The sequence below is a fragment of the Mya arenaria genome, chromosome 15 (assembly GCF_026914265.1).
Source record: "Mya arenaria isolate MELC-2E11 chromosome 15, ASM2691426v1".
Classification (NCBI taxonomy): Eukaryota; Metazoa; Mollusca; class Bivalvia; order Myida; family Myidae; genus Mya; species Mya arenaria.
The window spans coordinates 22,176,139-22,428,515 of NC_069136.1; the positions used below are offsets into that span (position 1 = coordinate 22,176,139).

The following is a 252,377-nucleotide window of genomic DNA, read 5'->3' on the forward strand; positions in this document are numbered from 1 at the left end:
TGATATTTCTATTTGGTTTATTATCAGAGAATAACAGCAGACCATGTGCAAAACCAACATGATACATTGACGATTCCTGTGGGTATATTAATCGGCTTACTTCTTATCATTAAGCTTTGGTGAATGGCGTGATTCAGTCTTATTCAGTGGATGTCAATTACTTATTTAAGTGCCTGATTTTATATGACATAATAGTAATAAAGATTGCTCATCGTCCAAACTTGATCCCGATTGATTTCTTTATATTAAAAGAACATGATCAATGGATTTAATAAAAAGACATTCAGCCTTCAGTCCAATAATTTATTGACAGAAGTGGCAAATGTTATTTATCGCCTGAACTCAAATCAGGATATTTTATGAGCTATTTGGTGATGCCTTGGCAAGAAAACAAGTACAGGACTGTTTAACAATGTGTCTTTATTCCTCATTTACAAAGCAAATATTCCCTTGCTAATAACAACATCATCAAACGGAATTCAATATTTAGTTCTGCTTCAAAGAGCTTTATAGAGTGACACAAATACACAGTGTTTCATTTTACTTTGTTCTTTGAGTATTGTAGTAGGACTCATAGATACCAAGCACCTAATACCAATTCAGTGCATCTAGATATATTGATACCTAGACCCAGGGGATTTTAATATAAACCTTTTAAAACACAAAAAAAACAAGTTTGGCCTCAATATGACACGAGACCCGAGAAAAATATATATCTTTGGATTTTTTTTGGTTGTGAAAGAAAACGACATTTTGGCAAAATAGGTTAATATAGAAAAGCTGTTATTATCAAAACATTTTTATGATAAACACGAATTATGTTCATTTATTTACCTATTGAATTTCATTGAGCCAAATCACCCATTACATTTTTTCATTTACTTTTTTTATGTTTTTTCTTAGTTTATTCATTTTCTAACACAAGTACTATACAATTGCTTATAGTTAGATGAAAAAAAAAAATGGCCGACACCAATCATTTTGAGACTACTGCTGACATGTGTTATAGTTTTGGAGACATTTTTGTGAGTCAGTGGTGATACTTCAGCAGGCATGTTAATACACAGACTATTAGTACAATGGTCAATATATAAAATCACTAACACACATACAATAAATGTCAAAACGGATTATATAGCTGTAAAAATAATTTGAGAGTAGATTTTCTTTGATATAATAGAAGTATTTTGAACTTGAGGCAAGGTTTACCAGGTCCGTTATGACATTGATCGGTTTTTTATTTTAATTTCGAGCGATATAAACACGAACCTGTGGAGCCCTTAAATGTTGATAATTCCCATCAAATGGCTCTGGTGACCTTTGCGTTGTCCTCTTCCTTTTTCTGGCCTTGTACGACATGATATTAGGATATTGATTATTGACAGTTGTTCATTCCCTTATTGTCTTTCTTGTCGACTTTATTCCCCTCGCTAGTCGAAGAATACCCATTGTCGATGGTTTGGCGCTTGATTTCAGCTCCAGTTTCGGCATCTGTTATAACAAAGATATCAAGATGTCTTTTTTTGGACTTAGGCCATTGGAATTCAGCCAAAGTTTGGTAATCTGTATTTGCAATTTTTGTTTTCTTAAATCATTATACTTCAGCTCAAGTATTGTCACCGGTTATGGCAAAGATTTGTACAGGGGTGTTTCGTTACAATTTTGTTACATTTCAATAATAGAATGACAAAGATTTTATACAAAGTTGGGAGAAGACTTCTGCTTCAAACACTTCAATTGGACAGTGCATTTATACTTTAACACTTACACGTCTAACTCTAGCACAGTCTCTTGCACATCTTCATAAAAAACCGTCCCTCAAACACTTCCTGAAATTATTCTGAGTTCACAGCTGCATGACAAAATGCCTGCAAAAGCAAGTTGGCCTATTTCCTAAGGCATCTTGCAAAATTAATCCGAAAATATTTCAGACAGAGGCAGATTATCTATTAATCGGTAATCTATATTCCAAAGAGAGCTAGGAATTGGATGAATCATTAAAGCTGGTCTTAAGAGACCCTATAGTGATACATATATCACATACGGCAATCTTATAAGGAGTTAGAAAAATGGCGCGATTATCTCACAAAGATACATACAGGAGTTTGTTTTTTAGTAAACACGTATGGTAATAACTTTGTGTGGCCTTTAGCCTAAGCTAAGTAAAACGGTTTTTTGCCAAATGATGTAAACGAATGTAAAAGGTCAAGTTAGATTGTCATTAGTGTGTGTAATGGGTTGAAAAGCTGGCACTAATAGATTCGTTCTGATTACTTTGTACTTTCATTGTTACTTGATTAAATAAGTGTAAATCACCCACATTACAAAAACAAGAGAAATATAGTGTGCAAATTACAAACTGATTATTCAGGTGCCTATATTAGAAGTCTTTTTACTATTATACAGATGTTGTTGACCTTTTCTAATAATAAAATACTTATTTCATGATTTAAAGGCTGTTGAAAAATCAAACCTTTACCTTCATTCAAATGAATTCGTCAGCAAATAGGACCTTTTATCACAAGATGATGAGCTGAAACTTTATATGGTTTGAAAACAGCTTATACTTCGTAGACTTTACACAGATGGAGGTTTACAAGCTACATTCTACAGGAAAGACAGGTTGAAGAGTATTGTTTGACAAATACCAGAACCAGAACTGGCAGAACACAGGCACTCAAACGATGACCTGCATGTTACTATAGCCTGTCCTGAACTGCAGGGATATCGTCATGTTACGTTTTTCTGTAAACATACAATATTTTTTTAAACACAAGTATGCCAACAATTGCGAGCACGCTTTTATGGCCTTCTTTGTACGCTCCAGAGATATTAGCGTGTTACGGCCTGCTATACACATATAATATATTGTACTGTATAGTATTATTGTACACCACGATGGCCTGCGTGTCTCTGTGGCCTGTCTTAGACTGTAGGGTTATACTGATGTTAAAGCTCCTTGTTAATATACAATATATTGTATTGTATTTGATATTAGTCCATTAACACTGTATTGCAGGCTTCCGTGGCCTGTAATAAACTACAGGTACAGCATTATGTCACGGCCTAATTAAAACATGCAAACTACTAGTATAATATTGTGCTGGTATGGCATCCCCTTTCAAGATTTGATCCGTTGATTGCGCATCATTTTAGAAATGACTTAAATAGCAATAAACATTTAGTGTATATATAATATCCAATTTCTGGCCTGAATGTTGATTGACACAACCACCCAACCGCCTGTCAAACCAGAAATCTAAGAGGTTTTAGTACATTAAAATGATAAATTTCTTTTCAAATCATGACTTGATTGCCTCCTTCTAGGGAAACTTGACAATTATTCAGATTTGCAAGGCGTCCTATTATCCTAGAAGTAACTTGACTATTCAGATTAGTAAGGCATAATATTATCCATTTAAGTTCATAAACATAAATGCACTAGAAATATATTTACCGAAAGGCAGGGTTTGCTTACATTTACTCATATTATGGAATTTGAAAGACCAGCACCCTAAATTCTTGAAATGACAGACTTGAATACATTCTGACTAATAACTTTAGTACAAAATTGCTACTCATCATCTTATGATGATAAAGTAACATAAAAGCATGACTTTTCCTCAAAAAAATTAACAGCTATAAAATACGAAAAACTAATTTAGTGTTATATTAACAGTCTTCTAATAATTGGCGAAGAACTATTGGACCCAATTATGAACTGTTTGAAATTACAGATTGTCAAATTTTACAAGACATGTTTGTAAAACAGCTATGCCCCCTAGTGGCAGCCAATTAGTCATTCAGCTTTAATAAAGTTTGAGTAATACAATGTCATGATCAACCTCATCACTTTTTTAGAGGACCATAGGGCTAAACGTTCCCTATGCATTGGTCGGACAAGTTCTTATCTTCAAGTTCACTATGACCCTGAATTTTGACCTGCGGACCTCAAAATAAATAGGTGACATCTGCTGGTCAAACCTATAAGTGTTGGTACCGTCTGAAATATGTCAGAATAATAATGCAATCTTATTCTATAATTGTTTTTTTTCTAGAAAAAAATCTCTTCAGTATAATGGATAGCAAATGAAACAAAGGCCATGATCAAACAATCGACAACGTTAAAGAAGGAAGTTCGAGCAATGATTTGGCCAGCGTTAAAAGAACGGGTCTTTTTCAAAGTAAACATGACAATCAAAGAATTCCACAGATTCGAAAAGACTGACATTTATTAGACATCAGACAAAATTTGCAAAATAATCATCAATAAATCTAATCCACTCCAGTTTCATTATATTCCACTTCTCAACTGAAAACATTTACGCATTTTCAAGCCACAACTTCCGTGGATAAAAAGTATAATTCAATTTTCTTCAATTAGAAATGATAAAAAAAGTTTATTAGTTTTCTAACAAATGCACAAGTTCCAATCAATTCCATCTTGTCATGAACACCACAAGCATAAGTCCCAGTGCTCAACTAAAAATGTGAGACAAAAATCTCAGTAGATCATCAAGAGATATAAGTGTCAATGTTTTTATCCCGAGTTATAAGTGTCCTGATATTCAAATTGGCAATAAGTCAATTTAAGAATCGGTTAACATAATATATTATTTTCATTCTTGAAATAAATGTATAAATAATTTGAAATCCCAGTGAGTCTCTTGTCACTTATAGGTCGGATATTATTAATCAAGCCGATCTTCACAGCAATTACAGGCTCATTTGCTTATATTCGCGACTGAAATATGACTTCCAAGATGCTCGTGATGGGGATTTAATTCCATTTAGCAGCAATTAGGCTAATGATCCCATTCACTAAGTGACCACATGAAGGTCTGTTTCAGGCTTAATTGTCCTTGAAGACATCCACTTGGTGCTTTATACAAGATACAAAATTTGACGGACTGCCCACTGCCTTCAATCATTTATTGTGCTCAATATATATGGGATTTTCTTTCAAGATCTTGTAGGTAAAACAGTGGTTTCGATGTTGGGTTTCACAAGTAACTCAGGAAGATCCTTGAAAGGACATTAAAGGCATTAGCATAATAATATTAGTTTATGAAAGATGCAGAGCATGCAATTCTTGTAACTCAATGTACATCGTAAGTGAATGAATTCATTAAAACTATGCATTTTTGTTTTAACACTTAGCTACCTAACTATCAGAATTGCATATATATTTTAAGTGTTCATGAAAGCGCTAATGAGTGCATGTATTCTCATCACGGCCATCTGTCAATGTTAATTACATTTTGTGGCAAAGTGAGAATAAAGATATTATGCTCTTGTTTCTAAATCGACCTTGTCAGCGGTGTTTTATGTTTTAAACATACTCAAAATAAACTTTCAATTTGATTTGTGTTTTTAAAGAACAGACAAGTAAACAAATGACACATAGCAGATTTAATTTATGGAAGGTTTTAACATACTTTGCATCACTGAAACATTGAGGGATATTTGCTTTTGTGAATACCATCTAGTCAAACAGGATACTGTATGACAAGTGATTTAAACAATTGCTGACCTCAGTTTAGAGGAAGAAAATCTTGTCATTTATGTGGTGTTCAACCCATGACTAGAGCTTCAATATAAAATACAAACTAGCCAATCAAGAGAAATAATTCTCTGCCAACGTGAGTCTCACTGTTCCATTGAGGAATTGAATTACGAAACATCTTGAATACTGTCAAATTGAAATCATTTTCACCACCTAAGAAAATGTGCCAAAATCAAAAGAAGTTTTTGTTAACAATTTGAAGACGTTTTCATCTTACACTCAAACCGTAAAATATGTTGAAACATAATCAAGCAGTCAACAATCCCAACAAACAAATTCAGCAATTCAGTTCTTAGTTGGTCTTGAGATTTTCTTTATAAGCACAGAAGTATCGCTTTCATAATAAAATAAGAAAAAGGTTAAATGTGACACTTTTCACATAAATGTAAACCATAAACGGTTGCATACATAATGTTGGTAAGTGGCCAATGGGAAATCATTTATTTGCTCGAGAGGGCAAAACACTTTAAACGTACTTACTTTAGTAATATCAGTCAAATATTAATTGTATTGCATTATTCAAAAGTAATCATAGCCAACCTCCTGAATCACTAAATCTTGGAACTCTACAGACGCTTGTGTAATCGTTTACCATCATCAATTAAAAATATACCATTTTCGGAAAGTAGAAAAAAAAATCTCGAGATTTGTTTTGTATTTAAGGCTCTAAGCTAATGTATTCAAACAATAACCATTACAATAATGATTAATACACAGTTTTAGATCAATTCTCTACGAGTTTTTAGACTTTTATCATGTTTGCTTTATATATAGCATTACAATAATACTGATGCTAATGCTATCAGTTTTAACTTCTATTATCCATTAATAAAACAAACACATTCCAATAACTTTTTCAAAATCAATATCTACAATAGAAATGGCTGAATTGTAAGCTGCGACAAAGATACTTAAGTGCAATCTGCAGCAGCCATTGCTACGGTGTCAGTTGCAACATGATTGATTCCATGTCAGCTGCAAAAGCAATAGTAACAGTGTTACCTGCAACATTAATAACTTATATTTCAGCCTCCTTAGCAAATGCGTCAATGAAAACAAAACAGAAGATGCTAAAGAGTCACTTGAAACAGTAAATTCTACAAAAAATGTTGCAACACCAATGGTTACAGTGTAAGCTGTGACAGCAATGGCAACAATAACATCTGCAACAAATATAGCTACAAATACACTTGAACACAAAATGCTACAAAACACAGCTGCAACAAGAGAAGAACTTTACATTATTAGCTCAAATAGCAGTGGCTTTAAAGGACCTGAAAAATCAGTTGGTACAGGGTAGCTGTCAAAGCATTGATACCATTGTCAGCTCAAAAAGCTATGGTTTCAGTTAAAGCTGCCACAGCGAAAACTTCAATCAGAAATGGCTTCAATGTCAGATAGAACAGCAACAGCTTGAATGACAACTGTTATAGCTATGGACACACTGTCAGCTGGATCAAAATGGCTGCAATGTAAGCTATAACAGCAATGACTGCAAACAGATTAAAGGCTAACACATTGCCTTTATCTGATTTGAGAAGACAATTAACAGCCACGGGGATTTGTTTTTAAAACTTACGTGTTAAAAACGCGTGTCAAGATATAAAAGTTATTCCAATCCAATCGGTAAGAAGATGGCCAATGCAGTACAAAACGTCATTAAAGCACCTCTTGTGACTTATGAGACTTATATAAACGACCCTGGCAACATGGAAATAACAAATGTTCTTTAATAATAAGGCCTGACCAAATCTACAACTGAGCGTCAAAAACACATTATCAGTTTCAATTCCGTTTACGTTAATTTTGAGTCCTTACGTGATCCCGGTGCATGTGTTCACATTTGTTGCATGTAAACTAAGCCGATTGTCAGACAATCAAATCATCGGATAACAAAAGACTACGTGCAAAACCATCAGGGCACAATGAAATTTCCGGTGGATATATTGTCATAAGATAACCTGCAGACCATGTGCAAAAATAACAAAACACAATGAAATTCTCTCGGCAAGTATTTTATCATGGGACACAACAGACCACATGTAAAACTTTCAGTACACAATGTCCATTTCTATGGGGTATGTTATCAGAGAATAACAACATACCACGTGTGAAACAAACATGATACATTGACAACTCCTGTGCGTATATAAATCAACTTGCTTCTAACCACTAAGCCTATAAAGCCTTGGTGAATGGCGTGAATCCATCTTGTTCAGCGGATGTCAATTACGTATATAAATACCTGCTTTTATATGACATAATAGAATAAAGATTGCTCATCGTCCAAAACTTGTTCCCGATTGATTTCTGTATATTTAAAAACATGATCCATGGATTTCATAAAAAGAAATTTAGTCTTCAGTCAAATAATTTATTGACAAAAGTAGCAAATGTAATTTATCGCTTGAACTCAAAGCAGGATATTTTATGAGCTATTTGGTGATGCCTTGGCAAGCGAACAAGTCCAGGACGGTTTAGCAATGTGTGTCTTTATTCCTCAATTACACTCTCATGATAAAGCAAATATTCCATTGCTAATAACAACATCATAAAACGGAATACCATACTTAATTCTGCTTCAAAGAGCGTTATAGAGTGACACAAATACACAGTGTTTCATTTTATTTTCGTGTTCTCAAGTTGAGTATTGTACTAGGATTCATAGATTCCACACAGCTAATACCGTTTCAGTGTATCCAGAAATGTTGATGCCTAGACCAAGGGGATTTTAATATCAACCTCTTAAAACATTAAAAGTAAGTTTGAGCACCATATGACACGAGGCCCGAGAAAAAAAATTAATTCGTTTGGTTTTCTTGGGTTGTGAAATATTCATTAATTCAAACTATTGTTATCACAGAAATTATGAATACCCAGGACATGTGACATGAGGCCAAACTCGAGCAATAACAGAATGATACATAAAAACGTGTCACATGTCGAAAAGTAATGCCTTTTTTAATTTCAGAAGAAAACATCATTACTGTAACGAATAAAGACTCTGTCCATGTTCCAATGATTTAAAACAAAATGATGGAATGTTAAAAAATAAAACGATAATTTGACATAATATGTTGGAAAAGTAACTAGTTTATTTGTTTATGATTTTATGTATATTTGGGTCTAATCTATCTATTTCAAACATACCAATTGACAGCTATTTATATTTAAATATATTTGCCTAACTCAATAACTAAGGTTCAATAACTCCTGCCTATCAACATAAAAAGGCTGCACAACAAATGACCTGCAAAAGCATCTGGTCTAATTCCCACAAGCCTCTTGCAAAATTCATCCAAAAATATCTCAGACAGAGGCAGATAATCTTTTAATCGGTAATCTTTATTCTGAAGAGAGCTATGAATTGAATATATTATTAACCCTGATCTTAAGATACCCAAAAGTGATATATACCACTATCGGCAATCTTTTAAGGAATTTGAAAAATGTCGCGATTATTTCACAAGGATACATACATTAGGAGGTATTTCAGTAACTACTAATGGTAATGCCTTTTTGTGGCCTTTTGTCAGAGAAAAGTAAAGAGGTCATTTGCCAAATGATGTAAATGACTGTAAAAGGTCAATTTAGATGGCCATTAGTATGTGTAATAGGTTGAAAAACAGACACTAATGGATTCGTTCTGATCTGATTACAACGTGTACTATTGCATTAAGTGTTACTTGATTGAATAAATGTAAATCACTCCAATTACAAATACAAGAGAAATATAGTGCTTGACAATTAAGATACGGTTGTTCAGGTGCCTATATAGTGAAACTGTTTTACTATTATACAGATGTTGTTGACCTTTGCTAATAATACAATACTCATTTCATGATTTATGCACTATTGAAAAATCAAACTTCAACCTTCAATCAAATGAATTCGTCAACAAGAAAGGACATTTTTAACAAGATGATGAACTGTATACGGTTTGAAATGGTATACTCAAACAGCTGAGCATTCTTAGAGTATACACATTATAATTGATGGCACTTCAACTATTAAAGTGAAATGTTATCAAGCTACATTTTACATGAAGTACTGGTTACAGAGCAATGTTAAACAAACTCAATATTTTGGTTCGAAATATGTCATTTCGACTTTTATGCTGGTATGAATAGACCATTTTGAGGAAAGAAGTAATTGTTTTCCTAATGTTTTAATTTTCTTACTTATTCCCGGTGCACAAGCGGGTAGTTGCGAGAAACAGGAAGTGGATCAGCGGAAACCATCACCTGCTCTGGCGAAATAAACGAGTGCTCCAGCAATGGTTTGCATGTTAGGGTGGTCTGTCCTTGACCGCATGAATATTGTCATGTTACGTTTTTTTTAACATACAAGATATTGTTAAACACAAGTAAACCAAGAACTGTTTGCCCACTACTATGTCCTGCCTTGTATGCCCATGAGATATCAGCGTGTTACGTCCTCCTGTAAAAATACAATATATTGTAATGTATTATATAAGTGTTTACATACGATAGCCTTTGTGTCTTTGTGGCCTTCTTATGCTGTAGGTATATAGTAATGTTACAGCCAACTGTAAATATACAAGATAATGTATTGTATTAAATACTTGTAAACCAACACTGCTTTGCAACCTTCTGAGGGTTGAGATAGACAACAGCTACAACTTTATGCCTCATGCTAGCTTGTAAAATAGAATGGTGTGTTGGTATGGTAAATGCGCTTTTAAAATTTGGTTTGTTGATTGTACATCATTTTAAAGTTAACTTAAAGATAATATTTCATCTAGTTTGTATATAATATCTCATTTCTGGCCAGAATGTTGATTGGCACATCAACACCATAATCAGCCAGAACATAAAGCTAACTCACTGAAAATGCCCTTGTTATTTCATGGAAATCTGACAAGTTATAGTGCCTAAAAATGATCCAATTTATCAAATCATGACTTGATGGCCTCTTACTACGGAAACTTGACAATTACTCAGATTTTTAAGGCGTCCTATAATCCTTCAGTACTACGGGCCTTTGAGTCCATTGACATAAATACACTAAAAATGTATTAAACGAAATGCATGGAAGGGTTTGTAAACAGTTACTCTTATCGTGGATTATAAAAGACAAGACCTTTAAATGGGGAAATGAAATATTTGAGTACCTTTTGACCAATGATTTAAGTACAAAATTTCTACGCATTTTCTTATGATGATGAAATAACAATAATAACTTTTTTTCAATTCATCTATCAGCTTTGAAATACGAAGAACTAAGTGCTATATAAACAGTCATATCATCAAAGGCGAAAAACTATTGGACAGAATAATGAACTGTTTGAAATAAGTGTACATTTAACAATATATGTTTGTAAATAGATATTGCAGTCAATGAGCCACTTCGCTTAAATGAATTTTGAGTAATATAATGTCATATTAAACCAACAATTCCGCTATGTTACTGATTGCGCAATTGTACCTTATTTGAAAGCCAATATTTAAGTTTATATATATTTACCAAGAAATGTTTGTAAAATGCTACGCCCTTAATGCCATCAAATTAGTCATTTCGCATTAAATGTCTGTAGGGTTATTTAATATTGTAACGGTCCGCTGTAGGCGGATGTGCGTTCATAGTATAACATTCCGTTATAGACGGAAGTACGTTCATAGTTCGTTGATGTACTGTTTTGGTAATATGCAAATTGGCAAAGCTCGGGCTCCGTGTGGATTGAGAATTTACTGTATATAAAGACCAGTCGACCCCTTCAGGGTTGACCATGCTTTTCTCCGAAGGGATCTGTTGCGTCTTTGGTGTGGCACGTTACAATGCCATGACCAACCTCTCCAATATGCTTGAGATCCATAGGTCTAAGCGTTCCCTTTACATTGGTCTGACAAGTTTCTTCAAGGTCACTGTGACCCTGAAATTTGACCTCTTCACGTCTGACACAATAGGGGTCATCTGCTTGTAATGGCCAACCTTCCAAGTTCGAGGATCTTGGGCCCAAACGTACCCTCAATCGGACAAGGTTTGGGATACCGACCGCCCGACATGTGCAAAACCCCAGCTTCTCAATAAGTACTGTTACCGTCTGCAATATGTCAAAATAATAAAGGAAGCTTTTCTTAAACAGTTGTTTTTAGAAACAAATAATTCAATATAACAAAACAGCAAATGAAACAATTCCAGATTGAACAAGTGACAAAGTTTAAGAAGTAGTTCGAGCAATTATTTGGTCAACGCACAACGAAACGGGTCTCTCTCGATGTGAACATATCAACTAAAGTAATGAAAATATATATTAAATAATCACGAATAAATCTTATCTACCCGCGTATTATTTTTTTTATAGTGTATTATATCTTTTCCACTTCTCAACATGAATCAGTTACGCGTTTGTATTGAGGTTACGATTTCCATAGTTAAAAGTGTAATTCAAGTTTCAGATATGAAACTTTCTTAGCTCTTTGAGAAATTTCTACAATCCAATCATTTCCATCATGTACACCACAAGTATAAGTACCAATGCCCATAGTTTAATGTGATAAAAACAATCTAAGGCAAGTGATCAAGGAATATAACCGTCGTGAGTTATAAGTGTCCTTGAATATTACTAATTAGAGCTATTAATGCTACCTGAAGTCATAATGGTAGCTGCAAATAGCTCATAAATGCAAGCTGCAGTCTACCTCATTTGTTGTCTCATAGGTATTAGATGCCTATGATCTCATTGTGCTAGATGCAGTTGAGCTCATCAGCGCTAGCTGCAGCTAAAATAATTACAGGTAGCTGCAATAAAGATCATAAGTGTTGGCTGTGGTGAAGTTTAAAAGTTGCAGTTAAACTGTTGAGTGCTAGTTTAAGCTGGCATCATAAGTACTAGTCGCAGTTGAGGTCAATAGTTATAGTTGAAGCTGCAGTTGAGCTGATAATTCCTAGTTAAAGGGACTGTACACCAGATTGGCACCAAAACAGGGTTTTTTTTCTGTAACGAATCTCAGGACAATTATTTAATAAAATATTTTATCTCTTTGATATCATAATTGTAAAACACCATACCAAAATGTAAAAAAATCGAGTCGGAGACCGCGTTCGAACCGGTGTCACCAAAATTGCAGTCCAGTGTTATATCCACTGTGCTACGAAGGTTAGTGCTAGCTGCAGTTGAGCTCATTACTGGAAGCTGAAGTTGAGCTCTTTAGTTCTAGTTGAAGCTGACTTCCATAGTGGTAGCTGCAGTTGAGCTCATATGTGATAGTTGAAGCTGACCTTATTAGTGGTGCTAGTCATCAGCTAGTTATAGATGCATGTTAGTGCATAAGTGATAGCTGCAATTGAGACCAAAGGCTCTACCTTGTATTAATCGCAAGAATGAAAACGCATTTCATACCTTTGGACATGTGACTTCGTCCTGTTGTGTTAGTATCATAACAAAGGCAATGAGTGACTCATACCTCATATAGTTGACGGAATCGTTGGTCATTGACTCTTTGAGTGTAGTGGCTTCCTGACAATACAGTTTAACTATTGATTTACAACAGCTGTATAAAGTTAATACACCAAAGCAACAAGCAATTCATATTGGCAATATATTGTTTTTATGGTGTGGCGACTGACATAACCACATTAAGCCTACTCATGGCTACCACCAACAACACTAACTGACCCAAAAACTGAGGTTAGAATCGAGCCCTGGATGTCTAAGTGAAAAATAGGTGCGCTATAAACACACTATTAACCTGACTTTTGTAAGAAAACAAGCGTGCTCCGCATCCAACCCATGTTTTTGTATTCCTTATTGATTTTTTTTTATTGTAAGAAATTTGGAAATAAAGAAGTCGTGAAGACTTCTTGATTATTTTTGTTAACATATGTTAAAAGTGCAACCTGTTTTTAAGCTTACTTTGTATGACTATTGCAATATCTTTCACACTAGAAATTTGGGTATTTTAAAAGCTGCATTAAGTATAATTATTCAAATGAAATGGTTATTGCTCCGTGTAATTTCATGTACACTTTCCTTTTTAAGTCCTGTGCCAGCATAGGCAATTCAACGGACAACTGGTTTGTGAAAATAAAAATACTTGACATGAGGACTGAAACGTTCGTCAGCAATTCCCCTCACGTAAGGTATAACTGACAAACATCATTGCTCTAGATCGTTCATTTCTCCACCCGTTTATTAACTGGAAGACAGTCATTGAAGCTTCGCATGAGGGTTGTATCGCCCAGTCAGCGGATTTTCTACTACAACTAGTTACTTGTGCCACTTCTGTAACAACGACACAACTTAAAGCCGCTGCCAGCACAGGCAATTCCAAGGGCCATAGTGGAAACAAAAAAAAGCCTCACACGAGGGTTGTTACTTCCAGACAGGAGGGCAACTACACGCGAGCATTGCTGGGGGTCCTTAAACAAGATAACATAAACTATTTTCCAAAAGCCAAATCAAATTTGTTGGTTAATGATTTATACTTATTCATTTCAGCTCCACTATGAAGACAGCTGAAAGCAGATTTGAATCTCTCTATGGCCATCAAGCTTTGGTCTAGAACGAACATCATGGAATATCTTCGCTGTCTACTCGATAGACAGTCCCTTGAGGTCATATATTGTTCTTTCATAAGACGAATCTTGGATAATGTTCATGTTATCTGGAATAATTGTACACAGTATGAAAAAGATAAACTGAAGGTGCACCAATAGTCACTGGCTGTTCTCGTCTGGCCTCTCTATGTTGGCTTCAAGTCGAAACTTGATTGGGAAATTTAAATATTAAACGAGACAAACTCAAGTTTCTTCTCTTTTACAAACAGATAAATGGGAACTCTCCTGATTATTTGTCAAAGTTTGGTTCCTCATACCGTTTTGCAAGCATCAATATGATCACTCTCTGAAACTCATCCACCATGTTTGAACATGTGCATTATTGTATATGATTTCATTCCTACTTTCTTCAATTTTAGCTTAAATCTCTCTTCCTAGCAACGCTAAAGCTGTAAACATTGTTGCTGATTTTAAAACGCACATGAATTCGGATAAACTTAAAATAATAAATTGTTCTTCTATGGAATACATCGGCTTTTAGCTCTGAACACTCGCCTCCAGACCAATTGTAGTTACATGTATCAAAATCTGTATGTAAAAAAATATTGTTCCCTCTCAGCTCTCCATTGTTGAGGATATCACTATCTTCTCAAATGCCCTCTGTTCACTTAGCAAAGGCAAGTTATACGTGAAGCCTCGATTGAAACAGACCCATGTTCTTTGATTATTATATTGTAATCACATCGTGACTGAAGAGCAAAACGAGATGTTTTTGATGCTTTCCATCTCTTTATACACAAGACGAACAAATTTGATATACTGATTGATCGATTACATTCATAATTACCCGCTTACTTCTATTTCCCCGTCTTTGTCATTCGTCTTACATTCAAATCCTAGACATTGAATATGTGATTTAAATAACATGTTGTGAGCTTTATAAAATATGTTTAAACTAGGGATGCAAACGAATATTCGAATATTCGATCAAACGTTTGGTATTCGACTGTCAAAATCGGTATTCGAATATTCGATGTTTTGTTGTTGAATAACTATAACAATAAACCTTTTGCCTGCATCCCGGTTGTTGTGTTTAAAGTTCGTTTGTCTAGTTTTTACAACGATTGGCATATACTAGTCCCCTAGTTGCTTTGTTTTTTCTATAGTTTTATTTAGTAGAGGTCAATCCCAGAACGGCTACTCGTTCTACGGAAAGACCCTCCATTGGCGTATTTGACCAAATTCCATCTAAGTTCTCGTTGTTTACAAATATGAAGGCGCATGAAGATAAATAAAAATATTTAGTTTTTTTTTTATTTTGTTCATGATGTATTTCTTTTTGTCTTTCCGAAATAAGGAATTTCAGAAGCTCATTTGGTGAAATTTAGGGTCCGCCACGCGTAGCGCTTACGACAAAATCAGGGCTAAAATGTCCCGGTTATTACTATAGCGAATACTATTACAGTTTACTACAATTTTTAAAAGATTTTTTTCGGTAAGCGAATATTCGTTCGAGAGAATTACCGAATATTCGAATATCAGTTTTGCCATTCGTTTGCATCCTTAGTTTAAACCAAGTTTGTTTCCTGGGAAGAAACCAGTACTGTGTCCTTTTTAAGGTAAATGAGAAAGTATACATAGTTTGTCCTAATCCCTGACCTTTGGTGACAAGCGGACACATATACCACTAAAACAGTCACATCTAAAGGCAGGTAATGCAGCAATGTAATTCTAAGGTTTTATATACAATTTTCTTTCTATCAAATTCAGATTATAATGATCACGCATGAGCTTTGTGTATCAAACCCATGACCATATAAATGAGAGCCTAACCATTCCTTAGATTAATGCATTCTCGTACAGAGGTATGATAATTATTTGCAGACAGTTTGTCCCAATATTTTCATGCAGAGATTGTACTTTGTATGGGGCACACAAAAGATAGGCCTTTCGAGGAGAATAGGGTTAATGCTATTCTGTACCAGACTTGTTTCTGACCATGGCATAACCTATTAAGAAATCTTCATGTGTTTGAGTTAGGCGAGCAGACACTCTATTCCAGGCAAATATTTGATATCAGCCTCCTCTTTCAAGGACACACAGCCACAAGCTTGGTTGGATACCTCCAGTACTTTTAAGGTATCGAAACTAAAATCACAATCCAATGAATCTCCTGTACCAAACCAGTGTTGTTGCACCTGAAATTGAACAATTGATGTTGCACCTGACTGACTATTTCTGTTGCACCTGACACAGTAGCCATTGATGTTGCACCTGACACAGTAGCCATTGATGTTGCACCTGACACAGTAGCCATTGATGTTGCACCTGACACAGTAGCCATTGATGTTGCACCTGACACAGTAGCCATTGATGTTGCACCTTTGCAGCTGACATGGTATCCATTGTTGCTGCTGGTGAAAATTTAGCCATTACTGTTGCAGCTAACACCGTGTTTATTGATTTTGCTGCTGGTTTCGTAGATATTGCTGCATCAGCTGGCATCATAGCCACTGATACAGCTGATACTTTGTTTTTTGCATCTTATAATTTTAGGCAATTGTGCTGAAAATGTTGCAGGAATGGCTTTACCCAACAATCATAGAAAATAATAGGGACAGCTATGTATGAGCAGTAACATTGGCATTTAGAAAAAGCATACCAGAAGAATTGTGAACCTATAACTGGTAATTGTAAGTACTTTTCTGGATATATAAAGCTGCTGTGTCTGTAGAAAATCAGGAAATATGTAGTTATTGCTTATGCATAAATAGCAATTAATATTGCACTGGCATTATTGTAATAATATATTATTATATTGTAACGTTTTGCGCCTTTGTAAAAATAACTTGTATGAAAATGGACAATAACTGTAGTAATGATTATGTCTGCTCTTATGTTTATGTGAAAACTGGCACATCGAACCATTTTATATACAACAAGAGATGTTTGTCAAACATTATGCCCCACCTGAGCGCCATGTTGTCAGGATTATATGGACAATTGAATAAAATATGCATGGACCGAAATGACACCTGATTTGTCACTGACATTGGATGCCGTTGAGGCAGTTTTAAGATTATGACCATTCAAAGTTTGAGGATAGAGTGTGTTATGACCATGACCTTTGACCTCAAAATCCATAGGAGTCATCAGCTGGTCACCAAAAATCAAAAGGCAAGTTCGAAGGCCATGGGTGCAGGCATTGACAAGAAATCACACAGACAAGCTTTTTTCGTTCAAGGTCACTGTAACCTTGACCTTTGACACGATGACCCCTAAAATCATAAGGGGTCACCTACAGGTGACACAACACCAAGTCTAGTTTGAGGGCCATGGATGCAGGCATTGTAAAATTATCATTTGAAACATTTTCGCATTCAAGGTCACTGTGAACTTGACCTTTGACCCAATGACTCCAAAAATCAATAAGTGTCATCTCCAGGTCAGGCCCAACTTCCATGTCAAGATTGATGATCATAGGTTCAGGCATTGTTGAGATATCACTGGGAGAAGAATGGTTAACTTTTTTGTGTTAAAGGTTACTGTGACCTTGACCTTGGCCCGATGACCCCCAAAGTCATGAGGGGTCATCTACTGGTCAGGCCCTACCTTCATGTCAAGTTTGATGACAATAGGTCCAGGAATTGTCAAGTTTGCTTTCAAGGTCACTGTGACCTTGACCCCCTTAAATCAATAGGGGTCATCTACTGGTCAGGCCCAACCTCCAAGTCAAGTTTGAGGGCCATGGGTGCAAGCATTGTTGAGTTATCACTCGGACAACCTTTTATCGTTCAAAGTCACTGTGACCTTGACCTTTGGCCCAATGACCCCTAAAAAATATAGGGACCATCTACTGGTCAGGCCCAACTTTTGAGTCAGGTCTGATGGTCATGGGTGCAGGCATTGTTGAGTTATTACTCAGACAACCTTTTACCATTCAAGGTCAGTGTGACCTTGACTTTTGGCCCGATGACCCCCCAAAACAATAGGGGTCAGCTACTGGTCAGGCCCAACCTCCAAGTCAAGTTTGAGGGCCATGGGTGCAGGCATTGTCGAGTTATCACTCGGACAACCTTTTACCATTCAAGGTACATGTGACCTTGACTTTTGGCCCGATGAGCACTAAAATCAATAGGGGTCATCTACTGGTCAGGCCCAACCTCCAAGTCAAGTTTGAGGGCCATGGGTGCAGGCATTGTCGCGTTATCACTCGAACAACCTTTTACCATTCAGGGTACATGTGACCTTTGGCCCAATGACCCCTAAACTCAATAGGGGTCATCTACTGGTCAGGCCCAACCTCCAAGTCAAGATTGAGGGCCATGGGTGCAGGCATTGTTGAGTTATCACTTGAACAACCTTTTACCATTCAAGGTCACTGTGATCTTGACCTTTGGCCCAATGACCCCCAAAATCAATAGGGTTCATCTACTGGTCAGGCCCAACCTCCAAGTCAAGTTTGAGGGCCATGGGTGCAGGCATTGTTGAGTTATCACTCGAACAACCTTTAACCATTCAAGGTCACTGTGACCTTGACCATTGGCCCGATGACCCCCAAATACAATACGGGTCATCTACTGGTCAGGCCCAACCTCCAATTCAATTATGAGGGCCATGGGTGCAGGCATTGTCGAGTTATCACTTGGACAACTTTTTACCATTCAAGGTCACTGTGACCTTGACCTTCGACCCGATGAGCCCCAAAAACATTAGGCGTCAGCTACTGGTCAGGCCAACCTCCAAGTCAAGTTTGAGGGCCGTGGGTGCAGGCATTGTTGAGTTATCACTTGGACAACCTTTTACCATTCAGGGTCACTGTGACCTTGACCTTTGGCCCGATGACCCCCAAAAACAATAGGGGTCATCTACTGGTCAGGCCCAACCTACATGTCAAGTTTGATGACCATACGTCCAGGAGTTGTTGAGTTATCACTAGGACAAGCTTTGGTCTACCGACCGACATGCCTGTGCAAAGCAATATACCCCTCTTCTTCAAAGGGGGGGGGGCATAATTATGAAGAATATATCAACTTGCTCTGAAGACACAATTAATTCATATACAATTATGAAGAATATATCAACTTGCTCTGAAGACACAATTAAATATAAACTGATGGGATGTTTGATTGAAGTAGAAGTTCTGCAGAATAATTTTGATTTCCAATTAAAGATTAATTTTGAGAATATCAGAGGCAGTTTTTTTTCTCTTGATTAGTTAATCAAAACTGTAAGTATAATCATTGTTCATATTTTTATCAAGGATACGCACCCCCCCCCCCAAAAAAAAAAAAAAATAATAAAAATAAAATAAAAATAAAAATAAATAAAATAAAATAATAATAATAATAATATTTCAAATCTGTTGTTATTTAGTTTTCTTCTTGGCTGGACTTGGGTCTGCCAAATCAATTGGAACCATAAACAAATAACCATACACATGAAGATTGTATGCAACCCCATCTTGAGCACATTTCATGGCTTCCACTTGGGACATTTATACTGCGCATTGACTATCGTTGTTAGTAGAACACATGCCCTATATGAAACAGTAATTAGTCAAATCAAACGAGAATGATACTCTTAATACAGATTGGCATGGTATGATAGCTTTTATGGGTTGAAATCTAAAAATCATTTACTCCACAAAATAATCTCTCACAGGTGAAATAGTACTTATTGGTTAAAAAAATATAAAACCGTTGTTGTTTTTCTCAATAACTAAAATAAATTTTTCAAAATATGTGTTTCGGTATCCATCACTTTACTTTGTGTACAAGTTTGTTAAGATCATAAGTTAATATGAATTCCTCTAGATCACATTTCCTGGGTTGTCCTTCTTGGAAAACTGGGAGAATGTGCATAACTGTCAAACAATACCACTTGACCACCCTCACTGCAACTTATTTATAATCATATATTCTTAAGTACTAAAATACGATTTTATAATGCCCAATGAACCAAAGAGTGTAGAAATACTCGGTGAAATGTAATATTTCAACATTTTCAACATTTTAGTGGGAGTGTGGTAGAGAGCTGGGATAGGGTTAGCAAGAAGTAATCTCCTAGATATTTTACTCCTAAATCAAGAATATTAGAAAAATTGTCATCTGCCAAATGAGTCAACGCTCTGTGCCAAGCATGCTGCATCAGATGACATAACCAATCACTGCTGTCTCTAACAATGTCAGCTGGCAAAGTCCGGACTGTCTTAACAGAATTAGGAACGAGTACATCATTTCCCAATCCACACTTTCCCACAGTAAGAAATGAGGCGTGACATAAGGCAATGATGTGCAGAAATGAAATCATAAACATTAATTCAACCCACCTTCGTATATTTTACAATTGGTTACTGTCAAACTTAGATAGTTTATTCAACGTGAAGACTCGTCAGGTATACATGTTTCTTATTATGTATGACGCTTTCTTTAACGGGGGGAGGCACTTAATGGATTGGTTCTGTTATAACAGACTCAATGATCGTAAGAATCATGATTTTAGTGCAGTCGTTTTAACAGGAAGGCTTTACTTCCAAAATCTGGTGGATGTCTTTCTTCTTTTTTAGTGATTATTGAACATGATTGTTCATGTTCATGAATCAGTTGGTACCAATTTTTAATAAGTCAACTTCAAGACACAGGGCAGGCATGTTGAATTACGGTCATAATCTGCATACCAAATATATAATTTCTTTATTAAAACACATTTTATAAATGATGTGAAATCAAGATGGATCTCATGTCACTCGTAGGTCTAGCATAATTAATAAAAAATTTCGTCAAAGTAATAAGGTATCTCATTGTCCAACATTAAAAATTAAAACATGACTTCAAAGATGATCATGCTAGGGATCTAGCTGTATTTGCAAGTAATAATGCTAATTATCTCATTCATTGGTGACTATAGGGAGATCGGTCTTTGATCTTTAACTTGCTTTATACATGATCCGTCACACTGCCCACTAGCTTCGATCATTAAAGTTCTCAATCGACATAGAGCTTTCCTTATCATATCTCCTACGACTGTGTACGTGAAACAGTGGTTTTAGATTTGGGTTCACATGTTTGTAAGGAAGGTCTTTGAAATGACATTGAAGGCACTGGAGTAATAAATGCCGTAAATCAAAGATTAGCATGTATTTCTGGAAAGTATTTTTTATAGGTTGTATAGGCAATATGATAACTTTCAAAGAGTTCGTAGGTTTGCTTTATATAAATATGACAATGAGATGATGAAATCTAGCTGTTTTACAATTTCTCATTCATTATTTGATTAAATTTATTCTTGTAACGTTTTCAACAGCAGTATCTACAACAGAAATGGCTACAATGTAAGTAGTACCAGCTGCAACAACAATGGCTACAATGTCACTGAAATAGCCAATGAATATAGTATCAGCTGTAATAGCTACAATGTCAGCTGAACAGTAATTGCTACACTGTCATCTGCAATAGAAATGGCTACTATGTCAGCTGCTATTGTAATGACTATAATGTCAGGTGCAATGTAATGGCTAAAGTGTCAGTTACAACAGTATTGGCTATAATGTCAGCTGCAACGTTATAGCTTCAACGTAAGCTGAACAACATTGGTAATCCTGTTTGCTGCAATAGCAATGGCTTCGCTGTCAGCTGCAACAGCGATGACTACTGAGTCAGATGCAACAACCTTAGATACACTTTCGGATGTAATTTTGAGCAATGGTTACAATGTGAGCTTTAACAGCAATGGCTACACTGTCAGAACTGCATCAGCAACTGATACAGTGCACGCTGCCATAGCAGGACTTCATTGTCAGTTGCAACAGCAAAGGCTTGCTGTGTTAATTATACAGAGGGTTTGAGAGAGTTAACGTCATTGGCAACACTGTTATCTTACTGTGTTTAATAGCAAGCACTGGCCTACTATACAACGGAGCATCAACGAAACGTTTAAATTATCATAGAATAATTGTACCCCTGTCAAATGCAGCGATCCCATATCACGATGGTTCGTTATATTTTGCCATATTATGATCGACGGTGAACAGCTCCAATCAATTTTATGTAAGAAAACGCAAGGCATTGGCATTTTTGTATGAAACTAAGCGGCATACCACGTGCAAAACCACTAGAACAAGTTGACATTTCCGTGTTTGGTACATTATCAACTGATATCTTACCACTAAGCCTTTGTTCACAAAGCCTTGGTGAATGGCGTGATTCAATCTTGTACAGTTGATGCCATTTACTTCGCCTGCTTTTATATGACATAATAGTCATGTAGATTAATTATCGATCTAATTTTGTTCACAATTGATTTCTGATTATTAAAAAACCATGCTCAATGCGTTTAATATTTCCTTTCGGTCTTCAGTCCAATAATTTATTGACAGAAGCAGAAAATGTTACTGGCAGCCTGTACGCAAAGCTGATGAATAAGCAGTGTCTTTATTCGTCATTGTCACTCTCATGTTTTACCTAATTTTCCTTTCCCAATAAAAAAACCCTCACAAACAAAACGGTCCGTAAATAACGCATACAACAGTCTGAGCACGATGTAACACCAGGTCAGAGAAAAGAAATATTTTTATTCTGTTTCCTTCGGTTATCAAGGGAAACATTGATACAAACTATAGCTTACAAAGCCGTGATGAATACACACAAATTCACTGTGACATGAGGCCAGAGAAAAGTTTCTTTAAAAGTCAATCTGTTTCTCAGGTAGCCAATGAATCTTTTGAAACAAAGTGGAGGAGCCACAGGCAGTAAGGATGAATTCCTCAAGACATATAGCATGAAGACAGGGAACTGTAACTAAATAATTCCATTGATAAAAATGGACGAACAAGGATACCCTCCATGCATGGTTTGGTGATTTCAAACAAAATGATGAGGTGTTCAAAACTTTATTTTCATATTTAATTTCAAATTTTTAACAATAATTTGACATCATCTATTGCAAAAGAAAAGCTGTAATTATCGACACATTTAGCCAAATTGCCTATTATTTAGAAATGTGTCCGTTAGTTACATGAATATGGATAACTAAACATTAATGTGGACTACTCAGGTCATTTTGAAACACTGCTGTCCGGTGTCTTAGATTTTCTGACAGTATTGTGAGTCAGTAGTGATACTTCAGCCGGCATGTTAATAGTCAATTAACAATCCACTACAATACATTGGTCACTATTTAGAAACACCAACACAAATACAACACATATCAAAACGGATCATGTAGCTGTTGAAAAAAATTGAAAGTAGATTTTGCTTTGTTATAATTGGATATTTTGAATTTAAGACAAGTAATACGAAGCCCATTATAACACTCATTTTTTTATTTGGATAAATGTAGAAATAGTCATTATTTGTCACATTGTCTCAATATTAGAATATCCGTCAATCTAAATCAGTTCAGGACACGACATTTGTAGCAAGGGGACACCTGTGGAGCCCTTGCATGTTGCATGTTGATCGTCTAGTCCTCGGTCCACTCAAATGGCTCTGGGGGCTCTGGTTCGTCTTCATCCTCCTCCGGCTTAGGGCCTCCAGCTTTAAAAGGAACATAGGTGTTTGTTATTAGGGCTTTTTTCTTTACAGTTGGTCATTTTCCCTATTACCGTAGTCACATCCGTTTGTTTTGTATAAAAAAAATATTTTTAAAATTTTACTTGTTTAAATTCTGTGCATAACAGCTGAGGAACAAAGTTTTAATTTCACTACTGTAGTTAAAACTTGTATTTCTGAATAATTCAAACAAGAGACTGGTTTAGGTTCATCAAAACTTAATATATTTTCCTACCAACGACAGCCTCTACAATCTCCTCCTTTTCCCCTGGCTTGATGTTGCTCAGAAGGATAACTCCTCCATTACTGATGTCCTTTAGTGGGCAGTAGCGGCTGTCTTCTGGCATAGAGAGCACCTTCAACTGGAATTATAGATGTGGTGAATTATTAAGCAAACCAATGTACACCTACAATTTCTTTGGTTCATCACATCAATATCTACCTGCAAGTTATTTTCATTTTGCCTATACTGTTCAGCATCTTAGCGTTGGTTTCAAAATCTACAATAATTCATTTTGAAATAATCCAAATATAACTACTGCATAGACTCTAATGTATAAGTTTGTTTTTTAAATACAGCCCAAATTTTTAACTATACTCAAGCACACATCATTTAACTGATTTAGAATTTATGTTCCTAAAATTAAAGTTACTGTTAGATATAAGATTACTATAACTTCTAACACCATCATATAACTGTATTAACTCTATCTTGTCTGCTTATTAAGTCCCCATTTTCAACCAGAACCCTGATGATGATATTTGTTGTGTTGTTCAGAGCCCAGTTTCATTTAAGATCATAAAGCCTAACATCGTGGATTACCAGACGTATCTCCATTTCGGGCGTAAACTTTCAATAAAATAAACGTTTCAACAAAATAAACAATAGGCTATCTATTGCATAGATTCTGCCTATATCTCTACCGGCATACATAAGCACTCTTAAGCAGTGTTAGGTTATCATATTGAAATGGGGCCCAGGATCTAAAAGATGAACTAGAGTTATATAATAATTGGATCGATCCTACAAATGTAATATCTCTATTGCATATGCATTTTAATCACCCCAATATTCACATCCATACCTGAGCTCTCATTGTGCGAGCTGGATTGTTCAGCATCTCAAAGTTGGGTTCAGGTTCCTTCTTCTTCTCTTCTTCCTTCTTGGGTTCCTCCTCCGCTTCCTTCTCTGCTTTTCCTGTTTTGACCTTCTCTGCTTTGATTTTGTCAGCTTTCTTCTCTGTACTATCGTCAGCCTTCTCATCCTGGTAATGACATTAAGTTATTCTTGTAATTTGCAATCGACTGAATCAAGAACACATGTGTAAACATTTTTTTATTTTAAATTATTACATCAAATCAAAGTGTAAGTTTGGCTTCATTCTTGAACAATTTGAAAATATTTGAGCAGTTCCTTTGAAGAGTAGATGGTTATTGTAAAAGGCAAGATTCATTATCTGTCACAATGATGACTAGTGATATAACATTAACTTTTAGTGAGAAACACGAACAGTTATAAGCTTCATGGTCAGGGACATGCTTGTGATTTAGAACCAGCTATCCTTCCTGATTGGTAATCTATGGAAATCATCGATTGGTCAGGATTGAATCAAGGTCCATCTGATCATGAATCGGATGACCTTACCAAACAGACATGGTCAAAGAATGCTACAGCCACTTCCCCCGCTCATTTAACTCACCACGTCCATCTTTTCCTCCTCTTTCTTTTTCTCAGCTTCTTTTTTCTTCTGTTTTGCTGTGATGGACAAGATTGCAGTCTCAACTTTGTCTTTCTTGTCAACTTTCTTCTCCTCAAGATTCGGTGGATACGCATATGTAGATGGTTTTGCGTTTGATCTCAGCTCTAGTTTCGGCATCTGTAATTGCAAAGGATTGTAGCTGTCCATTTTGTACCTAAACCATTGGATTTCAGCTCAAGTTTGGCAATTTGCAAATCAAGAGATTAGCAGTAGTCTATTTTGGACTTAAGCCATAAAATTTAAGCTCAAAGATTTGCAATTTTCCATTTGAACTAAGCGGTGGCATCGCATTGAAACTGAAGTTTGATAACATGAAACTGAAAAGATTTGTAGTTGTCTTTTTCGGACAATTTGATTACAGCTTAAGTTTGGTAAACTGTTTCTGTAAATATGTATTGTCTATATTAGACTAAAACCGCTGGATTTCCCCTTAGTGTGGTAATCGGTTATGGTAAATATTTGTAAAGGTGTGTTTTCGACTTAATCTAAAACACTTTATACTGTCAAAACAACAGCAGAATAAATTGTCATAATTACAAGTATATAATGAATTGAAATAAACATATCTGAACATTGCATAATTCTGAACAATTTGATTACAGGCCCATTCAAATGTATAGAAAAGTTAATGATTTGACAAATATTTGGGTCTAGAATAAATGCTAAAAATGTACGAATTGAGTGTCTTACAAACTGTCCCTTAAACACTTTCTTAAATAATTCTCAGTTAACAGGCTGCCCAACAAATGGCCTGTAAAAGCATCTTGGTTTATTCCCACAGGCCTCATAGGACATTTGTCCGAAAAATCCTAAACAGAGGCAGATTATCTATTTATCAGTTATCTGTATTCCAAATAGAGCCAGTAATTGAAAGCATCATTAACCCTGTTCTTTAGGAATCCCATAGTAATACATATATCACTATCACCAATCTTTTAAGGTGTTGGAAAAATGACGTGATTATCTCACAAGGATAAAATAAGAGGAATTTGCATTTCAGTAAGCACTCATGGGTAATGCCTTTCCCAAATTATGTAAATGACTGTAAAGGTCAAGTTATATGGTCATTTGTATGTCATAATGTGTTATGGGTGAAAAAGGTGGCAATGATGGATTCGTTCTCATTACGATGTACTTGTATTTCATTTAGTGTCAATTGATTATACATCTAGATATGAAAAACTCCCACATTACAAAGACATTACAAAGCCAAGAGAATAATGGAGCTTTGCAAATGACTATTAAGGTGTCTTTATTGATATTGTTTTATTATTACAAAAATAACTTGATTTGGGTACTAATAATCGTACGCTCATTTTATGATTTATAATTATATCCTCTTGAAAAATCAAACCTTTATGATCAGTCAAATAAATGCCTCAGCTAATCAAATGGACATTTTTCACATAAATGAAGATGATATGCTTATACTACATACGGTTTGAAATGGTGTACTCAAATAGCTCAACTATCTAAGATTTTACAATTTATAATTGATGACAACTTCTTCCATAACAATTAAAGTAAGGTTTACAAACTTCTGTTTACAAGAAATACTGGCTGCAGAGCACTTAAGTCAAATTTTATTATTATTCCAAGTATCCCTTATTTTCAAATGCGGATAAAAAACCTTTTTTCTTGTAGTTGTAAATGTTATCCTATGTTTTAATATTCTTGTCATTTTTCACCTTCAGGTCGGAGTTGAGTCCGATGGTGGACGTTGGCGTGAACGAGAGAGACAGGAAGTGGGTCAGCGGATACCAGAACCAGAACTGGCAGAATACGAGCACTCCAACGATGGCCTGCATATTACTGTGTCCTGTCCTGGACTGCAGGGATATTGTCATGTTACGCCCTCCTGTAAACATACAAGAAATTGTTCATTATTAAATATGAGAAAACCAACGATGACCTACATGTTACTGTGGCCTGTCCTAGACAACAAGTATATGCCCATGTTTAGTATATTATGCCCATGTTACGACCTCCTGTAAAAATACAATATATGGTTCTGTATTCAACAAAAATACATCCACGTTGCAGTGGACTGTCCTTCAGACCACAGATATATCATGAGGTAATGGCTCCTACTAAAAAAAAAGATATTGTTTTTTTTTTTATTATAATTATGCTATTTTTTTATTCAAGTTAAAACAAATCGGATTTTTTTTTTTCGACAGACACACTTATTATATAATATATAACATTTTTGTACTGTACTCTATTTAACACACATACACCCTGTAAACAAGCAAGTATTTTTTGTGTTGTTTTTTTTGGTGTTTTTCACATAAATATTGATATGGCAATGTGTTTCAAAATATGTCCATTGATCGTTAGGCATTTTAAATATACATCTAGTATGTGTTTAAACGAAATTTATGGCCAGATTATTGATTGGCACAACAACAGACCAATCAGTCAAAAAATAGAGTAAACAACAGTCATGAACTTACAATTCCATTAATGTTTTATGGAAATCTGACAAGTTAAAAGGCATGAAAATGATCCAATATATCATAGTATGACTTGATGACCTCCTACGAGGAAGACTTGACATTAATGAAGATTTGTAAGGCATTAGTTTATCCAACAGTTTAACCGCATTATGTCGGAAATTTGAATCCATTGACATTAACATACTAGAAATGGATTCAATGAAAGGCATGACAGGGTGATGTAAACAAAGCATTATGCCCTGGATAAATCTTTACATTATTATGATACATTGTAAGTTGGTTAGAAGACATGAAATGACATATTCTGAGTACTTTTTTGCCAATGATTTCAGCACAAAATTGCTATGCATCCTTTCATGATGATGGAGTAACAAAAATAGCTTGACTTTTTTCAATTAATTGATCAGCAATAAATTACTAAGAACTACTTCTTATATTAACTGTCATCTAGATGAAAGCCAAGAACTAATGGGCCAAATTATGAACTGTTTGAACATACTGAATGTGTAATTGTACCTGAATTTAGAGGCAAGATTGTAATTGATATTTCTAAATTAAATAATTGTTAGATCAGTCTGTAAAATCCAGTTTTATTACGTCAGCGGTGCAACTGATTTTTTTTGCTGGTCCGGTCCAGACCTCCCCAAAAATATATTATAGACTAATATGGCTAATGCCTCGGCTCATATACCCTTTGGTGTCTGACTGGTCAGTCCTTGTTATGTCATATAGCCTTCAGTGGTGTATAATATTTCAGCAAATGACCATGATAAATGATTGAACCAAAAAAATTGTTAAAGAAGGAAATTTCAGCAATGATTTTGTCAGCGTACAATGGAGAAGGTCTTTCCCAAATCCTAATGTATTATGTCAATAATGTATTTCACTGATTCGAAAAGGCTTACATTTATAACTGCAAAACAATCATCCAAAATTTATCCACTTCAGTTTAATTATATTTTCATGGCATATCATATCTTTTCCACTTCTTAACTTGAATCATGTAAGCATTTTCACTGAGGCCACAATTTCCTTAGTAAAATGTATAATTTGATTTTCTTAAAAATTCAAGTGATATTTTTTATTTTGTAATTTTTCTTACAAATACACAGGTTCCAATCATGCCATCTGATATGAAAACCACAAGTATAAGAACCTATGCTCAACAATTTGAATGTGAAACAAAAAAATCTAAGTTGATTCTTCAAGGGATATAACTGTCAATATTTTATCCTGAGTTATAATGATTCAGACATTCAATTTGGCAATGTATCAATTGTAATGAAATTTTGCTACTTTTTTTGCTTTAAATGGTTATTTAGTGTTCTTAACTTTATCATCCCATATTGATGTTTTATGTTGGGATCATGCAAAATTATTTCCAAACCATACCCCTCAAGTTTACGTTTAATTTAAGTATGATGTCTTACCAATGGCCAATACTGAGATTCTTTACTAGACACTTATGCTGAAAATGGCCAGCAGAATATGAAAAATTCTTCTTAAAAAACATTCAAGGGTATTCTTCCATTATGCATGAATAAAACGTAGAAGTGAAATACAATAAGTGCATGTTCAAACCTGCGTCAAGGATCCCCTGTGCCAGAATTGCCCCAAACTTGGCGATGATGTCGTCATGCTTATCACTGATAATCTTGCTGTACATCTGCCTGAAATGGCTAACCTGAAAATAAGTTCCTTTGTTGAAATCAGTTTATACATTGTATTTTCTTTTCAAATATTTATAATGATTTATGTTTGTTTTATTGTAATGACAGTAATAAGTTCTTAAATGTATGAAACGCATTGACCTTGGAGTATATTTCATTGATGGAAACAAGTTCTAGGATTCACTATAAGAGCTGACGAAAGTTCTTGTCACTATTGACATAGGTTTTAGGTGCAGTTGAGCTTACTTGAGCTTGTTAGTGCTACATGTAGCTGCAGTAAAGTCCATACGTGTTAGCTGCAGTTGAACTCATACGTGTTAGTTGCATATTATGAGCTTATTAGTGCTAATTTCAGTTGAATGCATGAGTGCTAGCATTAATTAAACAAATAAGTTGAACCCATTTGTGCTAGCTACAGTTCAGCTCATTAGTGCTAGCAGAATTTGAGCTCATTAGTACTAATCGAAGTTGAGCTCATCTTTGCTTGACACAGTTAATTTGTTCTAGTTGCAGTAATGTTGAGCTCACTTATTCTAGTCGCAGTTGAGCTTATTAATGATTGCTCCAGTTGAGATCTCATTTTGACTGTAGTTTAACTGAAAGATGGTTCTAGCTGCATATGCGCTACTTGCTAGTTGCAGTTAATATCAATTGTGCTGGTTTAAGTTTAGATCAAGTGCTAGCTGTACTTGAGCTATATGTTTATAGCTGCATTTGAGCCCATAAGTGATAGCTGGTAATATACTCAAAGGTTTTGGCTGCATTGAAACTAACAAGTCCTTGCCAAAACACAAGCGTAAAAAAGCATTTCCCACCTTTGGACATGTGACTTCGTTCTGTTGTATCAGGATCATAGCAGAAGCAATGAGTGCTCCCTGCCTCACATAGTTGACGGGATCGTTTGTCATGGGCTCAATGAGGCTGATGGCTTCCTGCAAATAGTTAAAACATATACATATACAACAATCTTGAAAAGTAAATCAAAATCAGTAAGCAATCTCATAAGCATGATTGAAAGGGAGTGTGGTAGGGAGGATGGCAGACATAACTACATGCAGCCCACAACACAGTTATCACGAACAGAACTCAAGGACTCCAAGACAAACCCTGGATGCCTTGATGAGCCGGATTTTTGGTGTATCTTGATTAGCAACCCCTGCTTTTTATTTATGCTTTGTTCATATTTTGGTAAAGATGAGTGAATAAAATAAATTCATGAACACAGGTTTTTCTTCACAGATCTGATAAATCTACCTCGGGAGAGTTTTGCAAAAAATTTCCAAATAAATGTATTTTGCATGACTGTTGCAATATCACACACATCGCATTGTTTGATGGTTAAGACATCAATCTCACAACAATTAGTATAATTATGCCAAAGGAATGCAACATTAGTCTCTTGTTTATCCTTCCTACACAAAACTGATACCACCCTTTATTCTGCAGGCGGCACAGGCAGTTTAAAAGGACTGCTGTATCGAAAACATCAAATACCTTACAAGAAAGTTGCCATGTTTGTCAAAAATTCCGCTTACTACAAACACCATTGCTATATATAGTACATTTCTCCCCTACTCCTAAATTCGGGGAAAGCACAGGCAATTATGGATTCATACCTCATATGGGGACTATAATGGTAAGATAGACTAAGATAACTATTTACTTGTCCCACTGCTGTAACTATTACATACCTTTAGTCCGGTGCCAGCACAGGCAATTCCAAGGGCCATTGCAGCTCCAAACCTCACATGAGGGTTGTAACTCTCTGACAGGAGGGAAACAACACTTGGGCATTGCTCTGGGGTTCTGAAACATGATAACAGTGAACCCTTGCCAAAATGGGTTGATTATGTTATACACTTATTCATTTTAGCTCAATAGTGAAGACAGCGGAGAGCTGATATGAATCACTCTCAAGTCTGTCAGGGCTTGGTCTAGCATTAACATCATGCAACAACTTTGCTATCTACTCGCTATCTACTCGATAGACAGTCCCTTGAGGTCATATATTGCTCATTACACCATTCTTGGAGCATGTTCATGTTATCTAAAATAATTGTACACAATATAAAAAGATAAACTGGATAAAATCCAAAATGAAGCTGCATGAAACGTATTTGGTTGTTCTAGTATGGTCTGACCGTCTCTCTGCGTTTTTATCTTAAAATTGAATCTGGATGGGAAAGTTTAAATATTAAACGAGACAAACACAAACTTCATCTTTTCTACGAGATGAAAAATTGTAGCTCTCATGACTATTTAATTACATGGTAATGTATCAAACCCATGACCATTTGAATGAGAGTCTTACCATTCATTAGATTAATACATCCTACTAAGAAGACAAACACAACAAAATTAAGAAATCCTGTGGGATCATAATAATATACAGACAGTTTGTCCAAATGTTTTAATCACTCAGTAAGCAGATTGTACAATAAATGGGGCAATGGTGGAAAATATGTCATTTCCTGTCAAGCAGGTTAATTAAGGGATAGCAGACACTCTATTCCATCAAAAGATTTTATATCAGCCGCCTCATTCATGGGACAAACAGAATCAACCTTCGTTGGTTACCTTCAATACTTTTTATACCTAAAAATACACATTGGCATACATACACTGCTTTTTATGAATTATGGAAGAGCATTTAATGAAAGATTTTTTATTAGGAAAGTGCTTCTTTAAGCTGATATTGTAACCATTGTTGTAACAGCTGATATTGAAGTAATTGTTGTTGTAGCTGAAAGTGTAGCCAGTGCTTGTGAAGCTGACACTGCAGCCATAGTTGTAGCAGCTGGAATTGTAGACATTGCTGTTGGAACTGAGAGTGAAACCAGTGATTTTGAAGGTGACACTGCAGCCATATTTGTAGCAGCTGGCATTGTAGACATTGTTGATGCAGCTGACAGTGAAGCCAGTGATTTTGAAGGTGACACTGAAGCCATAGCTTTTGTAAATGACAGAGTAGCCACTGCTGTTGTAGCTGACAGAGAAGCCAGTGATTTCGAAGATGACATTAAAGCCATAGCTTTTGTAACTGGCAGAGTATCCATTGCTGTTGCAGCTGACACTGAAGCCAATGCTTTTGAAGGTGATACTGAAGCTATAGCTTTTGTAACTGACAGAGTAGCCATTGCTGTTGCAGCCCACAGTGAACAAATGACTGACAGAGTAAACATTGTTGTTGCAGCTGATAGTGAAGACACTGCTTTTGAAGGTGACACTGTAGCCAATGCTGTTTAAAATCAAATTGTAGCCAGTGCTTTTGGAGCTAACACATGGACAATACTGCTTCAGCTGACAGTGTAGTCATTGTTGTTGTAGCTTATATCATACTGATTGTTGATGCATATATCATTTTAGCTATTAAAGCTGTAACTGAAAATTCACGATGCTGATTTATTTGACAATAGTGCATTTAATTTGCTGATGCGCCTGACATTGTAAACATAGCTTTTGCAGCTGACATTGGGGCCATTGCTATTTCAGCCAACATATTAGCTTTGCTGTTGCAACTGACACTGTAGCCATTGATGATGCAGCTTACATTGTTGTCATTGTTTATATAGCTGACATTGAAGCCATTTATGGTGAAAGTTAAGGCATGTTATTGCAGATGACACAGTTTATATTTTTGTTGATGTTGGAATGGTAGCTATTGCTTCTGCAGCTGGCATAATAGCCATTGATGTTACAACTGTTTTTTTTTCAGCAAACATTTATACAAATGCTGTTGAAAAAGTTGCAGGAATGGTTTTATCCAACAATTTAGTTAAACAACTAACACAGCTAGGTATGATCAGTAGCATTGACATTTAGATTAAGGAAACCAGAAAAAAAAGAGTGAACCTACAACTGGTAATTGTAAGTGCTAATCTGGATACATTTATAAACACAATAACTGTCTCTTCCTGCAGCTGTGTTTGTAGAACTTTAACAAGCAAATCAGGAATTATGTCATTATTACGTATGTATACATGGCAATAAATACTGAACTGGTACTATTGTTTTAAGTGGGGTTAAAACGTTTTGCTCTCTAGGGACAGATAATTATACTCATAATGCGCAATAACTAAAGTAGGCTATTATCTGCTCTTACATTTAGGTGGAAACTGCCACATCAAGCAATTTTCTTCGAAATAAATAAGAAGAACTGAACTTGAGCCAATTAGACACAATCGAAATTAAGGTGTTGGGGGTGATTGACTGATTGTTTTGAGCCCAGATTAAGATATGAGTGTGTAACAGATGCATTTAGAATTGAACAAAACTGTTGCTGATTGTTAAAAGAATGTTTTTATTTTTTGCAGCCCAAGTTATTTTTGAAATTATATTATAGTGGGACTTTGAAAATATCAGTGGCAGATATCTAACTCTTAATTGGGTAGGCCTTACTGTAGGTCTAATCATTAATAGAATATTGAGTTCATAACATAATGTTCAAGGTTTTCTTCCTCTTAATCAAGGTTTGCAGTAGTTTAAATCACATGTAATTCAATTAAATATTTGACTGGACATACGCCTGCCAGAACTCCTGGAATTCAAATTTTAGAGAAACATAATTTTTACGCTTCATGCTTGAAAGTTAATAAAAAGCTTACAAAAATAATGAATTCATGCAACCCAATCTTGAGTATTTATCATGGCTTCTACTCATTATACTGTGTATCAGTGTTGACTAACCTTGTAAGTAGAACAAATGCAGGATCAGTTACCAGTCACATCAAATGTGAATATCCTATAGCAAACTGTCAGTCTGTGACAGCTTTCATAGGTAGCATTCTTAGCAGTATTATACTGCAGAAAAAAGGCACTCACAGGTGTATTGGTTATAAAATTGTTAAAACAAATATCAAACTGTTTTATTCCCAAGTAAACTTTACATAATGTGACTCGTTCTAACCCTCTCAACATTTCGTGATTTTGGAACCATATCTTTTATATCACACATGAAATACCAAATATGATTTTATAATGCTCCAATGAAGCAAAGTGTGTTAAAATATTCAGTGCTTTTTTTCTTTAATTTTAATATTATTTAAGTTAGGGCTGGGGAGGAAGGGGCATAGGATAAGCTAGAAGAAATCACCTGTTTATTTAACTTCTAAATCAAGAAATATTAGAACAGTTGTGCAAGCCATCTGCCAAATGCGTCAACGCTCTTTGCCAAGCTTGCTACATCAAATGACAAAAACAATCACAGTTGTCTTTCTAAGCAGTGTCAGCTAGCAAGGTCGGGACTGTCAGAATTAGGAACTAGTACATCATTTTGGCACCAAGTTACTCACAGTAAGGAATGAGGCATAACAAATGACAATGATGTACTCATTAGCACCATTTCAACACCTTCCCACATTTTACAATTGGTAGCTGTCAAGCTTGCATTGTCTTTTCATCATGAAGACTCATTATAGGGAACGTTTCGACATACTAAGGTACTTATTATTTGTGACCCTATCTTAAAAGGGAAAAGGCACTTATTGGGTTGGTTTCATAAGCAATAATTGACTAGGATTGTAAGAATCAATACTTTTGTAAAAGTATGATATGACCGGATGGTTTGACTTCTAAGCCTTCATTGTTGATGTCTTCATATATATATATATATTTCTGTTGCAAAGGGTTTGTGACACAATTATTGTACATAGGTTAGTGAAACTTATATCTGATGCTCATAGGTCTGAATATTTTAATCCAGCGTACCTTTACAGTAACAAGTTAGCTCCTTTCCCAACATGGCATACTAAAATATGACTTTAGAGATTTAGTTCTATCAGTAATTAGGCTAATGTTATCATTCACTCAAGTGACCATTGGAAGATCTGTTTCATGCCTAATTCGTTCTTGAAGAAAACTACTGAGGTGCTTTATACAAATTACAAGATCAGACAGACTGCCCACGGCCTTCAATATGGATAGTTCTCAATCCATATCGAATTCATCGGTATAGAACTGTCCTTATCTTATCTCAGTAAGATCTTGTATGTGAAATAGTGGTTTCAGTTGCTGGTTCACAGGTAGCCCAGGAAGGTTTTTGAAAGGTCATTTTGGAGGCACTGGGGTAATAAAAGTCATCAATCAAGATAAGCATGCATTTCTGGTAATTTGATGGACAACAGTATGTGAATTCATACATGGAAATTTGGAATGTGGTTATCTTTAAGCTATTTTGCTATCAATTTCCAGCGAAAATGAAGTATCTATATCTTTTCGGCAATCAATAAAGAAATGTGTTTTGTTATCAGCCTTGCTATTTATTTAAAATACTGCTTTGTCTACGACTGTTACTAATTTATTGTACACAATGTATGCCTAGCAGGACATAAAGCCTCCCGGTTATTGTCAGTTGCTCAATATCACTCCAAGTGCATAAAGGTGTAAAGTCTGGTCTTAACAGTAATGCACATCTTTTGAACAAATTTCAAAAAGGTAGGGCATTATGTTTTGGTAATTGTATGGCTGTTACAATTCTCTTTTTTTTTCAAAGGCTTTCTAACATATGGTGCATATAATGTTGTTGTTTTTTGGTGGGGCTAGAGTCCACAAACATGCTGGAGTCCACAAACATGCTGGAGTCCATAAACATGCTGGAGTCCACAAACATGCTGGAGTCCATAAACATGCTGGAGTCCACAAACATGCTGGAGTCCATAAACATGCTGGAGTCCATAAACATGCTGGAGTCCACAAACATGCTGGAGTCCACAAACATGCTGGAGTCTATAAACATGCTGGAGTCCATAAACATGCTGGAGTCCATAAACATGCTGGAGTCCACAAACATGTTATAGACAACTGTTCCTTAAAGCTTTGGCTTCCATTCAGGTAAGACTGTTTGGACACCAAGCAGATTTGTTTTATCTATGCTGTTATGTACAGTATCAAGGCTTGGTATGATAATGCAGATATGTAATATAGATATCAAGAGGTTTGTTAATCAATTGACAAGCAGCTGCTCTAGAAGTATACATGTATTTCACCTGCTATAGTAGTTTGTTTGTATGCATGGATTATCATTTGCTCAGAATAGGCTGTGAAGCACGAAGACCAACATACCTCTTTCACTTATTTATTATTAATACCCATTGATGTTAATTAAATTGAAGACACACACGTTTGCTTTTATTGGTCATTCTAGCTGGAAATGATTCCTCTGTGCTTGCTGCTCCAAGTAATTTTACCTTTAAACACCTTTACCCCTTGTACATCAAGTAACGTTTATCTGTAGCAGTGAATATGAAAGCCCAACAACAGCTCCGCCCCCTTGCTACCATTGTTGGCACATATAAAATGTACAAAGGTGTATTGAAAGGTGCATTTCTAAGTGAATGTCTTCCCTGATCACTGCCATTTGTTACGCCTAATTACATTTTGTGGGAAAGTGTGGGTGGAGAAATGATGCACTTGTATCTGGTTTTTGTAGATTACTCCTAACCTTGATTTAACCAGTATTCATATCAAATGATAAAAATCAAGAGAATTGAATCAGATAGAAAATGAACAATATATAGTGAACTCAAGTATGATAAGGAGCAATGCTTGAAACAATACAAGTTTTATAGCATTGAAAACTAGCAACACTCTCTGAGTAACTCTCCAAACATTGCTAGGTGAAGCTGCTCTAGGCATACATGCCATATCCCCCGGCCGGGGAAAAAATCCCCCGGAATTCCGACCCATCCCCTGGTCCCTTGCCGGGGATCCATATCCCCTGGAATTTAAAAAAAAAAAAAAAAAAAAAAAATTAAACTTGCTTTAGGTTGACAGTGGAAAGCATCCATAGTAGTATGAGTGTGAAATTCCATGAAGGACCATGATGACTAAGTCCAAAAATCATTGTAATTTCATTAGAGTGTATTTCTGTATTTATTCTTATATTATAAATGTTGATGTTGCGCAAAAATTTGCCGCCTCAAAATCACCTGGTGTAATATCAAAATCCCCTGGAATTCAGACCAAAATCCCCTGTAAGCCTCTCAGAAATATGGCATCTATGTCTAGGGCAGTGAGTGGTTTTGTCATTTGATGCATAATGTTTGGTAGAAAGCTTACAATCTTAAGAGTCAGTTGCCCAATGTATTCCCTTGGGTGCATAACCAACTCAGTAAGGGCTGCTCCTTTTTAAAGCCATTGGCAAACACACATGTATTTCAACACGTGCCCTTATGAGTTTTGAAAGTCAACCTTGACCCTGACAGCTGTAATAGTAAAAACAAACTGTGAAATGTACCCAGGTGTGATAAAACAGTGTTACTGAGTACATGCCCCTACATATGTTATTTGTTTCGCCTCAGTGGCATTGCAAACTGTGGGTAGGTGTTAGTTGGAAAATGATTCCTCTGTTCCTTATTCCAATAGACAGAGTCTAACTTATTAACAGGCAAGACTTTATACAAGGAAATCAGTAAACAAAGGTCTAAAAATGTTTCTATTTCATTGAACATGTCCTCATACATTATATTATTGGCGCATTTTAAAATATTATTTTTTTAGTTTTTTATGACCTTTACTATATAACAAAGATCAAAATAAAGTGCACTGAATGAGGTCTACTGGTAAGGTGTCCGCCTATTGACTGCAAGCTATTTAAATAAAGGAATAAATAAGTCTGCTTTCAGGAGTTCTGGCAGACCCAAATCCATTCAAATGTAAGACTTAATTTTAAGTGATTTGAACTAACTGCTTACCTGATATTAAAACAAGAAAACCAATACCATAGTTTTGTGAACATAATTTTCCATCAATAATAAGGCAGTTGGGATGATTAACCGCTTAGATTCTTACATTTTATAAAAAGAAATTGAACTATGGTAGAAAACATCTCGACCAATGAAAGGATGTGTGCCAAATTTAGGGCATTTTTTTTTTATCAATTAGAATATGTTTTCTTCACTAACTTCATAACATTTCTACACTTCACCCTAGCTATGTCAAAATACAATTAAGTAATCAACCATCCCAACCATTTAGTTTTAATTGTTTCTTTTTTCTGCTTTCTGGTTAATACCTCGAAAGTATCTCTTGTAAATCATAATCCCTTACAGACATTTCGAGTTAGGTACATATGTATCGTCCATTACCGATTTATTTATTTGCCCTTGAGGGCAAAACATTTTAACCTCACTAATAACAGTAATTCCAGTCCAATATTAATTGCAATTTATTATAGTACACTTCCTGATTCGCTGTAGCTGGTATCTCTACAGACACTTACATAATCATTTAGTATCTATTCCATTAAATATCACATTATATGTAGAAACAATTTCCAGAGATTTTTATTGTATATTAGTCTATAAGTTTATGTATTCTGACAATTACTTAACAATAACCAGTTCTAGGTTAATTCTTGAAGAGTTCATTAAAGTTTTTTTCGAAAATTGCTTTATCTAAAACATGACAATGTTACTAATCATACCTAGCTGTTCAACATTTTTTCTGCCTTGATTAAATAAATCTATTCTTGCAACTGTTTTCAACAGCAATTAAGTTACCTGCCTACTTTCTACAGTGTCAGCAGAAACAGTTATGTATACAATGTTTGTTTCATTAGCAATGACTATATGATGTCCCTCAGCTACAACAGCAATACATGCATTGTCAGCCGCAACAGAAATGTCTGCATAATCAGCCACAACAGCAATGTCTGCATTGTCACGCGCTACAGCAATGTCTGCATTGTCAGCCGCAATAGCAACCTCTGCATTGTTAGCCGCAACAATCATGTCTGCATTGTCAGCCGCAACACTATCAATGTCAAGCACTTCTTATCTTTTCTACTTTTTTCTGGATGACATATTTCCCAACCAGTTACAATTGTAATACTGGGTTTGCCCTTTTGAAAAGTTCATAATTTGAAAGACACCCGCCTGCCATCTGTGATCCCACAAATTGTCACATTTTCCAAACATGGGTATAAAAAGGCTTAAATAAGAGAAAAGTAGTTCCATTTTGCCAGATGACCCATGTAGTACAGAGTTTTATTTAGGCATTTGTTGTGGGAACATGTGGCGAGACTCCAATAAATGGCCAAGGCAAAACTGTAAACATAAATCTGTGTTTTAATATTATACACCGGGCTATATGCATCAAGGAAAAAAAAAAAAAATGTTTATTGTACACCTGTCAAGTGAAGTGCTCCCATGGACTTATAGTCTTTTAGGTATTTTCTTTCTATATGACCCGAGGTGAGCATTGCAGAACAAGCCTAACAAGAAAACGCATATTACATATTTGTATGAGAACTGATCCGACTGTAGCAAAATCATTATACAACAACCCGCAAAACCAGCAGAACACATGCAAAACAAGTGGACAATAAGCAAAACCAGCAGAACACATGCAAAACAAGTTGACGATAAGCAAAACCAGCAGAACACATGCAAAACAAGTGGACGATAAGCAAAACCAGCAGAACACATGCAAAACAAGTGGACGGTAAGCAAAACCAGCAGAACACATGCAAAACAAGTGGACAATTAGCAAAACCAGCAGAACACATGCAAAACAAGTGGACAATTAGCAAAACCAGCAGAACACATGCAAAACAAATGGACGGTAAGCAAAACCAGCAGAACACATGCAAAACAAGTGGACGGTAAGCAAAACCAGCAGAACACATGCAAAACAAGTGGACGGTAAGCAAAACCAGCAGAACACATGCAAAACAAGTTGACGATAAGCAAAACCAGCAGAACACATGCAAAACAAGTGGACGATAAGCAAAACCAGCAGAACACATGCAAAACAAGTGGACGATAAGCAAAACAAGCAGAACACATGCAAAACAAGTGGACGATAAGCAAAACCAGCATATCATGTGTAAAACAAGCATATCATGTGTAAAACCAGAAGACCATGTGTAAAACCAGCAGACCCCTTGCAAAACTAAATGCAAAACCATCAGATCACATTCAAAACCAGCTGACCAGGTGCAAAACCATCAGATCACATTCAAAACCAGCTGACCAGGTGCAAAACCATCAGATCACATACAAAACCAGCTGACCAGGTGCAAAACCATCAGATCACATTCAAAACCAGCTGACCAGGTGCAAAACCATCAGATCACATTCAAAACCAGCTGACCAGGTGCAAAACCATCAGATCACATTCAAAACCAGCTGACCAGGTGCAAAACCATCAGATCACATACAAAACCAGCTGACCAGGTGCAAAACCATCAGACCAGGTGCAAAACCAATAGGGGAAGATCCGTTGAGTATTTATCAGCTTATTTCTTACCACTCAAGCTGTAGAGAATGGCGTGATTCCATTTTCTTCGGTGCATCTCATTTACTTCCCATTATTTTATATGACATAATAGTCCTGAAGAGTACGCATCAATCATAATTGTTGTTCCTATTGATTTCTGATAATAGGGGCAGATCCGTTGAGTATTTATCAGCTTATTTCTTACCACTCAAGCTGTAGAGAATGGCGTGATTCCATTTTCTTCGGTGCATGTCATTTACTTCCCATTATTTTATATGACATAATAGTCCTGAAGAGTACGCATCAATCATAATTGTTGTTCCTATTGATTTCTGATTATTGAACAGTAATGTTCAATGAGGTTTTTTTTCTGTCTTGTATCCAATCATTTATTGACAGAAATAGCAAATGTTATTCTAGCCAGTGAACTAAAGTTGATGATATTATGGGCTATTATATGATGCTTTGGCAAACAAACATAACTGGGTTTTGTCAGGTGTGTTTCGCAAATGTGTGCTTTAAATACAGGTCGGACAAGGTTCAACCAAGTTAGGAACTTTTTTAAGATGCTTTTTGAATACAGACTCAGGTTCAATCCCAAGACATGCCTGTTTTTCAGGTGTGTTTGGCATATGTGTCTTTCATTCCCCATTCACACTCACAGATTGCAGCTAATATACCATTGCTTATAACCTCATAAAACGACACAAAACATTATCCACAAAGAGCTTAACAGCTTATTACAATTAATCAAAGGCGTTTTTGCTCAATTCAACTCATTCAGTATTATTATTTTCTTTCATGTTCATATGTTATTTGTTACTAAGTTTGAGCTCAAAAGACACATTATTCTAAATCTGGTTATCATATGAGTGCATCCAAAGATGTTTGATGCTAAGAACAATTCCTGATGTCATAGATATATATGAGGCAAGTCTTGGGATTGAACCTGAGTCTGTATTCCTAAAGCATCTTAGAGAAAAGTTCCTAACTTGGCTGAACCTTGTCTGACCTGTAAGCACACGTTTGCGAAACACACCTGACAAACCCAGTCATGTTTGTTCGCCAACGCATCATAAAATAGCCCATAAATTCACCAGCTTTAGTACACTGGCTACAAATAACATTTGCTATTGCTGTAAATAAATCAGTGGATATAAGACAGAAAAAAACCTCACTGAACATAAAATTTTTCTATAATCAGAAAACAATAGGAACAACAATTATGATTGATGAGCAGTCCTCAGAACTATTATGTCATATAAAAGAATGGTATTTATATGACTTTGAAAAAGATGGAATTACGCCATTCGCTAAGACTTTGTTGCTTTAGTGGTAATAAAAAAGTTGATGATTTGCTCAACGGAAATGTCATTGTGCACTGTAGGTTTTGAAAATGGTCTGCTGGTTTTGCATGTGTTCTTTCCTAGTTTTGCTCATGGTCAGCTGGTCTTGTATGTAGTATTGCACGTGATCTGCTGGTCTTTCATGTGGTTGTGCACATGGTCTACTGGTTTTTGTGGTGTGAGTGTTTTGCATGTGGTTGTGCAGGTGGTCTGCTGGTTTTGCACATGGTCTGCTGGTTTTACATCTGATTGTACAGGTGGACTGCTGGTTTTGCACATGGTTTTGTAAGTGGTTTTCAGGTTTTGCATGTTTTTGTACAGGTGGTCTCCTGGTTTTTCAATTGGTTGTGCAGGTGGAATGCTTGTTAGGATATGGTTTTGCACATTTTCTGATGTTATCTTATAATCTTCTACAATTAGATTAGTTTTAATGTTAAAATGTGAAATGCCAAATAAACCCCCTGAAAACCTATAAGGCCATGGGATCATTGCATTTGGCATTGGTACAAATCATGTGTAGGAATTGAAAAGTTTTTCTGATTCTCTTTTCTTTATCAGGCCAGGGCATGCTAATAAAAACATAGTTGGATATTTCCAGTATTGCGAGGGTCATTTTTTGGCATCCTGCATCATGTTCCCACCAGAGATGCCTTAATGAAACTGTGTACTACATCATCTTACAGAATGAAATTAACTTTATCTTTAGTCAGCCCTTTAATATGCCAGTTTGGAAACTGTGACATTTTATGAGATGACGCATGGCAGGCGGGTTTCTTCCCTAATATGATAAAGGTAAAAACAGATTGTTTTGGAAACAAATGTTGTCCTAGCAAAGTATGTGGATACATTGATTGAAATAAAAAAAATCTTTGACATTTGTTTACTGTTCTCCTCCTAAAACAGCACAGAGCGGAATGAGAGTTTTTATCAAGCATGAACAAATGACAAAAAAACTTGCATGCCGTCAACAGTCCCACCTGGCAAGTAAGACTCCGTCTTTCAAAATAAGAAACAAACAAGAGATGTTAGTGAAACATTTATGCCCCCTTGGGAGCCAAATTGTTAGTAGGATTTGGACACTTAAATAAAATATGGACAATCAGAAAACCTTTTTTCAGCTTACAGTCACACTGACCTTGACCTTTGACCCACTGACCTCAAAATCAATAGGGTTCATCTGCTGGTCATGACCAATAAGCCTACCTAGTATGAGGTCCCTGGGTCAAAGCGTTCTCAAGTTATTGATCGGAAACCGTTTTTCATGTTAAGGTCACACTGACCTTGACCTTTGACCCACTGACCTCAAAATCAATAGGGTTCATCTGCTGGTCATGACCAATACACCTACCAAGTATGAAGTTCCTGGGTCAAAGCATTCTCAAGTTATTGATCGGAAACCGTTTTTCATGTAAAGGTCACACTGACCTTGACCTTTGACCCACTGACCTCAAAATCAATAGGGTTCATCTGCTGGTGATGACCAATACACATACCAAGTATGAGGTCCCTCGGTCAAAGCGTTCCCAAGTTATTGATCGGAAACCATTTGGTATTCCGACCGACCGACAGACAGACCGACCGACCGACCGACATGTGCAAAACAATATACCCCACTTTTTTCAAAAGGGGGCATAATAAATCATTTTAGCCACTCACACTTTTCCACAGTATGCAATGAGACAGACCAGCACTCACTTACACCATAACAACTCACCAGTGGGTACATTTCACAGTTTGGTTTGACTATTATAGCCATCAGAGGTAAAGGTTGACTTTCACTGACTTTTATGAAACACTAATTAGGTCATGTTTTGACATATATTTGAGTATGTCAATGGTTTTAAATAGCAGCCCTAACTGGGTTGGTTTTGAACCAAAGGGGATTATATTGGGTAAATGACTCAAAGGCTGTTGGTTTTAGACATTCCACCAAATTGCGCTTGCACAGTTGTTTAATGACCCCAAGTCATGATGCGCAGTATTTTGAAGTGAACATCAAATAGTTCCCTATTGACATTGCTGTTAAAAGTTTTTGTTGGTGTACATTGCTCTCACTCTGCTCCTTTAAATCGTTCTGTTATTAATTTAGTATCATTATCCATTAAAGTATTATTCTTAAATAGCTGCTGCAGGTGAGTCGTCTCACCCCAGTGGGAAAGACAGAAATTTCCAGGCCCTGTAAAGCTCTGAAAAGCATGTCCAAGAACGCAAGAATGTTATAATCTGTTCCACTTGACCCGTAGCTCAAAGAACTCCCGGAATCATGTCAAGGTAGAATGACCAATTAAAGGATACATGTGTGTCTTTAACTTCATTACCATTATCGCCTATCAATAACAAATAAGTGCTAGAAAAAGGTATGTTGGCTTCACGGCCTTTTCTGAGCAAATGACAATCCATGTATACAATCAATTAACATAGCAAGTGAAACATACTCCTATAGCAGCTGCTTGTCAATTGATTAACCAACCTATCATATCTTCATTACAGATCTGCATTATCATTGCATGACCTTGATACATTAAAGAACATAGGGTGAACAGTATATATAGAAGGGTGAATGCGAAAAGGTTCTAAGTGCCATTAAAAAAAGAAAAAGATAGAACCTTTTCGCTTTCACCCTTCGAAATATATAACAAGAGATTTTTCTGCTTTGGGTCCAAACCTTATTATAAGCAAGGAAGCTAAAAGTATATATTTAACTGATAATATAACACTTTCTTATTTGATCAATTGACAATGACTTTGAGGCTTTCATGCCCTGCAAGTTGTTAGACTATTGCACACCAAAACAGTGCAAGGGGGTAATTCATGCCCTTGCCTATTGCAAACCAAACAGGGGTTGGTGTATTTCATTCCAATACCCTACATAAAGATACAAAAGCAGACCAAAATCTTACCAAGTCTGACCATGTTGAAAGTTTTACCATTTTAGAGAACAGCCAATGAACCATTGTGACACTCATGTACATACCTGGAATTAGAAAATGTACAAAAACATAAATTAATGTTTCAAGGAGTAAAACAGAAATAATAATTAATAATTTTTTTTATTTCAATTTAATAGAAACAAGCAAAACTGAAATAATGATCATTTTAACCATTGGCAATAAAATTCTAAATAAACATGTTCATCTAAAACTGTTCTTGGTCTTGGAAAACCTTTATCTATTTACTAGTAGTGACAGTTTTCCTTTCAATTTGTAGAAAGCTTTGCATAAACTTCAGCATGTAATTTCTCTCTCAACCAAAAGTAATTGCATTAAAGAAATGCTTTAAATATAATAATATCCATAATCTTCTCTCTTCCCTTATGAATACATTCTCTGATTACAGTCTTTATGGGAAAACAGCTTTTGCTATATACCTCAGCTGTTGCTATTGACCTTGAACTTGTTCATTAAATATATTATTCTTTCTTCCCATATGAATGAATCTCAGATAAAGTCTTTATAAGGAGTTGGAGGCGGCATCAATAAAAGGAATCAAAGGACTGTGCAGAAGTAAAACAGATCTTTGGTGAAATATTAATTAAAGTCACCTTTGTACAACAATGGTAGAAAAATCTTTGACACAATACAATAAAACATTGTAAGAAACCTCTAGAGCTATACAAATGTCACCCTAGTACATCATGGTAAGAAACCTTTGGAGCCATACAAATGTCACCCTAGTACATCATGGTAAGAATCCTTTGGATCAATACAAATGTCACCCTAGTACATCATGGTAAGAAACCTTTGGATATAAACAAATAACACTCTGGTTTAACACAGTAAGAAACCTTTGGATTCATACAAATGTCACCCTAGTACAACATGGTAATAAACTTTTGGAGCCATACAAATGTCACCCTAGTACAACATTGTAATAAACCTTTGGAGCCATACAAATGTCACCCTAGTACAACATTGTAAGAAACCATTAGATCAATACAAATGTCACCCTAATACAACATGGTAAGAAACCTTTGTCTCCATACAAATGTCACTCTAGAACAACATGGTAAGAAATCTTTGTCTCCATACAAATCTCACTATAGAACAACATGGTAAGAAATCTTTGGATCCATACAAATGTCACTTTTGAACAACATGGTAAGAAACCTTTGTCGCCATACAAATGTCACTATAGAACAACCTGGTAAGAAATCTTTGGATCCATACAAATGTCACTCTAGAACAACATGGTAAAAAATCTTTGGATCCATACAAATGTCACTCTAGTAAAACATGGTAAAAAACCTTTGTCTCCATACAAATGTCACCCTAATACAACATGGTAAGAAACCTTTGTCTCCATACAAATATCACTCTAGAACAACATGGTAAGAAATCTTTGTCTCCATACAAATCTCACTATAGAACAACCTGGTAAGAAATCTTTGGATCCATACAAATGTCACTCTAGAACAACCTGGTAAGAAACCTTTGTATCCATACAAATGTCACTCTAGAACAACCTGGTAAGAAACCTTTGGATCCATACAAATGTCACTCTAGAACAACCTGGTAAGAAACCTTTGGATCCATACAAATGTCACTCTAGAACAACCTGGTAAGAAACCTTTGTATCCATACAAATGTCACTATAGAACAACCTGGTAAGAAACCTTTGGATCCATACAAATGTCACTCTAGAACAACCTGGTAAGAAACCTTTGGATCCATACAAATGTCACTCTAGAACAACCTGGTAAGAAACCTTTGGATCCATACAAATGTCACTCTAGTAAAACATGGTAAGAAACCTTTGAATTCATACAAATGTCACTCAAGTAAAACATGGTAAGAAACCTTTTGAGCCATACAAATGTCACTCTAAAACAACATGGTAAGAAACCTTTGAAGTAACCAAAAAATTCATTCTAGTAAAACATGGTAAGAAATCTTTGGAGCTATATAAATGGCACCCAAGAACAACATGGTAGAAACCTATGAAGCAACAAAAAAAATCACTCTAGTAAAACATGGAAAGAAACCTTTGAAACGACAAGACAATTTCATTTTTTGTAAAATAGTTTTCAATCTAGCTCACCAAAGTACAATGAATATAAACAGTTTACACTTTTGTTAATAAAAGTACAAGAAAATAGACAGTTTTAAATCTTGCTCGTAAAAGTACAAGAAATATTTTTTTACTAACTCACTTAAGTTAAGGAAACAAGAGACAGTTTTCTATTGTAAACAAGGAAACATTACCAGTTTTCTTATAAGTTACCATAGTATAGGAAACATATAAACAGCTTACATGTTTGTCATAAAGGGGATAGACATTCTTAAGTATAAAAGGAGCAAGGAGCTACGATAAGTCTTTGAGGTAATACAGGCTTCTGTACGACAACCACTGTGATCTGGTATTGGTAAACTGGAATTTCTTCTACAACGGCAGCTCTGGCATTTTGGTATGAGAGTAGGTAACTATGTTTGTATTGGCTGGAATATGGAATTACAGGCTGCTCTACTGTTTCAAATGCTAACATATCATGGCTAATAAGCATCAGTAGACTAATTGGACTTTTATTGGGAAATGTAATTAATTTGTGGATGATACTGTTTTGTTTTTGATGGATTTTTTAAAATCATCATTTGTATGTGTTAAAAAAGGAATTTAACATTTTTTATATAATGAAAAAAATTCTAAAGCTGGAAGGTAAAAATATGAGTATTTTTATCAATCAAAGGATTATTGCAGTGTGATTTTTTTGTACAATTCATTTTTTTTCTTTTTTCAAAACTAAAACTGAGGTTATAACGACAATAGCAATGATCAATTCAGATTTTAGCAACATTTTATGCTAATCTTTGATCATCTGCAGAATTTAATTACCTGATAAAGCTTATATAATTTGTGACAATAGCAAAGAAAAATTCATATTTATAAGTATTTTTATGATGATCTTTGACCATCTCCAAGATTTAAATACACATTTGATACACATAATATAACTTAATATCATACATAGAAAAGAGCATTTTCAGAAATAAATATGACTGGAAAATTTGATATTTCAAAGAGCTGAAAATTAGTGTTACCTGGAGATATTCAAAGTTTATATTTCTAATATCTTTGAGAAAAACACTTTTAATTCAAATGCCTCATTTAATTTTAATCTTTTTAACCATTTACATATAGGAGATACATCAAGTCTGCCTTGATAAGATTGTGAAGGTGAAAAAACAGGATTTTAGATAAAATGGCAAAAAAAATCCAAGAAAATTCTGGTGTATATCAAAAGTAAACTTTTTTCTGGACTTATTGCTGGAGAAATCATGATACATTGCACCTAGGCTAAAAATGTTTTTAAATTCGAATACTGATATTAGACAAAATTTGAATAAGGTGATGAGTTTTTTTTACCTCTGTAGGAAAACTATAAATAATGCTAAATAACGGTGGGAATGTTTGTTTTTTGTACGAAACATTGGCAAACTGTTCAGAACTTTGTTCATTAACAAGTTAACAGTTAACTGAGCGATGTGTTAACTTTAAAAGGTGATCTATTCTGAAATATGTCCATATATTTTTTTGTAAAACAAGTTCAACTGAAGTTGGTTTCCTCAACCTTGTAGGAAATACTGCAATTCACAAGTGTGTTTATTTTTGTTCCAAAAGAGTAAAGTTTTCACAGTTAACAACAATGTCATTAATCATGTAAAAATTATTCCAATATTTATGACATCAAGATGAAACTTTAGAAAGTACATAACAATCTGTCAGACAAAACACTTGAATAAAGATGAATACTAAAGTGAGTCTGATATTCTGATAGAATATAAGTGACTTGTAAAAAGGGTGCCACTTAAATTCTAGACTTTTTTCACGTAACTTGTCATAAAATTGGAAACATGCCTGATAAATTACATCTTATTGAATTTGCCTTTGACAAGGTGAAAGGATACATTCATCATAATGAAACCAGAACTATTTTTTCTAACACAGGGTATCATTTGGCAATTTTATGTAAGATATAATATATCATGTAAAGAAGTTGATGTATAAAGATAGATGCAGATGTAATGATGAAGAGCACTATACTGTGAATATACAGGATCCAATATCCAGCAAGAAGTCAGGGTTCCTTACACCAATTGCCCACTTTTTGTCCTTTTTTTTTATAGCTTTCTTTCACTTTTGCAAAATAAAATGATGTAACAAAATTGTTATGGAAGTCTTTAGGGAGATGTCCATCAGATACGTATTAGATGTTTATTAGAAGTCTAAAGGGTATAAATAGTTATCCTTATATCAAATGAAAGTGATGCTACTGATGTCATTAGTTCTAGTTTAAGAACCTTTCTACTGAGACCGAAATTGTTGAAAACCCTATTATAAGAAAAATACCATCATCAGACATTTCAAAAAAGCTTTAAGGAAAATATTACTGAAATTATTTTTCCTTCAATTTTTTTTTTGAAAAGAGCGTAAACAAAATGTTTACTACAAGTTGCACAAGTTTGATGATCATCATCATGTTCCTCTCCTTGAGGCTTTGATAAAATTTATTTTTGAAGATAACTTAATAAAATATCATTGGCAGTAAGCCCAGTCCATCGATAAACGTAAACATATATGATAAGTCAACTATGAGGGCCTCAAAATTTTGTAATAAGCTTTGTCCATTTATAAAAAAAAGATCTATGATAAGTCAACTATAGGGGGCCTCAAAGTACTGTAATAAGTTGTGTCCATTAATTAATAAAAGATCTATGATAGGTCAATTGTAAGGGCCTCAAAATTTTGTAAGAAGTTGTGTCCGTTAATTGATAAAAGATCTATGATAGGTCAACTATGAGGGACTCAAAATTTTGTAATGTTGTTTCCAATAATTTATTCAAAAAAAAATATGATAGGTCATAAAAAGGGCCACAAAATTGTGCATCTGTGATGGGTGAAAAATAACTTATCAATAGGACTCTCCTAGTTCCTTCTAACAAATTTGGATATTTGACTTTAAAGGGACTAGACCCCAGATGGTGTAAAAATCAGCAAATACAGAATTTACTCATTTTTTTTAACAAGCCTAGAATTGTCTATGATAGCTAGTGGGAGGCCTATAATACATCATTGTATATGGTCACAAGAAAGAATGCAACAATCATGTTGCTGTCAACAATCATGTTGCTTTCTCATCTGTGTTTTCCCCCATGTAAATTTGAAATAGCACATAATGTTTTTCCAGTTTAAATCATATTTGTTTATGAGTACAGATAAATATACCGATGCTATTTTCAAACTTACTTGGATTTAAGTGGTAGATAACCCTAGTAAATTTCAAATTGGACAAATGCCCATAAACTGTGAAAGACACATGTGTCATATCGTCACCTTAGTGCAAGATCTCAATATCTGCTTCTATATCTATATGCAGTTATTGAGTTATTGCACTAAGGTGACAATATGTGATATGATACATCAGTCAGTAAGATTCAATGCATTGTACACAACAATGGCAATTTTATTTAAGTCGCGGACAATTTTTCTTTTTTCTTGCAATTGTATCATCTGGTGTCTAGCCCCTTGAATGTAAGTATACTTCACCCATGACAATGCCTGAATGTGATTGATTAAGTGTTCGGTGTTTTGTTTATGTATTTTTGGGTAATAAAAAATATTTAATCAAATGATTCCATCTCCCACCACAGAAGATTTCTTTCCAAGAAACCAACAATGTGTAGAATTTAATATAAAGCCGGGAAAACAAGCTAATTCCAAGGTAAACATTGACCGGGAAGATTTTGTATTCCAGGGCACAATCCTCCTTGATAATCCTGATAGTGATCCCAAAATAAATACTATAAGAAATTTATCTAACTTTGTAAACAAAGAAAATCATTAACTAGATACAATGAATCAATCTGTCTATTTTTTGTGACAGTGAGTCGTATAGTTTGCAAACTACACACCATATGGTCTTTTACAAAAAGTTTCAGCTCACATTTCTTTTATGAATATACTAACAAATGATGAATATACTATTAAACACATGAAACTGTGTATTTTGTTATATTATAATTCACATTATATTTAACCCGACACAAACTCAGTATGATTTATATCCCCCATCCCCCCTCCGCCCCATTACAAATTGAGAATTTTTATCATGCATTTCTGTGGCAGTGATTATGAACCATCTAAGTTCAGATTCAAGACTAAAAACCATCATTTTCATTTTCATTTCCCTTCTTACAAAACATTTAGTGAACTTTGCTAAATCATTTTACTATTTTGAATGTTTTACTAATATTTACATGTATTTTTGTGACAGAAATGGAATAAAGATTATTTTTTTTCCGCCCTAAACATGCTTTCCTAAGTTTGAGTCTGGACTTGGAATCATAAAAATCCTATTCTGAATCTAAGTCTAAACTCAGATTTGAGACAGTTTGATATCATTGTCTCTGATGTTGTCTAATTTTACCCATAATAACATTGACCAATAGAGCAAAATATAAAAGAAAGTTACTTATCAAATATATATATATATATATCTAACATCACAAAATACACAGTAAGTCATTGGAGCAATAAAAATGTCTCACAATTGATTTAGTATGACCATATCACTACTTCTGCAGTTAAAAAAGAGGCAAATGACCAGCAAAAATCTCTCAACGAGGCCACAATTAGAAAATACTTCGTTTGGTGTAAATTAGTCCACATTTTCAGCATAAGATTTCTTTTATTCCCTAGCCTGTTAATTTTATAATGAAAAATGAAAAAATAAAATTTGGCCACCAGAGACAAAAAATCTTTTAGAATAAAGAGGGTTAAAAATGTTTTATTGTATGCTTTCTGGTGGTTTATTGAGTTTTATCAGTGAAATAAAAATGATATTCAATTGTTTCAAACAGTGAAAAAATCAATTTGATATTTTCACTGTTTTGAAATTTTAGCCTGCCCTTACTTCCAAATGAAAAGTAGAGCAGGGCTTGAACACATTTTCATAGACATCATTTACAAGATGACATTATGTTTGCATACAATTTGGCTCACTTAGGAAAAACTACAATTATTTATTTTTACTAATAAAAATTCTTTTTTTGTGTGTTTCAGTGAAAGAATTTTGCACTTAATTTCCCTTGTTAACACAAAAGTGGAAATTGTTGCTGACTTTAAGGGACTGAAAACCCTCACTATCATTGTATGATTCACTTGACATGTAAAAAAATCTTTTAAAATTTTCAGAATCCCCTGTTAAAAAAAATTAAAATGTCAATCTCAATTTACAAAACATGAGAACCATACTATTTGGCCTGTTATAAAATAAACATGGCATTGATATAATAACACACCATCTGTTTATTCTAAATATATAAAATTATGACACCATATTGCTCTAATAATGTTATTTAAACATGGAATATTTGTATACATTGTTCATTCAGATATTTTGGAAAATAAAAGTTTAGTGCTGAAAGTTTGCCAAAGAACCAGTCTTTTGGAATGTCAGCTTATTTGTTATGAAACACATTAAGATAACATACAACACTTGAAATGATAACAACATTTTACTAGTGTTACTTTTTAAAATGCAGTCTTGAGGGGGAAAAATCAGCCATTTTTTCAGTGTAAGAAAATGTGTCGACTTGACTACTGTATGAAAGCTTATAGTTAGATAAATAAAATATATTATGTAAGCTAAACTGAATTATTTACGTGCAAGTAATATTATACCTTACAGGAGGAAAATATAAAATGTCTGCATAGATTTTATAACAGTAGATATTCTAATATATAAGTATAAATAAATGTCACATGTGAAAATCGATATGAATATCATAAAAAAAAAATGAACATGCAATTATAATATCATATTTGTATATCTACATAAATATCTATAAAAAAAAAAGGATGATGTTTTTATTTTGTATATTTTTCAGTATGACACGTTACTTGAAAGAGGAGAAAAATCACACAACGACAAAGACACATCATGCTTTGATGGACATGGAATCAAATCAGGATACTTCTGTCTTTTCCTAGGAAGAACATGAATAGATTTATCCATTATGAATGACCAGTTATATAGGAATACGTCAATCCGTCTGACACCCCCTCCTACGGAAAATGCAGCAGCAAGGATTTATTCGTAATTAAATGGATTTACAGATACATAAACCCTTTTAAAATAAACTCTTTCTTTTTATTAACCAGTGTTTATATATCAGAAATCATTAATAAAAAAAAGCATATGATACATTATGACACTATAAAAGTATCAAATAGTGATGTGTGTAAAATACAAGTAGTTCGCAAACAACAAAGCCTAAAGCTGTGGATTAATTCTACGTGGGAATGTTGAAAACTGATTTAGAAATTCTCTTGGAGGTTATTCCCGTTATGTTCGAAAATAAATGGATTTTCATAATGTAATTTACAAAAATCCTTCATGAAAGATCCCAAAAATCTGTGTCAGGGAAATGCATGGTCAACAATACCCATGTGGAATACCTCGGATTTCATCGCACAAAACAATAGCAACTCCTCCGACAGTGACGGTTTGGTCGCTGCTTATCACTGGGAGGTATTTACTCTGCTGCCAATCATGTTGTTTGGAATTACGGGAAACATTCTTGTGTGCATGGCTGTTTCCATGGAAAAGCGTCTACAAAGCGTGACCAACTACTTTCTGTTGTCGCTGGCGATAACAGACCTTCTTGTGTCAGTGATTGTGATGCCATTCAGTATGGTCCACCAATTCATTGGTAGGTACAGCTATGTCCTTCAGTATGGTCCACCAAGTCAGCGGTAGGTACAGCTATGCCCTTCAGTATGGTCCACCTGTTCATCGGTAGGTACAGCTATGCCCTTCAGTATGGTCCACCTGTTCATCGGTAGGTAAAGCCATGCCATTCAGTATGGTCCACCAGTTCATCGGTAGGTAAAGCTATGCCTTTCAGTATGGTCCGCCAATTCATTGGAAGGTAAAGCTGCCCTTCAGTATGGTCCGCCAATTCATTGGAAGGTAAAGCTGCCCTTCAGTATGGTCCGCCTATTCATTGGAAGGTACCTTCAGTATGGTCCGCCAATTCATTGGAAGGTAAAGCTGCCCTTCAGTATGGTCCGCCAATTCATTGGAAGGTAAAGCTATGCCCTTCGGTATGGTCCACCAATTCATAGGTAGGTAAAGCTATGCCCTTCAGTATGGTCCACCAATTCATCGGTAGGTAAAGCTATGCCCTTCAGTATGGTCCACCAATTCATCGGTAGGTAAAGCTATGCCCTTCAGTATGGTCCACCAGTTAATCAGTAGGTACAGCTATGCCCTTCCGTATGGTCCACCAGTTCATCGGTAGAAAAAGCTATGCCCTTCAGTATGGTCCACCAATTCATAGGTAGGTAAAGCTATGCCCTTCAGTATGGTCCACCAATTCATTGGTAGGAAAAGCTATGCCCTTCAGTATGGTCCACCAGTTAATCAGTAGGTAAAGCCCTTCAGTATGGTCCACCAGTTAATCAGTAGGTACAGCTATGCCCTTCAGTATGGTCCACCAGTTAATCAGTAGGTAAAGCCATGCCCTTCAGTATGGTCCACCAGTTAATCAGTAGGTAAAGCCATGCCCTTCAGTATGGTCCACCAGTTAATCAGTAGGTAAAGCCATGCCCTTCAGTATGGTCCACCAGTTAATCAGTAGATAAAGCCATGCCCTTCAGTATGGTCCACCAGTTAATCAGTAGGTAAAGCCATGCCCTTCAGTATGGTCCACCAGTTAATCAGTAGGTAAAGCCATGCCCTTCAGTATGGTCCACCAGTTAATCAGTAGGTAAAGCCATGCCCTTCAGTATGGTCCACCAGTTAATCAGTAGGTAAAGCCATGCCCTTCAGTATGGTCCACCAGTTAATCAGTAGGTACAGCCATGCCCTTCAGTATGGTCCACCAGTTAATCAGTAGGTACAGCCATGCCCTTCAGTATGGTCCACCAGTTAATCAGTAGGTACAGCTATGCCCTTCAGTATGGTCCACCAGTTAATCAGTAGGTAAAGCCATGCCATTCAGTATGGTCCACCAATTAATCAGTAGGTACAGCCATGCCCTTCAGTATGGTCCACCAGTTAATCAGTAGGTACAGCCATGCCCTTCAGTATGGTCCACCAGTTAATCAGTAGGTAAAGCCATGCCCTTCAGTATGGTCCACCAGTTAATCAGTAGATACAGCTATGCCCTTCAGTATGGTCCACCAGTTAATCAGTAGATACAGCTATGCCCTTCAGTATGGTCCACCAGTTAATCAGTAGGTACAGCTATGCCCTTCAGTATGGTCCACCAGTTAATCAGTAGGTAAAGCCATGCCCTTCAGTATGGTCCACCAGTTAATCAGTAGGTAAAGCCATGCCCTTCAGTATGGTCCACCAGTTAATCAGTAGGTACAGCCATGCCCTTCAGTATGGTCCACCAGTTAATCAGTAGGTACAGCTATGCCCTTCAGTATGGTCCACCAGTTAATCAGTAGGTAAAGCCATGCCCTTCAGTATGGTCCACCAGTTAATCAGTAGGTACAGCTATGCCCTTCAGTATGGTCCACCAGTTAATCAGTAGGTACAGCTATGCCATTCAGTATGGTCCACCAGTTAATCAGTAGGTAAAGCTATGCCCTTCAGTATGGTCCACCAGTTAATCAGTAGGTACAGCTATGCCCTTCAGTATGGTCCACCAGTTAATCAGTAGGTAAAGCCATGCCATTCAGTATGGTCCACCAGTTAATCAGTAGGTACAGCTATGCCCTTCAGTATGGTCCACCAGTTAATCAGTAGGTACAGCTATGCCCTTCAGTATGGTCCACCAGTTAATCAGTAGGTACAGCTATGCCCTTCAGTATGGTCCACCAGTTAATCAGTAGGTACAGCCCTTCAGTATGGTCCACCAGTTAATCAGAAGGTAAAGCCATGCCATTCAGTACGGTCTGCCAATCGGTAGGCATGGCATTATGCAGTTCAGTATGATCCACCAATTCACCGGAAGGTCACCACATTTGGTAAGTTGTATAACATTTATTTACTTATTATATTTATATATTACCCACTAAAACTGATAATTGTAAGAAACTGTTTAAGTGGGTATTTATATATATATATAATCACAAAACAGCAAGTTTTTCTTATTAAAAAGTATTCAAAATGATTTTATCAATTGTAAAAAACAAAGGATTTTAAACTTGGAGAATGGTATTAAAATGTCTTTGATCTAAATCACCCTTTTTGCAAATAGCATAGGATTGCAACCTGTTTAAATAGCTAAGGCAAACATAATCAATCCATCAAAATTTTACCAATGGTTGGTTTTGACCAGCAAGAATGTCTTAATGTCAACAGATTTCGACAACTGACATGGCTAATAAATCATCGAGTGTATCTGGACTTTTTCTATGATGATCTTTATGCTTGGAATCCAATTCTACAGATTATAAAAATCCCATACCTCCAAACTTTGTGTGAAAAAACTAGACAATCTGTCTGCAGGAATGCTCTATAAGCAATGGAATTTTTATGAAAATGTTCCATTAAATGAAAAAGCATTTTTAAGCGCCATAAACAGACTTTTGAGGCTAGATAGAGGGGCATCAAAAGTAAGTCCTGGGAAATTTGAGTACTTAGTATTGACAGTTTAAAAATCAAGGAATTGTCTCCGGTGTATATGGATGCTTTACGCCTGGCATGTTATAGAACCAATCGGGGTTCTATTTGAAAAAACCTCGGGTAAACGCACCCATATCACGTTGTATCTTACTATAAGTTTCTTCAACACTTACATCTAAATTTTACTGAAAATTGATGTGACTTCTATTTACTCATGTCACTTACTCTATAAGTCTTCATGGCTCGTGATGGTGTTTAGGTGCCGAGAGCAAGTCATAAAGCAGCCAATGGGTGCGGGCAGACTTTTATAAACTTAGAAACAGAAACAGAAAACCCCATAAAACTGACTGAAAGGCGAAATGAAGCTTTTGCTCAACAAAAAATGATAACTGCTATGAAAATTTCAATGATCTCTAATTCTGTTCCCAAATAGTTTGTTGCTGAGAAAGTACTAATATAAAAGAAAAAAAACTCAATTCTTAATGTCAGCTATGCTTAATGTCAGACAGCCCCAAATGTCAAAACTTACATAAGCAAGAAATTTCAGAAGTTTTAAAATGCCGAGATGAAAGACATGAACAAATGTTTTCATTCCTTTAAAACATATTTCTTGGTGATAATAACTTTTGCTTTCCATATAACTCAGGGGGGAAGACAGCTAGGTCTGGAAAATGTTTGTTAAATGTGTAAAACATGAACTAAACTAGACATAAAGTTTAACAGTTACTGTTTAAACTCATTTAGATCAGTTAATGTGACAGCCAAATAAATATGAAAAGGCATTTTGTTCACGCCATTTTGTTTATTGGCAAACATGACGTTGCCAATAAACAAAATAGAGTGAACAAAATGCTTGGCTCTCAGATTGGCTTGTTCGAAGGGATGAACTTATACAATTGAATCAGTCACATAGAGTAAGGTTATTCCAAATACAGTGCACAAAATACATTGATTTAAGTGACTCTGAGGCGATGAACTAGAAATGTTTTTTTTCCACGTTTTCCCACATTTTTCAGAAACAATAAGGAATCAATGCCATTTCATTCACAGAATCTGAAAGACCCTTTTAAGCTTTTAGAACGATTTAAACCTGCATGCAATGCATATGATAACTAAATGATTCCATTAAAAATGCTTTCTAATTCGCAAAGGAAATCCCACACTGCATGTGAAATGAAAACAGTTTCGCACATGATTTCCCGTCAATGCCTTTTCCTATAAAATGTGACAGAAAAAAAATAACATTCAGAATGCCAGTATGTTTTTTCAGCAATTATGGTTTCCCACTATCCATGGAATCTATAACATTTGTTGTAAGGATTTTTTTTTGCTGCCATTACTAATTCAAACTGCCTATCAACATTATAATTTAGCTTGAAAGTATTTTCTATGCAATAATGAATGGAAATTGTTGTTTTGTTTGGAATGCATGACGGCACAAACAGCCTCATTGACATTTAACATGAACAAAACCACCATACCATTATTACTGTCATGTAACAGTCCGAGAGAGACCAAATTGTCTGTTAACAATCCCATTTCAACAACCAAACCAGTCCTAATTTAGAATATTAAGACCAGAAGTGCTTCCATTTTCAGATGGAAACTTTGATATTTTTATTTTCAATTTGGAAACCATAAAAGCGTCAAGCGTCATTATCATCATTCTAAGAATTCTATTTTGTAACAGTCTGACGTACACACAAATATAAACGATCTTTCAATTACGGTACTGCCAGTGCCCCTGATGAAATGCAAATTGGGAAGATGCTGGAAGAATCCCGTTTGTACTGATTTAATTTCCGCGAGGAAAGTTTAAGGGTAATTTATTGACTACTTTACGTTCACTGTGTATGATAATTAGGCAATTTTGTTAGACTGTACAGCAATGGTCACACAGAAATATCTTAACATTTTCGCATCAACTGGTAAATGGTCATCATAAAGATGTTGCATGTCTGAATGTCACCTTATGGTCTGAGAGTCACTGTTATATTTTCGGCTTTTTTAAGCATAATATTATAGTATTAAAGAACCGTATTAAGGATTAAGGGTTGGTTCTATGGATGCCCTATACAGAGACTCAGAATTTAACATTAATCAATATGCAGACCGCCTAAATTATGATTTTAATATCATTTGATAAGCAGGATTCCATTAGAAAATAAAGGAGTATTTGGTACAAAAATAACTCTGTAATGGTTATAATACAGTGAAGGCCTGGAGGACACCTTAACAGGACAATGAACGAAAACAAAAATAGATTCTTCATCAATCCAATATATATACTTAACATGCACCATATGTTCCACATAAATATAAATCAAGATCAGCATTTGAATTATAAATAAAAAGAGTATACACTTATTATGTAAAATACAATTGTGTTTTAAGTGTGAAATTACGTAAAAATGTGGGCCTGAAGTATGACATAATGCAAAACTGGGCCTATGAAGTATGACATAATGCAAAACTGGGCCTGAAGTATGACATAATGCAAAACTGGGCCTATGAAGTATGACATAATGCAAAACTGGGCCTGAAGTATGACATAATGCAAAATTGGGCCTGAAGTATGACATAATGCAAAATTGGGCCTATGAAGTATGACATAATGCAAAATTGGTCCTATGAAGTATGACATAATGCAAAATTGGGCCTATGAAGTATGACATAATGCAAAATTGGTCCTATGAAGTATGACATAATGCAAAATTGGGCCTTTAAAGTATGACATTATGCAAAATCAGGTCTGAAGTGTGACATTATGCAAAAAATTGGACCATAAGGTTGATTCACCAGAGGAGATCTATGAGACAATTTTATGAAGAACGTTTTCACAAATTGATACTGAATCTTCATTGGTTGGGTTAATATAAATTTGTACAAACAAGATATAATGTCCTACATTTGCAAAACATATCTCGTACTTGATGAAACGGTAAGATATGGCAGAGGAATATAAGAATGTGCGTCATGCTGTGAAGCATCCATTCCAGCCTAACAACAGTTGGTGGCCAACTGACTGATCCAGTCTGATTAATCCACGAGTATGATTTATGAGCAGCTAAAAAATATGATAATAAATGGGTACAAAGTGGTTAATTGTCTGGTTTGCACTTTTTTGTTTCTATTTGAAGATTTCCAAAAACACTAAATTTACACAGTAAGGTTTTTATCCCCATTAGCAGCAAATTCCAGACCATTATACATTTTAACAAAGGCTGTGACAATACCATACTTATACATTTTTTTTAAATTTTTTTAGATGACTTTAGTTGCCCACCAATAAAAACTTGCTTTGTTGACAGCTATTTTAGTTTTTGACCACTACTTCCTTAGCCAACAGTATCTCTTACCCCTGGGTAGATCAGTCAAGAATGTATTTACCCTTTCATAAAAGTATCAACCAATGAAAGTGCATAAATAATCCTGTGACTTCTACTATAATATATGAGTTTGTATTAATTCTCATAAATTTGTAATTCAATATGACACATTACTATACATTATATGTATTCATTTGTAATGCAAGAAAAAAAGTATTTTTTTTATTTTATATTCTTTAAGGAAAACAAAATGACCAGAAGATTCATATTTATTTTTTTCCAATTATCCAAAATTTATTTTACATGTGACCACAAGATTTTTATTGATCTTCTTCCCCAAATATAATGAGAGAATTCAGTTCATGAAATACTGTACCTCATGATTATTAATGCAGCGCATACATGTATATTAACGAAGATGTTTACAGAATATCCTGCTATATAAAAACCACAGGAGCTTGGCATTTGTCCTGTTGATGTACATAAAGACCTAGGTATAATCTCTTTGTACTATTATCTTTTTCTATATCTGTAAACAACAAATAAAGCACCAATGATCATGTTAATATCACGAGCAGATTAAGAGAGTAGTGAATCCGATAAGCACCCATCCCCCCCCCCCCCTTCAAAAAAATATTGATCAAAGTTTACTTTTTTTTTGGTAATATAAAATAATTCGAAAAATATGCTAAAAGTGCACATTTTTGGACTAGAAATTGTCAGAATGTTCTTGAGGGAGAATCCCCAAACCAATGTGCACACATTTTATGCCATAAACATTTCGGTTTTGGCTTAAGTTAACAACATTTTCAACATCATCGTTGTTAACTTTCAACTTTTTTCTAATCTGGAAGTTTAATGGAAGTTTAATCGATACACTTGGGATCTGCTGTATTTTATACAAGACTTGAGACAATTTGTTTCAGCTGTACATGTGTATATTAACATATAAGCACATCATCAAATATTTCACATTGAGAAGTCAACAACGATGTTGTTAATTGTGTTGTCAACTTTCACAATCAGCCCATTCTCATTCAGTACATAGTTTATTGGATAAGGAGCTTTCTTCTCTGACTTTTCTGAACTTTGTAACCTTCTTTTATACCTTTAGAAAAATTACTGAAATGCAAAAAAATTAACAACATGGATTCCTCAAGAAACAAAAAGATAGCAAAGTTAATGAAGAAACCATGAGTATCACTCATCATAATTTTTACAGAGATTATTAATCTGGTCAGTGGCTTCAGGTGGGCTGACTGACAGGAACAAGCAGTGGTCAGGTAGATAATTAGTTTAGATAGGAACAGACAGATGTTTGCATGTCAGGTATGCTAACAGGTGAAATGTCAAAGAAACTGGCTAGCCATATCCCGGAGAAATGTTGGTATCTTTTTCTCTTTTTTTATGAGTTAAATGAACGTTTAATGAGTTTCAATTATTAACTATAAGTCAGATATTATAAGTTCATGTATTGAAGGTTTAATTATTATTTTTCATACATTAATGTGGATAGTTCATACTGCATGATCGCACAAGAAATCAGAATAAATCCTTGTATTTACATTTTCCACTTTTCATTTCTTTATTTTTGATGGTAATAATGACCTTGGTTGTAATAATTAATGTGTTCATCCAAAATACTATCAAGATTTTATAATTCATGTTTTACATATGCATCACCCAGGTCTTTCTTGTGAAACTCCGCCTACAGAGGTCATAAAATGTCAAATGGTTCATGCAAAATAAATGCAAATTTTAAAGTAAAGAAATTAGCAAATGTAATTATTGCAAGCAAAATAAACAAAGTTATAATAATTGGTCACTGTTCTTCCCTTGTATTATTTGTAGAACATTTCCTAAACTCATCAAAATTTAAAAGCATGGTCATTTGCTTAAAGCTGCACTCTCACAGATTTACCGTTTCAACAACTTCTGCAGTCTGGTTTTTTGTCAGCAGTCTTATATCACTGATTTCCATGCATTTTCGCCAAAAATAGCTCATTTCAAGACAAAAAAGTAAAAAAAAAGTTGTCAAAACATTCAATCTGTGAAAATGCAGCTTTAATATGAAATATTCTGTTTAAAAAATTAAAATAAAAGTATTTTTGAAAGGACCTTTAACGAACATATCTATAATGCTAGGAAGACAATGATAATATCATCTAAAGGTGAATTAAGGTGCAGATAAACAAAAATTGATCTCTGTTGTAATAAAAGCATAAATTCAAATTTAAAAAGGCATCAAAAGTTTTACCAACACATTAACTGCCAATTAACGCTGCAGGTGGGTATGGAATAATTTCCAGAAGAAATGTTTCAGGAAGCATAATTAATTCCTAGAAAATTGGAATATAAATCTTCCCAGCCGAGTGAAACAAACAATAGTTGTAATTTGGCTCTAACTTCGTATCTTTTCAACTTGATCTTCTTTCTTATGCAGCAACTAAAAACCATTGCAAAAGTTCCATTTATAAGAGACATTCATGCCAACACTTTTTTTGACAAGAACATTTTGCCTAGTTATTAGTATAAAAAACACTGGGAATGGATTTTCTTTTATATCTTATGAAAACAGTGTACATTATGGTAATATGATGTACACACAGATTTTAAGACTCAAATGAAATAATTTTGTTGATACCAGTTGTCTGGTTTAATAAGCACAGTCATCTTAGTGCACTCCCTATTATACAACAGCAAGATGTCGGGATAATGTTAAAGCAAATAAACTATCCGCTTATTGTTCAGAAATTTGTTGAAGTTAACAAAATAGTTAACTTTAAAATCTGCAGTTCGGAACAATTGACCCAAAGAATGCAGCATGGTCTCCCATCAATTTCTAAGTACATTTCGTTTTAACTTAGAATTATTAATTTACAAGTTAAAATTATAAGTATGATATATTTTTTTAAACAAAAATCCCTGATACAAACCAATCCAGCCTGTAGCAAGTTCTAAGAAGTCAAGTATTAAGTAGGTAAGGGATTTTAATGGTACATGGAAGAAAAATATCTGCAACTAAGCTTTTTTGTTTAATTAACTGTTATTTATGGTTTCCCAATAGTCTGCAACAGGAATTTCTACTTAACAATTTACTATAATGAAGCAATGAACAGTAAAGCTGTATCACCCAGGCATATAGCTCTTTTTTCCCTGACCTGTGGCAAAATGGTACTATAAGCGCTAAGTGGGGAGAACACCAAGCCTAATATGTTTTGTTTTTGTTTATTTCTCAATCAAACATAAGGGGCATAACTCTTCAAATATTTCAGCCAGAGTCATGGGCCTTGGTACACATGTTTGTATTGTCTCTGGCAACATGTACACCAAGTTTCATTCCATCTGGAGTTATGGCCATTTTAAGTTTTTGAACAATGACAAAAAGGACAGTTATATTGTTCGGAGTTTCTTTCTTGGAATACTAGAATATCTGAGAATTTAAGAACTTTGTAAAAAAAATCCCAAAGGATTTCATGTTCTGATTTTGGAAAAAAGACTAACCCTTAGGCTGCTGATGGCGATTTTAAAGGCTTTGCAAACAGCTTGGAACCAGACCAGACACCGAGTTACTCGGCGCCTGGTGAGGTTCCAAGCTGTTTGCCACTCAGTCAATAAATCCCCAAAGTTTTAAGTAAATTGAAAGAAATTTAGAATAAACCAGACGACATTTTTGAGCAGACGACAATTTACCCAGCATGCAAAGGGTTAATCATCAATCCTATGTGAATTGCCTTTTGTGAACATTTATACCAATTTTCATGTGAGTAATTTTATCAGAGGAGATTGCTCAGTGGCCAGCACCACTCCTATGACAGACAATAAATACCCTGTTGTTGTTTTTTCAAAACAGAAAGAATTAAATGAAACTGTTTTTATATGGAGCTTTTATGATTAAAAAGTATCCAACAATATTATATGAAGAATGATTTGACTTTCAATAAGACACCTACGAAAAAGATTTATGAAGTTCAGGAATAAATTCATATTCTTAAATTGAGGTGATTTTAACACATAAATGTCTAAACAATTAATTCAAAGTTGGTTAGATCTATATTTAATTCTACACTTTTGTATTAAATTTTCACTATAGCAATAAAATAAAAAGATAAATTATTACTTGATTGTTTAAGAGCAGAACTTAATATGCATTGTATAATATTTAAATTTATTTTTCAGCTAAAAAGAAATGATTACAGTAAAATTTCCTCAGCAATTTCCTCAGCAATTTCCTCAGATATAGTCAATCTAGTCAAGTGATGAAATAATGGAAACCAAAACATCTGGATGGAAATTGATTAACAGGGAAAACCATGCCAACGTTCTGCCCTCATATTATGTTATAATTAGTTATTTTACACAACCTATCAACACCTTGTTTATAGCCATAGAAGATCAAGGCATCTAAATATCCTTCCATCATCCAACTTTACATAACAATTTTTGAACGGAACTTCCTCTTATTTTTTCCTTTACCTGCATTTTTTTTACATTATTCTGGCATTAAATTGCATACCTTAAGAACACAAATCTTATCAGGTTCCTAAATCAAGTTCTTCTGTACATATTTGGGTAATAATACTTGAAGATTATTTGTGTTGATATATAGGAGAACACTAATTGCTGATAACAATTACCTCCCCTGTTTCTTGTTCAAAGTGCAGTTTCATCAAGGGGCATAACACCATTAAAACATGCCCTTATAATCCAAATTTGTAAAGGGACATAACTATTACACCATGTTTCAACAACAGTGATTTGTATAAATATCTTAAGGGAAATAAGCCCTACAACAACAGCAATTTATTTGAATACTTAAAGGGACATAATTCCTACTTACTATGTAATTATGTTGAAACAAAAGTGATTTATTTAAATATGAAAAGGGACTTTATTGCTTCAATGTTGAAATACAGCAATTTATTGAAATACATAAAGGGACATTATCCCTACAATGTTGAAGCAACAGTGATTTATTGAAATACACAAAGGGACATAATTCCTACAATGTTGAAGCAAAACTGATTAATTGAAATACATAAAGGGAGATAATTTCTACAATGTTGAAGCAACACTGATTTATTGAAATACATAAAGGGAGATAATTTCTACAATGTTGAAGCAACACTGATTTATTGAAATACATAAAGGGACATAATTCCTACAATGTTGAAACAACAGTAATTTATTGAAACACATTAAGGGAGATAATTCCTACAATGTTGAAGCAACACTGATTTATTGAAATACATAAAGGGAGATAATTCCTACAATGTTGAAGCAACACTGATTTATTGAAAGGACAATTGAAATACATAAAGGGAGATAATTCCTACAATGTTGAAGCAACACCGATTTATTGAAATACATAAAAGGACATAATTCCTAAAATGTTGAAACAACAGTGATTTATTTAAATACATAAAGGGAAATTATTGCTTCATGTTGCAATAAGCTATTTCTGAAAAAAAATATTTAAAGATATCAAGATGGAAATAACTATCAAGTTTCAAAGTAGTTTCTTTGCCATTGGACTGTTTCTTTTTGTCCAAATGATTTATTATGTTTGCAAACAGAAAGCAGACTTCCAAAACCAGCGACGTTAAATAGTTGAATTAAATCCACAATTTCTTACATATTTCCATTTGTTCCACCTTTGAAAACCCATCCTAGGTGAATGACTTAAAATCAGCTCTCAGCGCAAGATTTATGAAATTCCATATAATATTAGAAGGATTTTCGCCCACGTTGTGTTGTATTTCTTACTCTGCAAACAGTTGCACAAATAGTCATCATCTTGTTATCAGTTGTCCATCAATGAATCAATCATCAACCATCAGATAACAAAGCACCAGCTCTAACATGAAACCATTCAAATATCTATCTCAACAATGATGATCCTTGGGCTTAGCACAAGACAGACTTTTCTCCCACCCTCTATAAGAAGATACAAATATTTGGCCATGCTGGAAATCCTTTTCTCCCTGCCCAGATAAGTAGATCCAAATATCTGTCCATGCTGGAAATTCTTTACTCCCACCCAAGATAAGACTATATAGTTCCAAATATTTGGCCATGTTGGAAATGCTTTTATGCCACCCCAGATAAGTAGATCCAAATATTTCGCCATGTTGGAAATCCTTTTCTCTCACCCCAGATAAGTAGATCCAAATATTTCCCCATGTTGGAAATCCTTTTCTCTCACCCCAGATAAGTAGATCCAAATATATGGCCATGCTGGAAATCATTTTCTCCAACCCCCCGATAAGTAGATTCAAATATGTATTTAGCCATGCTGGAAATCCTTTTCTCTCACCCCAGATAAGATCAAAATATTTGGCCATACTAGAAATCCTTTTCTCCACATTTTTACTATATTTTGTTAAACTAAGATGGGAGAAATAGCATCTACCATGGCCACATGTTTAATTTTGGTTTAACCCGACCCTAGCACAGGGTGTTCTAGGGAAACACCCTGTGTTTACACAAGCAGCAATGGAAGATATTATAATCTTCCTTAATTTTAATATTCAGATCTGATCGTCTTGGGCCAAACCCTCTTTCAATAATTAGTTTCATTATTTTCTGTAAAGGTCCCTGTTACCTTGTGATAAAAATTAATAGAACACTTAACAATAATGAGCTTTTAATTACACCCTCATGCTTTTAATGTCATATTTCAAATTTATCACACCAACAACAACGATGATTATGAATAAAATATAAGCTGATGGGGTCTATTCTTTGAAATTTATCCAAGGCTTAATTCTACAACACTATTTTTGCTTTATAATCGATAACAAATTAAAAGGACCATTTACTGATGTTAATGCCCATTTTATGTAGTTTTTTGTTCTCTTTGTAATAAATAATTATTTTCCGAAGGCATTCATAACAAAGCCTTAAGCGTTTAAATTTGAGAACAGAAAGGAGCGAAAATTAAATCTGTTCAAAGAACTGTCTCAAAGAATTATTTATGAAATCAGTCCACTTAAAATAATGAAGTTTGAAAATGTTAGATGGGAAACCATTGTAAATAGGCAACAAAAAAAAAACACTGTAAAAAATGGAAGCCATAATATTGAGCATCCATAATGATTTTCCACACCTCTCGATGGTGACAGCAGAATCAAGTTACAGGGATATTTTAGAAGACAATTAGTAATTGTTACAGACAAGACAGGTCACATCCAGGATGGCGATATGTCCATTATTCAGGAAGGTTTCGGGCACTGGAAAATATCGTCTGTGTTAAAAGCATAATCACATATAGCCACAGCCGACTGGCTCAATATCCCAGGGAACGGCCAAAATACTTTTGAGCTTTGAAAAAGAGTAAAAACATTTTTTTTAAGAAATTGTTTTAAAAAAAATGTCTGTAACAATTAAGGGTTCCTAAATTTTTTATAACAATTTATGTATAATCTCTTTGAAATTCAATAATAGCCTTTATCATAATAATGACGTACACTTGGATTTGAAACTCCTTGAAATATTGTCAACAACCACCTTAGATTTCTCTTTTATGATTAGAACCCAAGTGCTTTGATAGGACAGGATAAAAAAAATTGTCCAATAAAATGAATGGAATCACTATAAGGATAAGGGCTGGTATTCAATATTGGTCTTACCTGGATCTTAGAGCGATGTAGCTAATCGGATTACTTGTTATTAATAACTGACCAATAGAGTGAATGAAGTCCATGATGTAAATTGAATACCATCTAAGTATAAGAATGCTATTGAATATGGGCCCTGGTCCTATTTAATAACCAAATAACTTCGACTGTTATGAAGTTAAAGATTAGAATCTTAAGTATTTTGATTGGCCTGTATATTACTGACCATATAGATTGAATGGAATCACTGAGGCATGCCTAAGGATTAATATTGAACACAGGTCCGGAAATTCGTAACTTCCATTGAAGTTATGACAAACAGTAATACTGTAATTCTCCGTTTTCCTGTGCTGAATCTACTAAAAATTGCCGTTTCAGTTTTGCTCAAGTCTACAAAAATACCCCACAATGTATCCTCAACAACCAACATTTCTCCACCACATTTGTAATGAGGCAAAAAATGCTGAACACTTAGGCCACAATTAATTATTAATTGTGTCTTAGACATTCCATGACTGAATCTCAAAAGTAACCGCAACCCGAAAATATTTGCGTCTTTCCAGTGTTCATTTTTTTATTATTATTATTTGTTTTTCATTACGGAAGTAATTATTAAAGTGAGGAAGTAAAGAAAAAAACAACAACAAAAAAACCTAACTTCATCTTAAAGGCTCAGTTCATATAGGTTCAATATGAAAAAAAAAAAACACACACAAAAAATTAATGCAACCTTGGACTTTATTACCCCAAAAAATGTTAGTCTTTATAAAAGTTTCTTTAAATTAAGAGCTACTTGGCCACTAATTCCATTTAAAAAATGCCAAAATATTGCTAATATTTCTTAATCTTTACATAAATCATATTTTTTTGTCTTGATCATAAAAATCAAATGATTTAACCACAATAATGCATTAAAATTTAAAATAAGATTTTTTATTCATGCAACAACCTTTATTATGTGAGGAGAGAAACACCAAACCAACTATTAGTATATTGTGGCCTAATAACACAAGAAATAAAGCTGAACAACTAGTGCTGAGAAGTTGGCATTCGCTAACTAATGTTTTGACATAATAATTATCCATAACAAAACATAACTACTTTTGCAATTATCTGAGGACTCCTCAGAGCTATAAATCTGCAGTGCAAAAAACAGTTCTTTGAATACAATGACGTTAATAACATTAAGACAAATGCTGACATTTTTTGTTTTTTAATGAGGGAGATTCTAAGCTCTTTAACATGTCAAGAAAATGCTACCTGTCATTTTCTTAACTTTTAACAGCAATGTTCATTTAATAGATGATTCAAAAGAAAAATTAACAATCTTAAAATCTGCAAGTGGGGGGAAAATAAAAGATATATAATAGAACCTGTAAAGCCAAAACATGCTTTGAAGGGAGATAATCTTGGAAAGACAAAAGTTTAAAGGGAGATTATATTCAAAAGACAATAGTTTGAAGGGGGATTATATTCAAGACAGTAGATTGAAGGGGGATTATATTCAAGACAGTAGATTGAAGGGAGATGATGTTCAAAAGACAATAGTTTGAAGGGAGAAAATATTCAAAAGACAATAGTTTGAAGGGAGGTAATATTAAAAACAATAGTTTGAAGGGAGGTAATATTAAAAACAATAGTTTGAAGGGAGGTAATATTAAAAACAATAGTTTGAAGGGAGGTAATATTAAAAACAATAGTTTGAAGGGAGATAATATTCAAACGACAATAGTTTGAAGGGAGATAATATTCAAAAGACAAAATAGTTTGAAGTGAGATAATATTCAAAAGACAATAGTTTGAAGGGAGATAAAATTCAAGGCAATATTTTAAAGGGAGGTAATACTTAAAAGACAATAGTTTAAGGGGAGGCTATGTTCAAAAGACTATAGTTTAAGTCGTAGAAATATAGTTTTTTTCTTGAGGTAAGATAGAATGAAATTATTATACACTACTATTTTTGCTTTCAAGCTTGTAACTGAAACAAGCATTTCACAGGATAATAACCCCATGTTTGTTTGTCGTTTCAGGTTACTGGCCTTTCAACTACATTGTGTGTGATGTCTACGTGACAAGCGACGTTCTCATGTGCACATGCTCCATACTCCATCTATGCAGCATATCTCTCGAGCGATACCTGGCCATAAGTTCACCGCTTGCCGTCCGAAACAAATCAAAAAGTGTCGTCATAATCAAAATTGTACTAGTCTGGATTCTATCAGCCGCAATCACAAGTCCTATAACAATCCTTGGAATTTTGGATCATAAAAATATATTGAACAATAATCAATGTGCGTTAACAAATGAATATTTTATTATATACGGATCAACTGGGGCATTTTTCATTCCACTCGGTATTATGGTGATAACCTACGGACTGACCATACGTCTTCTACATAAACAATCCCTCATGTGTGGTCATGGAAGGGATGGGGAAGGTCAGCCAATTATTCGCCGATCAATGAGTCGAAAAGCCAACAAATTTCGAAAGCGGGTAAAATTTGAAACTCGAAGAACACAAAGCTGTCCAGACAAGAATTGCAAGGAATACAATGAATTTCCTAACCGAACACGGAGTGTTAATTCATGTCCTCATGCTTCATCGACCAAAAATTCGCCAGAGCATGAAATCATTGAAATGACTCCTCCACCATCTCCTATGTATTCGAACAGGAACGAAAAAATTATGGAAGAAAATCACAATGGTGTTCATTGGCGAAAATCTAGTATTACGAGTACAACTTGTAGCTCCTTAAGCCACGATTCACCTAAGCGTTTAAAAAATCTTGTTTCTAAACATCATTTAGCCTTGAAAGCTGCAAGCATATTGCTAATGAGAAAAGAGGGTCCTTCTAATATACCACAATCACCAAGACATCATGATCAAGATGATGTAAATACTGAACAGCGAGCTTCAAAAGTATTGGGCGTTGTGTTTGCAATATTTATAATTTGCTGGGCGCCATTTTTCATTGTGAATATACTTACAGTATGGTGCAAAAGCTGTGAATTTAGCAGTCTGCTTATTACTCTTTTTGTGTGGCTTGGATATGTTTCCAGCACACTCAATCCAATCATATATACAATGTTTAACAAAACGTTCAAAATGACCTTCATAAAATTGCTGAAGTGTCAGTACAAGACAATACAGAAGTCACTACGAGTTCGTTGGCACAGTCGCAATGGATATAACCCCACATTTCGCACCCAAAGTTATTACATGAATGACGAAAAAGCGGAATCCAATCTGTAGAAGTTATATAAACATTTATCTGTGTCAGATAAAAGCTGAAAATAAACTGATTACCACAAAAATAATTTCTTATAGATGTTCATAATAGTCATGGTATAACACTGGGTTTCTTATAACAAGCTTCAGGTGTTCTGAACAATAAAATTCAAATTCTCATACAAATGAAATGGCAGATGGCGAAGAACTGGGTCCAAAGAATGACTGGTTTAATCTTCAAATAATCAATAGTTTTAAGCATCAAGCATGTAATACTATGCAAATATTATAGGAGAAAATTGTACAAGCTATTTAAACACACACCATACAAAGAATATGAAAATTAATGGTATTAGAATTTTGCTTTTACTATACCATTATTTGTGAACAAGCTCTTTAATTTACTTACACATGTATTATTTTTAAATCTCGTTTTCACATTTTTTTTTTTTTTAAAGTTTGTGATGCCTCTTGCCAGCATAATAACTCTAGTCTGACCTCTGAACTATATACTAATGTATGTGTGTTTGCCAGATCAACATGCTGCTATGATTCATTTTGCATTTGCCTTAAATTTTTATTCATAGTAAATGTATTGTACGTGTATATATTCTACTGATGTATTATTTGTCAGTTTTTATCAGTCAAAATATAGAGAAAATAAACCTCACAAAGTGACAATCTTCCTGCACTGTAGTTGGTTATACTTAAATATTACTGAAAAAAATCTGCAGAACATGAATGAGCCTATACATTTTCATCTGCAATTGTCAAACCCGTACTGTGATAATGGCTCTATGATAAATGGTTCTGTATGTGTTAAATGGTTGTGTTTAATGACACTGTGTTTAATGGCACTACTGTGTTTAATGAATCAATGTTTTATGGAGCTGTGTTCAATGGCTCTCTGTTCAATGGCTCTCTGTTTAATTGCACTGTGTTCAATGGATCAATGTTTTATGGAGCTGTGTTCAATGGCTCTGTGTTCAATGGCCCTGTCAAATGGTGGTGTGTTCAATGGTTGTATGTTTAATTGCACTGTGTTCAATGGATCAATGTTTTATGGAGCTGTGTTCAATGGCCCTGTGTTCAATGGCCCTGTCAAATGGTGGTGTGTTCAATGGTTGTATGTTTAATGGCACTGTGTTCAATGGCTCTGTGTTCAATGGCTGTATGTTGAATGGCACTGTGTTTTAATGGATTTTCATGGACAATAACTAAAGCCAAACAGACAATCTCTTAGCGACACACAATACAACAAACACAGACCACACTCATACTGAGATATCCTTTATCAATCAATGTCTGAATTGGTTTGAATTAAAAAAATTAATGCCTCTCTGTTTAATGGCAATGTTAAATGGCTATATGTTTAATGGCACTGTGTTCAATGGCACTGTGTTAAATGGCTGTATGTTTAATGGCAATGTTAAATGGCTATATGTTTAATGGCTATGTGTTTAATGGTAGTTATCAATGGCACTGTGTTAAATGGCTGTATGTTTAATGGCATTGTTAAATGGCTATATGTTTAATGGCTCTGTGTTCAATGGTAGTAATCAATGGCACTGTGTTAAATGGCTGTATGTTTAATGGCACTGTGTTCAATTGCTATGTGTTTAATGGATCATTTTTGAACGGCACAGTGCTTCATGGTAAAAAACTAAAACCAAACCGACAATCATGAAAAGACGCACAAGACAATTAATACAGACCACGCTCATACTCAGTAATATCCCTTATCAATCAATGTCTGAGTTACCTCCCTTGGAAAGGCCATGGAACAGTCAGTTAGACTGAAGTTGAATTTCTGGAATAATTTGAAATCCGGTTCAAAAAGATACAATTGAATACGATGGTGTCAAAACATCAAAAAATGTAAGGGGAAAAAAGAGTGCAATAGCATTTAAAAGAAATAAAGACTTACATTCGAAACTACACAGGATTACAAAATACAACAAAAACGACGCATAACAACACTTATCTGTATCAAAAATGACAACACTTGTCTATAACTAGTATAAGCCTTCAGAAGTAGCTATAGACTCTTCAATACTTGGATCAGATTCACAATTATCAGTGATTGTGATCAGAAATTCCACAATTACACCAAGGAAGTGCCTTTCTATCTGAAAATCTGGGCATAAAAAGTTTCCAAACATTCTTGATTAAATCACCATTCATCATCCAAGCAATCATAAAACTGAATTCGATCATTTGATTATTTCTCATAAACACTTACAAGGCCAAATTCAAGTCAATCATCCGCATAAAATGCACTTATATATCTATATTTGCCATCAATGTTTCTGTGATTGCTATGAAACTATGCCAACGTCAGGGTTGTTGTTGTTTTTTCAGTCAAAGAGGCTTTTATAGCTAAAAAAACCCGAATCACAGCCAGAGTGTTGGGCCTTGCTTAAATGATGTAGGCAAAAACAATGACTCATGTTACTTGTACCTAGTTTCATGAACTGTGTTTTAGTTATTGCCAAGGTTAAAAATTAATTTCATTAGCTACTAACAGAACAAGTTGCATCACAATCCATAAATGCTATCTTAAGTGTTTGTTTTTTTGTTGTTTTATTTTTTTTTATTTTTTTTTGGGGGGGGGGTTCAAACATTTTTACACAAAACCTGTATCAGCATTGTTATAAATTCTCAACCTATACATCAATTCTTTGCATTTTGTTAGGATAAACCAATTCAATGAACCAATTTCTTTTCTTTGAAAAACACACTGGAGCAAATAAGAATTTCCTATTGAATCTATGTCAGCAATTATGTCTACTCAGAAGTTTGCATACTCACTTCGAACCAAGGCGGTCTGAGACTGTTCAATGCATGTTTATACCAGCTTGAAAGCTTTTTTTATTATTCTTTTATTCATTGAAACCACCATGACAGATAATTTCCGAAACAAATATCAATATACAAATATTATCAAAACAGAGATTGTGAAATCAAATAGTTATTGAAAACCTGGTTGGAAATGACAACGCTGACGACGAAACAAAGGCCATGGCAATACCTCAACATCTTTTCTTCGAAAAAACAGACAAGCAAATAAAAAATCCTGTTGCATTTGTATGAGCAATTAGATTGGCTAAGAGGTTTGCACTGTCATTTTGAACCAATGCACTAAGTCTTGGAACCAAGGCAAACTTAGACTGTTCAATGCCTGATTATTCCAGCTGGCAAGCTTGTTTTTTTTTTTATCTATTGCCACCACCATAAAGGATAATTTCCGATGCAAATATCAATATACAAATATCATCAAAACGGATTGTGAAATAAAATATCAGTTTAATTTCTTCTAAGGAAGTATAAACATTCGTTGTTCAGCCTGTTCATTGTTTTAACTATGAGTTCAACAGCACTTAAAATAGAATGTAAACAACAGGGATAACGAAGCCTATATAAGCAAAAGATTTAACATATATGATTTTTTTGGATGCACATGGTTCAAGGCTTAAAGGGACTATATTATGGTTTGTAAAGGCACTTTTAACCGATTTTTTATGACAAAATAAATCGTGGCAAATCATTAGGAATGTTTAAACTAAGATACTGACAGCAGGCACCCTCCAACAAATGTTGATATAAAATTTATTAATGAACAAGGTTGGGTCCATTACATTAGCAAACAAATCTTTCTTAGGTGGAAAATAATGCTCAAATATTGTCTTTAAAGTCCTTGATTTTGGAAAGCGTTAGTAACACAATACAACAAAAGGCTGTATCATGATTTGTTGATTGACATTATCATGTGATGCTACCAATTTATTCAATAAAGGTTAAAATATTCATCAACTGACTTTGTGGGCGAGTGGATGTGGTTCAGTTTTCTTATTATCTTTTTTACGCTACCTGCCTGGGTTCATTCCTCCCACTCCAGTCAGATTTTATTTTTAATATTTTAATACAGTATTTTTTATCTGCAATTTCAGTATCACAGAGAAAAATAATTATAATATAAGTGTTTTCAGATGCATTACAGGGAAAACTCATATTTGGTGCCAAAACATGAGCGACTCGAACAGACACACTTCAGAACAAGACACAGAAATATTCAAAATTATGTGTACTCGATCATACTCAATATTTATTGTATAATACTTCAGTGAAAGAGCCCTTCAAGAATTCAAAAGCTCTACCTCAGTAGAAATAACATTTTAATAGCTATACATTTCAAAGGAAATCGGATAAATGAAGATATTAAATTTTAATCTTTAATTCCAAATGATTCAGAATTACTGCAAAATTTAATATGGTGGTCTTTATTTTGTACGACCTTAACAACAAAAGCTAATGAAATTTCAAAAGCATCTGTATCATTCCTACATATAAATACTTTTATATGTTTTAAATTGGCTTATTTCCCTATGATGGATTTGCTTCAATAAACCAATAGGCTCCAGAACTCCTCTTCAGATTATTTTATGTTACATAAAAACACTATTTAATTAACTCAAGATCATACATCTTTCCTAGGTGTTATCCAGTTTTTTACCACAACATAATAGTTACTGTTTATTTTTGGTCCAAAAATAAATTACAACTATCTTAATGTTCAGTGCGTAATGCCTATAATGACAAAATATAAGATTGCAGATTTTTATATTTAAGTTCAAAAATTGATGTTTTATGCATGTTTCTTGAACCATTAGTACCGCTTAAAGCCATAAAACAATAATTTTTTAACAGAAATATGAAAATCTACGATCTGATTTTTTGTCAACAATCTTCTATCATTGGTTTGCAGATATTAACGCAAAAATTTGCTCTTTCCAAGACAAAATATAGAAAGTTTTAAAAATGGTATTTTAGTGCGAGTGCAGCTTTAAAGCCGACTGGCTTAGGCAAACCTCTTCACATGCTATTATAAAACCAATTAATGACTTAATGGAACTTAAATTTTGTCAAAAGCTTTCTAAACAATTAAAATCAGAAACTGTCCAGTGATTGAACTGGCAGAGACGTCAGAGTTAACACTAAGCATTTATGAACTATTATTCATAATTAGACCCGGATATTTAATGATAATCATTTTAAATGAAGTGGGAACACAAAAATTGATTTAAACATTTTCCTTACATTTTTTTTTAATCAATCTAATATATCACAATCCTTATATAGTAAAATTGGCATGCCTGCAAGACAAATATCACCTATAAATTAAGGGTCCTGAATCTGTGAAAGAAATTCCCCTACAGTCTGTCTAAGAGGCAAAATAATTTTGAGGATGTACCTCTTGTATTCACAGCTTTAAAACATCGTTCTCTAGCTGATATGTCTAATGTAGTAAATAAGAATGTTCTAGTACGTAATTACTACTATAACAATATTTAATATGCATTAATCAGGCATTAGTTTGCGTAATTACTTTTCTGTTCAGGAGTACTCAGGAATCAAGAGGGTTGTACGCCATAACATGGTACACAACAACACAAAATTTGGCACTGTTTAGTCTCAGACTTCATAACACAGGAAATGAGAATAAAATATTTTTTAACAATTATTCAGATTATGGGCAGTCATAGGGGGTGGGGGGTGTTGATGGATTTGGAGTCTTGGGGACAGAACCCTCCTCATGGAGACTGGTATATTAAATTTCCCTTAAAACCTTGATATATCAAAGAGGGCCCAACTCTGGAAAAAAACTTGAGACAGCCACTTAATGGTGATAAATTATTATGTGCAAAGTTTTTATTGAAAACCATCAAAAAGCTACTAGTCATTTAAGGCTTTTCCACCAATTATACGGCCCTCGAATATACATTTGGTTTCATCATTCTGTAATCATAAAAAAATTTACCAACAGACTTAAGACAAATGGTAAAGACATGGAAAAACTGCTATTGTAGGCTTGGAAACCTATAATAGATGTGTCTATCAACTGCTTGAGACAATGACATCAAAACCTTCTAAAAGCTTCTTCAGGCAGATTACAACACTGGCGCCTCTTCCTAATAGAACATTCCAAAGACAAGAATGCATCATCTTTGTTATCAATAATACTTCCTAGTGTTTGTGTTATAAAACAATTTTATATCTGCAGCGCATCCTGACAAGTATATTTTGGCATTATGCACAAGTATCACTAAATCAGATAGACATCAGAACAATACCAGCACTTGAGATAAATACTTAGCTTGTGTGAGGTTGATGCAGAATTTTACAGAGTACTTACCTATGTAAGAAACTTTGCACTGCAACGATTCATTAGGCCAAAAAGATTTTGTGGTTAAGGTTACATCTTGTCCAAAAACAGGTTGGGAAGGCCAGCTTTTTATATATATCCTTTTTTTTAGGCTTTATGTAAGAACCTCATTGTCTTCATTTAAAAATTGCGTTAAAGTAATTTTAAGTATAAAGCTTTTTAAACTTCATATTACAACACACTAAACCATCCCCCCCCCCCCAAAAAAAAATACGGTTATGTAAGACTAACCAGAAATTGTTTTTTTAGGCCTAACGATGCAATGCAACCTTCAACTGCAAGTCTTAGGAAGCCAAAAAAGTGCTGTGATCTTGAGTAAGATATCCGATGTACAAACAAGCTTGTCAATTTACCGAGACAATGGGAAATAATGTTAAATTCTGATGCTTTGTGACCCCTAGTTATTTTGGCATCATTGCTAACTTATTACAAACACATTAAATATATGACCGAAAATACATTACAGATACAGTTATGTCAGTTCGCACTTGTGTTCTATATTTCAACTGAAATCATAAGTGAAATTACCAATTTTTCAGATAACAGTTTGGGCAACAATTACTGCAGCTTCCCATGTAAAATTCGGGCAACAACAACTGCAGTTTCCCATGTGAAATTTTGGCAACAATTCCTGAAATTCCCCATATTCAATTTGGCCAACAAGTACTACACTTCTCAAAAACAAATTAGGGCATCAATTGCTGCACTTTCCTCATGTTTAATTTTGGCAACAAATGCTACAGTTTTTCAGGTTTAGTTTCGGCAATGAATGCTTCAATTTCCCATGTAACAGTTTCCCATGTTTATTATTGCGCAACATTATTGCTACAGTTTCTTGTGTTTAATTTGGGCAACATTTGATACAGTTCTTGATCTGGTCTAAAATTATTAGTCAGGATCTTCCAACAAACAGTTCTCAAAATGTCTGCAGGTTACATTCAGCAGTTCAAACAAAGATAATTTTTTCAGACTGAGTCCGGCAGGTCTTAATATTTTTCTCCATAACATGCTTCCGCCAATTATAATTGCACAGGAATAATAAATTATACTTTCTGAGTGCTTATTGTAAATATCAATGACCTGATTTGCTCATTAAGCAATCTTAATTTGCCTCCCAAGTCCCACTTGGATTTAAAGAAATTTTGATTATTCAATTATTTCTTAATGGTCCTTAAGTGCCTTAGGTGTATATATTAGTTTCAGAATAAAGCATGACATTATATTATGTCTGTGCTAAGCAAAGTTCAAAAAACTTCATTTTTTATAATCCGATAATACTGAAATTAAATTGGGTCACATTTTGCAAGGGTGAGGGGATGGAAACCTGAAGCAAGTGATTGTAGTTATTTAAGTTAGATGACATGAAGTAAATTCTTAATGAATAAGGCTGGATGGAGTGAGCTTAGTGAATGAGCCCTTCTTATTCATTAAGAAATTACTTCAAGTAATTTAACTGACATAGAATACTACCATTTTGGCTGATACATTGACAACACAAAATCTGACACAGGGAGTGTTTAAGATGGCAGTAGGGGGACCTTGAAACACCTGCTTAATGCTTGAGTGTAGGATGATATCCCCCCCCGGATGATTGCCCCCCCAGACATTAGCCCCTAGGACCATATCCCCCCCCCCCGGATGATAGCCCTCCCAGACAATAGCCCCCCCCCCCCCCAGACAATAGCCCCCCTGCATATATCTAAATGACTTTACATATATACACTCTGCAAATGTCCCTATTACCATCAAACAGAATTGTAGTGTTGAAGGGTACAATGAAGGGTGGCCAATGTTGTGGGAATTAGTGTAACAAGTTCAATTTTGACTTGTAAAAATAGTCCTCACAATTTCGAGTCATTGAGGTTTGAGAATATCATACAAATTTAGGAAACTAAGAAATAACAAGAGATGTTTGTCAAACATTATGCCCCCCCTGAGCGCCATGTTGTCAGGATTATATGGACAATTGAATGAAATATGCATGGACCGAAATGACAGCTGATTTGTTGCTGTTTTAAGATTATGACCATTAAAGTGTGAGGATAAAGTGTGTTATGACCGTCATGACCTTTGACTCTATGAACTCAAAATCCAGAGTCATCAGCTGGTCACCAGAAACCTAAATGTCAAGTTTGAGGGCCATGGGTGCAGGCATTGTCAAGTTATCACAAGACAAGTTTTTTTCGTTCAAGGTCACTGTGACCTTGACCTTTGACCCGATGACCCCTTAAATCATAAGGGGTCATCTACAAGTCAGATGCAACTCCAAGTCAAGTTTGAAGGCCATGGGTTCAGGCATTGTTGAGTTATCACTCGGACAACCTTTTACCATTCAAGATCACTGTGACCTTGACCTTTGGCTCTATGAATCTACTGGTCAGGCTTCATCCATGTCAAGTTTAATGATCATAGGTTCAGGCATTGTGGAGATATCAGTGGGGGAAGATTTGTTAACTTTTTTGCGTTAAAGGTTACTGTGACATTGACCTTGGCCTGATGACCCCCAAAGTCGATAGGGGTCATCTACTGGGCAGGCCCAACCTTCATGTCAAGTTTGATGACCATAGGTCCAAGAATTGTTGAGTTTGCTTTCAAGGTCACTGTGACCTTGACCTTTGACCCCTAAAATCAATAGGGGTCATCTACTGGTCAGGCCCAACCTCCATGTCAAGTTTGAGGGCCATGGGTGCAGGCATTGTTGAGTTATCACTTGGACAACCTTTTATTATTCAAGGTCACTGTGACCTTGACCTTTGGCCCAATGACCCCTAAAATCAATAGGGACAATCTTCTGGCCGGGTTCAACCTACAAATCAAGTTTGAGGGCCATGGGTGCAGCCATTGTCAAGTTATCACTCGGATAACCTTTTACCATTCCAGGTCACTGTGACCTTGACCTTTGGCCCAATGACCCCTTTAATCAATAGGGACCATCTTCTGGCCAGGCCCAACCTCCAAATCAAGTTTGAGGGCCATGGGTTCAGGCATTATCGAGTTATCACTCGGACAACCTTTTACCATTCCAGGTCACTGTGACCTTGACCTTTGGCCAGATGACCCCAAAAAACCATAGGGGTCATCTCCTGGTCAGGCCAATTCTCCAAGTCAAGTTTGAGGGCCATGGGTGCAGGCATTGTTGAGTTATCAATCGGACAACCTTTTACCATTCAAGGTCACTGTGACCTTGACCTTTGGCCCAATGACCCCCAAAAACAATAGGGGTCATCTACTGGTCAGGCCCAACCTCCAAGTCAAGTTTGAGGGCCATGGGTGCAGGCATTGTCACGTTATCACTCGGACAACCTTTTACCATTCAAGGTCACTGTGACCTTGACCTTTGGTCTGATGACCCCCAAAAACAATAGGGGTCATCTACTGGTCAGGCCCAACCTAAATGTGAAGTTTGAGGGCCATTGGTGCAGGCATTGTTGAGTTATCATTCGGACAAGCTTTAAAATTACTTTACCATTAAAGGTCACTGTGACCTTGACCTTTGACCCCCAAAATCAATAGGGGTCATCTACTGGTCAGGCCCAACCTTCATGTGAAGTTTAATGACCATACGTCTAGGAATTGTTGAGTTATCACTCAGACAAGCTTTGGTCTACCGACGGACCGACCGACATACCGACATGCCTGTGCAAAGCAATATACCCCTCTTCTTCGAAGGGGGGCATAACAAATAAAACAGTAGTTGATTAACTTTTATATAAATACTGATATATATCTATCATGCAATGCAATGCTTGGAAGCATTAACCCTTTCCATTCAACAGCCTGTAGGGAAACCATATGCATCCTGTGCCCTGACTGTGGCAACCAGGACCTGGTCCTTCCTCATGCAGTTGATGGCTGTCCACACAGATGGGTGTTCCAGCTCTCACAGAGGTTGTTCGTTCTGGCCTCGTTGTTCAGTGTTGCCTGGTGCATGTTCCATAACTGGGGTGGAAACAGGGGTGGAATCCGTCGCACAATTACTGCTTGAATCTCTTCGTAGTATTTTTCACTATTCATGATTTTTTTTTCATTGATTTATGCCTTTGGGCTGTTTCATTTTATAATAAAAATCATTGTTTTGCAAATTTGCTTCAATAAACTGGTGGGGGGGGGGGGGGGGGGGGGCAATCATCCGGGGGGGGGGGGGGGGGGGGGGATATTATCCGTACCTCTAAATGCTTATGTCTAGTAGGCTTAATGATTGCCTATTTCAATGGCATAAAATGTCGGTTTTATTCTCAACCATCAACGTAAACAGTTTCTCTTTTGTATTTATAAAAGTAACTATATTTCTTTCATTTAACTACAGTCTTAATAAGTATTGGAACTTCCAACTTTAACAAGTTTATTATTATATTTCCAAAGTCTTAACCACTATCAGGCCACCATCCTTGACGCCAGATTGTTTTAATAGGATTGATGGTATAAAAAATAATGACTTTCATCACAAAAAACATCTTACTTTAGATGCTTCAAATCTCTGATTATCTGTGAAAAAATTCTCCTTAAGATAATACTTGGTATCACTATTCCGATAAGAATTTTCCCCATCTATTTTCATTATAGAAATGTATCAAAATGATATGATAATGTCAGAAATACTGATATCGAATCAGGACTACCTGATATTAAGAAACATACCTTCGCTATGTAATAAATTACAACTCTAATTATATGTTCCAGAAAACCATTTATGATGAGCTGTTATACATGTACAATAAAAAGAAGAGTAAAAAAATCTCATCCAATTTCATTCATTCACTCTATGTTTGCCAGCGCAATAAAGATTGCAATGTTTATGAATTAACTCATGTTACATTGTCTTTTACACACACAAACATAATGCTAATCACTTACTACAAACAGAAGCAAAACAACAGCACTATAAAATAACTGGCATTATTGGTAAACAAAGGATGAAAATATGTGAAAGAAAATTAACCTGTGACTGCATATCAAACATGCCGATGAATAAAAGCTAACTGTATGCAGATGTCACTGCTTATCTATGCTTGGCAGTTGATCAAAGGACAATAAAACAGCAGAGCCAGGGTGATGAAAATGTGCCTCACACTGTGACCCCGCATGTGTTTATTGTCTTCCGGTGATGAAACTGTGCTTCACATTGTGACTGGGCATGTGTGTATTGTCACAGAGTGATGAAACTGGCCACTCAATGTGACAGGGCAGGTATGTATTGTCACAGAGTGATGAAACTGGCCACTCAATGTGACAGGGCAGGTATGTATGTATTGTCACAGAGTGATGAAACTGACTACTCAATGTTACATGGCAGGTATGTATGTATTGTCACAGAGTGATGAAACTGGCCACTCAATGTGACAGGGCAGGTATGTATTGTCACAGAGTGATGAAACTGGCCACTCAATGTGACAGGGCAGGTATGTATGTATTGTCACAGAGTGATGAAACTGGCTACTCAGTGTGACAGGGCAGGTATGTATTGTCACAGAGTGATGAAACTGGCCACTCAATGTGACAAGGCAGGTATGTATGTATTGTCACAGAGTGATGAAACTGACTACTCAATGTTACATGCCATGTGTGTATTGTCACAGAGTGATGAAACTGGCCACTCAGTGTGACAGGGCAGGCATGTATTGTCACAGAGTGATGAAACTGGCCACTCAATGTGACAGGGCAGGAATGTATCAGGGCTCTCGCGAGGGGGCGACTTGGGCGAAGTGGTCGCCTAAAATTCCCAGACTTCGCCTATTTGTATCATCAAAGCGACATTGACTTCGCCGAAAATTTTAGCACATTGTAAATCTGTCAATCAGTGATTATTTGGCCACTGTCCCATTAGTCAAAACATCGCAATTAGCCAATCATAAAATTTGGTAATCTCCTTATCCGATAATTGGACCGTGTCATCCAATTACCAAAACATCGCCGGTAGGCAGAGCTATTGAAAGTTAACCAATCAGAATGTACATGGAGAAGACCCTGATCAAATGATATACGTTCGTTAAAATGAGATAGAAAAGGCGACATAATTATGAAAAATCGTGTCAAGCATTAATGAAGTTAAAAAGTAATTGATATATGTATTGAACAAACAATGCAAGACATGTTATACATTGTTGCTTATGAAGCAGACGGTCATAGCCATCTCGGGCCATCGGCAAGGTGGCGCTAAGAAAATCAATAACATGACGTATCACCAAATATTTGATTGGTTTTAGTGAAATGTTTACGATAAAAAATTGATTTGTAAACACATTTTTTTATTGCTTTATGTAGGGTTTTAATACTTACAGTATTTTTCTCCTGTTTACAATGTCAAAAAAATCAGCGAGATCGCCATTTTGTCAGAACAATTTTCTGAGTTAATTTCTCAACCTCCCATTATGTATTGGTAAAGTTTCATCACTTAGGACTGTGATTTAAATGTCATTTGGTTCTTAAATGTCAGCATATTTAAAATTATTTAGCCAGAGACAAGTAAATAACAGCATAGCTGAATGTGACATTCGTACCCTATCCCGAATGTACCAAAATAAGATTTGCCCCCTACTATATTGACAGTTAATTTATTAATCATTTTGATTGTTTCAAATCCTTAGCTGTCTTGGTTTTTTGTTTCATTTAAGATGTTATTTGGAGATCTATAAACTATGTGACATTGATAAATACACTTTTGCTGAGCCAAAAATGATAATTATAGCAATCAGTTTGAATGTGAATAAAACCAGGTGTGTGGTATGGCATAGTTTTTGTATCAGGTGTTACGAAAAGTATCACAGAGTGATGAAACTGGCCACTCAATGTGACATGGCATGTGTGTATTGTCACAGAGTGATGAAACTGGATATTCAATGTGACATGACATGTGTGTATTGTCAGAGATAATGAAGCTGACTACTCAATGTGATGGGGCATGTGTGTATTGTCACAGAGTGATGAAACTGGCCACTCAGTGTGACATGGCATGATTGTGTGTATTGTCACAGAGTGATGAAACTGGCCACTCAATGTGACATGGCATGTGTGTATTGTCACAGAGTGATGAAACTGGCCATTCAATGTGACATGGCATGTGTGTATTGTCAGAGATGATGAAGCTGACTACTCAATGTGACATGGCATGTGTGTATTGTCACAGAGTGATGAAACTGGCCATTCAATGTGACATGACATGTGTGTATTGTCAGAGATGATGAAGCTGACTACTCAATGCGATGGCATGTGTGTATTGTCACAGAGTGATGAAACTGGCCACTCAATGTGACATGGCATGATTGTGTGTATTGTCACAGAGTGATGAAACTGGCCACTCAATGTGACATGGCATGTGTGTATTGTCACAGAGTGATGAAACTGGCCACTCAATGTGACATGGCATGATTATGTGTATTGTCACAGAGTGATGAAACTGGCCACTCAATGTGACATGGCATGTGTGTATTGTCACAGAGTGATGAAACTGGCCATTCAATGTGACATGGCATGTGTGTATTGTCAGAGATGAAGCTGACTACTCAATGTGATGGGGCATGTGTGTATTGTCATGTACTGGCTACACAGTGAGACAGGTCTTGTGTGTATTGTCACAGGGTGATAAATCTGACTACTATGGTCACTTTCAACATTAGATTTTTGTAGATGGCGATGACGGCATCACTTATGCATAAACAACAGATTGTAAAATATAGACAACTTGATTACTGATGTAATTTACAACTGATCAACCAACAATAGTCAAGTAAACAATCATTTGTCAAATGATATGATTATTGATATGATAATAATTTGTAAATAAATTAAAGCACAGTCATGGTTCCATTATCAAATGGATTGAGTTGAAAACCACCACTACTTAAATGATCTTTACTAGTTGAATTGATTGCTTTGGTGACTGCTACATTTACTACTGCTTAGTTAACAGGAGTAATAACTACTTTAATGATCTTTACTAGTTGAAATGATTGCTTTGGTGACTGCTATATTTACTACTGCTTAGTTAACTGGGGTAATAAGTAAAGACAGGGATGAGAGGAGAAACAACCCTCCAGACACACTGTATCAGACTCAGGGTGACTGACCCAACAAATAATTTACAAACATAACAATTCATATGATTGTTTGCATAGTGTTATTTATGACATATGGTTATGAGTTTGTTAACACTTGGCCTATTCAAGACCCTCAAAATGAAATTGCCAGAAAAAGAAAGCAAAACTAAATTACAGAAAATAACTTAATTTATAAGTAATGGGAATGGTCTCCTGAACTTTTCTAGCCAGGGAAATAATTAGCGAAGACAGTAAATTTTAAAAACATGGCAGTAAAATATGACTTTCAATTGCGAGAGTTTTTATTCTCATTGCACAATGTGAGCTAACTAACAGTAATCATTTGAAGAAGAGTAACCACCTGAATTTTCTTATAGAAGTTTGGATTCATAAAAAAAGTGACTTAACCCAAAAACATGACAATCGGAAAATGAATTTTTAGAAACAACCCAGGGGAACTTACTCCAGAAAACATGACAATCAAGGGAAAGAACTCTAGGAAACAAGTCAAGGGAACTAACTCCAGAAAACTCAATCAAAAAGGGAATTAACTGCAAGAGACAATCATAAAGGGAATAAATTGTAAGAGAGACAACTCAAGGGATCTTACTCATGAAAACAATAAAGGGAATGAACTCTTGGAAACAAGTCAAGGGAACTAACTCCAAAAAACTCAATCAAAAAGGGAATTAACTGTAAGAGACAACTCAGGGGAACTTACTCCTGAAACCTTGTTCATAATTGGAATTAATTGTATGAGAAAACTCAAGGGAACTAACTCCAGATAACTTGACCATAAAGGGAAATTACTGTGAAAGAATACTCAAGGGAACTAACTCCAGATAACAATCAAGGGAATACACAATTACAGACAATTCAAAGGCAAAAGAATCAGTCCTTCTCAAGTCAACAAGTGTGTCCCAGAGTGAACATCAATATTTGTTTATTACTTTCAGACAAACAAGAGGCATGCCTCGACAACTATTAAGGCGCAACAAAGTTTCATGACTATAAGTCAATCCTAACCAAAGTTATTGAGCAGAAGTCTGTCTGCCAGGAAAATAGGCGAAGGCAATAAATTCTAGAAACAAGGCTGTAAAAAAATGCTCTCAAATGAAAGAATAAATAAATCTAATGGCACAAATTGAGCTAAATAACACTAGAATCCAAGAAGGTAGGCACCTCAATCTATGCTCAACAACAAGGGGGACTAACTCCAGAAAACTCAAGATAAACAAGAGAATGAACTCGTATAGACAACTCAAAACCAAGTTTATATATCCTTCTCAAGTGCATCACCAACACTTGTCTGTTAATTTCAGTCAAACAAATGGCATGATTGGGGCACAATATAGGTTGATGCAAAAAAACAAATGGCATGATTGGGGCACAATATAGGTTGATGCAAAAAAAAACAAATGGCATGATTGGGGCACAATATAGGTTGATGCAAAAAAAAACAAATGGCATGATTGGGGCACAATATAGGTTGATGCAAAAAAAACAAATGGCATGATTGGGGCACAATATAGGTTGATGCAAAAAAAAACAAATGATAATAATTTTAATGCATTATCATTTGTAACTTATATGACTTTTATGATAGAAAACAAAACAATGAATATGATTTAGGTGCAGAAAAAAAGCCTTCATAAAAAACAATTCTTTTAATTAATGGCCAGCCACAATTTTCCAATTAAATAGGCGTCTGAACATCCCTATTTTTTTCTATCGGTACATAAATCATATCCATTTTTTTGTTTTGATCATTTAAGTCAAATGAGTTAAAAATGATAATGCATTTAAACTGAAAAAAATGACATCAACTTTGAGCGCCTTTAACAATTCCTTAAGCAAATACAAAGTTTCATCACTATACATCAATCCTAACTAATGCAATTGAGCTGAAGCCCTCCTGCCCAGATGCCCACCCGCAGGCCCGCCCAGAAGCCAGAACCTGGTTTATTTTTGGCAACAACAATTGCCATTAAAGTAAAACACTATGCGTTAATTCAAAGAACAGTCCGCTTAAAGTAGATTTAACCTATGGAAAAATAAAGCTATTTTAGCCATATATGTCCCTAGAGTAATTTTCAATGCCTTTAAAATTATAGCATACGTCCTTTTAAGTACCTTTGTTGGGAAAGAATAAACATGCTGCCGTGGACTATTAATTTTTCAGAGTGTAATTATGTGGGCTTTTTTTGTGTTCTTAACTTTTTAATACCTCTTCTTAATGACAAGTTTGCATGTTATTCTGGTGGTGATGTTTGAATTTTAAGGCAAAAATATAAATATGTGTGGTTCAGGTAACATAACTGACCATAATAACACTCCTAAAATAAAGCTTTTTTGGTGTTCAATCGGTGAAATATGTTGTCATCTTACACTGACACAAACAATTATCTTCTATATTCTCATAAGCATCAACATTACTACAACAGCGATAGCTTACAATTTCCATCCAAAAGCAATCTCAGTCCATTGGCAGACGGTTTACAAAAATTAGAATCTTATTTATTTTTTCAGCAATGTTACCTGGGCTGGTAATCAATATTGGTCTTAATTGGATCTAAGAATGATGTAGCTAATCAAATTATGTGTTATAAATAACTGACCAATAGAGTGAATGAATTCAATGATGCATAACCATAAGATTAACTTAAGTCACATATTGATTACCAGCCCAGAACCACACATTTTTTATTTTATTTACTTGGGTCTAAGCCATACCCCACTGCTGGAATTCTTTTAGTTCTTTTTCACCACACTGTGCCACTTACCTGAAAATATAAAACAGAAGAGAATAATAATTACAAGTCATTACTTTAGACTTATAAACAGTTTGTAACAGTTCAATTCCCTTAACATAATGGCATCTTAATAACACAATGTTTCATTTTTCTTGGTGCTCAAATACTTTTGGGTGTGAATTATTTATTCTGTGTAAGATCAAGATGATAATACATGTCATTTGTTAGACATTAAAGATGATTCCCCTTACAGCTTTCCAATGATTCAATCATCGTTCTTGAAAATCAATCAAATGCGCTGGAAATTAGACAAGTTCTGACAAGAGGAGAAAAGTGCTTTAAAAGGGGGAATTAAGAGCTGAAAGTGGAACTAAAATGCTGAAAAGGGGAGAAAGTGCTAAAAAGGAGACTAAAATGCTGAAAAGGTGAGATAGTGCTGAGAAAGCGACTAAAATGCTGAAAAGGAGGAAAGTGCTGAAAAAGGGACTAAAATGCTGAAAATGAAGAAAGTGCTGAGAAGGGCACTAAAGTGCTGAAAAGGAGAGACACCCCTGCGAAAATGATGGCCAATAACCATGGACTACCATGGACTACCATGGTAGTTCATGGTCATATGACCATGGACTACCATGGACTACCATGTTACGTCAAATGGCCGCCCCACGGTATCACACCATGGTAGACCATGGTATTATACCATGGTAGACCATGGTCTACCATGGTTTGATACCATGGTAGCACACCATGGTAGACCATGGTAGCACACCATGGTAGACCATGGTCATAAACCGTGGGGCGGCCATTTGACGTTACATGGTATACCATGATATATCATGAACTACCATGATATATCATGAACTACCATGGTATATGACCATGAACTACCATGGTAGACCATGAACTACCATGGTATATGACCATGAACTACCATGGTAGACCATGAACTACCATGGTATATGACCATGAACTACCATGGTATATGACCATGAACTACCATGGTAGACCATGAACTACCATGGTATATGACCATGAACTACCATGGTAGACCATGAACTACCATGGTCACATACCATGGTAGACCATGGTCACATACCATGGTAGAATATGGTCACATACCATGGTAGACCATGGTCACATAAATAGGATTGACAACAAACTTAACAAAGATCAAAATCAGTGAAATGGAATTGTATTGATTAAAATATGTTTATGGCGTCATCTAGTTTAGCATGCCGAGTACTGTATTCTGTTGATATCCCATTTACATGTATATGAGAAGGAAAAAAAAATGTCTTATTTCTCTGCAATAGCTAACAACTTGTGCCAAACTTTGACTAGAACAAAATTATAGTATATATATATATATATATATTTAGTATGATATAGGCCTCAAACTGTCCATTATGTAAAATATTGGAGCGTCTTCAATATAGTTCTTAAACTGAAACTGTTACATTTCAAGAACTTGAATTGTTCCTGCACACTTAAAGAGTAGTAAAAGTACAGTTTTTGAACAGTTCAAGAACAATTCATGCACATTTCTTAAATAGTAGTAAAAGTACAGTTCTTGAACAGTTCAAGAACAATTCATGCACATTTCTTAAAATGTTCTTATCATTTTCTAGTGGTTCTTGTACACGTTAAGAATAGATCAAGTACGGATCTAGAAATGTTCTTGCATGGATTAAAATCTTGAAATCTACCCAGTACATTCCTGACTAGATGTGATAACAATTGTTAAACGATAACGTTTTAGGAACTAATCTTGAACAATTGTTACATTATAACTTTCTTGTTTAAAATGTCAACCACTATTATGAAAGAAATAGTCAACAAGAAAATTGAAAACACTTTCTTATAAGCTCCAGTTTTAGGTAACCAATTTCAATTCTTCATGAAAAGTAGATTACTTTTCTTAACTGCTTCTGTTTTACCACAATGAACATTTTTTTCATTTATGATTATGTATTAAAGTTACAAGTATTGCTCACATTTTACTGCGCTTATGCTGTATGAACGCAGAAGGGTAAGAAAGCAAATGACCCAAGATGCTCTAACATGCTTTATGAAATTTGCTCACATGCCCTACTGCGCTCTTACAGCATAGACGCAAGTAAAACTGTTATCTCTCCTTAATTATATCATTATATTTTTCAAACATGTACTTTTAACCAATGTGCATAAAAACATGGATAAAAAATTCAAACTAACACAGTTGATAAAGTTATTGTATTTAAGAAACAAAAAGTATGCACCTGTACATTAATGGTTCTTAAAGGTAATTCTGGAGTTTAAATGCATAGTTATTAATGACTTAATTTTTTGCATCAGCGCGCCAAACTCAGTTTTGTATTTACTGATAAAAGTTAGTCATACAGTTGTTATTTTGATTCTAGAACGACAGCGTATTAATTGATTCGCATTTATCATTTTCCATGTATCGAGCTTCTTTAGTCCAGCAAATTACTTATCCATGTCAGTGACGTCAAGCATTTGATGAGAATAACATGAACTATTCATGAATGACAATTTTGACAAATCATGTTCATGAACTTCCAGTAAGTTCATGAACTCCTGCTTAGTAAATGAACTTGACAGTTCATGAACATTATTTTTCCAAAATGTCATTCATGAACTAAATTCATGAATAGTTAATGTCATTCGACACAAGGTGATAATTTCATCATTACTACACATCCATTTATAACAGTTTTAATTTCTTATGACGCATATAAACACAATTAGTAAGAAACCATTGAATTGCTCATTTCAGTCCTTGACATTTACATCTAGTCTCTGTACCCAGGTCCCTTTTCCTTATACACTTGATGATGAAACGCATCTGCGAAAAGATTTTTTGCAGTCATTCTTTGCATGATTGTTTTTGTTGAAGTGGTCTTTTCTTAACTCTGGAAGCCTTTCGTTGTCTAAGACTTTGACATCCATCTTCCAACCTGAAAAATATTTCTTTTATTTATTTGTACTGCCAACATTTTCAAATAACTAACGGCCAGTTGGTTATCAAATCAGTGCGAATTAAGATTTCAATGTTGCAGGTATATAAATTAATGATAGCTTATTTAATTCTTTCGAACCAAAGAGCTCAAATTTATTGAGTCTGATTTTTTTTTAAAGATTCTCATTAGTGTTTGTCTGTTACATATAAAATCCACTCCACACATCCAACCATATTGTTTTCAAAACCAGAATGAAAATCTTACCATTTGCTTTAAAAAATAGTCTACTCACTGATGGATTTGACAATTTACGGCTTTGAATGTTTTTCTCCTTCACTGGTTGATTCGTTTGAGGACTGATGATTTATTTGTTAGCTCCTTTGGGTTGGCTAAAATAGACGAAACAACATTTCAGACACTTAACCATAATTTGCTTGCATAGTGGTTATTTAAAAGGTCAAGGGTTGGCAGCGATGCAAAAGTCCATTGAAGGACCAAAATTTAAAAATGTTAAAAAAATCAATTTCTTCTTAGTTTTGAGGTTCAATATTTAACAAGCATGATTCATACCCATTTATCCATTGCAACATGAGAAGCTGTAATTAGGATTTGAGCATATTTTATGATATAAGATTTTATCAGATTTCAAATCAAAAAGCTATATTGTCTTTAAACATAAAAAGTATATTTGTGACTGAGTCGAAGTTATTGAAACTGTCCAATCAACAATGTCTTTGTTTTGATTGCAGCTATATTTAAAAAGATATTAACATATTTGTAACCCGGAAATGATCTCTCATCCACTACTTTTCATTATTAACCTGAAGAACTTTTATTTTTTATTTGACAAGATATAATAACGAACTCACAACATTGTTAAATAGGTAGTCTGGAGCATTTTGACATGAAAACAAAGTGATAATGTCAACAGACTTTTTAGAATAAATGTGAAAGTTTTTTTTATAAAAAATATTAATATTCTAATGTAAAATTTGTTAACTCCCTACTAACATGTCGCCAAAAATATATGTTTCACTCCCCTAAAAGATCGTTCCTCAAAACAATAAAAACTTTTTTAAAGGTTTTAGTTTTTGACCTTCCCCACCCACTTTTGCATCGCTGCCGGCCCATTACAATTGATCCTTTTTCTCGACAAAAATAGCTTACCAACGTTAAGAAACAAATTTAAAAGCTGCTTTAATATATATATAAATTAAGTATTAGCTGAACGCTAGTCAAAAACAAGCATTTAACTGTGTTTCTACACAAACGTATTTCGTATGTTTGTCGCGAAAATGTATTACAACAAAACATATTTGCTCATTACTTCAAAATGTTGCTATGTTATTTTAAACAATAATATTAGCGTAAAAGATCGTTATAAACGTTACTGAATTATACTCCTTACATCGCTTGAACTTACCTTAAATAAACGAAACAAGACATCAGTTTATTTGGCGCATTATTTCGACAAAAATGGCGGGCGTTCGAAACTATCTCCGCCAGTGAAGAGCGTTTCGTCTTAAATGCGTAACCGTTAGAATATAGTTATATAGCTACGTTAGAATATGGCTATAGTATTTTGTAAATATTATATTTAACCGGTTTAACAACTAATTAACCAGTGTTGACCACAGGTGCTCGTCACATTGCCTGGATACAGTAATTTTATATAAAATAAAAAAAAAAAATTTATTTTTTATTTTTATTTTTTTTTTGACAAGATAGTGAATATATGTCATTTTAAAAAATATTCCACATTTTTCATGAAAAAAAGTTACTAATAACTTGACAAAATCTTGACAAAAAATAAATAAAAAAATCTATTAAAAAAAAAATATATAAAAAATATAAATTACTGTATCCAGGCAATGTGACCAGCAATCCATGGCACCTTACATGATACATATGATATATGTGGTGCTTTAATTAAAATAAATTTAATTTTAATGTTCATGTTATTTTGATATGGAATTTTCTTTACGTTTGTTATTTTTTATTTATAATCTTTGGGTTATAACTGGGCCAAATGTGTTACACTAAATGCACCAGCCAGTTGTAACCACAGCTACCTCAACTTCCTGCCTGTTGCTGATGCAACTACTTGTTTTTGTACAAGTTTCCTTTCAAAGACATATATATGCAGAACATTTTAAGAACTTGCCATGTTCATAAGCTGTTCCTATGATGCACCAAATTGTTTAAAAAGAACATTTCAAGAACATATTAAGAACATAAAAGTTCATAAACTATTCTTTAAATGTGCCAACTTGTCTTTATGAACAGTTCAAGAACATTTTAAGTGCAAACACTATTCATGAACTGTTCTTATATTGTACTTAAGACTTTAATATAGAACAGTATTAGAACAACAATAGTCTTTAAAAAATTCAAGAACTGTTCTTAAAAAGTATTCTTGAACTGTTCAAGTACAACTGTTCTTAAAAGTGATCAGTTACTGTACTAGAACAGTTTTGCATAGTTCTTGAACAGTAATTAAACACAAGAACATCATTTCACAGAGGAATGGAGCATAGATGCTCATTAATGAGCAAATGCTCTATTTCCCACAAATTGTTTTCAAAGGTTTTCAAATTTGGTATTCTTCCTTTCCAATAGATATTCTTCCTTTCCATCAGATGCTTTCGTTGTGGATGAGTCTAAAATTAGCAGAACAGCTGGTAAAGGGTTAATACTGAAACACAACTTCTGTTGTTGACAAGTTGTGTGTTTACTAAATATCAGTAAAGAATAAGACCACATTTATTAAGTTGCTATTTCTATTATTTACCAAAATCAACAAATCATTTTTAGATTTATCCAAAGTAAAGAATCAGATAAAAAAGGATGATGGTAGACTATGGTAAACTGTCACAGTGGCTGACCATGGTCAACCTTGGTGTACCATGGTAGACCATGGTTGAAATGGTGACTCTCGGAGTAAAACTTTTGTACCATGGTCTACTGTGGGGTTTTTCACGGTACTTGATGGTTGACCTTCAAAAACCATGGTATACCATGGTGATCTTTTTTTGTACCATGGTAGACCATGGTCGACCATGGTCAAACCATGGTATACCATGGTGATATTTTTTTGTACCATGGTAGACCATGGTCGACCACGGTCGACCATGGTAGACCATGGTCGACCATGGTCGAGGCAATGATTTTCCCACGGTACTTGATGGTTAACCATGAAAAAACATGGTTGACCGTCAAAAACTGTCAAAAACCGTGGGGACCATGGTCGACCATGGTCATTATTTCGCCGGGGCAGTGTCAAAAAGGTGACTAAAATACAGAAAAGAGGAGATAGTGCTGAAAAGGGGACTAAAATGCTGAAAAGGAGAGACAGTGTCAAAAAGGGGACTAAAATACAGAAAAGAGGAGATAGTGCTGAAAAGGGGACTAAAATGCTGAAAAGGAGAGACAGTGTCAAAAGGGGGGCTAAAATACAGAAAAGGGGAGATAGTGCTGAAAAGGGGATTAGAATACTGAAAAAGGGACTTAAAATGCTGATAAGGGAACTTAAATGCTGATAAGGGGAGAAAGTGTTGAAAAGGGGACAAAAGGGCATACAAGTGAACAAATGCACGGAAAAGAGACATTAACTCTGCAATCAACATGTTACCCTGAATGTAATGCATTTTTTAAATTTGAAATATGCATAAAACAATCAAGCAATCCAAGAGACATTAACACTATGGCACTTTATACAAGGGAAAATTACTTACAATCAAAGCGCGAGGCGCTGAAAGACTATCTGCGGGCAAATATGTGAGAGTTGCAAATTTTATTTGAACTATGGGAATGGGTGAAGAGCACATAAATACAATACATCATATATATATATATATATATATATATATATATATATATCATTTCCTTTTATTAACATACACGTTTTTTTACGGAAAATCATTTTTTTAACAACTTCAGCAATAATTCCATTCAAAATTCACAGCTTTATATCAATTCAGTCAACGTATCCCCATGTATTTGAAGTTACAGTAAATGCTCTTTTTAATCGCGTCTAAAGGTTTTTCGGTGACTTGATTAGATATCATGCGTTTGACAAATTTTATGAACTTACACGTTTTAATTCTTTATGGAAAATGATTTTATTTTTACGAGCAACTTTAGCAAAAATACCTTTTTAAATTATCAGGTGAGGACAAACATGTGGTCAGTTAATGTATGTAGAAACAATGTTTAGAATATAGGTCGACTAATGAAGTTGAAACTATTTTTAGATTATCGGAACTAGTCTGTTTTTATGAATGAGAATAGGATTGCGCTTTTTAAAGTTTATTGATAAATGTAATGTTATTTATGTTTAATGTAAGTACTTGTGTAGAAACAGTACTTATAGTGCTGTTATGAATGCTTCGTACTCTTTGGATGTTAAACAGATTTAATCCGAACCACTTTGCTTCACCAAACATATGCATGACTCACTGTCGTATCAGGGCATGTGTGCTTATATAAATTGAAAGCCTAATGTCTAAAACTATGCCAAGAATACACCGGAACGAAGCTTTTATGCAAAAAATGAAAACATCTCATTAGAAATATAAACGCCTAAAATCATAGAATGAATAGTATCTTGTTATTGTGTAGCAGGTAAATTACAATGTATTGTATTTGAAGCATTAGCAATGCGAAACCTGAGATACAACTATTTTAACACTAAGACAATAATCATATTTGTTTCTTATCTCATAAAAGTCAAATAAAAAATCACCATTACAAATAAGCGGGCTTCTAATATAAAACACATTTCCTAAACACATATTGAAATATATAGTATAAAAATTAGCAATACCGGTTGAAGACCAATTGTAGACTTAAACACATTGATTTTATATTTTAGAGCATGGTGCAAATTGCAGGATGTCCCTCAAGTGACAAGAGGTAAAAAACTAGCAATTAAGGTATCAGACCACTTGTGGATTCTAGCCCATTAATTGTGTATAAGCAGCATGGTGAATGGTGGGCTGTCACTAAAGTGCAGGAAGATAACTGGTACTACATTTTGCACAATTAAGGCACCAGCTCATGGTAAAAAAAGAAAGATTATTACTCAAATCTGTTAAACTACTTAATTAATGTAGTGTCTTTTGTATATGGTCAATATATAATTATGCAAAACAAAAAGTGAGGTGTGAATTAAAAAATGTACTAACTAATCTACATTTTTTTTTATCTAAATCAAGATTTGACCAAATTCTGTATAATTGCAACTGCTCAAGAACATTTCTAGCTCTAAATCAAGATGTGACCTAAAATCTACATAAATAGAATTATTCAAGAACATTTCTTGCTCTAAAATAAAATTTGACCAAAAATCTATATTAATATAATTACTCAAAAACGTTTCTTGCGCTCAAACAAGATATTACCAAAAATTTGTATTTATATAATTACTCAAGAACATTCTTAGCTCTAAAACAAGATTTTACCAAAAATCTATATTGATATAATCTATGAGAGAATATTATTATTCTAACAGATAAGACAATAAAAAATAAGCCACACTTAGGGTAAAGTTGGCAAAATGAGTTGAGCTAGCAAATTATTCGAGCATTTCTTTTCCAGAAACTCAGGGGCCAGGTCATTGTCCTATTGTCCATTGCTCTGGTATGAAACACCCTGAGCTAATGAACTGAATAAATGAAGTTGTCAGTGGAGTCCTATTCAATCAATATAATACCAACCAAAGCCAACAAATTCTTAGTCGGTCAGATAAAGAGCAAAGACAATCATTATGCTACCAATTTAACATAATTTGTATTTCTTATTTGCAAGTATGCCACCTGAAGAACAAGGGTACGTTGTCCTGCTCCCAATTAACCAACAAAGAAGCACCCTCTTGATAGCATGACAGGTCATATCAACCAGGATAAGAACAGTCTGTTCCTGCTTCCTGTAGCTTCTCTGCTCTCAGACTTGCCCTTTGTGTAATGAGCAAGATGTTCTGAAGTCTCTTGAGATAAGGCAGCTTTGTTTTCATAATGCCTATCTCTAAGACTTCTTTCCACTCCCAAAAATAACAGGTCATTTACAGATTTCCACTGGGTGATATCATCTTTTATCCAACTTCTGTTACAATTCAAAAGGGAAAACAGCATTGTCAAAGATTGAGTTCATAACATTGTTGTCACTTACCAACTTTTAAAAATCTAGACACATCATTATTTGGTATCTTTTTGCACTGAAATAGCAACTGCTACTGGACTGCCAGTTTCAATCTGACCTTTGAAAGGCTAAGGCTAATATCCTTGCACAAGGCTTATCAAAATCAAATTAAACTTTATCAAGTTTGAGCAATACAAGGCAATTGAAGACTGAGTTCAATATATACAAACTTGGGCTTGCACTTGGCCAAGACATGTCAAAACTCATTATTTCTTCAAGACTTAGAAATACTTTGAACAAGACCGAGTCATAATTGTCCAAAGACTGTCCAATACTAATAAACTGAGCCCTTAAACGTTTCCAAAACTGAGCCATTATGACTTGTATGAGATTGAGCCATACTAATGTCCGATACTGAGCCATCTTGTCCAATACTGAGCCAACTTTGTCCAATACTTAGCCAATCTTGGCCAATACTGAGCCAACTTGTTCAATACTGAGCCAACTTTGTCCAATACTGAGCCAACTTTGTCCAATACTGAGCCAACTTTGTCCAATACTGAGCCAACTTGTCCGATACTGAGCCAACTTTGTCCAATACTGAGCCAACTTGTCCAATACTGAGCCAACTTTGTCCAATACTGAGTCAACTTTGTCCATTACTGAGCCAACTTTGTCCAATGCTGAGCCAAACTTGTCCAATATTGAGCCAACTTTGTCCAATACTGAGCCAACTTTGTCCAATACTGAGCCAACTTTGTCCAATACTGAGCCATACTTGTCTGATACTGAGCCAACTTTGTCCAATACTGAGCCAACTTGTCCAATACTGAGCCAACTTGTCTGATACTGAGCAAACTTTGTCCAATACTGAGCCAACTTGTCCAATACTGAGCCAACTTTGTCCAATACTTAGCCAAACTTGTCCAAAACTGAGCCAACTTGTCCAATACTGAGCCAACTTGTCCAAAACTGAGCCAAACTTGTCCAATACTTAGCCAAACTTGTCCAATACTGAGCCATACTTGTCCAATACTTAGCCAAGCTTATACAATACTAAGCCAAACTTGTCCAATAGCTAGCCGTACTTGTACAATACCTAGCCATACTTGTCCAATACTTAGCCATACTTGTCCAATATTTAGCCATACTTGTCCAATACTTAGCCATACTTGTCCAATACTTAGCCAAACTTATACAATACTAAGCCATACTTGTCCAATACTTAGCCATACTTGTCCAATACTTAGCCATACTTGTCAAATACTTAGCCATACTTGTCCAATACTTAGCCAAACTTGTACAATACCTAGCCATACTTGTCCAATACCTAGCCAAGCTTATACAATACTAAGCCATACTTGTCCAATACCTAGCCGTACTTGTCCAATACTTAGCCAAACTTATACAATACTAAGCCATTCTTGTCCAATACCTAGCCGTACTTGTACAATACCTAGCCATACTTGTCCAATACTAAGCCATACTTGTCTAATACCAAGCCAAACTTATACAATACCTAGCCATACTTGTCCAATACCTAGCCAAACGTATACAATACTAAGCCATACTTGTCCAATACCTAGCCATACTTGTCCAATGCCTAGCCAAACTTGTCCAATACCTAGCCATACTTGTCCAATACCTAGCCAAACTTGTACAATACTTAGCCATACTTGTACAATACCTAGCCATACTTGTCCAATACCAAGCCATACTTGTCCAATACTGAGCCATACTTGTCCAATACCTAGCCATACTTGTACAATACCTAGCCATACTTGTCCAATACTTAGCCAAACTTGTCCAATACTGAGCCATACTTGTCCAATACTGAGCCAAACTTGTCCAATACTGAGCCATACTTGTCCAATATTGAGCCTTACTTGTCCAATACTTAGCCAAACTTGTCCAATACTTAGCCAAACTTGTCCAAAACTGAGCCAACTTGTTCAATACTGAGCCAACTTTGTCCAAAACTGAGCCAAACTTGTCCAATACTGAGCCATCCTTGTCCAATACTGAGCCAAACTTGTCCAATACTGAGCCTTACTTGTCCAATACTGAGCCAACTTTGTCCAATACTGAGCCAACTTGTCTGATACTGAGCCAACTTTGTCCAATACTGAGCCAACTTTGTCCAATACTGAGCCAACTTGTCTGATACTGAGCCAACTTGTCCAATACTGAGCCAACTTGTCTGATACTGAGCCAACTTGTCCAATACTGAGCCAACTTGTCTGATAAAGAGCCAACTTTGTCCAATACTGAGCCAACTTATCCAATACTGAGCCAACTTGTCTGATACTGAGCCAACTTGTCCAATACTGAGCCAACTTTGTCCAATACTGAGCCAACTTGTCTGATACTGAGCCAACTTGTCCAATACTGAGCCAACTTTGTCCAATACTGAGCCAACTTGTCTGATACTGAGTCAACTTGTCCAATACTGAGCCAACTTGTCTGATACTGAGCCAACTTTGTCCAATACTGAGCCAACTTGTCTGATACTGAGCCAACTTTGTCCAATACTGAGCAAACTTTGTCCAAAACTGAGCCAAACTTGTCCAATACTTAGCCAAACATGTCCAATACTTAGCCAAACTTGTCCAATACTTAGCCAAACTTGTCCAATACTGAGCCATACTTGTACAATATACTAAGCCAAACTTGTACAAAATACTTAGCCAAACTTGTCCAATACTTAGCCAAACTTGTCCAATACTTAGCCAACTTTGTCCAATACTGAGCCAACTTGTCTGATACTGAGCCAACTTTGTCCAATACTGAGCCAACTTGTCCAAAACTGAGCCCAACTTGTACAATACTAAGCCAAACTTGTCCAATACTTAGCCAAACTTGTCCAATACTTAGCCAAACTTGTCCAATACTTAGCCAAACTTGTACAATACTGAGCCATACTTGTACAATATACTAAGCCAAACTTGTACAATATACTTAGCCAAACTTGTCCAATACTTAGCCAAACTTGTCCAATACTTAGCAAAACTTGTCCAATACCTAGCCATACTTGTCCAATACCTAGCCATACTTGGTCAATACTTAGCCATACTTGTCCAATACTTAGCCATACTTGTCCAATACTTAGCTAAACGTGTACAATACTAAGCCATACTTGTCCAATACCTAGCCAAACTTGTACAATACTTAGCCATACTTGTACAATACCTAGCCATACTTGTCCAATACCTAGCCAAGCTTATACAATACTAAGCCATACTTGTCCAATAGCTAGCCGTACTTGTACAATACCTAGCCATACTTGTCCAATACTTAGCCATACTTGTCCAATACCTAGCCATACTTGTCCAATACTTAGCCATACTTGTCTAATACCTAGCCATACTTGTCCAATACTTAGCCATACTTGTCCAATACTTAGCCATACTTGTACAATACCTAGCCATACTTGTCCAATACTTAGCCAAACTTGTACAATACTTAGCCATACTTGTACAATACCTAGCCATACTTGTCCAATACCTAGCCGTACTTGGCCAATACTTAGCACTTGTACAATACTTAGCCATACTTGTACAATACCTAGCCATACTTGTCCAATACCTAGTCATACTTGTCCAATACTTAGCCATACTTGTCCAATACTTAGACAAAACTTGTCCAATACCTAGCCATACTTGTCCAATACCTAGCCATACTTGGCCAATACTTAGCCATACTTGTCCAATACTTAGCCATACTTGTCCAAAACTTAGCTAAATGTGTACAATACTAAGCCATACTTGTCCAATACTGAGCCAAACTTGTACAATACTAAGCCATACTTGTACAATACTTAGCCATACTTGTCCAATACTTAGCCAAACTTGTCCAATACTGAGCCATACTTGTACAATACTAAGCCAAACTTGTCCAATACTTAGCCAAACTTGTCCAATACTTAGCCAAACTTGTCCAATACTTAGCCATACTTGTACAATACTTAGCCATACTTGTACAATACTTAGCCATACTTGTCCAATACTTAGCCATACTTGTCCAATACTAAGCCATACTTGTACAATACTAAGCCATACTTGTACAATACTTAGCCATACTTGTCCAATACTTAGCCAAACTTGTCCAATACTAAGCCATACTTGTACAATACTAAGCCATACTTGTACAATACTTAGCCAAACTTGTCCAATACTTAGCCAAACTTGTCCAATACTAAGCCATACTTGTACAATACTAAGCCATACTTGTACAATACTTAGCCATACTTGTCCAATACTAAGCCATACTTGTACAATACTTAGCCAAACTTGTCCAATACTTAGCCATACTTGTCCAATACTAAGCCATACTTGTACAATACTAAGCCATACTTGTACAATACTAAGCCATACTTGTCCAATACTTAGCCAAACTTGTCCAATACTTAGCCGTACTTGTACAATACCTAGCCATACTTGTCCAATACTTAGCCAAACTTGTCCAATACTTAGCCAAACTTGTCCAATACTTAGCCATACTTGTACAATACTAAGCCATACTTGTACAATACTTAGCCATACTTGTACAATACTAAGCCATACTTGTACAATACTAAGCCATACTTGTACAATACTAAGCCATACTTGTACAATACTAAGCCATACTTGTCCAATACTAAGCCATACTTGTCCAATACTAAGCCATACTTGTACAATACTAAGCCATACTTGTACAATACTTAGCCATACTTGTCCAATACTAAGCCATACTTGTACAATACTAAGCCATACTTGTACAATACTAAGCCATACTTGTACAATACTTAGCCAAACTTGTCCAATACTTAGCCAAACTTGTCCAATACTTAGCCATACTTGTCCAATACTAAGCCATACTTGTACAATACTAAGCCATACTTGTCCAATACTGAGCCAAACTTGTCCAATACTAAGCCATACTTGTACAATACTAAGCCATACTTGTCCAATACTTAGCCATACTTGTCCAATACTTAGCCATACTTGTCCAATACTTAGCCAAACTTGTACAATACTGAGCCATACTTGTCCAATACTTAGCCATACTTGTCCAATACTTAGCCAAACTTGTACAATACTAAGCCATACTTGTACAATACTTAGCCATACTTGTCTAATACCTAGCCATACTTGTCCAATACTTAGCCATACTTGTCCAATACCTAGCCATACTTGTACAATACTTAGCCATACTTGTCCAATACCTAGCCATGCTTGTCCAATACTGAGCCATACTTGTTCAATACTTAGCCATACTTGTCCAATACTTAGCCATACTTGTACAATACCTAGCCATACTTGTCCAATACCTAGCCATACTTGTTCAATACTTAGCCATACTTGTCCAATACCTAGCCATACTTGTCCAATACTTAGCCATACTTGTCCAATACTTAGCCATACTTGTACAATACTTAGCCATACTTGTCCAATACCTAGCCATACTTGTCCAATACCTAGCCATACTTGTCCAATACCTAGCCATACTTGTCCAATACCTAGCCATACTTGTCCAATACCTAGCCATACTTGTACAATACTTAGCCATACTTGTCCAATACCTAGCCATACTTGTCCAATACCTAGCCATACTTGTCCAATACTTAGCCATACTTGTACAATACTTAGCCATACTTGTACAATACTTAGCCATACTTGTCCAATACTTAGCCAAACTTGTACAATACTAAGCCATACTTGTCCAATACTGAGCCATACTTATACAATACTAAGCCATACGTGTCCAATACCTAGCCATACTTGTCCAATGCCTAGCCAAACCTGTACAATACGTAGCCATACTTGTACAATACCTAGCCATACTTGTCCAATACCTAGCCGTACTTGGCCAATACTTAGCACTTGTACAATACTTAGCCATACTTGTACAATACCTAGCCATACTTGTCCAATACCTAGTCATACTTGTCCAATACTTAGCCATACTTGTCCAATACTTAGACAAAACTTGTCCAATACCTAGCCATACTTGTCCAATACCTAGCCATACTTGGCCAATACTTAGCCATACTTGTCCAATACTTAGCCATACTTGTCCAAAACTTAGCTAAATGTGTACAATACTAAGCCATACTTGTCCAATACTTAGCCAAACTTGTACAATACTAAGCCATACTTGTACAATACTTAGCCATACTTGTCTAATACCTAGCCATACTTGTCCAATACTTAGCCATACTTGTCCAATACCTAGCCATACTTGTACAATACTTAGCCATACTTGTCCAATACCTAGCCATGCTTGTCCAATACTGAGCCATACTTGTTCAATACTTAGCCATACTTGTCTAATACTTAGCCATACTTGTCAAATACCTAGCCATACTTGTCCAATACCTAGCCATACTTGTCCAATACCTAGCCATACTTGTCCAATACCTAGCAAAACTTATACAATACTAAGCCATACTTGTCCAATACCTAGCCATACTTGTCTAATACCTAGCCATACTTGTCCAATACTTAGCCATACTTGTCTAATACTTAGCCAAACATGTCCAATACTGAGCCATACTTGTCAAATACTGAGCCAAACTTGTCCAATACTGAGCCATACTTGTCCAATATTGAGCCATACTTGTCCAATACTGAGCCTTACTTGTCCAATACTGAGCCATACATGTCCAATACTGAGCCTTACTTGTCCAATACTAAGCCAAACTTGTACAATACTTAGCCAAACATGTCCAATACTTAGCCAAACATGTCCAATACTTAGCCAAACTTGTCCAATACTAAGCCAAACTTGTACAATACTTAGCCAAACATGTCCAATACTGAGCCATACTTGTCAAATACTGAGCCAAACTTGTCCAATACTGAGCCATACTTGTCCAATATTGAGCCTTACTTGTCCAATACTTAGCCAAACTTGTCCAATACTAAGCCAAACTTGTACAATACTGAGCCATACTTGTACAATATTGAGCCTTACTTGTCCAATACTAAGCCAAACTTGTCCAATACTGAGCCATACTTGTCCAATATTGAGCCTTACTTGTCCAATACTTAGCCAAACTTGTCCAATACTAAGCCAAACTTGTACAATACTGAGCCATACTTGTACAATATTGAGCCAAACTTGTTCAATATTAAGCCAAACTTGTACAATACTGAGCCAAACTTGTACAATACTGAGCCATACTTGTCCAATATTGAGCCTTACTTGTCCAATACTTAGCCAAACTTGTCCAATACTAAGCCAAACTTGTCCAATATTGAGCCAAACTTGTCCAATAACTGAGCCAAACTTGTTCAATATTGAGCATTACTTGTCCAATACTTAGCCAAACTTGTCCAATATTGAGCCAAACTTGTCCAATAACTGAGCCAAACTTGTACAATACTGAGCCAAACTTGTCCAATACTGAGCCATACTTGTCCAATATTGAGCCTTACTTGTCCAATACTTAGCCAAACTTGTCCAATACTAAGCCAAACTTGTACAATACTGAGCCATACTTGTACAATATTGAGCATTACTTGTCCAATACTAAGCCAAACTTGTCCAATATTGAGCCAAACTTGTCCAATAACTGAGCCAAACTTGTACAATACTGAGCCAAACTTGTCCAATACTGAGCCATACTTGTCCAATATTGAGCCTTACTTGTCCAATACTTAGCCAAACTTGTCCAATACTAAGCCAAACTTGTACAATACTGAGCCATACTTGTACAATATTGAGCCAAACTTGTCCAATACTAAGCCAAACTTGTACAATACTGAGCCAAACTTGTACAATACTGAGCCATACTTGTCCAATATTGAGCCTTACTTGTCCAATACTTAGCCAAACTTGTCCAATACTTAGCCAAACTTGTCCAATACTTAGCCAAACTTGTCCAATAACTGAGCCAAACTTGTTCAATATTGAGCATTACTTGTCCAATACTGAGCCAAACTTGTCCAATACTGAGCCATACTTGTCCAATACTTAGCTAAACGTGTACAATATTGAGCCAAACTTGTCCAATACTGAACCAAACTTGTCCAATTCTGAGCCATACTTGTCCAATAATGAAACAAACTTGTCCAATACTGAGCCAAACTTGTCCAATACTGAGCCTTACTTGTACAATACTAAGCCATACTTGTCCAATACTAAGCCAAACTTGTACAATACTGAGCCAAACTTGTACAATACTGAGCCATACTTGTCCAATATTGAGCCTTACTTGTCCAATACTTAGCCAAACTTGTCCAATACCTAGCCAAACTTGTACAATACTGAGCCATACTTGTACAATACTGAGCCAAACTTGTCCAATACCTAGCCAAACTTGTACAATACTTAGCCAAACTTGTACAATACTGAGCCATACTTGTCCAATATTGAGCCTTACTTGTCCAATACTTAGCCAAACTTGTCCAATACTAAGCCAAACTTGTCCAATATTGAGCCAAACTTGTCCAATAACTGAGCCAAACTTGTCCAATACTGAGCCATACTTGTACAATACCTAGCCATACTTGTCCAATACTAAGCCAAACTTGTACAATACTGAGCCAAACTTGTACAATACTGAGCCATACTTGTCCAATATTGAGCCTTACTTGTCCAATACTTAGCCAAACTTGTTCAATACTAAGCCAAACTTGTACAATACTGAGCCATACTTGTACAATATTGAGCCAAACTTGTCCAATACTAAGCCAAACTTGTACAATACTGAGCCAAACTTGTCCAATACTGAGCCATACTTGTCCAATACTGAGCCATACTTGTCCAATACTTAGCCATACTTGTCCAATACTAAGCCATACTTGTACAATACTAAGCCATACTTGTCCAATACTGAGCCAAACTTGTCCAATACTAAGCCATACTTGTCCAATACTTAGCCATACTTGTCCAATACTTAGCCATACTTGTCCAATACTTAGCCATACTTGTCCAATACTTAGCCAAACTTGTACAATACTGAGCCATACTTGTACAATACTAAGCCATACTTGTCCAATACTTAGCCAAACTTGTACAATACTAAGCCATACTTGTCCAATACTTAGCCATACTTGTCTAATACCTAGCCATACTTGTCCAATACTTAGCCATACTTGTCCAATACCTAGCCATACTTGTCCAATACTGAGCCATACTTGTCCAATACTGAGCCAAACTTGTCCAATACTTAGCCATACTTGTACAATACCTAGCCATACTTGTCCAATACCTAGCCATACTTGTCCAATACTTAGCCATACTTGTCCAATACCTAGCCATACTTGTCCAATACTTAGCCATACTTGTCCAATACTTAGCCATACTTGTTCAATACTTAGCCATACTTGTCCAATACCTAGCCATACTTGTCCAATACCTAGCCATACTTGTCCAATACCTAGCCATACTTGTACAATACCTAGCCATACTTGTCCAATACCTAGCCATACTTGTCCAATACTTAGCCATACTTGTCCAATACCTAGCCATACTTGTCTAATACCTAGCCATACTTGTCCAATACCTAGCCATACTTGTACAATACTTAGCCATACTTGTACAATACTTAGCCATACTTGTCCAATACTTAGCCAAACTTGTACAATACTAAGCCATACTTGTCCAATACTGAGCCATACTTGTACAATACTAAGCCATACGTGTCCAATACCTAGCCATACTTGTCCAATGCCTAGCCAAACCTGTACAATACGTAGCCATACTTGTACAATACCTAGCCATACTTGTCCAATACCTAGCCGTACTTGGCCAATACTTAGCACTTGTACAATACTTAGCCATACTTGTACAATACCTAGCCATACTTGTCCAATACCTAGTCATACTTGTCCAATACTTAGCCATACTTGTCCAATACTTAGACAAAACTTGTCCAATACCTAGCCATACTTGTCCAATACCTAGCCATACTTGGCCAATACTTAGCCATACTTGTCCAATACTTAGCCATACTTGTCCAAAACTTAGCTAAATGTGTACAATACTAAGCCATACTTGTCCAATACTTAGCCAAACTTGTACAATACTAAGCCATACTTGTACAATACTTAGCCATACTTGTCCAATACCTAGCCATACTTGTCCAATACTTAGCCATACTTGTCCAATACCTAGCCATACTTGTACAATACTTAGCCATACTTGTCCAATACCTAGCCATGCTTGTCCAATACTGAGCCATACTTGTTCAATACTTAGCCATACTTGTCTAATACTTAGCCATACTTGTCAAATACCTAGCCATACTTGTCCAATACCTAGCCATATTTGTACAATACCTAGCCATACTTGTCCAATACCTAGCAAAACTTATACAATACTAAGCCATACTTGTCCAATACCTAGCAAAACTTATACAATACTAAGCCATACTTGTCCAATACCTAGCCATTCTTGTCTAATACCTAGCCATACTTGTCCAATACTTAGCCATACTTGTCTAATACTTAGCCAAACATGTCCAATACTGAGCCATACTTGTCAAATACTGAGCCAAACTTGTCCAATACTGAGCCATACTTGTCCAATATTGAGCCTTACTTGTCCAATACTGAGCCTTACTTGTCCAATACTGAGCCATACATGTCCAATACTGAGCCTTACTTGTCCAATACTAAGCCAAACTTGTACAATACTTAGCCAAACATGTCCAATACTTAGCCAAACATGTCCAATACTTAGCCAAACTTGTCCAATACTAAGCCAAACTTGTACAATACTTAGCCAAACATGTCCAATACTGAGCCATACTTGTCAAATACTGAGCCAAACTTGTCCAATACTGAGCCATACTTGTCCAATATTGAGCCTTACTTGTCCAATACTTAGCCAAACTTGTCCAATACTAAGCCAAACTTGTACAATACTGAGCCATACTTGTACAATATTGAGCCTTACTTGTCCAATACTAAGCCAAACTTGTCCAATACTGAGCCATACTTGTCCAATATTGAGCCTTACTTGTCCAATACTTAGCCAAACTTGTCCAATACTAAGCCAAACTTGTACAATACTGAGCCATACTTGTACAATATTGAGCCAAACTTGTTCAATATTAAGCCAAACTTGTACAATACTGAGCCAAACTTGTACAATACTGAGCCATACTTGTCCAATATTGAGCCTTACTTGTCCAATACTTAGCCAAACTTGTCCAATACTAAGCCAAACTTGTCCAATATTGAGCCAAACTTGTCCAATAACTGAGCCAAACTTGTTCAATATTGAGCATTACTTGTCCAATACTTAGCCAAACTTGTCCAATATTGAGCCAAACTTGTCCAATAACTGAGCCAAACTTGTACAATACTGAGCCAAACTTGTCCAATACTGAGCCATACTTGTCCAATATTGAGCCTTACTTGTCCAATACTTAGCCAAACTTGTCCAATACTAAGCCAAACTTGTACAATACTGAGCCATACTTGTACAATATTGAGCATTACTTGTCCAATACTAAGCCAAACTTGTCCAATATTGAGCCAAACTTGTCCAATAACTGAGCCAAACTTGTACAATACTGAGCCAAACTTGTCCAATACTGAGCCATACTTGTCCAATATTGAGCCTTACTTGTCCAATACTTAGCCAAACTTGTCCAATACTAAGCCAAACTTGTACAATACTGAGCCATACTTGTACAATATTGAGCCAAACTTGTCCAATACTAAGCCAAACTTGTACAATACTGAGCCAAACTTGTACAATACTGAGCCATACTTGTCCAATATTGAGCCTTACTTGTCCAATACTTAGCCAAACTTGTCCAATACTAAGCCAAACTTGTCCAATATTGAGCCAAACTTGTCCAATAACTGAGCCAAACTTGTTCAATATTGAGCATTACTTGTCCAATACTGAGCCAAACTTGTCCAATACTGAGCCATACTTGTCCAATACTTAGCTAAACGTGTACAATATTGAGCCAAACTTGTCCAATACTGAACCAAACTTGTCCAATTCTGAGCCATACTTGTCCAATAATGAAACAAACTTGTCCAATACTGAGCCAAACTTGTCCAATACTGAGCCTTACTTGTACAATACTAAGCCATACTTGTCCAATACTAAGCCAAACTTGTACAATACTGAGCCAAACTTGTACAATACTGAGCCATACTTGTCCAATATTGAGCCTTACTTGTCCAATACTTAGCCAAACTTGTCCAATACTAAGCCAAACTTGTACAATACTGAGCCATACTTGTACAATATTGAGCCAAACTTGTCCAATACTAAGCCAAACTTGTACAATACTGAGCCAAACTTGTACAATACTGAGCCATACTTGTCCAATATTGAGCCTTACTTGTCCAATACTTAGCCAAACTTGTCCAATACTAAGCCAAACTTGTCCAATATTGAGCCAAACTTGTCCAATAACTGAGCCAAACTTGTCCAATACTGAGCCATACTTGTACAATACTAAGCCATACTTGTCCAATACTAAGCCAAACTTGTACAATACTGAGCCAAACTTGTACAATACTGAGCCATACTTGTCCAATATTGAGCCTTACTTGTCCAATACTTAGCCAAACTTGTTCAATACTAAGCCAAACTTGTACAATACTGAGCCATACTTGTACAATATTGAGCCAAACTTGTCCAATACTAAGCCAAACTTGTACAATACTGAGCCAAACTTGTACAATACTGAGCCATACTTGTCCAATATTGAGCCTTACTTGTCCAATACTTAGCCAAACTTGTCCAATACTAAGCCAAACTTGTCCAATATTGAGCCAAACTTGTCCAATAACTGAGCCAAACTTGTTCAATATTGAGCATTACTTGTCCAATACTGAGCCAAACTTGTCCAATACTGAGCCATACTTGTCCAATACTTAGCTAAACGTGTACAATATTGAGCCAAACTTGTCCAATACTGAACCAAACTTGTCCAATTCTGAGCCATACTTGTCCAATAATGAAACAAACTTGTCCAATACTGAGCCAAACTTGTCCAATACTGAGCCTTACTTGTCCAATACTGAGCCTTACTTGTCCAATACTGAACCAAACTTGTCCAATTCTGAGCCATACTTGTCCAATAATGAAACAAACTTGTCCAATACTGAGCCAAACTTGTCCAATACTGAGCCATACTTGTCCAATACTGAGCCAAACTTGTCCAATATTGAGCCTTACTTGTCCAATAACTGAGCCAAACTTGTCCAATACTGAGCCAAACTTGTCCAATACTGAGCCTTACTTGTCCAATACTGAGCCAAACTTGTCCAATAACTGAGCCAAACTTGTCCAATACTGAGCCAAACTTGTCCAATACTGAGCCAAACTTGTCCAATACTGAGCCTTACTTGTCCAATACTGAGCCTTACTTGTCCAATACTGAACCAAACTTGTCCAATTCTGAGCCATACTTGTCCAATAATGAAACAAACTTGTCCAATACTGAGCCAAACTTGTCCAATAGTGAGCCATACTTGTCCAATACTGAGCCTTACTTGTCCAATACTGAGCCTTACTTGTCCAATAACTGAGCCAAACTTGTCCAATACTGAGCCATACTTGTCCAATAACTGAGCCAAACTTGTCCAATAACTGAGCCAAACTTGTCCAATACTGAGCCTTACTTGTCCAATACTGAGCCAAACTTGTCCAATAACTGAGCCAAACTTGTCCAATACTGAGCCTTACTTGTCCAATACTGAGCCAAACTTGTCCAATATTGAGCCAAACTTGTCCAATACTGAGCCTTACTTGTCCAATACTGAGCCTTACTTGTCCAATACTGAGCCAAACTTGTCCAATACTGAGCCAAACTTGTCCAATACTGAGCCATACTTGTCCAATAACTGAGCCAAACTTGTACAATACTTAGCCTTACTTGTCCAATACTGAGCCAAACTTGTCCAATATTGAGCCAAACTTGTCCAATACTGAGCCTTACTTGTCAAATACTGAGCCTTACTTGTCCAATACTGAGCCAAACTTGTCCAATACTGAGCCAAACTTGTCCAATACTGAGCCATACTTGTCCAATAACTGAGCCAAACTTGTACAATACTTAGCCTTACTTGTCCAATACTGAGCCTTACTTGTCCAATATTGAGCCAAACTTGTCCAATACTGAGCCATACTTGTCCAATAACTGAGCCAAACTTTCCAATATTGAGCCTTACTTGTCCAATACTGAGCCAAACTTGTCCAATACTGAGCCTTACTTGTCCAATACTGAGCCAAACTTGTCCAATACTGAGCCATACTTGTCCAATACTGAGCCAAACTTGTCCAATACTGAGCCATACTTGTCCAATAACTGAGCCTTACTTGTCCAATACTGAGCCTTACTTGTCCAATACTGAGCCAAACTTGTCCAATACTGAGCCATACTTGTCCAATAACTGAGCCTTACTTGTCCAATACTGAGCCAAACTTGTCCAATACTGAGCCTTACTTGTCCAATATTGAACCTTACTTGTCCAATACTGAGCCAAACTTGTCCAATACTGAGCCATACTTGTCCAATACTGAGCCATACTTGTCCAATACTGAGCCTTACTTGTCCAATACTGAGCCAAACTTGTCCAATAACTGAGCCAAACTTGTCCAATACTGAGCCTTACTTGTCCAATACTGAGCCAAACTTGTCCAATAACTGAGCCAAACTTGTCCAATACTGAGCCTTACTTGTCCAATACTGAGCCAAACTTGTCCAATAACTGAGCCAAACTTGTCCAATACTGAGCCTTACTTGTCCAATACTGAGCCATACTTGTCCAATAACTGAGCCTTACTTGTCCAATACTGAGCCAAACTTGTCCAATATTGAGCCAAACTTGTCCAATACTGAGCCTTACTTGTCCAATACTGAGCCTTACTTGTCCAATAACTGAGCCAAACTTGTCCAATACTGAGCCTTACTTGTCCAATACTGAGCCAAACTTGTCCAATATTGAGCCTTACTTGTCCAATACTGAGCCAAACTTGTCCAATACTGAGCCAAACTTGTCCAATACTGAGCCAAACTTGTCCAATACTGAGCCAAACTTGTCCAATACTGAGCCTTACTTGTCCAATACTGAGCCAAACTTGTCCAATAACTGAGCCAAACTTGTCCAATACTGAGCCATACTTGTCCAATACTGAGCCATACTTGTCCAATACTGAGCCTTACTTGTCCAATACTGAGCCAAACTTGTCCAATAACTGAGCCTTACTTGTCCAATACTGAGCCATACTTGTCCAATACTGAGCCTTACTTGTCCAATACTGAGCCAAACTTGTCCAATAACTGAGCCTTACTTGTCCAATACTTAGCCAAACTTGTCCAATACTGAGCCAAACTTGTCCAATATTGAGCCTTACTTGTCCAATACTGAGCCAAACTTGTCCAATAACTGAGCCAAACTTGTCCAATACTGAGCCATACTTGTCCAATACTGAGCCATACTTGTCCAATACTGAGCCAAACTTGTCCAATACTGAGCCAAACTTGTCCAATAACTGAGCCAAACTTGTCCAATACTGAGCCATACTTGTCCAATACTGAGCCATACTTGTCCAATACTGAGCCTTACTTGTCCAATACTGAGCCAAACTTGTCCAATACTGAGCCTTACTTGTCCAATACTGAGCCAAACTTGTCCAATACTGAGCCTTACTTGTCCAATACTGAGCCAAACTTGTCCAATACTGAGCCAAACTTGTCCAATACTGAGCCAAACTTGTCCAATACTGAGCCATACTTGTCCAATACTGAGCCATACTTGTCCAATACTGAGCCATACTTGTCCAATACTGAGCCAAACTTGTCCAATAACTGAGCCAAACTTGTCCAATACTGAGCCATACTTGTCCAATACTGAGCCATACTTGTCCAATACTGAGCCATACTTGTCCAATACTGAGCCTTACTTGTCCAATACTGAGCCATACTTGTCCAATACTGAGCCAAACTTGTCCAATACTGAGCCATACTTGTCCAATACTGAGCCATACTTGTCCAATACTGAGCCTTACTTGTCCAATACTGAGCCAAACTTGTCCAATACTGAGCCTTACTTGTCCAATACTGAGCCAAACTTGTCCAATACTGAGCCTTACTTGTCCAATACTGAGCCAAACTTGTCCAATACTGAGCCAAACTTGTCCAATACTGAGCCAAACTTGTCCAATAGTGAGCCATACTTGTCCAATACTGAGCCATACTTGTCCAATACTGAGCCATACTTGTCCAATACTGAGCCAAACTTGTCCAATAACTGAGCCAAACTTGTCCAATACTGAGCCATTCTTGTCTAATACCTAGCCAAACTTGTCCAATAACTGAGCCTTACTTGTCCAATACTGAGCCAAACTTGTCCAATAACTGAGCCTTACTTGTCCAATAACTGAGCCAAACTTGTCCAATATTGAGCCAAACTTGTCCAATAACTGAGCCAAACTTGTCCAATATTGAGCCAAACTTGTCCAATACTGAGCCTTACTTGTCCAATATTGAACCTTACTTGTCCAATACTGAGCCAAACTTGTCCAATAGTGAGCCATACTTGTCCAATACTGAGCCATACTTGTCCAATACTGAGCCATACTTGTCCAATACTGAGCCTTACTTGTCCAATACTGAGCCATACTTGTCCAATAACTGAGCCATACTTGTCCAATAGTGAGCCATACTTGTCCAATACTGAGCCATACTTGTCCAATACTGAGCCATACTTGTCCAATACTGAGCCAAACTTGTCCAATAGTGAGCCAAACTTGTCCAATACTGAGCCTTACTTGTCCAATACTGAGCCTTACTTGTCCAATACTGAGCCTTACTTGTCCAATACTGAGCCAAACTTGTCCAATAACTGAGCCAAACTTGTCCAATACTGAGCCATACTTGTCCAATACTGAGCCATACTTGTCCAATACTGAGCCATACTTGTCCAATACTGAGCCATACTTGTCCAATACTGAGCCATACTTGTCCAATAACTGAGCCAAACTTGTCCAATACTGAGCCTTACTTGTCCAATACTGAGCCTTACTTGTCCAATACTGAGCCTTACTTGTCCAATACTGAGCCAAACTTGTCCAATAACTGAGCCAAACTTGTCCAATACTGAGCCATACTTGTCCAATACTGAGCCAAACTTGTCCAATAACTGAGCCTTACTTGTCCAATACTGAGCCAAACTTGTCCAATAACTGAGCCTTACTTGTCCAATAACTGAGCCAAACTTGTCCAATATTGAGCCAAACTTGTCCAATAACTGAGCCAAACTTGTCCAATATTGAGCCAAACTTGTCCAATACTGAGCCTTACTTGTCCAATATTGAACCTTACTTGTCCAATACTGAGCCAAACTTGTCCAATAGTGAGCCATACTTGTCCAATACTGAGCCATACTTGTCCAATACTGAGCCAAACTTGTCCAATACTGAGCCATACTTGTCCAATACTGAGCCTTACTTGTCCAATACTGAGCCTTACTTGTCCAATACTGAGCCAAACTTGTCCAATAACTGAGCCAAACTTGTCCAATACTGAGCCATACTTGTCCAATACTGAGCCAAACTTGTCCAATAACTGAGCCAAACTTGTCCAATAACTGAGCCAAACTTGTCCAATATTGAGCCTTACTTGTCCAATAACTGAGCCAAACTTGTCCAATATTGAGCCAAACTTGTCCAATAACTGAGCCAAACTTGTCCAATACTGAGCCATACTTGTCCAATACTGAGCCATACTTGTCCAATACTGAGCCTTACTTGTCCAATACTGAGCCTTACTTGTCCAATACTGAGCCAAACTTGTCCAATAACTGAGCCAAACTTGTCCAATACTGAGCCATACTTGTCCAATACTGAGCCAAACTTGTCCAATAACTGAGCCTTACTTGTCCAATACTGAGCCAAACTTGTCCAATAACTGAGCCTTACTTGTCCAATAACTGAGCCAAACTTGTCCAATATTGAGCCAAACTTGTCCAATAACTGAGCCAAACTTGTCCAATACTGAGCCAAACTTGTCCAATAACTGAGCCTTACTTGTCCAATAACTGAGCCAAACTTGTCCAATATTGAGCCAAACTTGTCCAATAACTGAGCCAAACTTGTCCAATAACTGAGCCAAACTTGTCCAATACTGAGCCAAACTTGTCCAATAACTGAGCCTTACTTGTCCAATAACTGAGCCAAACTTGTCCAATATTGAGCCAAACTTGTCCAATAACTGAGCCTTACTTGTCCAATACTGAGCCTTACTTGTCCAATATTGAGCCATACTTGTCCAATACTGAGCCAAACTTGTCCAATAACTGAGCCTTACTTGTCCAATAACTGAGCCAAACTTGTCCAATATTGAGCCAAACTTGTCCAATAACTGAGCCAAACTTGTCCAATAACTGAGCCAAACTTGTCCAATACTGAGCCAAACTTGTCCAATAACTGAGCCTTACTTGTCCAATAACTGAGCCAAACTTGTCCAATATTGAGCCAAACTTGTCCAATAACTGAGCCAAACTTGTCCAATATTGAGCCAAACTTGTCCAATAACTGAGCCAAACTTGTCCAATACTGAGCCAAACTTGTCCAATAACTGAGCCTTACTTGTCCAATAACTGAGCCAAACTTGTCCAATATTGAGCCAAACTTGTCCAATAACTGAGCCAAACTTGTCCAATAACTGAGCCAAACTTGTCCAATACTGAGCCAAACTTGTCCAATAACTGAGCCTTACTTGTCCAATAACTGAGCCAAACTTGTCCAATATTGAGCCAAACTTGTCCAATAACTGAGCCTTACTTGTCCAATACTGAGCCTTACTTGTCCAATAGTGAGCCATACTTGTCCAATACTGAGCCAAACTTGTCCAATAGTGAGCCATACTTGTCCAATACTGAGCCATACTTGTCCAATACTGAGCCATACTTGTCCAATACTGAGCCATACTTGTCCAATACTGAGCCAAACTTGTCCAATAACTGAGCCATACTTGTCCAATACTGAGCCAAACTTGTCCAATAACTGAGCCTTACTTGTCCAATAACTGAGCCAAACTTGTCCAATATTGAGCCAAACTTGTCCAATAACTGAGCCTTACTTGTCCAATACTGAGCCTTACTTGTCCAATACTGAGCCAAACTTGTCCAATAGTGAGCCATACTTGTCCAATACTGAGCCATACTTGTCCAATACTGAGCCATACTTGTCCAATACTGAGCCATACTTGTCCAATACTGAGCCATACTTGTCCAATACTGAGCCATACTTGATCAATTCTGAGCCAAATATTTCTAAGACAGTGCCATACTTCCTACAAGACAGGACCATGCATTCAAGACTTAGCCTTACTTGTCCAAGACAGTAAACCCAACTTTTCCTATATTCAGCAATACTTCACACGTTTATCAAAGACAGAGCCTTACTTTCCCTAGACTAAGCCTTTGAAATAACCAGCTAATAAGTGTTCTTTCAAAACACCTGGACAGGCATGAGGAGACTTATGATGTCAGACATTAATATTTTATAGGAATCTGACTTTGTAAGAAGCTTAGAAGCTCTGACAGATACAATCAGGATAAAACAATGATCAGATCTTGGGCAAAATATTAATATCCAGTTGAATGCACATTTTCCATAATATCATAGGCAACAGATCTTAGACTGGGATAATAAAAGCTGGAACACTCTCCTGGAAAAGATTATTTCAAAGAGATTTAATGTTGTTGTGTCAAATGGTCTTACATCATTATCACATATAAATCCTGTATCCTCCCTGCTTTTCAAGCCAGATTTTGAACAGGACTTAAGGTTCAACATTTTAACAGCTAATTTGTTGTATGTAATAAAAAAATGTTACATTTTTTTCATTATTTTCTCATAAATTTTACATGATGAGGTAAAGCCTGCTATCTAAATGCCTGCTTTTTTTTTATTTACTTTTAATCTTGAAACATATATCTGCCTAAGTTTATTTAATCTTTAATGAGCAGAATTGCTGATATCCAATTGTTGATGTTATTCAAATCCAATGTACACGAATTAAAGTGACTCATTCACGTTTAACAAGAATTAAAGGCACTTTACCATGGTGCTCTAAAATACTTTAAAAGTTCGACATTATTTCTATCTTTTTGAAATAATGAACCAAATGCTTGTTTCAATGACAAAAAACTTCATCAAAATTTCATATTAGAAGGGGATTCCGATAAATCAAAGAAAATAAAATTCCCTGACTTTTCTTTGACCAAATCCCAATTTTCCCTGACCAATCTTATAATGGGCTTAATTGAGCAGCTTATAGCATAATCATTGGTGGCCTTGCCCCTTACCACTTTATTTTGTATTAGCTATTTAAATTCATTTTTTTCCCAAAATTTCCCTGACCAATTTAATGATTCTCTGACTTTTCCTTGACCTTGAAATAAAATAATTCATCCTTGACTTTGCCCTGACCTTCATCCTTGACTTTTCCCTGACCTTGAAATAAAATCATTTACCCATGACTTTTCCCTTACTGTGGGACAACTCTTGGCTAGAGCTCTATAATAATTGCATTTCTTTTTTAAATATGACAAAAAATGCTCCATTTAAATTGTAACACTATTAATAATTTAATAATTTTAGACTTAGATTAACAAAATTATGTTCAAATAAGTATCTGCTAGCTGCTGCTTGGTTTTTGTTCATAAAAATCAGTAAAATTTACTAAATTTCAACAGCTTAAACAACCAGTTGCCAACATAAAATTTGCAAAGGATTGAGTACCTTTAAATTTATACTTAAATTATCAATCTAATCATCAGAAAAATGCATAAAATAACATTTTTAATATTTTCAAACTTATCTCACTCATATTGCTCAGAAAAAAAATCAAAAACAGTTTATATTAAGATAAGTAAGAGATATTGAAATGTTAATTCAGGTAGAAAAAAATGTGTTAGATAATATTTTTTGATATGTTTGTTTTAAAACATTATAGACAGTATTTATACAATACAGGTTTTATCAAAGACCAGAAAAAGCTTCAACAAATTAACTTAAGTCATGTGCTAATTAGATTTAATTTACAAGACATGTTACTTGGGCACGATGCTTCTAAAAATTAAGGTCAATTTCGACACCGAAAAAATTAGATTAGACAAAAAATGCTTCCATATTCTCACAGTTATTCATCGTATATATCAATTCCCAGTCATTCCAGTTTATAATGATAAAAAGTATGGCTAAATATTTATAGAATATTGGATAGGAAAACAAAAATGAATTGTAAACGTTTAAAATTAAATTATGAAAATCATTAATTTTAATCAAAAACTCCATGCAATTAAGGCCAAAGTAAGTAAATAGTGTGTTTGGGTCTTACCAGACTAACTCGCAGAGATTAGCCTCTACCCCGAAAGTTTTTCTATGTATGGAAGAAAAAAGATCTAAGCAACCCAACACCCAAAAATTGTTGGTAGAGATGCTATTTTTTAGAAGCATTTTTTTATCATTACGCCAAAGTTCATAATAGTCAGAGCAGCGGGCCTTACGAGAAGGTGGGAAATTTAAGTGGTGTATACCAAATTTGTCTGTTGAATGGCCCCTTCAGCAATGTGAAGTTAAAATGAAGTCTTGGCAATACCTATGCTGATTATGAATTTCACACATATTGGAAAAATCTAGCCCAATCGAAAACTCAGACAACTTAGATAAACACAATTTCTAATAAAATATCTAAGTTTATTTGATCTTACACCTTTTCCTTAAAACTCCCACAGGAAAAATATTTAACAAAAATATTTCAAACAGAACCATGCACTTAGCACAAATTTCTTTTCCAATATTTTACTACCATAATGACATTTTATGCACGTTTGAAGACCGAAATAGAAGCATAATGGACTGCACATTTAATATATTTGGCATCCTTTGTAAAACATGTTCCATCTGATGCGAGGCAGAAATAATCAAATCAGAGATAATCATAACAGACATAATCAATCAGTGATATTTTGCAGGACATAAAAAACAAAACCATCCTTCATACTTGATGCACGTCTAAAGGAAATTGCACACAATTCGCAGCCATCGGACCACTGTAAAAAGCCTAAATAAAGATCCATAAACAATCGTTTACAATTTATGGACTCTTTAAGAACAGGTACTGCAGCTCATTAATAACTTTGTTTCCTCAATAAGAATGCTGCAGGCAAATGCTAAAGCTTGTATGTTGTTGTTTTTTTCAGTTGTAATAAGGGCATGTAGTATCCTGGACATATATCAAAGTCAGAGTTATTGGCCTTGCCATGCGTGTGTGTCTCTGGCAATGTGTGTACAAAGTTTCATATGAATATCTTGAACAATTTTTGAGTGAGGGCTGGTTAAGGTTGAATTGTTTGCACTATGACGCCACTAATAATGAAACCAAGACTTCACGATAACTCAACTTTTCCCCCAAAAGTGCAGACAACTTCAGTACTCAAAAATAGATTACTACTTATTACCATTAATAATTTCTTTTCCTCAATGAGAATGCTGCAGGCAAATGCCAAAGCTTGTATGTTTTTTCAGTCATCAAATGGGCATGTATACTGGACAATTAATGGTCAGTTATTGGCCTTGCCATGCTTGTGTGTTTTGTCTCTGGCATGTGTGTACCAAGTTTCATATGAATATCTTGAACAATTTTTGAGTGAGGGCTGGTTAAGGTTGAATTGCTTGCACTATGACACCGCCACTAATAATGACACTAAGAATTTACAATAACTCAACTTTTCCCCCAAAAGTGCAGACAACTTCAGTACTCCAAAATAGATTACTATTTATAAGTGAGTGCATCTTGGAGTTGCATATGAAAACAGGCACATGAAAATGAAATAAAAATTATGCAAGATTATAAACACCCATGTAATGTCACACAAAGCATGCTTAACATAATAACATTAATCTGAACTTAACGTCTTCGCTGAGTAGTTTCGACATAACTGTATGACATTTTCACCAAGCTGTTTAAAAATCTGCAACATGACTGTCTCAGACATTTTCACCAAGCTGTATTATAAACTCTGCAACATGACTGTACAACATTTTCACCAAGCTGTTTTAGTCTGTCACGCAGGCCTATTATCGGTAAGGTTATCTGCGACTTGAAAAGCATTAAACATTTAATCATGAACGGAAATTGCCTGCAAAATGAGCTCTTATGGTAATTGTTGCATTCACACTAATAACCACAGCGCTAACTCGAACATAAGAGAAAGAAATTAAACAAGGGAGATCAAGTCTGCAAACATTGTATCATGAACAACACAGTTACTCCCCTTGTTTTTTTATTCCTCAATAATGAGGAAGATCAACAACAATCACCTAACCATTATCTTTCTTATAATAAAAAACACTGACATGACATATCAAGAATTTCCATATTAAAGTGGCTTTAAGTAGGAAATGTACCAAAGCATTCGAGGAACCCCATTTTTTTTTCGGCTGATGAAAATTGCTTTTGAAATGATGAAGAGCTAGTATGTCAACAATCAAGAGCTGGTCTGTATTTTATATTATGTCAAGAAATAACAGGCATTTATGTTCACTTGTTCTTCGATTATCAAATTTAATCAAGAGTGTAGCATTTAATTTCATTGCTTACTCTATTATGTTCGGAACGAGAATATGCCGAAAATAACATTATTTGAGCATTAACAGTGTATTTAATGTGTATTTTGAATTAAGAACACTTGAGTATAGGAGTGTTCAACAGTGGCAATCTCTATAATGCGATTTCATCTTGTTTCCTTCTTCTACTGTATAAGAATGAGCCCAGCATTTCAAGTTTTTGCAGCACTGAAAAATCAGGGCGTTTACTCCGCCCTACTCAATAAAGTATATATCATATCAGGTGCAACATCTAAAACCTGCTAACTCACCTCAAAGGCCCAGACTGCCGCCATCAATGATTTAGTGCATTCTTAAATGATTACTGTGGAACTTTCTATTAGAGAGGCAGTCATTACCCACAAAGAGTGCATACATGTACAGTTTGCATTAGTTTACCTTCAAGCGACCAATTAAACCATACAGCTTTGAAATGGTGAAACTGACTGTCCAAAGCCCCTGCTGGTGTGGTCAAAATTGACCACCTCATCTCTTCCTTGCCAAATAGCACTAACTGATAGAGTACCACATTTGCTGAGTTTATTCACAAAAAGTAGTTTAAGAGATCCATAGCTGAATCAACTAAGTTAGAGGGTGTGTGAAATTGCAAGTGTCTTAAAGTCCGGGGTTCAAACAGCTGATAATTGTCAATCCTGAAAGAAGGGGGGAGGGGGGGGGGGGGGGGGGGGGGGGGTAATCAATTAAATAGCTTGAGAGCCCAATCAATTCTAACTCCTTTGATGATTTTATTGCATTCTTTTTTAATTAATTTCAAGTTAAATAAATAAACAGTTATAATTAATGGAAAGTTATATTTTATGAAAAAAAATAATTTAGAACATGTTTTTAACAAAAATGTTATTATAAAGTATAATACCATAATTTTTTTATCTAACAAGGGACATAATTCTTAAACTAACTTCCAAATTTTTTGATGAATTATCTCCCTTAATATATGTTTAGTTGGTTTGGGAACTTTTTTAAAACTGAACTATAGAGAAACACAGGAAATAGGTGAAATCAAAGTCAAACCACTTTTCAATAATACCTTATACTAATTTTAAGTTCTAAAGAAGAAAAGCACATTGGAAAAGATTACTTCATCGACACGAAATATTCTATGACACTATAGTTGAAAACATTTGGGAGTAGGTCGAAAATGTAATTTACGTGTTTGAATGTTCTGAATCAGAGGAAAATTAATTTCCTTTGGTTATTTATTCACCGAAATTTGGCGTATTAATTGCAAAAGGTTTTTGTGTATGCTAGCTGCATAATTCATTCAGCCTTGGGACTTGTAGGCGACAACAACCATATTAGATTATTACAAACGAAAACAACAGATTTAAGGGCTATACATGTAGCTCAAGGTTGATATTTAGCATTTTATATGAATAATAATCTTGCGGTATCACTGTTGTACATAGTTAATATGATTTCATGTCCATATTTTGGCATTTTTAACTTGAGTTGAATTGAATGTGTATTAGGCTTGAAGTATGAACATTAATGGATGCTATACAAGTTGGGTATATGTATAATACTCGGTTAGTAGGTTGTTGCTCCAAGTGTTATTCTGTTTATTCTAAGGTTAATGTCAGTCCTTTTGGAGTATGAGTATATAAGGAAATTAATTTTGTGTTAATTTGACATCCTTTGTTTCTAAAGGCGGTTATGTATGTCAAGGACAAGAATAATAACCAGACTCAGGTATCTTCATTAAATACTACTAACATAAAAGGTTAAAACAGGGGCTTATTAAACATGATTACCTTCTGTGTTAGTGAGTCAAGTCAAATCTAAATCTGTCCAACCATTGAGTAATTCTGGAGCAAACAAAACAACTATGCACTTTGACCCCAAAATTTGAACTTGTCCTTGAAGAAATCAAGTTATTTGGCGATGAATTAAGCCATCCAGCTACTTGGTGAACATTCGTGCCAAGTTTATTCTAAATGCTTTTTTAAGCTGTTTGAAGGCTTGTGGAGCAGACATAAAAATGGCAAACAGATATTTGACTTCTAAATTTGACCTTAACTTTAAAACAACATGGCTTATACAGGTGCTCTACAAATTAGTCATCACATTGTCCCCCATGCTATCAACATCAACAATAAGGATTTCACAAAAAGATGATAAAAAAAACAAGAGGGCCATGATGGCCCTGTATCGCTCACCTGTAGCTTTGCTAAATAAAGTGAACATTCTGACCTATTATCATAAAGATCCAATGAAAAGTATGGCCCCTAGAGGCCACTCTTTTATTTGTCCCACTGACCTAGTTTTTTACCCCACATGACCCTATCAGTAGGCAATGCTTCAAACCAAATATTTAAGACCTAGTCCTTGTGGCTTCAGACAAGAAAATTTTAAAGTTTTTTCCTATATAAGCCTATGTAAAACTTGTGACACCCAGGGTGAGGCCTCTTTTCACCACAGGTGCACAAATTGAACAATCTTGGTAGCGGGCCACTAGGTTATGCCACATATAAAATGCCAATGTCTTGTTGGACTAGTTTTTGACCTGGGTTGACCCAATATGGAACTTGACCTAGCTTATGTTAAGATGATCATTCTGACCAAGTTTCATTAAGATAAGGCTAAAATTGTGACCTCTATTTTGTTCACAAGGTTTTTCTAATAATTGACCTAGTGACCTAGTTATTGACTGCGTATGACCCAATATCGAACTTGACCCAGATTTTATAGAGATGATCATTCTGACCAAGTTGCATTAAGATTAGCCTAAAATTGTGACCTCTATTGTGTTCACAAGGTTTTTGTACTAATTGACCTAGTGACCTAGTTATTGACCGCGGATGACCCAATATCGAACTTGACCTAGATTTTATAGAGATGATCATTCTGACCAAGTTGCATTGAGATTAGGCTAAAATTGTGACCTCTATTGTGTTCACAAGGTTTTTGTACTAATTGACCTAGTGACCTAGTTATTGACCGTGAATGACCCAATATCAAACTTGACCTACATTTTACAGCGATGATCATTCTGACCAATTTGCATTGAGATTAGGCTAAAATTGTGACCTCTATTGTGTTCACAAGATTTTTCTACTAATTGACCTTGTGACCTAGTTATTGACCGCGGATGACCCAATATCGAACTTGACCTAGATTTTATAGAGATGATCATTCTGACCAAGTTGCATTGAGATTAGGCTAAAATTGTGACCTCTAATGTGTTCACAAGGTATTTCTACTAATTGACCTACTGACCTAGTTTTTGACCCCAGATGACCCAATATCGAACTTGACCTAGATTTCATAGAGATGATCAGTCTGACCAAGTTTCATAAAGATTAGGTCAAAATTGTGACCTCTGTTGTGTTCACAAGGTTTTTCTAATAATTGACCTAGTGACCTAGTTATTGACTGCAGATGACCCAATATCGAACTTGACCTAGATTTTATAGAGATGATTATTCTGACCAAGTTGCATTGAGATTAGGCTAAAATTGTGACCTCTATTGTGTTCACAAGGTTTTTGTACTAATTGACCTAGTGACCTAGTTGTTGACCGCGGATGACCCAATATCGAACTTGACCTAGATTTTATAGAGATGATCATTCTGACCAAGTTGCATTGAGATTAGGCTAAAATTGTGACCTCTATTGTGTTCACAAGGTTTTTCTACTAATTGACCTAGTGACCTAATTATTGACCGCGGATGACCCAATATCGAACTTGACCTAGATTTTATAGAGATGACCATTCTGATCAAGTTGCATTGAGATTAGGCTAAAATTGTGACCTCTATTGTGTTCACAAGGTTTTTCTACTAATTGACCTAGTGACCTAGTTTTTGACCCCAGATGACCCAATATCGACCTTGACCTAGATTTTATAGAGATGATCAGTCTGACCAAGTTTCATAAAGATTAGGTCAAAATTGTGACCTCTATTGTGTTCACAAGCAATTGTGAACGGACGGACGGACGGACGGACGGACGGACGGACGGACGACGGACGAAGAGTGATCACAAAAGCTCACCTTGTCACTACGTGACAGGTGAGCTAAAAAATTACAGACAAAGCCCATTTGTACTTAGAAAACCACTTTACATGTATATAAAACGTCTCCAAGTGTCATTAATCACTATTTCCAAAGGAACACAGGGCAACTCCCTAATGGCCATGTTTAGTAATAGCAGGATTGAAAGTAAGAGGGTTTAATGCCTCATTTCCATGGCAATTCTTCATACTTAAATACTTCCCTGACAATGTCAACGTTAATAGACAAAGCCACTGTTTAATATTTCTTACGGCAATAGAGACAACCATTCTGACGTATACATAACTGCATGGCATTTTACGCCCAATTTCCATAATACTAGAAGTATTTTCAAGGACATTTCATAAAATATTTATTCATGATACATGCTTGGTGCATTCAGACGTCCACAAAATAGACCTTGTCCTGAAAATCTGTTCCTGCTGCCAAATAAATTGTTTAGTAAAGCAAAAATAAAGAATATTTGTTTTTATGTTTGGCATGAATGTAGTCTGTGCACATACAGAGCCACTAAATCACTCGATTAAGAAACATGATCACTGACTTTATGTTGTTTCCACTTCCATATAAAAATAAAGGGTAGGTGGGCATAAAATTTTTATTTTTTTATTTTTGTTGAGAACCGGGATTATGTACCAAACTCTTCAATAACAGGGTATATTTAAAAAAATTCTAAATATAAATGGTTTATTTCTATCATGTTCACTTAAAATATGCACATTTTTTATGAAATTACAAATAAAAATCCACACTATGGCCAAAACAAAATGTAGGGTCTGTTGGGAAATATAGGTTGGTTGGGTTAGTGGAAACAAGCACTATTTTGTTTACCCCTAATTTTAGCAGTTACTAATTGTTCTACTCCAATTTCATGTCATTTATAATTAAATTAAGTTAATATTTAGCATATACGTTTGTATTTATCAAAATCAATGGTTTAATGGTTTATTTTGGTAAATATATACTTATAACCATTGACTTTTTAGTAATGGGGATCAAACTTGGATATACTGAAATAAGGCCTAAAAAGAAATACTTCTGGTTTGAGTTACCTGACCCTGCCATGAAAACAGGTGCCGACCCCTCCGTTTTTTGTAGTCTGTTAGTAAAAAAGGCCTACCTTCTCAACCTGTCTTTAAAAAGGATGCTAAGCTAATCAAAACATTATTTTTGGCCTTACCCAAAAAAAATTCTTGAGATTTTTCTGTTACCAAAACTAGTTATCATTAGTTAAGGAACAGTCCTATGCTGGTATTGTGAAAGGCCAAAAACACTTTTTAAAGAAGAAAATCAAACAAATGATAAAAAATATTTCTTATGGCAATAAAAAGGTCTAGGATCTTGGCCAAAAAAAAGAGGTAGGAAACCGGAAACAAAAAAATATTATTTACACAGTTTCTTTATTAAAATACTGCCACTCAAGTGTACAAAATATCATTTTGAACACTTATATCGGTAAAGTCCTCATTTTTCTCTAATTTCATTAAAAACTTTTCAATAAGTTTGTTTCAGCGGCTTACAAAATTCTTCTATTTTTCAGGAAAAATTAATGCAATGAAAATAAATCATTTTCAAAGTCCTGTCAACTAACAGGGTCAAAACTTTTGTTGCTAGGCAGATTTTCACACCATTTTATTGATCAGAATCCAGTAAGTCAGGTCAACCAGAGGTTGTCTTAAGATTGACAGTAATTCCAGAAGGGAAGATGGACAAATATGAACATATTTACATATATGGCCTTCGAGAAGACTAATTTGTTTTCGGCGCTCGTATACTCATTATCATTCAATTTCCCCAAAACTCCAAATACAATAGTGCCAAGAAATAATTATATAGAACCTAGGTCAAGAAACTTCGGTCTCCACAAAATTCTGAACGCCAATATTTCAATTACCCGACCACTTACCTAAACCCAACAAGTAAGATTGTAAAACCTAATAGCTCGATTCCTGTCACTTTCTCCCACTAAAAAACATTTCTAGCTATACCCAAAAGACGTCATCAACCATGCACGTAAATGCAGCTGTAAACCAATGAAAATGCATGGTAAAGTGTCTCTTATGAAATAAAACCTTATTCATACAATCATGTAGGACCATTATCTCTGTAAAATAACAATATATTTTCATTTATGCAAAGTATGAACATATTTGTTTTTTCATGATAATTTTCCAGAAAGGCTTGTGGAAGTGGGCAGAATTCATATCCTTTCTCATGAAATTTATAATATGTCACAGCTGTACACTCATAAAATAATGACGTTTTTAAAATGCTAGGATGAGTCAAATAATCGCAGAAAATTGTTGGGGAAACAGAGCTTTAACAAGGATTTCAACCTCAAATTAAATAAATGGTTTAATATATCAGAATTTCAGAATGTGTTCTTAGAGATCTTATGTTCCTTCCAACGCAAAGTAATGAATTTCAAGCTGTTTTTCACAGACTTATAGTTAAAAAAATATTACTTAGGGAAAAATGTGAATTTTAAAATGAAATCTATATTAAATAAGTATGAAATAATTGTGAACAAAAGCCAATAAAAGCCATAAATGGTAGTCATTTAATATTTCACAATACCATTATTTCAACATTACATCCCTCCTTGACAACATTACTTACCTATTTCATACTGTCTTTTGCAAATGTCAGTTACGTATGAAGAATTTAAAAAAACCCATATCAGCTTACCTGGAAAGAGAAAAAAATAAAATAGATAATTAAATACCAACGTAATGAAAAACTGAAAACTGTGGTAATAAAATGATCTTTAAGAAAAAGCTGACATTTATTGCTGACAAAATAACCATAACAACTACATATAGTTCATTGCTGAATGAACTATTTGTACTGAGAAATTATATATTTGCAACCAAATTATCTTATCATAAGTAATGATGAATTTTGCAGATATAATACCTGTTTTGCTGAAATTACCGCCTTTATAAGTCATGGTTTATTGCTGATTTTATCCCCTTATCGTAAGTAATAGTTGCTGACAATGAGCCAAATAAGGCTGTTGTAAGGAATTTTATTTCTGATGTATGTTACACCCTCATTTTAAGGGATATTTTACCCAATAATCATTTAGCGCTTACTTCCCAGCATAACCCCCCCCCCCCCCCCAAGTTATTATCCTTGCTGATATTACCTCACTTAAAGGCCCAATCTACTGACATAAGGCAATTTTCTGCTTCTGACATAACCCTTTTATCATGGTTTATTGCTGACATTATGCACAGATCGTAAGTCATGAATGCTATTACAATCAAATTCATAAAGATGTATTGGGTACAATAATCATTTAGCGCTTACTTCCCAGCATAACCCCTCCCCCAAGGATTGTATTGGGTACACACACTTGTCATTGTCTAGAAGACCTCCAACTAAATGTGTAGGTTGTTTTGTTTCAATGTATTGTTCCCGTTCATTACTTAAAATGGCAGACGCTTGTTATTTATTGCCGGCATTTTCTGTGCACTGTATACACACATTCAGTCAAACTGCCAGCAGCTTGCATTACCCATGTATTAAACAACATAGAAAAATCAGCTAGACTCCACAGAGACTTCAAAAACTAAGAAAATAAATGAAAACAAGTGAAAGAGGCACCATCGAGTAAAATTCCCTGGGACTCACAGACAATTCCTGCAGACAGACAGACTCTTGGTCATGTCAAGCGCAATTAGAACATTGTATGTCAATCAGGCAGTCTTATCTGATCAATTGAAAGCAGACCATATAATTATGTGCACAAAACATGCATCCCATTTTAAAGCTGCACTCTCACAGATTGAACGTTTTGACAACTTTTTTATATTTAGTCTTGGAACGAGCCAATTTATGCGGAAATGCATGGAAACGAGTGATATAAGAATGCTGACAAAAATTCAGATTGCTGGTTTTCATATTTATGTTAAAAAATTGATGTTTTATGCATTTTTCTTAAACCGTTAGTCATAAAACATTAATTTTTCAATCCCAAATATGAAAATCTGCAATCTGATATTTGGTAAGCAGTCTTATATCATTGGTTTTGCTGATATTTACGCAAAAAATGGCTAATTCCAAGACAAAAAATAAAAAAGTTGTCAAAATGGTAAATCTGTGAGAGTGCATCTTAAATAGTTGTAAGGAATGTAGGACAGAACATTCCATGGACAAAACTCCTGGAATGCAGAACTTTGTTGCCACGGTTCTGCCATCCTTCAAATATATCACAACTTATTTGTAAGAGATTTTATTTCAAGCCCAACGGAATATGGCATAAATTCTCACCTTCACTTTTCAATCATTCAACAATGAATTCAAATAAATATATCACCCAAATTCTACAGACCTTTTAAGAAAGTCTCTGTAAAGAGGCATTACCATCCTGATATGACACACATTTCCTAGAAAGTTCTCAGAATTGTAATTTGTTTTTAGAAATGGTTTAAAGTGATTCTCATATTTAAAATCAATACACATGTTTAGAGAAAACAACCTACATTTTAAGCCAATGAAATTGCAGGTAGGCAAGTACTGCGAACTTAATCATTAAGAATTTCATCTTTTGCGGGTGTCTAAAGGTCCACCTACTGCCACTCATCCGATACACACTCTGTGCGTCAGATTTGGCGTTGTCAATGTATCAGCCAATGATGATAAATTATAAGTCAGTTAGATGACCTGAAGTAATTTCAAAATGATTAAGAAGGGCTCATCTGCTAAGCTCGATCAGCCCATTCTTAATCATTAAGAATTTAGTTTAAGTTATCTGACTATCATATAACAAACATAAATTTTGACTGATAAGCCTTTAACTACTTATTAAATAATTCATTTTAATATGGGAAATATGAATTACTGATAACATGATAGTAACCTTGCATTAAATAGCTGAAAACACATTAAATATTAAATGACTGGTGGGTCCTAAAAGATTTACAGTGGTCAACTGTATGATGTCTCCTAAGGTAGAAATACAGTGTTTTCTGCACTTTTCTTTCAAATTAAACATGGAATTCATTATAAGAACCATTGTTTTTTATATTTATTCTTCCTTTTCGATAAATTAAAAACAATTGTATTAATTGTGTTACCTCTAGTATTCGGGAATAAGAGTGCATCTTTAAGTGCAATGATAAAAGTCAAAAAAATTTGTATGAGGGCAAAGTTAATGATTTATTAAATCAAATATCTGGCTGTGAACATTTTAAATACTGATCATTATGAAGGCTTAGTGTTTACTCACATGTCTCATTGAATGGGATAACTGGATGTGATCTAATTTAAATTGTTAAGATATTAAGTTTCAATAAAAAATAACGAAAATGAGTACCAAAATTCCATCCATTTATTGGTATTTTTAAGTGAATTATTTAGGGATTTGTGCATGCTAGTAGAGAAAAAATTTGCCCCAAAAAAACTTTTTTCATATTTATTTTTGGCAGATTTTTTTTTTATAAACTATGGCCTTTTCAGCAGACTTGATGATTCTTGCGATGTTTATATAGTGCCATGTTAATTACATTGGAACGAGCATAAGAACATGTTTATGGCGATTATCCCAAAGTGCCATGTAAAATACATTGGAACGAGCATTTGAACATGCTAAAGGCAAAAGTACCATGTTAATTACATTCAAACCAGCATTAGAACATGTTAATGGCGATTGTAGCATTGTGCCATGTTAATTACATTGGAACAAACATTTGAACATGTTTATGGCAATAGTGCCATGTTTTTATGTTAATTACATTTGAACCAGCATAAGAACACATTTATGGAGATTGTAGTATTGTGCCATGTTAATTACATTGGAACGCGCATTTGAACATGCTTATGGCAATTGTGCTATGTTTATTACATTTGAACTAGCATTTGAGCATGTTTATGGCAAAAGTGCCATGTAAATTACATTCAAACTAGCATTAGAAAGTGTTTATGGCAATCGTAGCATTGTGCCATGTTAATTACACTGGTATGAGCATTTGAACATGCTTATGGCAAAAGTGCCATGTTAATCAGGGATGTGATTGACTTGGCAGCCGGAGGGCTGAAACATTTTCGGCCATGGGTTTATGGGGCGCTCTTTGGGTCAAAAGCGCACTGCTGTAGAAGAAAAAATGCTTTTTAGAAGCTCTTTTATGGGCTCTCCTGACATTAATTCCATTACTTTGGAGGAGCATTTAAACAGTCATTTTCCTTCAGTCAGTTTTGGATATAATGAGTAGCCGAGATTTCTTTTCATTCAATTCTTTAAACTCATAGAATAACATAACACAAAGCAAAATGTAAATAAGAACAAAATCTTACTATTCAAAAATGGAGAATTCTAGAACATTCTACATCATGGAAGACAAATTCAGGAATCAATCCAATCAAGAAATGTCTTGATAATAAAAGTATACCACCATCCCAGTCTCATTTAGTTAGGACTCCACATTTATTGAGTGGCAATGTCATGTGTTTAAGTGTCAAGCAACAGGGCATTTCTGAGGAAGAGCAGACAGTTACTTAACCAGCACAATACTGTAACAAAGGACGTTGCAGGCAGGTCAGACAAAGCCATTTCAGTTTGATTGGGGAATTTGAGGTGCAGAATAATAAAAATTGTTTTGTCCATATAGACCACAATTGTGCAATTAGACCTTATGACAAATAAGCATGAAAATACTGATTTATGACTCATAATCTCTTATTTTGTCATATGATTTGGGTGATTTATACAGATTTATAAGTGAATAAAAAAAGATATTTCACTGTTTCAAAGTTTAGCCCACTTTTAATTTCAAAACAAATGAAAAACAAGTTATTGATCGGAAACCGTTTTTCATGTAAAGGTCACACTGACCTTGACCTTTGACCCACTGACCTCAAAATCAATAGGGTTCATCTGCTGGTGATGACCAATACACATACCAAGTATGAGGTCCCTCGGTCAAAGCGTTCTCAAGTTATTGATCGGAAACCATTTGGTATTCCTACCGACCGACAGACAGACCGACCGACCGACATGTGCAAAACAATATACCCCACTTTTTTCAAAAGGGGGCATAATAAGCACTCACAGGGCTGGGACTGTACATTTCCATACAAAAATCACAACTAGAAATGTGTCCATAGGACACGGATGCCCCCACTTCGATTTTTTGTCACAGAAAATAAGCCATAATGATTATTCAGGATAATCTGAGGGCCCTAACTCCTAAATGATTAAGGCGATTTCCATGGCTATCGAACTTGATCAAGATATTATGGTCACAAACATGTGTTAAAAGTTTGGTGAGGATTGGACAAACAGTTTTCAAGAATTAGATCGGAAACAATCTTCGGGACGTATTTTTCAAGTCTTTTTTTGCAAATAAAGGGCCGTAACTCCTAAATGACAAAAGCGATTTCCATGGCTATCGAACTTGATCAAGATATTATGGTCACAATCATGTATGTAAAGTTTGGTGAGGATTGGACACATACTTTTCAAGAATTAGATTGGAAACATATATTTTTGAAGTATTTTTGGCAAAAAAGGGCCGTAACTCCTAAATGACTAAAGCGATTTCCATGACTATCGAACTTGATCAAGATATTATGGTCACAAACATGTGTTTAAAGTTTGGTGAGGATTGGACAAACGGTTTTCAAGAATAAGATCGGAAACAATCTTCGGGAATTTTTGGCAAAAAAGGGCCGTAACTCCTAAATGACTAAAGCGATTTCCATGACTATCGAACTTGATCAAGATATTATGGTCACAAACATGTGTTTAAAGTTTGGTGAGGATTGGACAAACGGTTTTCAAGAATTAGATCGGAAACAATCTTCGGGACGTACGTACGTACGTACGTACATACACGTACGTACGTACGTACGGACAAAGGCAACCCTATATGCCGCCACTTTGTGGGGGCATAAAAATTTAACCAGAATTTATCAGTCAAATTATAAAGGGCAATAATTTCATAACATTCAAAAAAGAGTTATTTAACTTTAGTAATTAAGGAGGTTGTAAAGTTGGGAACACCTGTCTTAAAGTGCATTGAAATATATGGAGTATTTGCTGAGATATTGACTTAAACATGTTTACGAGATATTGACTTAAACATGGCTACATGCAAAATCTTAACCAGAATTTCTAGATCAAATTATAAAGGACCATGATTTGCATTACATGCAAAATAATGATTATTCAGGATAATCTGAGGGCCCTAACTCCTAAATGATTAAAGCGATTTCCATGGCTATCGAACTTGATCAAGATATTATGGTCACAAACATGTGTTAAAAGTTTGGTGAGGATTGGACAAACAGTTTTCAAGAATTAGATCGGAAACAATCTTCTGGACGTATTTTTCAAGTCTTTTTTTGCAAATAAAGGGCCGTAACTCCTAAATGACAAAAGCGATTTCCATGGCTATCGAACTTGATCAAGATATTATGGTCACAATCATGTATGTAAAGTTTGGTGAGGATTGGACACATACTTTTCAAGAATTAGATTGGAAACATATATTTTTGAAGTATTTTTGGCAAAAAAGGGCCGTAACTCCTAAATGACTAAAGCGATTTCCATGACTATCGAACTTGATCAAGATATTATGGTCACAAACATGTGTTTAAAGTTTGGTGAGGATTGGACAAACGGTTTTCAAGAATTAGATCGGAAACAATCTTCGGGAATTTTTGGCAAAAAAGGGCCGTAACTCCTAAATGACTAAAGCGATTTCCATGACTATCGAACTTGATCAAGATATTATGGTCACAAACATGTGTTTAAAGTTTGGTGAGGATTGGACAAACGGTTTTCAAGAATTAGATCGGAAACAATCTTCGGGACGTACGTACGTACGTACGTACGTACGTACGTACGTACGTACGTACGTACGTACGGACAAGGGCAACCCTATATGCCGCCACTTTGTGGGGGCATAAAAAAGGCAGCCCTGGAATGCTATTTCTTGATACCTTTCTTGCCATAAAAAGAAATATACAAAAGCAAGTATTGAGACAACTACTTTAACGACAGTGTGGAAGAGAAATCAGCAATGTTTGTTGTTGATTTTTTGCATGTACAGCAAGTCTGTGCATTAGTACTCCAATACATACATTTACACCAAAGACATCATGGCTTTTTAACCACAATACCGAGACGCTTTCTTTGCAGATGAGTACAGATGAGTATTGAGCTTATTCTTCATATTTATTGGTACAAAATGACAGTAAAGCTGTTGTTAATAAAAAATACAGACCAGCATCACTGTTGAACACCAGAATTCCTATATAAGCGTATTGATAAAAAGTCTGACTCAAATTTTCCTATTTAAGTGAAATGATTCCCTTCCCTAAATTTGCCACCAACTTCCACCAAATGCCACCCAGATCCATGGCAAATGGGTGGCACTTGGTGGAAAATGGGTGGCACTTGGTGGAATATCAAGAATTCCACCAACTGCCATGAAATTTCCACCCAACTGGAGGTGGCAGTTGGTGTAAAATTGAACTCAAGTTTTTTTTTCATGTGGCACTTGGTGAAAAAGTTGGACTTAGTTAATTTTTCATATGGCAGTTGGTGAAAAAATGAACTTAGTTAATTTTTGGGGTGGCATTTGGTGAAAAAAGACTTAGAAAATCTCAAGAGTTCTGTAAAATGGAACCATTACTTATCATCATGGAATAATAAGAGCATTTACGACAGTTCCTGTTCATGCTGCTGTTGTAGCATCATTACATATGCTACTATTTAAAACTAACTGGTAATGTTGCTGGTTATACTGATGATGATTACGATGTTGGTGGTTCTATTGATGATGATTATGATGTTGGTGGTTCTATTGATGATGATTATGATGTTGGTGGTTCTATTGATGATTATGATGGTGGTGGTGGTGGTGGTGGTAATTATGATGATTGTGGTGGTGGTGATTATGATGATTGTGGTGGTGGTGGTGGTTGATTTTGACAAGTGTGGTGTTGTTGGTAGTTCATTGTGGTGTTGGTGATTATGATGATTGTGGTGGTATTGGTGATTATGATGATTGTGGTGGTGGTGATAGTGATCATAATGATTGTGTAATAAGATTTCTGTGTACATGTGCTCTGTTGCTATTTCCCCAAAGGTACAGGGATCCCATTAATGTTTGATTTAAACTCGGAATGACCTCTCTGCTGGAAAATCTGCTCAAAATATTTGAATCTTCTGACAGTTACTAGCATTAATTTTGTGGAACTTTGAATAGTGAGAAAAAAATTGTGCAGTTTTGTTTAATGAAATGGATTGATTATAAGGTAACTGTTGTTTTTTTAATCATATTAACAACCAAAAAAGATCATGACTTATCATTTTATTTTATTTTTACACATATTAGGCTCTTTGTCTTTGTTTAAAGTTTGACTAAGAGATAAGCTTTATGCATGTACTGTCAAGTATGTTTCACTTTATTCCAAAATAATTGACAAATACTCAGTCAAGCAATGTACTAAGTTTAAAAATTATCATTCAATTTGTACAATGAAGTTGAAGATGTATAAAGAAATGTTATACATATTTTTTTTCCAGACAACCCCCCCCCCCCCCCCATGACGATGACAATGTACTTGGACAAGATTCTAAGACCTTTTTGGTAAATATTTGAATATTACAATAACTTAAATGAAGACTGACCTCATAGTTTTATCATATTTTATTAGCTTATACTTATTTAAAAGTGCTAAGTGCTATGAAGGGTGAGATAAACAATATTAAATGCCAGTCAAGAAAAGATGTAGAAGATGTATATGATCTAAAGGGTGTGTGTATTTTTAAGAAAAATCGTTGAGGTATTGACAAAGCCTTGGTGTTATTCATGTTGTTGGCTGCATGATTTTGAAAAAATAAAGATATAAAAGTGAATCTTGGTGTACACATGTTTCCAAAGACATTTGTAGAACAAATTGTAGAACAAATAACATTCTTCTGTGAGGCAAACCCTGTTATATTGAACAGATTTATTAAAATGATCGCTTTTTTCAGAAAGAAATATGAATAGAGGACTTCTATAGCAGAAGAAGTATAGCCAAACTTGCAGAAAACAACAACCGAATGTGCATCACGAAAGAAAAGAAACAGGTTATTGACATTTCAATATTCAAAATACCAAAACCGGTAGTTAAATTAATTTTTTGCCTGTATTGTCATTGCTAATACAACAGACGAGTGCTCTTGTAAAACATATTTGCAATGATTTAATGTATGAGGCTGAATTCTATATTTAGTTATGGTATATCATTTTGTTGTTATACTTGGTATTAATCTGGCTAGGCCCAAAGTTGAAGAAACTTATTTAAGAGTATGTTTTTAATGTTGTCATTTTATTTATGCATCTAATTTTAAAATATATTTTGAATAATGATAGCTAAAATGAAACCTTCAAAATAAATAATACTAAAACTGTTTTCAGGATTTCTCCAAATGTAGAAATGCAGACAGCTCTTCACCATCAACTGTGATCCTTTGTAATTTTGTGTACATATGAAACTAAATGACTGCAAAGAATTGTGTTTTTTGTTGTTCTTAGGTTGTTGTATGCATACTTCATAAATCCCATGATTTTATTTCCACCAAGTGCCACGTAATTTCCACCAAGTGCCACATTGGCATGGCATTTGGTGAAAAAAAGATCAAAGAAACTGAACGTGGCATTTGATGGAAAATTGTTCCAATACTGCCACGTTGGGGTGGCATTTGGTGAAAAATTTGCCACCAACTGCCACGTGGCATTTGGTGGAAAACGTTCCAATACTCCACCAACTGCCACGTTGGGGTGGCATTTGGTGAAAAAATTTGCCACGTGGCATTTGGTGGAAAACGTTCCAATACTCCACCAAGTGCCACGTTGGGGTGGCATTTGGTGAAAAATTTTGCCACGTGGCATTTGGTGGAAAATGTTCCAATACTCCACCAACTGCCACGTTGGGGTGGCATTTGGTGGAAAATGGTGAAAAATTAGATCAATGTCCCATTTTATTCTGTTTTTCATCGTTTTACACCAAGTGCCACCCGTTCCAATACTCCACCAACTGCCACCCATTTTCCATGTCCAATTCGTGGCAAATTTAGGGAAGGGGATTAAGGGACTGTTTACTATTTTCTTATTAAAGTGATTTGATAAAAAGCCTGACTTTGGTAATAATGAATGTTTGATGCTTGCATGCATTCAGGGTGTAAATTATCTGAGAGCAATATTCACAGTAATATGCCTCCTGCTCTACAAAATCAAAAGATTTCTGTTTCCTTCTTTTGTTATAATAACTTGATAAGATTTCATCAAAATTCATGAAAGAGCAGAAAAAAAACCTTCTTCAAGCAGATATGCCAATTTTGGTCATAAAAAATCAAGATTGAGAATCAAGCCATTGTTACAATTTACCAATATAATAGAGCAGGAATATCATAGAGCAGGACCAGTGCATTTACAAAAATGTCATTTTGTTTCTCTTTTTCTAAAAACCATGATGTGCACAGAATTTGTGGGGTTTTTTTTTTCGATTGATACCTTTTTGTTGCTTAGAATAGGTGTCATAAGGTCCTGAAAGTGTAAATAGGCATCTTTATCCACTGACAGTGAAGATTTTTTTTACTTGTAGGACCTAACGACACAAAGCAACAAAGAAGATACAGATTTAAGGTTTTAATACAGGGTTCATACACCCAGACTGGAAAAAAAAATCAATGAGATTTCAAGGAAATTTATTTCATTTTCAAGGACTATTGGCAAATATTTCTAACTATGAGATAAGACTTATTTTCAACGAATATACTTAATAGGAAACAATGAAAATAATAAATATTTGTGACAAAGAAACCCGTCAAAAATTGAATGGAATGAAAAAAAGCCTGAACTGGTGCCAACGTAAATTGCACACCTAGAGACTTAAACCTGTACCATACCCCAACCGTCACAGGCATGCCAACAAATTCCAATAGCAAAGAGTTACTACACTAAAGATTAAATGCCATTCGTGAAGATGAACGACTTTTTACTACAGACACATCATTTCAGACAAAACAAGGAAATTTAACGACAGTTTCCAAAAATACATGCACTTTTTAAGACGAAATAAAAATTCAAGTAGGTTTCAAGTATTTTTCACAAATTTAAGGACTTCTCATTCATCAGTCTTAAATAGAAGTACTTTTCACATCAGTGCAAACCCTGTTATAATATGAATGCTGTGCACAGCATATGTGATTAGATAATTCAGGAATACTTTAAAAGTACAAATTTTACTTCTCAAATTTGAACACACTTGTGCCATCATATTCGTGCTTTTCTATTCCAATAAAAATAATTTCTTCCAATTTCTTCAATAATGCTGTCAATCTTAATAACATAAAAAATACAGTTGCATTGTTGTACAACTCTTAATGTCATAAACTGAATTCATTTAAGATCTTTTACAAATGTCAAGTAAATGCACTGTCTGGTATTCTTTTTTCCAAAAACCCCCTCCAACCTGTTTTTTTATGACTGATTTCAATAGAATAGTTCAAATATGTCTAAAGTTATAACAGTAAATAGTAAAATAATCATTTAAGGTAGCTGATCATGTTTACGGCAGTCCCAATATTTAACCTATTGATTGTCTTTCTAAGATTTGACCTAGTGACCTAGTTTTTGACCCCTTTTTGTCCCACATAAAAAACTATATCCAGTCTGACAGTTTCAGTTGGGCAAGGGATAACATGATGGCTAAGATTTGTCCATAAATATAATGGATTGTTTTTATAAGTTTGGACCAGTCCTGGTGACCTAGTTTTAGACAATGACCTTGTTTCAAATGAATATTAGAGTTGATGAAGGAAATATTCTAATAAAGTTTCATTGATATTGGACTAAATAAAATGTCTCAATTGTGTTCCAAAGAGTTTCTAAATTTTGACCTTATGACCTAGTTTATGACCCTATGTGACCTACATTTAAGAAATATAACCCTTCTGACACCTTTAGTTGGGCAGGGGAGAACATGAGGGCTAAGAAGTATCAATAAATACAACCCCTTGATTGTTTTTTTCTTAAATTTGTCCTAGTGACTTTGTTCTTGACACCAGATGCCCTAATTTCAAATTAATCCTAGATTTGATGAAGGAAAACATTCTGATAAAGTTTCATGATTATTGGACAAAATATAATGTCTCTTATGTGTTCCAAAGATTTAATTTCTGACCAAATGTGACCCACATTTACAAGTGTCGAGGTTTTATCAAGGGGGGACATTCTGACCAAGTTTGAACATAATCTGACCAATCCATAGCATGATATTGTTTCAGACAGAAAAAAGTGACAGACGGACTGACTGAATGACAGACGGACGGATAACGTCAAAACAATTCCCCCTACCGAAGCCTTCAATTCAGCGAGGGATAACAAACAGAAATGTGCTTTCCAGAGCAAATAATGACAATATAGTTTAAGCAAAAATCCCCTGTTTTTTTCCCAAGCTATGGCATGTATGGAAAACTCGAGAATATTCTGTGACATGATGACAGAATATTCAAAGGAGTGTTGATGAAAATCAGTGTATTTATCAGACAGAACAGATTTGTCTTACAGTACTTACAGGTCTTAAACCAGCCTTATATAAGGATTCATAGGTATTGAAATCTGACATTATAAAGTGAAATGAGTTTTGAAAGCAAACAAAATCTTATTTATTGTATGGACTTTCTGGTACTGATGTTGCAAGCACTTGTCAAAGGGTGGATCCCCTAGGAATATTAGATTTACTTGGAAAGGACAAATTACAGACTGTATTTTTCACCTCTTTGTGAATGGGGCCAGGGGATTTAGAATTGTGAAATTAGCAACAAAATACCTAAAATTGTGGATTTACCATAGCAGGCAACCATGATAATTGACTGCTGACAGAAAATCAGAGCGCAGATTTTCATATTTAAATTAAAACATTGATGTTTCATGCATTTTTCTTAACCCGTTTAGTAACACTTTAGGCCATAAAACAATAATTTTCTAATGGAAATATGAAAATCTGTGATCTGATCTTTTGTCAGCAGTCTTATATGACTGGTTTGCAGATATTTACCCAGAAATTGGCTCATTCCAAAACAAAAAATAAAAAAAATTGTCAAGGAGGTAAATCTGTGAGAGTGCAGCTTTAAGTCAATGGGACTGATTGATCAAAGTATTAATGTCAGTTTGATCCAGCCCACAAACTAAGCAATTACAACACTAGGCCTTTTTTCATTCAGCCATTAAATTGACCATTAACAGAGAGAAGTCAATAAATAGCACATGGTTGCATAATTAAAAGTATAACTTTGACCTCCTCTGAAAACAACCTCCAACAAATGACCATTAGCAGAGACAGGCTGCCCATACTCATCATGTTTACTATGAAGACCATCCAAGAAACTGTCATATTTCATTAAAAACAATTTGATTTAATTTGGTAGTCACTAAGGCCATACCTCTAACTGCAAAGTACCTTTCTTCCAAAAAACAAAAATATTCTATACGTTTTCTGACATGCTTGGACAAATGTCTCTATCATGGAACATGTGAAAACATCCACAGGACACAGAACTACCGTAAATGACTGGGTATTAGACGCCCTTTTTTCCCTCAGATTTCGATGCAAAAAAAATGCCTGCGTATGGGTACCGCCTGCGTATAATACCCAGTAACAATTTTTTTAACTTTTTTTCTGAGGTCAATTTCAAGCAGAGAGTTTGTTTAGATTTATGTAGAAAGGGATGTTACTCGCATCATATTGATCGAGTATATACGATTTAAAACAGCAGTTGAAGATCGGGATACGGTATATCATAAGACTTTATCAAATTTAAACAAAAATATTAATTAAGATTAAAGTTATTCAATATTATTTTGAATAATAAATTGAATTGAACAATAATTAAACTTGCATATAAAAAAGCAAAGTTGGGCACTGTCAAAATATTTTTTGTCAGTTGTACTCGAAGGTGTGAAAAACTCGACTGCCTTTATCCTGTTTAACATACCAATACTACATACTGTTGCGATAATGGTCTTGTTTTTTCGCACTTTCTCACATTCTTTTCTGTAAGTGTTGACATTTTGAGAACAAACCCGTACAATATAAGGTTTTTGCATAACTTAACTTATCATTCTCGACAGTTTATCATTGTATGGTTTTAAAGATAACCGTCGCCATTTTTCATGAATTGTTTTTTTTTGTCACTGTCAACAAACATGGTGGCCGAAAATGCCAGACGATTTGACATCTTTTCTATGCGTCTTTTAACCAAAAACATAGATTAAAAGTTTTTTTCTTGGACTTTTCACAGATTTTTTCCCCTGCATCTAATACCCCCTATCGTCTGATACCCAGTCATTTACGGTTATTAAAAAACACAATGACTGTAACAGAATCCCCCATCCACGCTCTCCTTAAAGATACCTCCATAAAACCACACACTATTTCCTCCTCTTATTACTAAAACCATAGCATTGCCATTACTTCCACTCTGATGAAACCTTAATACCAAATTTTCCTAAGCCAATGATGGACACCAAATAAGGCAACTTTAAATGGATTGCTGAATTTTCATGCCTGCCGTCCCCTCTTTATTCCACAGCCCCTGTTAATTTCATTGACTCAAATCTGTATATGGTCCCATATGCAATGTGAAAGACCATGAACACATATTAAACAGTGAAATTGTCATCTTAGAAAAATATAAAATAGAAAGTCACCTACAGCCTCACTTTAAAAAAATCTAGCATTTATTTTATAATGGCCTTAGCTAACTGTAATCAACTTTTGACCCCCATTGCCTGTAAAAAGGCTTTTTACGACTTATGTTAAGGCAGGGTTCATACAGCCAAACTGGCAAAAGAATAAAAGAGATTTGAAGGACCTTGATTCGATTTTTATTTTCAAGGACTATCCCAATAGCTACGGAAAAAAGACATTTGACACAACCATAACCTGTGTTTGTTTAACATCATAATGCCATTTGGCCTGACACAAGCATCACCTGTGTTTGTGTAACATCATAACGCCATTTGGCCAACACAAGCATCACCTGTGTATGTATAACATCATAATGCCATTTGGCCTGACACAAGCATCACCTGTGTTTGTGTAACATCATAACGCCATTTGGCCAACACAAGCATCATCTGTGTATGTATAACATCATAACGCCATTTGGCCTGACACAAGCATCACCTGTGTTTGTGTAACATCATAACGCCATTTGGCCAACACAAGCATCATCTGTGTATGTATAACATCATAATGCCATTTGACCTGACACAAGCATCACCTGTGTATGTATAACATCATAATGCCATTTGACCTGACACAAGCATCACCTGTGTATGTATAACATCATAATGCCATTTGACCTGACACAAGCATCACCTGTGTATGTATAACATCATAATGCCATTTGACCTGACACAAGCATCACCTGTGTATGTATAACATCATAATGCCATTTGACCTGACACAAGCATCACCTGTGTATGTATAACATCATAATGCCATTTGACCTGACACAAGCATCACCTGTGTATGTATAACATCAAAATGCCATATGGCCTGACACAAGCATTATCTGTGTTTGTTTAACATCATAATGCATTTTGACCTGACACAAGCATCATCTGTGTATGTATAACATCATAATGCCATTTGACCTGACACAACCATAACCTGTGTTTGTGTAACATCATAACGCCATTTGGCCAACACAAGCATCATCTGTGTATGTATAACATCATAATGGCATTTGACCTGACACAAGCATCACCTGTGTATGTATAACATCATAATGCCATTTGACCTGACACAAGCATCACCTGTGTATGTATAACATCATAATGCCATTTGACCTGACACAAGCATCACCTGTGTTTGTTTAACATCATAATGCCATTTGACCTGACACAAGCATCACCTGTGTTTGTTTAACATCATAATGCCATTTGACCTGACACAAGCATCACCTGTGTATGTATAACATCATAATGCCATTTGGCCTGACACAAGCATCATCTGTGTTTGATTAAAACCATTATTTCATTTGGCCTGACACAAGCATTATCTGTGTTTGTTTAACATCATAACGCCGTACATGGTCCCACAAATGTAACAATTGTGTTTGGTTAACATAAAACAATATGGCTTTCCTGTTCAGCTGTCTATCTGTCTGCCACTGTGTCTGTCTGCATGTCTTTACAATCATTTTGGTTTCCACTTCATTTACGATTTAATTAAATAATTAAAAACCAGATGAAATTATCTCCAAAATAAAAAGGACACAATCAAAACATTAAAGGTGATCTTCAATTATTCAGAAGTTTTCCTTTCATTTAAATCAAGGGGCGCTATCTGATGCTCGTGCCGATTGATTTTAATTAAATCAAGCGAAACACCAACCAACTACTAGAAATGTCATCAGACTCTCTTTACAACATTTATAATCAAATCTAACAACCAGCAGGTCGTCAACATTAACAAAGTTCTGAACAATTGGTCCAATGTTGCTATAAACAATTTACACAACGCTGGTTGGCATTCAACCATTCAATTGACCAACTATATCACTTCAAGGAAGGATATAATATCTTTACAATGTGTTCTTTGAACGCCATTTCCTTACCAGAAATAATATTCCAGTTATGCATTGATATTGTCTTTCTGGTTCCTGCTTATTCTTTCACCAGATTCACATCAGATATTGAGCTTTGATCTTCTAGTTTGTCTTCAGAAATTCTTGAGGGATCTATCTGTTATTAAATTGTACAACAATGATTTTTTTGTGAGGGATTTTAAAGTAAAATGAAAAAGGTAGTCCTATAAAATGCCAGTTAAAATATGAAATTTATCATCTATCTGTTTGTTTGGCCAAACAATGGCCACCATGTTAGTTGGCCAACAAAATGGGCACCATGTTAGTTGGCCAACCAAATGGACACCATGTTAGTTGTGCAACACAATGGGCACCATGTTAGTTGGCCAACACAATGGGCACCATGTTAGTTTGCCAAAACAATGGACACCATGTTAGTTGGCCAAAACAATTGACACCATGTTAATTTGCCAAAACAATGGACACCATGTTAGTTGGCCAAAACAATTGACACCATGTAAGTTTGCCAAAACAATGAACACCATGTTAGTTGGCCAACACAATGCACACCATGTTAGTTGGCCAAAACAATGGACACCATGTTAGTTGGCCAAAACAATGGGCACCATGTTAGTTGGCCAAAACAATGGACACCATGTTAGTTGGCCAAAACAATGGACACCATGTTAGTTGGCCAAAACAATGGACACCATGTTAGTTGGCCAAAACAATGGACACCATGTTAGTTGGCCAAAACAATGGACACCATGTTAGTTGGCCAACACAATGGACACCATGTTAGTTGGCCAACACAATAGAAACCATGTAAGTTGAACAAACCAAGGGACAGAATGCATGTTTGCCTAAACAATTGACAGCATGTTAGTTGGCCAGAACAATGCACAGCATGGTTGGGGCCAAATACATTGACAACATGTTAGTTTTCCAAAACAAGTGACAGCATGCAAGTTGTCCAAAGCAATGAACAACATGCTAGTTGGCCAAAACAATGGACAACATGTTAGTTGGCCAACACAATGGACACCATGTTAGTTGGCCAACACAATGAACAACATGTAAGTTGGCCAAAACAATGGACAGCATGCAAGTTGGCCAAAACAATGGACACCATGTTAGTTGGCCAAAACAATGAACAACATGCAAGTTGGCCAAAACAATGGACAGCATGCAAGTTGACCAAAACAATGGACAACATGTTAGTTGGCCAACACAATGGACAACATGCAAGTTGGCCAAAACAATGGACAACATGTTAGTTGGCAAAAACAATGAACAACATGCTAGTTGGCCAAAACAATGGACAACATGTTAGTTGGCCAACACAATGGACACCATGTTAGTTGGCCAACACAATGAACAACATGTTAATTTGCCAAAACAATGGACACCATTCTAATTGGCCAAAACAATGGACACCATGTTAGTTGGCCAAAACAATGGACAGCATGTTAATTGGCCAAAACAATGCACACCATGTTAGTTGGCCAAAACAATGGACACCATGTTAGTTGGCCAAAACAATGGACACCATGTTAGTTGGCCAAAACAATGCACACCATGTTAGTTGGCCAAAACAATGGACACCATGTTAGTTGGCCAAAACAATGGACACCATGTTAGTTGGCCAAAACAATGCACACCATGTTAGTTGGCCAACACAATAGAAACCATGTAAGTTGAACAAACCAAGGGACAGAATGCATGTTTGCCTAAACAATTGACAGCATGTTTGTTGGCCAAAACAATGCACAGCATGTTAGTTGGCCAAAACCATTGACAACATGTTAGTTGGCCAAAACAAGTGACAGCATGCAAGTTGGACAAAACAATGGACACCATGTTAGTTGGCTAAAACAATGGACAACATGCAAGTTGGCCAAAACAATGGACAACATGTTAGTTGGCCAAAACAATGGACACCATTTTAGTTGGCCAAAACAATGGACAACATGCAAGTTGGCCAAAACAATGGACAACATGTTAGTTGGCCAAAACAATGGACAACATGTTAGTTGGCCAAAACAATTGAAAACATGTTAGTTGGCCAAAACAATGGACAACATGTTAGTTGGCCAAAACAATGGACACCATTTTAGTTGGCCAAAACAATGGACAGCATGCAAGTTGGCCAAAACAATGGACAACATGTTAGTTGGCCAAAACAATGGACAACATGTTAGTTGGCCAAAACAATGGACAACATGCAAGTTGGTCAAAACAATGGACAGCATGCAAGTTGACCTAAGCAATGGACAGACGGACAGCACGGTTGGGGCCAAAACCATGCACTGCAGGTTAGATGGCAATAAAATACTGAAATCAGGTTAAAAAAGTAAGGGTTAGTCAGAAAACCGGATTTAAAAAAAAAAGAGTTACATCTTACTTCACTTTAAGTCAGCACTAATGAAGCAAAGTTCCCCTGTTTTGTTTTAGAAACTAATGCTTTTTCAAACATGTCATTGTTACACACACTTCATGATACAAAAACATCAATTTGGTCCTAACAAGAGATGTTACGATAATTGCTTTAAAAGATAAAGCGCTGAATCTCGGAAACGCATCATTAATTATTTCAGTGAACACGTAACTGTTTTGCAATTAATGTGATATGGAGAGCATTAGAATAAAATAAAATTTTCTTAAAAATTTAGAATCAAAAGGTGAAGGACAATTTACTGAAACTAGTTCAAAATGTGTCTTGTAAGGTAGAGCACAGGTAAAGTGGTATAAACGCCTAGTGAGTTTGCACTTAGTTTAAACTCAGACCATGCCAAAACAATGCATTTACCCAAACATTCACCAGTGACAACTATTTTGATAGTGGTTTTATGTCACTAATTTATTGTCATAAATGTCATGTTGCTAAAGTTTGTCGTAACGTTGCTAATGTTTGTTGTCATGTTGCTAATATCTGTCATCATGTCACTTATGATAATTGTCCTAAAATGTCATGTCATTAATGTGTGTCGCAATGGGCTTAATGGTTGTTATCATGTGGTGTCCTGTCACTAAATTATGTTGTCCTGCAGTGTCAAGTCGCAAATGTTTATTGTCATGTAGTGTTGTGTTAGTAATACTTGTTGATATGTTAAGTCATGTTGCTGATGTTTGTTGTCATTAACATTTGTTGTCGTGAAGCTTATGTTTGTTTTCATGTAGTATAAAGTTGCTTATGTTTGTTGTCATGTAGTATAGAGTTGCTCATGTTTGTTGTCATGTTGTATAGAGTTGCTCATGTTTGTTGTCATGTAGTATAGAGTTGAGAATGTTTGTCGTCATGTCACTCATGTTTGTCGTCATGTCACTAATGTTTGTCGTCATGTCACTAATGTTTGTCGTCATGTCACTAATGTTTGTCATCATGTCACTAATGTTTGTCGTCATGCCACTAATGTTTGTCATCATGCAACTAATGTTTGTCGTCATGTCACTAATGTTTGTCGTCATGTCACTAATGTTTGTCGTCATGTCACTAATGTTTGTCGTCATGTCACTAATGTTTGTCGTCATGTCACTAATGTTTGTCGTCATGTCACTAATGTTTGTCGTCATGTCACTAATGTTTGTCGTCATGTCACTAATGTTTGTCGTCATGTCACTAATGTTTGTCATCATGTCACTAATGTTTGTCGTCATGTCACTAATGTTTGTCGTCATGCCACTAATGTTTGTCGTCATGTCACTAATGTTTGTTGTCATGCCACTAATGTTTGTCGTCATGTCACTAATGTTTGTCGTCATGTCACTAATGTTTGTCATCATGCCACTTATGTTTGTTGTCAGGTCACTAATGTTTGTCATCATGTAGTATAGAGTTGCTCATGTTTGTTGTCATATTGTATAGAGTTGCTCATGTTTGTTGTCATGTTGTATAGAGTTGCTCATGTTTGTTGTCATGTTGTATAGAGTTGCTCATGTTTGTTGTCATGTTGTATAGAGTTGCTCATGTTTGTTGTCATGTTGTATAGAGTTGCTCATGTTTGTTGTCATGTTGTATAGAGTTGCTCATGTTTGTTGTCATGTTGTATAGAGTTGCTCATGTTTGTCGTCATGTCACTAATGTTTGTCATCATGCCACTAATGTTTGTCGTCATGTCACTAATGTTTGTCGTCATGCCACTAATGTTTGTCGTCATGCCACTAATGTTTGTCGTCATGTCACTAATGTTTGTTGTCATGTCACTAATGTTTGTCATCATGCCACTTATGTTTGTCGTCAGGTCACTAATGTTTGTCATCAAGCCACTTATGTTTGTCGTCAGGTCACTTATGTTTGTCATCATGTAGTATAGAGTTGCTCATGTTTGTTGTCATATTGTATAGAGTTGCTCATGTTTGTTGTCATGTTGTATAGAGTTGCTCATGTTTGTTGTTGTGTAGTTTGTGTCGCTCATATTTGGTGTTTGTTTGACCTTCACCAAGATACTTGTGCATTTAAACACAATCTTTATTTCAACTTTAGGCTCAGTAGGTAAACATGTCCCTGTAGATCCCATTGTTTGGTAGAACTCAAATTGAATAAATTTGTACCTTGAGAAATATTTCCACTATGATTTGAGGAGTTCTAATTTAAAAGCATGGTGGGCTACTTAAATGCTAATAATTTTCATGTTCGCCATAAATTTACAACAAGGCTTAAGGTCAATTATCTTTATGAATGAACAACAATATTCATATGAAAAGATCATAAAAATAAAAAGATCTTTCCAAATAGCTTCCCTCAGAAACTATTTGAAGCTCATTACAAGCACTGAAGACATTTTATTGGCAAAGCATATAAATAAAGTTGTTTTGTTCATTGTTGAGCAAATGCAAGTTGTTCTTTTTGATAACTTGTTCTTTTTGATAACTTGTTCTTTGTTGAGCAAAGTCAAGTTGTTTTATTTCTTGTTGTTCTTTGTTGAGCTAAGACAAGTTGTTTTATTTCTTGTTGTTCATTGTTGAGCAAGACAAGTTGTTTTATTTTTTGTTGTTCATTGTTGAGCAAAGACAAGTTGTTTAATACATGTATCTTTTTATTCATTGCTGAGCAAGGACACGTTGTTTTATTTCTTGTTGTTCATTGTTGATCAAAGACAAGTTGTTTTATTTCTTGTTGTTCATTGCTAAGCAAGGACAAGTTGTTGTATTTCTTGTTATTCATTGCTGAGCAAGGACAAGTTGTTGTATTTCTTGTTATTCATTGCTGAGCAAAGACAAGTTGTTTTATTTGTTGTTGTTCATTGTTGAGCAAAGACAAGTTGGTTTAATTTTTTTTGTAAATTGTTGAGCAAAGACAAGTTGGCTTATTTCTTAAAATTGTTATTCATTGCTGAGTAAGGACAAGTTGTTTCATTTCTTGTTGTTCATTGCTGAGCAAGGAAAAGTTGTAGTATTTCTTGTTATTCATTTCTGAGCAAAGACAAGTTGTTTTATTTCTTGTTGTTCATAGCTGAGCAAGGACAAGTTGTTTCATTTCTTGTTGTTCATTGATGAGCAAGGACAAGTTTCGTTTTAATTGCTGTTGTTTATAATATTGAGCAAAGTTATATATATATTGTTTTTCAGAATGGAGCATTCACTTTGCAATGCCAGCATATCTTCATAAGCAAAACTTAAAAAGGTAGCTTTGTATGAATTTCATAAGGATATGTCCCCTCAACAGCTAGGTTATGTAACTGAATGGAATTTGATAAACTGAAATGTAGCATTGTGAAACCTAAAAAATATAGTAAGACAGTGAACAAGTTTAGTGGATTAAAAGAAACCTGGGGCAGTATTCATTAGACTTCTAAAGTCAATTCTTAAACTTACTTTCCTTATTTTAGTATCTCTTTAGAAAAAAACAACACTAAAAAACTTAAGAATATTCTAAATACATTATTTTCATTGAGCTTATTGAAAAAACAACAGACTTTATTGTTAAAAACGCTTAGACATTTCTCTAATTTGAATATGAAAATTCTAAGAAATTGACTCGAGTTAGGAAATGACTTATATAATAAGATGCTTATGAATACAGCCCCTGACTTAGTTTAAACATATTTATTTTACAACGATTGTGAAACAAGTTATTACAACATTATATTAATCACTCTCGTTGGCACGATTTTACGCGAGAGTGTGGTCTTGTGTTGTGGGGGAAACCGGAGAACCCGGAGGAAACCCACTTGTCCGGCTTGGTGACCACAAACCAAACTCACATGCGCTTAGGCCGGGAATCGAACCCGGGTCGCCTAGGTGAGAAGCGAGTGCGCTAACCACTGCGCTAACCGGACAACCTAGCCCCTGACTTATAAATCAGCTTTTTGACTTGAAGAAGAAATAGTATGTTTAATAGAAATAAATGGTTTTGACAAAAAGGAAGAAAGAGTATGAGACAATTTGAAAAAGGCAGAAAAAGTAGAAATAATAGAAAGCCTACAGAAAAAGTAAACAATTGAATCATCCTATTTACACAAGTACCATCAAAGAGACAATATAATTAATTTGTTTTAATTATTTCTCTTGGCAAAACCCATTATTCCACTATAGAGTATCAAAGAAAAAACACTGGAATTTCCAGCGGCTTATAAAATGTGTTGTAAATGGTGGAAGCAGATATTGATGATTATTTTGTAGGCAAAAGGATGGAAGTCACAGAACTCTCTATCATAGAGAGAGAGTGAGAGAGATGACTGGAAGTAAGTGACTGATAGTCCAGTCTTTTATTGTTCATGCTGAGATGGCTTCAAGCATAGCTATAATGTGCTCGGATATGTGTCTCTGAGAATCGCTCCTCGTTAATGATGAATGATCGTGTTCTGGCACTGGTTCATCCTTTTTGCAGTCTTTACTAATGGGTTTTAGATAATGCAAGTGTTTGATAAGAGAAGTATGGTTAATAATTGAAAAAAATTGAAGGAATCACATTATTGGAATTATTTATAAGGGATAAAAAAAATCAAAAAGAGATTGATTTAAAGTTAATATTTGAAAATTTTGGAATTATTTATAAGAGAGAACATATTAAAATGAGAATGACGTTTACTTAATATTTGAACATTGAGAAAAGATTTTATTGGACTTACTTATATGTTACTAGAGAGACTTTGGTCAGGAGGCCAGGATAATTATATGATAAAAAGGTACATGTATGTTAAAGTCTTGTTTGTAAATAAAATGTTAAATAAATAATTTCAAGAAAAAAATAATATCATATATAAATATATAACAATTAAATTCATATATATACATAAAAGAAGATGACATAAATCTTCTCCCATTTTTAATATACCAAATAATAAGAAAATCTAACTTATGAAAAAAAAAACAGATATGCATCTAAAAAGTTGATAAAACTTTTTATCCTTTTTCCACTCATAATAAACATGGTGATAAACTTAGAAAAAATACCTATATCAAATATGTGATATATGTTTACTGATATATTAATCTCTTGAACACATCAAGCATTAAAACTTCGAGATACACCCGATTTTTTCTCTTATCTTCAGGGACTGCTGGAGTTCGATAACATTTGTTTTTATTTCTTAGAAAACCCAAAACATGTGTCATCATTAATTATCATATACATGTAATAGTTTATATATTATTAATGTTTATATTTTTTCTTAATAGCTCTGAAGTCATTTGATTTTGATCAAGATTTCAAGTAGTGATTTTGTTTTTATATCTAGAAGAGAGTGAGACAGTTTAGGGCTCTGGTTTCGATAAGGATCATGAGGCTTGAGATCGTTATTTTTCAGGCGTAACCTCGTTGAGGCTTAAACTGTGTTTCAATAAAAAATATCATACGGACATTATTCGCACAGATTCTGGGTGTACCTGAGCTCTCTCAAGCAGTGTAAGGGTTTTTAGTAAGATATTTTATTGAAATGGGGCACTGCACTTCAACTTTTAAAAATCCCTCCTAGGTAAGAAGTGGCTTATTGGATTTATGATGAAATTCTCGCTGTTTAACCCATTTCATTCGGGATACACCTTTTGGTGTAGTTACCCTTTACATGCGGGATACACCAAAAGGTGTAGTTTTTGACGTACTGAACTTTCACTTTATTTACTTTCGTTTTGACTGTATTGTTTCCGGTTTATACGTTTTCCGGAATGACCGGATGTTATGCGCAGATAGATGCGCAGAAAATTTTAATGAAGAAATAATGTTAAAACTCAAAAATCGAGTTAAATTTAAGCTTTTTATTGCGATTTTGATGCAAATTTTGGTTGAAATGGATAGGACTCTCGACCACAGTGACGATAGTGATATTGGGATGGTTATAATGACGAAGTTTATGTGAATTTGTTTGATACAAACAGAAGACATATTAAAACATCGATAGAAATCACAAACTATGACATTTGCATTATTTGGTGGAGTTTTTATGACGATCTTGAGGAGTTCTAGAATGATTGAATGACAAAGAGGATCACCCCAAGGTTTCCAAGTGGGAATACAAAGAATGGTGGTCCTAAAGAACAATATGACCCAAGAAAGCCAGGATATTGCATTACTGTCATTTATCAATAAAACTGTTATGGGGGCAAGACTTCTTGACCTTACTGGTCGAGGATTCAAACTGCTATTCCAACCAACATCGCGATGAACATCCACCCGCCCGATTTGCTCCGAAGTGGACATGGGATGATATAAACTGTTATAACTTTTTATAGATTTGAAATATATGCATAATTCTTTCTGCATTTTAAAGACAGATTAATTTAGAAACTTTCATACATTGGATTATGTGACATTTGAAAAAAATTATGTGTGCTTTTTTTGCTTTCAATTTGTGCATATTTATTTTTTGGTGTTTTTTTTTTTCATCATCACCTGGTTAACTTGCAAAAAATAATTTATTTAAAATCATTTGCTAATAAAACTTACATAAACTTGTTCATATTTTTATTTCCTTTCCAAATATGTAATCTTTATTGGGTCTTGTACCAATAATAAAGAAGTTATTAGTGTTTATACAACACAATGGTCATAAAAAGGCAGATGGCTTATCAGTTATTGGAAAATGCCCAGATATTCAAGGTATCATATCTAACTGGGTCTCAGAATGAAATGGGTTAACAAGACTGTGCACAAGGATTTTTTTGTATTTCAAATACCTTTATTATTATTATATAATCTTCTCAAAGATTCGTATGTAATAAGAAAGAAAGAACTGCAATAATAATTTGAATGTAGTGCAATGCGATTTGCAAATGGTTCTCATACACTTGAATATAGAACAACTTTACAAAATGGAATCAATAAAGCATTAATTCTATGTGTTTACAAGTTTTCTAACATAACATAACATTTACATGTTGTTGTTTTTAAATGTCCTCAATGTCTTCTGTACAAGTATTATTTAGAGTTCTTCAAGCACTGTGAAACATACAAGTACCGTAAATGTCCTATTGAACTTGTGTCAGGGCACCGATACCTGTACAGATGGTGAGGAAGTGTGTAAGCGGTCCAGTAGCTCAGTCGGTAGAGCACTCGCCCTGATTGCGAGGGGTCCCGGGTTCGAGCACGGGTCTGGCTGCACACTTTTCTCACCCTGTGACATTTGGCGCCCAACGAGGGACCGTGGCAGAACTGTTTGACAGCATAACGCGCTCTCAGTGTTAATTATGTGAATTCCTTAGCACCGGTGTTTCTCAAATTCGAGGACAAATTTCCAGTTTGTGGGGAAGTATGTCACGGCACTGATACCTATACAGATGGTGAGGAAGTGTGTAAGCGGTCCGGTAGCTTAGTCGGAAGAGCACTCGACCTGATAGCGAGGGGTCCCGGGTTCGAGCACCAGTCTGGCTGCACACTTTTCTCACCCTGTGACACGTGCATGCCTTTGTAGATGCACTATGGGTTTTATTGTGAGTCTATTATCAGATTCTGTGACATGAATAATGAATATCTCAAAACCGCTATAAATTCCAATGAAAAGTATTCCTACAGCAGCCATTTTAGGGCACCTTCCGACATTGTGCATATACGGAAAAAACATACACTATTGTACAAAATGACATTGAAAATGTGTATTAATCTACCGAAGCTATGTGATCCATTGATCAGTTTATTTTTCTACACTGCATGGTATGTTTACAGCTAGAAGTCAGCAAATTCTAATATTCTTTCATGTTTTATACTTCAATTAACGGGATTTTAAAAAAGTTGCTTAATTGGGAAAAATGGCTTTTGTATATCATGCAGGGTTCTCAAAAAGACAAGTGCCATAGGCATTTAATAGGACATATACGGTAGTTGTCAGAAATAACAAACAAAACATGCCAGTTGAGCAAACATCTTTCACAAAAGAGCAAGTCTCCCATTAACTTTCAAAACTAAATGTCAAATAGTTATTTTGGTTACTTTTTTGTATAGGATAAGAAATGTACGTCATATCCTTCACTTATTTTAGACAGTGTGTTTTCTTCTAATGAAAAGGAAAAAATCAGATGCCATTAAGTTAAAACCATCCTATTTTAAGAGTGTTCCATTTTGGTACAGCATTTTGATACAAACACGTCATTAAAATGGAGACACTTTTAGCAAGTAATTCATTGTTCTCCTTGACAACTGTTTCAAGTTGTCAATTATGTCATGAATAATCTCAAATGAAATGTAAACAAAACATTAACATTGCCAATTATAACATTCAAGTCGTGTTATACAGCACAAACTGCTGACTATACAGCAGTAACATTGATAATGATGACGTAATTGACAAGTTATGTCAAAAACCACAAATTTATGACAACAAGTACTAATGTAGCCAAAATGGCCTGCAATTAAGAGGCCAAAAATGACAATTGAGGTCAGATGCCCTGCAAATGGTGCCAAAAATGACAATTGAGGTCAGATGCCCTGCAAATGGTGCCAAAAATGACAATTGAGGTCAGATGCCCTGCAAATGGTGCCAAAAATGACAATTGAGGTAACATGCCCTGCAAATGGCGCCAAAACTGACAATTGAGATAACATGCCCCGCAAATGGCACCAAAAATGACAATTGAGGTAACATGCCCCGCAAATGGCGCCAAAACTGACAATTGAGATAACATGCCCGCAAATGGCGCCAAAAATGACAATTGAGGTAACATGCCCTGCAAATGGCGCCAAAACTGACAATTGAGATAACATGCCCCGCAAATGGCGCCAAAAATGACAATTGATGTAACATGCCTTGTAAATGGCGCCAAAAATTACAATTGGGATAACATGCATACCTAATGACACCAAAAATTACAATTAAGGTAACATGCCCTGAAAATGGTGCCAAAATTGACAATTGAGACACTCTAAATGACGCCAAAAATGACAATTGATGTAACATAACCTGCAAATGACGCCAAAAATGACAATTGAGTTAACATGGCAAGCAAATGGCACCAAAAATTATGAGATAACATGCCCTTTAAATTGTGGGCAAATATCATTTCGTAATAAATGTTTTAATGGTATATGGTTTATGTCAATAACAAACATGTTGTTAAACACAATTAGTTTACAATATGATAATAAAAGAGGGCTGTTAACCATGTATCAATACATAATCAAGTATTCTTTGAACATCTGCTCATAATGTAAGCCTTTTTCAACGTTCTCATGAATGTATGTATTGTTATACCGCTTTTATATGTATCATCATATTTCTTTCTCCTAAAAAAGAGCCTACGTCACACAATGCAATAGATGGCGTGCCAATACGTAGTAAAGTATAAAAACGTCCACAAAAGGACAAGAAACTTTACGAATAGTCAATAGCAGCTAGTGCCGGCCATCAAGATTTATTGCTCATCATTCTAAATAAGGCTTGTTTATGAGATTATTACAGGATCATCATTATCATTATTTCACTAATAAGTTCATGTCTACAGTGTATTCATCAAAACAGTTTCTTTGATGTTACGTCATTTTCTTTTTGTAATCAAACCTTCATCAAAAACAATGCATAATACTGCTGATATTAGTCAAAGAAGTGTAAAGCTCATGGGTCATGGTCAACTGTGTGTAACTTAAGCCTTGAAATGGTAGTACCCGTATCCTTACCCAATCATGTGACCTTCTAAGTCATGGAACAGGAATTGAAAACTTTGAAATTGATAACAATGATCTTGACATTTTTCAAGCAATAAAATAGTTATTTTTATCACTATTAAAAGCCACTCTTTTGTAATTGTCAAAAATTATGACCACAAAACTAAAATGACACTTAATATTACCTGTCAAGTTAACTTTTTCATCTTTTTTTTTTTGTTATATTTTTTTCTTTTAAAAACAACAACATCAGATTCTGCGGGTTTTATTAGGTATGGTTGGGTTACCTAAAACATTTGTTTTGTTAGGCGTAAATGTCATATATTTTCAAAATTGTCTTTCATGATCATATAACAGGACTATTTCCAGAGAAATATCATTCTTGCCCACAGTGGTCACGAATAAGCACATAAAGAGCAGATTTTTTCTACATTCTGCACCCAGTGTGCGTAGGTTTGATATCATGTTTTTGAATGGCTACTGAGTTTCATGTCATATAACATTACAAAATGCCTGGCACAATCTATAACAAGTGTTTATTACATAATAAATAATTAACCGCACAGAGTAAACAGAATTTTAATTATCAATATTTCATCAAAGCCTTGTTATTAGAACAATAATTGATAGAAGAGAATATGAATATTATTTAATTAGTTAAATATTATAACAAGCCTATGAAGCTAACCAATTTATCACATGTTTAAAGGTCTTCAATGAACGTTTATACAAATTTCATTTTTTTTTAATTTTAATGCTTAATGTTTAACTCATTTTACTTTATTGATCAAAACAAAACATAAACATATGATTTGATACCAATACAAAAAATATAAGCCAATATAAATGTTGCTGTTTTTAAAATTAATAGGCACATGGCCACAAAACCCAAGTTTAAAAAGCACCAAATTATCGCTAAAACTCTTTCATCTATAGACAAATCATAAGCTTTTTTATTTGATTTTGATAATTAAAGTCAAGAGTTAAACATAATAATGCAATAAAAAAATATTTAACATTAACATACATTGTGCCCCTTTGACAGTTACCATCTTTTTTGCAGGTGTAGCAATAAATGGTACAACAAGAACCAGGAGTTAGAGCCTGAACATATCCTGCCCGCAAGACCAGGTGATGGGTTTCAGATTGTGTTGAAAAAAAAAAAACAGTGGAAAACTAAACATGAAAATGTGGTTCTTAAAAAGTGCGTTGAACAACAAATAAACTTTCTTTCCAAAATCAATAATGAGTGATTTAGCGAATCAGAGCCTGAGCATTCTCAATGTGACACAATTCTGGCTGACCAACGGTTCCAACGAGACTTCGACGACGTCGGAAATTACTTCCCCTGTGATGAAATGGGGTCTTTTGGCGTTGATAGTCATAATATTTTGTACAGCCCTCGGGAACTTACTGGTTTGTCTGGCCGTGTGCTGGGACCGTCGCCTTCAGAACATGACCAACTATTTCCTCATGTCTCTCGCCATTGCCGACTTTCTGGTCTCCATAATTGTCATGCCATTTGGGATGGTTGTTGAAATCTATGGTTTGTATATTTTTTTATTTTATATACAAATTTCTGTAACATTGTTCAGACATACTGCAGCCATCACATTTAGACAGTAACGAGTTAAGACAATAGTATAAATTATATGGATTCAACAATAGTGCCATGGAGAAATTACCCCAACGCTTGTCTGTTTGTTAATCAGTTTAACAAGGTAATTAACCATAATTAATAGCTTGCATCAAGACTTGGCCTTGTAACATAAAACCTAAAAAAAAAATTGGACTTGTGAAATGACACCTCACTTGGACTTGTGAAATGACACTTCACTTGGACTTGAGAAAGAACACTTCACTTGGACTGCCTAAAATTACACTTCACAAGGACTTCTTAAAATGACACTTCACTTTGACTTGTGAAATGACACTTCACTTGGACTTGTGAAATGACACTTCATTTAGACTTGTGAAATGACACTTCACTTAGACTTGTGAAATGACACTTCACTTGGACTTTGGTCCTCATTATTTCTCTCTCAGAATCTAAGTAAGTCAATGAAGGATCATTAATATCATCTGTGGCAGACTGTTTCTTGGTTTAAGCATGTAATTTCCCTTTGTAATGGCCCACTGACACTCCCTATGAGCTGAAGACTCCCAAGTTTCTGTTTTAATTGATCATTTTTGGATTTTATGGCATTTTTTAAATGAAATTGGCAAATTTTATAAAATCTAAGACAATATTGAAACATTAAAATGTGTATGTAGGTGACATTAAAAGCATTTTCTATGTTAAAAAAAAAAGATTTTATTTCATGTAATAATGTATCATTATACTCCTATCGTTAAAATATCAGTTCCAACTAATGTTCTGGTTAAAGTATAAGAAAAGTTATATAAAGAGAATAATTCTGCCATTTTACACACTTAAGATTCATTATTTCAACAATTATCTTTACACATCTTCAGTTGCATCATTTAACTTAAGCAACAAGGAAAGCTAAGTCAGATAAATTAATTGAACTGATACATTATATGCGCAAAGATTGTCAGATAATGACATCCCATTAACAGGTACACCAACTTCTGCAGGTTTTTACTCCAAATCATCTTGTTTAATTGCTTTACCTCAGGAAAAAAAATGTTTATTGTGGTTCCAATGAGGAACAGTTTATTTTAATTCCAGAAAGATGAAAAACATTAAAACAGGAACCCACCTTAAACATATGCTTTAATTAAGTGGATAAAAAAACATGTGCTATTTTTTTTAATGTTTTTCCTATTCTTATTTCAACAAGACAGGGTCTGCTGTATGCCATACACACCTTAGATTTCACTTTATTTTAAAATTAGAATCCAAGCATTTTGATTGGACTGTAAAAATAATTGGCCAATGGCTGAATGGAATCACAGAGGCATGTCAAAGGACAAGGACAAGAATGATATTGAATATGGGGCCAAGGAATTGGCCATAATGCAGCCATTATAGGGCGTGGGCAGGCTTTTAAAAACTCAACAAGGCAACAACAGGTCCCTAGGAAACAGCCATAACCTTAATATAATGGTTAAAATCAACCAATGAGATGGCAGTATTTTTCAAAATATTCAACTGTTAAATTCAATATTGATTTCATTGTACTTGCCATACTCAATCTCTTGGCTGAATCATTATATTTCGCTAAACATATTTAATACGAAATGAAATAGCTTGTCTGTTATTCTGTGACGTATTAGCTGCGCTAGACTTGAACATTTTATTTCCATAAGGACCAACAAATAAACAATAAGCTATACTTAACTGCTTAAAGGGGCTAGACACCAGATAATGCAATTGCAGGAAAACTGTCAAAAACTTACATAAAATTGACATTGTTGTACGACAAGCGTATTGAATCTTACATACTGATGTATCACATCGCTTACAACCATGCATCTTTTGCAGTTTTTGCACATTTTTCCAATTCAATATTTACTAGGGTTGTCTACCAAGTAAATCCCAGTAGGTTTAAAAATAGAGTCAGTATATTTATCTGTACTCATAAACAGATGTGATACCGGGAAACCATTATGCGCTATTTAAATAGGGGAAACACAGATGCGACGGCAACATGACAGTGTTTATAAATTTGACCATGTAAAGTGATGTATTACCAGCCTTCTACTAGCAAGCATTGACAATTCTAGGCTTGTTTTAAGGAAATACTTTATTTGTCGATTTTTGGACAATCTGGTGTCTAGCCCCTTTAATATCTTTTAATAGTTATAAAATGAAAATGCATAAACTTCACAGTTTTAGCCATAAAATGTCTGTGTCAATACAAATAAATCAGAATAATAAATAAGAGTTTGATCAGAAGCAAAGCCTTTTTAAAGATCATCTTCTTATTGGCATGAAACAGATATGTTTTATTCTACGGTTATCTTATGAATTTCAAAATACGTTTTGCAGGGCTTATGATGTCCAAAAGCCTTACTACATTTATTTTTAAGGAAGATACCCACAATTCCTAGAGTTCTCTATTGTGGTTAAAGCACAGTGCTTAAATATTTTCGTGAGAATTGGAAGGAAGGTTCACTGCAAAGCCAAGAAGATAAGGATTTTATATATCAGAGACAATCTTATTAACAGGTGATTACAGAATAACATTTAAGACCAAAAAACAGACAAATCCAAGCCTTTCAACAGCTTCAAGTGTGAGGAGAAGGTTGATGTAAAAACCAGTCTATTTGTACCTGCTTTAGTAATTAATTAGCGTTTATATGCGCAGATCATTATGTGATCAAAGACAAATAAACCAGTCAAATCAACATGATTTCCTTCCTGGGGTGATGTTTTCAAGATTTCGACAACCTTGAGTTAAGTGAACCCTGCAAATTCTTGAAATTCAAACAAAATGTTTTGAGCCAAATGCATGCTGTTTATTATTTCGAATCTTTGCTGAATGTCTTATTTATGGCAAACAAAAAGTGTTTAAGTACTAATTAATGTGCCAAGAACTAACATAGTTTTCAATTTTTATACAGCAGTTTCTACAACTCCATTGGCATTTCTTGGGGATTTGTTTGCAGTTAGTTCAAATCTATTTATTTTAAGTACAATTGTGGAACAAGTTTTTGCTATACTTAAATCAATCACTCTCCTTGGAATGATGTTATTCATGAGTGTGGTCTTGAAATGTAGGGGGAACTGGATCAGTACTCAGAGGTAACCCCCTTGTATGTTTTTGTGACCTGACTAACCAAACACACATGCGCCCAGGCTGGGAATTAAACCCGGGTCACCTAGGTGAGAAGCGAGGACACCAGAAATTTTAACAAGGATGTTGCTCCAGACGTTTGTACTTTTCTAGTAAACACATTTCCGCACCTCTCTTAACAAGCTTCTTACAACCTTTCATTTCAATCATGTTTGGGAACTCCTCCTTTTAAAGCGAGTGTTCTGAGTCTGTCCAGGCTATGTCAATTGTCGAGCACAGAGAAGACATTATCATGCATGGCTAGTTATGTTTTAGGACTAGTCTCTTCACATCCATCAAATTCTATGACTGTTGCTCTCTCTCTCTGCCAAATCTTGGGAACATAAAATCTTTCTAATGATTGAACACTCTTCATGCATGATCAATGTGAGTTTGTTGTTTTTACAGTGTCTTAGACATGAAATAATGAGGTACAAAACTTCCATCCACTTTAACAAGTAAGTGGATAGTGTATTTTCAGGAGAAAGATTTGCACTGCCGTCCCGACATAATGATTCCAAGTTACTCTGAATAAAGAACCAAATTAATGTGTACTCAATATTATAACTCTTTTGATGGACAAACAGACAGACAGATGGTCAGAGTAATACACTGTGACAGAAAAACAGACAGAGTGACCGGCCAACAGACAGGCAGTCGCAGACCAACAGGCAGACAGACCAACAGACACACCAACTGACAGACCGACTGACAAACAGACAGACACATAGACAGACAGACTGTCAGACACACACACATGACAGACGCACGCGCGCGAGCGCGCGTACGCATGCACGCACCCACGCACACACACAGACACAAACAGAGACACACACACAGACTGTCAGACAGACAGATAAGACACACAAACAGACAGATAAGACACGCAAACAGAAAACAGTCTGTCAGACAGACAGATAAGACACGCAAACAGACACACAGACTGTCAGAGAGACAGATAAGACACGCAAACAGACACACAGACAGACACTGCAAGGCAGAAAAACAAGATTCTACTTTATACAGTTCCCATAAAACCTTAACAGTAAGCATTGCATTCAACAGCTTCTTCCATTCGCATGTCTATTGAGATTTCAACAACACATTTTCTGTACGAGATAACAAGATATGAATGACAATCATCACAACAAAAAGCTGGTTCATTACCAGTCCCCATATAGACCAACCAGGCTTGACTTCAAATCAACTATACAAATTTCATGAAATTCTGATTGATGCTATTTTTCTATGTAATTGCATCAACAATTTAGAAAAGAAAATTATGGAATTGAGAGAGATTAATTTATTGCCTGCTTGAGTTTTAAGATGATTTTGACAGACTTTAAGAAGTGCATGAAAGAAAACTTAATTCAATCAAAGATCTAAGAAATTTTACCCCGAAAAAATTCTGAGTCTTTGTCGTTTCTTCAGAATACAACTTGTATTATCCTGAACATTATCTTTATATAATTTAATTTTTTGCTTCATTACCCATTGCCATGTTTTTTTAATGTCTTTTATTCATCCTTGTATTTGAAATTGTGGAATCTTGATGTAGAAGCAAATGTGTTTGGATTTTTTTCATTTTAGCTCAGTTGAGCAAACAGTTGAGCAAACATGTTTTTGAGTTGAGCTCAGTTGAGCCAACAATTGTTTTGAGTAGAGCCAGGTTGTGCAAACAGGTTTTGAGTTGAGCAAATATTGTCTAAGTTGAGCAAATATGTTACATTATAATTGCAATTACAAAGGATTTTCAATGCTTATAAATCCAAAACTTCCAATTTGTATACGATTAAAAACGTAATTTCAAAATATTACGGACTCATTCAAATCTATTTTGGTTTAAACGTTGTAATCGCTAAAGAAGCAACTAAGATTTATAAAAAGAAGGAAAGTTATCAAACTTTTTTGTAAGCATTAGGAGATATATTTTTCCATTATAAATGTAGCCTTTCGATCTCCAGGATTATCAGTAATGAACATTTAAATTCTCCAGAACATTTATATTGGCATTATTATCTGCTAAAAAAAGTGCTAAAAATATTCCAAGATTCTGAGAAATATTATCTATCAGATAGTACAGCTTTTCATATTTCTGGTACCCTTTTTATAACTTATGTATCCATAAATAAACACATGTTTGGTATCAAATGATAAGATATATTTCAAGTTATTACATAACAAATACCCAGATGACATGAATATTATATATCATGCAAGGAAACTGCCTTAATTACCTGCTTCTGAGGGCAGGTTTATTTCAAGGTGTCCAGTATAATTGAAGACTATCCACCCTACCCCCCCCCCCCCACCACTCATTTTTAAAAATAAATAAATATTATTATTATCATTATTACTATCTTTATGATTAAAAATATCATTATTATTATTATTATTAATATTATTATTAATTTTATTATTAACATTATTATTATTATCATTATTGTTTTCATAAAAAAGGTCACACACACACAACCCCCACCCCAACTTCAAAAAGAAATAAAATAAAAAAAGAGGTCACTTGCAAAAGTAAACATCAACATTTCATTAGGCACCATACGAACATCATGTAAGCCAAAAGCAATTATCAAAAAAAATCATAAGGCACCATACCAATATCATGTAAGCCCCTACTTTCCCTATGAACAACAAGATGCTCTATCAACAACTGGCAGAATATTTTATTCATTCCAGGTTTGTTCATTTACAAAGATTTATCGATAATGTGTGATTTAGTGATGGAACTAATTCATAAATGACTGGAAATTCCTCATAGACTTATCGTGTCTGAGTGCGAAACTTGTAATAATACCGATATATTAGTTCTACACAAACAAACAGACAGGATTGTAACGCAAGCTTTGCAAGTAGATGCAAATTCCTGCAACAAAGACCTGCAGAGCTTTTAGATATATGACAAATGATTATTTTCTACACGCAAATAAATAATTTTGTCAAACTGACTTTCTGTGGTATTGTCTGTTTTTTCCAGTTTGGCAAAATTATTTATTTGAAAGCTGAGGCCCTAGCCAGACCAAAAGACAGACATACCACAAGTCAGATTACAGTAATATAAAACAAACCCAGGGGCTCAGTGCCAGGCAGAAGTCAAACCATATACAAATAGAAGGAGACATTACTCTGAGCCTTGAATACAGTCAGACCGACAGTAGGCCCATTGTTCAGACTTTTGTTAAAGTTAACAACATAATTGTAGACATCGTTGTTAACTTTTAAACATGAACTATTTGATAATGTGCTAACATCTTCAAATATAAACATGTACAGCTGAAAAGGTTGTTTCAAATCTTGTTAGAAATACAGCACATAACAAGCATATCCTTTAATCTTTCAGAATAGTAACAATTTAAAGTTAACGATAATGATGTAAACAATGTTGTTAACTTTAACAAATTTATGTAAACACAGCCCATTGTAAGAATTCTGATGACTGACCACTCGGAAAATACATGTTCTGAACAGGTGCATGGGCAGATTACCTGACAGACACTATCAATGAATTTTATTAATTCTGACATATACAAATCCATATATCAACAGGCTTATCAGCAACAGAAATACCTTAATTGAAAAAGGTGATAATGATATTTTTCGCTTATGAAATTCCATGACCAACAGGTCCAATTTTTCTATTAATATGACCCAAGCAAGAAGCTACAACTTACAACGATTTTCTTATAATGACAGGCCAGAATGTGATATCTGGTAAATTATTCCGACAATTCTTACAGTGATATCTGGTATGTCTCAATGGGAATTAGACATCTCTTTAGGCATTCAAGAACAGTCATCTTCTACAGATATGATTGCCCAACTTATACATCATTTACAACCATATCATCACTCGACAATCCATGAGGGACGCATTGTGTCTGCTGCAAATATATTTAGTTATGGATAATTCCTTATTCATTTTTTAAGCTATACCTTATAGGCTCTTGAGCACAAATGCTTTAAAGCTGCACTCTCACAGATTGACTGTTTTTACAACTTTTATTTTTGCGTTATTGTCTGGAAACTAGTGATATATGACTGCTGTGGGTGACAAACGATCAGATCGCAGCTTTTCATATTTCTGTTCAAAAACACATGTCATCACAAGGGTATATATCGTCTTCTTTTTATATTTATGTATGATGAAGTCCTAAACCATTCCATATAAACCGTAGTTTCAATGATTTATTTGCAAGGAAAAGCTTGTGTGGCAGTGCAGAGTTTCCTGAATCTGTTATTCCTCATATGAGGTTTTCATTTTTTTTTCCTAATTAACAAACACAAGTCATGAATATCAGATTGGAGCCAACTTGAGAACAAATTTAGTTGTAACATCATAACCTTGAAGATCATCTTGAAGATCAAACATGAGAGTTTAGTTTCATTAAACACCTCCGACAAACCTTTCCACAATACAGCGTCTGGCGAAGCACTGTCAAAACATCATTCTGTCGAAGTGTTTGATGAAACTAATGACTTTATCAAATTTCAATAATAAAACAAAAGCTGGGTCTTTAAGCGGCAAAGGTGGCCCTTTGTTTCATTTAAAATGGTGTTGTAAAAGAAAAGTTATCTTTGATATAAGTCTTCATTTTAAGCAAAATGTTGCCTTCCGACGTAGCATAAATGACGTAATTTATCACGTGGTATACACACACTGACAAAAGCGGCTTATTATGGCTTATTAGTCACCCTATAAGAATCAGCTGCTCAGTCTATTATTTTTATTTTTTTCTATTAAGCCATATCCAATACAAGACTCATTAGGGAAAATGGATGGAGTCATTGGAATCATGATCATGCATTAGACATATTACAATAACCACCATCCATCAATGTTCTGACTACACATAATTCAGGGGGATCAGCCAGACTGATTTCTGTTTTAATTCAAAACTTAACTTGGGGGCTCTAAGGTTTCAACAAGAAACATTCGATCGATTTTGAACCTAGGAGAGATTTTTCAACATATGTACTTTTGGGGGCCATTTCATCTAGATTTTCCCTTGCATTTATATAAAGGTTCTAGGAAGAATTTTAAGAAAGAAAAGAATGTTTTTATGCCAAAAAAAAGTTATGAATACTACACCCCTGATTGCATACATGTATATTCAAACCAGTCTACTCCAAAATTTATATGATAAATGATTCCATACTCTGGTCAGTTTAAAGATTTAAAAGATTCCAAGATAATAATACATGAGAAACTTCATCGTGTTGGCTTATCAGATAAGCACATTTACAAGTGTGTAACTTTGCCAATACTTTTTTATTTAATTATCTTCATTCCTCCTCTTACTGCTAAAAAAAAACAAGATACTTGTCTGATGCTAATTGGGCTCCCATGTGGGTAATTTGATGGTGTTTTTATAACACATTGTAACAGTCCAAACATTTATATTGGTATCATATTGTGAAAGACCTTTACATGTCACTAATTGTGTAGAAAAAGAAGTCCTGAAAAAGCATTGCAAATCAAAGATTAACAGAATTAGCATACATGCCATATCCCCCGGTGGGGGAAAAAATCCCCCGGAATTTCGATCCATCCCCCGGAATTATATGTAATTTTTTTTTTTTTTTTTTTGGGAAATTTAACATCAGGCAATAATCACAAAGTAAGTGAAACCACAGTATGTGAGTGAAAGTGAATGTAAAGAAACAACTCCACAAGGGTGAAATGCCAAAAGGAAACTTTTACAACAAGTGATCAATTAATTTGTAGTAATTATCAAAGGCAATGAAATATTACTATTTTGGAAGGAAGAAATTAATAATATTTATTCTATTCTCTTATTGTCTGAAAGTCATCAAGCTGATAGAATTAAGCACAATTTTTTTAAAAGACTTTGGAGGAAGGTAAATTTAATTTAATTGTCTCGAAAACATATTTTTCCAATGACATATTTTGTTCTGCAAGTGCATTACAGTATGACATGACAGTGTATCATAAGAATATGATAAATCATGACATAAAATAATTCTGTATAATGAAAAAGTTTAGAGGTTTTCAAAGCAAATTATATGTGAATACATTTTTTCGTACTTGCATCTAAAAATACTTTAAAATTTCGCCAACTTAGACTTGCTAAAAAATCCCCCTGAATACAATCAAAATCCCCCTGAATTTTCAGCCTTTTGAACAAATCCCCCTGAATGGTCTCCAGAAAATATGGCATGTATGAATTAGGTTGAATTATTTTGGCATGAAATTGATTTCATAAGTTTGTTAGAAATATATTAGCACTCGGAGCATGCTTTTCAAGAGATTTTAAACGCTTTTTCAGGTCTTCTTTTTCTCTTTGTTGAAATCAATTAACTTCTTTACTTACAACCATTGTGAACAAGTTATTACAACACATTATTAATCACTCTTGTTGGCACAATGTTACACGAGAGTGTGGTCTTGTAATGTTGGGGAAAGCGGAGAACCCGGAGAAAGGCTTGGTGACCAATTGTGGAATCAATTCATTGCAAATATCTGTACCATGTTCGAGAGTGTTACATTAATCTGTTTTTGTCAGTATTCTTACTCCGATATCCGAACAGTATCAAGTAGACTAAGCCAAACCGTTCAATAACTACAGTGCGCTAAATTATAACCCTATCCACTTATACTGTATGCTAATTTAACTGAATAGAGTCCTTCCAACATGGTACAAAACAGTTATGTCACCTACTTTACCTTCTGATTTTCAATTAAATTGCCCTTAAAACAGCTCTGGCTGTGTGAGCAATAGCTATTACTTACAATACTGAATATATCAGTTCTAATTCCAGACAATCACAATACATACCAGACAATATCAATTTGTCACTCAGCAGGGTCATTGATATGACTATATAAAGTTTCTGATTGAAATAATGTAAACTGCTCCTTAAACAACTCTGGTCATGCGAGCAGTAACTATAAATAACAATATTGAATGCGAGCAGTAACTATTACTTACAATATGGAATATATCAGTTTTTATTCCAGACATTTACCATACAAACCAGACAGTATCAATTTGTCACTCGGCACGGTCAATGATTGTATAAAGTTTCTTATATTTATTTTTTCCACCAAGTTTGACACATTTTCAGGGAAAAAATTACTAGATAATAAACATCAAGTTTTATTGCTTTCTTCACGGGGGATACAGTTATTGAGCAAGAGTGAAAGGTTTTGTGTTTCATTCAAAAATGAAAAGGCAGAACTGTTGAGTGCACCCATGGTAGCACTCAATAATAACATGATTCCTGATCTAAAACTTTATCATGATTAATTATACCATTTTCAGGATTCACCACATGTACCAATTACTCTGTTTCACAAAATGACACTAACCCACACGAAAATTGAGTAATAGAGTATCAATCTTTCCCTGATTTTATCATGTGTCCAACACATTAAGCTTTTATATTCCTGCATTTGATTAGATAGGGCATTGCTGAAACATATTTACATGGACAGGGAATAAGTTAACATCATTTCCAGACAGCCAAATTTCACACTTGCGAGTGTTTCTGACATCAATTTCGTACAGCAAAAATTTCACACTTTTGAGTGTTTCTGACATCAATTTCGGACAGCCAAATTTCACACTTATATGAGTGTTTCTGACATCAATTTCAGACAACCAAATTTCACACTTACGAGTGTTTCTGACATCAATTTTGGACAGCAAAATTTCACACTTTCGAGTGTTTCTGAGATCAAGTTCAGAAAACCAAATTTCACACTTTCAAGTGTTTCTGTCACATCAACACCCAAATAACCCACTTTTGAGTGTTTCGGCCAAGGCATAAGGGTCCAGTATACTCAGGAATCTGTTTATAAGAGGTTAGAGAGAGATGGAAATCTAAATGGTTTGCAAGAAATCCCCTGACATCCTCTTGAGTAGTCTGGAATAAACAGATAACAGTATGACCAATTGGATTGATCAACAAAATAATCATACTCCTTCACTTAGTGATGTTCCATGATCGATTATAATCGAAAATCGATTGGTTGGACCTGAAATCGGCGACAATCAATTGTATTTGGTTAAAATCGATCTTCGAAAAAACTTAGAAATTATGAAGTGTTCAGATGTCATCTTTAATAAAAGCCACAATGAGCACGAAAATTAATTATTCTTTATACAAAAACACTTAATAACTTCACTTATAGACATAACGTAAATGCATATAATGATTTAGAGTTTAATACTGTACATGAATAAAACAACAATTCAGGTACTATATAGTCTTTATAAAACGATTGTACTATCGATAATCGGTTACTTGAGTGGAACCGATCATCGATAGTAAAATTGGAATTGATTCCCAACACTACCTTCACCTGTCTGTGGAAGTAAAATTTCCGTGGCCCTGTATGTCATATCATTAATGATCTTAAATCTGTACAAATGTCACCAATGTAAAAAAGTTTCGGGGTCTTAATTTTAAATAACTTCGCGACCATTTTTAATACACGCTAAAGTTAAATTCACACAAACATATGTAGCAAAACAACATCAGACTGACAATAAGTTCATTTAAATTTACGACTAAAAAATAATGACTGAGATCTTTATTGGAACCAACCCCTGATTCTTTTTTCTAAACAAACTCATTGACTCCTATCAAAAGGCAATATGTTTCGTCTCAATAGATGCTTGGATGACACTCTTGTGAAATCATCTCTTTGTTTTATCTTATATTCTGTCTCAAAACAATGTCTGTAGCCATTACTAGCTGCAATTAAAAAACCTATTTATTAGCTGGCTGAGGACGAGGATATAAAAGGATCTGTTTGTTCTTGTGCAATGAAAATTTCAATCTCACGAAATCATTGTAAATCTAATTTTGGCATGCTTTTCAGAAACGTTCCAATATTCGAATATTCGTGCAGATCTAATAACGCTTTTATTGTCTCCAGCCTCTAACGTTAGCAGAACCGTCTCAAGCCTAAAATGAGGACAAGAATAATCTTGATTCCTGTGAGTCATAAAATGAAAACAATTGATCCCTGAAATTAGTTGTAGGTTACGAAACAGTTCTTATGCCTATTTACGTAATTTAAAGCATTATTTCTATGATGTTTTCCAATATTCAAATGCATCACGTAGAGTGCATGTCAACTTTTACTTTTTTATTTTGTAAATAAACTTCATTTCGAAAAATTTTTTATATGTTTTTCACACTTTTGAGTGTTTCTGACATCAATTTCAGACACCCAAATTTCACAAACATAAAAATATTTCATATGGATTTCATAAATCAAATGTATATTTTTATAATGTGAAAAGGATGCAGATTGTGAGCTATGTTAGATGTATCACTTTTACAATCTCAAATTAATAGTATTACTACCACAATAACACCTTCAGCTCATTAAACTTGTTGCCTGTCATTGATATTTGCTATTTTCATGAATTACTCTGATAACATCGAAAATGAAACCTTAGTGATGCCACTTTATACCTCATATCTGGTAGACAAAATGATATCACCTCCAATCTTTCGATTCATGGCTCACTAAAAGCATTTTACCCCCACGTTCATTAATCAGCCTATTATAAGTGCACGAAAATCCACCTAATAAACCATCTTGTCTCTAATGATTTTGAGGAATTTCCAAGTAAAAATCATGCAAACAAAAACACCCCTCCTGGCACACCCACACACCCTTGGGTATTTTCTTTTTAATGATAAGCCATGTATCATACTTAATTTACATTCCTGATCACAATAATACTAAGACAAATCTAAACGTGATAATCAAGCACGATAAGTCAAACAAGTACATTAAATGCACTACATGTCAGTAGATCAAGGGGGATAATCTCAAGATATAATTTGGCTATATTGCTGAAACTTGGTACACAAGAGGGTACTTACAGTTAACCATTTGAGTACCAAGTTTCATATTGATTATATAAGGCTCTAAAAGTTCAAAACTGAAAGACGAGTTTTCAGATTTGCACTAATGACAATGCCCCAATGAACTTGTGTCTAATAATGAACTTTTTTCCTAATGTTAATTCTAAATGAAAACCCTTAACTTTTCCAAAATGACCAAACTTGAAAACTCACAATTTTTCCGTAATGGCTTACTCGAAAATCATTCTAATTTTAAACACATTTGTTAAATATAGGGGTAAATCACTAAAAAAAATACTGCCAATTGTTTGACTTTTTTTACCAATAATTGTAGTTTCTTGGCAATTAATTGCTTCAATCTTTAAAAGATCTTTCTTACGATGAAGAATGAGGAAATTATAAGATTTCTCACATTTGCCAAATCAAATATAACTGAAGATTTGCAGAAATTAGACATAAAAACCTTTTATGGCTTTTACTAAATTGGCTTATTAAAAACGACTCAAGATTTTTATTTAGACATGAAACCTTTTTACGATTTCTTCTTATAATAAAATAGTTGAAACACTTAAAGTAAAATACTGTATTTTATGAGTTTTAGAGGCATTAGTCTATTAATCGAAAATTGAGGGTTGCTCAATACTTAATGGTGAGAAAGACTTCACAATAATTCATTGCTAAAAGCTTTAACAATAAAATTTCAACAGCCTTGGCCATAAACAAAATAGCAGTATCAATTTATTTACACTGTTCAAATTTCAGCCCCCTTTGAAGTCAGCAGGCACAGGACTTATTCAAACAATTTCAAACAACTTTATTTCTGAAATGATGTAATTTGGCATGCTTTCTGAAAATCCACAAATAACTCTCAATTAATACACCTTTTAGGTAAAAAAATAAATAAATAAAAAAATGTTTTTCTGTGTAAGAGCAAAATATATTTCACTTTGTGAACCCTGAAAGTTAATATTTCAGGAGAAGTCTGATTACCATTCTTGAAATACAACTTTTATTGTTCACTCAGTGAAATAATTAATTATACACTTATGATACAAACAATTATCCTTTATTTGTTATAAGTTTGTGTAAAAAAAATAACTATGGAACCTGTGACAGCATTTTAGGGGTCAGCACATTTAGGAGAAGCCATTCAGTCTGTAGAAAATGCAAATTAAGCAAATTTGCACAATTTCAAACTGAAAACATATTGTTTAGTACATTTCTAAGACATCTGTTGATTGGCAGAAAAAAATCTTCACAATTTGTTTTTTGTCACAATCTTAACTTTTAACCTAAAAAATAATTATTCATATCTCTTCAAATCGTAGCGAGACCTAACAGGTAAAAATGGAGATTCGATGCGCTCTAAAACATACATGTAGCGTTTAGAATTGAGAGATATTAGCTATTTTAATATGGTTTCAGAGAAAATCACATTAGATGTCTGTTGACGAATGACCCATACCAAGGAAAGTTATTTAATAAACAGACTCTTATCACAGAATTCCCAGGGTTTCATCTTAAAGTTTGGTAGGAGAATAAATATCACCAAATCAATTCCGTTCAGGTTAAAGCAGTCGAAAGACTATTTCCCCAATGAAACCTGGAATTCTTGCGTTTATGTTTTGTAATTACTTGTTTACTATGGGGAGATTATTAATGATGGAATAATCCCTCGATAGTTGTTTTATGATTGTTAGCATTGGAATGGGTTGTGTAAGCTGTTCTAATAAATGTCAACAAAACTCTTGACAGTAATAATTCCAGAACCAGTACAAATTGATTGCATTTTTTTCCTTCTAAAAATCCCAATATGTTTTTATAGCATATAATTGTCACCCATTGATTTTTTTTGTGTGCATTATTTCACCCATCACACATCGATTTTTTTTGGTGTGCATTATTGTCATGCAAAAACTTAAACCATAACTGCATTACTAGAAAAAAGCTTAAGATATAAAACTTTGTACACATCTTGCGAGAGAAAATTTGCACTAGTGTATTAAGGCCTTTTACGATGTCTTTTTTACGTGTGGAAGTTATCTCCCTTTTTGACTAACATCAACAGACAAGTCTTTTTTATTGCTCACATCGTTTATTGTATGGTACCTGGCTGGGTCATCATCATCAATATCATCATCATTATCTGATCATCACCACCATCATCATCTTCACCAACACCATTACCAGCAGATAATTTAAGTCCACAATCATTCATATTGGCCTAATAATATAAAATTGTTGAAGTTCTTGAAGGGAATTAATTCTTCAAATGTTTAAACTAGAGTAATATTTCTTCAAAGGAAATAACTTTTCAAATGTTAAACCAAAGTAATTTCTTCCGCATTCAATTGACAACCCAAACTCGATATATATTAAATTTGAGGGTCAGCTTAATATTTTCTGAGTTATTCTCAGTTTTTCAGATCCTGTAGATTCTGATTTACAGATGCCAACTGTTACTACAATTGAAATTTATAGCATTCATCTCAAATTTGATTTAATAGCAGTGCATAGTTGTTCTGTCTCCTTCAGCAGAGTTTCAACGAATGCTCAAGAGTTTCTATCATTAATGGTAAATCTTTCCCTAAAACCTCTTATTAGGCAAAATCATTGTAATAACCCTTAAGAAAAGGTTCAGCAACACTTTATGACTTTTTGAATAACGAGTCTTGTATAATAATTATTATTCAGGACATGGTCATTGCCCTAAATTTACTCCTGGAAGTTATACAAGACATTTTTTGTACCTAATTAAGCTCAGGTCAGAATCAATATATTTTACCTTTTTATTTCAATTTTACTTCTTAAAAAAAAAAATATTATTCTTATGAAACAACACACATATTGAATTACCTTTAAACAATGGGAAAAGAATACACACTTGCTGAGTTAATTTCAGTTTAGAAATTCACAAGTCTTTGATAACTTTTTTACGAAATAAAAATAAGAAAATTTCACAGGTTATTTAGAATAGTGATCCATGGCAAGGCATTCAATGACAAAGCTCAGCTTCAATTAGATACAGATACATTAATCTATAATTTAAATGGGGTATATGTTAACAAGAAACATTAGGCCTAAAAAAAAATATGTCTGTTTCGGGTAACCCAACCCTACCTATAAAAATGCGCCGACCTTAACTATTTTTTTCCGTTTCTGAGCAAAAAAAATATATTCGTTAGCGAATAGAGAGTTACGAAGGGCGGATAAATGCAGATTTTAATCAGAATTATTGTTTATATGATAAAACAAAGTCAGGCAATGACAGTAATGTAGGAAAGACTGCCATGTGCAAGAAAACACTCTGAACTTACGACAGATTTTGAAAAAAAAAAAAAAAAAAAAATCCATACCTACTATACCTAGAAATTTTGGGAAGGTTACCCTAAACAATTATTTTTTTTGGCCTTAGCTCAATAAGCTTTTTTTCCAACATTGTCAATATCAAACATACATAATATATCAAAACCTAACAAAGAGCTGGCGGCTGCTATCACATCATTCATATGTGATAATAATAATATGGAAAATGTACTTCCTCACAGCTTGTATTTGGGTTAATCAAAAAATAATTGTCATCCTCAGCATCATAACAATCAACGTCATTTATAATATAGAAAAAATAAGTTGATTAGTCTGGGAGCTGCTCTTCAGGACACATATCATAAGTTATTACTATGCCTTTATGTCAGTTGAATCGCTTTAAGTGTCTGCTTTTATAAATTCAGTATGCTTAGAGGTAAACTTTGCATGCACTTTGATACTTGTGTGATCTTCCCAGGTGTAATATTCAACTTAAGTTAATCTTATGGTCATACATCAATGACTTCATTCACACTATTGGTCAGTTATTAATAACACGTAATCCGATTAGCTACATCAATCTTGGATCCAATTAATACCAATATTGAATACCACCCCAGGACTTAAAAAGTGTGTCGTGCCCCAATTACAATCCAATATCAGCGGCCGCGACCACCTTTTTTGCATCAAATGTATTTAAGTCTGACGCACTAAAGCATGTGATGAGGGTCTTCATCAACCGATCCATTCAGTGCAACACTTCTAACGCCCATTTAGTACAAATATAATCAACCCAAATTTAATATAAGTACTCACATAAATTAGCTATCAAAAACCTAAACAAAATTAGCGCCTTTTTTTTACATTCCCAATTTCTTTGTACTTACTGATTGTCTGGGGGTTGATTAAACCTGTTGACGATTTAAGTACAACTTGAACTTACCTGAAAATAGAAGAACAAACACATGATCACTTGAAATAAACTGCCTCTTATCAGAAACAGCTATTAAGAGAATTAATGGATGACATAATAATAGAGTAATGATAACAGCAGAAATAATTCCAACAATTCTCAAGAGGGATGGGGGATAGTTACCACTAGAGGGTTTGGCATCATTAAGTACCATTATATTACTGTTTAATAAAGTCTGAAGTGTAAAACATCTCTTCACATGCAGTGTCATAAAAGTTATTTGTATATTTTAGTTTTATTTTGAATATTTACCTAATTGATGTAAAAAATCGCAATAAGTGCAAACTTTTGCTTCAACCAGCGCAACTGTTTAAAGCCTGGTGATTTACAGTAATGTGCAAAAACTCTGTCCACTACCCAGCACTTTTTTCCTGGATTTCTAAGAATTGGTAAGAGTAATTTATTTGTGAATAAGTAGCCTAAGGAAGCGGAGTGCAGTGAAGCACGAAGAGATTTAATGTTAACCCCTCCCAAATTGCATCAGCTTTAAAATTAAGCTGCGTGTCTGTCAAAAAGACCTGTCAATCAATGCAAGTTATTGTGACATTTAAATTAGCGCTGACGCTGAAATGGCGCAATAATGCAGCGCAGTAGTATCTTTATTTTTAACTTAAATTTTTTTCACTGGTCAGCATATATCATACCGGTTCCCATAACCTAATGGGCCCATTGACAATTTCTGTCACCATTTCTTGCATAACAAGTTCTGGGAGCATAATAGAGATGCCAAATTCCTTCATAAAACCTGAGCAATCACATTGTCACAGACATAAAGATCCCATTGTAATCTATAATAATTCCGGACAAAGCCTCTGTAATGAAACGTTATCAGGTTTAATCAGGATTTTCTAATATTAGACCTAAAATAAAATAAATTATCAACAGCAAGATTGTCTGGGAACAGTTTCTTTACGGTGTTACCATTTAAACCAGTTCTACCACTTTAGGCGATTATAAATCAATTGCTAGATTTTCATCCCCCCCCCTTACCCCCCTCCCCGCCCCCAAAAAACATTGATACCTTTTAATAGACAACTACACCAATGACCAATAATATGTGGACATGTAAATGGGAACAAAATTCCTATCAAAAACTGCTACATATAGAGCAAGAAGTACACCAATGGTCAATAATATGTGGACATGTAAATGGGAACAAAATTCCTATAAAAAACATTGCTACATATAGAGCAAGAATTACACCAATGGTCAATAAACATTGGACAAAGGCATGAAAAAAAGAAGACAATGCTGATCATGACAAACGACAATAGAGGTTGGTTTAAACATGTGTATGTTGTACCAGCAAATACAGGTCAAATATATGTATGATTTTAAAACACGATAAAATTATTAATAGTAAAGATTATACATGAAGTAACAGTATATTTTCTATTTTTCAGGCTACTTCCCCTTGGGGGCGGAGTATTGCACATTTTGGGCTACAATGGACGTTCTGATGTGCACGGCCTCCATCTGGCATATGTGTACTATGAGCATGGATCGATTCTTCACGCTCAAATACCCGATGCAGTACGGCCGAAACAAGACCAAATCCATGGTAGCTGTGAAGATAATCTTCGTCTGGATCGTATCAATTACAATAAGCAGTCCGGTGTTCATATACGGGATCGTCGACCAAAACGCTGTGTTTCACAATAGGCTCTGTGTTATAGCCATCAAGGAGTTTGTAATTTACGGCTCCATATTTGCATTTTATGTTCCGCTGTGTATTATGATATTAACGTATATGCTGACTATACGTATTCTTTGGCAAAATCAAAACATGATGAAGACGATGGACAGCAAAAATTTCCGCATGCGACGGAAGAGTGCATACAAGGAAAATAAAGTGTGTAATGTTACGACCATGTTATCTCCCCCTAGCTCAGAATCAAGACGGGAGAGTCACACTGATGTTAGCTCATTAGCCAGAACTCCAAATGCAGAACATGCATTGAATTGCGTTGAAAGTGACTTTAAAATCTTGGAACTTAAAAATGTCCTTGATGAAGCATACGCCTCTAGTTTATGTGCGAAAATTCCTACTATGAGCCCAGATCATCAAGTTGAAAATGACCAAAACAGTCACCATTCTTCCAGTGAAAACATACCAGATTTGAATGAAGATAGCTCAAACAATCTGACTGAACCTTGCACTGAATGTACAACAAACAGAACTTTGAATGTTCCAACAGCAGTGAACATACAGAGTCCATCATCCGATGATGATGATGAATACTCGACACTGCTACCATCAAGCACAGAAAAGCTTTCCCGATCTTTTAGTTCAAGATTTCGTAGTCGTGCCAACACTGATGTCAGCAATATATCGTATCTCAATACTCATTCAAGTCTTAAAATTCCAAAGACAACTGAGAAAAGCAACTTACAGGCATCCGTATCATGCGCAAATTTCACAAACAAGGGCACAGGCTCAGATGTGTTTGACTCTCTGGGTTTGCATCAAAATGGATTAAACCGGGATTATAAATCTGTCGAGTGGTGTCACCATTTTCAAGAAATACAAGCAGAAATGGACCAATGTTTACGAGAATCTAGACGTGAGCGCAAACATAACGTTTCAACCTTGAAATCCAGCCCACCATTGCAGCCGTTATTAAAGGATTTAAGCAATCAAGCGTCAACTGAAACGCAGGACAGTGGAATTGTTTCATGCTCTAAAAAGGACCAGCTTTGTCTTGGGAGTCATGAAATTGTTGACGTATCGGAATCGGGAGACTCACTTGATGATTTAGATACATCCTCGGAGAATGCCTCTGAGCTCTTATCAATAAAGCTCTATCCAAAATCTGTTTACATGTATAAACTGGATGTTAAAAACATAGGCTCGGGAAAGAAATCGCAAGATGAGAACAGTGTGTTGAGTCACACAGCTGCATTCAAACGAAGGTGCTACATGAATGATAGCTCATGTGAATCTGACAAATCTAGCGAAATTTCCAAAAATGTTGTGCGGAAGAAAAGCAGTATTAAGCACTTCATATACAAATGCAAGAAGAAGAATGGTTTTCGCCATTTTATCTCATCAAAAACTACAAGTAATGAAAAGAAAGCATCAAAAGTGCTCGGAATTATTTTTGGTGTATTTGTGATATTGTGGAGTCCATTTTTTATTGCCAACATCCTTTCGGTGACTTGCGTATCATGCATGGTATACTTGACCAATGAATTAATGTCAGCGTTCCTGTGGATGGGTTATGTCGCATCTTTGGCCAACCCAATCATCTACACGATGTTTAACACAGCTTTCAGACGAGCATTTATCAAGATATTATCGTGTCACTTATGTATCCGAGGCCGTAACCCTTTCCCCAGACATAGTTATCCCAGTCAACTTGCTTCTGTCGTCACGAATAGACGTCAAACTCTGACTGTTTTACTGAATGGAAACAATCGATCGGACACTCACGATAAAAATTTAAGCAATGGGCGTTAAGATTAAGTCATGTGACTTTGTGTATTTGTAGTCTTTGATAGACCAAAAAAGTTCTTATCTGACAGTATTTAGAGCTAGTGGGGATTTTGTGTAAATTGCCTCAAAAATAAATAATTATTACAGCCATTACAATAAGTCTCATTAATGAACAAGCATGCAAACGTACACAAGCTTGGCATAAAAAAAACACAATAAGCCCGCATATATATAAATCCAGAATTTGAACAAGCTTGGCAATTAAAGGCAATTAAAAGAAGAGCAGGCCTATGCTTATTTCATAATATCACCCAATAATGCATTCAAAATAAATATAAATATATCATGAGCTCAAAAATACAACACGTTTCACCAAAATTGATATTCTGTTTTTTTAGTTTTAGATGTTCCAATGAATTAAAATTGTCATTGTCATAATCTTTTTTAACATAGCTTAATAATCATTATCAGTAAAAAAAATAAGACTAACCTTTGAGTTAAAAAATGTGATTTGTATTTGTTTCCAATGCTGGACATTGAAAACACATGATATTATATTTTGATTTATTATTAAGTAAATTGTTTTATTCTATTTATACTTATTGTACTTATTCATGTTTGTTTCATGTATTCAAATCATCACCATTGCTTGACCATTTTATTTTTATTATTATAAATCATTAATTTATTGTTTTGAATAAAACAAGAGATGTTTGTCAAACATTATGCCCCCTGAGCGCCAAGTTGCCAGAAATATTTGGACAATTGAATGAAATATGCATGGACTGAAATGACAGCTGATTTGTCATTGGATGCATATGAGGCAGGTCATCTACTGGTCATACCTAATCTTCATGTCAAGTTTGATGACCATAGGTCCGGGAATTGTTGAGTTATCACTCGGACAAGCTTTGGTCTTCCAACAGACCGACCGACATGTGCAAAGCAATTATATAACCCCTCTGCTTCGAAGGGGGGCATAATTAAACTAGATGTTCACTGAAAACTGATACTTCAACTCATGCATTTAGTGACATATAAATTTCTACTGTCTACTATATAAGACAAATATCAGAACAATACTCTTACTTTAAAACTTTACTGAAGAAAATATATCCTTGATGATCATCTATCTTAGTTTGAAACAAACATGGCACTTAGTGGATAGAGGAGCTTGAGGCAAATTTTCTCCAAAATTGCATAAGATGCACTTTACTTATGATAACTTAAGAAGGCAAATAAATGCCCAACTAAAATAGTAACATAAAAGAAAATCATTTCTATACAAACATTTATACATCAATCCCAATCATCTGTGCATGCATTAAAAAAATATGGACAATCAGAAAACCTTTTTTCAGCTTACAGTCACACTGACCTTGACCTTTGACCCACTGACCTCAAAATCAATAGGGTTCATCTGCTGGTCATGACCAATAAGCCTACCTAGTATGAGGTCCCTGGGTCAAAGCGTTCTCAAGTTATTGATCGGAAACCGTTTTTCATGTTAAGGTCACACTGACCTTGACCTTTGACCCACTGACCTCAAAATCAATAGGGTTCATCTGCTGGTCATGACCAATACACCTACCAAGTATGAGGTCCCTGGGTCAAAGCGTTCTCAAGTTATTGATCGGAAACCGTTTTTCATGTAAAGGTCACACTGACCTTGACCTTTGACCCACTGACCTCAAAATCAATAGGGTTCATCTGCTGGTCATGACCAATAAGCCTACCTAGTATGAGGTCCCTGGGTCAAAGCGTTCTCAAGTTATTGATCGGAAACCGTTTTTCATGTTAAGGTCACACTGACCTTGACCTTTGACCCACTGACCTCAAAATCAATAGGGTTCATCTGCTGGTCATGACCAATACACCTACCAAGTATGAGGTCCCTGGGTCAAAGCGTTCTCAAGTTATTGATCGGAAACCGTTTTTCATGTAAAGGTCACACTGACCTTGACCTTTGACCCACTGACCTCAAAATCAATAGGGTTCATCTGCTGGTGATGACCAATACACCTACCAAGTATGAGGTCCCTCGGTCAAAGCGTTCTCAAGTTATTGATCGGAAACCATTTGGTATTCCGACCGACCGACAGACAGACCGACCGACATGTGCAAAACAATATGCCCCACTTTTTTCAAAAGGGGGCATAAAAATAGATTGTACTTCTAGTTGCATTGAATTACTGTTTTTAAGGCATTCAAAACCAATTCAGCTAATCCGCGTGGCTTTGTTCTAATCAGTTGTTAATTAACACAGGGATATACACTAGTTGAAACAATTGCAAGAGAAAAAGAAATTTGTCAAAAAGTTACATAAAATTGACATCATTGCATTGTGCAATGCATTAAATCTTTCTTACTGACGTATCATGTCGCTTATGGCACATGCATCTTTTGCAATTTACTACAGTTTTCTAACACATAAATCCCAGAAAGTTTAAAAATAATGGAATAAAGACAACTTCGGTTGTATGACCACATAAATCCCAGTAGTTTAATAATAGCTTTGATAAATTTATCTGTACTCATAAACAGATAAGATTTAAACTGGAAAATTCGCTATTTTAAACGAGAGACCCAGATGAGACAGCAACATGATTGTTGTGTTTATTACTTTAAACAAATAAAGTGACATAGTCTATCAGTCTCCTACTAGCTCCCATTGAAAATTATAGGGTTGTTTTGTGGAAATACTGTATTTGCCGATTTATGGACCATCTGGTGTCTAGCCCCTTTAAACTAGAGTTGTCACAACAGATGAGGAATACCCCCCAATTCCAGCTTAAATGAACTGTACAGTATATATACATACAATCATCCCCAGGGCAATTTGGTTACATCTATTAGATATTGTAACTTGATTAAGCGAAAAGATGCAATCAAATTGTCACAATGAAGAGAGAAAAAAGCACTTCCTTCATTCCCCAGACAAATAGACTAACTGAATTATCACTTTTTTCTCATTATTTGCTTCATATATATTTGTTTCATACTGCTTTCTTGGGTGCCATTAAAATGCAGTTTTTTTAGCCACTGTCTGAAAGCAAAAACATTTCATTAAAAGTATAGAAGTTGAATAACAACTTTTTAGACACTATACATTAAGACATAACTCTCAAACCTGATTTGAATTAAAGAGCTAGTCTACATCTTGTTTTTTTTGTAGAAGATATCTTTTTTTTACATTAAAAAACCGGAATGACAAATTATTTTATAGCCAAACAGTTTGAATGAAACTAAAATGAGCAAGATAATAAAGCGCCTAAATTGGCTTGTTTTTTCAGTTGAAGATGAGACATTTCTTAAAGGAACATATTTTTAGGGAGTCAGTTAAAGCAATTCAAGTGGCTTGTCTTTTTCAATAACAAGTACAAACAATAACGCCACAGAGCGATCACCAACGCTTCTCTGTTGTTGTTCATTCTAACAAGGGACATAACTCTTCCATTATATAAGAAAGAGTTATGGACCTTGACATTATGATGTATGTATTGGCCCTGGCAACATGTGTATCAGGTTTCATTTGAAATTATCTTGAATGCTTTTTGAGAAATGGCTTTAAATGTTTTGGATACTAATACTAAGACAATCATTAAAGCCAGAGTAACAGACCTTGGCATAATGATGTGTGTTGCATATTGTCCTGGAAACATGTGTACCAAGTTTCATTTGAATATCTTGAACGCATTCTAAGTTATGACTTCAGTTCAAAGTTTATTCACACCAATGCTGAGACAATTATTTAAGCCAGAGTTATGGACCTTGGCATAATGATGTGTGTTGCGTTTTGTCCTGGAAACATATGTACCAAGTTTCATTTGAATATCTTGAACGCATTCTAAGTTATGACTTCAGTTCAAAGTTTATTCACACCAATGCTGAGACAATTATTTAAGCCAGAGTTATGGACCTTGGCATAATGATGTGTGTTGCGTATTGTCCCTGGCAAGATGTGTACCAAGTTTCATTTGAATATCTTGAACGCATTCTAAGTTATGACTTCAGTTCAAAGTTTATTCACACCAATGCTGAGACAATTATTTAAGCCAGAGTTATGGACCTTGGCATTATGATGTGTATTGCGTATTGTCCCTGGCAACATGTGTACCAAGTTTCATTTGAATATCTTGAATGCTTTCTGATTAATGGCTTTAAAGGTTTTGCACACCAATACTAAGACAATTATTTAAGCAAGAGTTATGGACCTTTATAGTTTTAGGTTTTTGCACACCAATACTAAGCCAGGATATTGGCATTATTATGTGTATATAGTCACAAGCAACACATGTAACAAGTTTCATATGAATATCTTGAATGCATTCAGAGAAAACGCTTTAAAGTTTAAAGTTTTTGCACACCAATGCTGAGACAAATGGCACCAAGGCCATGACAATACCTCCACATGTTTATAAAGATATAAAAGAGTATTGGTAAAAAACACAAAATCTTCCCAAAATCAAGTGTCATGCCTAGAGGGAGCAGTCATTTAAATGAGCCATAAAATGTCTATATGTACAGCAGGAAAGCTCCTGAAGCCTCCTAAACGCCTTTCGGAAAAACACTTGTTATTGCTGGCCGAAACATTTTTCTCCGGATTATAATCATTTCCTAATTGACACAAGACCTGCATACAACTCCACTACATGTTGATTGAAATGAAAACAACATCTCTAGATCTATTTGATTTGGTTCCAAGCCAGAACTAAATATTTCATGACAAATTCTCATCTTAAAAAGATGCAAAAGTACAGATTTGCATCGATGCGATGTGAACAACATTTATTTTGTTATTTATTTTTTTACATCCATTTCCAAGGTTATTGACGATGCACTTTCGCAGATTATCCGATTTGATATCTTTTTCATTTCTTGTCTCTAAACCAGCTGTATTTGGCATCAGCACTTTCAATTAATTCAGTCATATAAGATTCACAATACAACAGATCTCAACTGATTTGTAAAGTGCGGAAATTTTAATTTTTCTTAAAGCGTTTTTAATGCTTTTAGCAGCTATAAAAATCACTTTCTGAGGGTAAATATGAAAAATTCTGATATGATCTTTTGTCAGCAGTCTTGTACCATTGGTTTCCAGACATATACACAAAAATTGCCTTATTCAAAAACAAAAAAGTTGTCAGAACGGTCAATCTGTAAGCTTGCAGCTTTAAGGAATCAGAGCCATTAATAAGCTGGTTGGCAGATAGCTCCATCAATTATAATGTTAAACTTTGATGCATTATCACGTAAACCCATATTACTATAGAATTAAATGAAAGGTAATCGCTTACTGATTACAAATATGAAAAAATAAATGACCCAAAATCCATCATGCATGATAACTTATTACAGTTTGTATATTTGCTCATTATGCCCTGATGATCGATTATAATCGAAAATTGATTGGTTGGGCCTGAAATCTGCAACAATCGATTGTATTTTGTCATTATTGATCATAGACTCAACCGGCGAGTTGTTTTCCTTCTTTCCATTTGGGTAATTTTTGCCAATCTTCTTTTTTTTAAATTGATAACTTGACTGGAAACAATTATCCATCAAGTCAAACAGGAACCAATCCCAACAATGTCATTTATCCAGCTGAAATCAACTGAAATCAGATTTAAAATGACTATTTTGCAACCATTTCATGCCCCTAAAAGTATCTTTCTGCACATAAAACCAATTTTATTATAAATACTGTCTAAATATTACAGGGACTGTACTCCGTATGATGAAATAGCAAAAAAGGAGAAAATTGTCCAAAACTGACACTTGGTATTGATGACTGTACAATGCATTGAAACTTACTTACTGAAGTACCACATAGTTTACAATTATTATTTTTTTCAAAAGTTTACTGGGTATGTCTACCTAGTAGAATTCAATTGGCTAGTCGATGTCATAATGTGATATTACCAAGTTAGGTAAATTGCTTAAATATTCCATTTATTTAGGAGGAGTCTTCATAGCACAGTGGATAAAACACTGGACTGCAATTTTGGCGACACCGGTTTGAACTCACTCTCCAACTCAATTTTGTGGTATTATTTTTACAATAATAATATTATTATGATATCAACAGATAAACAATTTATCAAATAATTGTCCTAAGATTCGTTACAGAAAAAAATAATTTTGGTGCCAATCTGGTGTACAGTCCCTTTAAATACAAACAATTATGTTGCCTAATAACATACATATGACACAAAGATAATTGAAAGTTACGGCTAAGACTGCCAAAGATTGTTAATGAAACAGAGCCAGGGTTATTGGAGCTCTATCAAGGCTTACATTTTGTCTACATCCATATAAGACTATAATGTTGGAAAATAACTCATTGAGCTAATATTTCTTGTTATCATATACCCAACTTCAAATAAAAATTCATTCTTGTATCTTGTATCTTGTATCTTGAATCTTGTATCTTGAATCTTGTAACTTAAATATTGTACTCTTCCTAGGCTGATGTCCAATGGCTGATTTTAAAAATAAACATACTTCACCCATGCGATTCAAGAAGGTTTAGAAGGTTTGGGCTTCATCCTAAAATCCAGAGAGCCCACTGCCGTTTCAATAAAGAATGCTAGGCTTGCAAGGTGACGAGGCATAACCCTGTTTTGGGCATAAACTGCATTGCAATAAAAATTTCGTTAAAACATTTATTGTTTAGATTCTGCCAATAACACTAAGGGTGTCCTGAAGCAATTTTAAACAAAATTAGGTTAACGACTAAGATATCTTATTGAAACTCCACCCTTTTTGGAATAAGTCCAACAGGGTTCAACAGTGATAAAGATTTAAGACAATTAAGAACTGCAGGCCTTCCAGCAGCCACTAACAAAAAAGTAGGAGGTTTTCTGACAGGAAAGAAGGAAATAGTAGGAATATTTTTTACAAAAAGTAGGAATATTTTTGGTTAAATATGTAATTATTAATAGCTATTAACTTACCTAGAGGAGTTATTTTTAATGCAAAATCATACCATTATATATGCCACATTGAAAATATAAGTGAATGATGCTTGGTCGTTTTTTGTTCCTGAACTGTGTGGGTGAAAAGATGATGCACGTCAAAGTGGAACATGTTGCCACACCTTTAAACACTAGAAACCAGCCAGTTTGACATCTTTTGTTTATTTTCTGCAAATAAAACTAGCACAAAGATCAAACTTTAATATTTTTGCGGACTTTATTTTAAAATAAAGTAGGAATAGTAGGAGTTTTTTTAGAAAAAGTAGGAAAAAGTAGGAAGCTGTTAAAAAGGTAGGAAAAAGTAGGAAAAGTAGGAAAAAGTAGGAACGCTGGAAGGCCTGGAACTGCATATCCATGGCACCGAATGAAAACCCAGTAAATGATAAAATGGTGCTTTTTAGCAGCGACAAATAATTAAAAAGTGAAAATCACAAACCTGCACTTTTTTTTGCACAATGTTGAGGGTAAGTGCATAACTGATGTAACTAAATCAATTTTATATGAAATATAATTGGAAATGGAGATGGAACAGTCTTGCACTAAGCCTGCAAAACGGGGATTTCATTAATCCCATACATTTACGCCTTTTTTCAACTGGTGATTTTTTTTGCTTTTTGAATCACCAGGCTATATACTGGAATGAGTGTTTTCTCAAAAGGAGCTCGAAAATTATTATATTCCAGAAAGTTAAATAAAGTTATTGCGCCAAAATGCATACACTGTTTTGTTCATTCAATGCCATTGATACGTTATTATTTATTGTGCAGTTGAATTTATTGAATGACTCAAAACACCTCAGTGATTCCTATTACAGAATTTTCCATTGTCTGCCACCTTTTGAATCTCCAGAGCTTCAATACACGTAATTCTTAAAGTGATTAAGACTTATAATGCCTGCATAAATGTCAGAATGATTCCATAATCATGTTTCATTTTCAAATATCTCTTACAATTTTAGCAACAGTTGAGGACAAATTTTAATGGAAAATGTTCGTCAGGAAACCAAGATTTTTGTTAAATTCCATTAATGAAGAGTTGACTCTTTTTTACTATTTCCACTTTGTCGCGCAATAAAATAAATGTCAAGGTCAGTGCTGTTACTAAAAGGAATATCGGTTAAATGTTACAAAATTCACATTAAGCAGCATCAGACAAAAAATGCTTAAAGTTTGATTAAACATATCAGGGCTTTTTCTGTAGTACCCACGGGTCAGACTATCGGACCCATTCCCAAAGCAAAATATAAGATATTTTTCCCAATCTTCAGAGAAAAATCCCAATCCAAAAAAAAAAAAAAAATTTTTTTTTTTTTTTTTTTTTTTTAGAAATTCTTTTTACCTGTACTGGTTCATTTTCAACATCCTAATAAATTATGTGATGTGAAGTTTTTTTTTGGTAATTGAACTCAGACATCATTGATTTTCATCACATTCAGAGATATGAAATATTATCTGTCATGATTTATTGCAATAGATATTTACACCCCAAGGATTAATATTTCAGCCATTGTGGGTCTTTTAAAGGGAAAATAAACTAATATTAAATTATTTCCTTATTCACAGGAGACTAGACAGCCTTTTCTTTTCACTGTAAAATTTCCCAATTTCTGCATTTTCACGACGCAAAATTTCCCAAAATGCCTAAGGTCTTTTTCCCAAAATGGGCAGAGAAAGCCCTGCGTATTGTAACATTGTACTTTAGGCCAGAATTTAAAAAAATTGTTTAGCTTTTCCACACAAACCAATAAAAATACACAACTCAAATGTTTTTAGCCATTCAGGTTAATATAAACAAAAGAATATTTTTCAAACTCATAACAAATTGAAAGGCCAAATAAGACAATAAAAAAAAAATCTACCAACCTTAAAGCTGCACTCTCACAGATTTAACGTTTTTACAACTTTTTATTTTTTTGTCATGGAAAGAGCAAACTTTTGAGCAAACATCTTCAAACCAATGATATAAAATTGCTGACAAAAAATCAGATCGTAGTTTTTCTTATTTCCGTTCGAAAATTAATGTTTTATGGCTAAAACCATTACTAACGGTTTAAGAAAAATGCATAGAACATCAATTTTTGAACTTAAATATAAAAATCTGCGATCAAAATTTTGGTAAGCTGTCTTATATAACTTGTTTCCATGGATTTTCGCAAAAATTGGCTTGTTCTAAGACAAAAAATAAAAAGTTGTCAAAACGTTCAATCTGTGAGAGTGCAGCTTTAACTCACACCTAAAAATATGAATATCGAATTGCCAAACAAATTACAGTCAAAACTCGCTATGCTGAAGTCGGAACAACGAGAGTATAAATATTCAATATAAGTGGAATACAAAAAGTTTATAACTAAACTGAAATTGTAGAGTTCAATATAGCCAGTTTCAATTAAACCTTATCTGAAAAACACCATACTAAAACCATGTAAACATACTCTGAGTGATTTTTCTTGAGCCTTCAGAGTTAAGCACCTATCAAGTACATCATTAAAAGACCAGTCAGCGGAAAAATACTGAGATACCTTATTGACGTGAACTGAGTATAAGAGGACTGCAAGTCATTCTCAAGTCTCATGTATTTTACTTAACCAATCAAAAGGTTGGTTTTGCAACACAGTCATATAGGGTAACATGTTTACCAAGTTTTATGTCTGAATTCCATGAATGATGATGTTTTTAGTTATAACCAATGTTAAAGGTCAATTTGCCTGATGATGCTCCTCCCACTCCTGACCTCTCTCAAAATGGACACCAAAACTGTTCTCTAGCCACCAAACGGACTTGAGAGTGATTCTATGAGCTACCAGCTTTCTTTTGTAACAATCGAGTTAAAAGGAAATCAGTATAAACTTACACTATGAAATCTGAATCTGTCTTCTTGTTACATTTGTAATAGCAAACATTCTCAAGTCCGCATCCAAATAATTATAAGAACTTATTTTAATGTTGAAACTTAGTGGGTAGCCACTATACCAATTTTTTTTAGAAACCATGTTATAATTTGTAATTAACGTTAGTTGTGCTTATAAGGTACAGTGTGGAAAAAACAAAGTATTTTCTTGACACAAAATGTCTGCAAAGGAAATGTATCACCAGGAGCCATTTTCCATAACGTATTCTGGACAATTTACTTATTCATTATAAAGTATAAAAGACTCCAGACAAGGGCCTGCAGGGCAGAGAATGCTAGATATTGAAGGTCAGGCGACCCACCTTGCCATAATCAGTGTCTAAGGTCCACCTCCAAAGTATTCATCTCTTAACATGAAATCCTGGTTCTACCTCTGCATGGGAAAATTGACTGACAAAACCTTTTCATGAATATAGGCAGGGGAGAAAAACTCTTCAAAAACTAATAACATGTTACTTTTTCCTAGTAGAATATTCCATAGTAAAGTAAAGGTAAAAGTCGACGATGTAATTAGAGAAAAATGTATGTAGAAGTATGATTAGCAATAAGATGGCCGTTAAAGGGACTGTACACCAGTTTGGCACCAAAAGAAGTTTTTTCTGTAACGAATCTCAGGACAATTACTTAATAAAATGTTTTACTCTTTGATATCATAATTGAAAAGAAAATACCATAATGTAAAAAAAAAATCGAGTCAGAGACCGCGTTCGAACTGGTGTCGCCACAATTGCAATCCAGTGTTGTATCCACTGTGCTACGAAGGCTAACCCCAAACTGTTGTAATATTTAAACTATATACCTAACTTGGTAATATCACGTGATAACATCGACTAGCCAATCAGGCATAAGGAATGAATTCTACTAGGTAGACATACCAAGTAATCTTTTTTTAATGGAAAAATACGAAAAACCTGCCAAAATAAATCAATTATAAACTATGTGGTACTTCAGTTAGTAAGTTTCAATGTACACATCGATACCAAATTTATGTCCGTTTTAGATAATTTTCTTTTTTTTTCGCTATTTCATCATACGGAGTACAGCCCCTTTAAAGACCTTAGTTGATTTGAGTCGTTAATTGAAATAATCTTAGCGCCATAGTTTCAATATTGTGCATCATTGTGCTTCATATTCCAGTAAATGAAACATATTAAATCAGTATTATAAATCAACAAAAGTTAGAAAATTTAAAAAAAATCAATCGGTTGCATCATTTGCAAAGTTTACACAGATTTAAGATTATTGAAGTTATGACAAAACAGGTCCCAGACAAGTTTTATTTTTGTTCAATTTTGACAATCAAGGGCAACAACTATGGATTAACTAAATGCCTTGTATTAAATGTTAAATAAAGAACTGCAGCTGACTGAGTAAAACGTTAATAAGTTGTCCATTGGGTTACATTAGGCTACTATGGACATCTAAACAGTTCTGTTCAAACTCATAATTATCTTCTCAAATGCCCTTATAAAATATCATCGGTCAGTGATAAACGGTTTTTCACACCTTATGAAATTTACTTTTAACTGCCATCCCAATTTTTACAACTTGCGAAAGTTTTAACACCTTTTTGTGTATATGGGACCGGCTATTGCGCTTGTCTCCTCGACTTATTTCGGTTTCAATGCAGCATCAGTATATTTTATATGAAAAATGTTCGGGACCATGCCCCAACCTCAAGGGACCGCCGGTTCTTGAACCACCGCCTGTTCGAACGACCGCAGTTTTTCTGTATAATTGGCCGTCATCAAGTTAACAATGTTTAATATTTAACGATATCTTCATACATTACAATAAAAAAAAACAGTTTGAACAGTTTCTAAAAAGATTTATGAACTTTTAACAAAGTTCTGAACGATCAGCTCAATATCTCATTTGGTTATGTTATTACAAGTTTGAAGATACAGCCAAATGTTTAGCTCCTGCATAAACCATAGCTCCTGCATAAACCATAGCTCCTGCATAAACCAATGCTCCTGCATAAACCAATGCTCCTGCATAAACCATAGCTCCTGCATAAACCATAGCTCCTGCATAAACCAATGCTCCTGCATAAACCAATGCTCCTGCATAAACCATAGCTCCTGCATAAACCATAGCTCCTGCATAAACCAATGCTCCTGCATAAACCATAGCTCCTGCATAAACCATAGCTCCTGCATAAACCAATGCTCCTGCATAAACCATAGCTCCTGCATAAACCATAGCTCCTGCATAAACCATAGCTCCTGCATAAACCAATGCTCCTGCATAAACCAATGCTCCTGCATAAACCATAGCTCCTGCATAAACCATAGCTCCTGCATAAACCAATGCTCCTGCATAAACCATAGCTCCTGCATAAACTAATGCTCCAGCATAAACCAATGCTCCTGCATAAACCATAGCTCCTGCATAAACCATAGCTCCTGCATAAACCAATGCTCCTGCATAAACCAATGCTCCTGCATAAACCAATGCTCCTGCATAAACCAATGCTCCTGCATAAACCATAGCTCCTGCATAAACCATAGCTCCTGCATAAACCAATGTATGACAATCCCTTTTAGTGGAAAAAAAAAATTGAATTTCAAATGATCCTTATAAGGCCTTAAATTTCTTCTGTTCAAACATAGTAGCTATTAAATTGCAATGAAAAAAAGAGAAGATTTGATATTTATCACAAACACTTGACTTAGAATTACTTCTTTGGTAGTCATTAAATTGCAATGAAAAAAAGAGAAAATTTGATTTTCAACACAAACTCTTGGCTTAGAAATATTTCTATGAATTTCAGCTAGTGACTTTTTCTGAATCCAAGAACAAAGTTCAATAATCTTAGTTATCACATGCATTTCAATAGGGATTTATACCTTGACACTGACAAAATGGGGAATTAATCTGAAATGAAACATAAAACTCAGAAATGGAGCATTGTTTTTCAAAGTGTGATTATGTTACAAGAGAAATAGAAATAAAAGCTTTTAGAATTTAATCATTTAATGGCATTTCTTGAGAAAATGCCTGCAGGTTAAAAGTTTAGCGAAATATGGAAAACTACAGAAAATGCTGGGGTTTTTTCAATGTCAGGTCATGAACCAATCAATGCTTTACCCCAGTCAACTAGTCATAATACATGAAGTCATATGCCTTAAATACTTAATAGAAATCCTATAGCTCTGGCACCAATTTCTCGAAACTTCTTAAGTCCCTTATAACAGGATTGAGCTAAACTCACTATTTTTGTTGTTCTATAATATGCGTTATATTAACTTCTTTAAGAGTTTTTATGAATTATGTAAGAACATTCTGTATGCTAATTAGAAGAAACCATTTTTCATATATCAAAATCCATTATTAGTATGTATTTTGGCTAATTGAAATAAGCGACTTAAATGTGTTAAGCTTAAGAAGTTTCGAGAAATTGGGGCCTGGGCATTAATTGCGATTCAGAATAAGCAGTATCTTCTGCAATTGAGTATTTGTTCTTAAAGAAATGTAACAGACAACTTATCTATGTATGAGAGAATAGCTGATTAGCAAAAAAAACTGTGAACAAAATATTTTACAATACTAAAAACTTCATCTCTGGCGGCGACAGACCAAGCAGTACATGGTGCAATAAACACTAAAACATGAAAAATACAGACACATTATCACTGAATAAGATATTATACATTATAATATATAATGCCATTTATTTGCTTAATATAATTTATTATTTTCCCTTGAAGTTCTTTTCAAACCATGCAACCACTGTGATGGCAATACATTAACCAATTTCAGAGTATGAGACAAGAATTCTACTGAGAGGGATCTATTTTAAGACGGAGCGTGACATAAAACCTAATACAGTTGACATAAGCCACTTTTCACCATTTCCCCATTTTTTATGAATTGCAGATTTTTTAACCAATCACATTCACCTAGATATTGCTAAGCATGGAAGAACACCAGACTCGACAAACAATTTCTATGGTTCAATTTTCTCTATTATTTCAACAGTGCTTAGCAATTGGCTTAAGCAATCAAGTTCATTTCAAATTGAAGAAAATTTATATCTCAATGTGAATATGTCACTGTAAAGCTGATGTGAGTTTGGTCATCAAGCTGGACAAGTGGGTTTACTCCAGGTACTCCGGTTTCCCCCACAACACTCATTAAAGGTCAGCTAAGAAAACATCTTGTAATGCTTTAAATATATATTGCGAATGCACTTCTACATATTAAAGTACAAAATCATTTCCAAAAATGACAAATCCAAGGGCAATAACTCTTCAAGTATGGAAACATTCTGACATGTGACAATTCCAAGGGCAACAACTCTCCATGTATGGAAACATTCTGACACGTGATAATTCCAAGGGCAATAACTCTCCAAGTATGAAAACATTCTGACAGGCAATAGGGAAATAACTCTCTAAGTATGGAAACATTCTGACATGTGACAATTCCAAGGGCAACAACTCTCCATGTATGGAAACATTTTGACACGTGATAATTCCAAGGCAATAACTCTCCAAGTATGAAAACATTCTGACGGGCAATAGGGAAATAACTCTCCAACTATGAAAACATTCTGACACATGACAATTCAAGGGGCAATAACTCTCCAAGTATGAAAACATTCTGACAGGCAATAGGGAAATAACTCTCTTAGTATGAAAACATTCTGAGACGTGACAATTGGAAATTTTTAGAAGTAACAGTTACTGATACAGTGTTGGTGAACCGACTTCCATCTTACTCAAGTTTTGAAGTTGAATCTGAGCGTTTTGATTGGACTCTATTAGTCACTGGCCAATACTTGAAATGGAATCACCCAGGCATATCTCAGGACAAGGATAAAGATAAGAACTGATCCAAGATTGAAAACTGCCCCTGCAGGGCCATATTACAGAAGCATCTTACGTTAAATTTTTACCTTTTTCTTAAACTCTACAATTTCCTTAACTGTTTTATTTCACTGGGAGTCATTGCTATGCTTAGTGTTTATTCTGCAATTAAAATTACGACCCCAGGCCCTCTTTAAAAAAGTAAAGTCTGAATTCAAGGTTTGTTCAGAAACCATAAACAGGTTATTGGCTTTTTGTCCGTAATACTGGAAAACTGAATTTATATTTTATATTATTTCTGTACAGGGAGAAAATCTCCCTCACAAAGCATTCCTAAGGCGCTATCATTTCGTGTAGTTTTGATGACAAGTTTTGTTTTTCTAACAAATGTAATTTCATTTGGTTGGAAATAGATCGTAACACCAGGGATTATTGCTATGACTGGATTATTTCAACCTTAAATTTGCACTTATGTCATTTTATTGTGCTTTACCATAGTATTATGTTAAATAAAACCCCACCCAGTAGTTTTAAAGTTATGCTTCAGACAAAAAAAGTAACAAAGAGCAATAGCTCTGTAAAAAGCTTAAATAGGGTATTGATTGTTATATACTGCATATCCTTTCTTTCTGGTTAACCATAGCATTTAGTTTAAATAAAGTCCCATCCAGCATTTTTTAAATTATGCATGAAACAAGAAAAGTAAAAACAAGCAATAACTCTGTTTTTTTTATCTAAAATTGAGTTATGGTTCTTACAAGCTGCACTTTCCCTCATCAAAATCCATCATTGAATGATGTTGCATTGTTTTCTATCCAGTAGTTTTGAAGTTTTGCTAAAAGAAAGAGTAACAAAGGGCAATAACTCTGCTATTAGCCAAATAGAGATATGATTCCTAACATTTCACTTCATATCATAGAGCTTTACCATTGCGTGAATTTAAATTAAATTCAATCAAGTAGTTTTCAAATTATGTTACGAACAAGAAAAAGTAACAAAGGGAAATAACTTCATAATTAGCTAATGGTTCTTTCATTCTGCACTTCCTCTCATTTTGTCATTAAATGAAGTTTTATAGAATTCCATCCGATAGTTTGAATTTATGCTACAGAAAAGAAAAAAGTAACAAAGGGCAATAACTCTGTTATAAGCTAAAATAGAGTTATGGTTCCTGAACACTGCACTTCCTCTTGTTCTGCTTAACCATTATTTAATAAATTTTAATGAATTTCCATCAAGTAGTTTTCAAGTTAATTTCCAGACAAGAAAAAGTAACAAAAGGCAATAACTTTGTAATAGGATACAATAGAGTTATCCCAAAATTCACATAACTGAAGATACCTCAATTTATCATTGATCTAAAAATGGGACCATATCTTACCAACTCTTATTTAAACTAACATGCATAATAACCCACAAACATATGCAAAATACTGCGACCCCATTAGCAAGCACTGAGCCATGAGAAAATGGAAGGCTGGGAATGCATAGTCTCATTTATTTTATGAATGGTTTCTGCAGATTACATCCTATTTCCCTCGATATATCCATAAACTATATTACAGGAAAGAATAAAGCAGTAATAACTTATAGATTGGACATGAAAATAGATCAGAATATGAACGATTCTTTCGGTTGAATAATATTTTCCTAATGGTTCCGTCAATTTGCACCCAAAGGAGTGTCGAGCTCCAATTGAAACGGCATAATCAGATTCGAGACCTTTTTACCCTTTCGGCGCCGAATATAACTCTGAAAGTACATACTTCAATATTCTATATTGCAATAATGGGACACAGGCGGTTTCCCAGGCTATCACATTTTTTTTTCGGGCATGAAAAAGGGTTTATTAAAAAAATAAAATGAGAAAAAAATGTTTCATAGGGTTGATCGATGGCACAAGTTCAAGCATTTTTGCTGACTTGGCACAGAGTGGGATAGACAAATAGACAAAAATAGCCTGATCAAAAAGTGATGATAATAATTTTTATGCAATAACTGCTTGCATAATAATTTCATTACATGATCAATTATGTTGTTTTTGTGTTTGGGTGATGATAGCAATTTTTATGCAATAGCTGCTTGTGTAGTCATTCCATTACAGGGCAAATTGTGTTGTTTATGTTTGAAGGGGGGGGGGGGGGTCTTATCTCTTAACTGACTAATACCCTCATTTTCACTTAAAACGCCCACGCACTTCACATTTGCGAAAAAGCAATTTCAGGATAACAAAGTGCTCGAGATAGCAAGTGATTTTCCTCCCCAAATTGTCAGATCCTTCACAAAATGTTTCCTATGAAATGTGACTTGGACCATGCTAAAAGGAATGAAATTTAAAAAGTTCCTTTGAATAAAATCTTATGTTCCTCTTGAGACAAAACTAATCTTTTAAAGGCACACAATATACTAGGTTAATGACAATTTTTATTTTTATTTTAATGCATTATCATGTTCAATTTATCTGACTTTAATGATCAAAACAAAAAAAAAGCGTACAATTTCAATACAGACAAAAATTATAAGTGATATTATGGCACTTCATTTAATGGATGAATCTGTGGCCACGTAGGTATTAATTAAAAATAACAACGTTTTTCAAGGCTAATATTTTTTCATCTTTTAAGAACTCATTACAGTTGATGATCAACTTTAAATATGTCATTTGCATGGTTAAAACTTTCATCTAATATAAATCGCACACAGGGCATGGACACAATTAATACCATATAAATAAAAAAATATTGAAAATTGAACATTGAATATAATATAGAAGGACAACTTCTTTATATAGTAATGAGGAATATCAAATAATGGCGCTGTTGTTGCCTACGGTCTTGATGGCCTGTGTTTCTACTTAAAGTGACACTCTTATTCAAAATCAATACATACACATGTATAACAAATATCAATTTTGACTGATAAACCTTTAAGGACTTATTTAATAATGCATTTATGGAAAATATTGATAACAAGATTGTAACCGTGTATTTAATAGCAGAAAGCGCTAAAATATTAAATGATTGGTGAATGCTAAAAGATTTATTGTGGTCTACTATAGTCTCATAAGGTAGAAACATCATGTTTTATGTTCATTTCTTTCAAACTAAACTCGTTATCCTTCATAAGAACCATTGTTTTCGACATTTATTCATCCCTTTTGAAACATTAAAACAATATTATTAATTGTGGCAAATCTTATTTGGGAGTAAGAGTGCATCTTTAATTTTTGCTCAATCTCATGAGCCAAGGGAATGCAAGCTTCCATTGAACCAATAACTAGTTGCGTCACTTAAACTTCTAGATACGTCACTTAAACTCAGCGGGGCTCTAATCCATGTTAACATCTTGATTTTCTGGCATTCCGAAGTAAAATTGAAACAAAAAAGACCAAAGCTGTTTCCACAATATTTGTCACTGTCACTAGATTAAAACATTTCTGCTGTTCTCTGAAATTTGTCTCGAAAATCTGATGAAGCCAGTATTGAATTAGACTCTTCTTGAAGCAAACAGATTTTTCAGTAAAACAAACAAGCCAAAAAGCTTTTTATTTAAGCTAATTTAAATTTATCCCTGAAAATGAGCCTAAAAATGTCATGCCAAGCCCATACGACAATGGAAAATTCCTAATTGCACTTCGAGGTAACATGAACGCTGGGGAGCGAACTCCAACAATCTTCAGTTGTTTTTCAATCAGAAAAAGGGCAAAGCGAAACAAATATTATTGCATCAATAAAAAGGCCTTTCTGTTTAAATCTAGGGGTACCAAAACTAGCATGGCATTGCCATTAGAGCTCAAAATCAAGGCCCAAAATCAAGGCTCAAAATCATGGCTCAAATTCAAGATTCAATTTGATGGCTTAAGACCAACGCTCAAAACAAAAGCTTTAAATTTAAGCTCTAAACTATAATTCACCTGAACAGAAGAAATCCGAGTGACGTCACTGCAACACGTCTGACATCATCGTTCACATCGCTCACCTTAAATGAAATGAAGAAAACATTTCATTTTTTACACCATATCACAGGAGTAAACCCCACATTTCAATAGGAAATCAGCCGACAGAGTATCAAACAGCGGCACTGAATATTTTGTAATTTGAGTATTTCGTTATTTGTTCAAGGTGGAGGTTATTCACATTTATATAGGGGAGGGGGGCGTGCTAAATGGAAACAAGAGATGTTTTTCAAACATAATGCTCCCATAAGTGCCATGATGTCAGGAATATTTGGACAATTGAATATGATGTTCAGTCACTGTGACCTGACCTTTGACCTCAAAATCAACAGGGATCATCTCATGGTCACCCCCAACGTAAAAGTCATGTTTGAAGGCATTGAGTTATCACACGGACAAGCTTTTTGCATTTAAGGTCACTCCTACCTTTACCTTTGACCCAATGACCACTAATATCAATATGGGCCATCTTCTGGTCATGCCCAGCCTCAATGTAAGTTTGATGACCATAGCTCCAGACATTGTTGAGTCATCACTCGGACAAGTTTTGACAACCTTTTCATGTTTAAGGTTGCTGTGACCTTGACCTTTGACCTGATGACATCTACTGGTCAGGCCAAACCTTCATGTCAAGTTTGATGCCATAGGTCCCGAAATTGTCAAGTTATCACATTGACAAGCTTTTGTTTAACGACGGACGGAGGGATCGACCTACATGTGCAAAGCATTACATCCCCTCTTCTTCAAAGGGGAGCATGACCTCTTCCAACATAAATGACTTCACAGTATTTTTTATTGTTTACTTCAAGTAGCAAACAAGACGTTTGATAAACAAGCTGTCTTGTTTTTAAAACATAAAATCAAAATTCAACAGCATTATGATCTATGAAACTACACATGTGAATATGGTTATACATTCGAGGGGTGTTGAACCTTACACATGTGAATATGGTTATACATTCGAGGGGTGTTGAACCTATCTACCATCTCCATACTTGCCATATTTTCTGGAGACCATTCAGGGGGATTTGTTCAAAAGACTGAAAATTCAGGGGGATTTTGGTTGTATTCAGGGGGATTTCTTAGCAGGTCTAAGTTGGGGAAATTTTAAAGTATTTTTAGACGCAAGTATGAAAAAATGTATTCACATATAGTTTGCTTTGAAAACCTCTTAACTTTTTCATTATACAGAATTATTCTATGTCATGATTTATCATATTTTTATGATACACTGTCATGTCATACTGTAATGCACTTGCAGAACAAAATACGTCATTGGAAAAATATGTTTTCGAGACAATTAAATTAAATATACCTTCCTCCAAAGTCTTTAAAAAAATTGTGCTTAATTCTATCAGCTTTGATGACTTTCAGACAATAAGAGAATAGAATAAATATTATTAATTTCTTCCTTCCAAAAGAGTAATGTTTCTTTGCCTTTGATAATTACTACAAATTAATTGATCACTTGTTGTAAAAGTTTGCTTTTGGAGAGTTTCACTCACATACTGTGGTTTCACTTATTGCCTGATGTAAAAAAAAAAAAAAAATTAAATTCCGGGGGATTTTTATCTCCCGCCGGGAGATCGGGGGATGGATCGAAATTCCGGGGGATTTTTCCCCCCCGCCGGGGGATATGGCATGTATGCATCACTTTCAGGGAACAAGTCATGTGATATTTTTGTATGGTTATTGATTTGAGGCCAAAATTCTAATTTATTGTTACCCAAAAGCTAGACAATACCATGATTTCCTTTCTGAAAAACAACTGTGCCAATGGATTTATAAACTGATCCCAGCTTAAACAAGCCTATGAAAGCTTTAAAATTCAATCAAATGTTTACTGTGGGAATATGAGACATTGAAGTAAGCTCAAACTACATCTCATTTAAGATTTTAAATGAAGTGTACACTCCCTACATATGCTTTCATGACAGGGCCATTTGCGGAAAGCTACTACTAAAGGGAAGTTACTAAAGGGAAGTTGTAAGGTTAAAAAAAAAAAAGTTTCTCAGACTCATTTGTAAAAAATTGGGGAGGCATAAGTTTTTGTTTTTTTTCAAAACTTAAGCAATTTATGCATATAAAAAAAAAATGTGAAAATAAACACCAAAATAGATGTGAAAAGAATTTATCTATTTTTTTTTACATAATTCAAAAAAAATATATCAGTGCTGCATGAGAAACTGATTATTTGTTAATGGCCTTATTAAGATTTTAAGCACAATTATGTTAACAAAGCCGTCTTGGACCCTTTATGACAGGATTCATTTTATTCCAATGTGGACCTGATGGTCCTGATTTCATTTGTAACATATGGAGGGAGATTCCTCCATAAAGTTGAATATTCCTTTATTCTTAGGAGACTTTGTCAGGATCTGTCATTCTTGACACTGGTCGATCTGTTATTTGATAACAAAATTTTTTAAAGATTGAATACCAAATATTATCTGGAGCAGCCGCTCCCGTGAATGACGATGAAAAAAAGATCTTGCAATATAAACCATGGTAGCACGTAGAAATCTCGTGAGAGGTTGAAAATAAGTGGCCGAGGTTATCCGAATTTCTTAGAAATGGTTTCGTGTAACCAGGAACTATTTCTTAGGCAAACAGTAAATAACCTCCAATATTGCTTTAATCATAGGAGGCGGTACAGCTAGGTAAACCATATTAAAATGTTTTAACCGAATTCTAGGTTAAGAAAATATGCAGTTCCCCCGCATGTGATTAAAATTATTGCCTGCGTATTATAAATTATATTAATGACTTGGAATAATTTGTTTTGGTTCATTTTTTCCCCGTAAACTAAACATAGTAATTTACCCGATTTCTGGCACTAATTCTTCCCTTCATTTTATCTATCCTAGCATATTATTCATAGTGAATTTTAGTTCTTTCATTTACATTATAAAAATACAAATGATTTATTGGAAAATTGACCTGTATGTTAAATTCAGCTATGTAAAAGAATGATACATTCATTTTACCATGTAAACAACTTTCAAAAACAATATAACCATGAAGATTCTTTAACGTTCATCTGTGAACAATCTCTGGCTTATACCAGTTAGGCTTCAAAACATATACCATTGGTATATATAAGATAAACACTCCGACCAAGTTTGATGATAATTGAGAAGAAAACATGGCCTCTACCAGTGTTCAAACAAGGTTTTTCCTATCTTTGACCTAGTGACCTACTTTATGTCAAGGCTGACACTAATAAGCTGTATCAAAAGAATAATTTGGACCAAATTTCATGAACATTGGTTGTGTAAAAGACTTTTAAACAAGATGATCCTGACCATTTACATGAGATATTTCATAACAATCTAGCTAAAATGAGTATGCATAATCCAACAAGATCTTACAGCCACATGGAGAAGCCTACGGATGGCCTGGTTGTTCCCCGAACCACAATACGCCATGCCTATTGTGTACATTCCTGACCAACGGAGGATTGGATCTTTGTCTCGACACAAACTGTCAACGAGGGCATCTGCTTCTTCCATACGTCCATACATGGTAAGCGCGATCCCGATAGCCAGACCGCGCAGGATTTTCTCATGCTGGGTTTCTTGGGCATACTGAAATAATCGGGAAATGTTTCTGTATTTTTTGTACATATGAAGTTGGATACAAGTTGGCTATTCTCAAAAATAAGCGTAAAATTAATAAGTATTATTCTTCATGCAGCCGAATGACTAACTTTGAATTAAAAATACAAAACATGAATAGTTAATCGTGATAAACAATAAGTTACCAAAACCAAAATACTGAGCTGAGCTTCATCCCATTATAAGGGACTTTTAAGGGATTTTTCGAGTAATAAGGGCCAGTTTTTTATACTCAACTCTTTTTGCTTTTGAACATAATTAAACATATATTTTAGAAATATTGAAAGAATTAGTTACATATTACTATTGTAATTGTCAACGGGTGCACCAAGTTTCATTCAAACTTTTGGAAATGTTCTGAGCTATGAACAAGTTTTACATTAAGTGGCCACCACCCCCAACCATACAAAAACTTTGTCAACAAATGGAAAAAAAATTTAACACCAACATAAATTGAACGCAGAAAATCTGATGCAAATTTGCCACCCCCAAAAATTGTCAGAGCTCCAGGAAATTTAATAATTTACAACTACTCACTGCGACCATGTCCTCAATTGCTTGGGCCGACTTGGTCCCAACCATTACCAACCCCATAGATAGGCCTGCTGCCTCACCTGGAAGATTGATGTTAGATAAGATTATCATTATACAGGGTATTGCAAGACGAAATATGACAAATATAGTTGAAAGACAGATTTTATCCAAACCATAACCGGCCCCATATTTAGGCAGTCTCACCAGTATACTAAGGCAAATTTATTTTTAATATGAGTATAAGATACTACACACTTCGTACAACAAAACTTAACGTTTGCAGATCAATAACTTCTCAAAATAAAACTCGTCAGAATTATCAATTGAATATAGTTTTCTGCTGATTAAATAAACGAGATGTAAATTTTCTCCAGTCCTCATGAAATTTGCCAATACCAAACAATTGTGAAAAAACAACCCAACAGAATGAAATCAATATACATTATGAAAGGTTTGAAACTATGAAAAAGAGCGCCATGGAGTAGATACCATATCATTAAAAAAATCATAGCTTCGAAACCATTCTTTACCTAAATTCTAAATTGACAAGATCAACTCACCTGTAAAGGTTGTCCGGTTAGCGCAGTGGTTAACACACTCGCTTCTCACCTAGTTAAACCGGGTTCGATTCGCATGTGAGTTTGGTTTGTGGTCTTCAAGCCGAACTCAGTTTTCCCCCACATCACTAGACCACACTCTCGGGTAAAATCATGCCAATGAGAGTGATTAATATAATGTTGTAATAACTTGTTTCACAATCGTTTTTAAATAACTAACTCACCTGTGACAGCATCGTCTTGATAAAGGTTAAACTTAAGCTGTTCATAAATATCTGAAAAAAGAAGAAAATAAATGAAAATTTAGCCTAAGGGTAGAAATTTTCATGGGTTCGTTAGAGTATAAATATTGAATGGAAACTTTGAGTAAAGGATTGCAAATGCAGTTTTACAATTAAGCATGCACATGCTCTTTTTCAGGAATTTGTTGTAAACAGGTTTTCAAATTCTAACATTTACGCAATATCTATTTCTGTTAACATTTAAGTGATCCTTGTTTTTTGTTTTTATAATGATAACTGTGGGAGCCCAGTTACACTCCTGAATGGCATTTGTAACTTTAGCTATATGCAATGCATGTAATGCATACGGATAAACATATAGAAACAACTTAGCAGTAACAGAACTATCATTAGTTGATATCAATTTATTTATGAAAATTTGATTGGGAGACACCTACACCACTAGACCAGTCTAACCCTGGTTGGGCTCAGACACACAGCCACTTCAGTGAGAGTTGGACACCTAAATCACTACCCAACTCTTATCCCATGTCACATTACATGAATTAGTAGGTTATATGTATGAAAAACTCATGAAAAGGAAATTTGGAACATATTTATCCTAAGTGAGAAATTCTGACTCTCATGTGTGAATAAAATAAAAAACAAGAGCTGTCAAAGAGACAGCACACTCGACTTTTCCGCCGCTTTTCGGTGTATAGATTGAAAAGTTTTGGCGAAACATGCATGGATCACTGTTAGATAAGATTTCAATGACATGCATGATGTGCTGAGATATTTACATAAATTGAATGGAAAATATTTGAGGTGGTACGCAAACTTTAACGTAAATTCTAAGTCGAAAAAGGGGCATAATTTTGTCAAAATGCTTGATAGAGTTACATCCTCCTGTGTACAGGATGGGAGCATGATGGTGAACAAGTGTGCAAAGTTTCAAAGCCAGATGTCAATGGACTTTGAAAATATTTGAAGTGGTACGCAAACTTTAAAGTAAATTCTAAGTTGAAAAAGGGGCATAATTTTGTCAAAATGCTTGATAGAGTTACATCCTCCTGTGTACAGGATGGGAGCATGATGGTGAACAAGTGTGCAAAGTTTCAACGCCAGATGTCAACAGACTTTGAAAATATTTGAGGTAGTACGAAAACTTTAACCTAAATTCTAAGTTGAAAAAGGGGCATTATTTTGTCAAAATGCTTGATAGAGTTACCTCCTCCTGTGTACAGGTTGGGGGCATGATGGTGAACAAGTGTGCAAAGTTTCAAAGCCATATGACAATATTTGAGGTGGTATAGAAACTCTTACAAAAACTTTAACATAAGTGGTTACGCCGACGCCGACACCGACGCTCGGGTGACTAGTATAGCTCTCCTTATTCTTTGAATAGTCGAGCTAATAAGGTGCAAGTGGTGCCATATTTGGCGCCAATGGGCAGATTAAGGGCCCGGGTCAATAACTGACCTTGTCTGGCAGTTCCCATGGCAGCAAGCCCAAGCCCGAGACAACCACCATGACGAACCATCTGAAATAGTACAAAATTTTAGGATCAGTTCACCATCCATTATTTATAATTTTTTACATTTTTAGAGCTCAGCTGATGATCAGCATGCAGTCAAACCTGTATTAACTGGACACCTTTGGGAAAATTATTAACTCAAAAAAAAATAATGCTTTAATGGAAATATCCCTAGAATTGTTTTCTTCATTATCAACATTTTTCTTGCATACCTTAACTTATACAATTGAAGATGCACTCATACTACCAAATAATATCACAATAAATATACTTGTTAAATTTACTGATAAGGATGAATAAATTTTGTTATCAATGGTTCTTATGAAGGATACCGTGTTTAATTTGAAAGAAAGGTGCAGAAAACACAGTATTTCTACATTATGAGATGATAGTTGTTCTCTGTAAATCTTTTAGGACCCACCAGTAATTTAATATTTGTACATTTTGAGCAATTATAAATACATGGTTAAAAAAAAATTATGATGATCAGTAATAAATATTTTCCACATATGCATTATCTAGTAAGTAGTTCAAGGTTTATCACTCAATATCTACGTTTGTTATACATGTGTATGTATTGATTTTAAATAAGAGTGTCACTTTAAGAAAATACTGGCATAGAAAATGTGTTCATATCATGAAATGGCGTGAGCAAAGTTGTTAACTGAAGTCAAAAGCCCTTATTATTTTAGTAAAATGTGGAAACCAAATAATTCCTCTAAAATCACATATATTTAAGGGACCTTTTTCATTTCTATTAACATTTCTTATAGAAATATATATTCCATTGAACTCTATTGAAAATGTCTTACTTCACTTTCTATAAAATGGCACATTGATGCATGTGTATCATTTGGCATGGTGGATGCCACATTGAATTTTCAAGCACGCCAGATTTTCACCAGAAATGCCAGGGAGTGCAAAAAAAAATGTCTGTATAAATCAACAATGAGGGCCTCCAAATATTTGTGTACTTTTCAATGTTGGGGGAAATACAGCTAAGGCCAAACAAAAAAATATGTCTGGTTCAGGAAACCCGACCGACCCTATTTTTTACCCGCCGACCCTAAACTTTTTTTTCGAAATCGCGGCCGAAAACCGCTATACTGCGTATTGAAAATTTTCTTTTCTGTAGTTATTGCTCTTTGGGTTAATAGAGCGCGTTTATATCGATCTTTGGGTTAATAGAGCGCACAACAATGGCGGCGCCCATGGCGTGTTCACCAGCCACTTTGATGGCCATAAAACTCCAAAAATGTGAACATGGAGCAGAGCGGCAGGTCATGAAAGCGGTCCAGCATGGTTGCACAGCTTCGGAAGTATTCGAGGAGCTCCATGGGCCAACCAACCCCAAACTGTTTGCCACCAAATATGAAGCCGCAACTAGTTTAGGCCCGGTGTATGTATTGAAGAATATGAATACATAATGGGCAAATGTTAAACTGTAAAACTCTTTTTAAGATTTTTTCCATGTGCTTTCTGTCAGTACATGTAGTTGAAAATGCAGTGACTAGCAACTGTATCTATCACTGCTAGATTTTTTGGCAAACATTTTATCATTGGAGTATTGAATTGTACACTGTCATATGTTTGAAAACTTTTATAAAGTAAAAAGTACCAACCCCTTTAAGTAAAAGTATCAGAAGATTTTCAGTGAATGTCATTAAATATATATCAGTGAAAAAATTGCCATGTCATTGAATGTACGCATTTTGTACTTTAATAATTGTGTTTGGGAAATATATCAACAGTCAATTAATAATATTAAACTCACAAAGTATTGGATAATACTTTTGTTGCTCTTCTAACCTGGACCCCTAGGTCCTCAGTGCATTAAGGTTGCCTAGCTAATGCCTTATATGATTTTGTGCAACACCACTCACAATGTGCATTTGTTACAATGACAGAATTCACAAAAGAGATGTATTAAAGTGACTTATCTTTACAAGATATTTTAAACAAAATTGTCGACAGAAATCTTTAAAAAATGGAATTTTTATAAAATACTAGGTTGTACATGAATCTCTTTTGTGAACTCTTTGTGCAGGTTAGCATTGTACAGAGGGTGACTAAAAGGCATAGGGTACATAAACAGCAAGCATAGAAAAGGAAAATAATGTGAATAAACAAAGATGATACATGGTTAGATAGATTAGATAGATTTATTCGACATAAAAATTGCATATAACATGACAAATACAAATTTAAACATGTATAAACATATATAACATTTATGTCAAGGATAACACAAAAAAGAGTTAAAATAAAACCTTATTTCCATTGTGGTCCTTACAGATAATACAGGGTTGAAATGCTCTGTTATTATGTGGTTAAATGACTGCATTGAAACAAGCACACATCACAATACCACATGCTGGGAGTTACAAAGTGATCTGACTGCTCTGTGCATCGTCTACACATAGACAACATACGTCCAAAAAAAAAAAAAAAAAAAAAAAAATGGAAAAAATGCCTACCCTCCTAATTTTTTGGGACAACGTTTCCTGAACCAGACATATTTTTTTTTTTGGCCTAATCCATAAGACTGTCGTCATTCCATGCAACATGAAGGATATTGGCCTGTAAGCTGTATGATTTTAACACGATATTCACATCCCTTCGAGACTTTGAATTAATCCTTAAAGGGTTATATATGTTATTTGTCTAACGTAAGCCAATATGCATTGGTGACTGCCTAATCTAAGGCTTATTGGCTGATTAAGTTATAAGTAACCAGATACAAATGAAAATCATGCATGCAGACTACAACCACTGTCAATGAACTATATCATTTTTTTGAATGTCAGAAATATGGTGTTATGAGTAAACGTGTCATCAATATCTCCAAAAAAAATTATAAATCAAAGTCATTCAGCTGGGGCTTATAAAACTTGTTAAATCATTTCTTAACTTCAATTAATTTTTTAAAATTTTCTTTGTCAAATTAAAAGAAATATATGTGTGTTTTAACATTTACATATTTTTTTTTGAAAAAGGTGAATAAAAATTATGTATTTCAGAAATGATTAAGTTTTTATATCATTTGACTTATTAGATACTTATATTAGGAAATGACTTAAGATGATTTATGCATGCCTGCCCAAAAGCGTTAGCAAAGAATTACTCCAAAATGGTACTCCTAGTTATCAAGGGTATGTCCGGTTAGCGCAGTGGTTAGCGCACTTGCTTCTCATCTAGGCGACCCGGGTTCGATTCCCGCCTCGGGCGCATGTGAGTTTGGTTCGTGGTCACCAAGCCGGATAAGTGGGTTTTCTTCGGGTTCTCCGGTTTCCCCCACAACACAAGACCACACTCTTGCGTAAAATTGTGCCAACGAGAGTGATTAATATAATGTTGTAATAACTTGTTTCACAATCGTTGTAAAATAAATATGTTTAAACTAAGGTATGTGAAAGAAGAGCGAGCATCAACGAGCGAGAACCTACACTTGTGTGTTGTTATTTTATCAAGCAAGGGATTATCTTGACAATTTTTAAAGTCAAGAGTTATCGGCCTTTCGTTAACATGTGTGCATGGTCACCAACATGTGTTCTAACGTCACAGTCGCTAAACTAAAAAGCAGGATTTATTAAATTATACATAAATGATTCAACGTTCAATAACTAGAGTGCGGTATAAGTGAATAGCATTGAAATTTAATCACATGCTAGTTAATCTCCGCCAACATTTTACATTTAGTACAAGTTTCATCATTGTACAGTTTTGATTAGTTAAATGTATCCAAGATTAAAGTTTTCGCACGATGATGATGCTGATGCAGGCAACAATACCACCGCTATGACAACACTTCTACTTTTTTTTTCTGACACAAAACATATGAGGTACAATATACTAAAATTGACTTACATCTGAAGAAGCCTCTTTAACTTGATTAAGCAGGTAGTCAGTTATATTACCCCCATGGTTAGCGTGTATTAAACCTGTAAAATAGAAAATCAACAGCAATTTTAGCGGTACTATTCTAAACATCGATTAAGAATAGTAAAAAATTGGTCGTCTGCATCCATCGTGTGATTATCAATTTTTGTTGTTTTTTTAAATGGATAGTCAATGTAAAAGGATGATGAAAACAGGGGATGGCCCTTGGGGAAGTTTTCGGGTATAGGCTTCTGCAAAAAAGGGTAATAACAAAGGCTCAGATAAAAGTTCTGGTTTTAATCACTAACATTAAGCTTCTTCTAATTGTTTCCTTCAAATCTATCTTCATCAAATTTACATTTTTTTGTCATGATTTTAAGCAAATAAAACATTTTGCAGTTAAGTTTTTGGCATCCAAATGCTGTTTCATTCATGTCCAGTCAATTTCTATGAGGTATGAGGTTATAAAATTGCCTGCTAATACCAGTTTATTAAGACACAAAAGTATTCATTCCTACCCATTTAATGGCCCAGCAAATGTAGCTTATGTCTCACTTATGACAGACATAAATAAGAAATATTGACCAAGTAACTCGGAAAGATTGCAGTTCATGAAGTTCTCATTTTTTCTGGTATTTAAAGAGTGCATTTATTACAAAACGCCATAATATCCATAGACCAAGGATTTAAAAAACTACTATACAGTCATTGAAATCAAACTTTTAAAGCTGCACTCTCACAAATTGAACGTTTTAGAACTTTTTTATTTTTTGTCTTGGAATGAGCCATTTTTTTGCAAAAATCCATGGAAACCAGTGATATAAGACTGCTGTAATGGTTTAAGTCATAAAACATTGATTTTCGAACCGAAATATGCAAATCTGCGCTCTGATCTTTGGTCAGCAATCTTTTATCATTGGTTTGCAGATATTTATGCAAAAATTTGCTCTTTCCAAGACAAAAAATAAAAAAGTTGTAAAAATGGTAAATCTGTGAGAGGGCAGCTTTAAAGGGGCACAATACAGGTTAATGTCAAAATTTTGTTCTTTGATTTTCTATGCATTATTTTTTGTTCAACTTATCAATCAAAAAAAATAATTGCATTAACCTTTGATGTAACCCTTTAATCATAAGAAGTGGCCACTTCCCATCATCTTTTTCCCACAAACCTTACTACAAAAAATTTAGCATGAAAAGAAATCTACCAGTGCAGGGCTTTAGGGTTTGTGCCAATTTGCAACCACGGCTATAGAGCGGTTAAATTGTGCGAGGGTTTAATATTTAAGCTGAGTCATAATTTAAAAAAAATAAAGCAAAAACAGATAAAATGACATTTAATAAATAAAATGATTGAATGAATTGAATGTCATGAATTTTAAACCTAACAAAAAATTGACTGAAACAAAAAAATCATGAAATAAAAATCTAAATGAAATGCAAGTGTCACAAAAGTAGTTCTAGTTAATTTAAATAAATTAAAAACCACTTTTTGACACTGATCTATATTGTTATTTCGCAAAAGCAATCATATGATTTTCATGTATATCAAGTGTAGAGCACATGTAGATCACATGTATATCAAGTGTCGATCGAATGTAGAACACTTACCTAAAGCATATAGGCCTCCACCTTCAGAAAATGCCGATCCAGGGCTATTATCTTTTGGTAGATATGTGGACATGAGATTCAGTGCTTCTTTTTCATGGCCCTAGAGCAGGAGAAAAAACAGTGACTGATGTTTATTACATTAAACATTAAACCCTACAAAAGCATCTGCCTACCAAAGCACAGTAAAAAAGGGTTCGGACTGCAAGCGAAGAGTACCATGAGAACCCATGATTGAATTATTGTATTATATACTATTTTTCCTTTAACGCAATTGTTATCCTTACATCTGTGGTTGATTGTTCAAATTAACTTTTAAAAGGTAAACTATTATGTGACCTTCTCAAATATTTAGACATGTACAGGTTTGAATTTGTCCATAGAACTTCCAGAGTAATAAATATTGAAGAGTTAACAACGCTGACGTTAACAACATTGTTAACTTTAACAAAGTTCTGAACAATCGGGCCGATGTCATAAAATGGATGGTCTTTAAATGATAGCTATAACACTAATGTATTGTATAAATATAAAGGATATTACAATAGTTGCTATTTAATAAAAACAATCAAGAAACAAGTTTAAGGAAAGTTTTAAAGTGGAGCCTTTATTTTTTCCATAACGAGTTTAATATTTTTTTGTATTAAATAGCAACAAATGTTAGATTTTTTTAATCACATGACAAACTCATAGCCACACATGAAGATTTTTTTTCTCAAATTTTAGGTTAAAAGCCTGCCACTTTATTAGTAGGATGAAATTACAAAATAACAAAAAAAATTGTAGAATGCATCACTACCGTTAAGTCAATAATTATAGTAATAATACTTAAAGGGGATTAGCATATATTATACGACTTAACTGGACAAATACATGGGCATCAGCCACAGTGCGATAATCAGGCTTATAAGGTTTTGGCGTAGTCACACTCCACATAATAGACTCACCTTATGTATGACTCCAAGACTGGCAGTGGCAGTGAACTTGGCCCAGTTTGTAGCTCTGGCCAGCCACTCCAGGTTATCCCTGAAATATCAACATTATAAACTTGTACACTGCTTTCATAAGGCAAATAGAAAGGAATTGTTTAAAGTGACACACTTATTCAAAATCAATACATGCATATATATATAAGAAACATAAATTTTGAGTGATATACCTTAAACTACTTCCTAAATAATGCATTTATGGAAAATATTAATTACTGATAGCAAGAATGTAACTGTGTATTAAATAGCTGTAAACACAAAAATATTTAATGATTGGTGATTGCTAAAAGATTTACTGCGATCTAATATTGTCTCATACGGTAGAATACGGTACAATGTTTTCTGCACCTTTCTTATAAATTAAACTCAGTATCCTTCATAAAAAACCATTGTTTTCGAACATTTATTCATCCTTTTTGGTATATTAGAACAATTATATTAATTGTGGTAAATCTTTTTGGGGAGTAAAAATACATCTTTAACAATCAACTGCAAAAAATAGGGTAGTTAAGCTGTAAACGTTGAGTGCTCTATAAAAAAAGAGCACATTTACAAGTCTTTCTCCTTCAAAAAAGTTACAAAAAGATACACCAAAGAGGGGAAAAAATAATGATGGACAAAAAGTTTGGTTGCAATAAAAAAAATAAGGGTCAGTGCAATAAATTAGGGTCAGTCAGGGACAATTTGTTTTGTTAGGCCTGGGTATTAAAGAAGCATAAAATAAGTTCAGGAAAAAAAACACAAAAAACACGATAATTCATTATCGTGTTTAACTCATTTGACTTGAATGATTAAAACAAAAAAATGCATATGATTTAGGTACAAATAAAAACAAGAGGGCCCTGAAGGCCCTGAATTGCTCACCTGATCCAATACATATCATCAACAATAACATTCTGATCAATTTCCATGAACATATGGTCATAAATGTGGCCTCTAGAGTGTTAAAATACTTTTCCTATTATTTGACCTGGTGACCTAAGTTTTTGACCGCATATGATCCAGATTCGAACTTGGCCTAGAGCTTATCAATATAAACATTCTGACTAAGTTTCATGAACATACAGTCATAAATGTGACCTCTAGAGTGCTTACAAGCTTTTCCTATGATTTGACCTAATGACCTAGTTTTTGACCGCATATGACCCAGATTTAAACTTGACTCAAAGATTATTAATATAAACATTCTGACCAACTTTCACGAAGATACAGTCATAAATGAGACCTCTAGAGTGTTAACAAGATTTTCCTTCAATTTGACCTGGTGACCTAGTTTTTGACCGCACATGACCCAGAATCAAACATGACCTAGAGATTATTAATATTAACATTCTGACCAAGTTTCCTGAAGATACAGTTATAAATGTGACCTCTATAGTGTTAACAAGCTTTTCCTTTCATTTGACCTGGTGACCTAGTTTTTAACCCCAGATGACCCAATATCGATCCAAGATTTTATTGAGGGTAACATTCTGACCAAGTTTCATAAAGATAGTGCCCAAAATTGTGACCTCTAGAGTGTTAACAGTCAAATTGTTGACGACAGACGACAACAACGGACGACAACAAAGGACGACAACGGACGACGGACACAGGACTATCACAATAGCTCACCTTGAGCACTTCGTGCTCAGGTGAGCTTAAAATCGAAGTGATGTTTTGGCGCTTTTTCAACTGTAGAATTTGTGGCCACATAGCTATTATTTAAAAAGTAATTAATAGAGGCTTTTTTTTTATTTTATGCTCACCTTGTCTATTTTATTAAAAAAATTCAAGAAAAACTCTTGCAATTGTATTGAAATGTCATACATTTTTTTACTTTTTAAACAATATCAAAGTACTGAAGGGCCGCAGTTTAGAAGCTATGTGAGCAACACCTGTGGGTAAGGCACTGTGAATGTTATCATCACATCACTGTCAGAATCAATGGTGCATAACTGACATGATACATACCTTAGGAACTGGTCTGAGGTCGTCCCACAGTGCATGAATGCGTTCGCGATCACAGTTGCTGAGTGACATACAGAGTTGCGCACTGCCTCCTGTCAAAACAATATAAAGGAAATTAGCTAACAAGTTAATTAAAGGGTGCTGCATTGCTATGCTTACTCTGCCCATTCTTAATCATTTAGAATTACCTTCGTGTCATCTAACTTTCTCTTATCTAACACAGCTACTATTACTCTCTCTAAGGTAAAAACTAAGGTAATAAGATTGAATCTGGTTTTCTTTAACCTTTCATCTGTTATTTCATTTTCCATCAACATATTTGTTTTATTTCTCAGTATGTTACATTGACTAGAAGAAGGGCATTGATATAATACTTAAGCTGAGATGAATACAATTATGTAAAACTCATTAACCTTCAATCAAAAGTTATACATAAAATTTCTCAAAATTGCATTGACACAAGGGGAAACAATCCAAATTGTCAACTGTTAACTGCTTCTGGGATTGCCGTTCCCAATAACAATAGGTAATTTTAACTAAAGTTCCAAGAATCAGATGTATTGCTTGTCAGGATCAAAGGCCATCATCTACTAACCATGACCAATGGGCATACCAAGCTTGAAGACTCAACAACAAGTCATTCTAAAAATATTAATCAGAAACGAAAGTACGACTCGGACAACAATGTGGATGACACAGATGACGAAGCCCTACAAAGTAATGCTACGCATCTTCTAGGTGTCACAAAATGTTGAGCACAAAATCACACCTGATGCAGTTAAGTCGAATAAGTCTTCATCTTATGTGGGAGAGAACAGGCATAACATACCTTGGTATTCTTTAGAATCAGAAGGTCAGTTTTGTTATTTCTGATGAGAAACTGCAGGTGAAGGTCGATGGTCATATCCCCACTGAGGATCGTCAGTAGTTTGGTCAGGCGGTCCTGGAGCAACTTCTCTGGCTCGCTCTGAGAAATGGAAGAAAATGATTGGTGGATATTTATAAAGAGGCAGTGTTTGGAGGATATGTTTAAAATGTCAAAACTGATCAGTGGATATATTAATAATTTCAACTACTTTAATGCTATGTGGTAAAATGAGTTGAGATTGAGATTTGACTTAAGTATTTTTGTGATATCGAGGCCAGATTAAACAAACTGTTTTTCCTCATTTGCTAAATAAACATCTTCAAATTAGCACTAACAAAATATCTTGATTTAACCTACATGGTGTTAATTTTCACATATCTATCTTACCAGTGATTTCTCTTTGGTTTCCTTCGCCTCCTTCGTTTGTTCCGGGGTTGTCTCTTCTGTTTCCATGGAAACCCTGGAATATGAAAATTCACAGATCTTGCCAAAGTTCCTTGAAACTTCTTAAATCCCTTAAAACAGGATTAAGCTAAGCTCGCTTTTTCAATAATTTGCATAATAAGTATTTTCTAAAGATTTTAATACTTTAGAAAGGAGTTATCTTTATGGTCATCATAATAAACCAATATTTTCATTCATCAAAATTCAATTTAATTTTTGAATTTTGGCTAATTGAAATAAGCTTCTTAAGCCTGTTAAGTTTAAAAAGATTCGAGAAATTGGGGCCTTGTTTTTAGCTAATGGCTTGTATTAATTTCCCTTTTAAAAATAACTAAATTACCAACAAACAACGGGCGAAAACAAGGGCGAAAACAAGAGCTCCGTTAAGCAACAACCAATGCCAGGCTGTGTTTTTTTACAGTCAAAAAAATATTAAAACAGGAGTTATGGGCCTTGCTACACATGTGTGTTTTGTCAAAGTGCTGCCCATCACTTTAAAAGGGCACAATACAGGTTGCGACAAATTTTTACTTAAATCATTATTATGTTTACCATAATGTTTGGCGCTTTTTAACTGGGGTATTTGTGTCACCTTACTATTAATTGTAACATAAATAAATTAGCAATGGTTCCGACAATAAAACCCATGCCAAAGCTATGACAAAACATTGCCGTTTTTTACTTTTCTGACAAGCTAAATATAAATCAAAAAATAAGCTCAAACTTAATGTTTTACCCTTCTGAAGTGTCTTTGTCCTTGTCGTTGTCCTCTTTATCGGCCTTTACAGGTGTTTTCTCCACAATGATGGGTACCGGAGCAGCTGCCCTCAGGGTACTAAGAACCCGGGTAAGAAACTGCTGGGTGGCACTGTCGTACATATCAAAGGCTATCTGATAAGCCATGAGGACAGATGTCTGCAAGAAGATGAAAACTACATTAGGTGAAGGCTTTTTGAGTTTTGCTATCTTGGCAGACAGGGTTTTTTCTGCTGATTTTGTAGCCTTTATTTGACTACATTCCAAACATTTAGAAACACCTGACGGGAAGTAAAACACGGAACCGCTGTTATGGATACACCTCGCTGTGATCCTAACGTTGACCTTATCGACTGGGTTAGTTGAGCACCCCCAAAAAACGATTAACTTACGCATATAAGATGACATTGTATTTTCAAAAAGCCAAATCCTCATTTTCGAGCATCTACACGCAAAAGTTCACAATTTGATTGGATGTGTAATCTTCCCTTCTTAGCCTACATAGCCCTAGCTTTCATTTTTGGCTGACTACATTAATTACTTGTGTAAAAACTTTAGGCAAGTACAGCTATATAGCTTTACTTCCTTATTCTGAAAATATCAAGTTTTTACCTAGAACACAAGTTTCGTCTCATATTATAGTTTTAAAGCAACTGTGCACCAGATGATCAATTTGCAAGAAAAAAAGAAAATTGTAGCAAACTGTCATAAAGTTGGTATTAATGTGTAAAATGCATTGAAACTTACTAACTGAAGTACCACATAGTAAACAGTTTATTTAAGTTTAGCAGTTATTTCGTATTTGTCCATTAAAAAAGATTACTGGGTATGTCTACCAGGTAGAATTCATTCCTTATGCATGATTGGCTAGTTGGTATTATCACGTGACATTACCGAGTTAGGTGTATAGTTTAATTATGTCATCCAGTTAGAGTATGCCATCGTAAATCAGTGGATACAACGCTGGATTGCAATTTTGGCAATACTGGTTCGAAGCCTGTCTCCGACACAATTTTTTTTTACATTTTGGTACTTTTTTTTACAATAATGATATCAAAGCGTAACACATGCTATTAATTAATTGTCCTAAGATTTGTTACAGAAAAAATCTTTTTTTGGTGCCAATCTGGTGTACAGTCCCTTTAAGGCGAATTTTGCTTTTATACATATATATTCTTTCAACATCAGTTTAACCTCAATATATACTTGATTATGAGTTTTTGCTAGTTAACATTATTTCCTAATAAATGATAAAATGCTTTACTGTTGCGGTCATTACTTTGAACATTTTAACAAACCAACTGTCTTCAATCAGCTTCAACCCCAAGGCTCTTGATAAGATTTTTCAATGAAATGGCTATTCGATAAATGTCAATTAAGTGTTTCTGTTTGAATAAATGTGATTAGCTCGCAAAAATGTTATTTGATTGTTGTTTTTTCGCCTCTCTTTAAAGCAATTAAGAAAGATTATTTTTCAAATATTTAATCTCATATATTAACAGAATAATATAACTCATTAGAAGATTAGATGATTGATAGTGGCTGACCCATATTAACAGTGGACCTTAATGAGTTCTTTGGCTTAGATCTTGCGTTCAGAGCTACAGGCCCCAATTTCTCAAAACTTCTTAAGTCCCTTATAACAGGATTAAGCTTATCCCACTATTTCTCTTTGTCTATAATTAGTGTAACATTAACATCATTTAGAGTTATTCAACCTTAAATAGGAATTTCTTTTATTGATATCACAAATAACCATATTTCATTTACCAAAATCACATTATAGTTTGTGTTTTGACTAATTGAAATAAGCTTTTTAAGCCTGTTAAGCTTTAGAAGTTTCGAGAAATTGGGGCCAGATGTTTAACTTTTGAGTGAATTGTATGCCAATATGTAATTTTGTAAATGTAATGTACACCTTGGTGTCATTCAATTATGTGTGATGGCGATTGTTAAAGACACTTGCAGGCCCCATAAATGCCAGCCCATCCAAGCCTGCCCGCCAGCGAGCTTCCCATAACTTTTCATTGAAAAAAAAACAACAATTTAAAACACAATCTTCATCAAGGAGAATTCACTACATAGGAGTTGGAGTGATTTTTCATTAGTTTTGCAGCTATTTTCAATTTGATCCCAACATTCCCAAAACATTCGTCAATTCATATTAGCAAGGAAAAGCCCTTATAACAATTAATTTTTGTTACGAACGCACAGATGTTTGATTTTATATTTTAATAAGCACATTTTAGAGCATAAAAAATATGACCAGTCAGGGCTTTTTCTATAGTACCCACGGGTCCGACTATCGGACCCATTCCCAAAGCAAAATATAAGATATTTTTCCCAATCTTCAGAAAAAAATCCCAAATTAAATTTAAATCCCAAATTAAATTTAAAAAAAAAAAAAAAAAAATTTTTTTTTTTTGGTAGAAATTCTTTTTACCTGTACTGGTTCATTTTCAACATCCTAATAAATTATGTGATGTGAAGTTTTTTTGGTAATTGAACTCAGAAATCATTGATTTTCATCACATTCAGAGATATGAAATATTATCTGTCGTGATTTATTGCAATAGATATTTACACCCCAAGGATTGATATTTCAGCCATTGTGGGTCTTTTAAAGGGAAAATAAACTAATATTAAATCATTTCCTAATTCACAGGAGACTAGGCAGCTTTTTCTTTTCACTGTAAAATTTCCCAATTTCCGCATTTTCAAGACGCAATTTTTCCCAAAATGTCTAGGGTCTTTTTCCCAAAATGGGCAGAAAAAGACCTGCCAGTTCTTTTAAAAAATAAACTGATTTCTTTAAGGTGAATTCTCTTCTCAAGTTACAAACCTCATCTCCTTTGGCGAGTTTCTCCAAAACTTCAGCGACTGACTGAGCATCATCGAGGAAAATGTAACACTGAAATAGACAAGTGGTAATTTTGAATATTGAATTAAGTTATAATGCATAGTTTTTATTACGCTTTCTGCCATTGGTATAAATTTACAGTTTAAATGAATAATATGTTTAAACCAGAGTGTTTGTAGTCATTAATTAAAATGAAACATTGCAACTTAGAAGTGTACAGCAACTAACTTGTATTGAAATGTACACGTATGACACTAACAGTCATCCTGAATAGCTAGCCCCATGTCTAGTTTCGTTAGAACTTCAATATATAAGGGGCACACCTAACCGGACAGACATTGATGTAGTGAGTGGCTAGCCCAACGCAGAGTTTAGTTATAACTTATATCTTCAAGGGGAATAATTCACCTGACAGACATTGATGTAATCTGGAGTGGCTAGCCCCATGTAGAGTTTGGTAAGAACATATATCTACAAGGGACATAACTCACCTGACAAACATTGATGTTATTTGGAGTGGCTAGCCCCATGTATAGTTTGGTTAGAACTTATATCTAAAAGGGACATAACTCACCTGACAGACATTAAAGTAATCCAGAGTGGCCAGCCCCACGTATAGTTTGGTTATAACTTATATCTAAAAGGGACATAACTCACCTGACAGACATTAAAGTAATCCAGAGTGGCTAACCCCATGTAGAGTTTGGTTAGAACTTATATCTAAAAGGGACATAACTCACCTGACAGACATTAAAGTAATCCAGAGTGGCCAGCCCCATGTATAGTTTGGTTATAACTTATATCTAAAAGGGACATAACTCACCTGACAGACATTGATGTAATCCAGAGTGGCTAACCCCATGTAGAGTTTGGTTAGAACTTACATCTACAAGGGATATAACTCACCTGACAGACATTGATGTAATCAGGAGTGGCCAGCCCCATGTACAGTTTGGTTAGAACTTATATCTACAAGAGGGCCAAATGGCCCTGAATCGCTCACCTGTCATATATTGCACATTCTTCCATTATATACAAATATTGAAAACCTAAGCCTATGAACACGGGGCGTGGCCAATTTTGACCCCAGGGCTAAAGTTTGAACAATCTTAATAGTGGTCCGATAAACGATGCTTCATACCAAATATCTAAGGCCTTCGCCTTTTGGTTTCGGAGAAGAAGATTACTTAAGTTTTCATCATATACATATATAAGGAAACCCATGACCGCCCGGGTGGGGCCATTTTTTGACCCCAGAGCCAAAGATTGAACAATATTGGTACAAGTCAACTAGATGGTATATCATGCCAAATATCTAAGCTCTTGTCACTACTTGATTTTACGTGTGTATCTATATATGTATATTTGTAATTAATTGTTGTATGTGGCCCATATTGAAAATTGGTATGTGTACTAAATATCTTATCCAGTTTAAATTAAGACGTTATTTGTCTTTGTGAGTTCGGAGAAGATTTTTTAAGTTTTCACTATAACCCATATAGAGAAAAACCATCAGTCCCGGGGTGTGGCCAATGTTGACCCCAGGGCCATAATTTGAACAAACTTTGTAGAGGTCCACTAGACGATGAATCATGCCAAATATCTAAGCTCTAAGCCACATAAGTTCAGAGGAGATGATTTTTGAAGTTTTCACTATAAACATATAGAGAAAACCCATGACCCCCCAAGGGGGCGGGGCCAATTTTGACCCCAAGGCCATAATTTGAACAATCTTTGTAAAGGTCCACTAGATGATGAATCATGCCAAATATCTAAGCTCTAGTCCAAGTAAGTTCAGAGGAGAAGATTTTTGAAGTTTTAACTATAAACATATAGAGAAAACCCATGACCCCCCGGGGCGGGGCCAATTTTGAACAATCTTTGTAGAGGTCCACTAGACGATGAATCATGCCAAATATCTAAGCTCTAAGCAACGTAAGTTCAGAAGAGATTTTTGATTTTATTTACTATAAACATATAGAGAAAACCCATGACCCCCCGGGGCGGGGCCAATTTTGACCCAAAGGCCATAATTTGAACAATCTTTGTAGAGGTCCACTAGACGATGAATCATGCCAAATATCTAAGCTCTAGTCCAAGTAAGTTAAGAGGAGAAGATTTTTGAAGTTTTAACTATAAACATATCAAGTATACCCATGACCCCCCAGGGCGGGGTCAATTTTGACCCCAAGGCCATAATTTGAACAATCTTTGTAGAGGTCAACTAGACGATGAACCATGCCAAATATCTAAGCTCTAGTCCAAGTAAGTTCAAAGGAGAAGATTTTTGAAGTTTTCACTATAAACATATAGAGAAAACCCATTACCCCCGGGGCGGGGCCAATTTTAATCCAAGGCCATAATTTGAACAATCTTTGTAAAGGTCCACTAGACGATGAACCATGCCAAATATCTAAGCTCTAGTCCAAGTAAGTTCAGAGGAGAAGATTTTTTAAGTTTTAACTATAAACATATAGAAAATACCCATGACCCCCCGGGGCGGGGCCAATTTTGACCCCAGGGCCATAATTTGAACAAACTTTGTAGAGGTCCTCTAGACGATGAATCATGCCAAATATCTAAGCTCTAGGCCAAGCAAGTTCAGAGGAGAAGATTTTTTAAGTTTTCACTATAAACATATAGAGAAAATCCATGACCCCCGGGGCGGGGCCAATTTTGACCCAAGGGCCATAATTTGAACAAACTTTGTAGAGGTCCACTAGACGATGAACCATGCCAAATATCTAAGCTCTAGGCCAAGTATGTTCAGAGGAGAAGATTTTTTAAGGTTTTCACTATAAACATATAGAGAAAACCCATGACCCCTCGGGGCAGCGCCAATTTTGACCCAAAGGCCAAAATTTGAACAAACTTTGTAGAGGTCCACTAGACGATGAATCATGCCAAATATCTAAGCTCTAGTCCAAGTAAGTTAAGAGGAGAAGATTTTTGAAGTTTTAACTATAAACATATCAAGTATACCCATGACCCCCGGGGCGGGGCCAATTTTGACCCCAAGGCCATAATTTGAACAATCTTTGTAAAGGTCCACTAGACAATGAATCATGCCAAATATCTAAGCTCTAGTCCAAGTAAGTTCAGAGGAGAAGATTTTTGAAGTTTTAACTATAAACTTATAGAGAATACCCATGACCCCCCGGGGCTGGGCCAATTTTGACCCCAGGGCCATAATTTGAACAAACTTTGTAGAGGTCCACTAGACGATGAATCATGCCAAATATCTAAGCTCTAGGCCAAGTAAGTTCAGAGGAGAAGATTTTTGAAGTTTTCACTATAAACATATAGAGAAAACCCATGACCCCCCGGGACGGGGCCAACTTTGACCCCAGGGCCATAATTTGAACAAACTTTGTAGAGGTCCACTAGACGATGAACCATGCCAAATATCTAAGCTCTAGGCCAAGTAAGTTCAGAGGAGAAGATTTTTTAAGGTTTTCACTATAAACATATAGAGAAAACCCATGACCCCCCGGGTCGGGGCCAATTTTGACCCCAGGGCCATAATTTGAACAAACTTTGTAGAGGTCCACTAGACGATGAACCATGCCAAATATCTAAGCTCTAGGCCAAGTAAGTTCAGAGGAGAAGATTTTTTAAGTTTTCACTATAAACATATAGAGAAAACCCATGACACCCCGGGGCGGGGCCAATTTTGACCCCAGGGCCATAATTTGAACAAACTTTGTAGAGGTCCACCAGACGATGAATCATGCCAAATATCTAAGCTCTAGGCCAAGTAAGTTCAGAGGAGAAGATTTTTTAAGTTTTCACTATAAACATATAGAGAAAACCCATGACCCCCGGGACGTGGCCAATTTTGACCCCAGGGCCATAATTTGAACAATCTTGGTAGAGGACCATTTGGTGATCCTACCTACCATATATCAACGGCCTAAGCCTTGTGGTTTGGGAGAAGAAGATTTTTAAAGTTTTTCCTTTTGGTTGCCATGGCAACCAGAGTTCTGTATGGAATTGAATTCTTTGAACAACTTTGATAGAAGACAACCCAAGGAACCTATGAAGTTTTATTAATATTGGCCTAGCGGTTAAGGAGGAGATGTCTTTTAAGTAAATTGTTGACGGACGACGCACACCGCACGACGGACAAAAGGCGATCACAAAAGCTCACCATGTCACAAAGTGACAGGTGAGCTAAAAAGGCAATTTCATAAAAAAAAATCTAAAAAGATATTATTATAAATTGGAAATAAAATTTAGTAGAATTACGTATGGTTATGTAAATCAATAATAAATCTAAAAAATATTTATATAATGTGATTGTAAGTCTTAATAAGAACAATTAATATCTGCCATAAATAGAATGATACAAGAAAATCCAAATAGACATTATTTAAGAGTCGGTAGTTGCACTTGCAAAATGATAATCATATTTATCAGATATATGAAACAGCTGAAAGTTCTCAAACATAGACATTTATGTTCAAATATCACCGGTAAATAAAAATAATTGACCTAGTGACCTAGTTTTTGACCTGGGTTGACCCAATATGGAACTCGGTAAATAAAAATAATTGACCTAGTGACCTAGTTTTTGACCTGGGTTGACCCAATATGGAACTTGACCTAGCTTATGTTAAGATGATCATTCTGACCAAGTTTCATTAAGATAAGGCTAAAATTGTGACCCCTATTTTGTTCACAAGGTTTTTCTAATAATTGACCTAGTGACCTAGTTATTGACTGCGTATGACCCAATATCGAACTTGACCCAGATTTTATAGAGATGATCATTCTGACCAAGTTGCATTAAGATTAGCCTAAAATTGTGACCTCTATTGTGTTCACAAGGTTTTTGTACTAATTGACCTAGTGACCTAGTAATTGACCGCAGATGACCCAATATCGAACTTGACCTAGATTTTATAGAGATGATCATTCTGACCAAGTTGCATTGAGATTAGGCTAAAATTGTGACCTCTATTGTGTTCACAAGGTTTTTGTACTAATTGACCTAGTGACCTAGTTATTGACCGTGAATGACCCAATATCAAACTTGACCTACATTTTATAGCGATGATCATTCTGACCAAGTTGCATTGAGATTAGGCTAAAATTGTGACCTCTATTGTGTTCACAAGGTTTTTCTACTAATTGACCTAGTGACCTAGTTATTGACCGCGGATGACCCAATATCGAACTTGACCTAAATTTTATAGAGATGATCATTCTGACCAAGTTGCATTGAGATTAGGCTAAAATTGTGACCTCTAATGTGTTCACAAGGTATTTCTACTAATTGACCTACTGACCTAGTTTTTGACCCCAGATGACCCAATATCGAACTTGACCTAGATTTCATAAAGATGATCAGTCTGACCAAGTTTCATAAAGATTAGGTTTTAAATTGTGACCTCTGTTGTGTTCACAAGGTTTTTCTAATAATTGACCTAGTGACCTAGTTATTGACTGCGGATGACCCAATATCGAACTTGATCTAGATTTTATAGAGATGATTATTCTGACCAACTTGCATTGAGATTAGGCTAAAATTGTGACCTCTATTGTGTTCACAAGGTTTTTGTACTAATTGACCTAGTGACCTAGTTGTTGACCGCGGATGACCCAATATCGAACTTGACCTACATTTTATAGAGATGATCATTCTGACCAAGTTGCATTGAGATTAGGCTAAAATTGTGACCCCTATTTTGTTCACAAGGTTTTTCTAATAATTGACCTAGTGACCTAGTTATTGACTGCGTATGACCCAATATGGAACTTGACCCAGATTTTATAGAGATGATCATTCTGACCAAGTTGCATTAAGATTAGCCTAAAATTGTGACCTCTATTGTGTTCACAAGGTTTTTGTACTAATTGACCTAGTGACCTAGTTATTGACCGCGGATGACCCAATATCAAACTTGACCTAGATTTTATAAAGATGATCATTCTGACCAAGTTGCATTGAGATTAGGCTAAAATTGTGACCTCTATTGTGTTCACAAGGTTTTTGTACTAATTGACCTAGTGACCTAGTTATTGACCGTGAATGACCCAATATCAAACTTGACCTACATTTTACAGCGATGATCATTCTGACCAATTTGCATTGAGATTAGGCTAAAATTGTGACCTCTATTGTGTTCACAAGGTTTTTCTACTAATTGACCTAGTGACCTAGTTATTGACCGCGGATGACCCAATATCGAACTTGACCTAGATTTTATAGAGATGATCATTCTGACCAAGTTGCATTGAGATTAGGCTAAAATTGTGACCTCTAATGTGTTCACAAGGTATTTCTACTAATTGACCTACTGACCTAGTTTTTGACCCCAGATGACCCAATATCGAACTTGACCTAGATTTCATAGAGATGATCAGTCTGACCAAGTTTCATAAAGATTAGGTCAAAATTGTGACCTCTGTTGTGTTCACAAGGTTTTTCTAATAATTGACCTAGTGACCTAGTTATTGACTGCGGATTACCCAATATCGAACTTGACCTAGATTTTATAGAGATGATTATTCTGACCAACTTGCATTGAGATTAGGCTAAAATTGTGACCTCTATTGTGTTCACAAGGTTTTTGTACTAATTGACCTAGTGACCTAGTTATTGACCGCAGATGACCCAATATCGAACTTGACCTACATTTTATAGAGATGATCATTCTGACCAAGTTGCATTGAGATTAGGCTAAAATTGTGACCTCTATTGTGTTCACAAGGTTTTTCTACTAATTGACCTAGTGACCTAGTTTTTGACCTGGGTTGACCCAATATGGAACTTGACCTAGCTTATGTTAAGATGATCATTCTGACCAAGTTGCATTGAGATTAGGCTAAAATTGTGACCCCTATTTTGTTCACAAGGTTTTTCTAATAATTGACCTAGTGACCTAGTTATTGACTGCGTATGACCCAATATCGAACTTGACCCAGATTTTATAGAGATGATCATTCTGACCAAGTTGCATTAAGATTAGCCTAAAATTGTGACCTCTATTGTGTTCACAAGGTTTTTGTACTAATTGACCTAGTGACCTAGTTATTGACCGCGGATGACCCAATATCAAACTTGACCTAGATTTTATAGAGATGATCATTCTGACTAAGTTGCATTGAGATTAGGCTAAAATTGTGACCTCTATTGTGTTCACAAGGTTTTTGTACTAATTGACCTAGTGACCTAGTTATTGACCGTGAATGACCCAATATCAAACTTGACCTACATTTTACAGCGATGATCATTCTGACCAATTTGCATTGAGATTAGGCTAAAATTGTGACCTCTATTGTGTTCACAAGGTTTTTCTACTAATTGACCTAGTGACCTAGTTATTGACCGCCGATGACCCAATATCGAACTTGACCTAGATTTTATAGAGATGATCATTCTGACCAAGTTGCATTGAGATTAGGCTAAAATTGTGACCTCTAATGTGTTCACAAGGTATTTCTACTAATTGACCTACTGACCTAGTTTTTGACCCCAGATGACCCAATATCGAACTTGGCCTAGATTTCATAGAGATGATCAGTCTGACCAAGTTTCATAAAGATTAGGTCAAAAGTGTGACCTCTGTTGTGTTCACAAGGTTTTTCTAATAATTGACCTAGTGACCTAGTTATTGACTGCGGATGACCCAATATCGAACTTGACGTAGATTTTATAGAGATGATTATTCTGACCAAGTTGCATTGAGATTAGGCTAAAATTGTGACCTCTATTGTGTTCACAAGGTTTTTGTACTAATTGACCTAGTGACCTAGTTATTGACCGCAGATGACCCAATATCGAACTTGACCTACATTTTATAGAGATGATCATTCTGACCAAGTTGCATTGAGATTAGGCTAAAATTGTGACCTCTATTGTGTTCACAAGGTTTTTCTACTAATTGACCTAGTGACCTAATTATTGACCGCGGATGACCCAATATCGAACTTGACCTAGATTTTATAGAGATGACCATTCTGACCAAGTTGCATTGAGATTAGGCTAAAATTGTGACCTCTATTGTGTTCACAAGGTTTTTCTACTAATTGACCTAGTGACCTAGTTTTTGACCCCAGATGACCCAATATCGAACTTGACCTAGATTTTATAGAGATGATCAGTCTGACCAAGTTTCATAAAGATTAGGTCAAAATTGTGACCTCTATTGTGTTCACAAGCAATTGTGAACGGACGGACGGACGGACGGACGGACGAAGAGTGATCACAAAAGCTCACCTTGTCACTACGTGACAGGTGAGCTAAAAAGGGACATAACTCACCTGACAGACATTAAAGTAATCCAGAGTGGCCAGCCCCACGTATAGTTTGGTTATAACTTATATCTAAAAGGGACATAACTCACCTGACAGACATTAAAGTAATCCAGAGTGGCTAACCCCATGTAGAGTTTGGTTAGAACTTACATCTACAAGGGATATAACTCACCTGACAGACATTAAAGTAATCCAGAGTGGCCAGCCCCATGTAGAGTTTGGTTAGAACTTATATCTACAAGGGACACAACTACCTGACAGACATTGATGTAATCCAGAGTGGCTAACCCCATGAAGAGTTTGGTTAGAACTTACATCTACAAGGGATATAACTCACCTGACAGACATTGATGTAATCCAGAGTGGCCAGCCCCATGAAGAGTTTGGTTAGAACTGCAATCTTCAAGGGACATAACTCACCTGACAGACATTGATGTAATCCGGAGTGGCCAGCCCCATGTACAGTTTAGTATATCTACAAGCAGCATAAATTACCTGACAGACATTGATGTAATCCGGAGTGGCCAGCCCCATGTACAGTTTGGTTAGAACTTGTATCTTCAAGGGACTTAACTCACCTGACAGACATTGATGTAATCCGGAGTGGCCAGCCCCATGTAGAGTTTGGTCAGAACTTCAAGCACAGTGTTCCTGAACTGGCGATGCTGTATCAGGGACATGGTCACTTTGAGACTGTAAGTCAGCATGTAGTTTACATCCTCCTGAAATAAATGTAAGGTATTTTATCAATAAGGGATATCAAGTGAGTGGTCATCCAATAAGGAATTAGTATTATTAAACAAGTTACCTAAAATTTATACACATGAGCCTACCCAGACTTTTATCAATTTAAGGCGAACAATATAGTTTGGTGCCAAAAAATATAAAAAAATATTTTAATTTCTTTTCATGTTTAACTCATTTTACTTAAAGGATTAAAAACAAAAAATGATACAGTTTAAAACACATTAACCTAGGCCCAAAAAAAAAATAGATGTGTTTCTGGTGGCCCGACCGACCGTATTTTTTTACCGCCGACCGTAATTTTTTTATGACCCTTCGACCCACGCCGATGATGTTCTCGGGTTCAAATGATAATTAAGACGACAACGATATTAAAATTCGTAAATGTTAGACGGCGACGACACAAACTATTCGCCGATACTTTAGCTTAGTGTCAAAATGGCGGCGTTAACGGATGATAACAATAATATCTCATCTTTTTTGATCGCTATAGAGCTTGCGGCTTGCGAACACAAGCCGGGATCAAAACAAATCAAAAAAGTCCCAACAAATGCTACTATCCGAAATATTTTTGAAGAAATCCATGGTCAAGAAAAAGGGAAAATCGACGCACAAGTTTCGGTAAGAAAAAAAACTAAAAGTGTCTCGAGTCTTTGATGATTATTCAATATCAAAATAGTACATAAACACAACATACAACATACAACAAATACATGAACTGCAAACAAAATAAAATCTGTGCTTCAATATGGCAAAACATGACAAAATTGATAATTCAAACATTAACAGATTAAAAAAACAAAAACAAAAAAAAAAATCCCTACCTACCGACCCTCTTTTTTTTTACCATGCCACCAGAAACACATCTATTTTTTTTTTTGGCCCTACATGAACGGGTTTCAAGAGCAAAGTATCCACAGTTTCCCCATTTTAAAAAGAGCAAAATTATTGCATAATTTTGTATCTGTACCTTAATCATAAGCCCTTTTTTGTTCTGATCATAGAAGTCAATTATAGTTCATTAAAGCTGCACTCTCACACATATACCATTTTAACAACTTCTTTATTTTTTGTCTTGGAAAGTGCAAATTCTTGTGTAAATATCTGCAAACCAGTGATAAAAGATTGCTGACAAAAGATCAGATCGCAGATTTTCATATTTCCGTTCGAAAATAAATGTTTTATGGCTTAAACCATTACTAACGGTTTAAGAAAAATGCATAAAACATCAATTTTTGAACTTAAATATAAAAATCTGTGATCTGATTTTTTGTCAGCAGTGTTATATAACTGGTTTCCGTGGATTTTCGCAAAAAAAGCCTCGTTCCATGACAAAAAATAAAAAAGTTGTCAAAACGTTCAATCTGTGAGAGTGCAGCTTTAAAGTCAAAAGAAATAATTTCGCATCAACCTATATTGTTCACCTTGAAAGCTCATAAAGCTATAGGTAGTGTTGGGAATCGGTTGCAATTTTATTATTTCCACTCAAGTAACCGATTATCGATAGTACAATCGTTTTTTAAAATACTAGATAGTACCTGAGTTGTAGTTTTATTCATGTACAATATTAAACTCTTAATCATTATATGCATATACCTTTTGTCTATGATTGAAGTTATTAAGTGTTCTGGTATAAAATATAGTTCATTTTCTTGCTCATTGTGGCTTTCATCAGCCATTTTGTTAAAGATAAGTTCTGAACACTTACTAATATTTTATTTTATATTTTTTTTTTTTTTTTCGATAATCGATCATAACTAAAAACTATTGATTGTCGCCAATTTCAGGCTCAACCAATCGATTTTCGATTATAATTGATCATCGGAACATCACTAGCTATAGGTAAACATTTGGCTCAGTGGAAGTAAAATGGAAAATATGTTCGAACAAAAAATAAATCCTGTTACATATACTGTTGTTATAGCCCATGTGCTACCTATGAGCCCCTGTGCAATGGCCAATTGTAGTTATAGAAAATTGAATTAAGCTATTTATCAATATGACAGAACCAACTCACACTTTCAAGAATGGCACGCTCAAAAATATCAATCCTGCGGGTTTCCAAGGCGATTCCGACCGCCTGCTTGTATTGTTTATCATCAAAGCATCGCTGGAACATGCGGTTAACAATCGATTCAAGTCGAGAATCAATTGGTTTCTGGTCTTCTTCCGAGCTTTCGGCATTGGCAACCCTTAGTTTGGTGTAGTGGTCAATGCACTTTGCTGTAAGATAAAAAACATCGTTGTTTTACTAGTGTTGGGAATCCGTTGAAGTTGACTATTTGACTAAAAAAAATGTTTGCCACCAAAAATTAAGGCAACTGAAATTTTTCGTCTGAAAAAATTACTACTTTGCTTATTTCACAACTTGATTTATTCCAGCACAAAATGGTGCATAATTTCTTGACAATGAAAATTGCCCTTTAAAAGGAATTTTATATGCCTAACTAAAAAAAAAATAATCTATTTTTGAATGCTAATGTTGAGATAATGACCGTTATCTGCAGATAAACATGTATCCGCCTGGCAGCAGTGTCACTGTTAATGTCACTGTGACCTTGACCTCAAATCAGTAGGGGTCATCAACTGGTCATAGGCAACCTGCCCATCAAGTTTGAGGACCATCAGTGCAGGCATTGTCTTGTTATCTCTCTGACAAGTTATTTCTCTTTCAGGGTCATTGTGACCTTGACCTTTTGACCTGATGACTCAAAAAATCAATATGAAGCCTTCTACTAGTCACGCCCAATCTTAATGTCAAGCTTGAGGGCAATAGGTCTAAGCATTGTCAAGTTTTCACTGGGACAAGTTTTTTGCATTCACAGTCAGTCACCTTGACCTTTGGAACAGTCATTGCCCTTCCCTCCCAACATGCCTAAGATAGTTCTGGTGGAAACCTTAGGGGTCATCCAGCCTCCATGTCAAGTTTGTAGTCCATAGGTCCAGTCATTTTCAAGTTTCCACTCAGACATGCTTTTCCAATTCATTGTCACTGTGACCTTGACCTTTGACCTCAAAATCAATAGGGATCATCTACTGGCCATGACCAACCTCAAAGTTTGAGGTCTGTGGGTCCAGGTGTGCTCCAGTTATCACTTGGATAACCTTTTTTCGCATTAAAATTCACCGTGATCTTGACCTTTGACCTGATGACCTCAAAATGAAAGGGGTCTTCTACTAATCACGCCCAACCTTCAAACAAAGCTTGAGGTCCATAGGTCCAAGCATTATGGGGTTATCTATTGGACAAGCTTTGATCAACCAACCTACTGACCAACACATTGACTGACCAACATTTGCAAAGCAATATATCCCGTCTTTTTTGAAGGGAAGCATCATGAACAGAATCCTTCATTCCTTTATTGAAAATAAGAGAGAAAGCTGTCACTATAGGTAAGGGAAGTTTCTATACATGCAAGAATACAATTTCCTTACATAAAACTTAAACAATTTAGAATTCGGATGAAAACATTCTCCGAATACCATGTTTATCACAATTACTTGTTTTTTTTCAAAAGCCTATTCTGTATTTTTTTCTTTTCAAACATTTCCCAGAGAAAAAATACAAATTTAAGCGAAGATATTATAACATTACTATCCCTACCAATAGTGGTTTCGACATATTCTGTTGTGTCGTTGACATTGAATAAAGCACCAGCACCAAGCGCGTAGGTCAGGGAATCCGCAAACGAGCCTAGATGGTAGTATACCTACAAAACATGGAAACATTTGATCAATCACAGTCACCATAAAAGCACATTAGAAGATACCAAGAGTTGTAATGCTATTCGCAAACAATTGAGATAATATACTTAAAAAATGTCAAACTGTTTTCAGTGTTTTTTCTTTGGTCGATATAAATAGGGTGCTAGGAGTGATTTTGTACAGAGAGATTTTCAGCATAAATACTGCACTGTTACAAACCCCTCCCAAGCATGAAATTGTCCTTTTGATAGTTGCACAAATGCCCCCCCCCCCCCCCCCTCCCCCACATGACCTTCTTATTTACTTGTTCTATAAGTCAAAGATTACAAGGAGCAGTTTTCGTAGGAGACATTTTCAACAGTAGAACTTTGTCTGTATTCATAGAAAATCCTAATGAAAATTCAAATTTTCAAATTTTTGAAATTGTGTTATTTGAAATCTATCTTCTATCTATCTTCTCTTCATTAACTTTATTCATATGAGTTCATAATTTTCACCATTTTCATGCATATTTTTGTTGCGAGTTTTCAGCTTTATAGAAAAAAAGGTACAACAGGGTTCATACAGCAAGTCAGGCTTAAAATTCAAGGAGTTTTCAAGGACTAATAATTGATTTTCAAGGACTATCTTTACTCGTTATCAGTTAAATAAACGACAAATGTTTAAAAGTTTTGGAACAAAATATAAAATTTCCACTTTTATTTCAATGTTTTAGAACATACAATTTCACCCAAATTGTCTATAATTGCTTAAACTTTTCATTCATTTCTACAGAAAGGCTATCTCTAATTGTCTTTTTTTCTTTTGCTCTTCTCCTATTACAATATGCTTCCGTTAACAACTGTAAGTTGCCTGTATTTTCGGCTTTTTCAAACAGACAATCAGCATTTTTTTCCAAATGATCTATGTCATTTGCAATTGTCACTTTTTTCTTCTTTATTTTTTCAATTTCCTCCAATATTTTTTTCCTTTTGCCTAACTGAATTTCAGTGTTCTTTTTTTCTCGTTCACTCTCTAAATAGGCCTCATACTTTAACCTAGATGCTGCACAACTTACAAGAAGTTTGTTTGTAGAACCAGTAGAACTATCACTTTTCTTAGTGGTAAACATGTCCAACGTACAAGTTGACGGCAACATATTCCGTTTATGTTTGTCTGATTTCGCGTGGCTTTTGATCGCAGACTCGCCCATAGAACTTATATCAATGACTTTGGAGCAAAGTTTGCACATTGCCTTGTGCTTGTTCTTATTGAAGACGCACGCCATCTTGGAAACCAAAACGGAAACGGTTTTGTATAATATTTTATATTGTGAAAATAGCAACGCAGGCAAAACCCCGTACACTATCAGTACCGATACACTGACGTAAATTCTCTTTCTTTAAGCGAGACCTAAACTAAATCGAACTATTTATGTAAAGTTTCTACTTTCTGTCTTTCTTACTACGAACATAAAATACGCAGACAAACTGATTTTTAAACTTGAAAGGAAATTTAAGGACCATTTCTTACTTTTTAAGCACTTTTCAAGCAGTTTTCGAGGCAACAATAAAAATCAAGTAGTTTCAAGGAGTTTTTTTCAAATTTAAGGACTTTTCATCTAGCAGCCCAAAATTCAAGCACTCTTCAAGTCTGTGCGAACCCTGTACAATATTGCTATTTAAGATTTTTGATGAAAAAGCTAAACAAGTTTAAAATTCTTTAAAACAAATCATGAAAAAACATCATTTTAAAGGCTATGTTTAAAGTTAGTTTTCTTATATTTCTCCTGACATTACCTTTGAAGCAACAAGAGCAGCTAGTTCTCTCTGTTTGAATGCTGTTTCTTCGTACAAAACCTCACTGAAAAAGATGGAATCAGCAAAAATGAAGTACAATGTATAGGAATAGTCATGCCAGGTTGACCTTTCAGAAAGAAAAGAGCCTCTTTAACTATTATATATATTATTATATTAAGCTTTCAAAATATCATAAAGCAGTTTGATGACCAAGCGCCTGCCGAACGCCTTACAACACACACTATCATAATAAAAGGGGCATAACTCTACAATTCTTTAAGATCAGTGGTCAAAATCAACAAAAGCCTGCAAGCCCTGCACTGGTTAAATGCCTTCCAGAATTGCCCCTAATTGCGGGCGCACAGTCCTAGGGTGGGAACAGTTTCCGAAAATCTGTTCATTTACGATTATAAATGCATTTATCAGCATTTTTGGGTGACATTTATGGCTAAATAAACTAATTTCATAGAGAAATGTTGCCAAAATGATGGTTTTGTTGATGATTCCTTCCTAACATCACAAATTATCACAACTCAAAAAGAAATGCACATGCTTTATTCAAAACTTGAAAACTCAGTCAATTTTATGAAACAAATTTTCCCTCAACGGTCTATTTCCCAAATTGAACAGAAAGGGCCCTGCGTTTATCAACATGACGAGTCTTACTACAACAAAAGGCATTCATTGTTGAACAGACATAATGTCTGAATGGCATATAAATTTTTTGGTTATCACAAATATCTAACTTTTTCTGAACAATGGTTTTCTCAAAACAGTCTGGTCCTAAATACCATTCGAGAAATATTCTTAACTGAGTTTCGTGACTCTGATGAAATTGTGTCATCATATTTGACCAAGTGACCTAGTGTTTGTGACCGAAGATGACCCATATTTACACTGGTCCTAAATAACATACTGAGAAATATTCTTAACTGAGTTTCGTGACTCTGATGAAATTGTGTCTTTATATTTGACCAAGTGACCTAGTGTTTTTGACCCAAGATGACCCATATTTACAATGGTCCTAAATACCATGCTGAGAAATATTCTTAACTGAGTTATGTGACTCTATATTTGACCAAGTGACCTAGTGTTTGACCAAAGATGACTCATATTTACACTGGTTTTATATATCATGCTGACAATTATTATGATGAAGTTTATAAATATCTGATAAAAATTGTTGTATTCAAAAAGTGGAAAAAAATCATGGAAAACTATTAAAGACAATGGAATGCCCGTCTGGCCAATTTTCGCCAATGTGTCCCTGATTTAAGGGGGAATGTGATCCTGCTGATCTCCTGATTAAAAAGTTCAGTGTCGAGCCCTGCACATCTGATGATTCTAAACATAGAATCAATTTGGCATGGCCTTAACCAAAGTCTTTATTTTTACTCACATCTTGTCAATGGATTCTGAAATCTCCGCCCAGAAAATGTCCACAATCTTGTTCAGCTTTTCCAGTGCAAACACCTGATAACAAAAAGAATTCATTCTGGTATATATAGATGACCAAAACATCATTATAGTTCAGCATTCAAAGTTTCAAAACAACACAAAGTTTCATTGACAAACAAAGTTAGATATTCTGAAAATATGTAACAATATAGATATGTTTTTGATTTATAATGTGTTTGAGATTATCATTCGGTTTTTATATTATCTATGTTCAAAATAATTGAGAAAAAAAAAAAAAAGTTAGATATACAGTACACTCCACGCGGAACTACCACTTTCCGTTTTCCTCGGCGGATTTTGGTCATCGCGGACACGACATCCAATTGATCATAATCCTCTTTCCTCGGCGTTTTTACTCGTTCACCCACCGAGGCTGATCAGTGGACTGTATAATTACAATCGCCGCGTTACTCGGAGGTAAAAACACCGCGAAACTCGGAGGAAAACCGATAAGAATCTCCCACTGTATCTAATTTTGTTTAATTTATTTGATATTTTTTGCTACACCCGTAATTATTTATAAAAATAATTTATTTCGCATACCTAATTTTTGGACATCCAAAGGACATCAATCATAACTTTCACACTTACCAAGTTTCACAGACTAAGATTATCTACCTAACCGTATACGCAACTGTTGACAAGTTAATTAGTAAGTAACCATCCTAAACGATGTATTGCATGTAGAAAGAGGAAGTGTGAAATATTTATTGGAGAATTAAATAAACAGCAAGGGCAATCATGGGATTAAGAAAACAAAGACATGACATTTTTGTAAAACGATCTGCCAATAAACTTTAAGACGTGTACCACACTTGTAGACTGTAAGAAGCAGTTATGTACAGTTGTACTTATTGAATCATCAATAAAAGTCAACACATTCAATGATTTATAGGTAACTAATTAATGTGATGAAATAAAGTTGGAAATGCAATACTTAAGTTACATTCGAAAACACCACTCAGACACATTAATCCTGCATAACAATATACATGCTCTCCATGAGATCCTCGTGGGTAAAACTGTGAGTTATGTGACGTCACACAGTGAGACTGTTTGATCTGAAGCCGATAGAATGTGTTATTCATTTCAATGCATGTATACAATGGTGTTTAATGGGATTTTAATTAACTTGATGAAGGATTTACACTTATATGCGTAATGAACAAGTTTAGAACCATTGATAACTACGGATAAATTAATAAGTGGTAAAATGCAATTAAGAAATAATGACCGAAAAATATTCACACTTACAAAGTTCTCAACACCTTCATTACTCCAATCTAATTAAGTTCTCAACACCTTAATATATAGTAAGAAAAAGATGACAATAACAAACACAAATACACGCTATGGTATATCTTTTAATTACATAATGTGAAAAACAACATTTGTTTGACGATGCTGATGAAAATTGATATGGAAATTTACAATAATTGTTTTTAAAAAGAAACTGACTGTACTTTGAAAAAATTAATTATTTAATACTGTTTTAACAGAGCAATGTACTGTAGTAGCTATGCACAAATCGCCGAGTTCCGCGATTAGGTCAATAAATCGATAAGATCACCGGCGCTACCGGCAATAAAACCCTCCATAGAAAACGATTAACTCGGTGCAACTCGGCGAAATTTAGCGAGGAAAAAGGTTGCGTACTCGGCGGAAATCCTCAATAAATTAAAAACGCCTCCGAGTCACCGAGGAAAGTGGTAGTTCCGCGTGGAGTGTACTGTAAGGCCAAAACAATTAAATTGGCTAGGGTTACATCCTTTTCAAAAACAGGTAGTGTAGGTAGGCTTTTTAAAAAAAATTATTAGGCTTTATATAAGAACATTATTTTCATCATTGGAGAACAGTGTTAAAGTAATATTCTGTAGAAAGCATTCAAGGTTTTAAACTACATATTAAATAAAACAATAGGGTCTGCGCCTATTTTGTAGGTATGGTCAGGTAACCTGGAACCAAATGGGTTTTTTAGGCTTAAGTTTAAGGTTACCTTAAGCTGTGGCTCTGTCTCATCTAGCAGTGAGAGTACCCCCGCTGAAAGAAAACAAAGATTTATAATTCTTACGTGGGGAGATAACTGAAAAACGTTATGACTTAAACACATCCCAGTCTTCCATCGGGACACTAAATAGCGTTTCACTAATCTTTTACCTACATTTCTTGACAGTGCATGTTAAATGATATTATTATTTATAATACTTCAATTGTGACTATAGTTATGTCATGAATCTATAAATAAACAGGTAATTTCACAGTGCACAGTATCGAAGTTGCCCAATTAACTATTCGGCCTAGAATTTAAAAATCATGCGCATGCTGACTAACGCTTCTGTTTTGTTGTTTTCATTATCAACAAGGTCAGAGGAGAGAGATTTATTGTCGCTACAATCAGTGGTCGAAAAAAACACTAGCCCACAAGCCCTGCACTGGTAAAATGTCTTCGTAGCTTGCTCAAATTCTAAATGTATACAGCAGGACATGTTCAAAAATTTGATGCCAACCAATAGCATAAGAATTCGGGCTAGTTCATCCAAAAGTCTAATTTTAATGACAGTTCAATATGTAAAATCATCTTGATAATGTGTCAGAACCACCAAATAAAGTTGCCAACTATGATGTCTTATTGATGCGACCTTAGAGTTGTTACAGTATTTAAACATTGTGCTACAAACAAGTCATTACTTGATGAATTTTTACATATATAATATGGTTTATACTGGAATTACAAATTAAATTACTAAATATTGACACTGCCTTTGTATGTTGAACTAAATATTAAAACAGGCTTAACAATGAAAAAAAAACTGTAAAAAAAGGTGGATGGGAGTTCTGATATCAGGAAGGAACACTTGGTTCAAAATGTTGGTGGCCCTTTGAGATCCCTTGGAAAAAAAGGTTAGTGTAGACCCCTCTAAAGTAAATAAATAAACAGAAAATGAATGTGTTTGGATATTACAGGTAAGAGTGTAGCCCAGTTGAAATTCTGATAGTTTTAGGGAGACAATTCATGCAGATTGATTTTAATTTTTTACTAGTTATAGATTATTGTTTCCCTTAGACCATGATATGTTATATGGTTGAGTGATTTCTTTAAAACTGGTCAGGTGACTGTAATTATCATTGTTGCAAAGATTTTCCCTCCAGTATTGAAAATGTTTGAGAAGTTGTGGAAGCTTTTGATTTGATTTGGTCAAAGTAAAGGAAAACTATTATGATCAGTATTGTTTGCATTTGATCTTTTAACTATTCTATTTATGTTTGCAATGTGTTGGAAATGCAATCCTGAATTTAGCAGAATTGTCAGGCTGAATGATGCATTTTTGTTGTATTAGACTTTTGAGGATTGGTTTAAATATAGCATAACCTGCTAATTGTTCTTTACATTTAATATTGCATTCATGGTTTTGGGTTTTCAGTTATAACCAGCATGGACTGCATTCACCTGAGAGATGTATGATTGAGAGTGAGTACTTCAATCCCTCAGACTTGGTAGGTGATTGTTGTAAACTGTCTTGTACATGTTTGTTTCTTGTATATGTACATTGTTATTTCGTTGTATGTGTTATGCCATTGTAACGCCACAAGACAATTACTCGACGTATGTGTAATATCAAATTTAAGTAATATTAAATTTAAGTAACGCATATATATTCTTTGTTTACTACATGATGTTTATTTTACAAGAACAGTTATATATGTATTTTAATAAGTATTGTTACTTTTTTCTATTTTCAGAACGTGCTCTCTTATATTATATGGATAACATTCATTCGAACTATATGGATATAAATGTATATCATATCTGAAATGGTGCAATAAAGATTAAAACGATCCCGTGCCTTTCTAACATTCCCATAAGAACTATTTGATTAGCTTGGAAAGTTTAGATTGGTTTACAATACGAGCAAGCCAGCATTAAAAGGATTTCATTTCTTTTTAAAAACCTATTCATATTATCAAATTAAAATTTCAGCTTTTATTGATAATTCAGTGGTGAAAATTATTCTGCACTGATAAACCACTTTGATAAAAATAAAATATTTTTTACTATTCATTAAATTGATTATTGGTACCTATAAACACCTTATGATTTGATTACCATGTCCATCCCGTCAAGTCACTGACTACCGACAAGTCACTGACTTGACGTTAAGTTTGCAAGTGAAGTCAATATTTATTTATTAACAAAGCATCGCATTTTTTTAACTATCTAGGACATGCCCGTTATCTTTCCACTCAATATACCTAGCGCTGGGATCTGTCATTCTTAGCTAGGAAATGAACACGTGGATATGGACGCATAGAGTCGCCAACACACAAATTGTCCAAGTCTCTGAAGCGGCTGTTTATATGGACTACTTATAACATTGATTTTTTTTTCATTAAATATGGAAATCACAGAGGGGACTAGTAACATGTCTATAAACAATCAATATTGAGATTTTTTTTAAGGCTTCCAGTCAACAAATTCATATAATCATATAGACTTTGAATGAACAAGCCCGAATTCTAAGATACGCACACGGGCGGGTGGGGTAGACCACATCCTTTTATTTAAACTTCACTTAGACGATATAAAACCGCTTTTTAAAGTTAATAATGTAAAAAATAACTTCCAATATACCTGCAGAGGTGATGTTCATTCTCATTTTAAACCTTTATCCTTTAATAGCTAAATATAATGAAATAAATATAATAATGATCAAGCGTTTTTGTTTCGCCGGCTGATTCACAAAATTTGACTAGCTTGATTGACGCTTCACAAATCAAAATAAGTCTTTGGCTGATAAATAAAAAATATATGATAAGCAAGAACAACGTATTAAAGGGAAACGGACAAGACACTTTTACAAAAAAATCATAATTATATTCGAAAAATGATAATTAAATACCAAAATTTTAATCGATTAAGATATTGAAATTAATAGAGTTTGATAGACTGGTACCCTGTGTTACGGCATTCGGAGCTCCTCGGCCATTTTATCGAAAACAACCTCGGATGTATGCCGGTACATCTGTTGAAGTAGTTCGTAAAATTTTGAATTATATCATTATTTAAATGTAATGTTTTAGAGTCGTATTTATTGATCTAAGTTTAAATTTATTCTCATTGAATTGTATTTTAGCAAACATAATGAAGAATCCCAAGAGTTAAGTCACAAAGTTTAACTGCTAAATAATACGCGATCTACTTGCAGCGGACTTAAACGTACCACTTTTTGAGGGTGTAAACCATCCAAATACATCCGAGGTTGTTTTCGATAAAATGGCCGAGGAGTTCCGAATGGTGTCACGGCTGTCAGACTTTTCCACCCCAAGACTTTTCAACCCCTTTGTCATTTGTGAAATCAAAGACTTTTCAACCCCTTTGTCATTTCAACCCCTAAAAAGACTTTTCAACCCCACCTTAAACAAAGACTTTTCAACCCCTAATAAACGAAGACTTTTCAACCCCTTAATATCTCATCTTTAGATGGTAAGTACAACAATAAGCTTAGTTTAAACATATTTATTTTACAACGATTGTGAAACAAGTTATTACAACATTATATTAATCACTCTATTTGGCACGATTTTACGCGAGAGTGTGGTCTTGTGTTGTGGGGGAAACTGGAGAACCCGGAGAAAACCCACTTGTCCGGCTTGGTGACCACAAACCAAACTCACATACGCCCAAGCTGGGAATCGAACCCGGGTCGCCTAGGTGAGAAGCGAGTGCGCTAACCACTGCGCTAACCGGACAACAATAAGCAATAGATTCTGAAAATATTTTAAAAATCATGAATATATTAAGAAAAATATATAACAAACACAAAATATACAATTCTTGAAACACATGATAATACAATCATCCATTCAATATTTTCATGGAAATTAATAAGAAATGCATTACTGTTTCAATTGCTTGGAAATAAACCTCCCTTACCTCCCTGAGGAAATCCTCACACAATATATCATGTGCATTTTACTGCTCCCACAATTAATTGAAACAGAAAATATTTTCTTTATGTTTGTCCAAACAACATAGAACTTAAACATTTATTAAGAAAAAAATGAGTTGAACTTCAAATAAAATTCTTCATATTATCTATATTTAGCAGAGAAAGTTTAAGAAATACAAAAGTATACATTGAGTTCAAAGTTGTTCAAAATGCATTATACATTGAGTTTTAAATGCTATCAAATTACCAAAAAAAGAATAACATAGAATAATAATTATATAAAGCCAGGATGAAACATTTTTAAAGAGTGAATAAACAACATTATGCCAATTATCAAAAATATCCGGAAGAGAATAAACGCTCTATATCATTAAGTGCTAACTGCTTTTCAACTGTGTTGATAAAATGAGAAACATTACTTGGTGTAATATAAGATTTTATAAATGTTTTCCTAAGGTAATAAACATTCTATTATGAAGTGGTATATATGTAAAAAAATGTTATAAGCGTTGTATTGTTTTATGCAACTAAAGAATGGAATAAAGATCACTCACCCTTTAATAAGGAAGACGTGTGACATGGTCATAAATTCCTAAGGGATTAAGGGGCTTCATAACACCTTTAATTTAGGTTATAGTGACTTGAAAGTGACAGTTAATTAAAGATGTTTTACCCTGATGGCCACCATTCCAAACTATGAGCAGCTTGATAAATATTCTTCATTTTAACTTATTGCCCTACCCCCAATTCTCAGAATAGTTAGATAATACATAATTGATTACATTATGAAAACAAAAATCGGACTGTACTGAAATAGCACCCTAACCTTTTTTAAATTGTAATTTAAAAGCAATGATAGATTGATAATTGTTAAATGGAAGTTTTTATCGGTGTTCTACATGTGTTTATTTTCTTTTGCAACTATTAAATTTTGTTACTTAAAGAACAAAAGTATGGTCATAACTTCGTCCATTATATATGTTCATTCGGCAACCAAGCATCAAAACCTTACTTTACTTAAACATAATTATGTGTATGGTTCTAAGAATTACATAACCCAACCCAGAAAATACAATTTAACGTATTAAATTATGATAAATTATGTGTATGGTTTCCCGAGTTTCATAACCCAATCCAGGAAATAAAATTAATTTTAACTTATTACACTACAATAAAACATTATTAAAATGACACCTTCAATGCAATTACTTTCTTTTGCAGTTATACAATTATTATGTTATCTAGACAACAAAAGTTTGGTCAAACACATTTTTTATTGTATTTCAATAATGATGTGTTAATTGATGTGTGCTCTAAAAGCGTAAAAATTACAATCAAATTTATTTCCAAATAATGTGTTAAGTTTTATGCAAAAAAAAAAATCAAATGATGCAGAGTAGGGGTTGAAAAGTCTTTGATTTATGGGTTGAAAAGTCTTCAATATGGCTATTAAACTAGGGGTTGAAAAGTCTTTGATTTAGGGGTTGAAAAGTCCAAACAGGTAGGGACCTGAAAGTCTTTGAAATAGGGGTTGAAAAGTCTAAGGGTTGAAAAGTCTTTGTTGTCAGAAGGGTTGAAAAATCTTGGGGTTGAAAAGTCCTGCTCCCCTGTGTTACTATCTATTTATGGTAAAAAGAGAATGTCAATACCAATCTAGAATCGGGCATTCGGAACTGCTCGGCCATTTCCACGGCCTCTAAACGCCATCTCCACCACTTTACGGTGGTGCAAAGAAAAAGAGCTGTCGACACTTCCGTGGTGTGCCCTATGTTTACATGAACAAACGTGAGTATGATTTATATTTTATTTTATAATTTCATTTAACGGACATATTTCGAAAATCGGAGAATGTGGTACCGTGTAAGAACACTTCTACTGTAGGCTGGATACTATTTCGTTTCAATATTGTGCAAACTGTGGTGTCAGGAGCGTTTCTCCCGAATCGGACTTGTGCATATTTTGAGATCTGATTGCATAGCAAGTACATTTCGGTGCTTACACACCCCGTAAGAACATTCTCACGCATGCAAACATAACTGTTATGTATAGAACCTATGCCGGAACACAACAAAACTGATAAGCACTTCTTAAAAAGGAAAAATGCACATATTTATAAAAGTGGTGGCGCTGTTGCCCTAGTGGTGGCGCTATCGAGTATGTTTTGCGCTTGAAGTAATATAAAAAATAGCGCTTTTTGGATGAATACAACAGTTGCTGTGTTTATCATTCATTGAACATTATGCAGGTTATGCATATTACTTGTGGAAACAAAAATCTACGCGAACTACCTTAACCTTACTGAAAACTATTTCGAAAACAAATGGCTAGGTGCTGTTAATTTTACCATATAACTATAATTATAACCAGCATAATGTTCAATGAATGAAACGAAATAGTATCCAGCCTACAGTAGAAGTGTTCTTACACGGTACCACATTCTCCGATTTTCGAAATATGTCCGTTAAATGAAATAGGAATGTAACGTCGTGTACCAGTCTATAGTTAAGAGTATTTTTCCATAACGTATAATCTAAAAACGGCCACTATCATCATCTCATCGTACAATACCCTACGCAGTGATCTGCCCTGACCAGCGGAATAAATCTCTGCCAACATTATCGAGTACTGGCCCCAATATCACGAAAATACTTAAGTCAATTTTCAAACTCAATCTCAACACATTTTACCATAAAATATATAAAAAAACACTTTTTATGATTTAGAACATTTTAAACCGCATTTTATCATTGAATATGTTGATTAAAATCTTTGGTCTAGATTCCAAGGGAAAAATATTCTACAGTAAAAAATATACTTGAATACCATGCATTGCCTTTTAACAATTACTTAAGTATATTTTTTACTCTAGAATAAGATTTTTTGAAATATTGTCAACTTCTTTCAGTAACACGTTCTTTGAGGAAATAAATTTACAAAAAATATGAAAACATGAAAGATTTTGAATAATACGATGCTTGTACGTGGTAAAATGAGTTGAGATAGAGATTGAGATTTGACTTAAGTATTTTCGTGATATTGGGGCCTGGATAGCTCCATTCCACCTATACAAAAACTTGTCGGCGATAGCTGTATAACCCGAGTTTTGACCTAGATGTTCAGACAAATGGCTATGATTGTAGACCAATCAAATATTTTATTTAATGACTAATGTCGAAGAAACAAAGGAACTTAGAAAACATTTCGATTGTTGGTTAAGTCGGCGAGCCTACGAGAGGCACTTATAAGACGAAGTTTTGAAATGAATTTTTCTGGATACTTACTTCTAACTGCTGCTTTGCTTATAAAAAATATGTAATATTTAAGTGCAAATTATCAAATTATTTTTAAAACATAAAATGTTTTCAGTTATATATCGTCTACGGAAACTTATGGGGGCTGAGCTTATTTACCCTCGCCATCGGGTTATTCGGCGAGCACGCAAGTTTTTCAGTATTTACAGATTTAATCACATCTCGTCTTTAATCGTAGCGTGGGTGCTTTGGACTGTATATATATATATATTCCTACACAGTATGTATAAATCTCTGGTTAAAAATTCAATATTTAAATAATATCTTAAAAATCTATCACAAAATTACGCATTAAAATCAAACACTTCAAATACATCATAGAAATTATGCTATAATTTTTCCTATACAAACATTTTAGGCTCAGCCTACATTTTAAAAAAGATGTCTAAATTTTAAAATTCTTCACAGTAGTAAGTGTTTATATATACAACGTATCCTTGGCATTATAACAACTAGCTAGTGAGAAATTTTATTTAAAACTTATAGCCCCCTTTCGAGCATCTTGTATTCTCCAGTTATGTGACGTATCTTTCTAACCGAAACTTTACAAACCATACATAATGGACCATATCTGGGGAAATAACGGACCATCTAGTGAAGCGTAACGGGCCATGATTTATAATTTATTTAACATTTTTTAACTTCATTCTCTCAATCGTAGCTTATGCTTTAATAAATACTTGTATGTGAATGCTCATTTTGATATGACACCTGCCAAATGTCTTCCAACTAAATGTGAAAAATTCCTGTGAAATTCCAAAACGGTCGATGTTAAGTTTATAATGTGACCAATGTCAAACTCCTGTGAAATTCCATTAGGTGTTAGGGACCAGTGTACACCTACAGTAAATAAGTCTATGGTAAATAGATTGAAACGAATTGAATTTCTCTTTAATAAAATAATATGTAAAATAATTATGTCCTTGATGAATAAAATGTGAAACTATGTAAATTAAAACAGATGTAAGAAAACAAACAAATATTTATAGAAAAAGATTTATTTCACAAAGCAATCGAGCACACATAAGAAAAAATAAATATACACATGATACACAAATATACAACAACAATATATTATATAACAAAGAGAACAACAATCAATGTCACCATATAATCACACTGGACCGTATAGTCGCTTATACGCCTTCAAGAGACTTCACTGTTCTTGTTCTCGATCTTTCGCAAGGTTGCTGGAATGGTAGGAGAGGCAGCGCAAAGACCTTCCGCATAAAATAACTTCAATAGGTCTGTGTTTAGTACTGTTTACACGGCGGAAATTGAAGATTTGAATTTGCTGTACTCTTTCCGACTAAAGAAAAACACGAGAATTGGACATTGAATTCTGCTTGTTTGTTTAAAGACAATATAGTTATACCAACATATCGCACACCATTTTAAAGGGAATTGACTCTTCTTTCCATGTCACTTATTTAAAAATGGATTGTTTATATGTTGGTTGAGAAATTTGCATAAAACTGGACTCTACCGTGAAATCGGGTAAGTTTGAGTTACATACCTTGTTTCTTTTTTTGTATATCAAAGACACTAAATATCTTCAGATGTGTTGTTTATCTCATTGTATGTACCCAAAATGGTTTTAAACAACATTTAAGAGGCAAACAATGATTCAGATGCCTGTGGAACCTACAATGGTTATGCACATATTTTGCAAATGAAACATGGCACAAACCCTGCTTCAGTAAATACGCACATTTTAGCAAAATCCCTTTCAAATTATCGAGTAAAAAATTGGTGCAAAACTGACCATTCTAAGCCCGTGTGAAATCCCCGCCGGGGACGAACTGGTTGTATCATACCCGCCAAATGCCCCCGCACCTCAGGGACCCCAGTTAAGGCCCAAACCCCGATATTTTTGCCGCGAAGACAAAACCACCGCATTCACCCGACACTGCGGGTCCACCTTGAAGGTAAAAACACGGCCAATTTCCCCGGCTGTCCCGGTATATGCCCGAACCTATGCTGGGGGGGGGGGGGGGGGGGGTACAATTGACTGGTGCATAATGATATTACATGGTGTTTTTAACATCTGTTTTCAGACAGGTACAATTCCGTCTGCATTGTCAAAACATATAATTAATCGAATTCCAAAATCGGAGAAGTAAAGATTAAAGCAAGCCATTGTCATATAGAAGTGTCTCGCCTGGTCTGTGTGTAACCTTATTTTGAAATGGGAGATCTTACTAAATAACATGGACACTTTGTTACAAAAGAAAGGTAGTCTATAATTGAAAGCTCAACTTTATGGTTACAAAACGTGCATTTTTAAACTTGAACAAAGAGAGCTCAATTTCTGTTTAGAAATAATGTCAAAACCCCATGTGTACATTCAATGGTAGTCGCTGTTTTTCTTGTTTCTCTATTCCGAATGACTTGTTGTATACGATTTTAATGAATAAGTATGACTGATATTATAGGCTAATGTTGTTGTTTTTTGCCATCTTGGACCAATTAATTATAACTTTAATCCTACTCCCAGTTTTAATGTACTAATTTAATATCCAAATGAATGAAATGCAAAAATGATTGGTCAGTTTGGTACCGATCGACTCTCAGGCCTGGTGAGTAAGTGTTATCACTTTTCTCGCAATATAAATACGCCTACCCGGAGGCCACACATGTAAGATTCTCTCAGTTTTTAAACCTATCTTTCTAGAGGCATTAACAAAAAGGTTATTAAATGTATAAGCTGAGAGATTAGTTGTTTACAAAGTGAAAATAGAAAATTGCGTGACTTGAAACTGTGTCAGCAACTACTCGATGTATTGCATTGAGACTTTATACAGTGGTACTCAACCATCCAACCTACTTAATTAACCAAGTTAGATAACTCTAGTTTGCATTAAATTCAAAAAATGGCCCCTGTTTTATTCGACATAGAAATTCTGGTTAAGGTTTTGCATGTAACCACTTTTAAGTCAATACCTCAGCGAATGCATCATGTATTGCATTGAAATTTTACACACAGGCTCCCAACCATTTAGTCTTCTTATTTAATCAAGTAAGATAACTGTATCTTTCATATTATATAATTTTTGCCCCTTTATTATGCGACTTAGAAATTCTGGTTAAGGTCTTTGTTAGCACACATAGGATAATATCTCAGCAACTACTTGATGTATTGCATTGAGACTTTATACAATGGTATTCAACCACCCACCTTAATTGAATAACCAAGTTAGATAACTGTATTTTGCAAATAATGGCCCTTTATTATTAGACTTAAAAATTCTGGTTAAAAATTTGCATGTAGCCACATTTATGTTAATATCTCCGCATATCATGTATTGCATTGAACAATAATCTAACAGTGATCCATGCATGTTTCGCCAAAACTTTTCAATCCTTACACTGAAAAGCGGCGGAAAAGTCGAGCGCGCTGTCTCTGTGACAGCTCTTGTTTAGCTTAGCCTTCGACTTTGATGCCAATTTTGGCCATATTTATTTATTTTTCATTTTTTTCAAATTGATGTTAGGCACATGCGTAAATGCGTAAAGCTCGCTACGCCCCTGTCTGTCAAAGAAGCAGAAGACACATCTTTACATTTAACTACGTTGCAAGTCGATCGCGTAGAAATTTTTATCAAGCAGTAAAACCTTATGACTTTACCCTTGGGCATCCTAATTATTTATGAATTTTATTACACTTCACTGGCAGTCAATTGTAACTAAGTAATACAAAATAAACATTTAAACACTACAATGAACTTAAACTGTTATTTGTAATTTTACTACTTCTACTGATGTACCGGAATACATCCGAGGCTGATTTCGATGGAAAGTGGCCGAGGAGTTCCCAATGATTCGAAATAGGCCAACAGGACCGGTGATCAAATTCATAGAGTAAATAGCTTACCGATACGTTGATTTTTATTACTTACAAGCCATTAACATGTATGGAGGCTTTGCAGGCACACGAGTCTGCCTCTACAGAATTAGTTCAACGTGATACGTCGAGGTATATGTCGGAAGCGGCAGTCGGATTCAACAGACCGATCATGTCGGTTCCTTTGTTGTCGAATTCAACATACCGATCATGTCGGTTCTTTAGTTGACGATTTCAACAGACCGATCAAGTCGGTTCCTTTGTTGTCGAATTCAAAAGACCGATCAAGTCGGTTCCTTGAATGTCGAATTCAACAGATCGATCATGTCGGTTCTTTTGTCGTCGAATTCAACGGACTGATCATATCGGTTCCTTTGTTGTTGAATTCAACAGACAGATCAAGTCGGTTCCTCTGTTGTCGAATTCAACCGACCGATCATGTCGGTTCCTTTGTTGTCGAATTCAACCGACCGATCATGGCGGTTCCTTTGTTGTCGAAGTTGATCAACAGACTGGATTTGAAGTTAACTTCATTGATAAGGGTAGACTTAAGAAAGACATAAGGACAAGTTATGTTTACTCTACAAAAGTAAGTTTTCCCGGAAATGATTTTGAAAACCCTTACTTGATAATTATTTTACTCTTTGATAACTTAAATTCAGGAAACTGTGGAGCAAACCCAGGCAAGTACAGTATAAAGAGAAAATCTGACACCTTTACCACTCAGCCACAAGGACTAATTTAACAACTGAAGCATATTTTAAATTGTATCAAATACATTGGTAACATCTCATAATAATGGCCATCATCCAATCAGACTACAACCTTTCGTTGAATCATATTACTTTGTTATATCGTTTTTCAAAAATGTGGTCTTTAAAGACAATACTTGAGCAAATATCAACATTTGTTGAACGGTTCCATCATTCAGTATCTTAGTTTTTACACTCCTAATGATTTGCCACACTTTGTTTCATGTTAAAAATTAAATATCAATAATATAATAGAAATATGTTTATTTGAAGTGGAAAATAGTGTTAGTATAGTAGAAGGAGTACTGTTTGTTTTGAGTGTTTATAGCTTGTAAATGTAGGTACATGTTAGAATCCCCATTCTTTCTTCTTTTCTTCTTCTTATTTTTCAATCTGAAAAAACCCATATGTTTATAAAACAGAACACTGGTGTGGCATCTTGGTAATAATTGTATTCTCATATGTTTTAGTTGATTAAGACTGGATTTATATGGCACAATTGTATACACATGCAGTTCAGTTTAATGACAAATGTTTTATAACAAATATCAATTTATTTGGTTAATTATGATTGTCCGATTCTTTTCTTGATAAAATGTGCCCTCTGTGTAAAGTAATAGATAATGTGAAGTGAAAAACAATCAACAGATCATTAAGTGAGGTAAAAGTCAACAGATCATTGGAATGTTGAATCGATGGTCGTGTAAGACATGGTCAAGTTATAAGACATTTGACGGTCAAATCAGGTGTGGCAATCTAAGGGGATAGTAAGAAATATCTTACATGGCAAGTATTGGTCATCAGATAGGAGGAGAGTTGAAATTAATTAAAAATGTCCATTGGCGCTTGATGTTAAAATTGTTATACGTTGCAAGCAAATTCAGGTATTTCGAATGCCTATTTTATGTATTCGATATACGTGGCAGATCAATGGTCTAGTGGCAAGACACTCGACTGTCTAGGGGTTGCAGGTTCGATCCTCAATCATTCGGGAGGAACGCTTAATTGGGGACCCATGTAACAGTGCTGTTGACTCGCAGGTACACCGTTACTCGACCAGAGTTGCTTATCGGTGTTTCATCCTGTCTGTGCACTATGCGCCCATGGATGAATTTCCTGGTGGCGTAAAAATTTAGCGTACTTCTCTCCATTACATTGTTTATTTACCATCTGAACATATTTTTACACAAAAATTGAGAAAACTCATTTGAAAAAAGACCAGATTCTGCTTACATTCAGTGGGAAATCATATATGCTCTTACTGATATTTGAGCTAAGTGTTTGAACTTATTTTATGTTGCATAATGAAGAACTCATGGGATAAATGCGTACATTGTCATTCTATCACTTCCATTAAAAATCACAGATAAATAAAACAATGAAAACTGCAGCGATCCTCTTGACATTCGCCTCTCTATCAGAACCGAAATTTAAATATAAAACTATTTAAATGTTGGCAGGTGGGGGAGTGATGGGGGGGGGGGGGTAATTATGGTTTAATACTAATTTTGTCTCCAAAGCACATAATCAGACCATATGTCCAGGCCAACCCAGGGGTGTTTAGGGTCGGGAGTTTGTCTGGTTAAGTTTTCTATCGAAAACCCGCATACATATACATGTTTAAGGGCTATTTTAAAGAAGTTAAACACACATAAAAACAAAAAAAAATGTTGGTTTCCGATTAATAATTGAAGAACGCTTAGGCCTTTGTAGACAGGATTACGACGACAAGCTGATGAACCCTATTGATTTTGAGGTCAGTGGGTTAAAGGTCAAGTCGTGGAAGACTTGAGCTGATAATCCGTTTCCGATCAATAACTGAAGAATGCAGGGACCCATGAGCCTTGTACTTGGTATGCAGCTTGACCATCATGAACAACAGATATAATCTATTGATTTAGAAGTCACTGGGTTAAAGATCAAGGTCGTGGAGCCCTTAAGCTGAAAAACATTTTCAGATCAATAATTGACGAACACTTGGTAGGCAGGTTGGTCATTACGAGTAGTGTAGCGTTGTTGACTTTTTGGGCAATGGTCAAGGTCGTAGTGACCTTGAGCTGAAAATCTGTTTCCCATTAATAGCCGAAGAATGCTCGTTCCCCGGTTCCTCAAACTTGGTAAGTAGACTGGTCCCTGAAGATGACCCCCTATTAATTTAGTGGTCTGTAAGTACATGTTAAGGTCGATAACTGTTGAACATTTCGACCATCATAACCTCATACTTGGTTAGTGTATTACAAGTATTGATAATGTAAACTAGGATTTCTATACTGTTAACATGATAAAGCTTCTTACCAACATCATTCATTAAAAATGATCCAGTGGGGATGGCGGGAGGGGGGGGGGGGAGTACTCCCTAAGACCATTTTAACAATTTCTAGTTGATAATTGTACAACTAGAGCATATTATATTAGATAAAGATATTGGCATAAAAAGTTCACAATATATTTATTTTTTATTTAATTTTATTTATTACACTTAATGTTGGTTTCTGATCAATAATTGAAGAATTCTTAGGCCTTCGTAGACAGGTTTGCCATGACAAGCTGATGAACCCTATTGATTTTGAGGTCAGTGGGTTAAAGGTCAAGTCGTGGAAGACTTGAGCTGATAATCCGTTTTTGACCAATAACTGAAGAATGCAGGGACCCATGAGCCGTGTACTTGGTAGGCAGCTTAATCATCATGAACAACACATATAACCTATCGACTTAGAAGTCACTGGGTTAAAGGTCAAGGTCGTGGTGACCTTGAGCTGAAAAACTTTTTCACACCAATAATGGACGGAAACTCGTTTACAGTGATCTCAAACTTGGTAGGCAGGTTGGTCATTACGAGTAGTTAAGCGGTCAGTTTAAGTTTAGTGGTCAGTAATTACGTGTATGTTAAGGTCGATAACTGTTGAACATTTTGGCCAGCATAACCTCATACTTGGTTAGTGGATTACCCCTATTTATAATGTAAACTAGGATTTCTATACGGTAAACATGATAAAGTTACTAACGAACATCATTCATTAAAACAATGACTCAGTGCATATTCCCTTAACATAATTCATTGTTCTTTTCATACCATTTTCCCATTCTGCATATGAACACATGAATCAGTAAGCATGGGGAAGTCACTAAGCATAACGGCATATGTATGACACCTTTCAATGACAGAGTTACAGAGAGAACACAAAAGGCTATATGAGTTTTGACCTCAACAGCCAGCCTTGACCTTGAAGGTAGCTTGAGGGGGTGAAGTAATAGCGTGGACACAAAAGGCTTCATGAACTTTGGCCTCCACAGCGGGCCTTGACCTTGAAGGTGGCTGGAAGGTGCCACCAATCCTTCCTTTTCGTGGTTGAGTAATGGCTTGGACACAAAAGGCTACATGAACTTTGACCTCCACAACGGGCCTTCACCCTGAAGGAAGCTTGAGGGAGGGAATAATTGAGCCACCAATCCTTCCTTTTCGTGGTTGAGTAATGGCGTAGACACATACCGGGGACTAAAGAAGCCTTTTTTCCCCCTGAACATGATTTGGAAGTGACGATTGCCCCAAAAGGGATATTTGAGGTATTATGAAAAGGGTCAATAAGTAAGGAAAGTTATTGATGCTGAAATGTGGCTATTGCTCAATATTCCACTGATATTGTATGCGTCAATATGCAGCATTAAATAATGATGTGTGACCTTCACCTTTTGAGTAGAGATCTCTTCTCTTTATCATGTCCTATATACAGGTATAATATCTCTTCTCTTTATCATGTCCTATATACAGGTATAATATCTTCTTGAATTGTTTCCACTAAACGAAAACATAGTATTAGCTGGCTGCAAGTTTCTTGTGCAGGCCTATATGCCAGGACTTAAAAGCATGACCTTTGACAACAAGACCTTAGTTTTTTGTGTGACATCCCACCTCATCATTGTGAACATTCATGGCAAGTTTTTTAGAAAATCCTATATTGCATGGTCAAGATACAACGCGGCCAAATTCAGTCCAGATAGACTAAAGCATGTACACATAACCGCCATCTTATTCAAGCTCACCAAAAGCAGACTGAACAAAAACGTTATTTCACTGTTTGAAACAGTTAAATTATTTGGAAGCAGCTTTTCATGACAAGGAATATCACTACAACAGAAAACACCCATAATAATGAGAGATTATCCAGAAGTCGGTCAACGGTGTCGAGGTCTTCCGACAATTTTTTTTACCAACAAGCCCAATGATTTGATCGCCAGTCGGGCTATCTTAACCTAAAAGATGTTTTTGTAGCCAGGGTTCTTTTTTCGTCACCGCGGGCTATCGGGCTACGATTTATGTCGCATACCATACTACATAATTCATAGATAATTCAGATTTATTCCATTAATTTTTATAAACAATAAATAAAAAGTCATTTGTTTCAACTTTAACAAGTTTTTTAGGAAGGTTAGAATGTAGTTTCATACTCTCAAACATTTTCATTAAAAACAAAATTCAGAAATAGCTGCACTGCAAAGTTTTCTACACAAATTATAAATATTAGTAAAAAATAATTATCATTAATATGTATCCAAACAACCTTAAAGTTGCACTCTCACGGCATTTTTACAACTTTTTTTATTTTATTTTTGTCTTAGAAAGAGCAAGTTTTTGCGTAAATATCTAACAATGATATAAGATTGCTGATCGTAGATTTTTAATTTTTTATATTTCCGTTCGAAAATTAATGTTTAATGGCTTAAACCGTTACTAACGGTTAGGAAAAATGCATAAAACATCAATTTTTGAACTAAATATAAAAATATGCGATCTATTTTTTTTTTGTCAGCATTCTTATATAACTGGTTTCCATGGATTTTCGCAAAAATTGGCTTATTCCAAGACAAAAAAATATAAAGTTGTCAACACTTTCAATCTGTGAGAGTGCAGCCTTAACCATCTAAAACGTTAAATAATAATTGTTAATATGAGTGAGGGAGGGAGGGAGGGAGCGAGTGAGCGAGTGAGAAAGGGATAGGGATGGGGTGGGTGGGTGGGTGAGTGAGTGAGTGAGTGAGTGAGTGAGTGAGTGAGTGAGTGAGTGAGTGAGTGAGTGAGTGAGTGAGTGAGTGAGTGAGTGAGTGAGTGAGTGAGTGAGTGAGTGAGTGAGTGAGTGAGTGAGTGAGTGAGTGAGTGAGTGAGTGAGTGAGTGAGTGAGTGAGTGAGTGAGTGAGTGAGTGAGTGAGTGAGTGAGTGAGTGAGTGAGTGAGTGAGTGAGTGAGTGAGTGAGTGAGTGAGTGAGTGAGTGAGTGAGTGAGTGAGTGAGTGAGTGAGTGAGTGAGTGAGTGAGTGAGTGAGTGAGTGAGTGAGTGAGTGAGTGAGTGAGTGAGTGAGTGAGTGAGTGAGTGAGTGAGTGAGTGAGTGAGTGAGTGAGTGAGTGTTTTTTGGGGGTTTGTCTTGTGTGAGCAAATGAGTGAGCAACAATCAGGAACGAACGATTAAACGAACGAACAAACGAACGAATTAACGAATGTAGGAATATTTTAATTGTTCATTGAACAGTAGGTACAACAACATCAATACAATCTTCATTTGATCCACATATTTGTGACAATTGTATTTCAAGCCAATCCGACACAATATTTTCATTTTACCGATTGTTTCCTAAGCTGTCGATTAGATCAATCTTTTTTTTAACGTTCTATAGTCGTAACCCAATGGTCCCAACGATAACCAACCTCTGCTACGACGAGAAGTACGAACAGTTGACCATGAGCGTGGAATAGCCGCTTCGCAGGTAGGCACAATGCTGCCGGGGGTATATCACCTGCTGATAGGTGCGCTGCCGTCGGGGAGCCATCACCTGCAGGTAGACGCGCTGCCGTCGGGGATATATCACCCTCAGAAAGGCGCGCTGCCGTCGGGGAGCCATCACCTGCAGGTAGGCGCGCTGCTGTCGAGGAGCCATCACCTGCAGAAAGGCAAGTTGCTGTCGGGGAGCCATAACCTGCAGATAGGCGCGCTGCTGTCGGGGAGCCATCACTTGCAGATAGGCACGCTGCTGTCGGGGAGCCGTCACCTGCAGATAGGCACGCTTATATCGGGGAGCCATCATCTGCAGACAGGCACGCTGACATCGGGGATGTATCACCTGCAGATAGGGGAGCTGCTGTAGGGGATATATCACCTGCATGTAGGCTGGCTGCTGTCGGGGTTATATCACCTGTAGATAGGCGCCCTGCTGTCGGGGAGTCATCACCTGCAGATAGGCGCGCTGCTGTCGGGGAGCCATCACCTGCAGGTAGGCACGCTGCCATCGGGGATATATCACGTGCAGATAGGCGCCCTGTTGTCGGGGAGCTATCACCGCAAATAGACGCGCTGCTGTCGAGGAGCAATCACGTGCAGATGGGCGCGCTGCCGTCGGGGAGCCATCACCTGCAGAAAGGGACGCTGTTGTCGGGGAGCCATCATCTGCAGGTAGGCACGCTGCTGTCGAGGAGCCATCACCTACAGATAGGCGCGCTGCTGTCGGGATACCATCACCTGCAGGTAAGCGCGCTGCCGCCAGGGAGATATTTTTCCCGCAGAAAGGCGCGCTGCCGTCGGGTAGCCATCACCTGCAGGTAGGCGC

At 35.1% G+C, this 252,377-nt stretch overlaps 3 protein-coding genes and 1 long non-coding RNA gene across 11 annotated transcripts; 2 read left to right on the top strand and 2 right to left on the bottom strand.

Annotated features, from left to right (window-relative positions):
• Nucleotides 1-22,960: 22,960 nt before the first annotated feature.
• LOC128220482 (26S proteasome non-ATPase regulatory subunit 1-like) lies at nucleotides 22,961-236,705 on the bottom strand. Of its 2 annotated transcripts, XM_052928892.1 has the most exons (28): nucleotides 236,560-236,705; nucleotides 233,926-233,969; nucleotides 231,871-231,944; nucleotides 230,472-230,535; nucleotides 228,593-228,698; nucleotides 227,006-227,211; nucleotides 224,823-224,966; nucleotides 215,965-216,033; nucleotides 213,103-213,281; nucleotides 212,310-212,382; nucleotides 211,884-212,021; nucleotides 211,058-211,146; nucleotides 209,063-209,141; nucleotides 208,119-208,218; nucleotides 206,499-206,572; nucleotides 202,577-202,637; nucleotides 201,098-201,148; nucleotides 200,320-200,396; nucleotides 199,537-199,752; nucleotides 196,124-196,188; nucleotides 31,218-31,332; nucleotides 30,342-30,458; nucleotides 29,438-29,540; nucleotides 27,086-27,255; nucleotides 25,338-25,514; nucleotides 24,723-24,902; nucleotides 23,873-23,999; nucleotides 22,961-23,622 (listed from the first exon to the last, which is right to left on the bottom strand). In XM_052928892.1, exons 1-28 carry the CDS (start codon nucleotides 236,582-236,584, stop codon nucleotides 23,549-23,551), a joined length of 2,997 nt encoding a protein of 998 aa, XP_052784852.1. In that variant the 5' UTR covers nucleotides 236,585-236,705; the 3' UTR covers nucleotides 22,961-23,548. The 2 variants fall into 2 exon arrangements, with proteins under 2 accessions (XP_052784852.1, XP_052784854.1); XM_052928894.1 differs by lacking the exons at nucleotides 224,823-224,966; nucleotides 227,006-227,211; nucleotides 228,593-228,698; ... (2 more) ...; nucleotides 233,926-233,969; nucleotides 236,560-236,705 and adding an exon at nucleotides 216,391-216,441.
• On the top strand, nucleotides 47,343-71,533 carry LOC128220484 (5-hydroxytryptamine receptor 2C-like). 6 transcript variants are annotated; one of them, XM_052928898.1, is made up of 3 exons: nucleotides 47,343-47,501; nucleotides 52,973-53,797; nucleotides 69,646-71,533. In XM_052928898.1, exons 2-3 carry the CDS (start codon nucleotides 53,482-53,484, stop codon nucleotides 70,866-70,868), a joined length of 1,539 nt encoding a protein of 512 aa, XP_052784858.1. In that variant the 5' UTR covers nucleotides 47,343-47,501; nucleotides 52,973-53,481; the 3' UTR covers nucleotides 70,869-71,533. The 6 variants fall into 6 exon arrangements, with proteins under 6 accessions (XP_052784858.1, XP_052784856.1, XP_052784857.1 ...); XM_052928896.1 differs by having other exon boundaries at nucleotides 47,348-47,493; XM_052928897.1 differs by having other exon boundaries at nucleotides 47,349-47,505.
• On the bottom strand, nucleotides 90,550-92,444 carry LOC128220485 (uncharacterized). 2 transcript variants are annotated; one of them, XR_008258792.1, is made up of 3 exons: nucleotides 92,234-92,444; nucleotides 91,103-91,199; nucleotides 90,550-90,807 (listed from the first exon to the last, which is right to left on the bottom strand). It is a non-coding gene; the product is annotated as an uncharacterized LOC128220485 (long non-coding RNA). The 2 variants fall into 2 exon arrangements; XR_008258791.1 differs by lacking the exon at nucleotides 92,234-92,444 and having other exon boundaries at nucleotides 91,103-91,436.
• LOC128220483 (octopamine receptor-like) lies at nucleotides 150,062-178,026 on the top strand. Its single transcript, XM_052928895.1, has 3 exons — nucleotides 150,062-150,287; nucleotides 156,255-156,737; nucleotides 175,480-178,026. The coding sequence occupies exons 2-3, from the start codon at nucleotides 156,437-156,439 to the stop codon at nucleotides 177,534-177,536; spliced, it is 2,358 nt and encodes a 785-aa protein (XP_052784855.1). The 5' UTR covers nucleotides 150,062-150,287; nucleotides 156,255-156,436; the 3' UTR covers nucleotides 177,537-178,026.
• Nucleotides 236,706-252,377: the final 15,672 nt, after the last annotated feature.

Bases quoted from the DNA above. Each gene is read 5' to 3' on its own strand.
- LOC128220484 (XM_052928898.1), top strand. From the start codon at position 53,482: ATGAAAGATCCCAAAAATCTGTGTCAGGGAAATGCATGGTCAACAATA. The intron at 53,798-69,645 runs GTAGGTACAGCT...TTGTCGTTTCAG, and splicing joins TATGGTCCACCAATTCATTG to GTTACTGGCCTTTCAACTAC.
- LOC128220483 (XM_052928895.1), top strand. From the start codon at position 156,437: ATGAGTGATTTAGCGAATCAGAGCCTGAGCATTCTCAATGTGACACAA. The intron at 156,738-175,479 runs GTTTGTATATTT...TCTATTTTTCAG, and splicing joins GATGGTTGTTGAAATCTATG to GCTACTTCCCCTTGGGGGCG.
- LOC128220482 (XM_052928892.1), bottom strand. From the start codon at position 236,584: ATGAGAATGAACATCACCTCTGCAG. The intron at 231,945-233,925 runs GTAACCTTAAAC...TTTTGTTATCAG, and splicing joins AGACAGAGCCACAGCTTAAG to GTGTTTGCACTGGAAAAGCT. The intron at 24,903-25,337 runs GTGAGTTAAATG...TGTCATTACCAG, and splicing joins AGGAGGAAAAGATGGACGTG to GATGAGAAGGCTGACGATAG.